A 275655-nucleotide genomic window follows, 5' to 3' on the forward strand; every position below is an offset into this window, starting at 1 on the left:
TCTTTTGTGATGTTCGATTACTTACAAAACTACGTAGTGGGACACTTCAATTAAATATCGAAGTTGGTAGATATACCAATACTCCAAGAGAATTACGATTATGTAATATGAACGTTGTTGAAGACGAATATCATTTTGTCTTAATTTGTCCTGTATACAGACCTGTAAGGTCACACTATTTACCAAAATACTTTTGTTCTTGGCCAAATAGTTATAAACTGGATTAATTGTTAAAAGCTGTCAATAAAACTGTAACTATAAAATTATGTAATTATATTAAGGCAGCATTGAAAATGAGATGTCAAATTCTTACTTAACTTTGTATGATGTGTTGTTTCTGCTGTTTATTATTGTGACATACATGTAATATATGTTTTGATTGCCAAAGCATGTAAATGCATTTTGCAAATACAGTCATTCATTCATTCATTCAATAGCTAATTACTTTAATTGTGTAAATTGATAAATGCGCTAGGACTAATCAGTAAACTGCAACTGGTACGTATGCATACAATCCACTTGTATGGTGTGTAACATTAAAGCTATCATATATTTATTACGTAAAGACTTATTTTTGACATGTTTTCACGCAATCGGACAACGCTTTCCCTACAACAGTAAAGTTCCGACTATTAAAAATCACTGAGCACTACGGTATGTCAACCATTTTCATAAGATAAAATATATCATTAAGCTTTGAAATTTCATATAATATTTGTAGTTCCCCATGAGTGCTAAAATATCATTGATGAAACAACCAATTACAAACGCATAATAGATTTGGGGTTTATTTACCTTCACAGAGCATATTTTCAAGCATATAATCGAGATTTGTAAATCAAAGTCTAGTCAAAAGATGACGTGAATTTAACATTAATGTCTTGTAAATGAGTATTCATCGAAATAAAAACAGTTCGGATATTGCCATATATTTATCAGTTAACATCAAGGGTTTTGACATTATAAAAAGAAACCAATGTTAATTTGAAGGCCAAATAAGCATACATTAGTTTCATATATTAGCTCAAAACAAGTCTGCTGGTAGGGAGGCCAATCAAAAGTCATTACAATACCAATTGTCTGTAAGCATATTTATAATTAATTTAATTAAATCAAATTTAAGAGCAATACTTTATTGTTGATAACAAACTTTAGTACTTCGATAATATTTACTTCGAGGTACTAGTATGTTATGCTGCAATAAAATCAGTATCTTTTTCTAAGGTGTGTATTGATATGGTCGATGTTATCACTATTTTATCTTCATTGACAACAATAATACGAGACAAGAGGGCGGAGAACTCAAACTAGTTGAACCGAACCACAAAGATTTATACATATATAATGTTCAAACCAGTAGTCTCGGTGGTCGAGATGGCCAGATGTAATTTGGAGCTATGAGGTTTGTGTCCTTGTGTGGCCTTCGAATATTTGCCGTTGCTAACGATACAATGCTTTATTCTAGTCTTATTGGCTTTAGCCTACAAGTGCAATACATAAAATATATATCATTTACATATTTTGGGGCACTTTTATAACAATGTATATAATCTTGGCTTCTTTGAAAGTGTTTGTTCCTTGTTTCCCGTTTCCCCCACAATTATCACAATTATATGAATATAAAGACATACCTTCATTGTAAATGATTATATATAAAGTTTTCCGCCTTTACATACAAGGACGTTAGTATTAAGTTTCGGTATTTAAACATGTTTACATCATAAAGTTTTAACGTTTTATAACACTCATATAACTCAGTATTATTCATATACATTTTTTGAAATATTAGACATATTTGTGTATTCCGTCCTGTCAAAAGGTAAATTTCTTTTGTATCCTTTTATAAATCATGTAATTCAATATCTATGTACGTTTCACGTGTTTTTAATTACAACAATTAAACTATTATACTAATTCACATATAGGTTTGATTAATATTATGTGATACATAACACTGAAGATATGCACCTACATGCATGGGTAGATATCAAAATTAATTATCGAATTACGTTACTTCAAAGAAAGAAAACACCTTGTATTTTAATATGAATGAAACAAATTGTGAGGTATTCATGGTGTACAATTTCAGTTTATTTAAGGATCATACATAACAATTCAAGTATTTGATCTACCAAGTACATGAATATTATATGAAAAAACAAACCCCAACAATATTATGTTTAAAAAATCTATTTGACATACTTTAAAATTGCGTGTACTTGTTGTGAAAAATTTTACGGAAGCCAGTTAGTGCATTTTATTTTTATAATCTTGATATGATATTTTATCTATAAGTTGGAACTAAATTACGTATGTCATGGCTTTACAAAGCTAGAAATGTAGGTCTTGAGTTGCCAACATATCACCAGATCTCATTAAATAAATCACGAAGCACGATATATTTTCTAAAATTGTAAAACTTCGACACTATTATCTCGTTTAATTCTGTGAAAACTTCGTAGACGAAATCTGATTACTTTCCACATGCTCAAAGAGAGATGAAAGATACCAAAAACGGTATTAAAACTCATCATTCGGAAACGAACTGACAATACAAGGGGAAAAAACGAAAAATCACCAAAATACAAACAACAATATTAATGTGAATATAAGTTCTATCAGACAAATATCTGCTTCAATTGTCCGGATACAAAATGTTGCTATGGAGAAGTGAGATGAACTCTACGCAAAATTTAAGGATCACCAAGACAAAATTTGCATTGCGATACGGAATGTCCTCTTTATATCACGCTTTTAAAATTTTAATCATTTTAATCTTTGATTGATGCTGACGTTATATAATATCGTTGGAAGAATATATGAAGTCATGTTTAGTGAGAATGCAGATGTTTCAAATCAAATAATTTGTCCCAAAAATTTGACGTGGCGTGAACAGATATGATATACTAAATGTAAGAAGATGTGGTATGAGTGCCAATGAGAAAACCCTTCACCCAAGTCAAAATTTATAAAAAGTAAACTATTATAGGTCAAAGTACGGCCTTCAACACGGAGCCTTGGCTCACACCGAACAGCAAGCTATATAAGGCTGCTTGTGATAATAAAAGTTTACTAATAAAATGTGACTTTAATCAAAATGATAGAGCGCCAGTTTATTTCCCTGCTCGTTTTCCCGCATCATGCTTTCATGATAAATGTGTCTTTCCAACGACCGGCTGTTTCTGTTCTCTCTGCTTCTGGCGTGTTGGCAGCGGTCAAAAGCTAATTCACAGCTCAAATAGTACAGCTCTTGGCATTCTTCGTAAAAATATAAACGGAGAACTTGTCATCTCACGAACATGCATCGTGATATCCCGTTTTAGATGTGGTCAATTTTTTAAGAGAAAATTAATTAAGATATGAGTTGACAGTAGTTTACTGATGTGGAAATCTCGTAAATCGATTTAGAAGTGAAAAAATCAAGGCAACACACAAAAACTGAGGGAATTGCATGTATTCTAAAAAGAGCGAGACCTTGGGTGAGTAAACAGAGTAAGCGTCTAGAACACGCATACATCACCCGCCATGCGAATCCACACTAGAGCAAAATGTCACAATTTGGAAAATTACAGAATAGACTACTTTATTGGTATCTAAAGATCTCAAGCAGTGAAAATATGTCGTTAGTGAGTCGAGGCACCGACACGTCGTATCGATCAACAATTCATGAGGTTTCCGTAAAACTTATGTAGTGTCTATTTCAATCGTCAATCTTTTAGATTAAGTTTTTGGGTACGTAGCGCATACTGGTTGATGAATTCCGTATGATATAAACATTCACTAGAGTAATTTATAAACTGAGGAATGAGCAGAGGATATGTTACTAATGAGAAATGGTAAGATGACAATTGGAAAGTTGTAATCCTCATGTTTGTCATAGAATCTAGCCTGAAGTCATCCATCTGTGTCATCATTTAGGAAACACATAAGATATGAAGCTAATCTTCTACTTTCGGTAATTTTTTTAATCTCATAATTACTGGGTTATATGAAATGTAATCACTCATTAAAATGCGGGCTTTTGAGTGACATCATCAATATAGCTCAAAGTGAAATTAAAGAACTTTGCAAGAAGCTTTTTCGTTTAGTCTTTGAGAAGATTCTGTAACATATAAATACAAAAACAAGTCGTTCAGTAGTGATGCACTTATAGTATCCAATGGAGTACCAAATTGCAGCTGAAATATTAAACAACCATATATATATATATATATATATATATATATATACTGAACATATATCTTGTCATTAAAAGTCCACCATATAAATGATATCATCGTGGATGTATTAGTTGCGGGATCATTCTTGACATAAAACAAAGCATGTGTATCTAGTAAAGTAACTTTAGACAGAGTTCAGATAGAATTAATGAAATATGTTTATTCGAGAATATATCGTTCTTTATTAGGATGAAAATGATGTTAAGGTATCCAGTATTAAAAAGTATATTTCAATCGTTCTTTTTTAAGTAAATACCAAATGAGATTTGTGATATTATATTTTTGAAAGTTTAGAAATACACTATTTCTAATGAAGGCATACATCAGTTTAATATATGAGCACACAACGAATACGCTTGTAGACGATCAAATCAAAAGCAATTACAATAACAACATAACCAACTGTCTGTAAGCAATTTTAATAATTGATTAGATTCAAGCAAACTTAAGAGTAATACTATATTGTTGATAACAAACTTCAGCATTTCGATCATTTCTATTACGAGATACTATTCTTTTATATTGAGATAAATGTTATGGTCGAGTTCATCACTATTTTACCTTCAGTGACCACGATATTCTGTGAGAAGGGAGAAGTAGTTGAATCGCACCTCAAAGATTTATGCATGTATATTTTAAACAGTAATCCTGGATGTCATAATGGTCAAAAGTCTAAAAGAGGGACGAAAGATACATGAAGGACAGTCAAACTCATAGATATAAAATAAACTGACAACGCCATGGCTAAAAAAAAAAGACAAACAGACAAATAATAGTACAGATGACACAACATAGAAAAGTAAACACTTAGCAACACGAACCCCACCAAAAAATCGGGGTGATCTCACATGCTCCGGAAGGGTAAGCAGATCCTGCTCCACATGTGGCACCCGTCGTGCTGTTTATGATCTAATTGATATATAGTGATGTTGACCTTACAATTTGGTTTATATAATTGTTTGGCCTTTAGATATCAACTGTTAGTAGATACAATAATTTATTTCAGTCTTCTTTATCTTGGCCTACAAGTGTTCATTGTTTTCCCGTTTCCCATTTCAATTATCAAAATGTATATGAATATAAAGACATACATTCATTGTAAATTATTAGAGGGTTTTCCGCCTTTGCAATACACACAAGGACGTTCGTATCAAGTTTCGGTATTTCAACATGTTGTATGATACATCATACAGATTTAACGTTAAACTTTGATAACACTCATATGACTCAGTATTATTCATATATTCTTTTTATTGCAATTAATATTAAATATATTCGTATATTCATTCCTGTCAAAATGTAACTTTGTTCTTGTATAAATTCTGTAATCTTTAATCTTTTTTATGTGTTTTTTCAATTACTACAAATAAGTTTTACTAAATCACATATAGGTTCTATTAACATCATAAAATATAAGACTGAAAATATGCATCTACCTGCAGAAAAGAGTTACTGGTGAAATATAATGTTTATACAATTCTCGAAGCAATGCATATATATATATATATCATAAACTTAGTCTTCTGTACAAAATTTTATCATATTTTATTCAAACATATCGTATATTCGTCATTTTTTTCTCTCTCTGTCTGTTATGATGTGAAAATATGGCAGGCAATTAATTGTCGTGTTTTGAAGCCGTGGTTTACCGAATCAATGCGTATTGCGATTACGGATTTTTACGAGGAGGGGCACGCTAAGGTCGCTTGCATACGGAAAATATGTCGATTGCTTGCTTCCAGGAAGCAAGCAATTAAAAAAAAAGTAAACGTCTTCAAAATGTGGACAAATTACAAAAAAACAATTTTCATCAGTATAAAGAATATGTACATAAGTTTTATAATGAAAACTATCCATTTAGTTATAAAATATATATGCATTATTTTTTTTAATTTGAGGTTACATATGACTTTAAAAAATCTATTTGACATACCCCTAAATTGCGTGTACTGGTTGTGCAAATGTTTACGGAAGCCAGATTTTTTATTTGTATTATCTTGATATGATATTTCATCTATAAGTTGGATCTAGATTATGTATGTAATGGCTACACACAGCTAATAATGCAGGTCTTAAGGTGCCAACGTATATCACCAGATCTCACAAAATAAATCACAAAACACGATATATTTTCTAAAATTTTAAAACTTCCGACACTTTTTTATTGAAAAAATGGAATCTGATTACTTTCCACATCCGTAAAAAGAGATACTAAAGCGGTATTCAAAGACATAGGACGACAACGAACTAACAATGGCAGGGAAAATCAAATGAAAAACCATCAAAAGACAATAAACAACCTTTTTTGTTTAATTCTTTTTTTGGGGGGTGATAGAGGGATGGTTTGAGGTAATTTTTCATAAATTCTTTCAGACAAAAAGATTCTTCAATTGTCCGGATATAAAATGAGACTTCCGGATATAAAATGAGACTTCAGTAGCTAAAGAGAAGTAACATATACTGAACACAAAATGTAAGGACCAATATTTGTTGCAGTGGACACGAACTGTTTTCCTTACACAAATCATTTAAATCTTTAATTGATGCTGATCATAGATATTATTTCGTTGGAATAGTATGACATCGACCCTGTGTTCTCTTTTTTAGTGAGAAGGTAGATATTATAAACTAAATAAGTTGTCCCAAAACTATCGTGAAACGATCTGGATTAAGGCTGATTGTGATGATAAAAGGTGAATAGTAAAAGGTGACTTCAATTGAAATCTGACAGCGCTAGTTTATTACCCTGCTTGTTTTCCCATCTCGTGCTTTGTTGATAATTGTGCTTTTCAAACAATTAACTGTGTTTCCGTTCTGTCTGCTTAATGGCAAAAGCATTGGTTTTATGTTTTTGAAAAAATGATTACATGTTGCTACATATGTACAGTTATGTACACCTATAATTCCGCATTCTGTAGATACAGTTTACTTATATTTTGGCATTGCACAAGATAATGCGTTTCTCATGCTGTTTATGATGACTTTACACTAAATTGTTTGGATGTGTAATAGTTGAAACTTTAGTCTAGGACAACATGTCTCATTCATAAGTTATAACTGACTATGAACTAGCTGCCAGTAACAAAAAGTACTCTTTTTTTCGGTCCTTTGTGTTTTTAGTTTTAATGCCTTTTGCCGATCTTTTGGTTGTGAATTGCGACTAAATTTTACAGTTTGATCTTGTTGTGCACTTCCACATTTGTCCGAAGTTAAGGGAGGGTTGAGCACTCACAAACATGTCATACCCTGCTACATTCTTGATGTGCTTGTCTTAAGTCTGAAACCTGTAGTAGGGTGGTTGTTATTGGTTCAGGTCTGTCATGTCATACATGTATTTGTTTTCGAAAATTGTTTGTTATCAATTACTGTAAGTTTTCTCGTTTGAGTTGTTTAACATTTAACATGTCGGCCCTTTTACAGCTGACTATACAGTCTGGGTATTTTTCGTTGTTGAGGGCTGTACGGTGAACCAGAATTGCTTACTACCACATAATTTTAACTCTTTTAAAGGTCGTACAGTGGCCTATTTGATACATGTAGCTGTCTCATTGATAGTATACTACATCTTCTTGTAGTTATATATATCCAAATAAAGTTTTCTGAAGTCACAAACAACTTCTTTCACTTTAATGTCTAGATCCACTACTAATCCAATAGTTTATTGAACAATGATAATATAATTATAAATAGAAATTGTATGCCTGTATTTTGGTTATAAAGAATGAAAGTATGGAGAAATTCCTTTTAGGGAGTGAGGGGGAATTTAAGTGTCTTTAGAAGAGGGTTCTTGAATTTATTTTCCTTCCTCATAATGGAGACATGAGGAAAATCAGAAAAATTCCATTGTTTCTTCCAATCGCCTCCCTCCCCTCTCCCCTTCACCCAACCCACTCCCCTAATGAAAGAAGATGACCAGTCACCAAGTTCTTAAATCTTTTAATAGGTTTTGGATTTTAATATATTTTGGCCTCGAGCATCACTGAATAGACATTTCTTGCAGAAATGCGCATCTGTTGTAGAAAAAACGGTACCGTTAATGTTATTTATGACGATTTTTAACAATTTTTTTTTTTTTTTTTTTGGGGGGGGGGGGTATCTTAAATCTTTAAACCTATATTAGATAGATAGAAAATTTAAAATTTTCTTTTGTTACATCTTCTGACATCAGCCTCGGACTTCTCTTGAACTGAATTTTAATGTGCGTATTGTTATGCGTTTACTTTTCTACATTGGCTAGAGGAATAGGGGGAGGGTTGAGATCTCACAAACATGTTTAACCCCGCCGCATTTTTGCGCCTGTCCCAAGTCAGGAGCCTCTGGCCTTTGTTAGTCTTGTATTATTTTAATTTTAGTTTCTTGTGTACAATTTACAAATTAGTATGGCGTTCATTATCACTGAACTAGTATATATTTGTTTAGGGGCCAGCTGAAGGACGCCTCTGGGTGCGGGAATTTCTCGCTACATTGAAGACCTGTTGGTGACCTTCTGCTGTTGTTTTTCAATGGTCGGGTTGTTGTCTCTTTGGCACATTCCCCATTTCCATTCTCAATTTTAAACATGATAAGCAAGACAAGATCTGCAAATAAATTAACGTGACCGAAATTATAAGTCGTCTCCTTATTGAAGTTATTCCCTTTCAATAGCGTTTTTTTTTTCCATTTAGCGTTATTTCTAAACAGTGGCCCTTGTTGAAGATGTAGGTTAGCGATATAAGCTCTTTAGAGTCTCTAGTTTCTACATGTTTTAAATATCTTAAATTATTTCAAAAGCAAAATGAATAACTTGTTGTCCATATTAATTTTTATTCTAATGCAGTTACTGTTAAACTTACACCATTTAATATTTTTATAAATCATAAAACCACATTTCAGATAGACAAAAAAAAAATAGCAATTGTTAAAAGTTTCAATTAAGCAATGCATATAAATGGTTAGCATATTAAAAAAAACAAAGCACATGATAACTTAAATGTACACATATGTATCACACAACAGTTTAAAAGTAACTAAAATTATTAATATTTATTTATAAAAAGACAAGCGATACCAACGAGACTTTCAAATTCATTTAAAGTCGAAAATATATTGGAAACGTCATGGATAAAAAGACAGACAGACAAATAACAATATACAAAACACAAAACACAACATAGCAAACTAAAGATTAAGCAACACCCACCCAACAAAAAAAAAACATGTAACAGAATGACTTTTATATTTGCATCACAAAACTGTATAAAAGTTATTTTAAAAAAAAATTAATAAAACATTTTAATATCTGTTAAATACAAAAATCAACCACAAGTTCCTATTCTCGACAATAGCATGTACAATTCACTTTTATGTATTTTGTGCAAAACGATCGTTACAAAATTGCCCAGTGATAATTTGTTACTATTTATGAAAATAAGGTAGATTGGCAATGAGACAACTGTCCTCCAAAGTTCAAGTGAAGTGGATGTAAGCAATCATCCTAGTTCATTCATTTGGACTTCTGAACGGTCTCTAGGTGTACTGTATGGGGACCGACAGTCAATAAGAAATAAAACTTCACAACTAAATCGTAGTAGAGATATCGAATTCTGTTTACAAAATATATCGGAAATAAACTTTATCAGTACATTCGCTATTAAATTTTTTAAAATACAGGCATCTCGAACGTTTAAAATAATGTTAAACTTGGCTTTGAAACTTTTTCTGCAGATTTAATTATAGAAAAAAAAAATTGAAATAAAAATTGCAAAAGGTTATTTCGATAATTGTCAGCGTAATGTTTTAGTAGATTAATCATCAGCAATATAAAATATACCGTTACGGTAGGTACAGCAAAAAATAGAGATAATTTTCTACCCTACATTTTTGTTCCACGGAACTCTTGTAACTATCTTTTCTTTTGAGATTTGAGGACAATAAAATAGGAACATATGATATTATAAATAACGTCTTACTTTCACCGCATCTAAATATTCCTATAGGGTCAATCGATTATTTCAATAAAGTACCTATATTCCAAAATGTACAATTAGTGTGATCCTAAATATGACGTTCTGATATATATGATTTACTTGGAATTTGACCATCTAAAGCTTGTGATTAAAAACATTATTTTTTTTAAATTATCCCACTAGTCAATTAATTTCAGACTAAGTATCAAAACGTTAGAACCGATTAGAAATAGGATATGTGAAGCTTGTTTAACTGCAGACGATGTCCCCAGTGTCGTTCCAAATGCAGTTGTCGATGAATGTGGAATACTTGTTTTACGAAACGAAGATTTTGATGTCATCTCTACTGCATTATTCGAAGTAAATCGATCTACTGTTGTTGAAGATTTGGTTGTTGCATCAACTTTACCGGAGGAAATAGCAGGCTCTGTTTTTCTATCACTTGATGATTGTGTTGACGAGTCCGCTACAATTGCGGAGGTATCAGGTTCCGGGATATTAGTTCCAGGTGAACCGGTTATAGCATCAACTGAATATGTAGAGGTATCTTGTTCTGTTGTTTTGCCAAATGATAATTTGAATGTCGTATCCACTACAACTTTAGAAGTATCATGATATGTTGTTTCATCACTCAATGAATTGGTTGTCGCATAAACCACACCTGTAGAAGTATCTTGTTCTTTCGTTTTATCATTCCACAATATAGTTGTAATATCGAGCGCACCACTGGAACTTACAGGTATTGTTGTTTTATCACTCACTGCGTTATTGGGTTGTGATGACAATAAAATGGGGGCTGATGATTCTAAATACGTTATTGAAGTTGTTGTCATTTTTTCACCAGATATCACATAAATATTCACGTTGACAACACCTGATAGCGATGGGATACCGTCATCTCTGCATATTATCTGAAGCTCAAACACTCCAACTGCTAATGGAATATTCAATAAAGTAACAACTCCATTATGGGGGTCTATATCAAATGACCCCTGGTTCAAACCAACAAGGTCATACGTGATTTCATTTTTATCGACATCATACGCGTGAACAGTTAGAATAGGCTTTCCTTTCGGAGTGTCCTGGGATATTGTTATTGAATAAGAGGTTTTGTCGAATTTTGGAGAATACCTATTTTTAGGACCAAACGTTAAAAAATATTTCATTGTTGTATTTTCCGCCACACTATCATTGCTTTTAATAAAGTCAAACAAATGAATAAGATACGAGTCTAGTATATGAGTGGTAGTCCATATATTTTTATTAACTACTATATCGCGATTATCCTCTGACCTGACAGAAAGTAACGTTTGTTGAGGACTTGTGATATCATTTTTTACCCTTGCATAAAACCAATTAGATGTTTTAGTGAGTACCTCCATATAAACTAGAGTATAAGTTTTCATATTGGACTTTACGAACGTGCTTGACGATAATCCAAGTTCAGTTGCAGTCATAACGTCATATACATCAGATCCATTTGCACTGTTGTAGACCTTTTCTGGTATCCCTTTACTATCGACAAAGTCATTCACCAAAAAATCGTCGAAGCCATCATCCTGTCCATCTCTGAAGAGTCTCACCAAATGAATAAGTTCATGGTACCATACATTTTCAAAAAGTGACAGTTGTGGATCTCCTAATGGATTTATATTCTCAAATGTTGCACTGAAATTATAGAAAGTCCCTTGAAGTGTTGACGTTAACATCCATCTAGCTGTTTTGGTTTCGAAAGATTTTATATCCCCAAAGTCCACAATAAGAGAAGGTGAAATAGGTTTGTTCCCCAAGAAACCGCCAATAATTCTAAAAGTGATCAGTAATCCTTTTTCATTTTCAATAATTTGCGGTTGCGCAGATGATATTTTAAGAGCTCGGGCGACTCCGTATCCTGAATTCTTAACCATAACTGCTAAAGTAAATGGAATTACTGGCTCTTTTTCTGCTGTCAACGGATCATCCCCTCTAACATATTTTTCATGAAAATAATGTAGCACCAGGCTTGGGTTAGGCTTAACTGTGATTGAATCTGGGAGCAATGGAACAGAAAAGTTTGATTCCCCCACCCGATAGGACAATCTGCCACCAACGTTATACAGTACATCATCATTGGGTGCTGCTATGGAGTACGGTATAATCAACCATTCTGCTGATCCAGATAAATCGACTCCTAATCGACCGTCACCGTCTACCCCTGTTAGTCCTAATAAATTTGGGTCCCCTGAAAAGAAGATAGCTTACATTAATAACTATTTATGGATTAATAAAAATCTGGTGCCTTCTTTTCCTGGACTGGTTTGAGTAGTCATGTAAACAGACGAAACGAGTGTACGTAACTGAAACTGATAGAATAAAATATGAGAAATCGGAAAATCGAAAATTGGAGATTTCAATAAATGTTTTATCTTTCTAGATATTATAAACCAAAAATTATATCAAGTTAAAGCATTAACATAGAACTTGGCTTAATATCTATATAAATGGCATTGTGACTCCCCGATATATTTTTGGTTGAATTCACTGTGTCTGTCACATTTCAACTGTAGCTTGACTTTTGTTTACCATGCATTTGGCAGTTTTAACGAGACTAATGTATGATCTGAAAATTTCATGTAATTGTTCTGCACAATTTTGAAATGTAAGAGAAGAAAGTAATTGTTCTTCTTCAAAAGTAAAATGACAAAAATAACTAACTGCGATGTAAATTCAGAACGGCAATTCCCTAATCAAATGGAAAAATCCTCTGTAATTGCTCTGTGATTACTGTTTGAAACGATTTTATCTTTACCAACTGTGTTAATAAATTACGGCAACAGTATTATACCGCTGTTCGAAATTCATAAATCGATAAAGAAGAAATCAAATCTGGGTTACAAACTAAAACTGAAGGAAACACATTAAATATAAGAGGAGAATTACGACACAACAGAAACACAACAATAAAATGTAAAACATAGAGAAACCAACCATGATATAATAATGGCCATTTTCCTGACTTGGTACAGGACATTTTAAGAAACAAATGGTTGTTTGAACATGGGTTTTTTTGCTAGGTAAATCACCGCTTTCATGGCAATGTTACATATAACATTAAAATGACACCATTACATGACAGGACTTCAATACACATAAATAGTAGAACATATAGGACAGAGAAACACACGCATTAAAGCTATCCAAAGGTTCTATGTTTATAATGTTAAACGCCAGACGCGCGTTTCGTCCACACAAGACTAACCAGCGACGCTCAGATGACAAAAAGTTCGAAAGCCAAAACAAGCACAAAGTTAGAGAGCATTGAGGACCAAAAATTCTTAAAAAAGTTGTGCACAATACGGCTAAGGATTTCTGCCCAGGAAAAGAACATCCTTATTATTTAGAATAATTCATACTTTTGTTAACAGTAAATTCATAAAACTAACTATAAAATAGATAAACACGATAACACCGAAGTGGTGACTAACTACATAATAAATACGAATACATAAAACAATCTAAACCAGGACATAACAAGTCACAGCTGAGTTAGCCTAAGAGATCAACGCACAAAGTGACGTATCATTTGAATTTCTAAAAAAAATCCCCCAAAATAGGATAGAATTAGGATAAAATTCAAGATTAGGTTTGTAATACTGATACAACATTTATTAATAACAATGAAAATTACAATACTTATTAATATAAAATTGTGGTAGTAATAAGATGATAAATTGTATTATCAAGCTATGTCGGTGTTTCTTCTAAATCAAACTGTAAATCAAATATATCGTATAAATTTAGTAAATGAACTGGGTGATTAATTATCTTTACCATAACACACGAATACGACAGAAAAAAAATAGATTTAAAACTACAAACGATAAGACATTTGACAAAATCCGATGAGAATAACAAATATAACATCAAAACTGAATACATAAACTTTGGATAAAAAAAGTACCGTGAAACGTCTCATAGCAATATGAATTCACACTTAATAAACCACTACCTAAGGGAGGATCTCACGTTCGCAATAACGTTTATTTCCGCCAATTATTTGTAGACCTGTCACAAATCAGGAGTACGGAGCCTGGAATTTAATTCCTTTTGTTGTATCTCATTTTTTCGATTTATGTTTCAGGCAGAAATCATGTAGTTTGTGCTGTAAAGTTTAATTTTGTTTGTATGCCCGTTTTATTTTAATAGCTTACTGTATACTAAAGTAACTTTAAAATGCTTTATGCGATCATTAAGCAAAGGTCTACCGATGTTACTAGTAAGTTGAGCAACATATCGGTGCCATGTTATCGCCGGCTTATATCCTTGGATACTAGGACAATAGTGATATACGCGTGTTTCCCGATTTTAAATTTGCCCTGTTGGAGATGCATGATATGTTCATAATTATAAATCGACTGTTAACAAAATTTTGAATTTTGAAATACTAAGGCTTTTCTACCTCAGGAATATATTGCCTTAGCTGTATTTGGCAAAACTTGTAGGAGTTTTGGGTCCTCAATGCTCTTCAACTTCGTACTTTATTTGGCCTTTTAACATTTTTTTATTCGAGCGTCACTGATGAGTCTTTTGAAGACGAAACGCGCGTCTGGCGTATATATAAATTTTAAACCTGGTATCTATGATGAGTTTATATGCATAGTCTGAGATTCCGTCAAATTTAAATCTTATCGTGATTTGTATTGTTATACTCGACTTCTATATAAATGATTTTAAAGTGGTTAACTACCTTTATTTAACAACTAAATGTAAACAGTATTATATTAGTGTTGCTGATTTAAAAAGCCATACAGTACCGTATAGTTCTTTACTTTATTGCCTTTTTTTAAATCTGGCGTATCTGGTTGTCCTATTGGCATTCAATTTTACATTAATTTCATGTTGCTTTTTTGTATGCATTCGTTTCACTTTGCATGTTTGATTGGAATATTGATAATTGCGATAAAATTCTGAAGAATATATAACGCCATTTCAGTTCTTTCCCATTAATATGTTGCCTTCTTGTATCACCTCTGTTTACTAAGTCTTGAAAATATTTCATTGTTTTGTCAAAAGGAAGTTGAGTTTTGAAAACGTACTAGATGACTAATACATCTTGCATAATTTATTAGAAAATATATTTATATATATGTTTTAACAAACTACACAGACTACAGCACAACTAAGATTATGTAAGTATGATTGCAAAAAGAATGAATAATTGTCAATTGTGAATAGAAACGAACATGCATTGCTTGAAACTTTGCAAATTAAAACTGGATCTAAAGTTGCTATGAACAAAACCAAAGGTAATAATAATGACTCGGGAACTTTCTAAGCATTTAAGTTTATGTTTTGTGCTTTGTTGATGAATGTATCTTTATACGTATGTTAAAATTCGTTTCTATTTCATCTCTGGGCTTACACTACTGTTTTTGTAATGCCTCTAATGTTTATTCTACTTACTAATAGAAAACAAATAGTTAACAACTTCTTCGGATCCACTAATTTTTCTTATTTCAATTTGAACATGAATACTTTCTAGTGCTGTATTTTCACCATTTTCGATTTCAAAACGAGCATTAAAGGCATCTCTAGTAAGAACAAGATCTTGGACGACTCTCACACGGACCTTTGCACATACTGCATTATCCTTTTTACTACTTCCTTCAATCTGGAAATTATTTTACATTGAATTAATGAATTTCAGAATATCTAAAATTATTGACTAACTTGAGCTTGTTTTGCTCATCTAGTACTTATGCGTCCAATCATTGTGATATTGTACTATGGTAAATGTGTGTATTCTTGTCTCTAATTTTTGCCGAAAGGCTAAGAATATATGCCATTTGGTGCTTCTTTGTTACATATTTGTTTGTTTTTATAGTCATTGAGCTTGAGGCTGTAGTCCTATTTGTGACATTTTTGCATATTGTGTATGTTTGTTTTGTTCACACATCGTTGTCAATATAATGGAATTTGATGTGACTGTCATACAAGTGAGAGGTTTAGCTAGTTTTAAAACCAGGTTTAATCCACCATATTCTACATAAGAAAATTCCGGTACCAAGTCAGGAATATGGCAGTTGTTATGCATTCGTTTGATGTGTTTGAGATTTCAAATTTGCCATTTGATTAGAGTCTTTCCTTTCTTAAGTTTCGTAAATAAAGGCAACATTCAAATGCAACAACGTTTGTAACGTCCATTTTGATTGGATAACGTCACTTTCTTTCATGGCATCAATTGACAATTGATGCTATGGGAGGTACGCGCAAGGGCAGACGGCATATGACAGATTTTAAAAACATGTTTTAACGTTGTTTTCTGTCAGTTTTCATTAGAATGGAGATAACAATATTGTATTTTAAGCTCCGACGGCATCAATTTGGGATTTTATGGTCGCAAATACCCGTTTACTGTCTCCGCTAACGCGTCGCCAGTAAACTGAATTTGCGACCATCAAATCCCCAATTGATGCCGTCGGAGCTTAAAATACAATACAGGTATCTCCTAAGTAGTATACCGCTGTTCAAAACTCATAAATCCATGGACAAAAAACAAAATCGGGGTAACAAACTAAAACCGAGGGAAACGCATTAAATATAAGAGGAGAACAACGACATAACACTAAAATTTAACACACACAGAAACGGACCAAGCAGCAGACAAAATCCCACGAGAATAACAAATATAACATCAAAACCAAATACATGAATTTGGGATAGACAAGTACCGTTATGTCCTTTTGTTATTTTACTCTTTTTGTAATAAATTGTCTTTTTCATGATCACTTTTATATTCAGATACTAGTTAATATTTGAGTTGCTTACTGATTTTTGAAATTATACCGTTATCGTTGCTCTTATTGTTTTTGAGACGGAAGACAAAAACTGAAAATGTAATAATGACGGAGCAACAAATTATAAACTGCATAGTAGAAATCCTTCAAATGAAACAGTTACTCTTCCGTTTTCCTCCATTGAGTAGTTTTATAGAAAAATTCTTTTACGAAATATCTTTTGACAACTGACGACCTATGCTAAATGATTACATTAGCTCACGTTGGTCGTAGGAAAAGATATTAACAGGAATGCAGTATACATAAATTGTTAATGATAAATTTTATCAGTCTTTTTCAATGTTTGTGTACATTTCGATTAGTAATTATACCGTTATCACAATTTTCGAATCATGTATATCAGCAAGCTATGGGTCGATATTTCGTGTCCTCTGACAAATTTTCTAACTCTTGCTGATTGGTTTTTTTAAAGGGATCTCATTGTCATATTTTGTCTTTTCTTTTCTATCAATTGTATAGTAAATTATTCAATTTCAATATTTACAACATGATTTTAATGTGTTAGAATGACCTTTTAAAATGATTTTAAAACGAGTGATCATTTATTCAAATTCATTAATATAAATCAGCAACTTTGCATTGAGGAGATGAAATATGTTTTCGCGATTTCCAATAAGAAAGATGCAAAAATAGTATAACACGCATACCTGTCTACGCACCTGGTCTCATTCGTCATGAAGTTCAAGTGATTTCCTTATTTTTTAGCTTGTATCTTTTTGTTTTGAGTTATGACATTTTTTGAATACCTGCTTTTGCCAGAAAATGGCATGGTATCATCTTCTTCATTTCAAATACAAGAATTTAAACAATACAATCGGTTCAATGTTTTCTACGGAAGTACATCATTTACCTAATTATAAACAACAATAAATTGATTTCTCACATATGACCTGCTGAAGGAGTTAACGAGGTTTTACAATCTATACGGGCTAGATTACTCATTCTTTCTGTTATATGTATCGTTTGAATTGTTGAGTTGGTGTTTTCGTGTCGTCATTTGACATTGAAATTGACAATGAAAATTGACGATTGAAAACAAACCTATACCACAAAAGAGATGCTTACAGCTTCCCAATTGTGAACTTTCCATTTTTATATAGAAACATTCCAGCAGTGCCTACAAACAGCGTATATATCACCCAATTGATACAATATCCCCAGGCTTGTATTTCCTATAATAATTGCCTTCATAGAGGTGTGCTGCTCACTAGGAAGCTATTAAACAATGAGTTCAAAATGGTGAAAATGAAATAATGCCTTCGTAAATTTTACGGACTGCATCATAAGTTAGTTGACCGTTATGAAATATCCGTTTCACAGATGATATCGGATGTGTTCCTTATGTAGTAACTACAACCCCGTTCTCTTTTCACAGATGTGACCTAACGAATTAGAACTATTGACCGGGTTGTAATAACATTAGCAACACGACGGGTGCCACAAGTTAAGTGGGATGTTCTTATCCTTCCGTAACCAGAGATCACTCCAAGTTTATGGTTGGGTTCTTGTTGCTAAGTTTTTTGTTTTCTATGTTGTGTAGTTTATACTATTATTTGTCTTTTTGAAATTTTTTATTCGCCTTAATTCATTTTAATTTTGTAAGTTATTTTTTTTTATCTATTAGTTTGAATGTCTCTCTGATATCTTTCGCCCCTTAAGTCTGCTGATGTATCAAAATTGTACAAACTTCTTTTTCTATTTCAGCCACAACATATGCATTCAATGCATGGTCGAAGTCACTAAATATAGAATTGAAACCCCTTTCTTTAGCCTTGGCTGTGTCTTTAATGTACTGCTCCCACATCATACTGAGGCTAAACAGGTTAATAATGTTACCAGTTTCTATTTCGTCATATAAAGTACCATTATCCCATACAGAAACTATAACGAATATAAAAAAATAGATAAAAAAATAAGATTCAACAGTTATGATTTCCAAAAACTTATTTGCATTCCAAAGTACTTAATAGAGCAGAATGAGAAATGTTGTGCTGGGGTCAATTTGTGTGTTCTTTGTTTTTCTTTGTCGAAACATTTGTTTGTTTGTATACTTATTAAGATTATAACACAGTGTTCACTGCTGTACAATAAAATTAAGAATGGAAATGGGGAATGTGCCAAAGAGACAACAACCCGACCATAGAAAAAAAACAACAGCAGAAGGTCACCAACAGGTCTTCAATGTAGCGAGAAATTCCCGCACCCGGAGGCGTCCTTCCACTGGCCCCTAAACAAATATATACTAGTTCAGTGATAATGAACGTCATACTCATTTCCAAATTGTACACAAGAAACTAAAATTAAAATAATACAAGACTAACAAAGGCCAGAGGCTCCTGACTTGGGACAGGCGCAAAACTGCGGCGGGGTTTAACATGTTTGTGAGATCTCAACCCTCCCCCTATACCTCTAGCCAATGTAGAAAAGTAAACGCATAACAATACGCACATTAAAATTCAGTTCAAGAGAAGTCCGAGTCTGATGTCAGAAGATGTAACCAAAGAAAATAAACAAAATGACAATAATACATAAATAACAACAGACTACTAGCAGTTAACTGACATGCCAGCTCCAGACTTCATTTAAACTGACTGAAAGATTATGATTTCATCATATGAACATCAGGCACAATCCTTCCCGTTAGGGGTTTAGTATCATACCATCATAACATATATGAGAACATAACCCGTGTCATGCCAACAAATGGATTTTGAATAAATGTGTTTAGTTCCGATGCAAAGACCCTATAAGTGAATCAATATTAACGCCAAAATATGCAATCTTTAATGACCTGACAACAGTATCGTAACTATATCCCTTCTCAATAAGTCTATTCAAAGGTTTTGTTAGTTTTTGAGGTGAATACTGACACCTTTGTGCTTTATAAAGAATATTTCCATAAAAAATTGGATGTGAAATACCTGAACGTATAAGAAGTTTGCATGTTGAGCTATATTTACGAATGATGTCCTTATACCGATGATAAAATTTAGTAAATGTTTTGACTAGTTTGTGATATCGAAAACCCTGGTGTAATAATTTTTCAGTAAAACATAAATTTCTCTCGTTAAAATCTAAAACATTGTTACATACACGAGCGAATCGTACAAGTTGAGATATATAAACACCGTAAGATGGTGACAAGGGAACGTCACCATCTAAAAATGGATAATTAACGATAGGAAATGAAAAATCATCTCTTTTATCATAAATTTTAGTATTCAGCTTTCCGTTAGTGATATAGATATCAAGATCGAGGAAAGGGCAGTGGTCATTGTTAGTATTAGCTTTATTTAAAGTAAGTTCCACAGGATCAATTTATTTAATATACATACTGAAGTCGTCATTATTGAGAGCCAAAATATCATCCAAATATCTAAAAGTATTATTAAATTTATACCATTTTTACTTTATATATATATATAAAAGATTCTACTTTATGTACTATGTGTATGTTTTTTTGTTCAATTGTTGACAATATAATGGGATTTTATGCGACTGTCATACAAGTGAGAGGTTGAGATAGTTATAAAACGAAGTTTAATCCACCATTTTTCAAATAAGGACATGTCTGTTCCAAGTCAGGACTAGAAAATCTTACCATATAACAAAATATTACTTAAGATATGTGCTAACCTGTGTTGTTCCATCTTTCTAAGAATCTGTTCAAAATTGGAGTAAATAAATCACCACTTATTGTATTTAACACAAATGACTTTTCATCTATTGAAATTTTTGAACCACTTTCACTGTCATCAGAAATGACTGTTTTAAAAGCAGGGTACCACTCTATGGTTATATTGAAACTGAAATAAAACAAAACTAGTAAGAACTATATACTTATAGAGCGGGATTAGTTGTCTCTTAATATTTCTATTAAATTATATGGAATAATGGATATTTTCTTAAATAGACACATTGACAAGTCAAGGGCAATGACATTCCATCACGTGGCTCTCAACAATGAGCTAATGCCAGCGTATGACTTAATGAGTAATTGATCAAAGTGTTTATACAAACTGAAAAAATCGCATATAGAAAGAGACCGTTTTCGTCGTTAAAATGTTTGCTTCCTACTATGAAGCCATAACTTGTCATGCTATTAAAAACTTGGTCAATATGCCACAACAATTGATAGTTCACATATAGTAAATCAAATATTTCATATCGTTCCACTAACTCGGTATTGGTGACTTCAGTTATATTAACTGTTGATTTGACTTTCAGTCTTTTTTTTTTCTTCTTTTTGCCATGTCGTTGTCTGTTTCGGTCGTTCTAATTCTTAATCATGCTGGACTGTTTTTGTGACAGTATCATTTGCCTTTCATTGACATTTGCACATGTTGGATTTGTGCACAGAAGAGCATATGAAAGACACGGAAACATTCAAACCTGATACAATCAACTACTAACAACCCTCAGTGAATTTTTTTTTAAAAGAGAAAGGAGTTAACAATGGTCATTTTAAATAGTGCAATTAGAACAGAAATTCTTTGGTCAAACGTAAACACGACGAAATTAAACTACATTAGCTTAAATTACATTAGAACTCCGGCGATTTTTTTTTCTCAACACGTTATGTTATTCTTGAAAGTAGAAATCCGATAATAAGACGCTTTCAGGCAATCAAAATTAAAGAGATTTTGGTCACATATCCGTCTTAATATTCAACTATATTTAAACAAGATTAAATATGGTTTCAAAATTTTTATTTGAATATCATATGGAGTAATTCGTACATAGTGGTGATTTTGACTGATTGACAGCCATTTTAAAAATGGCCTCCATGTTGAATTTTCAGAGTAGATCCATTTCTTAAATTGATAACTATGTATGATTCACAAGTCATGATTTTGTCTTTAAACCCACAACTCTATATAAAAGTGTTAAGTCGAAGAGCTGAATCCAATAGTTTTAGAAACTTTTATCAGACAACATCATAGTAATGTTTACTATAAGGGAATATCTATGTCACATATTAAGACGGATATGTGACCAAAATCTCTTTAATTTTGATTGCCTGAAAGCGTCTTATTATCGGATTTCTACTTTCAAGAATAACATAACGTGTTGAGAAAAAAATATCGCCGGAGTTCTAATGTAATTCAAGCTAATGTAGTTTAATTTCGTCGTGTTTACGTTTGACCAAAGAATTTCCTGTTCTAATTGCACTATTTAAAATGACCCTTGTTAACTCCTTTCTCTTTTTAAAACAAATTCACTGAGGATTGTTAGTAGTTGATTGTATCAGGTTTGAATGTTTCCGTGTTTTTCATATGCTCTTCTGTGCACAAATCCAACATGTTCAAATGTCAATGAAAGGCAAATGATACTGTCACAAAAACAGTCCAGCATGATTAAGAATTAGAACGACCGAAACAGACAACGACATGGCAAAAAGAAGAAAAAAAAAGACTGAAAGTCAAATCAACAGTTAATATAACTGAAGTCACCAATACCGAGTTAGTGGAACGATACGAAATATTTGTTTTACTATATGTGAACTATCAATTGTTGTGGCATATTGACCTAGATGTTACAGTAGGTGATTTCTCGTTTTTAAGATCCTTACAAAATGCCGATGTACAGGTTGTATTTCTGTAAATATTGACAATGAAATTTCCCATAGGAACTCCTTTTACGGCTAAACTGTACCACTTTTACTATGAAGTTTATCCTAGAATTGAAAGTTCATATGCACCACAATTTTCTTCAAAGGTCAAAATATAGGGCTGTGCGGCATATTTTCAACGTTTACAGACTTCTCAGAGTTTAAACTAACACTAATTTTCTTAACTACCAATTCCTCAAACGAAAACTTACCACAGATTTCAATGTTAACATTCTGCACAAGTCATGTAAGTTTACTGGTAATATTCCCAAGTTATGTTTCTGTGAGATGGAACACAGAGAGCATTTCTGGGAACCAGCATGTAAACAAAATAAATTTTCTATGAATATTCAAGATCTCCCCAAAAGAGGCGTGTTTTGAGAAACAGCTGTATTTACAAAGTGCAACCTACAAAACCCCGGTAAAAACTATGTTACAATCAAAGAATGGAGTAAGAAGGCGAAATTTTATCCCTTTCTGTATAAACATTTATGATTGAACTGGACATTTTGATGAAAGATAGTTAAGACAATTTTCCTTCTTATGTATATAGGTGTAAGCATATTTGATAATTCAGGGAGTCTAACCGTTATATCATCTTAAATATGACAGAACCCGTGTGCGATAGAATGCGATATAACTAAACCATATAACTGTTCTAACAGTGATTTAAGAATGGTACATGAAGATCAAGCCATGACAGAAATTACACACCTGTAAAGAAAGAAGGCTAGAACCTTGGATTGAATGTTATAAATAATATCGCATAAATACAGCATATAGATATGTAAGGAATGACTGTAATACTTTTCTGTCTGTGAAGAAATAATACAAAAATGTGGTGCACACATAATAACACTCGTAGCGGTCACATGACAAAATTATGTCTATGAGCTGATAAACAAAACATTGTAAGCAAATCAGAAAACGCTTTACATCCGAAATTGAGTTATTCACTTGTGTTCATAATTAATTAAAAAGTTTCACTCCTCTTTAAAGGCAAATGAAAGTTTTAGCAAAAAAAAGAGTTTCGACCTTATATCTATGGTGCTACTTCAAGTGACTGCTGGTGGTATTTACACTATTAGATATTTATCACAAAGGTAACAACATTTTAAAATGAGCTAATAAAATGTGGCTGAAAGGTATTGAAACAGTAGAAAAAATATGCGAGGACAATGATTGTATGTACAGTGATTATTTTTTTTTAGATATGTGAGGTTATGTGCTAAAATTAAATGGGCTTTCCTTGATAAACATTTTGAAAACGCCTGCTGTGACAAAATGTTAAGATTATGATGAAGACGAAGAATACACCATGATACTTAAAAATCATTACAATAACCAAACCGGACAATTGCATCGATAAAAAAAACACGCAAAAAGTCTATCATCCGTTTAGACATCTTTACACAAACATTAAAAACTAATCAACATAAAACAGAGATGATCTCTGGTGCTTAAGAAAGCTATGCTTTCTGGTTGATATTTTAATTAAGCTTAATTAGTCATATCCAGTATCGACAAATTTAAAACTTTAAGAAGATGTGGTACGATTACAAAGAAGACAACTCTACACAAGGGACGAATTTACAATGTAATTAACAGTGATATGTCAACGTACGGCCTTCAACAATTAAAAAACCCGTTCCACATAGTCTGCTACAAATGGCCCTGAAATCACAAATGTAAAACAAAAGAAACAAGAAACAAACAGGCAAATTATGTTTCAAAAAATGAACGAAAAACAAATGTATAACACAGCAACAAACGGCAACCACTGAATGACAGGCTACAGATTTGGAGTAGGCATATGAATACAGAATATGGCGGGTTTCTATGATCCCAACCCTCCCCTAACCTAACAACATAAGAAAGAACTATCAAAATCATTTGAAAAAGCTTCACTCATTAGATGAATACAAGTAGAAACATCAAACAGCAATACAGAAAAAAAATACATAAGGGTATATCAAAATTTCAAAACTGTGGCCAAATGTGAAAGTTTGAATGCTGGATAAACACGAACTTCTTTGAGTGACACTAACTATATCATGTATATGTAAAATAGAAACGCATTACACACAATTGGAAGCATAAACAACACGTATTCCTTTTGAATAAATCTAGGGGTCAACATAGGTGTTCCAGAAGGTTGTGTAGTTTCATGGCATATATCTGCATGAATTTTGTTCATTATTTAAAGTAGAAATTCGGTTTTGTGTCTTACTTATTGATCATCTTAGTCCACAGTTGACGAAAAAGATACTAGGAATTTGGCAAGGAAACGTGGAACACCACTTGTGACTCAGATGGTATACGGCAGGCAAATCCTTAGTCGTCATGAAAACTTTCAAATATTTCTATTTAAGAGATCTTTGATTTAATTGTTGCTCAATCCCTAGAACTTGAGTATGAATCGCAAAAAGCAATTCGAAGAAAGAAAGAAATATCAGTAAACTTAATTAACTTCATTTATTACATTGGTTGCAATGAGTTACATTGATTTCCCAGTTAAATAAATACCGATAATTTCACATGTGAAATAAACGTGGTTATTTCACTTTCTGACGTCATACAACAATAGGCGTTGTCAAGACGTCGATAACGGCGGATCAAAACAAATTGTGAATACGTAGAAAAAAGGATATAGTTCCTTACATGTTTTACATTAATTTCTTTTAAAAAAAAACATTTTCCAATGTAATAAAAAGAATAACTAATTAAAGAATTCAAATATCGAAAAAAAACTCATGACCGAACTGATACATGTAATAAACTCATGCGCTACGCGCATTCGTGAATGAATGTGTTGTTCGGTCACTCGTTGAATATTTTTCTCCATTTGAATTCTCGATTAGTTATTCTATAATTCCACTTTTTGGCGTCCATTTTTAAATTTCTTGTGAATCTTAGACAAGGGGAAATTTCAAAATGGACGCCAAAAAGTGGAATTATAGAATAACTAATCGAGAATTCAAATAGAGAAAAATATTCAACGAGTGACCGAACAACACAATAATTCACGAATGCGCGTAGCGCATGAGTTTATTACATGTATCAGTTCTGTCACGAGTTTTTTTTTGATATTTGAATTCTTTAATTAGTTATTCTTTTTATTACATTGGAAAATGTTTTTTTTTAAAGAAATTAATGTAAAACATGTAAGGAACTATATCCTTTTTTCTACGTATTCACAATTTGTTTTGATCCGCCGTTATCGACGTCTTGACAACGCCTATTGTTGTATGACGTCAGAAAGTGAAATAACCACGTTTATTTCACATGTGAAATTATCGGTATTTATTTAACTGGGAAATCATTGTAATTCATTGCAACCAATGTAATAAATGAAGTTAATTAAGTTTACTGATATTTCTTTCTTTCTTCGAATTGCTTTTTGCGATTCATACTCAAGTTCTAGGGATTGAGCAACAATTAAATCAAAGATCTCTTAAATAGAAATATTTGAAAGTTTTCATGACGACTAAGGATTCGCCTGCCGTATACCATCTGAGTCACAAGTGGTGTTCCACGTTTCCTTGCCAAATTCCTAGTATCTTTTTCGTCGACTGTGGACTAAGATGATCAATAAGTAAGACACAAAACCGAATTTCTACTTTAAATAATGAACAAAATTTATGCAGATATATGCCATGAAACTACACAACCTTCTGGAACACCTATGTTGACCCCTAGATTTATTTAAAAGGAATACGTGTTGTTTATGCTTCCAATTGTGTGTAATGCGTTTCTATTTTACATATACATGATATAGATAGTGTCACTCAAAGAAGTTCGTGTTTATCCAGCATTCAAACTTTCACATTTGGCCACAGTTTTGAAATTTTGATATACCCTTATGTATTTTTTTTCTGTATTGCTGTTTGATGTTTCTACTTGTATTCATCTAATGAGTGAAGCTTTTTCAAATGATTTTGATAGTTCTTTCTTATGTTGTTAGGTTAGGGGAGGGTTGGGATCATACAAACCCGCCATATTCTGTATTCATATGCCTATTCCAAATCTGTAGCCTGACATTCAGTGGTTGCCGTTTGTTGCTTTGTTATACATTTGTTTTTCGTTCATTTTTTGAAACATAATTTGCCTGTTTGTTTCTTGTTTCTTTTGTTTTACATTTGTGATTTCAGGGCCATTTGTAGCAGACTATGTGGAACGGGTTTTTTAATTGTTGAAGGCCGTACGTTGACATATCATTGTTAATTACATTGTAAATTCGTCCCTTGTGTAGAGTTGTCTTCTTTGTAATCGTACCACATCTTCTTAAAGTTTTAAATTTGTCGATACTGGATATGACTAATTAAGCTTAATTAAAATATCATCCAGAAAGCATAGCTTTCTTTAGCACCAGAGATCATCTCTGTTTTATGTTGATTAGTTTTTAATGTTTGTGTAAAGATGTCTAAACGGATGATAGACTTTTTGCGTGTTTTTTTATCGATGCAATTGTCCGGTTTGGTTATTGTAATGATTTTTAAGTATCATGGTGTATTCTTCGTCTTCATCATAATCTTAACATTTTGTCACAGCAGGCGTTTTCAAAATGTTTATCAAGGAAAGCCCATTTAATTTTAGCACATAACCTCACATATCTAAAAAAAAATAATCACTGTACATACAATCATTGTCCTCGCATATTTTTTCTACTGTTTCAATACCTTTCAGCCACATTTTATTAGCTCATTTTAAAATGTTGTTACCTTTGTGATAAATATCTAATAGTGTAAATACCACCAGCAGTCACTTGAAGTAGCACCATAGATATAAGGTCGAAACTCTTTTTTTTGCTAAAACTTTCATTTGCCTTTAAAGAGGAGTGAAACTTTTTAATTAATTATGAACACAAGTGAATAATTCAATATCGGATGTAAAGCGTTTTCTGATTTGCTGACAATGTTTTGTTTATCAGCTCATAGACATAATTTTGTCATGTGACCGCTACGCGTGTTATTATGTGTGCACCACATTTTTGTATTATTTCTTCACAGACAGAAAAGTATTACAGTCATTCCTTACATATCTATATGCTGTATTTATGCGATATTATTTATAACATTCAATCCAAGGTTCTAGCCTTCTTTCTTTACAGGTGTGTAATTTCTGTCATGGCTTGATCTTCATGTACCATTCTTAAATCACTGCTAGAACAGTTAAATGGTTTAGTTATATCGCATTCTATCGCACACGGGTTCTGTCATATTTAAGATGATATAACGGTAAGACTCCCTGAATTATCAAATATGCTTACACCTATATACATAAGAAGGAAAATTGTCTTAACTATCTTTCATCAAAATGTCCAGTTCAATCATAAATGTTTATACAGAAAGGGATAAAATTTCGCCTTCTTACTCCATTCTTTGATTGTAACATAGTTTTTACCGGGGTTTTGTAGGTTGCACTTTGTAAATACAGCTGTTTCTCAAAATACGCCTCTTTTGGGGAGATCTTGAATATTCATAGAAAATTAATTTTGTTTACATGCTGGTTCCCAGAAATGCTCTCTTTGTTCCATCTCACAGAAACGTAACTTGGGAATATTACCAGTAAACTTACATGACTTGTGCAGAATGTTAACATTGAAATCTGTGGTAACGTTTCGTTTGAGGTATTGGTAGTTAAGAAAATTAGTGTTAGTTTAAACTCTGAAACGTTGAAAATATGCCGCACAGCCCTATATTTTGACCTTTGAAGAAAATTGTGGTGCATATGAACTTTCAATTCTAAGATAAACTTCATAGTAAAAGTGGTACAGTTTAGCCGTAAAAGGAGTTCCTATGGGAAATTTCATTGTCAATATTTACAGAAATGCAACCTGTACATCAGCATTTTGTAAGGATCTTAAAAACGAGAAGTCACCTACTGTAACATCATAGAAATGTCTTGTGCATGATGCACGAGTGCCCAATAAAACGTGTGCTGGTCACGAAAAACTCCATGCCGTTAAGTCAGCAATAAACATGTAGCAACGATATGAAACGTTTGAACCAATGCAAACGATAAACCTCAGGGCATAACTTATGCAATACAATTTATGAAAAACAATAAAGAACTGACAGCAGAAAAATACAACGTTAAAATACATGCTCCATCCTTGAGACAGACAGTCAATGTTTCTTTGCGTTTGATATAATTGTCCGTTTATAAATTTAGAAATTATTAAGAAACTAAGGTTTCAACTCCCACAGGTAAAGTTGACTTTAGATGAATTTAACTATTTATTTCAGGTATTTTTGACACATAGCTCTTCAACGGTTTCGGTACTTATACATCCTCGGATTTCAAATTTTTGGCTTTGAGCGTTCCTGATGAAGGTACACCCTGAAAAGCGCTTCGAACGCAATAATTATTTGACGTGTTGTTTTAAATTTTTCACATCACTGGATCGATACCTCTGCTGGTGAACTATTGTCCCCGATGGTATCATCAGCTCAGTAGTCAGTACTTCGGTACTGACATGATTTAACAAACCTTTCTAAAATTTCTAAAAGGTTAACAGCTATAGGTCATCGTAGGGCTTATAACAATTAACAAACTTCTTACTGCGAAGAAAGCTATAAAGGCCCAGGAAAAAACAAATGTAAAATCATTTAACCGAGAAACTAACACCCTGATTCATGTGAATTACCAAAAAAACTTAACCCATATACTACACCAATCGACAACCACTCATTTACAGGATCTTGAACTGAATTAACACATATAAAATGTGGCGGGGTAAACACGTTCATGGCACCGAATCGAGTTGTCCATCATTAAAGGCTCTAATGAGATCTCTTCATTATTATGGAAGAAAAAAATTGAATTTAACCGAAAACAACTGTTGCTTTTGTTTTTCTGGTGGTTTTTTTTTAAACCTCAAGATTGAATTTACTATCTTATTAAATATCTTAATGTTTAGCTCACATAACTTCTTCTCCAAATATCTCGTCCGACATTTGAATGTAATTATGCATTGGTTTCGATGTGAAAAGAAAGTTGTTTTCCACATCTGAACTCGCATCATCTTTGTAAACACATTCTTTGTATAATGCATATAAACATCTGAAAAAAAGGGATTTGAAAGTTTGGAATAAAGCATAAAATGAGAACACATAGTACGTATGTAGAATCTGCATTGAATAGTTTGAAAAATGAATTAAATTTCGTTGACTTGTTGTATTTACCAGTGACACTTTTAGGGAGATAAATTGAATGAATAATTAGGAATAACAAATTGAATATGACATATATAAAGTGAATATTCATATCATCGAAACATCCGAATTGAATTTATTTTGAATTTTCTAATCATCAGATACCTGAGTGATATAGTTAATTGTATAAAAATATTTACTTTAAAGACTGGTAAATTATCCCGCAATATGGACATCTTCTAATATAAGGCACGAACATATCAAGTATTTTGAATATCAAATCTATACCCTACAATCAGAATATTTAATTAGAAGATAATCATATATATTAAGCAAAACCTAATATCACTGATAAGAAAATATGTCACTAGATGAAGCAGTATAACTTTTTCGTTGTTTCTTGTATATAGCTACATGTCCTATTCAAATAATATACAGTCAGATAAATGTATGTCTATTTTTCTTATTGGAATCCTTTAAATATACCAAAATTCATCCAGATGTCGAATCATCTCAGGAAAACTAATCGGAGCTAAACATGCATCTACAAAACGGAAATTATATCGAGACTTACGATTATCATAACGTATTATTAATACAAACTAGCGCCCTATATGTTATGTAAAAACAACCTTTTTGAGAATAAAAAGTTATAGCTAGTTGTAATCAAATGCACCAATTCATGAATAATTTTCACTTTATCGTTTCAGTTGACTCATATATTCAGTTAATTTTGAATGATAAATTTGAGAATGGAAACAGAAAATGTGTCAAAGTGACAACAACCCGACATAGAGCAGAAAAAATGCTACCGATGAGTCTTCAACACAACGAGGAAATTCTACACCCGGAGATGGGCCTCTGCCTGCCCCTTAACAAAATTGTGCACTAGTTCAGTGATAATAGACGTCATACTATTATCAAAGGCAAATTCATGAAATAAAATTAAAAATCATACAAGACTAGCAAAGGCTCCAGAATTTGAACAAGCTAGAAAAAAATGCGCAGGTTCAAGTATGTTTTGTGAGGTCTCAAACCTCCCCTTTTCTTCTGGCCAATGTAATATAAAAAAAACAGCAATAAGCACAGTAAAACTCAGTTTAAAAGAAGTCCGAGTTCGATATCAGATTAGGTAAACTAGAGGCTCTAAAACGCCTGTGTCGCTCACCTTGGTCTATGTGCATATCAAACAAAGGACACAGATGGATTCATGACAAAATTGTGTTTTTGTGATGGTGATGTGTTTCTATATCTTACTTTGCTGACCATTCGTGATGCTTACACTTATCTCAATCTATAATGAACTTGGCCAAGTAGTTTCAGTAGAAATGATTTTGTAAAGATTTACGAAGTTTATGAAAATTGTTAAAAATTTATTATAAAGGCAATAACTCCTCAAGGGGTCAATTGGCCATTTTGGTCATGTTTTCTTATTTGTAGGTCGTATTGTGCTGTACATTATTGCTGTCTACAGTTTAACTCTATCTATAATTATATTCAAGATAATAATCAAAAGCTGAAATGTTTCTTATAACTACCAATTGAGGGGCAACAACACAAAAACGGGTTGCCTGATGAATGGTCTGAAAAGGAGTATGTTCAGTAAGACCCCTTTTTGGCCCCAAAATATAGCAGTTTTACAAAATTGTGAAAATGTAATCTTTTAGCTATTTATTGGAAAGTACAATGCTTCTGCTACATAAATATGGGCTGTTTTTGACAATACAATGCACATATATCGGGTACTTTGTATCATTAAGTCATGCAAAATTACTGAAATCTTCACAATTTGAGCATTTTAGTCAAATTTTAGACGGTTTCCGTCTTAAATAGAAGTGGCCGCATTCGTGTTCATTCATAATATTGAAATGTAAGTTGAACTTGATTATAATACATAACATATATAAAGGTTGAGGATTAACACAGATGCAGCCACTTTCATTTTTGACAAAAACCGTCTGAAAAGTGAGGTTTTATTTGCATATTTGATAGGGTTTTCATCATATTTAAGCTTGAATCGGAGCGTTTTTAATGACTAAATCCGTTAAAATCTTTCACATAAACTAATTGAATCAATTGAAATAGATACTTAAGTGTTTAAAAAGTGTCAAAAATCTTTCGTTAGATAAACCTGAAATTTGAGGCCAAAATCGGCCCTTAACGGACCTACTCCTTTTTAAAGTGCACAATAATGAACAATTTAGTTTTTTTGAAAGATTTACTCGAAATGTTTTGTTTTAGATATATGAGCCAGAATCTGCATTTTACCCTATGTACTATTAATACCCAAGTCGGCATATTGGTTCGCAGGTGGGGTCATCAGACACAATTTTTAGACTACATACCCTAATGATGATTGTTAATAACTTTGGTTAAATTCATCTTTAGTTTCAGAGGAGAAGATTTTTGTAAAAGATAACAAAAATTTACGAAAAAATGTTAAATTTTACCATAAAAGGGCAATAACTCCTTACGGGGTCAACTAACCATTATGGTCATGTTGTCTTATTTGTAGAACTTATTTTGCTGAACATTATTGCTGTTGCAGTTTATATCTATCTATAATAATATTCAAGATAATAACAAAATACGGCAAGATTTCCTTTAAATTACTAATTCAGGGGCAGCAACCTAACAACGGGTTGTCCGATTCATCTTCAGGGCAGATAAATATTGACCTGATAAACATTTAATCTGTCAGATTTGCTCTTAATGCTTTGGTTTCAGAGATATAAGACAAAATCTACATTTTACCTCTATTTTTTTTATTTGTAGCCATGGCGGCCATCTTGGTTGGGTCACTGGACACATTTTTTAAACTAGAAACCCTAATTATGAATTTGCCCAAGTTTGATTAAATTTGGCCCAGTAGTTTCAGAGGAGAAGATTTTTGTAAAAAAATACGGACGACGGACGCGGGACGACGGACGACGGACGACGGACGCCAAGTGATGAAAAAGCTCACTTGGCCTTATGGGCAAGATGAGCTAAAAACGAAACTAAGCGAAATTACAATAATTAATAAATTAAAGAGGACTACTAGCATTTACTGACATACAAATTCAAAACCTCAATTAAACTGATTGAACGATTATGTCTTCATCATATAAAAATCAAGCACAATACCTCCCGTTAGGGATTTATTATCATACAATCATAAAATATGTGAAAGAAATAACACGTATCATACCAACGATTAGTTTTTAAATAGATGTGTTTATTTCTGATGCAAAGAGTGAATCCATAATAATTCCAAAATATGCCATCTTTAATGACCTAACGAGATTGGATGTGAAATTCCTGAGCGTATACCACATGTATAAGACGTCTGCATGTTGATTTATATTTATGAATTATATATTTTTACATTGTTGTACCGATGATAAAATTTAGTAAATGAATTGGCTAGTTCCTGATATCAAAATCTCTGGTTTACTTATTTTTTCTAATGTATAGAATTCTTTCTTTAAAATCAAAAATACATCGTTACATACACGAGCAAAACAGCATAGAATTTAAAAATGGATAATCTAAACTTGGAAATGAACAATATTCTCTTTTATCATACATTTTGGTACTAAGAATTCCTATAAATATATAGATATCAAGATCAATGCAGTGTTCATTGTTAGTATTACCTTTTATATTATGCATTTTAAAAACTTTTAATTCAAAATTTAGTGTAAAAAATAAGCGAGAAAGTCGTCTAATTTTTCTGTTGCTTATAAGCTATTATGGTAAAATTTCAAACACAACAAAAGGTTCTCGGCATATTTACCATATTTCTATAATTTATTTCAAGATACTTTTTTCAAAGATACAAATTCAAATATTCACTGTCCAGATTAAAAGGTATATTTTAGCATTTAGTATTTAGCGTGCCTCGTTCACACAAGAATCATCAGCGACACTCAGATCAAAATAGTTAAAAAGCTAAAAAAAAGTGCAAAGTTGAAAAGAATGGATGATCCAAAATTCCAAAAAAAAATATGTGTCGATTACGGCTACAGATATTTTTGCATGAGATATCAAAAATACTTAGTTTTTAGAATAATTCATACTTTGGTGAACAGTAAATTTATAAAAATTACCATATAATTGATAATCATGTCAACAGCGAAGTGCTGACTATGAACAGAATTAAAAAGATCACGTAAAACAACATAGAACAGCACATATAGAAACGGCTCATCAGCTTTGTCGATATTTCTTCTTAAACTTCTAAACGTGACATGGGTTCTTGATAGAGTGTTTATGAGTATTGTAAAAAGTAAAATCATATAAATACTTAACTAGGAGGAAAATTCAATACGAAACGTTCCTAATCAAATAGCAAATTAAATGATTAAATACATCAAACGAATGGACAACAACTGTCATAATCCTCACTTGGTACAGACATTTTCAAATGTAATAGCGTTACTAACAAACTTTTATTTTGCATAAATTGACGTTATACTTATATGAATATATTTACAAAACGAACATGTTTGACATCATCACTGTATTTTTAATAATTAGCTTCCATTTTTTTGATTTTTTAGTATTCTTAATTTCAGACCCTTTTGGCGTTTATAGCTTTGTAATAAGTTTAGGAATTACCATTATATTGTAGAACCTTATAAAGCATACATTGGGTTGCGATTCTTGTACTCAGAATTAAGTTAAAGATTGATATATATTTTTTTAAAGGCTCTAAAGAGCCTGTATCGCTCACCTAGCTCGTTGTGCATACAATTCAGGACACTTTCCAACATAGAAGACGAAAATAGAATTCATGACCAAAGTCTCTGGTTTGTTAGTCTTGTTTTGTTGGTCTTATATATATTGCTGATATTTTAGTCTACTTAGCGCCTCTCTTTCTTCTCTTATTCTAATTTGCGTATTATTCAACTTAGAGATTCATTTTATATTGAAATATACAGATCTGTAATTTCTTTTAAAGTATTTATTTCAACTAATAAACATGTTTACATAAAGTGAGATTTGCCCTAAATGTTTAAGTGTTTTAGTGTTTGAAAGATAAGCAAAAAACATTATTATAAAGCATATTACCATTATGTTCTATTTTTAGATATGGTGGCCATGTTATTTAAACGAGACATTAGATAAAACACAAACGTTATTGCGGATCATTCAGCTTCATTCTAGTTGGAATTACTTTAGAAGTTTCATAGTAGAAGATTTTTTTTAAACTATAAAACATGATAAACAAATTGTGTAAAATTGTCCTTAAAGTGAAAAAAATCCGATGGGGTCAAAAAATTGTAGATCGTTTATTGCTGGACATGTTTGCTGTTTACAGTTGAACTTTATTATTGATAATACTCAAGAAAGCAACCAATTCAAATTGTTTATTAACAAAATGGGAAAACTAATACTTTAAAGATATCAAGACTTTTTTACATTGAAATTTCAATATATAAGTATTTATTTCAAATTCTAGTTCCATTACACAAAAGAACAAGGTACAATTCCTATTTAATCACATCTTGTGTACTTTTACTAAAAGTATAAAACAATGCAATCTGTATGGTAATTCAACTTTTAATTATTAATTTGATCATACATGCAGACAATGATTTATATTGCAATTTGTTGATTTATAACTATATCATGTAAGCAATTTATTAATTTCGTCTATAATTTAAAGAAAAGTGTATTTGTTCTTGTATCTTAGTTGACTTGTTGCCATTCTCGCCCATCTGGTCCTCCTCTTGATAATTTCTCAATTTAAAATGTATATTGGTTGAAGTTATCAATAACGGCAACAGAGGCATACCGCTGTTCGAAATTCATCAATCGATAGAGAAAAAAACAAACCCGGGTTACAAACTTAAACTGAGGGAAATACATCAAATATAAGAAGATAACTACGACACAACAGAAACACAACATTAAAATATAACACACATAACGTATAATGTAAACAAGAGCTTACCAGACTGGTCAACAGTTCAAACATCAAAAAAGAATTTTTACATTCAAATATTTTGAATTTGATGTTTGTTGTGTCTTCTTAAAATGTGATGCTAATGCTTTTAATACAGTGTTTCATCCTAGTGTTGTTGTTGTTGAGGAAACACTTTTATTGAAATATTTGAATCATTTAATTTTCAATCATTGTTGAAAAGAGCGAATCGACGACCACGATGGTGCGTTTTATAATTCAAAATATTTATTTGAACTTAGTACCCAGTCAATTGTGTTTTTTTATATAAAATTTGCTAGTATTTCGGATCTTGAGTATCAGACAAACAACACGACAAAGTAGATGTGATAAGAAATGTAATAATAAACATGTACAAACCGTTATAAAATTGAAAGCAGTTGGTCTTAATATTTTACCAGGAATGTTTCAGCGATAGACTATGGTGGTTACATATCTCGAATAATATAGAACAATATTTAACGAAGAATGAGTGCATAGCTACGGGAACACATAACAAAGAGTTGTACTTTAAAACAAAAGAACCTTAATTGAATGAGAGTGATAAATATAGAAATTATTAGGACACCTTCAGGAAAGGTTATCCCTAGCTTTGCGATTCTTTTTTATGTTCCTTTCGGAAACACAGTTACTCACGTGTCCAGGTGTATACATTACTGTTAAATACTGTTCCACAATTTTTGTTTCTTTGTACAAATGTAACACACGTGAGAGATTTAGCTAGCTATGATACCCGGTTTAATTCACCATTTATTCACCATTTTCTATATAACAAAATGACAGTTGTTATCCATTCGTTTGATGCGTTTGGGCTTTTGATTTTGCCATTTGTTTAGGGACTTTTCATTTGGAATTTTCCTCGGAGTTCAGTATTTGTCATTTTACTTTATACAAAATTAATTTTTTTGTCGATATACTGAAATAGCAGCAAAACACTCCACCACATATGCAAGTTTTATAATAATGTACGCCACACGCGCGTTTGGTCAACAAAAGACTCATCATTGAAGCTCGAAATGTTAAACGGCAAAATAAAGTAGGAAGTGGAAGTGCATCAAAGCGCACAATATAAATACAGATGCAGTCTTTTAACTTTTCCGATGTACTGCTAATGTTGGTTAGAATACTCAATAGCATTATACTCAGAGTGCACACTCTGAAATGTCTCGCATTTGTCACTAACGATTGATATGATGTTGATAGTTCTAACATAAAGCCTAGCTACAACTAACACTATCACAAGTGACATAAACTTAACATAATCAACGGAAATGAGGTCAGAGGTCAGATAAACTAAATCGGAAATGTATGTACACCTTACAATCATTCCAAACACCAAGTATGGTTTAAATTTACATGAAATTGCTTTTTTGCATATCAAAGATACAAACAAACTTTACTGGGAAAACTTAGCATTGGTCAATGAACCATGAATATGAGGTCAAGGTCAGATGAATCCTACAATCAGACAAGTATACCTTTTAATCATTCCATATACCAAATATAGATACCTAATGCTAAGAGTATTAAACAAATATACCAAAAAAACAAAACTTGATTAAGTAATAAACCTTTAAAATGAGGTCAAGTTCAAATAAAGTATGCCTGACTGATATGTACATCAACAAATAATATTTTTTAACAACAAATAAAGTTGATCTTTCTTATATAGTATAAGAAAGACAGGGAAAAAACGAACTTAAAACACTGAACCATGAACATGAATTCCAGGTCAGATGACACTCGTCGGCTGGACATGTACATCATGTACTAATGCATACAGTATCAGAAAAATAGACCAAAACATAAAAACTTAACTGTGAACACTGAACCATGGAAATAAGCTTAAGTTCAGATGACACCTGTCAGTTGGGCATGTTCACGTCAAAACATTTCATACACCAAATATAGTAGACCTATTATTTATACTATCTGAGATTTGGACTTGACCACAAAAACTTAACCTTGTTCACTGTTCAATGAAATGAGATCAAAGTCGAGTAAAAACTGTCTGACGGGTATGAAGACTTTGTATGGTACGCACATACCAAATATAGTTATCCTATTACTCATAATAAGAAAGCAATTAAGAATACTAAAAATTGTTACTTTTTATCAAGTAGTCACTGAACCATGAAAATGAGGCCAAGGACAATGGACCTCATGCAAATTTCATAGCACAAGGCATCAATATAGAAAGTATTAATGATCCAGGTTTTCTACCTACTGACATGATTTAACAAACTGTACTAAAATTATCCGTTTATAAATTTTGAAATTATTTAGAAACTAAGGTTTCAACTACCTCAGGCAAAGTTAGCTTTAGATGAATTTGGCTATTTATTTTTAGGTATTTTTGACACCTACCTCTTCAACAGTTTCGGTACTCATGCATCTTTGGACGCTTCGGACGCAAGAAATTATTAAACGTGTTGTTTTCATTTTTTCTGAAATATTCAACCTTTAAAAAGTTAGCTAACGCTTCCACCGTCGTCGGATCTCTATCCCTATTTCGAGCTTTCTGCAACAAAGGAGGGACGAAAGATACCAGACGATAGTCAAACTCATAAATCGAAGAAAAAAAAACAGACAACGCCATTGCTAAAAATGAAAAAGACAAACAGACAATAGTACGTATGACACAACATAGAAAACTAAAGAATAAACAGCACGAATCCCACCAAACACTAGGGGTGATCGCAGGTACTCCAGAAGGGTAAGCAGATCCTGCTCCACATGTGGCAACCGTCGTGTTGCTTATGCGATAACAAATCCGGTAAATAGTCTAATTCGGAAGGTCGCATTCACGAAAGGGAAGGGGAAGGTAGTTACGACGTAATGAACATTGAACATATCCGATATCATTTGTGAAACATAACGGTTAACCAACTCGGTCAAAAGTCGCAGGCTCGACAAAAATGTAAACAAATATAAAGGTATCCTTACCGCAAAAGGTTTTCTCGTTTCTTCATCTTTAAAATAATCTTTGATCGCGGCAATTGCCTTTAGTACACAAATAATGATTTCCGGTAATTTAATTTTTTTGGATCCTTTATTGGGAAGACATTTTTTCCACTCAAAAAAATCTAGAATGCACTTCTTCAAAACAGCTGAGATGCAATTACATGGTACTGGAGTTACAGCATTGTACACAATCATCACACCAAGCATCACACTGTGCATTACTTGTCCACCAACGGCAGCTTTAAAGCAAAATATACATTGTTTGATCAATATTGGATTTCAGAGGTTTGTTTTCACTTCCTCTTGGCTTCTAATTTCTTTCGTTTTGTTAAGTTAATAAATTCTGCAATTTCGAACACTAAATGTGCCATAGAGTAAATGCAATATTATCTCTAGTACTTCTTCTGCAATATTCCTTACAAATGTCATCTACAACCCCTCTAAATTACATAATAAAATCCTTAATTGCTTCGTGTATATTTCGTGTTTGGTCAGTATTTACGTCATTCAAAAATTGTGTTACGGTGCAGTAACCATTAAATAGTTAACAAGTGGACATGTTTTGAAAGCGTTTTATCATTTCTGTTTTTTTTAAACATGCCTAAAACCGGAGAGTCAAAATTCCAAAAACTTCAAAAGTAAAAACAACCGACAAATGAGTACAAATCGTAACATCTCTTCTGTCAAAATTGTTTTCTTTGGCAAAATGATTCGATTTGCTTACAACTATGTTGAGCTGATTTTTGCATAATTATATATACTCCTTTAATTTGCATATACAAAATGCATGATGAGTTCATATTACAAATTAAGCATTTAATTGAGTTCGTCATAACCTTTTCGTAAATATGGTCGTATTTACATTACAAATTTCAATCTGAGTATAAAGAAATCTGTTCATCTTGAAAAATTTTAGATAATGCATTTCTATGGCTGGACCAAGAGACATAAAATTTTAATGCATGTTAAGTTTCAGAATATCAAAAACTTTTCAAGGTTTTGCTACTCTTTTTTTTTCGATCTTGCAGGACAAAATGCAGGAGGTGCAAAAAAAACTTAGTTGCTATAGAAGTTTGAGAAGCTCTTCTCATATTATGAGATGTATCATTTTAAGTGAACAATAGATGCACAATAGACATTTGCCAAAAATATGTTATTTAAACTGTGTAACTGAGTTGACCGTATTAAAGGAAATCCATGTGCTAGTTTATTTTGGTATCATCTGCAGACTTCGAATAAATTCACATCAAAATGTAAGTAAATTTTAAATTTTCTGAAACATAGACTGTATATAACTTTTATATATCTACCTGTCATGCCTTTAAATCTTCCATTAGATGATTTTTTTAAAACGATTAGTTTATTTTTATAGTTCACTAGAATAGTAACGACAGCAAATGGATAGTTTTCGTTTAAATCTGATAATTGGCAAAAAATGTAAGAGCAACATGACCTGTTGACGATAGATAGTATGTATATGTTAAGCTTGAACAATTAAATGCAGTTGTTAATATACCGTTTGGTAAATAATAAGTTAGTAGATCTCTTTTATTTCCAACGTACACATTTTCTTTTTAGTTCCTGATCCAATTCGGAAAATAACATAAGTTATTGTTATCTCATTTCGTGCTTTATTTTTCTCGTTTGAACTGTCATTTGGGGCCTTTTATAGCTGACTATGCGGTATGGGCTTTGCCCATTGTTGAAGGCCGTACGGCGACCTATAAGTGTTAATTAGTGTGTTATTTTGGTCTCTTGTGGAGAGTTGTCTCATTTGCAATCATACCACATCTTCTTTTTTATATTTATCAATATTTACCCGGTTGTAAATTATTCACAAATGTGCCCGTGAAAAAACATAAAGGCATGACGCAAGATAAATAAAGATCAACAATATAACCTTACTACCCATTTCTGAAAATAATGGGTATATTAATACGAAGTTTCAGACTAGTTTTTTAGGTAAACTCCTCATACACATACATTGTAATAGCATTTGTCGATTTCAAGACTAAAGATTTGAATTTTATCCATTAGCATATAAGGCTAATTAGTAAATATACATGTATAAAACTATGTTACAACTCTAGATTATACTGACGAGGAAATGAACCACTAGGCCACTGAAATCTGAATTGTTAGTTCAGTCTTGGTGGCCGCATGATCTACAACGCTGGACACAGTGCAGACAGTCATGTTTCGATATCTCAATAGCATGAGTTCGAATCCCGGCGAGGGAAGACAAGTTTGCCGATATCCCATTGTTTTGTTCATATTGATATTATCAAACATGATAACTTAGATTAAAAATTATGTTATCTTTGGAAAACCACAGAATTTTTAAAGAATCACTTACATCCAACTAGAGTTCCTCCACCTCCACCACAACTATCGGATAGAATGACCATTGCACTTTTGGTACGTGTTTTAGCACAAAAATAGTCATACAATAATGACAAACTGCAATCTCCCTGTCGTTTTGTTCTAGATTTAAGAGTAATCTTGACCGGTATAATAATAGATGTGTTGGCAGCAAGATCCCCGATTACATCGACAGTCTGAAAAATGTTCGTATGTTCAAAAAAAAACATAAGAGTGCTGTAAAATTTTAAAGAATGTCTAAAAGATATCACAAACAGGGACAATATACCACATGAAAAGTATGGAGATAATAGGTAAACATGTTTGAGCTTTCTAAAAAGTTTAGAACTGCTCTTCGCTCTATCCTGTTGTTGATTTAGTATTTGAAATGTGTTTGTTTAGATATTAATTAATATTATTTGGATTTGCATTAAGAGTGTGCGTTAAACACCCATGATTTAAAAAAATGTGTTCACTTTACTTGTTGAAATGTAAAACATTTATAAATAGACACGACACTTGAGGTGTGCTTCTCTGGAGGTGTGTCTTAATTGGCAGAAGTTATAGAATACAGATAATGCATTTTTATAAACATTGTATATGAACATTGTTTAGCAAAACAAATAGTACATATTGCAGATTAACAAAGCAAGTAAACATGTATTAATAATTGATATTGCAATATTGAATTTCAGTGTGCTATATATGCATATTTAAACAAAATGAATTAATGACCAATGATCGGAACTGTAATACATATAGTTAATTTTCCAGCATTTGATGTCTTATCTGAGATGAAATTAAGAATCTTAGTGAGCGCGCTCATATACCCCAAGCCCCCACATTGTCCTTGGACAAATAAAATAACTTAAATAAAAAAATGAAGCATAATTTCCTGTCGATATGCACAGTATAATATCTACATAGTATGTCCTTATTATCTAAAAGGTTTCATGACATTCTGTTAAAGAAGAGAAGTTATGCTAAACTCTTGTAGTTGAATATTGCGACAATTAAGTTCAAAGGGGCGTTACTCCTAGAAAAAGAATAATTTCCTGTCGATATGCCAATCTACATAGTACATGTTCGTAGTATGTCTGCAAGATTCATGAAATTCTGTTGTGTGATTTCAGAGGAGTTGCAGTGACAAGAATACGACTGACGGACAGGTCAAAACAAGTTGAGCGGGGTATACAAAGTTTGTAGTTCTTTATCTAATTTATCCAAAAGCTGTTGCTTTATCACAGCTGCATCATTAAGCAACTAATCAGCATCTGTTTGTGATAAGGAATTTTTTCAAGATGACGTGTATGTCGACTAAAACTAAAAGCATCGTAATACGAAGCAAAAATAATAACATGGCAAACATAAAAAAAGAGTAAGTACAACATGCTGAGCACTTATCACATCATGTCGAGTTACTTATGGCAATAACAACTGTTTTGATAGCCTTTATATTTACCGATTGAAATTGCAGTGTAGGATGTCCTGTAGGTAGAGAAAACCGGAGGTTATCAGCTCGAATGAGACCATGATTAGTTATAGTAAATTCCACACTTTCTCTTTCTTCCGTCTCGAACGGCACTGTGTCTAATCTGTTTGGTTCAATTGTTACCACGGGCATTGGTACCTTTAACACAAAAACGAAACAACAAACAAACAACATATGAATACGTGTAATGTAACGAAATATAAACTTAAAAATCATTGAATTGACTTATTTTTTTTCTATGTTTTAATAACTGTAAAATGACATTCTGGTTGTGATTTGCTTACAATAGCAGGATATCCTTGCTGTACATATATATCCATTACAAATTGATAGATGGACATCTATATACTTTATTTGTTGTGCTTTGAAATATATAATGATTGAAAGCAGATTTATATTAGATAAACTTACAAATGTTTCAAACGTCGATTCTAGAGTAATTTCATATTTGTCCTCTACAGTAGTTGGTGTTACTGTCCAAGTATATGTTACAGCTGTCCTTTGTAGGAATATATCTCGAGCTGGTGTATAGGGTGTAGCAATGATTATAGCAGAGTAGGTAGAATGACCTTCAGCTTTGGCGTAAACGGTATATCTGTCCTCGTAAATGTTTTCGAATAACACAGTGCCTATATGAATATATAAAAATCACATATCATTTGTAAATACTTATAGTAGATCGTTCAAAAAATATCATTGCTCTTTATCTCCTTTTTTATGAAACATTTATCTTTTATACTATTTTAACATCATTGTCACTTTTAGATGTATTTTTTCTATCAGTCTTTAAAGAGAAACTTCGCGATTTTTCACTTATAATCTTATTATGTTCATAATACCATAAAAAACATATTCACCAAGTTTTATTTTGATATGAAAACTAATAAAGAAGAAAATAGGGAATTATTAATTTTATTTCTTCAAACTTCCTGACTTATTTGACGTATTTAAGTCTTTTGCATGCCGGAAGTGAAATAAATCTCATTTAAGTCTTGTTCGTTAACCATATAATAACGCGATTAAAAGCGCATCGACGACTTTTGGTGTAGCTATCAACCAACTAAAAACAGGTGATAGCCATACAACTTTTAAAATTATATTGTAGGATTTATGTGTGGATTTTTTATACGAATTTTAGTAATAAAAGTAAATTATACAATAGAACATTTTTATGATTTTTTTCTACAAATACTTAAAACAAACATATGAAACTGTCATGATCGTAAGTGTATTAAAAATACGTGTTTGTATTCTGACCTTTTTGTTTCAGTCCAGCAAACATTTTCTGCTGGTAATGTAGAAATACAATGTGTATTGTTATGTGACATGTTAAATGCGTGATTAAACTCAAGGTAATTAAAAGATTAGCATTATGTCATTCTGATCTTGTGATCTTCAATCAGTGAATTCTAGCCGGCACGGTTCACCGTTCCAGGTATGAACAACGTTTCGTATGAATGATAAACGAGAATGCATAAGCTCACTTTTAAATGAATTATGACTTCTGATTACTTTTGTAACGATGAAATACTGAATTAATTTAATTGATTAAATTTATAAATAATAATAGCCTTCTAAACACGAGGGTATGAACTAAAAAGTGTTCTATTTTATATTTGAATTATAATCGGTAACCGTTAATATTTGATACAGGTCATTACCAATTCCAATTATATAATTTAGTCCATCCAAAGCGATCTTTATTTGCATATTCAGGAATTAATGTTCTCATCAAAATATTTTAAATCTCACAACGCACAAATAATTCAGCTATTTGAAGAAAAAAAAGATTTTTAAAAAATTGACAGGAAATTTAAGGATCTTCTTGGAATGGAATCGAAAAATAAAGAACAGCTATACTTTTAAAGTGTGCAAAACGTCAACCATTGGAGTAGGGCCACGAAGGGTCAAAAATGGCCCTGTCTTAGAAATTGACTAAATTACTCCAGAATGATCCCTTACTAGGGTAGTTTATAAATTGATAACCATCAGACTTGTAACTCTGTCTGTATAATTTTCCTGAACGTCAGAAATAACCATGGGGAAATCCTATTTTAACAATTTGTGCGTAACGTCAAAATTGTTTTTCTTGACGTTCTTATACTAATATAATCACTTCACCACAAGTATTATTTTGCAAAGTATTTCTTGAATCTCATACACATAGTCCGTTCTTTATATATATATTAACAGAAACTTACTAAAAGCCGGACAGAATAAAGTGGCAAACAATGCTCCAATTACATTAAGTACAATTGCACCGAAAACTCGTTTTCGGCTTTGATATTCACGAAATAGAAATTGCAGACAAACAAATTTCTATAGCATAGATTAAATTCAAAGTTATATATATAGTTTCCAAACACATTAAGGCATACAAGTCTTATATTTGGCAGCTGTAAAATATCTTGGCGAGCGGAGTACAGCCGATATAAAATCTTTAAAAATGTTTTACGATTGTTGTCTCATTGGAAATCATGCCATATCATCTCTTACATTAATATGAATATAAAACCTGTGATTTCGATGAAACTCAAAACATTTTATTTCCTAGAAAAAAATGAATAATGAAAACAATTCGTATAGACAATACATATTATTCCATATGATATAATCATATAACACATACTATACAAATGTACCACACGTGCACTCATAAGCACCACGCTCGTTCTGAAGGATTTACATGCCTACTCTCAAATCAGTATTCAGAATAAAAATACGTATGAACGACAATTTCATTCAACACTGCTATTTATACACCAACGACCACTGACACACAAAATATTTATAATTTATACCATCTCTAATTGTACCTTAAGCGCGTGAAAATATGTACAATGTACAACTCTAAAACTAATAAGAATATACCTCAATTATTCATTGGATACGTTTCATATTTTCCCAAAGGTTTTTTTTTTATCTAATAATTGTTTTTAAAAAAAGCTATAAAAAAAGAAATGACAAAATGCTCACTCTTAGTTTTCAAAAGCGAATAAGTTCATTTACGGACTTACTTGTTAACTATAGACTGAGTTGATTGAAATGATATAAATTATATTAACGTATAAATGTAAGCTGTGTCAATAAAGTTAGGTATTATTGAAAACTATAAATAACTGCAATCGGTATACAAAATCTATTATTTTGTCTATATTTTGTTTTCTTTAAAGTTATATGAAATGTCTGATGAATATGTTAAATTCAACAATAAATTACTTCCACACTTGATCTTGATATGTTGAAAATGGTAGATAGCACTTTATTTGAAATTCCAGATTTTAATTTAAAAAAGAAAATTCCAAGAGAAGTTCTTGTGCTTCGTGTAGGTGTATTTCTTACTGTATTTTTGATGTAGGAATGAAGATCATTAAAGTTGTCCTTATTTATACCGGTTAAATTGATAAAGTCAGAGTCAGATAAAACTTTATCTGTATCAAAGTCAATTCTTGATTGTTCATTTTGTAAGGCTGTGTATCTTAACTTCTTCAAAAGATCCATAATTGAAGATCTGTTAAGGATGACATTATCATTGGTACAGTTTATTTTACTTATTGCATCTTCTGTAAAATTATCTTCCGTCAAATGTCCCGGACAACAGCGACATCCCGCAGGAATTATAACCTCATTTTTAAGAAATGCAGAAAATCTTGCTTGTGATGGAACAACAATTAGCTTTGGTCCAGGCTTTTTGCATATGAAACAGTATGAATGGCTTTTTGATGTAGAAGGTATTGAAAGAGATACTGATGGTGGACTGGATAAAACAGTAGATCTACGTTTTGCTGGTGGAGCATACTCTTCATCGTCAGATAATATATGCTGTACAACAGAGGATTGTCTGGTTTCCTGAACATAGTATTTGTGCCTACACGTATTGCATATTTTGTCTTCTTGTTTATATGTTATCAAAAAATTCTTCTTCAAATACTTTGCCACAGATTTATTGATTGATCTTCTTTCATGTGGTTTAGTCCTTTTATTGCATAGAACGCACGGGTAATACTTTGGACCGCTTCCAGGCATTCTGAAGTGAAATAAAGAAATTAATCTTAGTACGTTAACCACGATTGCAGTTTAGAACAGGAGATTTGATGCATGTGATAATGAACAGCAACCCAACAATATTTAACAGAGCAACAATTTTATAACACATCTTATTTTTAATTATTGTGTATAAACATATATGTTCAGGAATGAAACTTGAACAGACAATGTGTAATAAAATAATTTAGTTCCCTGTCCTAACTCACCGACACTAGTAGTCACACTACAAACAGTATTTATGGATCATATCATATTTGATAATTTATGGTGGACTGAATATGCAGGTATCTTAACTTGTTTAATTTCTATTACACATCAGAAAGGCAAGTTCTATATAAAAATAATTTGTTGGATAACAATTTCTTTTAAAAAAAAATCAAATGCCGAATAGAAACGTTTCAAAATAATGTTATCAAATAAAAATAATATCAGTGGATCCATTCAAACAATCACAGGAATGAAAGTGATGCATTAGGTTTAATGATATTATACAAAAAAAAGAAGAAAAAAAAACTTTTTATACCAATGAGCCGCGAACCCTTACTAGCTTTGTCATGTCACTCGAAAGAGTAACGCTCTAACCATTACACCACGTCGTCGTACATTCCAGAGGAGGAAAACAAGTGGTATATAAATTTTAAGTCGGTACTGAAGCTAGTCGTCTGCTTTTATTTGTTTTTGTTTTTTTTTGTTTTAAACATACATGAGTTAAGATATATTACTGCTTCAGCATAGTTATTAGGATCTTTTTAAGATGGTTTTCGTAGAATAAATTCAGCCTTAATTTAAAGCTGCCCCATTTTTTTTTTATAGCAAAGCCGACCAATCTTAAACATAACATTTCAAAATCCCTTTTAAGTGTTAAAATAACGTTGTTAACAATGAACTCTTAATTAATTTATTATCTACTAGTCATTTTATTTTCCACCAATTTGTCCTGTGTTTTAATAAAAAAAAACATGTTGTAACTACGGGAAAAAAATCCGTCGGCAGTTGACGAAGCTACGGAACTTGTTATTCCAATTTTGTTTGTTATTTAAATCTGTAAATTAATTTTGACTTACCTCAATATGTAATCTCCAAGAAAAGCATACTTCAGTTGCAAGAAAAGATTCACATAATGGTCTACAGTATATGTCAGAGAAAACAAAAATTACCGAATATGTCACCGTCCGGCAAAACTGCCTTCATCCATATTTCTGTTGGTAAGTGCAACAAACATGCGCAATGTAATTCCAATACACACCAAAAATAAACGAAATATGATAGAATGTATTCAAAATATTATAAAAAGAAGATGAACTATAAAAATTGTTTCTATTTTAATATAATTTCGTGGTAGATTCATTAGACATTTCGCCACAAAATCTATCGTACATCGGAAATAACAGTGTCGAATCCGGATTTGCTTGTTTGCAAAAGTTTATTTTTCGATTTGGCCACAGGCCTCGACCACGCTAATAAATGTTGCAAACGATTTAAGTAAGTAAGTAAGTAAGTAAATTTTATTTAGAGTCGGCATATATATACATTATAACAGAGAAAACATGAGCTCTGGTGAGCTCTTTAACCGACTATAAAAGATTTCAAAGTGTTAAACAATTAAAATGAGATTAGAGTTACTTTGGTCGAGGCCTGTGGCCAATGCGAAATTTAACCAAGAAGTGTGAAATTTTTCGAAAATTTTGATGTTTTGAGCGTTCTGGCTCGATTTCGGGGGTTACGTCACATTAGTGACGTCATGAAAATATGATTTTTTTTTTAAATAACAAATAACGATATTAGTAGATATGTTTTAACTATAAGGGATCCACCTTGTTTATATTTATTTTTTTGTCATTTCACAGGGCCAATATAGGCACTTCGTGGCCATACTCCTTTATACATAATCGGGAAATGTCCTTATTAAAATAGGCTTCGTCTCAAAACGTAAAATACTTTAATTAGTTATTTGACCAACGATGTTTAAAAACAAAAAGACAGAAAGAATTTAATGTCATCTTTCCCTATTTTTAAGTGTTATTATAAGTCTGTTTTAACTGTTTTAAGAATACCCCTAAAGCGGACAAGCAGTTTATTCTTTAAATTTCTGTTATTGAATATCAAGAAAGAAAATAAAATCCCGAATTGATTTGAAACTTTGATACTTAATAGTTTTCCTGGAAAATATTCACATCCCTTGAGGATAATTAGTGTACGTTCAGTTGCATATATATTACATACATGTCGGAACAATTATGATGATGACGAATTTCTTTTTTATTCGAAAACAATCTAATGGAAAATAAATCTGTGAACCAAAGCAAGTTATATAGCGACCTGTATTTAAATCAAATTGGTTCTTCTTCTTCTTCTTCTTCTTCTTCTTCTTCTTCTTCTTCTTCTTCTTCTTCTTCTTCTTCTTCTTCTTCTTCTTCTTCTTCTTCTTCTTCCTCTTCCTCTTCTTCTTCTTCTTCTTCTTCTTCTTCTTCTTCTTTTTGGGTATACAATAGTCTATCGACATTCGAAAATAACATACTGTTGGCATACGTGGACTAGTCTATTTACAAAACTTTTATCCCAATTTACACAAAATGTATGTTTCTTTCTTATGTATACATGTATATATTTTAAATTGTGCTATAGTTCCGTAGCTTTATATCCAGGCGTATAAACGAACGGTCGACAAGTGCGTACATTTTTTTAAATCAATATTTCTGGTATGTTCCAATCTGTCCTTCACTATTGACAACGAGTATACACTTACATTTTCCCAAATTTACTCTTGGAAAAAATATGTAAATAGATTTTTATTTACTCAAATCTTTTTTTTAATTTGGTATTGATTAGATTTTTATAAATATTATTCTTTACACAAGAAATGTTATTTATAAACAAGCGTATGAGTTTAGTAATGACTAGTATATCACTTTCGGACACGCAAGACAGAGATGTATATTATACACCTGATAGTAAAAAATGGAAAGTTACAAGTTATCGGCCGTGTACACTCCTAAATACCCTCAGACGTGAAACGTCCATGAACTCTCATGTCCGACAGAAAATCGTTTGAATATGTGGACGTGTCACCTCACAATACCTCTGGGGGTAATACATTTAGCCATGCTGGCGATCAGATGAGGGAAGGTCCGAATTTATTTAAATCACATAAAAGAATGTCATAATGAACAAATTAGATTTTCGAAAACAATTTTCACGGTACACTTATTTATGATGAACTTTGACTTTTTAACTATTTCCAATATAACAGTTTTAAAAATGACAGACCATGGTTATTTAAAAATAATAACATTTTCCGTATCAAGTTAGTTAGTCGGATAAAACAACCGTACGATTGACAAGATATTGACACGCAATTACGACTACATCATATTACTATCCTTTAACTCTACTTTTCGCTATATAGATGCTGCTCTTTCACTAAATAATTCAAAATTTGGTGACTATGTGGAACGCATCTATCCAATCGAGCTAGAGATAAAGGATACTACAGATACAGTTACGTCGGCCTCATATCTTGACTTACATCTAGAAATTGACAATGAGGGTCGGTTGAAAACAAACCTTTACGACAAAAGAGATGATTTCAGCTTTCCAATTTTGAACTTTCCATTTCTAAGTAGCAACATTCAAGCAGCACCTGCATACGGGGTATATATCTCCCAATTGATACGATATTCCCGTGCATGCATTTCCTATCATTATTTTCTTGATAGAGGGTTGCTGCTCACAAGGAAGCTATTAAACCAAGAGTTCCAAATAGTGAAGTTGAAATCATCCCTTCGTAACTTTTACGGACGCCATCACGAGTTGGTTGACCGTTATGGAATAACCATATCACAAATGATATCGGATCGGATATGTTCCTTACGTCGTAACTACAATCCCCTTCCTTTTCCTGAATGTGACCTACCGAATTAGACTTTTTACCGGATGTTTTATCACATAAGCAACACGACGATGCCGCATGTGGAGCAGGATCTGCTTACCCTTCCGGAGCACCTGAGATCACCCCTACTTTTTTGGTGGGGTTCGTGTTGTTTATTCTTTAGTTTTCTATGTTGTGTCGTGTGTGCTGTTGTTTGTTTGTCTTTTTCATTTTTAGCCATGGCGTTGTCAGTTTGTTTTAGATTTATGAGTTTGACTGTCCCTTTGGTATCTTTCGTCCCTCTTCTACTACTATAGTTTTGGTCCTTAGACATATCGTTGTCTCTTAAAGGAGGATATGACAAAATGGCGGCAATCAGGGAATTGACACTCTAAATTAAAAATCCATGGTGATCTCTTATCTAGCAGAATAAAACTTTAATATCTATGAATTTGAGCATTTTTATACAGAATGGACATACTATCAATTTTTGATTTTTTTGCGAAGTTTCCCTTTAATACGAAATCGATCTTAAGAATGTACTTAAGTGAGGTTTTGGAATTTGTGTCAAATGCTCGGATTCCTTGGTGTTTTTTCATACAATACAATGTAAAATATTTTGCCCAAAACACCCATTTAGTTTGTAATATAAGATTTTATAAAAGAGGAACGAAAGATACCAAAAGGGACAGTCAAACTCATAAATCTAAAACAAACTGACAACGCCATGGCTAAAAATGAAAAAGACAAACAAACAACAGCACAGACGACACAACATAGAAAACTAAAGAATAAACAACACGAACCCCACCAAAAAACTAGGGGTGATCTCAGGTGCTCCGGAAGGGTAAGCAGATCCTGCTCCACATGTGGCACCCGTCGTATTGCTTATGTGATAACAAATCCGGCAAATAGTCTAATTCGGTAGGTCACATTCAGGAAAGGGAAGGGGATTGTAGTTACGACGTAAGGAACATATCCGATATCATTTGTGATACGGTTATTCCATAACGGTCAACCAACTCGTGATGGCGTTACGAAGGGATGATTTCAACTTCACCATTTGGAACTCTTGGTTTAATAGCTTCCTTGTGAGCAGCAACCCTCTATAAAGAAAATCATGATAGGAAATGCAAGCACGGGAATATCGTATCAATTGGGAGATATATACCTCGTATGCAAGTGCTGCTGGAATGTTGCTACTTAGAAATGGAAAGTTCACAATTGGAAAGCTGAAATCATCTCTTTTGTCGTAAAGGTTTGTTTTCAACCGACCCTCATTGTCAATTTCTATATTTAAGTCAAGATATGAGGCCGACTTAACTGTATCTGTAGTATCCTTTATCTCTAGCTCGATTGGATAGTTTAGTGAAAGAACATCATCTATATAGCGAAAAGTAGAGTTAAAGGATAGTGCTAACTTCTTATCTTTCTTCCTAAGAAGTTCCTGCATGAAGTCAGCCTCATAATAATAAAGAAACAAGTCGGCAAGTAGAGGGGCACAGTTTGTTCCCATTGGAATGCTGACAGTCTGTTGAAAAACACGTCCTCCGAACGTAATAAATATGTTGTCAATCAAGAAATCAAGCATCTTGATAATATCAGTTTCAGAAAATTTTTTGTTCGAATCAGAGTGATCCTTTACAAAGTAGGATTTATCCCTCCCTAAGACAAGATACTTGTATCTACGTTTCCTACGAAAAGGAGGTCCATGACCTATCAATATCTTTAACTTATCTTTATCCTTAATTGATGCTCTATCAGCTTGTAGTATCAATTTTAATTTCTTAATTTCTTTAATTTTTACCTAACCTCAGCTAAGTACATAATTTAGACAACATTTTACTTTTTCCCAGTTAATGGAAAGTGTCTGTCACTTATGTGAAGTTAAAAATTGTACAAACTTTTTTTAATATGCAAAAAAGCTCAACAAATGGTACTAAATCCCTCTATTTTAGACAAAACACTCACAATGGACAAAAGATATCCAGATATATAAATGACTGTTGGAATCCTGCAAATGAATAAATCACTTGATTGATGTTGATAATAATCGTTTTAGTATAGTAAACGCTAGTAATATTTTTGTCTTAATTTGGTAAAAGCATGTTGTTTCTGAGATTTTCATAATGACATATAACCACCATATTTAATACATTGAAAGTTTAAAACTAGTAGAGAAAAATATTTGTGTATGGTAAATAAAATCAAAACAACCATATTTATCTTTATCACGCTATCTCATACCCAGGAACATTGAACCATATAATTTAGGTCCGAACCAAATTACGAGATATCTTTCACCTCGGGGTCCGGGAAAACAGTCCTAGGGTTGCAGGGGAATCATCGGCTACAGGTACCGAATGTGTTCAAATTCAGGGTCTTTTTGCCCAGTAGTTGTCGCCATCACATACATGACCAATCTCTGATTGACCTATGCTAAAAGCTTAACGTTTCGTGAACTTTTTCGTTTCAGTTGATTCCAAATTTACATATTTCTTCTCTGGGATTTTCACTCACAAAATGTATTAACTTGTTATAGAGTAGATATTTACAGCTACAGATATCAGTAAATACATTGTTACTAAAGACAGGTTTTGGGGAAAGAGAAAGTCGAGAGCAGAGCACCTTTCTATGTTCGCGATTGTTTGAATTGACTGTTATGTCTTGAAAAAGTATAAAGCAAAATTATTTGATACATCCTCTGGAGTCATATTCTGTTATCTATATTTAAGAATTGAATGCTTATTTTTGTAAATTTATTGGGGTGTAAAAGCGTTGACCGAAGTACATTTTGTATGAAGCGCAGAAGCACCAAATGTGCGCATGGTCAACGCTTTTACAACCCTATAAATACTACAATACTTAGAATTACATCTTTTAGCTAGGATCATGAAAACATGATTTTTATCAAGTTTACATTTAATTCACCTGTTCACTTTATTGTGGGACCTCGTGTCATCATGAATGATATTTTTTTGTATAATGCAATTGCTTAAGGAATAACATGTAATGTGCAGTTAGCCAATCAGAATAACGTATTATAATGAAAAATACATCTAATGTAATTACATGTACTGTATATATATGTTTAGGCTACAGGTTAATTAATAATATTTGAAAAATCGTTACGTTTTGCTTTCGGTCAATTTATAAGTATGACCATATATGTGTAACAATAATAATTCATCATGTGACAGACGTGCAGACTAATCGGATGGCGATACCTGAAAGGAGGACATATGTTTACTCCATAAAAATGGAAGACAGTTTCAACAACAGATAAGTATGAAATTTAGACATCAAAGATTGCATGCAAAAATGAAATCGTATAAACTGCTCGTCTGTTGAATCCCTTGATGATAGAAGTATAGTAATTGGACTAAGTTTGTATAAATATTGTTTGATTACTTATGATGTTAATCATGTGATAAAAACCTTCATTCATTTCCATTGTCCTTTGAAGTATTCAACTTCAAAAATAAAACAAATCACTTATTATACGCAGTTTGTAGCATGTACTATTAACAAGGTAGCCCGAAGGTGCTGAATTTTCCCTCAAAATTAATTGGTTAACGTGTATGACGTGCATGTGCTTGTATGTGATAAGTTAACTTGAAGTTACGTTTAAATTAATAACGTTATTCACATATGTACGGCTACGTAGCGTTTTGCAAAAACACAATCTCGGCGGTTAAAGGATAAAAAGAATCATTAACTAGAGGCTCTAAAGAGCCTGTGTCGCTCACCTTGGTCTATGTGAATATTAAACAAAGGACACAGATGGACTCATGACAAAATTGTGTTTTAGTGATGGTGATGTGTTTGTAGATCTTACTTTACTAAACATTTTTGCTGCTTACAATTATCTCTATATATAATGAACTTGGCCCAGTAGTTTCAGCGGAAAATGTTAGTGAAAATCTACAAATTTTATGAAAATTGTTAAAAAATGAAAACTATGAAGGGCAATAACTCCTTAGGGAGTTAACTGACCATTTTGGTCATGTTGACTTATTTTTAGTTCTTACATCATGTACTTTGCTGTACATTATTGCTGTTTACAGTTTATCTCTATCTATAATAATATTCAAGATAACAAAAAACAGCAAAATGTCCTTAAAATTACCAATTCAGGAGCAGCAACCTAACAACCAGTTTTCCGATTCATCTGAAAATTCCAGGGCAGATATATCTTGGCCTGCTCAACAATTTCACTCCCTGTCAGATTTGCTCTAAATGCTTTGGTTTTCGAGTTATTAGCCAAGAACTGCATTTTACCCCTATTTTTTTATTTTTTAGCCATGGCGGCCATCTTGGTTGGTTGGCAGAGTACCTGGACACATTTTTTAAATTAGATACCCAAATGATGATTGTGGCCAAGTTTGGTTTAATTTGGCCCAGTAGTTTCAGAGGAGCAGATTTTTCTAAAAGATTACTAAGATTTACGAAAAATGGTTAAAAATTGTCTATAAAGGGCAATTACTCCTAAAGGGGTCAACTGACCATTTTCATCATGTTAACGTATTTGTAAATCTTACTTTTCTGATCATTATTGCTGTTTACAGTTTATCTCTATCTATAATAATATTCAAGATAATAACCAAAAACAGAAAAAAATCCTTGAAATTACCAATTCAGGGGCAGTAACCTAACAACGAATTGTCTGATTCATCTGAAAATTTGAGGGCAGATAGATATTGACCTGATAAACAATTTTATCCCACTTCAGATTTGCTCTAAATGCTTTGGTTTTTGAGTTATAAGCCAAAAACTGCATTTTACCCCTATGTTCTATTTTTAGCCATGGCGGCTATCTTGTTTGGTTGGCCGGGTCACTGGACACAGTTTTTAAACTAGATACTCCAATGATGATTATGGCCAAGTTTGGTTGAATTTCGGCCAGTAGTTTCAGAGGAAAAGATTTTTTTAAAGTTAACGACGACGGACGATAACGGACGACGGACGCCAAGTGAAGAAAAGCTCACTTGGCCCTTCGGGCCAGGTGAGCTAAAAAGCAGATCATAACAAAAAATACACTACGTTTAGAGAGATCTGGAAGAGGAATCTGAGTTTCGCATGAGGAAATATATTTCTTAATTTGAAATGGTTTCCTGAATTTTATATCGACGAACTCTTGAACAAAATTTCGTATTTTTATGCAAATCCCCAATTCAAAGTACTATCTATCTAACTGTGCTGTCGATATCCTCAACTAATATTAGTCCAACAGGGGAAGTTTTTAACCAGTGGTTGTACTAGTAATCAAACTAATGAAACCCAGTGTTTTGCTTCAGATGACCAAATCAAAAATGACTAGTATAGCAAAATCCGGACAAGAAATCAGAACTTTACTTAAATTTGATTTCCGATATTCAAGAAAATAAAAAAATTACAAACAAAATCAAGTGAAGTACAGGAACATTTTATAGCATCCATCGTGTGTGCTTTCCCGAGGAAATAGTAGGATAAACATTATTTCGGATTCGGTTTGGAGTTACTGTTCATTAGTCAGTAATGCGTCAGTAAACATAGCATACATTATACAAATATAGTCGAGTAAAATCACATACCTGTGTTATTGTAAGTTAATCTTGTTTCTGAGTACCCTCGTCTAGGATTTACCAATTTGACTTCTGCACCATCAACCAATGGTGCTCCAGTCGCAAAATAAGTATATTCGTCTTTTATAATAAAAGTTACATTGAGTCGTCGCTCTGAAGTAATTGTAATAGAGTATGGTAGACTAAATGTGGTAAGATTAGTATTTACAGCTATAGTTCCCCGTAATTCCCCTAACGGAGTTTTTGTTTCAACAGTGACGGCGAGAGATATGGTTGCTTCACTGAGAGCCGGAATAGTCAAACTACCTCGCAATTGTTCGTTAGCATAATTTACATTTTCTCCTTTCTTGGATAATACCATCAAACTCATTTTGGATTCATTTGGTATATGAATATTCACATCTCTTGCTGGAATATCACCGATATTTCTGATTGAAACATCAAATATGTTTTGAGTTCCACGGATGATGTTTTCCTTAACAGCAAATGGTTCGAAAATAAGTAACGGCTTTTTGATTGATAAATCAACATTAATTTGAAGCCTTTCATATGTTCTATCCGTTGTTGAAAACACAATATAAAATGTTTTCAACATTGGTTTTACATCTTCCATTTGGAAACCAAAACTAACAATTTCGTTCGAATGTAGTTTCGTCATGAAAAATGACTCTTCCTTGTTATCTGCTGATTTAAAAACGTGGACGTTTTGCACTCCATAAACCTAAAATGATAAAACAAAAGCCTCCTTAGAGCTTGAGTAGTTCATCTGGAAAAATATTGCTATTAAATTCCTTCTTTTCACAATGCCTTTAGTTATCGCTGAACTAGTTTGGTGTGTATCTTCTACAACATTATACAACAGTGTGTAAGACGATTGACAGCTACGTGTTGCCTTGCCGCAGTATGCATTTATCAATATATTATCAATGAGAGGTTAAAATAAAACTTGTAACACAACACTTGTATCATTTTACTTGAACAAATTTCAGCAACTTGTTAGGAAATAATTTAAAAAAATTGATTACCTTTGATGATATGTTACTAATTGGATAACCTCCAATATTTTTTAGAGTTGATACGTTTGCAAATACGGCTTGACTTCCGTCTATGTAACTTTTCAAACTAAGAAACTTCGGTTCGCAACGCATGCCTAGTATCACCCATGATAATGTGTTTCCTAAACTTTGCTCCAAACCTGGATGATATGCTTCCTTTATAAAAAGAGGAAGAAAAACAATTCATCAAATATACAAATTGTAGAATGTAAGCATTATTGCGGTTTATAGAATAATAATATGATAAGAAAGTAATGAACTTACTAGTAGTTACATAAAAACTCACAAACTAACGAATGATTGATTTGTTATTAACAACCAGTGACACATGTTTCTACATGTTCAACATCATCGGGATAAGGGAACATATTTTAATACAAATTCGTTAAGGTAGGAAAAATATTATTTATGAATAACATATGAAAAATATTGAGACAACATTTCAAGCGTTCGAAGCGCTTTTCTGCGTATTCCTTAATCAGGAACTCTCAGAGCCACATATTTACATCTATCGAATGCAAATGAACTTCAAGTATATTGACTTTTAAATAAAATTTAAAATGGAAATGGGGAATGTGTCAAAGAGACAACAACCCGACCAAATAAAAAACAACAGCAGAGGGTCACCAACAGGTCTTCAATGTAGCGAGAAATTCCCGCACCCGGAGGCGTCCTTCAGCTGGCCCCTAAACAAATATATACTAGTCCAGTGATAATGAACGCCATACTAATTTCCAAATTGTACACAAGAAACTAAAATTAAAATAATACAAGACTAACAAAGGCCAGAGGCTCCTGACTTGGGACAGGCGCAAAATTTTCCATTTATTTATCGATACGCGTGTGACAGACATTATTTTGCCCTATCATATCTAAGAAACAATTATCAAAACGAAATTTAAAATAACATTAGATTCATCAAGGCGTACCACTATAAATGTTCCTGCATCATCTGGTCTTGGATAGTACGTTGTCCTGAATGATGTAGAGTTATTGTTTTCATTTGTTGTTGTTAAGACCCGTGTTGTACCTGTTAACGTACTATTGATTCTAAAAAAAAATCAATTAATGATATACCATATGCTAAATTCAATATTTCAAAAGTTACTATCTTTGTGAGTACACAAGCTTATCAAACTATGTTTTGTAGTCATTTTGTTCATCAGTTGAAAGTTCAAATCTAATTAAAACTTAAAAATTCGACAATATTTCCCAACGAAACTATGAATGAACATAGAATAGGTTGCAAACAATTCAACAGTTCCAAACAGTAAACCAGGCTTACAATTTTCTAAACATACATATCCATGATGTCGTCTGCAAAACACCAACTTGAACAGTAAATTTGGTAGAATGTACTGAAACATGTGAAAACATTCCGTACATTTAAAAAAAGTAACCGAATAGTCCTTAAATATTATTCTCGTGTTTGAGATTAAAGACTTTTTCAAAACAATCGTATTGCAACATGAATTTAACTGGTTTGGGGATTTCCCCTTCTCGTTTATTTTAGTGCTGATATGATTAACAGGAAACTTTATTAAATAAAATCCTTGTTAATGAACTAAGAAATGATAAATAATATAAATTTCAGCCTTTTGTAGCCAAATATGACGATTTGGCGATACTTTTCGGTCATTTAGGTAAATAAGTATCTATTGTATCCATAAACCAATGACTATCATTTTGTTTTTAGAATTGAGCGTTCTTTATGAAGGTAAACCCATCAAAACACATATGAAAAAAATATTTGTTAGTGTTATTTATATTAATACCTGATAGGTTAATACCGATACTGGTTAACTGTTGGTATAATAAGCTCAGATATAAGTCGATGCTTCGGTGTTGACATTATTTATAACATTTAAAAACATGCCCGTTTACTTATTGAGAAATCATCAATAAGTAAGGTTTCCATGTTCCTGTTCAAAAGTTGATACTATTTGAATTTTTAGTTCCGGCTTGAAGCAGGTAGCTCTTTGTTGTTGAATTATGTCCAAAACTTTTGTGGTTTTATTTTAGAGCGTTTTCCATGCATGAAAGGCAAATCAAGAAACGCACTTATGACGAATGTGTTTTTCTTATTATACACTAGAACTCACCCGTGATATCGCGGGGCAGTTACTGAATTTAAGAAATATAACTATGCGTAAGCCTTATTTTAGTATTGGTATTGTCATCTGATAAAGTCATGTCGATTATAAGATACGCAGTTTTCTCTGTTTTCAAATCTTTCTGTTTGAACCTGTCGACCTGGAGCTTATCAATTATTGGTAGTATTAGTTAATTGGAAAACAAAAGGTCCTGGAATGGAGTATTTTTTAATCAACAACATTGTTCTATATTAGTTATAAATAAAGTTGAATTCTTTGATTCGCTGTTTTACGTCATGCCCGCTAAGAAATTGAAAATTGTATCTATACGCCTTAAGCCCAGATTTTCGGTATTCATATTGTTACCTTAGAAAGTCTTACTGAATAAAATACTACAATAGGGAACAATTTGACAATGATTGAATTTAGTAGTGTCAACCCTTTGATTATGACCCGTGTTTATAGCAAAATCCTAAATACACCGTTTGGTGGTGAGCCTGTCAGATGCGGAACGTACAGATACAGTAATAGGTAACAGGTGGCTATACTATTGGTATCGGTATCGAATTCGACCCGGAACTTGTTAATTATTGGCAATATTAATTTGTGGAAAACAAAAGGGTCTGGAGTGGTGTAATTTTTAATCTACACTATTGTCCTATATTAGCTATATATAAAGTTGAATTCTTTGATTTGCCGTTTTTACCCGATGACGGCTGACAAATTGGACCTCGTTATTTTAGTATTATAGATGTTATACTGATTACAAAAACATTAACATATAGAGTCCGAATCAAATTGTAATCATTCATCAAAACATATGTAACACTAGCCTGCCATTATCAATCAGAAATGGTATCAATCCTCAGTGAACAATAACCCCGGTTTGTCTGTGATGTTTATTTTGCTCAGTCTTTTACTCTTCTATGATATCTAAACATATTGTCATGTCAACAATAAGTTTTAAAATTGAACTCACATAAGTTTGATTGGGACGATCCTTGGTGCAATAAAATCACTGAATGCAACCTTTCCAAAAATTTCTATTTGTTTTGGTCTAGGTAGAATTCCATTTGGATTTAGAGATACCAGGTTAACAGAATACGAAACAGGTACAGTTATCGTCAATTCCATTCTATGTTTACCGACAACATTTGTTGCTTCTACGATGACTGAATAAGCTATTAGTCTTCCTATAACATTTGACCACAACAGTCGTCCAGTTCGTTCATCTATTATCATATTTCCTGGATGATCTATGAGTGACCAAGTTACAGGTATACTTCCCTTGGAAAACAAATTATAAGACAATAAAATAGTTACCTTATCTTCGACATGAATGGGCCTTATCAACCATTTGAATGAGATTTTACGAATGTGACCTACCGAATTAGGCTATTCAAAGTTGTAATAACATACGCAACAAGACGGATGCAACATGTAAAGCAGGATCTTTGTCTTTAGCCATTAGTTTTAAACGCTGTGTCTTCTGTACTATTATTTGTCTGTTTGTCTTTTTCAGTTTTATCCATGGCGTTGTCAATTTATTTTCAATTTATGAGTTTGACTCTCCCTCTGGTATCTTCCGTCCCTCTTTTTCAGACCAAAAAAAAGGATACCTTTTGTAAAAATTAAATAATAATTTGGTGAATTTTGCAAGTCTGTTAGAATAAAAAAAAACAGCAACAATGTAAATAATGCGTTCCCTACTCATTTGTTGACCGAAAATATTTATTACTATATATGTTGCACGAATTGATGGTACTTTTGCAACAATTTAAGGTTTATCCTGTAATCTTTCTTATGAATACAAAATTACAACTTTATGTTATTACCTCAAACCAAAATATGCCCACTGTTTGACTTAATTTTAGAAAGACAGTTTATACGTTCTGTAGATTTATCATGTACATAAATATATAAAAATTATATTGCTTAATCTTTATTCAATTTACCAGTCTTTTGTTCCTGAACCTTGATAGTAGTATGTCTCAATGACATTTGTCGTTTCTTAGAGAATAAGGTATTTATTGTAGCCACGATATTACAAGCTTGTCAACACTGAAGCAGTGAGTTCGAGGTGTCTTTTAGATATGTCAATCTAGGAGATTTAAAGGTTCATGGCACTTTTGTTGAACACTGTATGTCGTCTTTTAGTGTCATTTGGTACTTGTTTTCGTCGAGGTTAATGTTTAAATAACATATACTCAACAACCCAGTTAATACACATGTATACCAGTAAAAGTATAAGTATTATGAATAAGGTCCAGGAAACAGACAGGAAACAGACATTTATAAGCTATAATAAGAAGGAAAAAATTCAAAATAGACAACAGTAGTTTACCAATGTTCTTTAAAAAAGAGAATTAAAAGAAGTGAAAAAATAGCGGAATACAAAAACAAAGCAAAGACCTAATTTGATCTACTCAGACTTCATACCTGTGATAACTGCAGTTGGAAGTCGTACATAACCGATTCGTTTATGGTTTGTTGTGGAGGCTTAATAATAACAGGAGTTAGTAGCTCAATCGTACAATTTTCACCTGTCCAGGGAAGGTTGCAAGAACAACCCCCAAACAAACACTGACCATGAGGAGGCGATGCATCTCGTCCACATGAGCTCGGTGGACACGTTGCAAAATATAAATATTTAACCTATAAAAAATATAAGAATTCTAATACATAACAACATAACATTAGCCTTGCATATTAACATAACTTCAGTATATCTATCATGTTACGCATAAGTTATTAAAATATATATTAAAAGGATGAATAAAATAAATTTGATGTATGTTTGCAAAAAATGTAAAACAACACGTTTAATTATTTATTGCGTCCGAAGCGCTTTTCTGGATTTACCTTCATAAGGAACGCTCAAAGCCAAACATTTGAAATCCGAAGTTGTGTTAGTACCCAAAATTGTTAAAGAGCTATATGTTGCAAGTAATATTTAAATAATGAATAATGTAGTCAGTATAATTTTGTATAATGCTAGAGTTTGCATTCTGTTAGAATGTACGCTATGGATGTTTACTCCATCCACATTTCGGTCGCGCTAAACATGAATTTTAACAATTATTGTAACATTTGACCATGCTCATTCAATTAGATTCCTTTTTCTATGATGATTACTACAAATTTTTGAAATACTTCAGGAATATATTACATTAGCTGTGTTTGGCACACATTTTAGCACAAAATTCCTTTCAACTTCGTACTTAATTTGGTCTTTTTAACTTTTTTTTATTTGAGCGTCACGGATGAGTCTTGTAGAGACCAAACGTGCGTGCAGCGCAAATACAAAATTTCAATCCTGGTATGTATGATGAGTTTATTTTTTTGGTCATTAGTTCTTCGTGGTTTATGTCTAATATATATTTAGTTTTCGTATGTTTAGATTTAAACGTTCGTAATGAAATCTTTATAAACATATAAGTTACAAACATAAATGAGACCATGGTAATGACTGTCGGGTACAATTTTTCTGTGAAAACTTGAGTTAAAGTGTAAATTAAATGCCTGAATAAAATCACCTTATTGTTGCTGTACTCTAACCCATCCGGAGAAATTTCAATACTAACAATTCCATCTGCATGCCTGGGAGCAGAACAGACCACATGATTCCAGGCAACCCATACACCGTTCACAACGTCTGTGTCAAATTTACAATAATAAGTATCTGTCTCTGGAAAATTGTGCCCCCAGACATGTACGTCATTTTCTCCTTTATCAAGGCCCTGATTTGGTATTACGTTCAACACTGTGAGCAAAGCTTGACAGTCCGGACCATAGAACGTGTCACTGCAAATGTCACATAGACTTCCTGTCCATTGTGCATCAAAACAATCACAAGTCCCTATATACATAATAAAAGACTCATAGGAATGCTCATTTATCTATCATACATTAGAAAAGTGTAAATTGCATGAATAGTAATTGATTAAACTCAAATTTTAAGTATCTGTCTGTAGAAAATTAAGCCTCCTCAAGACATACACGTATTTGCCTCAGGTGACAACACCGTTATTTGGCATAACATTCAAAACAGTCAGCAAATGTCGACAGTTTATACCATGGAATGTTTTCCTGAAGTATCATAGAGAACTCCTGTGCACTGCGCCCCTACGCTTCATCCCATTCATAGGTTCTTTAATATATTATTGAAGACTCATATGCAAGTTGTTTATTTAATGCACTTAATAACGTACAGCTATGTATGGTGTGAAAAACTATTACTGTACAAGTAAATAGTATGTAAGTTATTCATCTTAAAAATTAAAACAGACTGTTTTAACGATTCTAAAAATAATACATTTATGACTTTCAAATAATATTGATAACAAGAATGTGTCCAAAGTACACGGATGCCCCACTCGCACTATCCTTTTCCATGTTCCATGGACCGTGAAATTGAGTTATTATCTAATTTGGCATTACAATTAGAAAAATCATATCATAAGCAACAAGTGTACTAAGTTTCAAGTTGATTGGACTTCAGCTTCATCAAAAACTACCTTGACCAAAAACTTTAACCTGGACGGACGAACGGAACCACAGACGGACGGACGGACGGACGGACGAACGGAGCCACAGACCAGAAAACATAATGCCCCTCTACTATCGTAGGTGGGGCATAAAAAGTAACATCACAAAAATACTGAACTCCGAGGAAAATTAAAAACAGTAAGTCCCTAATGAAATGGCTAAATCAAATGATAAAACACATCAAACGAATGGACAACAATTCCATATTCCTGACTTGGTACAGGTATTTTCAAATGTAGATTGATGTAACTCATGTAGTCTTTCATCTTTACGATAATACGTAGCATACTAATGTTCTCTCTTAGTATCTTATTTATCTGGAATACAAAAGTTTACTGAATAAACCATTAAATGTAATAAATACAGTTATAACATTGGTTGCAATGAATTACATTGATTTCCCAGTTAAATAAATACCTATAATTTCACATGTGAAATAAACGTGGTTATTTCACTCTCTGACGTCATACAACAATAGGCGTTGTCAAGACGTCGAGAATAGCGGATCAAAACAAATTGTGAATGCGTAGAAAAAATATAGAGTTCCTTACATGTTTTACATTAATTTCTTTAAAAAAAAAGTCATTGGCCAATGTAATAAAAAGAATAACTACATTGGTAATTAAAGAATTCAAATATCGAAATTATTTAACTCTTGACCGAACAACACTTATAACTAACTCATGCGCTACGCACATTCGTGAATTAATGTGTTGTTCGGTCACTCGTTGAATGATTTTTCTCTATTTGAATTCTTCGATTATTTATTTTATAAATACCTGTATTCAGATTACATTCCCCATTCTTGCAGTTTGGACACGGTTCACAGAGGGTGCCCCAATGCGACGGTATACACAAACCACAGTTTTCACCAGTAAATGTAGGAGCACATGTACAAATATCAGGTCGAATACAGAAACCATGATCACTACAGTTGTTGACATTACTGAAATACATATTTAATATTTATCAGTATAAAGAGATAAAGGAAGATGTGGTGTGAGTGACAATGAGACAACTCTCGATCCAAATAACAATTTTAAAAAAAGTAAACCATTATAGGTCAATGTACGGCCTTCGACACGGAGCCTTGGCTCACATCGAACAACAAGCTATAAAGGGTCCCAAAATTACTAGTTAACACCATTCAAACGGGAAAACCAACGGCCGAATCTATATAAAATTAAAAAAGTTTTTTATGTAATTTGATTGAATTTGGGTCATCGGGGGGTCGACTTGAGTAACTAGTTCATTAATATTTTATCTTGCCAACACTTATGTAGTGACCATGTTGGTGCAAATATTTGTGGTTCTTTTCATGCTGTGACTTCTAACATTGTTTTGTACTGTGATGTCGTTCGTGGAAGATGTTGGTTGTAAGTGTGCGGGTTACGAGATGTAACGCCTTTTATATTATTTATTTGTGCGTTTCTTTGTGCTGACTGTTCTTTCGTATGTTTGTGCTGTATTCCTGTCACGTAGTGAAGTAATTTTTAGCGATATTGTTTTACATAGCCATGAAAGCTGGAGGTTTGGTTAGCCATAAAACCCGGTTCAACCCACCATTTTATCTTAAAATATTCTGTATCAAGTCAGGATTATGGCAGGTGTTATCAAACAGATTGTTTCTATTTATGTTGGTGTTTGTAACTGTTGCACGTCAGTGTTGTTGTCCGATAATAGTTGATTGGTTTACTTCAGTTTTAGTTTGTAACTCGGGTTTGTTTTCTCTCAACAGATTTATGACTTTCGAACAGCGGTATAATATTGCTGCCTATATTCATTCGACAATAAAAAAAACATTACGCAATTTTTTTTTTAATGCAAACAAATTAAGCATGGCTGTCTAAATCGACCTCTTCCCCAATTTAGTAGGACTCGTGGTCAACAGTTTGGAGTAAGTTGTATGGTGCTAATTGCAAAAATATATATACGAAATGATTAGTTTGTTATATGGATATAACTACAATATAAAATCCGTCATTCGTTTCATTTAAGTCATCAGCGATAACGGATTGAAAGAGCAATCAGTCAGCTAGAATAAATCAGAATTGAATTGAAAGTGTTATTATAGTGAAATAATTCCTTTATAGCAGCCAGTCAGTATTGTTTAATTAAGCTAAGAAACATTCATGATGACTTATTCCATTGCAAGTAATAATTTAACCTCATTGAATTCGTATTTTTGTGAATTTCAATTAAATCCCTTAACTGTTATTAAAGGGAAATTATGCCAGCATTTAAATTTCAACTCAGGTGATCACAAAAAATGTCCTTATGAAGGTAAAAACGATGATGAACATATATTTTTAAACTATTATATACAATTAAACAAACCAAGAAAAATACAATTGCACGAGTCCGTTTCTATTTATATCTATATTTAAGTTTATATCGTTTATATGACAATTGGAGGTTTTGTGAGGCTAACTCGATAGGTGTTTAGATAGCGTCAAGACTAAAATACACACGAAATAAAGCTGCGTGTTATCGAGCCCGTGCCCTATACATTGTTTATTTTAGACTTTTTATCATTCGGATTAATGTTTTACATGGTTTTAAATAAAATATAAAATTTGCATCAATCGGGAAACATGAATGTGGCAGCTAGGGTCCCTTCAATGTAACAAATGACGTCAATGGTAACGTCACGTCACGGTCATACGCGTCGGTAGGTTTACTCAGTAAAATCTACGTTTTACGAAGGCCAAGCATAAAATACAAAACAGTTATCTTCTAAATTAAATTTCCTGATGCTCATGAAAAAGAGAAGTGTGAACGTAGCAAATCCTCCTTTCGTTATTCACTTCTGTATTTCTCGGGTTATGGGATGATACGTATGGTAATACATGTTCCGTATTATTTACTGTGTTCTTCAATCTTCATCGGTTTTGAAGATATATGACCTTTGTATGTTCTATTCCATATATTGTAAAGTAAAGTGTTTGGATACTGTCTTTCTGATAATATTAAGTTTGTTTTATCTTTTCTTTTCATTTTAATACTAGAGACAATAAAACAAATTCCTCACCCCTTTGTCAAGTGCTATGGGGTGTTTTGTCAAACTCTACTACATGCTAGTTCGTGGTTTAGTTTTTACAGACGCTATAGGTTGCACTTTGTAAATACAGCTGTTTCTCAAACCACGCCTCTTTTTGGGGAGATTTAGAATGTTCATAGAAAATTAATTTTGTTTACATACTGGTTCCCAGTTATGCTCTCTGTGTTCCATTTCATAGAGACATAACTTGGGAATTTTACCAGTAAATATACATGTACATAGTGTTTAAATTAAAATCTGTGGTAAACCTTCATTCGAAGTAGGGGTAAGAAAATAAGCGTTAGTTTAAACTCTGAAAAGTTCCGGGCATATAAACGTTGAAACTATGCCGCACAGCCCTATATCTTGACCTTTGAAAAAAGTTATAGTGCATATGAACTTTCAATTCTAGGATAAGATATTTTTCAAAACTTCATAGTAAAAGTTGTACAGTTTTAGCCGTAAAAGAAGTTATTATGGGAAATTGCATTGTCAATATTTACAGAAATGCAACCTATAAATAAAATGAGGTTTGCAATAGATACCAATCCGAAGCATCGTGAAGTTCTTGCTCAGGATTTCCAAAATTGAAGCAAAAATAATTCTAATCAAGCCCTGCCAACACCTTGACCAACACGGATTGAGTCTTGGTCTTAATATGATTAACAAAACAGTTGTAAAAGAACACGAAAAAAATCTTCTTGGATCACAAAGACATTTAAGACCTCCCATCGATACTACTACTGCTAGCTTTACCACCTTTACTTCTGTGAGTGGAGATCCACTACCTATCAAACCAAGGAGTGGCTCAACCCTTGGACAAGAAATGAGTTTCGTCATAGAATGATGCTAATCAAAGCTTTGAATCATGATCTGAAACCGTGGTTCTTGCGTCTAAAATGGAATTGTTTCCTTTGACAGAGCTGACATTTTTGTAGGTAGCCTACTTTACAAAGGACACTTAAGCTATGTTTAAGGGAATGCATGGACATAAAACATCACGAAATATTCGAACCAGAATATTTGAATGTATATGAAGGCATTCAAAAACTGCAAATGCGATGGATACAAACAATGAGTTTGACCTAAATCAAAATGAGTTACAAGGAAGAGCATCGTTCCGCACATGTACAAAAAAAAAGATAAGTTGGTAACAAAATGAAATCCGCGGTTTTTTCTCACACTTTGGTCAGATTCTAGTAAGATCCATGTGTTACATCGACAGCGGGGAGTGCATACTATTAATATTGATGGGTTTTTTTTATTTTCCAAACAACTTCAAATTTCAACTCGATGTTTCGAGCATCGGCAGTAAATGACGAAGCCAAGATTGGCTTGGGCTAACTATCCTGATTCGTTATTGATGTTCCCTTTCGATAAAAAAAAAAAAGTTCAAACAAGCAAGAAGAAACTCAACATCAATCTTTTATCATTGATATGAGTTTATTTACAACCACTGGGTCGATGCCACTGCTGATGGAGATTTTTTTCCCCGATGGTATCACCAGCCCAGTAGTCAGCTATTTTGTGCTGATATGAATTATCATTGATATGGTTATATTTATAAATTAACTGTTTACAAAATTTCGAATTTTTGATATACTAATAAAGCTTTGCTACCTCAGGCATAGATTACCTGAGCTGGACTTGGCAAAACTTTTAGGAATTTTGGTCCTCAATGCTCTTCTACTTCGTACTTTATTTGGCCTTTTTAACTTTATTGGATCCGAGCGTCACTGATGAGTCTTTTGTAGACAAAACGCGCGTCTGGCGAATACACAAAATTTATTCCTGGTATCTATCATGAGTTTATTATCAACAGCTATTTCCACATGTGTCAGTGCAATTATATAGCCGTTTCACAGGATACATACCATAGTTAGTTGTCTAGATGGATCATAGAAGCCTTTCAAAAAACAAGAGTAACAATCTAGACACATCCATGTCTTATCACTAATGTGTGCAAAAGTCAACGTCACGCCTGAATCTAAACGATGTCCATTCGTGTCCACATTTTTTTGAATTTTAGGTCATCAATATTCATATTGCTCTTCAACTTTGTACTTCTTTGACTTTCTATTTTTATCTGAGCGTCACTGATGAGTTATGTGTATACGAACTGTGTCTGGTGTTTCAAATTATCAGCCTGGTACCTTTGATAACTATCAACAGAAACAAATTAAATTGTTAACTTTTATAGACTCGGAACTATTTAATCTATGGTCAGTCTCATTATAGTATAGCAAGTATCATATTTGTAAATCAGATGCACTTGCTTTAATCTATTTTCCCCAAATTTTGTCATATGATGCAATTATTAGATCATTTTGTATTTGATATATCAGAATCACAAACCTGCATAATGCATAAATACACTGATGTCCACTCCAACCACTTTTACATTGGCACATGTTCGATCCAACGCATAATCCATTCCCATAGCAGTTATGGACTCCTGAACAATCATAACCTAAACACTTTTCACCGGCCCAACCTTAAAATGATAAATTTCAAACATGTATATCGAATAAATAAAAGATTATCCGAAACGGTATGATTTTAAAAACTATACCAAAACATTTAAAAAAAACGGATGACCATGGCTGTAGACGTCTTTATTCAATGTCTAATAAATCATTGCTTAAGAAAAATCAATAGTATGCCAACTGATTGTTCCTCAAAATGTTTCAGGAACAGATGCATCAACAGAATGTCGTATAAATATTTACGTTTCCTCTCTCGGCAAATATTATTTATACTGTACTCGTTCGGAAGCCAATTTGACCGTCTCGAGAGTAGTTGTATCTTTTCACAGTCAATCAAGTGGGAAAATATAGTGTGTTATGAACGAGTTGGAATCAGATGTTTAATCACTATATAATTACATTTTGATTCTAGCACATTTTATTTTATATTAAAAATGGTATATTCATTCATCGGAGAATATCATTTACAATATGTTTTAATCTACTTACCAGAAAAACATCTACATTTATTTGGGCTGACACATTCACCATTGTAGCTGCAGTTATCGACACCAGAACAATCAATGTTTCTGTCAGTCAAAATCGAAGTTATATTAACCAGTAACAAAGTACTATCACGATGAAAATCAAATATTCTCGCGTATGCTATATCGGTATTGGCATTTCCCCACCAGTTGTTAGAAGCGTTTACAGATGATGTTCCTACAACAGTAAATATTTATATACATGGTTAGATTACCATTGAATAGAAACTTATGTTTGCCTCATTTACCATTGTGATAGCTTAGCTCTTATGAAGTATGGTACAGGAATTGTGAACATTTACCAGAACGAACTGGCGAATGGCTTATCGCTAGTTTGTGGTTCACATTATAAACATACGATGTTCAACATCGCTGATGAAATATTCCTGTCTTGCAAACAAATAAATGAACTACATATATTATCACATGCATCTTTATCTATATTGGGATCGTATGCTAATAATAAAACTTCAGAGGTTAAATCAATGTGATTAGTTGTATCTACTGCTAAAATATTCATCAAATGTTGATACCTTATCCGAAATTTATGTATTCAGTCTTCATTTTTTTTTTTATTAAGATATACTTTTTACAAAGTAGGATGGTCCAAAGCACTTGTAAGACCTTGAGTCATATAGATGGACATTAATTTTGCAGATAATATTGCTTTAATGTCACATCTTAATTTATAAACTAAGGATAATTTGCATTTAGAATTTTTTTTGACTTCTTATCATGGCCATTTTTGTTCCAATATTGTAATATTTTGAAATATTGATTTACCAAAAAAATGAATAAAACATGTTATAGATTCTGTTTTTCTTGCGTTTTTTCTGTTGTTATTACTAGTACATGTGTTGATATGTGAAGGTTGACAAACTCGCATACAAATGGTATTTTTATCTAGTATTTAGCACAAAACAATTAAGTGTACACTAGAAACAAAACATTGTGATTGTAATAGCTGGAAGAGACTGATTCTGACTTTTTCCTTATATTTAGCATTGGCATTTTTTTTGGGGTCTCAAATCGTAAGAAACGATATTAAAGATTTGTTTCAATTTTGGTAATGACCAATAATAAGCCATTGCGTCTTCTAAGGGAATATCAGTGTGTGATAGATATATCAAAAATGTTTACCCTTTATCGTAGGAAAAATGCCAAGGTGTTTGACTATCTGACAAAAATTTCTATTAATTTTTTTTTCAAAATATTCATTAGAATTGAACAGTCATTTGCGATTTGCATGATTTATGTCCATACCACATAGACCAGGTCAGCATTGTTAAGATTATGATATGGAAAGATATATACTGAGTGCCAATGAAAACGCAACACTTGGTTTTTCAAAAATAAAATTTATATTAGAAATCATAATCTTTCAAAATGAATTGTTCTTGAAAATTAACAATTCTAACAATAGATCAACACAAATGTTTCATTGTCATCTTTGGGCGCAATAGATAAACGAAACATCCAATGTCGAATCATCAAATCACAGTCCTCACAAAAAATTTTACAACCCTGTTGTGCAGCGCAATCTCGACAGCGCCGTGGAATTGATCATCCCGGACGTTTAATGTGATCTCGAGGAATGTTATTCCACTTGTTCTGTAAAGCAAACTCAAGCTGACATTATGATATTGGTGGTGGTTTTCATCGTCTAAACCATGTCAAATCTGATGCAAAATTTGCTCTATCGGACCTAAATCTGGCGAAACGCACGACTTTTGGCCAAGGCGGGTGCCAAACGTCTATATGTAACCACCACTGACGATTTTTGGTACATAATGAATGATTTTTGGTCTACAGAATTCGATGTTTACACCAGACGGCCGTTTAGATGTCGGCTGTGGTCCTCTTTAACCGTTGAATTTCTGCGCAAATGGTGCTTTACTGAAATTGATCCATAGGATCTACCGCGACCACCATTGAACTCACGTGACCTTTGGACATCCATCAGAGTCGATATCGGATATGTTAAAGACCAAATGTATCGGTTTTGCTGAGCGTTTCTTGCTTTTTGGACCCCGGGATGTGGCTTATCATTACTGATCCATTTTTGTTGAATTTGTGGATGATTTGGGTTATTGTATGCTGTGAAAGGCTTCATTGGATCATGCGCGAAACTGCAGGTCGCTGGTTGTCAGAAAGTCCTGGCATTTACTCAGATGTTTATTGCAGTTTCCTTACAATAAGGGCAGGAAAATTCATGACATTAGCCAAGCTTTAAATGACAAAATCGTGAAAATGGTTCGTATGTTGAAAAGCGGTGAACTCGGTTTATGTCCGTTCAAAATAACCCTTACTTCGCATTTGTTCCAAAAATCACCCAACCGTAAAGTTGTCGACAATTGTCTTTAAAGTCATTTTCAACCAACTTTACAAAGTTCTATTTTAAAATAAATAAAAATTAACAGACTTTTTTGAAAAAAAAAAAGTGTTGCGTTTTCATTGGCACTCAGTATATTTATATCTACATATACTTTAAATTTAACTATTTAGTAGTCCATTTGATATTTCTTTTAAATTTTATGGCTACCTGTTTATTACCTTTACTTGTGCACACCTGTATTCTAACATTTTTGTCTTTTGCATCTTTCATTTTAACATACCTTTCATTTTTACATATATATCATACGGTGACATTGGATTGTCAAATATGTTGTGGGAAAAATTAAAGTATTTTGAGTCTAACGTGACTGTTCCAACGGTAGTTTCTGTGGTCAAAAACTGGTTATAATAGAAAACACCTTTGAAAATTCCAGTAGTTTCACTTGAAACCAGATCAACAATGCAGTCACTAACCAAATGTCTGAATATATTAGTAGATATGTTGAACATTCGTTCCTTAAATTCTTTGTTTCCCTGTGCATATGCTTCAAGATAACATTTTCCAAGACCTTCACAACTGCAATATTCAACTGTATTGTCATGAAAAGTCATGCTTGCGTTGTTCCATGTCTTCATATTTATGTGACAAGTATTATAAAAAGTATTAAAACCTATATCAAGATGACCAATGTACTTGCTCGATTTATATGCCGTATAAACAATCGACAAGGCATTGTTTGTTATGTTTGAAAATATATTATACTTTATATTAACTCTATTTATTGTCCATTGACTCTGAATTAAAAATTCCAAACCGTTTGAAGAATTTGTAATTCGACAACTGTCAATGGTAATGTTACCAGACTTTGACCAATCTCCTCTGAATCGGACATTAACGGCTGTTGAACATTCAGTAATATTGCTGGATTTGATATTTAAGTCTCCAAAATATTCATCCATCTTTATACAGGTAGAAGCATTTGTGATATTTACATTGTAAACATTTATTATTCCATTTTCTGTAAAGAGTATTCCACTTTTCATACAGTTTCTTATATTGGTCCCTTCAAAATCATAGGTATTAACAAGTGAATTATCCGGTTTGACTGTCAAACAAGACGTTCTTGAATTGGATATTTGACTTCGTTTCATTTCGAACTTGTTAGAAATTGCTGTAAAACCTTTCATTGTGTGTGCTATGTGAACATTGTTAAAGGTGGAATATTCTACAAAAAAGTATATAAGTCGAAACATTTATTATTTTCATACAAAATCATGTACACTATCAATAAAATTGCAATTATAAAAGTTATAACAAAATTATATGATCAATGAAAAGCAGTGTAATCAAACAGTGGTTGTTGTTTGTTGATACGGCTGTTGTCTGCTCTATGGTCGGGTTGTTGTCTCGGGTGTAAGTATGATCCTTGTTGAAGGCCGTACGTTTTACACATTGTGACATGGATTTGAATTTGTCTCATTGGCACTTATACGACATCTTTTGATGGGGTTCGTGTTGCTCAGTCTTCACTTTGCAACGTTGTGTATTGTGTACTTATGTATTTCTTTTTTATTTTTTATATTTAACTATGACATTGTCAGTTCTTTGTCTGTGAGTTTTAATGTGCTTCTGGTATCTTTCGGCTCTCTTTTATATTTAAAATTAGACATACTCAATTGGTTACTTTTTTCAGAACTGTTCTATCACGATAATAAATTACTATGTTATATGTAGATAAATAGACCCTAAACAGAATCAACTTTTCCCTACTTTACAAAAATAGTCTCTATTGACTAAATGTACCAAATGGTTCAAATTTATCTAATTATATAAAAAAAAAATGTAAACTTCAAATCCTTATCAAAAACTGTACTTTGTATGACCAACTTATTAGCCGAATAAATTGTATATACCTTGTAAAAAGTTATAGAAAATTAAAAAGCAAACCTAGTAATTTAAATAAGAATAAAATGTCATTAAGAATTCTTCAAGTATATTGATAAATGTATTTACTCACCATTGCTAGTAGATTTTAACACGATTCCATTCCAAAACACAGCATCATTAATAGAGGTCAAGGTTGTAAATTCACTGATTCCGGTAGATATCTTCAATACTCCTAAATATATAGTTTCTATTTTGAAATGAATCGCAATATTTCATCTACATCTCTTTTATGCATACATCTTTATAAGCATACATCTCCCGTAAAAATGATAGAACAAAGATAAAACATTTAATTTCATGGAAAATTATAAACTGGACAGCAATTACAAGAACAATACATCAACTACATTATGTTAATTGCAATCCGATTTTGTTTTTAAATAATCCAGTGCTCCGGTAGAGCAGACATGTCTCAATGCATATTTTATAATTGCTCCGAATAATTCTGATAAGAGTCAAATTTACATAAAACGTATATATCATTACATACCTTGAATATATATGCCTCTGCTTTCTTTGAAACGCAGGACTGCACCAGCTGATATTGTCAAAACATGACCCGGTCTAAAGTATAAAATAACGGTACATATTCCAAATAATCGATTATAAATAACATAGTGACTGTTACATGATAATATTAGAGATCAATAATTCAAGTTTGTAGCTTTAAAGGTACCTTTCACATGTTTCATGCAATTTATGTGTTTTAAAGGGTTTTTTCTTTCTAAAACGAATGAAGATAATAGCGCAATCAAAATCCATGACAACATAAAAGGCAAATTACATTACAGAAAAGATTGCTCAATTTCCATCAAAACTGGCCGTATTTCAGTGATGTATGTTGCATCAGTGACAAGTTGTGTAACGTATTATAAAGTTCACAATTGATGAAATGTTTACGATTACGTATCATACATTAGCGGATTTGTGTTTGTCTTTGGTCTAACCAACTGTCATACTTGCGCAAATTTGAAATAGAAACATGTTTTAATTTTAAAAGCAGTGACACGATTGTGCATGACAGATACATCACCTTAATTGGAAAATAAAACTAAGCTCTCCAAAAAACACAGCACCAGCCAATCATCATCTTATCAAAACAAAATTGAGTGTAGATTTGGATAATTCGGGAGCGTAGAAAGTTCTTGTTACATATAGAAACTCGCAATCGTTTAACAGGACAAAACATATCTGTTAATATCATAATCGAAGAATAAGGGATTGCAGTCTGGACTTAAATCAACTATGATTTGAATGTATTGGCGAATTTAGAATGGACATTTGCAAACGAAATGATGTAGTAATGCGTATCAATCACAAAATAGTTGTATACTTTTGAAAATAGATCTCTATGTGATCGTAACTTGAAAATATAAAGATATTGAATGATTGCCAATAAGACAATTTTAAACCATAGACCAAATGAAGTAAACGTAGAAGTGTGCAATGATAGATCGCCCGACAGTCTTCTACATTTATGATCGTACCAAATAAAAAGCTATAAAAGGCCCCGAAAAGGTACAATAATTCAAAGGAAAACTCAACAGCCTGTTTTATTTATAAAACGATAAACGCAATTCAAAATTGTATATTTGAACAAACAACCGCTGAGTTGAAATATCCTGCATGGATTGTGACAGGCACATGCAGAATGTATCGGGATGAAAAATGTTAGCAGACGCCCAACTATATCCCTTACCTGGGATTGTGGTATTACAGCGCAATAAGAATAATTGCAAATGATTTACTTCTGTCAACAGATTGATATTTATAGTATAACTAATCGCCGTATTTGAATATCAAAAATAAGACAACGCGTGACCGAACGACGCATGGATTAAACGAGTGCGCAGCACGAGTTTAATCCATAGCGGCGTTCGGTCACAAGTTGTCTTATTTTTTATATTCAAATACGGCGATTAGTTATTCTTTTTATTACATTGGCAAAATTTGGCTTTTTTATAAAATTAATGTAGAAAATGTAAGGAACTATATCTTTTTCCTACGCATTGACAATTTGTTTTGATCCGACGTTATCGACGTCTTGACAACGCCTATTGTTGTATGACGTCAGAGAGTGAAATAACCACGTTTATTTCACATGTGAAATAATCGGTTTTTATCTAACTGGGAAATCAATGTAATTCATTGCAACCAATGTAATAAAAAGCATTAAAACAACTAAGAAAACACTAAATATACATATCACTCAGCTGAGATTTATTGCAATTACTATAAGCTAGTTAAGGACCAATAAAAACTTATAAAAAAGGAAAGGAAAATAGATGTACATATGTGTATAATAATTATATCTATGTATACCTTACAAACAAAGCTCTTGATATAATAATGGGTTCGGCGATCATTGGAATGGTGAAATTTGTGGTAATTTCTCCGCCAAATGTTCCTTGCACATCAAAGTTGTTTTGAGTTGAGGAAACTAATTGCTTCCTATTGTCATCAGTATAAAACGGAATATAATTGACAAAACTTTTATCCATGTCTCTTTCGAATCCGCAAACTATCTCTACAATTTCCGTTGCCACCGTTTTACCCCAGTAATTAAAAGTAGCATTTATTTCAAATGACTCTCGGAATGTTGGTGCTCTTAAAACGCATACATCTGCATTTAAGTTCTTTAGATGATTATTGGTTACTGTTACTGGCTGGAAGCTGTTAAGGTCAATCAATGTTTCAGTTGCCCAGTCGCCAATGATAAAATTGTTCTGAATTGCAATTGTTCCGATCGAATGTCGTACATTTCCTGTAAGAAGTATAGTTGTTTTTGCGACATTCCCATCAAACGTGTTCTTCTCAAATTTTACATCACCAACGTTCTGGAATTGAAACTCTAAAAGAGCACCGTATGTGTTCGAATTGTTCACAAACAAATTTCGGACAATGTTAACGAAAGCCATATTTTCGTAGTAGGAATTGAAATAGATGCCTATCGTCTTGTTCCCGTTAATAAATGTATTATTTTCAACCTGAAGCATGCAGTCACCAAAGTTAGCATAACCGAACTTAATGTGTATTCCATCATTGATATTATCTTTAAAAACCGTGTTTAATATTTTAACCTGAAACTTGGAATTGCCATTTCTTTCAAGATATACATATGATATTCTGTAAAACGAATATATTGAAAATCGACGGTAAGTATGGTCTGAAATAATACAAGAATCTACCACAAATTCTTCTGTGAAGTATTCTTTAATTGCATATTTTACATTTCGGGATATGTTTGACGAGCTTATAGTAATTCTTCCTCCAAACTCTTGGTAAACATATATTCCAGATTCAGTATTCCCTTCAACTTTACAGTGAGAAATTACAACACTTGCGTTCGCTTTGATAACAATACCATGTATCTTATTTTCACTAGCAGTACATTTGTTAACCTCAAATACCGTTTTGTTCATTTGATATCCCTCTGTTACAATTTCAATTCCGCTTTTCATATTATTTGAAGCGTTTAGCTCAAATATGGTCACATCCGATATATTGCTGTTGACATAAAGGGTAAATCCGTTTAAGGCTGAATATACAGATGTTACATTGTGGATGTATGTGTTCATACTACTTATATGAATGCCCGATGTAGTGTTTGTTACAGCTAAGTATTCCAACTTTGATTTAAAGTTACCTATTTTAAAGAACAATAATTATTGTAGTATTAATCATTACCTATAACATAATTCGTAAATGCCGCAAATGATTGAATAAAAAAGGGAAACCACAATATAACATACATTTTTAATGTCATCAGGTAAAATGATTTTTGTATGCCATCGATAATTGTAAGTATCGCTGAATTCCTCCAAGTACACATAAGAAGGATTTTTTTAATAAAAAGTGAACTCCAAAATTAAAACGAATTGCATATGCTAAGCTACACAAAAATGTTTCTTAAATCTAAAAGTCACTCTTACATTACAAAACCATTCATGTTTGATCATTCAATGCTTGCGAAACATCCATGCTATTTTTTTCAATTAAAAACCAGAGTTATCACGATATCCTTTACAATACACGTATTTCAGATAAAGGCAAAGGTAGTACACTGGTGTTCAAAAGTCATAAATCGATCGAGAGAAAAACAAAACTAGGTTACAAAATAAAACCGAGGGAAATATATCAACTATAGAAGAAAAACAAAAGAATAGCATGAACATAAGAGTGCAAGAAAAACGAACGCCAACAATCATAGAAACGAACTGTTTAATAACAGGACCTTTTCAGAAAAAAATGGTGGGTTGAACCTGATGTTATGGCTAGCCAAACCTCTAGCTTAATGAAAATGTTAAAACAATTCGCTTAAATGACAACACTACGGGTTACCTAGAGGCTCTAAAGAGCCTGTGTCGCTTACATTGTTCTATGCGCATATTTTAAAAACAAAGGACACAGATGGATTCATGACAACGTTGTGTTTTGGTGATGGTGATGTGTTTGTAGATCTAACTGAACTCAACAATCTTCCTGATTACAATTATCTCTATCTATAATCAACTTGGTCCAGTAGTAACAGAGGAAAATATTTTGTAAAAATTTACAAAAATATACAAAAAAAACAAAAAAAAGTTAAATAAAAAAAACATTAAACTCAGAGAAAAATCTAATCGGGAAGTCCATAATCACATGGCAAAATCAAATGAAAAAACACATCAATAATGAATGGACAAGAAATGTCATATTCCTGACTTGGTACAGGCATTTTCAAATGTAGAAAATGGTGGATTGAACCTGGTTTTATAGCGCTAAACCACTCACTTGTACGACCGTCGCATCAAATTTAATAATATTGATAATGATGCGTGAACCAAACAAACAGACACAATAGGTAAAAATGTCACAAATAAAGGTACAAAGTCTTAATTCGGTAGGTCACATTCGTGAAAAGGGAACGGGATTAAAGTTACGACATAAGGAACATATCCGATATCATCTTTATATTCCATAACGGTCAACCAACTCATGATGGTGTCCGTAAAATATTTAACTATTGGGAAGCTGAAATCATCTCTTTTGTCGTAAAATTTTGTTTTCAACCGACCATCAAAGTCAATTTCTAGATATAAATCCTACTCAAATGGCAAAATCAAGAGCTCAAACACATCAAACGAAGGGATAACAACTGCCATATTCCTGACTTGGTACATGCATTTTCAAATGTAGAAAATGGTGGATTAAACCTGGTTTTAAAGCGCTTAACCTCTTAATTTGATGACAGTCTCATCAAATTCCGTTATATTTACAATGATGCGTGAACTGAACAGACATAATAAATTAAATAGTCAAAATATGGGTACAGCAGTCATCATCGTGTAACAATTTTGTAACTTACATGCCATTTCGAACTTTATACAACTATGTCCCAATACTCATTCAAACAAATGTCATGACAATGATGGTATTGAAAAAAAATACAAAATGTTGGATGTACAAAGTACCAAGACACGTCGTATAGCAATGCAAATTAATACTGTTTACCTCTGTTTGATTTTATGAAAATATTGTTAAAAAAATACTATAAAGGGCAATAACTCCTTAAGGGGTCAATTGACAATTTTGGTCATGTTGACTTATTTGTAGGTCTGACTGAATCATTGCTGTTTACAGTTTATCTCTATCTTAAAAATATTGAAAATAATAAGCACAATTTTCTTAAAATTACCCATTCAGGGGTAGCAAACCAACAACATGTTGCGTGATTGGTCTGAAAATTTCATGGCAGATAGATCTTAACCTAATGAACAATTTTATTCACGTCAGATTTGCTCTAAATGCTTTGGTTTCAGAGATATGAGCCATTAACAGTTTTTACCCTATGTAACATTGTAATACCTTTAGCCGTTTCGGCCCTCTTGGTTCGCAGGCGGGTTCATCTTTTAAACAAGATTCCCTAATATTGACTGTGGACAAGTCTCAGTAGTTTCAGAGGAGCAGATTTTTGTAAAAGATTACAAAAATTTACGAAAAATTGTTAAAAATTTACTATAAAGGGCAATAACTCCTCAAAGGGTCAACTGACCATTTTGGTCATGTTGACTTATTTGTAGATCTTACTTTGCTGAACAGCATTGCTGTTTACAGTTTATCTCTTTCTATAATAATGTTCAAGATAATAATAAAAAACGGTAAAATTTTCTTAAAATTGCTAATTTAGGGGCAGCAACCCAACAACGGGTTGTCCGATTCATCTGAAAATTTCAGGGCAGATAGAGTTTGACCTGATAAACAGTTTACTCCATAAATGCTTTGGTTTCAGAGATATAAGCCAAAATATACATTTGACCCTTATGTTCTATTTTAGCCATGACGGCCATCTGTGTTTCTAAACTATATACCCCAATGATGATTGTCGCGAAGTTTGGTTAAATTTTGCCCAGTAGTTTGAGAAGAGAACATTTTTGGAAAAGTTAACGACGACGGACGCCAAGTTATGGCTATGGACCAGGTGAGCTAAACATACGCAAGAACATTCATCACAGTGAAACGCGCAAACAATAATATAATAGTCGACACAACATGTAAACAGCAGAACAACAACGAACATATTCGATCAACGACACCATAGGATATATCACATATAGACGCGATAACGTAACTTTATACAACTATATTCCCAATACTCATTCCAACAAATGTCATGACAATGATGGTATTGAAAAATAAATACAAAATGTTGAATGTACAAAGTACCGAGACACGTCGTATAGCAATGCAAATTAAAACTGTTTACCTCTGTTTGATTTTATATCAAGTCCTCTCCATGGTTTTTCGCTTGCTTCTGGTTTCATCTGAATCAACTCATTTGTCGATCCCATAACATTAAAAATTCCTAAATAAAAACAGATTATAACAACCAGGAGCCTTAATTCGAGTTGTTGTATATAGTTTCTGTGTCGTAGTTGCTACGATGCACAGCCTAATATAGGTAAGGGGATACTGTTTTCTAGTTTATACGTGCGTGTCTCCGTGTGTTCCTCGGTTCTGTATCGAGTTTAGATGATTGATTGATTGATTTAGTTTGAGAAGAAGCCTTGGCTACATTAACTTGAAACGTAGATGCAAAATAGCTGGTGTCGGTCCTATTTAATAGGTTTTTAACACAGGAAGGTGATACTTCGAAATACAGTCTCTTCTTAAAGGTTTTTGTAAAGGCAGTTTACTTAGAAGTCGCATTTAATTGAAATTCGATACACATGTTGTTAGAGAAACATATCAACCTTACAAAACAAATAACGATTTGGACCACAAGTTTAGGGATCACTGCACGTGTACTTCGGAACATTATAGAGTTTCTAAAAAGTAAATAATATTGAAGATATTGACAAACTTATATTCATGCTTACAATTCATCTATAATTTCTAAATATTCAGTTCTTCGTGCCTAATCCTTAGTTTTTATGTGAATACTTCGAAGCCAGTTGTCGTTTTTTCTTTAGCAATCTCATCTGCTTCAGATGATGAACACTAGACGTTAGGCAACCAACAATCAATCAATAAATCGGTTAATTAATTTATTTACCCATTTTGTATCATTCGAGATTGTGATTTTGCCATTTGTTAAAGTACTTTCTGTTTTAAGTTTCCATGGAGCTCGATGTCGTTTTTATTGTTACGACATTGGACTTTTCCCTTACTTTATTTGGTAAACTAACGTTTAGAGTTCAAATGTGTATACCGATAAGAAATCGAAAAAAAAAATGATTTGAGATTTTGTTTAGACATCACTCATGTGAAGCCGCAGATTTTTGGTAAACTGACGTCTTTTAAGCGTTAGAAATACATGGCAAACGACTCAAGAAGGGTATGCATTCTCTGTGTCTTTATCGTAATGCATCACCAAATAAGACTACTCAATGAAGATGTTTTGAGACAAATCTTTTTGTTGTTTGAAGCTCAGCTTTCCTGTAGTGCTATTTATAAAAATAAAATAGAATTAAAGTATTATAGAATACCGTTTTATCAGACCACATATGAATACTCACCGTAGACCGTTATGCCGACATCTTCCTTAACCAGCAGTACAACACCAGCTTCTAAACTTAAAACAGCATTCTCGTTTACAACAATATTAGAAACTACAATATATGGACTGCCACCTTTAGTTATGGTAATATTCTCCCTCAAAATTCCACCAATATCACCAGAAGAACTTATAAATGCTGCTTCCTCGTTTTGAATATCTGAATAATTTTTGGATCCTAGATATGGCCTGAAGGTTACTTTAAATAATGTGTTATCGTAGCTGTTATCATAGACTCGTTTTTCGATACCATTTACGTCAGTTGTACCCCAGTAATTTTGAGACGCATTTAATGCCATTCCCGTGTAACTACGTGTGTCTCTTTCGACTTTTAAATTGTATGCAGCATCTTTGTTTTCAAAGAAATTTTGAAATATATTAATATACGGTGAGGTAAAAGACAAAACAATGTCTTTGTTGTTTTCAAATACATTCTGTGTCATGGTGATGGTCGAATTACCAGAACGGGGCTGTAACAGCTTCACGATCCCATCTGCTGTATTATTAGAGAATACATTTTGAGATATTGATAAACTCTTGAAATCAAACTCTGTTATTGCAAGCTTTATACATGCACCATTATTAACGAAATAGTTGTTCTGTATCACTATGTCTTTCAATTGACCATGTGTTTCAATTGCTGTGGAAGCTATGTTTTCAAATTTATTGTTAGTTAAGTTCAATCCAACATTAAAATTTTGTTTATTTTCCTGTTTGTCACAGAATGATACAAACAATCCTGTATCACTGTTTTCATATGTATTTAGTATTCCTTCTAAATCTACTGACATGGCTTTGCAACGGAAAATTGTTTTGCCACCATTTTCTACAGAAAACGTCGATGACATCAATCTGCTTTGTATATGGCTTGAGCAAGTGTTTATTTCAAAAAGGTTTTCGCTTGATGTTGTGAACATTGAGTTTTTTGCATTTATATAAATAGTAGTCACATTAGTTTTGGAGACCATCTCGCTTAAACTTAATAATTTTCCCGTTGAACTGTACAGTGCAGTATTCTCAAAGTTTATAAATAACGTTTCCGTTTTGTTGATTTCGATATTTGCCACGATGTTATTTGTACTGATAATACTGTCTTTAAGATTCAATTCAAGGTTCCCTATAAAATTGATTGCCGTGATAAATCCGTCAGTCTGAACTACCGAAACGTTTGAAACGTCAATTTTTGAAGCGCCATTGTGAACAAACAAGGTGATATCACAGTCTTTCATTAAGATGTTGGACAGCTTTAATTCTAGATATAATGAGGAATATATGTTCAATTTATTCATGTTAAAGCTGAATCGGTGTGCAAGACTTATGTTTTAACGTATTCATGTTTTTAGTTATAGGTTTTAGTTTTCTTTTTGATGAAATTGTATTAATTAAATGTTTGTCGATCCAAGTAATTCAATATCCTTTGTAGACGAAACGCGCGTCTGGCGTATATACAAAATTTAGTCCTGGTATCTATGATGAGTTTATTTTGTACTACATGTTAATTTTAGATTTTACAGTTTATGTTATCCAAGAAAAAAATCTGCTACCTTTAAAATTCGTCATGTTGTAATATTCATTTACTGCTCTTTGACACTTATGACCTTGATACTGAATAACAAAAGGTCAGAATGTGGCATTGTATCAAGTTATTTTCTGTTGGGTTCCAACTCCTTACATCTTTTTTTTACTTATATTTTGGCACTTTTTGTTAATACTTGCTTATATTTGTACCCCCTCCCCCAACACCTAACATATTAATTCTATAATCTACCTTGCGAAAGGTTTTTCATTATATTTTTTTTTAAATAGAGATAATGATTATTTTATCATGAATTTTGGCTGACAAGTTTATTTTTACTTGTAAGTATATCAAACCTTCCTTAAAAAGATGTATTCCGTTCCATCGCTGCTCCACATTTTGTGCTTGCAAAATTGTTCGATTCAAGGTTTCACCTAAGCGAAGATTTCCTAAAAAGATACTAGTATATTCAAATACAAACTTTCATATCGGTAAAATAAATCCTTGTTGACCTATTATAACTGTTGTATCTTAATTCAAATGTAACATATCGGTTTAACTGAAACAATCCGTGTCAAATTAAAATTCATGTTTGAAGTATGGAGAAAGACATGTCCATTTTCGACTGAAATAAGATGCAACTTTAAAATTGTTTCAAACCACTGTTTGCCTTCCATTATTTGATGCGGCTTGTTTTTAATTTCACTGCTTTTTCTTTATCCTCTGTTAAATTTTCCCTTTTTTATATTTGATATTCATTATGTAAGTTGAAAGTGCTTAGTTCTCCCTATTGTAACTAAGTTGTGACTTGATTCCGATTCCTTTTATGCTCCAAGTAATCATTTGCCTTTGACAGGCCGTACAGTTTTTATCTAGTGTAACCGAAATTTCTTCCAGGCTTTTAAAAGTCGAAATATTAGGGATTGACATTAATCTTTCTAAAACCACGCCGCAAAAGCTTTCAATAACTAATTGCAATATTGCTTGTATAGTATACCAATTGATAATCATAATAAATAAAGGCAACAGTAGTATACCGCTGTTCAAAACTCATAAATCCATGGACAAAAAACAAAATCGGGATAACAAACTAAAACCGAGGGAAACGCATTAAATATAAGAGGAGAACAACGACATAACACTAAAATGTAACACATATAGACAAAATCCCACGAGAATAACAAATATAACATATATATATAACATAATAACAGTGGTGATTGAAAAGGGTTTCAATCAATAATCAGGTATTTTGGGTTTTGTTTCAAGATCGTTCAAGGAACTGAGGTGTTTAACAAAACATCCTCCACGTAACTGAGGTGTTTTGCGAAACAATGTTTAAAAAAAATGCATTTAAATTTATTTTTTCATTATACTTTGATCCGTCTTACGTTTTATTTTGGTCCTCAATGCTCTTCAACTTTGTACTTTATTTGGCCCTTGTTAATTGTTTTTTTTAGGGATTCGAGCTTCACTGGTGAGTCTTTTGTAGACGAAACGCGCGTCTGTCGTAAATACAAAATTTAATCCTGGTATCTATGATGAGATTATTTCTAACTTTGTTGTTAGTAACATCTTACAAATCTTGAAATTCTGCTCGGAATCCATTTCTTTGTAGGCAAATTAAATCAACAAACATCACAAACAACAACCATATTTCTATACTTAATAAGCCATAACATACCTAATACAATAATGCCTCTTTTGGCCGTGAAATTAAAAGTGATACCAAACAGGTGAACCTCTGCTGAATAATCAATGACGACTGTGCGATTGACAATGACGGTATCCGACTCAAATGTAGGCAGATTACTGGGTGATTTTATAACTCCACCTATTACATATGCATTAAAATCCGTATCAAACGTGATATGAAAATCATCAACTGTTGGAATATGTTGCGCAGACGTCATCGATGGATCAAGGAACACGTAATCTGTACGAACCCGCGCTTTAAAAGAGTTGAGGAAAACATCACAAATGCACGCTTTCACTAACGATATATTGTCTGTTCCCCAATAGTTGTAATCTGCGTTGATCGACTTTATCTTGTTATATTCTTCGCCGACCCTTACTATACAATAAGTTACCGCATTGTTATTGAAACTGTTATTCTTAATCTGATGAGATAATCCGTCAACAAGGTCAACCAGGTTATTTACCGAACAATTTGAAATTATATTCTCCACAAAGTGTAATCTTGTATTTGAAATATACAGGACGGCCATTTGTTCACCATAAATATTTTCAAAGATATTATTTATCATATTCAACTGTACCGACGAATCCTGTCCAGAGTTTATTCCAAACCCACCGCGCAAATCGTCAAATGTATTATTAACGATTTCAAACACTCCTATTACACGGTTAGCTCCGATTGAGACAGCATATCTCTCATAATACGAATGCTTTCGAATCGTATTATTTGTCAATAAGACATTCATCATAACAGGTTTATCATCATGATTAGTAAAGGAAAAAACTATCTGAAATCGTTTATTATGTATCATATGATTATGACGTAGACTATTGCTTAAATTACCGTGGCAATAATAACATATGTATTTGTATTCTACACCATTGTATGCATTTTCTTCAAAATTGGAATAAGAGATATCGAACACTGTTGTCGGTTCATAATAATATTGATATAAGTATAAGCCAGTTTCTCCATTTCTAGAAAAACTTGAATTTTCTATCACAAGTATGTGTTTTTGATATGAACAAGAAGATAAAAGACCGCTTTTATAATTATCATTTAATTTAGAATTATACAGGTGTAATACTGTGTCACTGGATGACTCGTCATTCCAATTTTCGATGACCAAACCGTGCTTGCTGTTGAAACTAAATTCCGACTGATCTATATAAATATAAGGTAGTTGCGCTGTACCGTGTAATCGGATGCCGTATTCGTTACGAAAACTTCTCGTGTGCAATATCGTAAATGTCGAATCAGATATTTTGTGTTTACTTGTGGTTCCCCCAGATAGCTGTATTCCTGTATCACAAGAATATATGTTACAGTGACCTAAATATATTCCGATACTGTCACCTTGGATACCAATGGTCGCCTGTCGAACGACTGTATACCACAAACTAATGTTGCCTAAAATACAAAGTTTCAATTAGAGAGCATATAATTGTTGTTATTTAAATTCATGATACCATTCCATTGCCATGTGTTGTGTGTGCAATATGATTTGTGGATGCTTAACGCAACTGTTATTATCTATCTACTTTTTCATGGCGCGTGCCGGGTTTGTTTTGATGGAGGAAGCCGGAATGCTCGAGGAAAATCACCTACCTTCGGAAGAAGCTTTTCACAAAAAATGAAAAATTAAATAAAATTAATAGATGTTTAACTTCACAAACCCAGATTTTAGAAATCAGTTTTCCGAATAAGCTAATAGCGTATCAGACAATTTTGGTATCTACCTGAATTGTACATTTGTAAATATAAATCATTCAATCTCAATATCAGCCAAATCTTTGTTGTATACCCCTGCTCTGAGCTTCTATCCGTTTGTCCGTCTGTCCCTCTTGATGTCTTAGTTTTTAGTCAAGTTGAAATCCAATCAACTAAGATTCTTTAATTTGCGGATTTTATATTATAGAAAGGTTGGGCTTCAAAAGTCTACATAGTTATTGACTTTATTTAGAAAATACGCCCATTGAACGTTGCACAAATAATAGATGTATAAAAATAAAAATATTCTTAAAACACTGCCAAACAATTCATTCTTATAAGAATGGCGAGGAGCTTGTGTCATTACGTGAGTTAAAATGGACTGTGGTACAGCAAACATCGAAATTCGCCTCACAAATTATTATCGCGCAATATAAATCTGTCCTTTAAGAATCTGATATGTCTGTTTACCTTTAATATCACGTGTGTTTACATTCTTTAATCACGGTTTTCCCTTCATACTTGCACTGTGCGTTTGCCGAAGGTATAGCTAGAGATGGCGTAGTTAAGGCAAATTGGTGTGTTAGGAGCCAATAATTTTATATCGGTTCATAAATGAAGTTTCTGTTAATTTAAAGGATTTTCTTTCAAAAGAGATTAACGTTCACGGTAATACTGCGCCATTCAAGGATATAACATATGTGCATTCCTTTTTTTATTTTTTTTTTAATTTGTAGTTTTATATGACGTTAAACAAAGTTTGTCTGTATAAATTTAACAATAAAATTTCCAGATACAATATATATATAACCAGGAGAGTGCCCATTTCAATTTCATGTAATGGTGCATTAGCTACGAGATAATAATATGACTTTTGTTCTTTATTTACTGAATGTGAAATAGTTAAACATATTAAATAAGCAATCTCTTTTAACAGTCAGTTTGATACAGTTTTATTAAATAAGCTTACAAACATAGCCGATGAATTTTCACTTGCAAGTGAACCGTATTTACTTGACCTTCAATGTCACTATATAGCCAAAAGTTAAACCAAAAAATTTAAAAAAAAAAGAATTGATTAGATGGAAATTGAAATTTAAGATGACTAATTCAATCCACACAAGCTTATACTTATACACGTACAAACGATGATTATGATATTTTTAACCTATAAAATGAAATCAAACATATCTAGGAAAGCCCTATTACACGTGTTAGCGATCTATTTATATATACATATATAATTGTTTGTATCGGATTAAATGAATGCCGAAATTTTTCTGAGGTCACATTTATTGTAAATTATACGGCGTCCATACTGAAATACACATGACATGCAGCTTCGTATTATAAAGTGTATGCATCATAAATTGTTTATTTTTAATATTAGACGTTTTGTTATTTAGAATACGTTTTAGTATGTTAAAAATCAAACATGAAAATTTGAGTCTAATGGCTGAATATGAATTCATCAGCCAATGGCCCTTTAAAATATGGTGCTTTTTAATTACATAATTAAAAAAAAACACTTTATACTTTCTTGTGCGCCCGACCCACTTTTCGGAAACGCTCAAACCTAAACATTTGGAAGCTAGGGATGTGTTTACACATAGAAAGCGATACCTAATAATTACTTAAAACTTTTCAAAAAATAGTCAAATAAAAGGAACATAAATGCTATACTTGATTGTTATGGAATTACCTCCAGGTTGGTGGAAAATGCCTTTCCACTGCCTTTTCTTTGATAATACAGGAAAAGAGGATGTAAAAATGGTTTCAACAGCTTCTAACCCATTCACTCTTAGTGTACCTTTTGAATAAAAATTGAATGAATACATGATATGCTAACTAAAATAAAATACTTTGTTCATGATTTAAAATGAGTCGTTTCTTGAAGCAGTGATCTGCCTGTCTAACCTTCTAAAGCCTTTCGGATTACCCTCGTTTTTTTATGGATGTGCGGTTCTAAGTCTTACGCGTTTTAATATTGTGTTTGGAATACCGTATTTGTACTTTAGTGTTGTCAGTTGTCAGTTTTTAAATTTCGAGTTTTAAATGCCGCTTTCACTACTACGCCTCATTCAATTATTTTTTTCAGATGAGACTGACATTTTGTAAAAATTGTTTTCGATTCGTGCGTCCATTGCATATTAAATTGCATTTAAAGCCAAAATTATAAAAACGGTGTTGTCGCATCGTGTTTTACAATAATTTAAAAAGAAAGGCAACACGAGAAACGATCAAAAGACAAACATCAGTATACAAATATTCAAATATCAAAACAAGACAAGGTTCTCTTTAGCAAAGTATTGCATTAAATTTTAACTGTATAGTTTATTGTAGTTATACATAAAATAAAAAGGTCAACAATTGTGTTCTAAAAATGATCTTTTTTATAAGCAATAATTTGAAATAAAAAAAATATCTTCACGATAGACCAGTATAGGCTCTAAATTGAAGGTCGTTCGGTAACCTGTCGTTTGTTTATTTCTGTGTCATTTTGTCTCTTGTGAAGCGTTGTCCCGTTGGCAATCGTATCCCGTCTGCCTTTTTATATCTTAAATATTTTTTTGTAATAATAGCTAAAGGAGAACATAAGTTGCAACCTACTATCAAAAGGTTCTGTAACCTGAGTGGTTTACATTGACAACTAAGCTTTGTACGAGGTAGATGTCTATTCCTTCGTCGACAATAATTTCCAAAAATTATATAACAGCACATTTGAATCGAACAATCTCCGTATTTTTGCCCAAGTTATTCTAAAAAGGGTACTAATATTACCGATCCTGACAACAGTTGAACAAATGATTTAAAAATCACAGCATAATATACAGACTTCTCTTTCAATGTGTTGACCAAAAAAAACCATCAAAAATATAATACAATTGTGTAATAAAGTTATTATATAAATACCATAAACGTCAATGCCAGCGTCTGATGACGTGAAGATGACAGACACTCCTGCCTGTATTGTCAATGTTGCCAAAGGTCTTATACTAATATGTCGATCTATTATAACTGGACTTTGACTAGGAATCCAAACTGTGTCTGACTACAACAGAGAGATAAAAACAACTTATCGTCCTTCCCTACGCCTATGTCACCCTGCTCTGTCGCTCAGTAATTCTCGTGTCAAGAGTTCAAAACGAGACCAGGCATTATCATCGACGTCACAATGTGAGAGGAGAAGTTATCAGCGACGTCACAATGCGAGAGAAGACGTTATCAAGCTTGCTTTCGTCAAGCGTAAAACTGTCTTAGGGAGAGGAAAAAAAGACCATTATTAGAACGATAAACAGATAATCGAGTTTTCTACGTATAGATATCGTAAAATATCAGCCGCTCGACACAATGTGAAACTTTTTAGCTCGTTCGCTACGCTCACTCGTCAAAAAGGTTCACATTGTGGCTCGCGGCTGATATTTTAGGATATCAATGTGTAGAAAACCCAATAATCTATACATATTGATAAGATTTAATATCACGTGATATCATCACGAGTTACCTAAATTCAGTGTAATAATTCAGGAGTTTATGGTTTATCTTATCATTATATTTTATTAATTGGGTTAACGCAAGCTTAATCGAATACTCATGAGTTGTTAAGAGTGGTGTGTTGGTGGCCTTTTTGCCATTTAAGTTTTACTCCATTTGTGTCGTTGCTTAAGGGATTTTTGAATGATATGTTTTTACGCTACGTCTTTTGTTTAAACGGCAGTCATATCATCGTCTACTTGATAATAGATAAATCAGGTCGATTCTAATCTATCAATTTCTTGTGTTTTATTACATGTACTTGTAATATGTTGCACAAAATAAACAACATACGCGTATATCACACACCCTGTCAAAGCATGTGCAAGTACCAATTTTACTGCACAAGATGCGCGTTGTTGAAGAGCATTGAGGACTAAAATTCCTAAAAGTTTTGCAAAATACAACTAAGGTAATCTATTCCTGAGGTATAAAAGCCTTAGTTTTCTCAAAAATTCAAAGTTTTGTTAACAGTTAAATTATAATTATAAATATATCAATGATTACTCAAGTCAACACAGAAGTGCTGACTACTGGGCTGGTGATACCCTCGAGGAAATAAATCTCCACCAGCAGTGGCATCGACCCAATGGTTACAAATAAACTCATCATAGATACCAGGACAAAAAAGATAACAGTAACATCGATTAGCTCTGGCTACTTTTAATGTGTTGGACAAAATTCTTTTTCGAACAGTCTGTAGATCTTAACTTCTGAGCATTTAAGCATTCACGGGCACAAATAGTGCGGCATATTTTTTTAAACACTGTATGTTCAATTGTTAACAAATTTAAAGAAGAGATTTGGATTTCACATGAAGTGAATATATGCAACAATTTGTCATCGTATTGTCTGCAACACTAAATACAAAACATATATATTACTCATAATCAAGTCATAAAACAAGAGTTGCATACTGTCTCTTCACATATATACCAGGCATAATTAGACTTTTTTTTATTACAACCAATGTATACAATATACAACAAACAAGTTACATTTTTACATCAACTGCAAATTCTATTTTCTAGTCTTTTCACATGGATATAGGAAGATGTGGTATGAGTGCCAATGAGACAACTCTCCATCCAAATAACCATTTAAAAAAGTTAACCTTTATAGGTCAAGGTACGGCCTTCAACACGGAACCTTGTCTCACAACGAACAGCAAGCTATGAAGGGCCACAAAAATTAGTAATGTAAAACCGTTCAAACGGGAAAATCAACGGTCTAATCTATATAAAAACAAGAAACTGTTTACACCACTGGGTCGATATCACTGCTGGTGGACGTTTCGTCCCCGAGGGTATCACCAACCCAGTAGTCAGCACTTCGGTGCTGACATGAATATCAATTATATGGTAAATTTTATAATTTTCCTGTTACAAAACTTTTTTTCGAAAAACTAAGGATTTTCTTATCCCAGGAATTAGGATTACCTAAGCCGTATTTGAAATTTTGGATCCTTTATGGTCTTCAACTTTTATTTGTTTTGCTTTATAACTATTTTGATCTGAGCGTCACGGATGGATCTTATGTAGACGAAACGCGCGTCTCGCGTACTAAATTATAATCCTGGTACCTTTGATAACTATTAGAACATGTGCAAACATTTGCAGCGGTATTAAACGTTTTAACGGTACATGTACCAAACCTTCTCCCTTGTCTGAAACAATAGTATAACATCACAATATAGAAAAACACACTATAAAATATCAATTGGAAGGCTTAACTCAATCCAAAAACGCAAATTAACACACAATGAACAAGTAAATTTGATCTTCGATACCTGAATGCAGATTCATAGACTAGTTAATAAAATTTATAAGGCATAACTAATAAGGTCAAAAGTAAAATAAACAGGTTTAAACAAAGTTGAAGTAAGATACCACTGTGAAATATTAAACAATTTATAGACAATCATCAGTTTTGAAAAAAGCTGTGTCATATCCTACACAGGTATATGAAAATAATTTTGTCATTACGTATACTTGATCGTCTGTGTGAATAAAATCTTTCGTTTAGGAATACCAAGAAATTTCTTTAATATCAATAAAACTAATATAACAATTGGTACCTGTACAGGTGAAAGAACCGTATTTAAGGAGAAATGAAATAATTTTGATGTTCATAGTACGAAAAATGAAAATTGGTAGTAATTATAAATAATCAAAGCTGGTATATAGACAAGATTCATACTAACATAAAATAACAAAACGCATTACAAACAGTATCAACAGATCAAATTAACAAGGGAGTACGATTTGAGAGTACTTGCAGTTACTGATAGCTAGTTAAAAGCCAAAACAATTATAATACAAAATCATGTTTAGATAACTAGTAATCAAATTTTACAACCAAAAAAACAAAACTCCTGGTTTGTCTTTTGATATTGACTCTGATCTTCTTTTTTGTCTGCTATAAATTTCCAAAAATATAAATGCTATACTTTGGTTAAAAAAAAGTAGGTTAAAATCGTTGATGCTCAGTAAGCACAGTCGATATTTAAATAAACAAGATATATTTGACAAAGTAAAATAAAAAACAAATATAAAAGGGGGAAAAATCAGGAATAAAATGACCGAAAACTGACCTTACTGATTTTTGGGACTTTATCGGGATTTGCATTACCGTTTAAAATTAGACTAGATTTATAAATAGTATAATGCAATAGATAGTTCATCAAGGTCGCACTGTAGTACTACCTGATTAATAAGAGAATTTTTAGAAATTTTATATTTTTAATACTGCCAAAAATGCAACATACATGGTTAACCGAGTACTTTCATAATACTATTCAGAAATGAATTTGAGTATGTGTCATGACCGTTTACTTCTTTTTTTTTTGCTATCTATATAACCCTAGGGACACTAGTGATTTATGTCTTTTATCTGGCAGTGAATATACAATTCTCAAAATTTAAAATTGATTTTCACCTGTATGTAAAATTATTTCATATTTTCTAAACCTCATTCCTCAGTTTCGGGAAGTATGTTCAGTTAATACTTTATTTTTCCCCAATCACACTGTTCAGATTCATTAACTTAAGTTTGGTACACAAAAATGATAAATATATATTCCGGAATGCAAATACTATTGTGTCATCTCAACGTTGTTGCGTGCACTTCAATATGTATCAAATAAAAAGATTGTCAATGCGAATCACCCACCTATGACCAAATGACGTATCGTGTGTTCAATTTATTTTTGTATGGAAATTACAAAGCCTTGTTTCTTTTTTTTCATGACCCATTTAAAAGAATCTGAGGTTTGAAAAATATGAAGGTGTTTGAACTAAAGTAAAATAATTAAATACAATAATCGATTATTTGTTTTATATTACTGTTTGTTCAATATCACTATACCATCAAGCTTTAAAAGTGCATAACAAATAAAGTTATTTGGTTTTAAACATTCTGTTAACCCCAAGTATGTGTATTTAAAGGACTTCGAAGTTTTCAACTGTTGAAAGATTGCAATCTATTTTTGACGTTTGAAAAATGATTAACTAAAAATAAACTCATCACAGAAATGTGATTTATTTTAGTGCAATATTTGCCCATTAAAAAAATGGTAGATAAAAAACAGGTTTTAAATCTATTTGAAGTATCAAGATTTTATTTGCGTTTTGCAAGTACTCTATGGATAACTCTTCGGATTGTTCAACACAATGTATCACTGACAACTTATTACCAAAACAAATAGTAATTGCTTTACATTATTTTCTTACCATGTACCATACCTTACTCTTTTTAAAACGAAATATGTTCTCCTTTACTTTTATTGTACACACATTCCTCATAGTTTATACGTCGACGAAAAAAATATCTCATAATAGTTGATAAATAAAAAAAATCACACCATGCGTCCATGTCTACATCAGGAACACTCAAAGCCGAGTATTCGAAAGCAGATGTTTACAAGAACCGAATCAATTTAGGACCTTTATGACACAAAAAAAACTTAAAATAACTACATACATCTAAGATAATTATTTTCGTAAAACAAATACTAGTCCTTTCTTGCTGCAATCTTATATGACCATGCCATTACCATAAACTGTTATGACAATAGAAAATACAACTAAAGGCTCTAAAGATCCTGTGTCGCTCACCTCGTCTATGGGAATATCAAACAAAACACACTTACCAACGTTGTAGACGAGAATAGGATATGGCATAAATCTAGGTTTTGTTGATCTTGTATTACTGATCTTTTAGTCTGTTTAGTTTCTTTGACTTATTAATAGATCATTTTTGTGATTTATAGTGTTTATCTATCATAATAGGGCATAACAGAAAAAAATGTTTCTCTCTAATATCATATTTTTCATGATAAACGGCAAATAGGAATCTATGATAATATTAAATAATAATAACCAGAAAATGTAAAATTTCCTTAAAATTACCAATTCTGAGACAGCAACCCATAAACAGATTGTCTGATCGATCTGAAAATTTTAGGGCAGAAAAGTCTTGACCTGATGAACATTTTCATACCTGGTCAACTTGCTATAAATGCTTTAGTTTCAGAGCCAAAAAATGCATTATACTCCCATGTTCTATTTTTCGCCATGGCGACCATTGTCGCTGATTAGCGGCATCATCGGATATATGTGTTAAACAAGATACCCTAAAGCTGATTGAGGCCAAGTTTGGTTCTATTTGGTCAAGTAGTTTTAGAGAAAAAGATTTTTGTAAAAACTTACAAAATTAACGAAAAGGTGTGAAAATCTGAACAATTTTGTTGTATACAGTTTATTTCTATCCATTACAATATTCAAGATAATAACAAAAAAAAACAGTCAAATTTTCCTAAAATTGCCAATTCAAGGGCAGCAACCCAACAACGAGTTGTCTGATGCATCAGAAAATACCAGGGCAGATAGATCTTGTTCTGATGATAATTTTTTTCTGAGCTATAAGCCGAAAACTGCATTTTACCCCTATGGTCTATTTTAAGGCATGGCTACCGTCTTAGTTGATGGGCGGGTCATAGAATACATTTTTAAACTAGACACCCTAAAGATGATTTAGGCCAAGTTTGGTTTCATTTGGTGTAGTAGTTTCAGAGGAGAAGTTTTTGTTGGGCCAGGTGAGATAAAAAAAAAAAAAGAAGGTAGTAAAAAGGAGAAATTTCAGAGATGCAAAACTTCATAAATACTTGAAGAGGTTTATCATAAATGGGGCCTAAAATAAAAAAAATATAATCTACTTGAATTTTGACGGAAGCAGTTCGAACCTTTTTCCTTTTTTCTTATATTTAATCAATTTATTAAGGGAAAGAATTAAATTGTCAATTAAAAATTCGTGTTTAAACTATGCGTTTACAAAAACGATTCTATTTAAAAGTCAGAAGGAGACAGGACTTCAAATATCGCTTTACAACCCCTTTTTCCACTTTTCTCAATAGAAAGTAAACAACTTTTTATCATTGCATGTTTTTCATTTTTATTGCGAACTTTCTTAAACGCTGAATTTTCCTTTAATCAAGTGTTATCATATTGCACATACACAAATGGGAGGTTTTTTTTTATCAAATTTATACTAATTCGATATTTCAGAATCTAGAGGACTACGAATTATTCCAAGTCAGGAATATGACAGTTCTTGTCCATTCGTTTTTGATGCGTTTTGTTATTTGATTTTGTCATGTGATTATGGACTTTCCGAATTGATTTTCCTCTAAGTTCAGTATTTTTGTGATTTTACTTTTTTCTTTCCATTATTCGCTGTCCTGATTCTGCTAGAAAATTGTTCAAACTATTTTGGTAGAATGTCTCAGCATGATTTCTATATGTTAGCTTATTATGAGATAAATATGTACTTTGTTATAATTATCTATTTGCATGCTGCATTGATGGCTTCCTTTTGCAGTTCGTCTGTCAGGTATCCCGAATATTTTATCACTTATAACCTCATAACATATACATAATTATATATAAATAGTCCAACCAAACAATGCAATAGTAATTTATATATATATAGATAACAACACAACTCTTAAATCCAATTTACAGATTACCTGCTTTTGATAGTGTACATCGGATCTTTCGAAATAAACTAAAGATGTAAGACGTAAGGTTAGCTTAGATAATTAGTTTGATAAAATGAATGTTTGCATGTTTTCTAACATGTCTAAGATATCAGAATTTCTTCATTTCTTCATCACGTTTTTAAAACATAAGAATTCTGGATGATTTAACACATTTTTCTTTTGTATCTGCCGAATCTGATTTTAATTTAAATGAAATAGTTTACCTCGATATTAGTGTCTACGATTGTTAGAATATCGTTGGATGCCACATCATTACGTTTACATCCATAAAGTTCCACGCGCATTGACGGACGCCAGTTGTATCTAATAGGGTTAAACACTATAAATCGAGTCTGTAATAAAGAGATAAACATAATGTATATCAAAATGTGACAAACAAAGCATCTCTTATGCAACACGACGGGTCCCACATGTGGAGCAGGATCTGCTTACCCTTCCGGAGCAACTGATATCACTCCCAGTTTTTGGTGGGGTTCGTGTTGCTTAGTCGTTAGTTTTCTATGTTGTGTCTTCTGTACTATTATTTGTCTGTTTGGTTTTTTTTTTCATTTTTAGCCACATGGCATTGTCAGTTTATTTTCTGTCTTTGAGTTTGATTCTTCCTCTGGTATTTTTCGTCCCTCTTTTATGATAAGTTTTTTCTCACAGTTGGATGGAGTTATTCAACGCTGATTGTTAAGAAAAAAGCAAATTGTCAATCATCCATAAGAAAGTCCATTTTCCCTTTTATCACATTTGTTCATTTTCCTTTTTTAGACGATGACGTTCTGTTGACCTTTCAAACAATGTGTACTTGTCCCCAATTCTTTCGTTGTGCCAGTTAATATAGTAACTGTTATGTTAAAATTCTCATATAATTGATAAAGTAATTTCCAGAGATTTCGCTACTACAGGTTAGTTTATTGTATTACCAAATTATTGCAGGTATACAGGGATTTGTGAGGAAATTTTGGTTTGTTACAAACAGGATATAGCAGTTTAATCTTAAAGTTATTGAGAGGCCGTTAATTTAAAATGCCTGTACCAAGTCAGGAATATGACAGTTTTTGTCCATTCGTTTTTGATGCGTTTTGTTATTTGATTTTGCCATGTGATTATGGACTTTCCCAATTGATCTTCCTCTAAGTTCAGTATTTTTGTGATTTTACTTTTTAGATACGATTCGTGTAATTTCATTGGTCCTTCTAATAAACTTAATTGTAATTAATTGAATATTGAAGAAGGCTGTATGGTTTTTTTATTTCTTTTTTAAATCCTAAAAAATAATGGTTTTGTCTTAAATAAAACTAGGCGTTACTTAAAATATACTGCTACAAAATTATAAAAATTAATGGTCCTACATTATTTTGTTACAATGTGTTTTTAACATTACTAATTAATAACGTCTTTATCCTATGTAGTTGATATGTATTAGTTTTGGTTCATTTCTTATGTCGAAACATCATAAAGTTGTACGTTTAAAACAACAAGTCACAAAATTCTTTTTCGATTCCGATTGATTGTTGAATTTATGAATGATTTCTGCCAGTCTACAGATTTACATTAATAGTTTTCGTTCATGTTGACGGTCCGATTTGAAGATGAATATCTTTAGACATGAAATAATTCGTAACTGATAAATTACGATCATTTTTATATCTTACAACTTTTCAGAACAAAGGACAGACGAGACTTTCAATGTAAAACCACCAAATCATTGCAAATATAAGAAAAGAAAGTAGAAGCCTGAAACCTAAACAAGGAACCTCATGAATCACACAAACTCTTTTAAAACAAAACTATATGTGATGTTTGGTGATCCTCGAGATTAAGCAGATCATATATAGTAGTCAGCACTTTTTTGTGCTGACATGAATTATCATTGATATGGTTATATTTATAAATTACCTGTTTCCAAAATTTTGAATTTTTGAAATACTAAGGCTTTTCTACCTCAGACATAGACTAACTTAGCTGTATTTGGCAAAACTTTAAGAAATGTTGGTCCTCAATGCTCTTCAGCTTCGTACTTTATTTGGCCTTTTTAACGTTTTGGATTCGAGCGTCACTGATGAGTCTTTTGTAGACGAAACGCGCGTCTGGAGTATATACAAAATTTAATCCTGGTATCTATAATGAGTTTATTTACAACCACTGGGTCGATGCCACTGCTGGTAGAGATATATTTCCCCGAGGGTATCACCAGCCCAGTAGTCAGCACTTTTTTGTGCTGACATGAATTATCATTGATATGGTTATATTTAAAAATTACCTGTTTCCAAAATTTTGAACTTTTGAAATACTAAGGCTTTTCTACCTCAGGTAAAGATTAACTTAGCTGTATTTGGCAAACTTTTAGGAATTTTGGTCCTCAATACTCTTCAACTTCGTACTTTATTTGGCCTTTTTAACTTTTTGGATTCGAGCGTCACTGATGAGTCTTTTGTAGACGAAACGAGCGTCTTGCGTATATATAAAAGTTAGTCCTGGTATCTATGATGAGTTTATCTACCATGTTATTTCAATCAAATAATAAAACTTAACCTTTATCGTTGGATTGAACTGAATAGTGGTTAGTGTGTCCTGTCTGTTAAATGTTTCACCAAGAATTTCTTCTGACAAGTATGTATTGTATGCAGTCCATGTTAATCCATCTTTGCTGTGCAATATTCTAAAGGAAAATGGTAACAAATCATTTATATGCTTGATATTAATTATAACCGCATAAGTAATATTCTTGTACAAATATATAGGGTATAGGTCCCTCTTTACAGAAGGAATAACTATATATATAGAGATACCGAAATAGTATACACATATTTATTAACAACTATAAGCCCAAGGATGTGTATAGTTTGAGAAGTGACTTTCTCTGGGTAGCATCGCTATTTTCATTGATAAGATATTTAGTGCACGATGTATATTAAAAAGAAAACTCACAAAAATACTGAACTCCAGGGAAAATTCAATCGGAATGTCCCTAATTAATAACATGGCAAAATTAAATGACAAAACACATCAAACGAATGGACAACAACTGTCATATTCCTGACATGTTATTATATGCTGCATTCAATTACCTGAAAACAATTATAATCTTGAACAAACCAAATGATTTTAAAATTTTTTGAAATTATAAATTTTCAACAAACTTAGCAGCAACATAATAACATCACTTGCATAAGGGATATACAGATCCATAATCCATCTGTTTTCAAAAGGTTACAACTTCTTCTTAGACTTCATAAAATATTACCTGCGTCTGAGCATAAAGTTGATGAACCAGGGCTATGTATCTTTTTCTTTTGTATACTTGTATCCCCTTTACTACTTAGTCTTCTTTTGGTAATATACTTTTGGCATGGCTCGGTATTTATACATGTCGGCATAGTTATTGTAGCACTGTGTTATATGGTAATATTTGTATTGCTTATGTTCTTTGTCTAAAGCGTGTCTGTATGCCATTTTGTTTTTCTTAGTTGAAATTGTAATTCGTTTTCAAAATGTTTAAAATGATAACATAATGTTGACTGATGTATCTTATTATATCTGTTTGTTTTGTTCACACATTATTGGCAATGTAATGGTATTCTATGCGACTGTCATACAATCGAGATCCTTGGCTATAAAACCAGGTTAAATCCATCATTTTCTACATAACGAAATGCCTGTTTCATTCGTTTGATGTGTTTAAGCTTTTCAGTTTTGCATTTTTTAAGGTACTTTTTTATTGTAATTTTCCATGGAGTGCGGAAGTTTTGTTATTTGATTTTGCAGTGATATCGGAAGATTACGATGTACCGGGGGGACATCTTATGCTACTAATGATTATTAGTCGATTTATTCATGTATGTGTATAAAGCTTACTAGTGTCTACACCTTTCAATGTCGATAACAATTTCTGTCTCTCTCCATTAATTGAAAAGATGGCTACAGAAAAAAATTCCTACAATCGTGTTTATTATAACAGAGCCACTTGTCGGTATCCTGATTGAGTTATAATACATAAAAGTTTGTGCATTGTACCATGACTACTTGTCTATCCTGACTAGGTTAGAACACCTAAAAAGCTGGTGTAGTGTGTGTATCCTAAGTTATAATACCTGAAAGATTGTGTATGGTACCAATACCACCTGCTAATATCCTTATTTGTTATGCTTGTTATTTCCCATAGTCCTTCTAAATCAATCTTCAGATACTGAAAGGAATCATAAACACTAGCGGCCCAACCTCCTGTAAATAAAAAATGCATACATGTACATGTGTATGAATATTGGAGATTGGTATGAGATATACTCAAATGAGACATTCAAGCACGGTCTCTGACATTTCTTTGGATCAAACAACCCAAATATCTTGACTAAAGTATCACAGTATTTTTCTCAGGATCCCTAATTTCGGCGCTCAGTAAACTTTTAGGAATGTAAGAAACCAATTAATGCATAGCATTAGACCGATCCTTAAAATTCTGGCAGAGCCCGGTGAATAGAAATCGACCATGTTATCTGTTCCGAATCGTTAAAATTTACAGACAAAAAGGGAAATTATATAATATTGTTATGAAGAGGTTCGGAAGGTTTAAATTATACCGCGAAGATAGTGTACGCCCAAATATTTCCCCATAAACAATGATTTCATTTTTTCTAGTTCCTTAAAGAGATACAGCGTATGTTCGGGTTACACTCACCTCTATCAAATGATGCTCTGTTCATTAGGCTGACTTCAAACAAAAGCTTATTATGAATATTAAAAAGAAGCTATAATTATCCTTTAATTTCACTTTCCGCTGTACAGATTATGTCCTCTCACTAATTTTTTTTAAGTTTGGTGACTATGTTGAACGCATCTATCCGATCAAACTCAAAACAAAGAACACAGCAGATACAGTATTAAAGTTTGCTACATGTCTTGACTATAACGTCTTTAAATGGACAAATTCAATGAGGAACGGTGAATACAAACTTAACGACAAAAGAGAAGATTTTAGCTTCCTAATTGTGGACTTTCCATTTCGTTGTGCCATCATTTTTTCAGCGCCTGTATATAGAGCATACACCTCCTAGTTGTTATGATATTCCAGGGCACGCATTTCCTATCATGATTTCATTGATACATGATTGCTGCCCACAAGCTACTATTAAAACAAGAGTTCCAAGGGAGTGAAATTGCGATCATTCTATCGACAATTAAACGGAAGCCATCTCGAGTTGGTTGATCGTTGTTGAATTTTATGTACATATTGTCGTTACCACAATCTATAGTTGGTCTTTGCATTTGACATACAGAATTAGACTTATTGACATGTTTGTTCTAACATGAAAAACAGGACGGATGACATGTGGAGCAGGATCTACATACTCTTCGAAGAACCTGAGATCACCCCCGGTTTTATGTGTTAGTTACCCTTACATTGGTGTTGCTCAGTCATAAGCTTTCTATCTTGTTTTTTGTTTACTTTGTGTTTGGTAACACTGACCTTCATCGAAAGTTGCACCTGTTACGTTAGTTACATTTACCTTCATCAAATTTTGCAGAGCTTGCATTGAAATCCATACTGTATATAGATGATGCAGTAAACTGGTCATCTCTCAGATCAAAGGTCAACGACTCGTTACATGTACTTGCATCTGAAAATTATATTGCATTTTTTAAATATGCATGATATATAAGGCATGAATAGATAATTCAGCTGATCTTTAATAATCCATCTTTATGCCTTATACTAGTACATCATGTACTGTGTGATGACGCTTCGAGGAATGGTAACACCCGACCATCGAAAGCTCTATCATTTTTGGGTTGATATTTAGACGAATTATATTATACAGAATGTGTTTTCAGTCTTGTATCACCATAAATGGTGATTCCATGGATACAATCTATCGTAGAGTTGTTACTGGTTCAGCCGTACTTATAGATGGATATATAAAAGTCTAAATTAAAACAACGTTATAAATATATATGTCGTGTACAAGTTGCAATTTTGTACAGGTTATAACGTGTACAAAAATATTGTACATGTTATAATTTGTACAATGCTAAAATACAAGTTATAACATGTACAAAAGTGCCTCATAAATGTTATGGTAATATTGTACTTAAAGCGAGAAAATCACTATGTGATCCGTGTAAACTCATCGAACCTTTAAACAAACTTATAAGTAAGGGTTATCGTACCAATATTGTAATTCGATCTCTGAATATAGTTTACATTGGCACTAATATCGATTTTGTCATTAGCGAATTAAAACATGATAACTAAATTGTATCTTAAATTCTTTGAAGCGGGATGTATAGAGACACAGACACGTAACTTTGTATCTCTATAGAAGTCGCTCCTCACTATTCTTCTACCTGTCGATACATTTATTTTTGGCATTGCACAAGTCATGTCTTCTCTGACTGTTCATGACGTTAAAATACTAAATCCCTGGGATGTGTTTTAGTAGATTTTAATCTCTGATGCATGATTTTTTATTTTTAATTGTTTTTGGCTTTTAACTAGCTGTCAGTAACTGCGAGTACTCTCAGATCGTATTTTCTTGTTAATTCGACCTGTTGATACTGTTTATTATGCTTTTTTGTTATTTTATATTTATATGGATCTTGTCTATATACCAGCTTTGATTATTTGGAATATTCTAATTTTCACTCACTTCGTCTTACTACATTTGTATAAACTTCAAGATTTTACCTGTATTTTTAAAACCGAGTAAATATTTTCGAAGGGCTAAATATTTCGCAGTGGTATCTTGCCATGGCTTTGTTTGGACTTGTTTGTTTGCTTTTTGGCCTTGATTGTTTGTCCCTAATATTTTATTAACTGTGCATTTGCATTCAGATATCGCAGATCAAATTTATTCGTTTATAGTGTATTAATTTACGTTTTGTGATTGATTTAGCCTGCCAATTGATATTGTACCGTGTGTTTTTCTATGTTGTGATGTTATGCTATTGTTTCAGAAACAGGGAGAAGATTTGGATCCATTAAAACGTTTAATCCCGCTGCAAATGTTTGAACCTGTCCTAAGTCAGGAATCTGATGTACAGTAGTTGTCGTTGGTTTATGAAATTCATACGTGTTTCTCGTTTCTCGTTTTATTTATATAGATTAGACCGTTAGTTTCCCGTTTGACTGGTTTTACACTAGTAATTTTGGGGCCCTTAATAGCTTGTTGTTCGATGTGAGCCAAGGCTCCGTGTTGAAGGCCGTACATTGACCTATAATGGTTTACTTTTTTTTAAATTGTTATTTGGATGGAGAGTTGTCTCATTGGCACTCACACCACATCTTCCTATATCTATATAACATGTACAAAATATTGCTCAAGAAAGGTTTTAACCTGTACAAAATTTGAAAATAATAACAAAGCAGAAATACACATGCATAATTGAAATTGATCGAAAAATAAAGAACAATAATCAAAAGCAAAAGTAAGTACAATATTTACAGCATGCATAAAATACATCATTTTCGTAAATTTAGAACCATTTTTTTTTTACTTGTTGCTACATGGCAGAGGCATGTGACAGCATGAGTTGCATACCACTTTGATTCTTCTACATTTATACATACCAGACTTACAATTGCCTTTCTTACACTGATAATGCACTAAACCTTGCCCGCCACTCAAAGCACTCAATGATAACTTTACTCTGTCACATCACTCATTGGGACTTCAGACACATTTGTAGTTGCATTTGCACAAAATTTAACTTGGTTATTACTATAGTATTCCTTTTTTTGTACAACTTATTAGCCGACATGTTTATTCACATTCATCACCACGACTTTAACGTTTCTCTCATCGGCAGGACCCCTATCATGGGACAGAATAGGAATGATAACGTTATCACCTTGATAGAGAACAGTTAATCTAGTTTTTGAGTTTTTTGTCAAGGCATCAGTTTGTACTTGCTGGTCACAATGGACCCTATTGGTATCTATGATGAATTAATTTGCGTGCATGCTTGGTGTCAATATTTGACACTTCAGACAAACCCTCACTAATATTGACAACAGAAATATCACCACCAGAAGGCGCCCTGTTACGAGAAGGTATACCAGCAAATGTCTCGCTGAAACTTGCTTGATCAGCCATGCTACATGTAGCATCACTTAATTCAATTACAAAAATGTTCCATTGTTTCTGTTCCTAACTCAATGGTTTGTACATTGTTTTCTGCTGAATCATGACCATTTAATTCATCAGTTTCAGTGTTTGTGTCAGTAATCATGTCCGTCTCTGACATTGTTTTGTCAGTTTCAATTTCAGTGCCGATATTTTGTGTTGTCTTGGTAAAAGGGTCTTCAGTATTAGCAGTATAATTCGATACAGAACTTGCTTCAAATATTGCTTCTAAGTCTCCTTCTAGTTGAATACCAGGTGAGAATCCCTGATAATGTTTATTGACTACATGTGGATTTAAAAAAAGCCTTTAATGTATTAAGTAATTATGAAAACTATTTATCTGGTCATTAACTTATCAAAAAGGTATCACACTAACATGAATTGACAATAAAAAACAAATGATGAAAATATTATTTAGGTTAATGTCAAATGTTGTAATGATAGAAACATATTTTTATTGTCAAATTTGAACAAATTAAAACCATTTTAAAGAAATATTTTGTACATATTATAACATGTATGAGGTACTTGTGTACATGTTATAACTTGTATTTTAGCATTGTACAATTTATAACATGTAATATTAAAAATATTGTAAAATATTTTTGTACATGTTATAACCTGTACAAAATTGCAACTTGTACACGACATATATACAAATAAGAAATTGTTTTTCTTGGCGGTATTTACCAGAATAAATATAACAATCAATAAGTTCTGCAAACTTAATGATGAAACTTTTAGCATGTATTTTGTTTATTATACATCAATGATTAAAAAACAACTACTAGTACTTGTAAATTAATACTAAACGTATTATTTAAAGTTTAGTATTAAAATTTCCGTAATAAGATTGTTGTCAATACTCATCTGTGTTAAACCATTAATTCATTTACATTTTTTTTATATATATCGCAAGCTTCAAGTAATCAAAGTACATAAATAGGTAAAAGAAATATAGATTTCTTATAATCAATTTATAAAATAAAGAAGAGTGCACACCCTTAAATGTCTCGCCTTCTTCACTAACCATTGATATTAAGTTGATAGTCCTAAATATAAAACTTTACTACAACTGTTACATAAACTTAACATGATCCAAAAAAAATGAGGTCATTCAAAGTCATATTAACCAAACGAGAAATACATGTACACCTTACAATCTTAATCATTCAATACACTAAAGATATAAACTGTTCCTTATATTTTTCTAAAAAAACGGACTTTACCAAGAAAATTAAACATTGGCCAATGAATCATGAAAATGAGGTAATGGTCAGATGAATCATGCCAAGCAGAAATGTACAGATCACAATCCTTCCATACATTAAATATAGTTGACCTATCGCTTATAGTTTAAGGAAAACAGACCAAAACACACAAACTTAAACTGAGCAATGAACTGTGAAAATAAGGTCAAGGTCAAACTAAACCTGCGAGACTAACATGTTCATCATAACATATTTCCATACACCAAATATAGTTGACCTATTGCATATAGTGTTGGGGGAAAAGTTCAAACTCAAAAACTTAACTTTGACCACTAAACCATGAAAATGAGGTCAAAGTAAGATGACACCTGACAGTTGGGCATTTACACCTTAGGGAGCTACCATTTGATTTTTATGGGGGGGCTAGGATGAAATTTGAAAAAAATAGGCAGGACAGGAGTTTTGAGTAAAAAAAAAGGCAGGATGAGAAACTTGTTAAAAAAAAGGCAGGATGACAATTTGTGTAAAAAAAGTCAGGATAAACTAGTAAAAAAAAAGGCAGGACCGAATAGAGTAAAAAATAAAAAGGCAGGACAGAGATTACAACTAAAAAAAAAAGCAGGACAAAATTTTTCATCCTAGCCCCCCCATAAAAATCAAATGGTAGCTCCCTTGCAATAATTCCATACACAAAAATATAGTAGACCTATTGCATACAGTATACGAAAAACAATCCAAAACGCAAATTTTAACTATAATTACTGACCCATAAAAGGTCAAGGTCAGATGACACCTGTCAGTTGGACATGTGCACCTTACAATCCTTCCATATACCAAATAAACTAGACATATTGCTTATAGTAGCTGAGATATGAACTTTACCACCAAAACTTTACCTTGTTCACTGATCCCTGAAATGAGGTCGCGGTTAAGTGAAAGCTGTCTGACGGGGATGAGGAAATTGCAAGGTATGCACATACCAAATAGTTACCATATTACTCATAACGAAAAAATAATTAACATTACAAAAATATTAACTATTTTTCAAGTAGTCACTGAACCATGAAAATGAGGTCAATGACAATGGACATGTGACAGACGGAAACTTCTTAACATAAGACATCTATATACAAATTATAAAGCATACAGGCCTTCCACCTTCTAAAATCTGAAGTTTTTTTAACGAGTTAGTTAACGCCGCCGGATCACTATTCCTATGTTGAGCTTTTATTTCTACGACTTAAGTCACAGACTCGAAAAAAAAATGCAAATAATGATTTCCAATGCCATAATGCTCATTTCCACAAGAGACTAAATCACGTACATGTAGATGTGTCATAGATAGCCATTTAACAATGAGGAGAACCTATATAGCTAAAAGTCTGATTTGTGGCATTCACGATCAAAATAACGATTTTCGTGATTTTTAAAAATCGATTTGGATAAATAAAATAATTAAACCAAAACGTTTCTTTTTTAACAATAATCAAAGACTTTCGGGAAAACAGCTTATGCATTAGATTGTATCATCTGACACACAAGAGATTAAGTTTCAAATTTGTAAAATTTATTGTATGTGACAATGATGACTAGATTAAAAATGTGTTTTTCTTTACATGGAGTGATTCACAATGAAATATGCACGTGTCTCCTTTAGTGGTTCTTAAAAAAATGCTGCACTTTCGGTACTTTAAAACACCGTGTTTTTGACAGACAAACTTCAGATTATCTTTTCTCTGCATTGTTTTTTGATTGAAATGAATTCTTCCATCAATTTTGAAATTGAATTGAATCCCATTTTATTCACGATCTGATCTTTTACAGAACTAAATCTTTCACGATCACCACCTCGGTATACCGAAAGACATCCGTGCAATTGTGTATTTCATGATCGGAATGTTATGTTAAAAATATAAACAAAATATTTGTTTACTAGTATCTTATAGTCATTCATAACAAATAAGGTGGTTAGTTGGAAGTTTAAATGCAATACATATTTGTATATGACAAAGTGTTCTAAACAAAAGAAAAGTATAAATAACAAAGAAACGATATAAAGTTCAATACCAACTTGTGCTCAAACTAATTGGCAATTCTTTTATTTTGAAAGGTTGCCAGATTTTTTAAAAATGAAATAAATTTGCGTTTGCATAATCGCCATTGACAAACAAAACTACACATATATTTCATAATAATTCGCTTTAAGTACCAGTTTGGTTAAATCTTGCAAGAATTTTTTTTTTTAAACATCGCTAATATATCATTGTCTTAATAATTTGACCTAATTTTTTGGTACGTATGTATGCAACCTTTAGCCTGACCCTACTTGGAAAATGGATTAACATGACTGTGCTAAGCCAGTTTAATGATTTAAAAGTGAAACTATGGAAGGTATCAGCTGTAAGACCCGTACATAATTTATTTTAATGGTATTGTTTTTTTTATCGACAATCTCCATAAGTGTTTTATGCTGTGGTGGTACTCAACGACAAAAAATAGTCGAAAACTGTTTTAGCGCTCATCATTCAAATAAGCCAATGTTTTCATTTCAGATCTCACTTCCCTTTTATATCTCAATCACGGGAACCATGTTATTAAAGAACATCTATTAGATGTATGTTTCATTATAATGCGTTATTCTGATTGGCTACCTGCAATCTCGCGTTATTCCTAAATCAACTTCATTTCACAATAAAAAAAATTATCATTCATGGTGACACGAGGTCCCACAAAAAAATGCACAGGTAAATTAAATAAAACTTGATAAACATCGTGTTTTCATGATCCTAGCTAAAAAAAAAAAAATATAAGACCTTAGTATTGAATGATACTTTTTGTAACTTCAAAGGGTTGTAAAAGTGTTGACGCGCTTCATACAAAATGTACTTCAGTCAACGCTTTTACACCCCAATGAAGTTACAAAAAGCAGCATTCAATTCCTAAATAATTAAACGAATATATTACAGGAAATTCACATAAAATATTTTACTTATAAGGAAGATGTAGTATGATTGCCAATGATTCAACTATTCACAAGAGACCAAATGACAAGGAAATTAACAACTATGGGTCACCGTACGGTCTTCAATAATGAGCAAAGCCCATACCACATAGTCAACTATAAAAGGTACACAAAAATGTATACTATATCTTACAAACACACAAGAAAGAATATACCGTAGAAAAGTATGCTTTCAGAAAATACGACACAGTATTGTCATGATATTACAATTAGAATATAAAACTATAAAACTATATGAATTCTAGAAATATAAGAAAAATGACATCAACTGTGAAATCAATAGCACCAAAATTTTATTGTCACTTATAGTCATTTGATCTCCGAGGATATGATCCAATTTCATATTATCTGGTTGAATTACAAAGCAAACTTTACATTATATAATGAATTAATATTTCAGTCGGCGACAGTTCAGTACTTAAGTAACTGTTTTGTTATTAAGATACATTGTTCTGATAACATAGTTATAATCTTGTACTTTAACATTGATACGTATACGTTTAGCTTTTTTTATTACAGGCATTTTCTAATGTATAAAATAGTGGATTAAACCTGGTTTTAGAGCTAGCTTAACCTTTCATTTGAATGATAGTCGCATAAAATTCCATTATAATAATATTGACAACGATATGTGCACAAAAACAATTAGACATAATAGGTAAAAATGTCAAAAATGGGAACTTTGTGTAATAACCTTAATCACTATAAAAATAAACTTACATCTGACAAAGAAGCACAAAAAGGGCATATACACAAAGCAAATAAGCAAAACTGAAAGACAAGACTACAAATATTTATTATGGCATAATAACACAATGACGGGATTTATTCCATATTGGTAATATTTTAGTAGGTTTCTATATATGAATTGGATTTTGAATAAAAAAAGCATATTCACCTGAGAAAGTGATAAACAACAACATATATCTTATAATGACTTACTGATATCTGCTATGTGTACCAACAGTAGAAATATCAAACTGTAAATCATTTTAATTCCGCATAAATTCATAGCACAAACCATTCTGTGCTACACACATGCAAACACTCTTTTCATTCTATCGATATGCAGTTAAATTTTACAATGGCAAGTTTATCAGTAATAAATTACCGTAGAAAATTAAAATCGGTGTCAAGGAAAAAGTATATTTAATAGTGTGTCATGTCAACTCAAAATATAATAGTTACGTAAGGGAATTCCCATCTATTTAATAAATCGAAAACACTCTTTAGAATATATATGGACTAAATAATATAAATCATATGTGCTTTGATGTCTTTCGAGATCAATTCAATGCTAAACTTCAGATAAAAAAAAAATATTAACAAGCTAAGATTAATTACAATTGACAGGACAGGATTTGCCGTATCATTATTATAGCACTGATTAAATTTCAAATGTCTATTTAGATTTAAATCAACATTTTTTTCAACTTGATTATTGCTAGATACGTTCATATTTGATCTTAGCAATTATATGGTAGTGGTGAAATGCTTGTTTAACGTCCAGTGTCATGTATTTCAACTCTGAGCAACCTAATGGAAGATGATTGATCAGACTGATGCTTGCTTAACGTCCAGTGGGAAATATTTCAGCTCTGAGAAACCTAACGGAAGATGATTAATCAAATTGATGCTTGCTTAACGTCCAGTGGTAAATATTTCAACTCTGAGCAACCTCATGGAAGATGATTGATCAAATTGATGCTTGCTTAACGTCCAGTGGGAAATATTTCAACTCTGAGCAACCTAACGGAAGATGATTGATCAAATTTATGCTTGCTTAACGTCCAGTGGGAAATATTTCAACTCTGAGCAACTTTATCGTAGGTGAATGATTGATTATTGAATGCCTTATGTTCAGTAGCAAATATCTAAACCAGCAATCCTATCACAGTGGAAAGATTAATTGATTACTACTTGTTTAACGGTCCTTTGTCATAAATATTTCAATTTAGAGTAATTCTACGATAGGAGAACGATTGATTGATTGATAGTTGATTACTTAACATTTAGCAGTATATATGTCAACTCTGCAATCGTATTGCTGTGGAAAGATTGATTGATTACTGCTTGCATGACGTCCAGTTGTATATATTTCAATTCTGAACAGTCCTATTGAATGTAATTGATTTAATTGTTTCCTGCTTTACGTCCATTGGTAAATACTTCAACTCTGAGCAATTCTATGGTAGGGAACGGATTGATATATGTTGCAATTGTTTATTGTCCAGTGGCAAATATGTCGAGTATATTTAAAACTACATGTATATTGAAAAATACATTGTTCGGTCGACCATCTTTCCTTCGAACACGATGGTGGGACAAAAAAAGAAGAAAAACATTTTCTTGGATTGGAAAAATAGTCTCTATGCTATTGTATATAGCATATATGGTGTATGCAATATGGTATGATAGTGGCAATGCTTTCTTGTTGCTGTTTGACACATGTATTGTTAGTTTATGGATAGCAGCACATGCGGAAAGATCAAGAAAACTTTTCATTATAGCAGGGAAGAAAATCGTCAAAGCCAACAGGACAGTTAATACGAAAATTCCTTATTTAAGGATGTAAGTATAAATCATAACATGACAGTATTAAAGATATAAACGGCTTTCATTTCATATTTAGCGTCACCATCAAAACAACTTGCCTCTTCTGGTGCTAAACACGGATGTCTGTTTAACGTTAAGCGGCAAATTAAATGTATATTCAGGAAGAGAACATCTTACTGCTGTATGAATTTTAACCCTATTTTGTACGAAGTCGGCGCGCTGAGTCATATTTTAAGGTGTTAGTTAACAAAAGTTGCTAGTTAAAATTGTAGGAAGACAAATCACCCTTCCCGCGTAAATCATTTAAAATCCGAGCCGACCAGTCTTTGCTCTAACTTCAGAATGACGCATGCAAAGCTCGCAGAAACAATAAATACTAAATTAATTTTGAAGTTTTTGGTTTGACCCTTTCGGTGATAGCACTAAAAGTTTTAAAATATACTCGACATATTTGCCACTGGACAATAAACAATCAGCAATCAAAAAATCCGTATCCTACAATAGAATTGCTCAGGTTTGAAGTATTTGCCACTGGACGTTAAGCAAGCATACTATAGTTTAGACGGCAATATCAACCACTGAAATGCAAGATGACTCTTCGACTCAAGTGCAATAATTTTATTAAATTTCAAAACAAGAAGATTACTTGCATTAATCAGCACAACGGGTGTCAATAGAGAAATCACCAAGTAAGTATGTTTCTTTAAATGAGGTTATTTTTTATGTAAATAAGTTAACTATACATTTTCTGTTGCGATACTTACATTCTTTCATTTCAGAATATTTACAGTAACTGTAGTATTGGTACTACTGGTGTTTTTGATACATGAGTGGGTCCACGTCACCAGAAAACTAATACCTTTTGGTGGGTTGATACTTTTATTGTTTCTAACATTATTGACGTCACGTTCTCCATCTAAGGTAACTATGTTAGAACCGTCAGTTTTGAATATAGACTTTTTTATATGACGTCTTTATTTCCATGTAAAAATACATAGCTGACAGTAAAAGCAATGTCTCAACGTCGTACACAGCTACTTTTGCATAGGTACTATTTCTGTACTTGAAATCTGTAGTACTGGAAATTTACTTTTAATATTAAGTACTTTTTCTTTACTTTAAAATTATTGTTATATTTAGGTACTTGTAGATACCTGTATTTTACAGTACTTGATTTGTACTTAAAATATTGGTACAGAAATAATACCAACAATGATCACAGTATTCCATGTTTGAACATCATAACTATAAGACATTTGAAATAGAAAAACTTTCAAAATGCTGAAAATGTAACGATGTAACCAAAAATCTGTAGTACTTAAATTTCAAGTACAAATAAAGTACTGTAAAATAAAGGTACCTAATAATTACAATAATTTTAAAGTAACAAAATAGTACTGAATATTAATAGTAGATTTCCAATACAAACAACAAACAAATATTTTATTTGCCAATCACGGCGCCCAAAATGAGCAGAATAATCACAATATAATTTTCAGACATAATGTAAAGTAAATTAAAAATAGGTTAAACGAAGTACATAATATGATTGATTTTGATTTAATTGATTGACATAAAATATTAAACCAAATGAAGTAGGCAATTTGTAATAATAAAAATATATAATATAATATGACCAATTGTCTGTTACTCTGAAACACATGTACTACAGATTTTTGGTACTGAAATGGTACCTATATGCAAAAGTAGCTGTGTATAGAATATTTAAACAGAGATTAAAACTATTAGAGTTCTTGTGACATTTTTAACATTTACATTAGAATAGACGAATCCAATTTTATGTCAGCGGTCTCTTAAAAGGAAATAAGATACCTGCAGTTGAGTCTTATATGTTTAATCTTTTCTCTACGTAGCCAATTATGGTTTTGATGTTCCTAAATGGCATTTTCATTATGATTCCAAAACTTTGTTCCCGAAAGAACATGAGTAATAAAATTAATTACAGTATATGAAAACAGGAAGTGAAATTCAAATTAGATTGTAGTGAATGAAAAAAAAAGATTGCATAAAAAAAATCACCAAATAATTAAGTAATTATTGCAAACTAATCATTAGCTATCATACAGCATCATCTTATTTTTTTTATATCATTGATTTACCGAATTAAACTCGACAACTTGTTCATTCGGAGCATCAAATTAACTTCCGGCATACTTCAAAAACGACACAAATAAATCAAATGTATTTGTATTCAATAAATCTGCAATCTTTACCATAATTGTTTATGCATGTACACACAAATGCTGCAATGTTTTTAAAAAACACACTACAACGTGCTCTTACGAAAAATTGTAATAACCTCTCCATACACCATTAAGTGTATTTGACTGTATTTCATATTGAAGCTACAAAGCAAAATTCAATATGAGATTACTTTACAGATTAAATGGACGCCAGTTATTTGGGGAATTCTTCTTCAGTTTCTGTTTGGATTGATTATTCTACGTTGGCCAATAGGGTATGGATTTTTTCAATTTATTGCCGGTCAGATTTCTGCCTTCCTTTCTTATACGGATAACGCATCTAAAATTGTTTTTGGAGAAGAAGGCATTAAAGAACATCCAATAGTGTTCAAGGTAGGTATGCAAGTACAAATTAAAAAAAAATAGAAGATGTGGTATGACTGCCAATGAGACAAATATCCACAAGAGACCAAATGACACAGAAATAAACAAACTTTTAATGTTTATCGTACGGCCTTTACCAATGAGAAAAACCCATCAGGCATAGTCAGCTTTGAAAGGCGTCAAAATGACAAAATGCAAAACGTGCAATTCAAACCAAAAAACTAATGGCCTGATTTATGTTCAACATAATGACACGAAAAACAAACATGATATTAAGCAACAAACGACAACCACTGAATTGTTTGGTCCTTGGACAGGCAAATAAAGAATGTGGCGGGTTATATTACCAAAAGCGTCATGTGCATGTTGTATTGTGCTTTATTAACTCAGTGGTATTGTACATCTCTGACTCCGTTAAAATTTAAGTGCTTTGCATATACCATAAGTGAAGACGGGTAACCAGGAAAATCCTCAACGTGTAAAATTTCTAAACTAGATGTCTTTTCCTCTTTTAGGTTCTACCTGTAGTTGTATTTTTCAATGCAATCACAAACGTTTTATATTATCTCGGGGCCATGCAGGTGATTATTAGAGTTATAGCCCGTGTCATTAGATTTGTCATGAAAACGTTATCAGTGGAATCGTTTGCTGTAGCGGCTCAAATATTTCTTGGACAGGTACGTTTACACATAAATGGCATACCAACCTTCAATCTTTTTGAAATATAGACCTTGGATTTCGTTATCCTCGGTTGAGTTATATATATGGAGGATATGGGTATGAATTTAAAACACATTTTTTTTTTAGTTTAAACATATTTTATTTGTTAAAGTACAAATTGAATAAGACACAAGTCAAACAGACTTATGAAGTCTTCTCCATTTAACATTTATAGCAATATAATACAAAAATATATGTATGAGCATGCATGTATAGAATGGTATATCTATTTAGTAAATATATATATAAATATTGATCAAAAGACGGAAAATTGAAGAAAAAGAAAACAATAATAATACAGAAAAAAAATCAAAAATAAAAATATATAAATCATTATTTAGAAAACAGAAACACAAAAAAAAAAACAAAAAACAAATAATAATAAAAAAAAAAAAAAAAAAAAATAAAAAAATAAAAACAAAAAAACAAAAAAAAAACGAAAAAATAAAAAGGACAAAAAAGGGGAAAAGAAATTTTACTTAGATGATGATGTGTGTGCGATCATGGTTTGCTACCTAGACAATTTGAAATCTTTCCGAACTTTTAATAAACTCAAAGACATTTTTGAAAATGGTTTGGTTTTGCTCTAGAGAAAGAAGACAACTACCCGAGGTAAGTAGTTCTATGTTAATTTTACAATCATTTGGAAGCCAGCGCAGACTTTCATACATTTTATTTCGTATGTCTGAATATAATATACATTTAAAAAAGAAATGATAGGAATCTTCACGATTAACACCACAGCGGCAGGAAGGGTCAGAAATAATATTTAAAACACATTGGCCATCACGTGCAGTTTTTTTCTTCCCTCCTTTTTTAATTCTATATTTGCTTTATCCTGTGTTCGGATTTATTGGTTATAAAGCCTTCTGACCAAAATTCCATCTAATTTGTCAATTTAGAATGCCTGTATAACGACTGTAAAGATTTAAACATTTTAATGTGTGCTGGGGAATAATAGCTCTATATATTATGGATAAAATTGATGTACAATGTGGATTTGTTATTGAACTTTTTCTCGTTTACCCGCTTTGTTTTTTTGCAGGCTGAATCTAGTATAGCTTTGAAACCATTTTTGAAAGACGTTTCAAGGTCAGGACTGAATTCTGTTATGACAGGAGGCTTTGCAACAATAGCGTGTACATATATTGCAGCTTATATTGAATTCGGGGTATATATAACATCTATATAAATAAAATGATGGTTTATATTAAACCTATGTTGCCGCAATAATCCCTAGCTGTTTACACACTACTAGGAGATACAAGTGATACTGTGTTACGGTTATTTTTCAATTTTTCTATTGATAATAAGTCACAAAGTCTGAACTAGTAGTTCTTGCTATCTTTGCAATTTAAGTTATATAATAATGGAATTGCAAAAAAACAACTATAAGTCTGTGCCTTGTATAGCTGTTAAATCCCGCAAACAGATTTGGCTCAAGAAATTCACTTTAAAATTGGTATTCGCTGCATTTTATGGTTTAAAGCAAAGCCTAGTCGACCCGGAGTAGAATTGGTATGTTCTGAGCACTGTAACCCTATATGAACTAGCAGTTGGAAAATTTCAACGTTTTGACAACATGTTTCGATCACGGAGGCGAGTTAAAATCGTACACATTAACAAGGCTAGTACAGTGTAATAGGTCAATAAAAAAGCTCATCGTACGGTCAAATCTGCATGATCTATTGAAAAAAGGTACCTTTTAAAAGATCTTAAAATTATCATCCTTTACCGGTACCAGCACAGCATTTAGTGGCAGCTTCTTTTATGTCCGCTCCGGCTGCATTAGCAGTGGCTAAATTAGGATGGCCTGAGGACAGTGATGTTGAAGAAATAGATTTGAGCAATGTACAATTAGATGTTGGGTATTTTATTTCATGATTATGATATAGTAAAAAAAAGGGACATATAATAATTAAATATAAAATTACGTGTGGACACTGAAGGGTTAAGACTATTAGACTGGTGGATCTTACTATCATCATGCTTGTTCAATATGATTTTGAATGCATCCATGCAATCTTTACCCCAAAAATTTGAGTTTTTTCTTAAAATTTAAATAATATTGACATGCTATCAATCCAATTACTTTAAATTTAGCAATTGCCTCATACTCATACAGAGTTAGAACGGAGCTTACTATATAGCAAAGTATTTTTTTTTCTAATTCCAATACTTACCAAAATCACTGAGGCAGTCAAACCTATAAACATCAAACCTATTAACAAAGAAAGACGCGGACAATTTAATAACTAAAAGAAACGATAAAAAAAAAATCTGCATTCAACAAAGCATCACACCAAAAACTAAATTGCACATAAAACAATATACCAGAAATGAACATGTGTGTTCCAGGAGAGTTTGCAATTCCTTCTCAACAAGAGACATCGTACTGTTAAAAAATAAAACATGAAATCATGCAAAAAACCTGTAGGGTATAGCCAATGAACAGGTCAATACTGACGCAGATTGTAGGGTATAGCCAATGAACAGGTCCATACTGACGCAGATTGTAGGGTATAGCCAATGAACAGGTCCATACTGACGCAGACTGTAGGGTATAGCCAATGAACAGGTCCATACTGACGCAGACTGTAGGGTATAGCCAATGAACAGGTCCATACTGACGCAGACTGTAGGGTATAGCCAATGAACAGGTCCATACTGACGCAGACTGTAGGGTATAGCCAATGAACAGGTCCATACTGACGCAGACTGTAGGGTATAGCCAATGAACAGGTCCATACTGACGCAGATTGTAGGGTATAGCCAATGAACAGGTCCATACTGACGCAGACTGTAGGGTATAGCCAATGAACAGGTCCATACTGACGCAGACTGTAGGGTATAGCCAATGAACAGGTCCATACTGACGCAGACTGTAGGGTATAGCCAATGAACAGGTCCATACTGACGCAGACTGTAGGGTATAGCCAATGAACAGGTCCATACTGACGCAGACTGTAGGGTATAGCCAATGAACAGGTCCATACTGACGCAGACTGTAGGGTATAGCCAATGAACAGGTCCATACTGACGCAGACTGTAGGGTATAGCCAATGAACAGGTCCATACTGACGCAGACTGTAGGGTATAGCCAATGAACAGGTCCATACTGACGCAGACTGTAGGGTATATCCAATGAACAGGTCCATACTGACGCAGACTGTAGGGTATAACCAATGAACAGGTCCATACTGACGCAGACTGTAGGGTATAGCCAATGAACAGGTCCATACTGACGCAGACTGTAGGGTATAGCCAATGAACAGGTCCATACTGACGCAGATTGTAGGGTATAGCCAATGAACAGGTCCATACTGACGCAGACTGTAGGGTATAGCCAATGAACAGGTCCATACTGACGCAGACTGTAGGGTATAGCCAATGAACAGGTCCATACTGACGCAGACTGTAGGGTATAGCCAATGAACAGGTCCATACTGACGCAGACTGTAGGGTATAGCCAATGAACAGGTCCATACTGACGCAGATTGTAGGGTATAGCCAATGAACAGGTCCATACTGACGCAGACTGTAGGGTATAGCCAATGAACAGGTCCATACTGACGCAGATTGATAGATGTACTTTATCTTAAAAGACGCTGAAGTAAAATACTTTTCACATTCAATTAAATATGCACAGCTGACTATACGGTATGGGCTTTGTTTGTTTCATTTTGGTCTCTTGTGGACAGTTGTCTCATTGGCAATCATACCACATCTTCTTTTTTTAATTTTTTATACATAACGATTATGAAACTTTATGTACAGTATATATATGCCCAAGGTGATTTGTAACACCACTCGATACTATTCGTTTCAGACAAGAAACCAACATTTTGGAGGCGGCATCTGTAGGAGCGACAGCTACTGTCAAGCTGGTTGCTTACGTTGTTGTAAATCTGATAGCATTTCTTGCTATTTTGTCATTTCTAGACGCCGCTATTTCATTTTATGGTGAAAGAGTTGGTCATCCCGAAATAAATTTTGAGGTACATATATTGTTCTTGTTTTACAAAATAAGAATAAGTTGTCAAATATTTTGCCATACATAATCACTGAATATGCATGATATACTACCACTGGACGTAAAACAAGCATAAGGGAGCAACCATTTAACTTTTAAAAAAAAGGGGGGGTTAATATAGTAACTCAATTAGTCAATCATTTTCGTCAATAAAATAAGATTCGGTATTAACGTTTAGGAGATTGTAACACAACAACACAACAAATAAAAAGAACTATGACAACATTTTTCAATTGTTGTTGTTTCCAAATGTTTCATATAATGAAGACGGAGAGGGGTAATCAATGCAGACTTTTGCTATATTTGAGATCTTTAATTATCAGTGTTGTATCATGGTAGCATCGTTTTAATAGTTTGTTTGTTTTTCTTATTAGTTATTTATTATTCAAGTTTTATTTTTCATATCGATAGACGTTATGTGTGTTATAGAGTCGAGTTAATTTTAGGGGAGTTAATCAAGTATTTTTTTGTATTTATTTCAGTGGTTATGTTCATACATTTTCATGCCACTAGCTATAATCATGGGTATACCATGGAATGATTGTAGGACTGTAGCTACTCTGATAGGAAAGAAAATTGTACTCCACGACTTTCTGGCTTACATGGATCTTGGCAGATTGGTTAAAGAGGATAAGCTCGAGGTGGGATATGTTTCTTAAATTAAACAATGAAATTCATTTCGTCATTTATCATAGGCACTTGTGTCAGAAAAAAATGTTTCCTTCATAAATTAATATAACACTCTGTTATATTGAGGTATATAGGACATTTCTAAAAACAAGTGCCTGTGTCCATTATCTAGGGAAATTGCATAAAATCAAAAGATAAAAAATACCTTGTAATAAATAAGAAGATGTGGTATGGTGTGCCAATCAGACATCTCCCCACCCAAGTCAATAATTATTGTTTATGTTTATTACTGACGTATTTAGTCTATTTTATAAATATTGATATAACATTAACACTATTTACTTAATGTTCGTTCTCAGCACTGCTATAACAAATTATACCCCGATTTAAAATGATCTGCGGTCTAAGCACTAATATGACGCATGCTGTTCTCATCCTAAACATGCATGAAATATGTGCAACTGTACGATGTAACAGTCAGCAGTTATTAAATGATAATCTTGACTTAATTGAAAGTATTATGACACTGCTATGCTACTTTCAGCTTCCTTTCAGCATATAGTTTCATTGTTTGAGTAACAATTGAATTTCGTCATTTTATATTTTTTTTATCTGTAAATGTAAGACCTTTTTTTTTTAAACATTACTCAGGATCGATCAGCAGTAATAGCAACCTACATTCTATGTGGATTTGGAAGTATAGCATCTATTGGTGTAACATTAGGTGCGTTAACTGCCGCTGAGCCTAGCAGGAGAAAAGATTACGCCAGAGGAGTGTTCAGAGCATTTGTATGTGGAAACGTTGCTTGCTTTATGACTGCCTGTATTGCAGGTACATTAAAATTATCAACATTCTTTCTTACGGGGAAGGTACAGCTAGTAGGATTAGGATTTCCGAAACGATAAATAAATAAGAAGATACTGTAACATGGATCAACTCGTTCTCCGGCGGAAAAATCTCTTTCTCTGATGGATAAACGTCTGATCATTAGAGCATGTGTAACCCATCATGCCGAAAAAACATCCGGTTGAAAGTCGTATTTGTAGAGTTGTAGTCGTATATGATTGATTTCCTGTGACACTATTAAAACGATTACTCAAAATGTATGATAACGAACCAATGGCTTAGTAGCGAACCCATGGAAAAGTAGTTGTCTTGTTAGCAGCAACAGTCTATCAGAGAGGTACATGTAAGGTTGGGAATTGCTATCTGTCGAAGTGCACACACACAAAAACGTTTTAAAAGCGGAGGAACATTGGGGTTTCTGGGGAATTTTTATCCTTAAATTTTATTTATTTTAACATTAAAATAGAAAATGTCTTCGGTTTCAATTACACCATCAAACCATGATTAGCTCGACATTTTGTTGTTAACATTAGACAACTTTGAAGGATCATGTATAACCTAATTTTGTTTGAAATCCATTGTTACTTCCAACTTGTCGTGTGTGTCTATTTTACATTGAAAAGTTGAAATTAAAATAACCCAAATGGAACAAACTGAATTATATCACTCAGTCGTTCCGACTGTTGAAACATTGGAGTGTGTCCTTAAAGATTAATATTCAAGGCTTGGGAATTTTTTTATGACATTGTGATCGAAAAATTTAAACACAGTGCATTGTATTTACATGTTTAGGCAAAATATAAATGCATCTTTTCTTTTGCAGGAATGCTGTACACAGAATTTACTCCTGTTATATATAACAATACTACAGACTGTAACATGACCAGTCTATCTTCCTGTAACACAACAATGTCAAATTCATCTTTATATGTATTAGATCTTATAAATATCACACAAAATGCAGGGGCGGATCCAGCCATTTTAAAAAGGGGGGGGGGGGGGGGTTCCTAACCCAGGACAAAGGGGGGGTCCAATTAAATGTCCCCATTCAAATGCATTGATCGTCTCCATTGGATCCACGCCTGAAATGAACTTTAGATATGTTATGTACATGTATGTAACCAAACTTTAGATATGTTATGTACATGTATGTAACCAAACTTTAGATATGTTATGTACATGTATGTAACCAAACTTTAGATATGTTATGTACATGAATGTAACCAAACTTTAGATATGTTATGTACATGTATGTAACCAAACTTTAGATATGTTATGTACATGTATGTAACCAAACTTTAGATATGTTATGTACATGTATGTAACCAAACTTTAGATATGTTATGTACATGTATGTAACCAAACTTTTAAACATGTATTGCTATAAACTAAAAATATATACTACATGAATGTTATGCGACTGTCATACACATCAGTGAGAGGTTTAGCTAGCTATGAAACCAGGTTCAATACATAAATTTTCTACATTAGAAGATGCCTGTCCCAAGTTGTTGTGGTAGGTTTTTTTCCTTCGTTTTAATTTGCTTTTGACTACAGACTTCCTGTTTTGAATTTTTCCCGGAATTCTGTATTTCTGTTGTTTAACTATGATCTTACCTCTTTTATATGGAGTATATTTAGTATCTAAAGTATATATTATGATATTCTTTGGAACATCGGTTCTAACTCTAACTGTAATTTCGTAAAGCTATATTAATGTGTCAATTCTGTTAATAAGTTTTGGCTTTTAAAACTAACAGAAAATATGAATCTATTTTCTAATATGCTATTGTACATGAAATCTTGGAATAAGTACAAACTAAATATCTTCTTTTCTTAAAATAAAACAAAGTTAAAGCAGTGAAAACTGTTTCTTTGAAGTCTCAGAACCTTATTTTTCACTTGTAAATGTGTAACAAAACATAGTGGGTTAACATCGCAAAACAACTTTATCATTCAAAGTCAACAACAATGACTGAACTTCCATGGCCAAATAATTTCTGTGGAAGTGATGATATCACTGCACCCTAATTACCATTGACACATCACATGTGGTTCCCTTTTATTCGACCAGTTGTGTCGTTGTAAGTTTGAAAATTCCACTCAAAAAGGTGCTTGGGGTTGTCTTAAACTTGTTATGGATGAGAGTTATAGTACCATGTTAAAGGCTTCACTGCAACTTTGAGATGTAGAACAGGAATAAAAACACTGTTCCTTTGCTCTATGCGTTTGTTTTTTTTTTACTTCATCAGAAGGGGCTTAAAGTGTTACTGAATTAGTTTCCATTATCTTACTTTAGTTTGCCTCAAACAAATGTAATGAAACTTATACACAATGCTTATTTCCACAACACACAAACTAAGTTCGAATTTGGGTGGCTTTGCTTTTATTGTTCTAAAGTGATGCCCTTTTACAAATGGGAAAATTGCTGATTTTTTTGCTCCCTTTCTTTTAACTTAAGTTTGCCCAAGCATAATGTTATGAAACTTATACACAATGTGTATTATCATAAAACTCGGACCAAGTTTGAATTTGGGTGGTGTCATTTTTAATATTCTTGAGTTATGTCCCTTTAAAATGTTATACATAAACAAGGGCATCATCCATGTCCTATGGACACATTTTCTGTTTTATTGCTGTGCATGTACTGATTCTGTCTTGCAAGGACACCCCATATACTTTCTTTTCTATTCATCTATATGACTATTGGTATTTTTAACAATATTTTAGCTTATCATCAGTTAAAGTTCAGATCTAGAAACTCTTTATATATAGCAGAGATTTCAATCAATAGTACAACTCGGTTGTATAATCAAAGTGCACTGAAGGGTGAAGTGAAAATTAACTTTTATTTGCGATTTTGTGAATTTGGAATTAAACAGTGTATTGTATTTGTTGGTCAAATAAAAAAATTGAGTTTGGAGGTTTCTTCCTTTTTTCATGATAGTTTAAATAGATATAGGAAGATGTGGTATGAGTGCCAATGAGACAACTCTCCATCCAAGTAACGATTTATAAAAATAAACCATTATAGGTCAAGGTACGGCCTTATCTTAACCTATTTCTATGCATAACTTATGTAATTTATAATAAACAAATGTTTTCTCAACAAGAAATACACATCATACAGTAACTTAAATATCAAAGTATAACATGCACAACATTGCCTGGGTCTAAATAACAATTGCTTCACTGCACTATTTTGTTTGAATAATCAAAGGTAGTGATTAACCTTAGGTAGATATCAAGTCTGTACCGTTGTTTTGATTGCCTTTCGTGCAATCTTTACCAAGAAACTGTGATTTGTATATCCATACAATGTTTAATTGTTTTTAAACAAATGTCATGGCTTTTTTCTATCTACATAAAACTAGAGGCTCTAAAGAGCCTGTGTTGCTCACCTTGGTCTATGTGCAAATTAATCAAAGGACACAAATGGATTCATGACAAAATTGTATTTTGTTGATGTCGATGTGTTTGAAGTTCTTACTTTACTGAACGTTCTTGCTTCTTACAATTATACCCATAATGAACTTTGCCCATTAGTAACAGAGAAAAATATTTGGTAAAAATTTACATAAATTTACCAAATTAATGAAAATTGTTAAAAATTGACTATAAAGGGCAATAACTCCTTAAGGGGTCAATTGACCATTTAGGTCATGTTGACTTATTTGTAGATCTTACTTTGATGAACATTATCGCTGTTTACAGGTTATCGCTATCTATAATAGTATTCAAGATAATAACCAAAAACAGCAAAATTTCTTAAAAAATTACCAATTGGAGGGCAGCAACCCAACAACCAGTTGTCCAATTCATTTGAATATTTCAGGGCAGATATATATTGACTTGATTAACAATTTAACTCCTTGTCAGATTTCCTCTAAATGATTTGGTTTCAGAGTAATAAGCAAACTAGAGGCTCTAAAGAGCCTGTGTCGCTCACCTTGGTCTTGTGCATATTAAACAATGGACACGGATAAATTCATGACATAATTGTGTTTTGGTGATAGTGATGTGTTTGTAGATCTTACTTTACTGAACATTCTTGTTGCTACAATTATCTCTATCTATAATGAACTTGGCCCAGTAATTACAGTGGAAAATATTTTCTAAAAATTTACAAAAATTTATGAAAAATGTTAAAAATTAACTATAAAGGGCAATAACTCCTTAAGGGGTCAATTGTCTATTTTGGTCATGTAAACTTATTTGTAGATCTTATTTTGCTGAACGTTAATGTTGTATACAGTTTATCTCTATCTATAATAATATTCAAGATAATAACAAAAAACGGCAAAATTTCCTTAAAATTACCAATTCAGGACAGTAACCTAACAATGGGTTGTCCGATCCATGTGAAAACATCAGGGCAGATAGATCTTCACCTGATAAACAATTAAACCCTGTCAGATTTTCTCTTACTGCTACGGTTTTTGAGTTATAAGCCAAAAACTGCATTTTACCTCTATGTTCTATTATTAGCCTTGGCAGCCATTTTGGTTGATTGGCCAGGTCACGCCACACATTTTTTAAACAAGTTACCCCAATGATGCTTGTGGCCAAGTTTAGTTTAATTTGGCCCAGTAGTTTCAGAGAAGAAGATTTTTGTAAAAGATTACTAAGATTTACGAAAAAATGGTTAAAAATTGACTATAAAGGGCAATAACTCCTTCAGGGGTCAACTGACCATTTTGGTCATGCTGACTTATTTGTAAATCTTACTTTGCTGAACATTATTGCTGTTTACAGTTTATCTTTATCTATAATAATATTCAAGATAATAACCAAAAACAGCAAAATTTCCTTAAAATTACCAATTCAGGGGCAGCAACCCAACAACCGGTTGTCCGATTCATCTGAAAATTTCAGGACAGATAGATCTTGACCTGATAAACACTTTTACCGCTGTCAGATTTGCTCTAAATGCTTTGGTTTTTGAGTTATGAGCCAAAAACTGCATTTTACCCCTATGTTCTATTTTTAGCCATAGCGACCATCTTGGTTGGTTGGCCGGGTCAAGCCACACATTTTTTAAACCAGATATCCCAAAGATGATTGTGGCCAAGTTTGGATTGATTTGGCCCAGTAGTTTCAGAGGAGAAGATATCTGTAAAATATTACTAAGATTTACGAAAAATGGTTAAAAATTGACTATAAAGGTCAATAACTCCGAAACGGGTCAACTGACCATTTTGGTCATGTTGACTTATTTGTAAATCTTACTTTGCTGAACATTATTGCTGTTTACAGTTTATCTCTATCTATAATAATATTCAAGATAATAGCCAAAAACAGCAAAAATTCCCCAAAATTACCAGTTCAGGGGCAGCAACCCAATAACAGGTTGTCCGATTCATCTGAAAATTTGAGGGCAGATAGATCTTGGTCTGATAAACAATTTTACCGCTGTCAGATTTGCTCTAAATGCTTTGGTTTTTGAGTTATAAGCCAAAAACTGCATTTTACCCCTATGTTCTATTTTTTAGCCATGGCGGCCATCTTGGATGGTTGGCCGGGTCACGCCACACATTTTTAAAACTAGATACCCCAATGATGATTGTGGCCAAGTTTGGTTTAATTTGGCCCAGTAGTTTCAGAGGAGAAGATTTTTGTAAAAGTTAACGACGACGGACGCCAAGTGATGGGAAAAGCTCACTTGGCCCTTCGGGCCAGGTGAGCTAAAAAGTTAACATCGAGAAACTATCAATTTCCTGTTGTTTACAACATGAAAGGGGCATAACTCTTAAAATATTTTTTTTTTTCATAGATAAATATAAATAAGTTAAAACTATAATGTAGTAAAAATATTTATTGTATAACAAAAAACACTTTTCTCAATAACAGTTTATCACTAACAAATGTTATAACTAAATGACATACTAAAACTATGATATCTCCTCTAAAAACTTGTATACTAACAATATTCTATCTTCACATAAAACTCATATACTAACAATATTCTATCTATTCTATCTTAACTCATATACTAACAATATTCTATCTTTACTCATATACTAACAATATTCTATCTTAACTCATATACTAACAATAATCTATCTTAACTCATATACTAACAATATTCTATCTTAACTCATATACTAACAATATTCTATCTTAACTCATATACTAACAATATTCTATCTTAACTCATATACTAACAATATTCTATCTTCACTTTCAGTTAATACATTCATACTATCACATTCCTATTTACAATTTCCATATTTTCCTTATGGCTTAAATTACATGACAAATTATTAAAGTTCCCCGATAAATTTCAATATTTTATAAATATCTAGAACAAAAATATACAAGTTAAACTGTGAGCTACTGCAACAGACATTTAACTGGTTTTATAACAGTTAAAATAAAAAGCTCCATTAAATTTCCTCAATAATTTCTGAAGTAATAACGAATACAAAGACAGACTTATAGTTTAAATAAAAATATGCAAAAAACACAAGTAGGAATGATTAATTAAAACAATATTTCATCTCAGTAAAATTATTGCAAATATGTATAAAAACATAAATATAACATAAGCGTAACTTATGAGCATCTTTTAAAAATCAGGCAGTTAAATTGTTTTTCGACTTTTTTATCATCATAATAAAAATAACAGACATTTTTGACAGAACAATTCGTAAAATTTGAGTAAATCTTAAATCCTTGAATTATCTTTCATATTTTTTCAATCAGCTTCAACATTTTCCTTTGTAAGATCTGATGCTTATAAGATGCATCTATATTAAGGAGGTATACCTAGGTTAAGGGAAATAACTCTTCAAATCATCAGTATGTTTGTGTCAACCATCTTCATTAATATATTCTAAGCTTCTAGGTTATATAGATTATTTCCAGTCTGTTTTAGCTAAAAGATTAAAATACATTGATAAAACTTGACTTTTAAGAAGCACATGAATGATTTAAAGAGTTATCTCCCTGATTCAAAGTCTCCCCCTCAAATGGTAGCCATATTGTAACACTATAGAAATGATACAGGATTCTTCCTCCATATACACACAAGATTATTGTCTGTTCCACAAGCTATTAATGTCTGATCATCACTCGAACAACAACTGTTAATCACAATATCCTGAAAGATAAAATGATAAATATTATACGTAGAATCTTATACTGTGGATGCATTATTTTTCGTTGGATACCAATTTTATTCGATTTCATGGGTACAATTTTTACAATAAAAATGTAGCAAGACGTTTGACAAATTAAGGAATTTACAGTCTTGTGAGAAAAAAAACACTGTAAAATTAAAACCAATCAGAAATACTTTAATAAATTTTGCACATGCCAAATGGACTGTGGCTTCATTATAATTTTTTATATCAATTACCTTGGATTACTTGTGTAAATGGGGAACCATGAATTTAATGTTCAATGAATTACAATTTTTCTATGGGAATATATGCAAACTTATTGTTGAAAAAAGGAAATAAAATTTCCACAAGATGGAGATTTTCATCAATCAATTAAAATTGATACCATTGAAAATAAATGACAACACAGTATACATGGTATATACAATGATAAATGACCCAAGACCCATATCCACAGATATAACTCTCTACTTTCCCAACACTCATTATAATGAAACAACCAGGACCATTCTTACACAAGTCAGGAGTTAATAGTCAACTGGAATATGTTTTCAATTCATTTGCCTTGTCATGCTATTTGGTTAAGGTAATGGACTTTTCCTTCTTCAATTTGAGTTGGCGTTCCATATTTTTAATATTTAACTTTTTACATCAATATTGAAAAATAATAGAATATCATAAAACATTTCTTACATTACAATCTGGTAGTTCATCCATTTTTCCCTTGCTTGAACTAATATCTAGGTCTGGCCAGAGTAGTTTCTGTAATGAAAGGAATTATTTTAGATATAAATGCTTCTTTTTACTTTCTATAAGAAACAGGTATTTTTATACTGTACCCATAGACTTGACCAAAGAATTCAAATTATAAAAATATGACTCAAGGCTCATGCTACTTGGTAACTGTGGCTGAAATAATTGTTTTTCTGTCAACAACTTCACTCTTTCTGTCTGCCAAAAAAAATATTTAGTCCATCTGTTATTCATAACAGTGAGTCACTTTCATTTTAAAAAATTTTCAATTTCCATTTTTACCAAGAAAATGAAACATCAATTTTCCTTTAAAAATAAATTCAAAGAATAAGATAATTAGTTTCTTTAAAATAGTGTTGAAACCAATGACCATTGAAGATTGGAATCATTTATTCAAAGAATCAAATTTTTATGCAAACATATCAAAATGATTTCTTCCACTTTTCAGGTATATATTTGAATTACTGTCATTTAAGTTTTTTTCCTCATTCTTTTTATAAATGTGTAGTATTATCCTGATTTAGAGTATTTGTTTGCAATTTGATTGGCTTGTATTTTTCTAATATTAAAATTTCAGTGCGTTTTTTTTTTATTTTAGTCAATTTGAATTATCTCCCTTAATCCATTGACTTATTAAAAAGTATTCTTTTTAGTTGCTTCCCTTTGTTTATTACTGATGTTTATTACTGACGTATGTAATAAACAAATCAAGATAAATTGGTTAAACATTGAGCAATTGTCCTAATTCAGAATTTATCATTGGAAAAAAACAATAAATAAGTGGTGTAATAACAATATCAGGATAAATTTTGTACACTGTGCAAATGTCCTAATTCAGAATTTATCAGGTCAATAAAATTCATATCAGGTGAGATCAGATTCAAATTAGGACAATTGTACACTAAAAATACATGATTCAATTAATTTCTAAAGGTTATGCCACCAGATCCTGATTTACTGATTTTGCTGATACATGTATTGCAAAATTAGACTCGAGACCAAACAAAAGGGTACCATATTAAAGTCTTATTCATCAATTTGTGTGATCATTTTTCCATGTACCAGTTATCTGCTATCAGAACTTACCGTAGAGTAGCCTAAAATTTGGTCAGATGAGGACTTGTGTTTTTTTGTGAAAGCACCCATCTGGTAGATAAACAATGACCCCTTGTCGTCACCAGCTGTTAGCATACCTATAATATACAAAATATACATTTCCAGAAATCCCTCATATAAATCAAATTAAAATATTCTTAGTAGTAAAATCACTAGTAAAGCACATTTATCAGTTTACCTTGGTACATGAATTAGCCAGGCTTAGGAACATAATTTGTGAGTTTTTTTCTTGTAAATTATTTGGTTAGGAAAGCACACTCTAAGTTGTTTTCTTGAAGTTGTCTAATTTATTTCTTGATTCCAGTTGATTTTAAGTTGACATTTGTTTAAGACTTGCATATTTAATTAAGTCATTTAACCTTCCTGGTCACCTGAGATCAAACTTAAGTTTTTCATGGGGTTTGTGTTGCTCAGTCTTTAGTTTTTTATGTTGTATTGTGTAAACTGTTTTATCCATAATCCTTATCATTCTGATATTGCATATTACTGTGGATTTGATATTATTCGCTGGATACCAATTTTCGTCATTTTCATCCATTTCGTGGTTACAGTTAAACCATGAAATTAAATGATTAAAGAATGATGAATTTTCTGTAAGTTTGTTTGCAGACAAATCAAATATCCACGAATATGCAAGTTTTCCTTAATCGTGGAAAATTGGTACCCACAAAAATAAATGAATAAAATTGAGAATGGAAACGGGGAATGTGTCAAAGAGACAACAACCAGACCATAGAACAGACAACAGCATCATATCTATATTCTGATGACCACTTGTTGTTATATTACCTGAGGTCGAACTGAGGTTGATATAGTCTACAGATGTTCTAGTATACTGTAATAATGCTGATACTTTGACCTCTACTGTTTTTGTTCCTTTAATAACCTTGACAGGTAGGTTGTCATGGAGATTCCAGATTACCATGTGACCTGAACCATTGCATTTGGCTGCTGTAATAGATAAAAACAAAATAAATTAACAGATGGAAAAACAGGGCTGTTACAGACATTAGTTCTGGTCAAAAAGATGTCATAAATTTTTTTTTTTTTAAATATGTTAAAATGGTCAAATCACATTATACGTACATTTCATGTTAACTCAAAAGGTCAAATATATCGTTTAATGGTCAAGTCCAGACAATACAAAGGTTTGAGAAGCCCTGTGGCAAAACCAATTTCCTATCTTGCTTAATCCTGGTTTCACTGGCCTCTTTCTCAGAGATTCATGCGTTGGAATGAAAAGACAGATGGACATGATGGAAAAATAGTGCCCCATTCTGGATAGGGGGTAATATTTCTAATTATTCTGGTTCCATTCTTCACAATAGTCAAGTCCTACTTTTGTATCGCTAGCCTGACAAAACTGATGTTATAAATTCAATTAGGGCACTTTCCAGGTTTGACAGTTTTCATACAAAAAGGTGTATTTCACGCTTGGCACTTCAACTACCACCATTATTTAAAAATGTCTTCCTTGCCAGTACTGAAAATGTTGTTAAAAACACCAATTTCAATCAATTACTTTACAATGTTTAGTACTTACCAATGTAATCATTAGGTAACAATGTCAGGCCATCTACTACTTCCACATCATCGCTATCCCCTGATTCAATATCGGACATTGTACTGGGTATCAGAAATTCAAAGTTAGGATCCCTGCAATATATATATATGACAATGAATGTTAGATTTCCAACCATGAAAGGTTTTAAAACCATAAATTGAAACTGTTATTTTATTGATTTTTTTTTAGATACAGTTAACATGGTTATAGGGGTTATGAAGTTGATTGCAGTATTTGTTTATAGCTATATACATGTATTATGACATGAGCTTTCATGGTTTTCATTCACATCAAAATAACTGATATATGGTACATAATTAAGTCCCTTCAAGCATTGGTGCAAGGTGTAAACATTGAAAATTAACCCTTCCAAAGGTTACATCAGTTATGAAAGTTATTGTATGCTCAGAAAGTTTTTAATGAATATCTTTCATGTCTTTCTGCCATTTTTAATGATGGACAAAACATGAGATCAATTTTTGTGATTTTGGTAAATTCTGCATACTAAGAATACAACCAAAACTTAAAATGAAAAGTTTTATTTCATAAAATATTTTGACACAATTTTCTAACAATAAAAACTGCAAAAATTTCTGAATTTATCGCAGTTGAACCTATAAGTGTATGAACCATACCTTGATACACTTTTCTTGTTATTAAATCTCCATCCATAACATGATTTTTCACATCCAGCTATCAGCATCTGACTCTTTGTACTAAACACCAAATTCAATGCATCTGTGTGGGCTGTATTTAAAACCATCAACTTCCTGTGAACACAAAACAGATTGTGTGTAACATTGTAGGAGGTGCTCCCAATATGGAGACAGGATATTGTATTGAAAAGTTATATTATCTTAAAAGGCCTTTTACTAATAGTTATATCTGTTTAGAAGTTCATGAGAGACTCAGTATTCTCCTTAAGGCCTTTAACACTATTGTACCTTGGTGGAATATTTTCTACCATGGTGCTATCTTGGATTTTTTAATAGAATGTTTAAGGCGCCATGGTGCTAAATTTTTGGAAAACAAGTGCTATGTTAATTTCCAAGGTGCTATTAGAAAATTCTAACGAAAACACTGGTCAGATCATACGACTTTCAACTATTTTTTTTGGCTTTTAAGACGATTATTTCATTAAAATTCAACTGCTACCACCAAAATAGATAATCTGGTGTCTGTGAACCAATCATTTTGAATGTGTAATAAATGTTAATTAATAGGACACAATATACTATAAGTTATATGGTTCACTACTGACCCCCTACGGATCCATAAAGCGTTAGTAAAATCCCAGGCCAATGGATTTTATTCACCCTCTATGGTCCGTAGGGGGCTAGTAGTTAACCGTATAAAAAATTTATCTCACACTGGCCTTTCTGCTGCGTTTTGTTGAGAAAAAAAACAATGAAACACAAGAACATTAATAGATAATTTCACCATTAACAGTAGACGTGATGTCATGAACCCCCTATAAATATACTAACCCCACATGTTGGCTTTAAACTAATCAAAACGTGATAATTTACCTGCAGTGCGATAAATTTTATTAGTGACAATTTAATTACCACACTTTCACAGTTCTTTTTTTATATATATAACTTACTTGTAATTTGTTGTATAATCTGTGAAATCTGGAACACCAACATCCCATAATATAATTTTTCTGTCTTTCGATCCACCTAAAAATATTGAAATATTAAAGTTGATTAATAACATATGAGCTGCGTCGGATAGAAATCGACCTTATACAAATCAACATCAATGTATCTGTTAACCTACAATATACTTAGGTTTTGAAAACAAATTCAATGGAATGTCTGTGACTGTTTGCAAGTTGAATTGTTAATCGAATGCTACAAAACGGACAAAACTTCATCTTTTATTTCATTGAATTTTGTAAATGAATGCTCAAAATAAATCAGATTGTTTTACATGTACATATTCACGTTCACTTGCATAAGGTCGATTTCTATCCGACGCAGCTCATATATTGTAAATTCATATGATTGGCATTCTGAAAGGCAGATAGTTTTATGGATCGATATATCAACCCAATAAAACTTAAAATTATTGGACATGTTTGCACTTTTCAATGTTATTATATTTATTGAATGCACCATTTTTGTGAACTTTTCAAACAGGTTCTATTGGAATTGATTCGTGCACATGTGCAGTTTTTATCATTTTAACTCTTGATTAAAAATAGGTTTCCATTAACTTCTTTTATACCTATTACATCTTCAAGGAAGAATTTGTCCCCAGTACACGGATGCCCCATCTGCACTATAATTTTCTATGTTCAGTACTAGAAGACTGTGAATGGGGCATAAAAAATTGTTTCTTAAACATCTCTGAAACCAGCATATGTTCATATTTTCTTACTTTAAAGGCAAATGGTATGGATTTCCATTTGGTACTCATATCTTGTTTTCTAAATTTTGTCAGGGTTTCAAATTAATAAGTATCCTTTCAAAACATTATAATCTTTTTCAAGTTAACATGTCAACATTCTTTGCTGCTTCCCCCAACAATAAAAGCTGACCATACAATTTAGTCAGTGGTGCTCAAAGTGGCATTTCCCTCTTGCACAATCATTTTCTAACAGACAAAAGAATGAACGAATAAACACACACACACACACAGAAAAAATATAATGACCCTAGGTGGGGCTTAAAAAACTTACTAAACAGATGTGTAGGCTCCTCTGGGTGAAACAACAAACAGCTGATGTAGTCATGGTGACCTTCCAATGTAGAATACATCACAAACTGGGAAGGATGAATCAGTTTTATAAAACCATTATTTCCTGAAAAAAGTTAAAAAATATTCAACTGTATCCTAAATGGTTGTTACTAATTTCATTCCGATGAAATATAATAGAATTTCAGTTTCGTTACACTGCTTCTTGCTATTCGTATATCTAAATAGATAATAAGATGACATCTAGTCTTAAATATGCACAAAATGCTGATATATATTAACTAGTCCATGCATTTTTTTTTTTTTTTTTGTAATTTGAATATACAGTTTTTTATAGTATGCTATATAGATTCCGTATATCGTCAAGTTATTGGAATTCCAATGGGGACTAACTGTGCACCACTTATTGCGGACCTGTTTCAGTGTTCTCCCCAGGCCGTTTTAGCGTCGCGGTACCGCGACGCTATATTTTTTCACCGTGATGCTATAATAATTCCCGCGACGCTATAATTATTCCCGCTACGCTATAATTATTTTGAAGATGCTATTTTACTTGTCCTCAATTTTAAACTTTCATCTATTATCGATTATGATCATAAAAATTATATTACCTTTAATTGTAATCCCTTTAAGTCGGACACTAAAGGCAATTAAGAGATTAAATAGCTAGGTGTTAATTGCCCTCAGGGTGATAACTGTTTGGATGCGAATATCCCAAGCTGACAATTGTGACACGACTAAAACCACGTGGCTGCAATCACCAATTTCGACATGGTAAAATGCAATCACAAAACAATTCGAAATCTACGTTTTGTATTACGAAATTTCAAAGATTGAAACGATTTTTTTATTTTTTTTAAAAGGTCGTTTATTTGTGCATCTCTCCAAAAATTACTTTCTTTCTCTTCCGGTAATACGAGAGCGAGAATTTTCGTTTAGAGCTAAACTAAGTTTAATACTTCTTTAAAAAGTTATCATAATTGGCTTAAGTTTATGTTTAATCCATTTAATGCATTAAAAGCGTCTTATTCATGCACAATCTTTTGTCAAACAATGTTTATTCTCGGACTCATTTTCGTAAATTTTTCTACGGCCGCCATTGCACATTTTTGTGTAAACTGCGGATCGTAACCGGACCAGATATGAAAAAAATCCGCATTTTCACGATAATGACAACAGAGTGACAGTAGACAGAAAAAATATACCCAGAGAGAAAACTTCGCATTAACAGACTTTTTGTTAGATAACTTTGTTAAAAATACATATCATTTTGATGTAAAGATAAGAAACAACTGGGACTAATTCATTGAGTGCCATGAAACAATGAATTTCATAAACATGAAAAAAAAGAAGTTTTTAAATTGATTTTTTTTTGCTACTTTTGCTACTTTATCTTTACTTGATATAATATAATAATAGTTAATTTTGTGTACTAGATTTTTAGTTTTGTATATAAACAGGTTGATCTATAATGAACCATTCATTCATTTGACTTATTGTTGGGTAACTGAAACCACATATTTATTTTTATTTGGCACAAGAGGAAAAAAATAATTCTGTTACTATAAATGAATAAAGAAAACATAAACTGAATTGAACAATCTAAACTAAAACATTTAAAGGAAATAGAGTATCAACGCGACGCGACAAACGACATTAAAAAAAATACAGTTATTTTTTTTACGCAAAATGTGATGCTATCCAAAATTTCTGGGGAGAACACTGCCTGTTTTTGTATTGTTATGAGTTACAATTTATGACTAAAATTAGCAAAGACCCATCAAAACAACATTTGATACAAAAATTTAACAATACTTTTAGATATTTGGATGATATATTGGCTCTAAATAATGACGACTTCAGTATGTATACTAAAGAAATTTATCCTGTAGAACTTACTTTAAATAAAGCTAATGATAACAATGACCACTGCCCTTTCCTCGATCTTGATATCTATATCATAAACGGGAAGCTTAATACAAAAATTTATGATAAAAGAGATGATTTTTCATTTCCTATTGTTAATTATCCATTTTTAGATGGTGACGTTCCCTTGTCACCATCTTATGGTGTTTATATATCTCAACTTGTACGATTCGCTCGTGTATGTAACAATGTATTAGATTTTAGCGAGAGAAATTTATGTATTACTGAAAAATTATTACACCAGGGTTTTCGATATCACAAACTGGTCAAAACATTTACTAAATTTTATCACCGGTATAAGGAGATAATTCGTAAATATAACTCAACATGCAGACATCTTATACGTTCAGGTATTTCACATCCAAAATTTTATGGAAATATTCTTTATAAAGCACAAAAATGTCAGTATTCTCCTCAGAAACTAACAAAACCTTTAAATAGACTTATTAAAAGGGGATATAGTTACGATACTGTTGTCAGGTCATTAAAGATTGCATATTTTGGCTTTAACATTGATTCACTGATAGGGTCTTTGCATCGGAACTAAACACATTTATTTCTAAAAAAACAGTTGTTGGCATGACACGGGTTATGTTCTTCTCATATATTTTATGATAGTATGATACTAAACCCCTAACGGGAGGGATTGTACCTGATATTCATATGATGAAGACATAATCTTTCAATCAGTTTAATTGAGGTCTGGAGCTGGCATGTCATTTAACTGCTAGTAGTCTGTTGTTATTTATGTATTATTGTCATTTTATTTATTTTCTTTTGTTACATCTTTTGACATCAGACTCGGACTTCTCTTGAACTGAATTTTAATGTGCGTATTGTTATTCTTTTACTTTTCTATATTGGCTAGAGGTATAGGGGGAGGGTTGAGATCTCATAAACATGTTTAACCCCGCCGCAATTTTGCGCCTGTCCCAAGTCAGGAGCCTCTGGCCTTTGTTAGTCTTGTATGATTTTAAATTTTAGTTTCTTGTGTATAATTCGGAGTTTAGTATGACGTCCATTATCACTGTACTATTATGCATATTTTAGGGGCCAGCTGAAGGACACCTACGGGTGCGGGAATTCTCGCTACATTGAAGACCCATTGGTTGCCATCGGCTGTTGTTTGCTCTATGGTCGGGTGGTTGTCGCTTTGACATATTCACCATTTCCTTTCTCAATTTTATAAACCAAATATGAAAATTTATTTTTAATCTGTGAACATGAATTTGGAATCTAGTGCCTTTAAAAGGGCATACAGCGCAGCAGAGATCTTACATTGACTTGCTGTAGGTTCCATGTTCTTAAATAACCCAGTTTCTGGTACTTAAAAATGCTTACAAATTTTAATTTAACCTATTTGACGATGTTAATGAATTTTCTGTGAATATATGGATGCTAACTATTGGGAAAACAAATCATTAAATTTGAATGCTTTATTTTCTTCTCCTGCTTTCGTGCTTAAAAATAGGTTTTTTAAGACTGTCAATTTCTCATTTTTATATAGATAAGACCATTGATTTTCAGGTTCGAATGGTTTAACACATGTCATTTTAGGGGCCCTTTAAAGATGGTATATGGTGGGAGTCAAAGCTCCTTGTTGAAGACTGTACTTTGACCTATAGTTGTAATACCACCATTGATTTTCCCCTATTAGTCTTTGTTAAATTTGCACTTTTAAAAAAAATGTGCAGAATTTATCCTTGTTTCAAATAAATAAATACTTGGCATGAGTAAAGTTTTATCCTGTCCAGTTCTATAGAAAAAAATTCACATAACATTTCATTGCATATAAGAAAATAACAATCATTGGAAGTTAACCAATCAAAATTCTCCCCTTATTTTATCTGTGTACAAGGTTTAGTTTAAACAACCAGATGTTACGTACCATGATTTGGTGGTATTACACCTATAATGGTTTCCTTTTACAAATTGTGACTTGGATGGATATTTGTCTCCTTGGCACTTATACGGTATACCACATCTTCTCATATGTATTTATGTATGTTCAGTACACTTACCTGCCACGGCCAATATATTAATTTTTCCTTCTTTACTACCAGTCTTGTATGGTATTGTTGACCAAGCCAAGGCATAAAAGTCCTAAAAGCAGGTAAATAACAACTTCAATAATAAAATTTGAAAGGTATTGTTTATCATTCTATATATTGAGGGCAAAGGTTTGTTTCAAGTCAATAAAGTCATAGGTATTACAAACACAAAACAAAAATAAACTTATAGTTAGGCCTAAAAAAAAGATATGTGTTTCCGGTAACATCATTTGGAAAAATTGGGTCGGTAGGTCGGAATTCTTTTTTTTCTTTGACATCGTAAATGAAATCCGGAAAATTATCATGGTTTTTCCAAGTCCGGATCCGTAATTAGTTTCAAAAACCGGAAGTGTGCCATTTGCAATGTTTTTGAAGCACCTGCTGTGCAAATTTCTTGGATTTTAACCTATTTGGAATACCTTTTGACATTAATAAAATGTTTTACTAGCTTTCTTTGCAAGTAGAAGCAAGAGAGAAAAAATATTATGTCATCTATCAGAAGCCTGTGTCAAAAACGGGGTCGGTTGATACAATTTTTTTTTTTTTTTTGAAGATCCAATAAAAAAGTTAGGGTCGGGGCTAAAAAACAGGGTCGGTCGGGTTACCGGAAACATCGATCTTTTTTTTCTCGGCCTTATATATGTACACACTAGAAAATCTTAACAAAAAATGATAATAAAGAAACAAAAATCTTTGATCCATCAGCTTTTGAGATAATGAAATTCCCCAAGTATAGTCATGTTTATATATGCAAAAATAGGCAACATATTAAGTTCAGACAATAATAAAAACTTCATTCATAATTTCAGTATTTCATAGGAATTGATTTCTTCAAACATTTGCAATTGCATTAATCAGGTCTCACATTTTTACCATTAATCTGTGATGATCAATAAAAAATGCCTGTTTCAATTGTTTAACACTTGTTATTTTGGAGCCCTTTAAAGCTGACTGTGTGGAAAGGTTTTATTCATTGTTCGGGGTGGTACAGTGACCTATAGTTGTAAATTTCTGTGTCATTTGGTCTATTGTGAAATGTTGTCTCATTGACAATCATACCACATCTTCTAATTTTTATAAAAGTTTTTTTTTATTTCTCATTAGACCTTAGTGTTTTTGAATATATTTGTTTGCTGATTTTGTTGTTTTTTGGAGATTAGAATTCTTATATGTATGTCGCTTCATAAGTAAGTGTAATTAATGAAACTTCTGTCACATGACACGATATTAAACAAGAGTTACCTCCTCTTTACTGCTGTCTTTGTATCTCTTCATCACAATACCTGTCTGACAATCTATCAGGCACACATTTTGACCTCCACATGTGGCTAAAAGTCTGCTACTTTTATCTGTAAATGCATGCAAAATTTTATACCAAAATGATTATTTATAACAAAAGTTGTACAGACAATATTTGAGGGATGATTTCTACTGAATAAGTAGGCAATTATAAATGGTATTATGTAATGTATTATTGTCTTATTTTACTGATTTCCTCTGGAAAGGCTGATATCCACGAATATGCAAGTTTTCCTTTATCCATGAAAATTGGTACCCACGAAAATAAACGAATCCACAGTACATCATTTAGGTAGAGGCGAAAATAGTTGAGTGAAAAATTTAACATTTTTCTTTTTGTTTAATATTAAGGGAAATAACTCTGACCCTTGACATATTCGCCCCATTCTCAATAGTGGTTCTTCTTCTCTCTTATAATTGTATATCATCAAACCAAATTTAGTGAAGATACTGTTTACAGCTTCAGTGATTTTGTTCAATCAAAGAGCTGAAGAGCTCTGAGGGAAAAGACGGCCATTGTTTCAATTTTTAGGGGGGTATCTTTTGATAGTATACATACAAAGAATGAACAAAAGAACAGCTAGAACATATAGAAAGGCTGACAATAATGAAACTAATTGTTGTTTATTTTTATTTCATTTCCTTAGTCAAGAATTCATCATAGAGACAATTTGGACCAACGAGATCTGCACCTTCTAAATCAAAACATTTGATTAAAGTTGGGAGTTAATTATCTAAAATTCAATTGAATTTAACAACTACTACAATATATTTTAGAATTTTAATTATGTACAACTGAAGGGCAGGTCAAGACCTTTCTCAATTTTTTGTGACAGTATTCTCAAGAAAGTGAGGACTGAAAAATCTATTCAGTTTTAATTTTCCATTGATAAAGTTCCCAGTTACAACTCTCATAACAGGGATACATGTACTTATAAAATTAAATATGATTGATATAAGCTGTGTGAAGTTTGTTTCCAGATCCCACATTTTGATATATCTGTAAAATTCATGAATAAATAGCTTTAAACTACAAAAAGAAATATTTAAAAAAAAAATGAAAAAAAAATGACCACTACAATAATTATGTTGGTATGCAAAATTATTTTTTAATCGATGACTACTTATCATATATATACTTAATGTGACATTTTTAGTGTTTAGATACATTAACTTTCATTTTAGTGGGTAATTACTCATCAATTGAGGTGCTCCTTAAATTGGAGAAAGATTCTAAAAACATAACTTTTCAGAAAGAATGAAAACTGCAGTTGCTCTCCCCAATCTCAATAGGTATAATCTACAAAAAGCAACATTTTATTTTTTAAATTTTTTTTTAACCATTTCTCAATAATTATTTTTTTTATATAGAAGACTACTTATCATATACTAAATGTCACATTTTAAGTGTTCAGAAACATTTACTTTGATTTTAGTGTATAAGTACTCATCAATTGAGGTGCTCCTGAATTGGAGGAAGATTCTAAAAACAGAACTTTACAGAAACAATGAAAACTGACGTTTCTCTCCCCAATCTCATATATCCCCATTGACATTGTTTAACGCGAAAGTTGACCTACAAATTATCTGATTATAGCCTCAGATTAAAGCATTGCATGTTGGTGTGTGAATCATCTACACTACAGCAAACATCATTAGGTTTACATTTAACAAATACAGATTTTTAATTATATACAAATACTGTGAATGATTTTTATAATGAATAAAGGATATCCCTGTGTAGTGTGGCATTCCAACAATGACGTCACTAGGTTAGATATATTTAGAATATTTCGTAATACTGATTTTTTCGGACTGTAAAAGAAATGTATATAGTGTAAGGGAAAGCTCAATATACGATAATTTCACGAGAAACAGAAGGGAAATGTGTTAAAAATGTATTTAAAGTCAATCTATTCTCCTTGTAATCAATTTCAGTATGACATAACTATCAAAACAAAGTGATTGACGTGAGGGAATGATACTCTGGCCAACCCCATTATGGAATTGACGGCTTGAAGCTGTCTTTCCCCAAAAATTGAAATATTGACTTCAGGGCAGTTAGATAGATAGTTTTCAGCATATCATATAAGCATAATTCATCTTCCTCCAAACTTTATAGCTAAAACATACCTTTGTTAGTTGGTTTAAAAGCACATCTCCAAACTTTTGTCTGATTGTCATTAGGATCATTGTTTGTTGAGTGACATCGGATGAAGTAAGCTGGGTCAAAGTCACCAACAGATGGCTAAAACAAAAAAAAACTTTTAACATACATATTCTTATAATATATACAGTAAAAGCAGAAATTTTCATGGAAAATTTAATTTCATTTATTTCGTGGAAAGAATACATCCACGCAATTAAAAACCCACAAAAATTTAACCTTTATATATAATATCACTTCCATTTACTGGAAACCACAAAACTAAATCCCCATGAAATTTAATAAAGAGACAAAACCACGAAATTTTAACCCCACGAAATATTAATGTTTCTACAGTATGTGGAAAGATATTTTTCAAGACACTATTATCATCACAACTTTAAGAACAGTTACTTTTTGGAGCATTCAATTTTAAGTGTTATAGTAACTTCCCAAAGTAAAGATATTATTTTTGAATAATGCATTTTTTGCCTCAACTATCTAACGAATCCATGAAATTATAACTGAACAGATAGTTACATGACAGAACTTCATGCAAATTTTTGATTTTGTTATCTGATTTTAATTTGAACCATTTAAAGAAATCTTAATTACAAAATTAAAGTTAAAATTTTGAATGTTAAAACATACTAAACGTGCCAATTTCTGCTCGTCAGTGGTTTTTAAGGATGTAAAAACTGTTGGTCTTCTTGTTGGTGTTGACTGAGTTGTGTCCCTTGCCCTCTTTGCAGGTTGACCTTTGGGTGAACTAGTTGGAGTACTATCTCTGCCTCGTTTTAAAGATTGCCTTGAAGCAGGTGTACTTGTCCCACTTTTCGGAGTTAAAGGTTTTACCCTCATTAAATCTTTCTGTCCGGAGGATTCAGGTGTGGATGGGGTTGAAGGTCCAGAGTCATTTCTGTTCAACCATTTATGATTTAGTCTAGCACTTCGAGGTGTACCTCTAGACATATTGGATTCGGTGAAAAGTGATTTATCTTGGGCTTTCTCAACAATCTCTGAAGCAATGTCTTTAAGCTGAATGTACAAAACAATTCCTATGTCAAACAAATGATTATATTTTAATTACAGTACAAATGCTTATTCCGAAAGTAATCAGAACTTTTCTTCAGATCATTTGCAATAACTTATCTGTACAAAATTTAAAACTCATCTTTTCTTATACTTTTTGACTATTAAAAATAAATGCAAAATATCAATTTTCTAAAGTTTCCTATCAAATTTGATAAAAAAAAAACTGAATGTTGCATTTAACATGTTTGAAAATATAGTTGAATGACCCAAGATGGATAAAATGATGGAAAGCTCTAACTTCCATTGGATCAGGATAGACTAGAAGGTATGAATGTTTACCTTAAGGTTTCAGCTTTTTAAAAGAATATTGTAAAAACTGATTTTTTGGGTCAACAAAAGTGTACATGAAAAACAATGAAAAAGTTGAGGTATTTAAATAAAAAATTGAGCAGGTCATATTTAACATCAAAACCTCATAAACACATAAAAAAACTTAATTCAAATTTATAATGTAAAGAAAGTATACTTACAATTGCCCATTCAGTTTCTTCAGTTATATTTTTAAACAAAAGGTCAGAGGTTAACGATGTATAAAACTCCTGGAGAACGTGTTCAAATTGATCATCACTGAATCCCTCTGCATATTTGGCAGCAAACAAAACTTCCCATTTACTCTTCACCTAAAATCATACAATATAAAATAATTCATAACATCTCACAATTTACTTCCTTCTTTTGAAATGCATTTAAACATCTCTTCTGATAAGTTGATAAGCAATAAATCTAAAATATCACATGGTGAGGCATGTTCGAAGGATGCCTTACAACAATTTCAGGAAGCTCGTTTTGGTAAATGGGAGATCAAATTCATACATGACAATTTTGTGAGGATCGATGAATAAGAAACTTCATAACATTGTTAATTTCTGTGTCATTTGGTTTCTTGTGGAGTGCTGTCTTATTGGCAATCATGAATCATACCACATATTTTTTCATATATATAGAGTTGTGGCCCCTGAAGAATTTGAAGATCAAAAACCTTGTCCTGAAGAATTTGAAGATCAAAAACCAAAGATTGTAGGAACTGTACCAAATTTAATCTCAGAAAATATAAATTTTACTCATATAACTTACCATGACTTCAAATTTCTCCTTAAAGTTTTCCACAGTAGCTCTACGTATTTCATCAACAAAATGTATGGATGGATTCATCCTGAAAGCTTTGACTTTATCTGACAGCTGTTAAGATAAAATGGTAAAATTTGAAGAAAAAAATTAGCAGTCAAGTGGATTCAGTAATCTTTAGGAATACGACTTTTTTTTTTAGTTAATGGGTTTCGAATAAACAAAAAATTAAAATGTTGAATTTGTTTAGAACTACATTCCTATATGCTTGTATCATGTGTATGTGGACTTGAAAACCGTGAAATGAACCATTAAAATGCATCAATCTCAGAAATTTATATTTTCAAATATAATGAACATCAAAAATAATACCTTCATCGGTCTTGGTATGTATTTCTATTTTCTTCAGTTGGTGGTGAGTCAATTTTTTTCTTCTAATAAATTTTGTTCTTTTAAAATTATTATCATCCCTTTCTCTATAGAAAACTCTCTTTTTTTGTGTTATCTTTAAAATTATACCAAACTATACCACAGTTTGATGCATATCAAAATGTTTCTTTTCAACATTTATTAATTATGTTGAGTAACAAAAATTGCCTGTGTAATAGCATTATATGAGTAATACCAATAAATGCAAAAAACTTAATTAACAATTAATTGGCTTTTTACTCTTTAATAGACATGTATATTTGTCAAATTAAATGTCTCACAATTAACAGACTTATTCAACAGTCATCGAGAAATAAATCTCTAAAAAAAGATAGAAACAAAAAACTTCCTCAACTGTAATTATAAAACAAATTATAAGCAATTTTCAAATGTTTTTTTTTTTCCATGCCTGTCCTAGTCAGAAGCCTGTAGTTCAGTGGTTGTAATTGGTTCGTCTCTGTCTTTTTTGTTTTCTTTGAATTGTTTTAAATTAGGTAGCTATTATAAGAGTACTCAATAGAATTATTTAATTTTTTCATGTTGGGGGCTTTCTGTATAATTTTTTCTCATTGTCAAAGGCTGTATGGTTGCCAAAATTGCTTACATTGTCTTTTTTACAACTTTGGTGCATAACTGTCTCATTGGCAATCATACTTCATCTCTTTATTTTTATAGCAAAGTCCAAAACAACATGAACAATGAAAATACAACCAACTTCCCATAATATTTCATTATGGGGAATGAACAAAGAAATTACCCATAATCCTTTGTACTCTTACCTTGTAATAATTTCTTATGTTGCCCTACCTGAATATCATCATTTCCATCCAAGTAAAGTTGTGTACAATTCTTAAAGTTCTGTATAAATTTTAAAGATTTTATATTGTTGAAGCTACAATCCAGTGTTTCCAGTCGCTGCAGACTGAAGGATTCTGGGATATCTGTAATGCTGTTTTGTGATATGTCTAACACTGACAGGTTTGCTAGCTGTTCTAATGCTGTACAATCCAAGCTTCCGTTAATTTCTTTGTCTGAAAGACTATAATTACCAAAACATGATTTTGATTAATTTTTCATAAATATCTCAAAAAAATCACAAGATTTATGATTTTGTTTGCTTTTTAAACACAACTGCCATACTCTAGACATTATTTAATATTGGGGTAATATTTCATTAACTCCAATACACCACAATTTTGAAATATTGACATTGAATTCATGATAATCATATCTGTTTTTATTTTTTATTTTTTTTTCATAACAGCCTTTATCTTGGTTAATGGAGAAATCATAGAAGTTTAAAATGATGTTTATTCGGACACATTTTGATAATTCATATAAATACAAAATTTTGTCTCTATTGATCCAGAAATATAACAGAATGGGACTAATAAGATGTTAATATTTGACCAGATCATGTCTATAGACATTAAAAATACAAACTAAAATATTCAAGATTTTTCAGGCAAAATTGGTTTTTAATTCCAAAGTACAGAAACTTTAACATGCTCAAATGTTTCTAGCAAATATTAACTTACTTTAAACTCTGGACTGCTCTGAGAGATGATTTATTACACAAACTTTTCACTAAATCTTCTGTTATCTTCATTCTGAAAATTTTAGTCAAAATACAAAATAACATCAACCATAAACCAAAATATGTAGGTACATCTTTTTTACCTCATCTTCATGATCTCCAGATTCAACTTTTGAATATTTCTGGAACCAAATTTTTTCTTTAACATTTTTAATACATATATATATCTTGTATGCTTGTACTAAAATTTTCGTTACATTTCTTTATTTGGATCCCTTTATTTAAACTCCCATTTTTTTATTTCGTTATATCAATGAAATACATATACCTAGTTGTTTTAAATTTCAGCATCATTTTGTGCAGAGTTTTTTGTTAGCAATCTTGCCACATCTTCTAATTTTTATATAATAATTAAAACATCTTTTGAATTTTAACGCATAGCGTTGATATCAAATTCTCAAAAATTGTAAATTACTCTATGAGTAGTCCATTCAGTTTTTTCATCCTTCATCACCAAAAGAATAGGACTTAACTGATACTGGTCTCACTAATTTGCAACAAGAAGATTTTTAGCAACAAGAAGCATAAAGAAGAAATAATTTAGCGACAAGAAAACATTTTTTTTCTATCAAAATTACTTATTCAAAATAAATATTAAAAGAATATGCAAAAGAAAACAATTTTAGCGACAAGAAAGTTAATATTCTATCAATAAACATGATAAATAGATAGAACAAGTGAAACTGCGAGCTACTGCTCACTGATGATACCCCCGCCGCAAGTGGATAATATTAATAGTGTAAAAATATGCAAGTGTTCGGTAAACAGGAAGTTGTTGAGTGATGAATCTGAAAACGCATCACACGGTATAGCTGACTTATATAAATCCTGAAACCAAATTTCAGAAATCCTTGTATTGTAGTTCCTGAGAAAAATGTGACGAAAATTTTCAACTTGGCTATCATGTGTAAAATCATACAAGTGTTCGGTAAACAGGAAGTTGTCGAGTGATGAATCTGAAAACGCATCACACGGTATGGCTGACATATATAAATGTTGATACCAAATTACAGAAAGGGTGGATGTGTAGTTCCTGAGAAAAATGTGACGAAAGTTTCATGGGACGGACTGACTGACGGACGGACTGATGGACGGACTGACGGACGGACTGACAGACAGAGGTAAAACAGTATACCCCCCTTTTTTAAAGCGGGGGAGCATCTAATTGCTACATTTATTTGTGATGTTTTATTATTTATTATGTATAACAGCGAGTATAACGTTTACCTCTGTATTATGATATTAATTTTACTTGTGATTTAGAACAATAATATATTTATCATATAATTTGTTTTTAAAACTATCTTTGTACAATATATAATAAACTTGCAAAATGCATTATGTGTGTGCATCATTGTCCAGAAAATACATGCACAAATTGTGAAATACAAAGAACTGAAATCAAACAAGAGGAAAACATAATTAAAATGTAAATATTTTTCATCATTTTGTTTTCTGTATTACCTCATTTAACGATATATATCATGTTTATGCATTGTTTAATGTTTCTTCCTCAAAAATTTTTAATTTCTTCATCCATCAATTTAATAATAAAAAAAAAATACACAATCCCCTTCTTCCTCTCATATAATAAAAAAAAATATCAATTTATTTCTGCCCATATATTAAAAAAATGCATATTTTTTTTAAATATTTATTTGGAAGAGGTGATTTTAATAAAAGTAAAAAAAAATATATTTCCTTGTCGCTAAATAGTCTTCTTGTCGCTAAAATATTTCTTCTTGTCGCTTCTTAGCTCACTGATACTTGAAGATTTTGATGATTACATTTAATATTATTTTGTAAAAGATTATTTGAAAAGTTGAGAAGTTTATTCTGGTCTCCAAGTTCAAGAAATACAAAACATGCATTTGTTTCCTGCATTTTATATATAAAGCCTCACAATTAAATGCATCTAAGTCTGCGCTACTGGAAATTTGGTATGGGAATGAATTCCACAACCTTATTTTTTTTCATTTTTTTTCTTTATGCAGGACATGATCCTATGTCAGGTTTATATATATACATCATTCTTAAAATGTATTTTTACAGATGAAGGAACGTTTAACTTTTTAAAAGTCTTTAACATGTTCAATTTGTACATATCAACAATGCCAATGTAAACTAATATTTCCTTTTTTATTAAAAGACTTTTTTTTTTTTTAAATATAAATTCTAAATCTGTAAATCCATCATCAACATAAATTTATGTACAAAATGAATCTAAAGTCATTAGAAATATGAATTATCTTACCTGATTTTCTTTTCTTATCCTATTTCAATATTCTTTGTTAATCAACTGTCCTCAGTCTAATCAGCCATAAATCTGTCCCTATTAAAAAAATAAACACAAATATCTAATTGACATGTATTTTGACATGGGTTGTTTATTTAACAGTTATTTGAAAAACAAATAATAAGATGTGACAATACCCCCGGGGGGCAATGTGTAAGAAATTGCCAATTAAAATTTAGCTAAAATGACATCAAAGAAAATATTTATCAATAGGACAATAGATCAGACATATAATTATCTTGTTCATGTATGTATTTCATGTATTTTTAAATTCACATTAAAAAATTAACTTCCTGATGAAAATAAAATAAAAAGTTCCACCACTCTCCCTAAAAAATAATAGTTTTCAAAAAATCTTAAAACATTGTATTCTGAGCAAGTATTTTGCTTTAATTAGATATTGGACAAGGCCTGAAATAATAATCAGATAATGTATTCAAATAAAGTCAGTTAAAATCAGAACTGTAGTTAATGTACAAAATTCTATAACAAAATAGATTACTTGAATGGATGGTTAATTGAAATGATAGTAAACTTTAGGACTGGAGATAAATCAATTGTATATTGAAATATGGCAACATTTTTTTTCATTGTCAAAATAATATGGCAAACAAATTTCAAGTTTTTTGCACAGTAAAAGCAGTCAGAGCTCAGACATTAACAAGTCAATTTCTGTTTTTGACTTAAAGAAGTCAAAACATGTATTTATTATAAAAATGTGTTTTCAATTTTAGACTTACCTAAGTTGGAAAATGACAGAATTGTTTAGGTCTATTTATGTTGATGAAAAAACTTAATTTCACTTGGTGGCCAAAGTACACCACCTATGACAGCAAAAACCTGTCTGAGAGTTCACAAGGACTTGAGCTATCTATATTTAATTGTCTAATTGAACAACCTCACTAAACACAGATGTTTTACCTCATTAAGTGTGGTTCCAGGTGGTTGCATTGTAAGGTTAATTAACATTATCTCTGATTTTTTAGACTCTCATTCATATTTTTCTTTAGAAGACAAAGCATTGTCTTTCAATGTTGTCATTATTTGATTTAGATGCATGACCTTTTTATAAATATGCGTGGGTCTTGAAGTTAACCAATTTTGATAACTTAACTTTTTGATTCTGGTCAATTATTTCTTGCTTAACAATATTTAACTTATTAAAGTCGTATTTTGTCTTGCACTAAAGGGAGACAAATGCTAAAACTTACAAATTTAGACCTCTAGAGTCAAAAGCAGATTCAGACTTATTTATGTCTGAGCACTGACTGAAAGTTTTTCTGTCATGTGTGATATATTTTTGAAAGCGTTTATTCCACAAAACTTTACTGTTCAACTCTTCTACACAACTATATTTGAATTTGATTTTTGGTGTTTTAACACCACTTTTAAGCACCGCACACAGGCTATTTGGAGGCGGCCCTGAGAAAACCATGATCTTCGATAGGAAAACTGACAATCCTAGTAAATTAAGATTGGAGTTGAGTGCGGGGTTCTATTTCATAACCTCAGTGTTGACTGGCTAGTGAATACAGTAGTAACTACTTAGACCGAGGCTCCTTACATAATTAGAGAACATACTAAAACGGTGTGATGAAAAATAATAATCAGCTTTAAAAAAAGATGCGTTAGGAACATAATTTTGCGGTAAGAGATTCTTTTCATACATTTCAATGTTGTTCCTATTAGTTTTATAAGTTTTAAGAGTGGTTTATTTAAAAAAAAAAAAATTTGCTACGAGAAACAGCATCAATTGATAAGACTTCAGGTTAACATTGATAGTAAAATAAATATCATACGATAAAAAATGTTGGGTGTAAATGATATGAACCTCTGAAGTCTTATATTATAGGACTAGTAGCAATTAACAGGCTATATATATATATATATGACCTATAGTCAAGTCCAGATCCATGTAGCTGAATTGTGATTATGTAGCCCCCCCCCCCCCCTTTTTTTACAAAAAAAATGAACGCTTAAACAATCAAAGCCTTAAAGGCTGTAAAAGCAATTGCTGCCATGTTAATGTTTGGGGACTTTTATTTTTCATCCACATATATACAAGAATTAAACCTGACATGAGTGTTGTCTAGTTAAAAGTAAGAAGGTTTTAACTTTATATAAATAAAAGACTTTAGCAGAAAGTCATTTTTAATATGTTTTATATTTCACAAGGAGACAGCACGTTTACCAGGCTAAAGTTGAGGTCAAATATACATGTGCTGAAACATATAACTCAAAATGAAATCATCATGGATTATCCCCTGGTAGTGTTTGTAACTTCCTTGGCAATAATTTCCTTTATTGATTTAATTTTAACAATTTTCATTATTAATTTATATTTAACCATTAACACAAATGATTAAGTTAAAACATTTCAACTTTCCAGACGCAAATGTTAAAAAACGGGAAAGAAATAAAATATCTTACAAGACATAAACATGTAAAGAATAAATGTATATTTCAGCTTAATAAAAATATTTTCATAATGTTACTTTGTCATCATTTTTAAAACTAAGTTCCAAACATTATTGCTCAGTTGATATGTGTCCTTCTGATGCGGTACGAGCACAGGCATAGAAACAAGTGTAAGTAAGTAAGTAAGTAAGTAAGTAAAACTTTATTTGGATTCGGCATATTGACAAACAATACAAACATAAGCTCTAATGAGCTTTTCACCGAATTTAAAAACATATGCAATAACAAATAAAACAAGGCATGCAGCATGCAATAAATAATAAGAAGCAGCACCAAAAATTAACTCTAAGCAAATAGATAATACATGTATCTTGCAAAATACCAAAACATATATATGAAGCACTAAAATTTTTAAAAATTTTCTGTTTAAAAATTTATTTTTAGATAATTTATGAATTATAAAGTAAAAAATTTGTGCATGTGGGTACGAGATAACTACAATTCTCATGCAATCCCGAAAAGACAAACATGACATTAAATCGTTATCACTGAACTAGACGTATATATATTGTATAGGGGCCAGCTGAAGGACGACTCCGGGTGCGGGAATTTTTCGCTGCATTGAAGACCTGTTGGTGACCTTAATTCTGCTGTTGTATGTTTTTCCATGGTCGGGTTGTTGTCTCTTTGACAAATTCCCCATTTCCATTCTCAATTTTATTATACGAACAAGAACAAACAGCTCTACGTTGCTTTGATATTTATCAATTTTCAGGAAACATTGCGAAACAGGATCTTCAATATTTCGAAAACATGTGAAATAAAATTGCTAACACGGTGGACCGTCGAGTGTCAACAAACGTAGTAGACTTGTTCACTGAAAAGACGAGGATAATGGTTTCATCTGACATTTGTTATGCAAACCCAGTTTTGATCATGATATTTAAAAAGACGTACTTTTTTTCAATCTATGTATTAATAAACTAGAAAATTCCAAATTGTAAATATCTCTTCATCTGGACCGACTTGGCATCTACTACGTTTGGACGGGTCCATTTCATTAGTAAGGTGATCGATAAATATTACGGAGTTTTGACAGAAAAGGAAAACGAACTTATTGTTATGTGTTTTCAACAAAGGTTTCGTTCCGCTAAATTATTTGCGCAAATAAAGTTTGTCTATTTTTAGATTACAGGTAATAATTAACCTGTGTAGTGATTTTGATTTTACGATAAATGTATGAATGAACGATAATTTTATGAATGAACAAGAGCACCTGACCTCTTAAAGAAACACAAATTAAACATAAAATACCGTATTTATTAGGAGATAATTCAGTTAAATTTTCAATACTAAATCAACAACTGAAATGAATCCATATTTTGTTGAAACATCGTACGAACGGCGGAAAACGGAATCGCATTTATAAAAATGTACTTTTTTTCACTCGGACTTCTATGTTATTTGATAGTCAAACGGTTGACCCTTTGAATACAAAAATACATCTACAAGAACATATTCTGAAACTTCTTAAATCCACTAACTTTTTTTTAAAAGTTTCAAGCTATGTATTGCATTAGAAAACATACATAGGTGTTAAAGAATGACTGACCAGGAGCCTGTTTAACAAAATACTATGGCTTGATCTGGGCGGAGTCTCTGATCTGGGTCACAAAGATGGCCATACGCGACGGCATAAAAGCAATTGCTTTAAAAATTAAAACATCAACAAAAAGAACATGAAGTATGCAGAAGTTAAGATTTATATAACTAAGAATGTATGACACGAATTAAATGTTTGGGCCCATATTTCTATATTCCTGATCTACTTTTACTGGTTTCAGTTTCGTACTATGTGGCCGTCAGCTGAAATTCGTAGCGGTTATTGGTTAAAATAATCTAAACTATGCATGATCACTCGTCATATAGTTTTTTACATTCCATTCATAAATCGCAAAAAGGAAAAATCACTTATGACCTACCTTTCAAGTGATTGCACTGTTATAATACATTGTAATATTTTTCCTGACCTTCACATTTTCCAAGACTATTTTGAATGGTGGAATCCGCCATTGTTTTTACTGTTAGTGTTACCGTGGAGTTCAATTTCATAACTTTTGCATAAAGCGCGGGAAACTTTATCACATTAATGAAAAGAACATTACAGGAAACTGCGAAAGTGATGAATGTCATATATATGTAAACAAAGGATCCTCATAGAAACAAAGATGGCGGAATTACAATGGAAAACATTCTGGAATGTGAAGAATCCGGGTCCGTTCACGCCCATTCACGTTCGCCCCCTACATGTTCGCACCCAAAGTCCGTTCACACCTTCCATGTTTTGCGCCCAATTTTAATTGGTTTTGTGTTTAATAACTATAGCTTTGTTATCAAGTTTTGGCAAGTGTATTCTTATATTTGTTGTCATTGTCTCGAAATAAAGTGAGACAGCATTTTTTTTTTTTGTGTTGAATAAATCTTAATCATGTTTTGGATAGTGTATTGTTAAAAAAGGGAGCTACCATTTGATTTTTATGGGGGGGCTAGGATGAAAAATTTTGTCCTGCATTTTTTTTTAGTTGTAATCTCTGTCCTGCCTTTTTATTTTTCACTCTATTCGGTCCTGCATTTTTTTTGATTAGTTTATCCTAACTTTTTTCCCCTAAATTGTCATCCTGCCTTTTTTTTTTGCAAAGTGTCTCATCCTGCCTTTCTGTTTTACTCAAAACTCCTGTCCTGCCTATTTTTTTCAAATTTCATCCTAGCCCCCCCCCCCCCCCCCCCCCCATAAAAATCAAATGGTAGCTCCCTAAATAAAGTGGGATTCTGTCAACGTTTTATTTTGTGTTGAATTGCTATAACTTTGTTTCATTGACCATGTTGACTTGTTTCAAAATAAAGTGAGATTCTGACCACGTTTTTTTTTGTGTGTTGAATAAATTTTATCATGTTTTGGTTATAATTTATAACAACAATCATGATTTTCCAATTATTCAACTGGAATTTGAATTAAAATTGGGCGCGAACGTGTAGAGTGGGAACGGACCTTAGGTTCGAACGTGCGAGGTGCGAACGTGTAGGGTGCAAAAGTTATTGGGCGCGAACGAACCTGATACCAAATGTGAAGGTCAGGATTATTACAGTGCGATCACTTAAATTTTAATGGAATTAGAAAAACTATATCTCGAGTGAACACGATTGATAGTTTAGATATTTTGCAGATACCTGCTACGAATTTCAGCTGCCGTCGACTACATTTGCACCCCATAAACTGATAAAATGATAAAATTGACAGAACTTATTCCTAGTTTCTTTTTAGCCCTTTACTTTTATAGTCAAGAAGGATTGGAATCTCGCTGTTTATCTTAATCTCTTCTGCGGCGAGACTTCGCTACTCGTCACTATTACTACTACTACTACTCATCACTTACGATATCGGACCGTGATTTTTTTGTACATATGCATCGAGTTGTGTTCTCATTTTTGTCACAGTATAGACAATGTTGTAATGGTAAAAGACTTGTCACTTTAAATGTAACTATTATAAATTTTCACTCAAGTTTTAATTAACAAAAAAGTATAATTTAAGTGTTTTATTTGACAGACATTGTAATGCAATGTGTATAACGACAGTTGGCAATGTGTTTGTATGTAAACTTCTGTAAACTTTTATTTTCAGTCAATTGTCAAAGAAATTAAAAAACTTCTTATTCTTGTAAATTATGTCATTATAGCTTTATGCGAATTTGCATCTTCGGAAACCATAAATCTCGGGAAACAGGTACAAAACCATTTTTGTGGCAAAAAAGAACTGACCACATTTCAGGACGAATTACTGCGAATTACTGGAATGAGCTACCGAACCATTGTCGAGTGGAAACATCTTTCGACCAATTCAAAAATTGGTACACACATGGGATCCAAGTAACAGCTCATGCCAGTGCAGTGCATGCATATAGTGTGTATGTCTGTGTAGCAGACAGAGTTATTAGTTAATTTTTAGCTCCCTTTGGTAAAACTCTAAATTTCATATTTGATGTATTTCATTGTTAATTAATTTACATGAAGCTTATTAAGGATATATTTGTTAAATTACATAGCTTTTGCTATTTTAATTCATTGGTTAAAGATATTTATTTATATTGTAAAGTTTAATATTTGCATCGTTGCAAATTCTTTGGTTACCTTCTGTGAGAAATTTATATATTTTATATAACTAGTTTTAGATTCTTAATTTGAATCCTCTGAGGACTGACATTCAGTCTAACCAAGGAAAGCCAGGCTTTCCAACCAAGTATCCATTAGGATAGTGCATTTGCTATATGCCTCCTTAGTACGGGTCATTGAATGCTCCATTTCTAATCACCTTTGGCTTTTCATAATACACCTTATCGCTATTCCCGGCTGACCCGTCCGCTTGAACTTTTGACGTCAACAACAATCACTTTTCCATTGTGGCGTCAGACATTTTGTTTTATGACGTCAAAATTTTACGGGAACCTGTGTGATTTCCAGCAATGGCGGACAAATAGCGATAAGGTGTATAAAAGTTGTACTTTGTTAATTAAATTATATATTGTTTTCAGTTTTTGGTTTTCATTTACTTAGATATATTATAGCGCATCACTTTTGGCATCAGTCGTTTTCCGCACACATCAGTTTACAAACTAGAATTAGCTGTGGTCCGCATCCCCGAATCTGAGGCAGAATTGTTCCTGCTACATCTGTTTTATTTTACTTTTATTTTTTGTGTGACTTCATAATTTGTGCAATCTTATTATTAACTTGTGCTATGTTTTAAGTGTACTATATGCTTTTAACTTATATATGTCATTATGGTATCTTACTATGCATTATATGTTTAAAAGGTATCTGGATGATTCGTTCCACCTCCGATTCGTCCCAACAAATTTAAAATTGTGTTGTTTATTGAATATCGACTCTATAATGCAAACCCATACTATACAGAGATTCGCACATAAGGTGTAATATGGGGACGAAGTCCCCAATAACAGTAGAAAATTCAATAAAAAAAAAAATCGGGAAAATTTCCCGAATTTTTCATTGTACTAATGAACTCAAAATCGTTCAATTTTTTTTATGTCATGTTTTGAAATCCCGGACCTGCGCAGAAATGTACAATATACTTCCTTTTTCCGGTCTCGTTTGTATGAAACTTTGAGTAAAATATATATTTATCAGTCTAGTATAAAATAGGAAGAAACGCGCAATACCAATTTCATTTTTAATAATTCCTTGATATGAAAAAACGTTACCTTATGATAGCGTTTCTTTGTTTACATTGCATATGACGTCATAATTTAAATAACGTCACAACTAAAATCCCTAACAACAGAACCAAACTCGGAAACGTTACGGTATTTCCATTTCTTTTTTTTTTTTGACAAATAATTAAGTTACAAAAAAATAATTCATACAGACTTCGTCCCCATTTACAGGTAATGCCTGCCTCATATTACAATTATACAGAAATAAGTTGATTGTCACAGATTCATTGAAGATCATTGAAGCTAAAGGTTGTACTTACAAAAACAAACAATGTAAACAAACACATGTGAAAATTCCCGCCAAATTCAACAACCGGAAGTGAAAAGAAATATATCTGAAACCCACAATAAAGTCTGAGAAAATACATTTTCTCTGATATAAAATATATTTGTAAAAATAGTTCATTTCAAAATGAATGTCAATACTTTAGTGTTCGCATATTAAAAACCAGGAGTATAAACAATCTAGTTGAAAACTAATTGTGGGATACAGAAATGATTTATCTTTTGGTCTTTAATGATTCAAAGAGGTATCTGGATGATTCGTTCCAACTCCGATTCGTCCCAACAAATTCGTCCCAAATTGCTTGGACAATTCGTTCCAACTTTTTCCAAAACTTGCCAGTTCGTTCCAACTTATTTAAGAACAGTATTAAAGACATTAAACAATAATAACCATTTGCATAGCCTTATTATTTCAATTTATAATGCTGTACTTATATATATAATGTAAATAAATACTTAAAATTAGCTTTAAAAGAAATCTATGATTTATTAATTGGGAAGAACGGACGTTGGGTATGATATATTGGTAATAATTAATTATTAAGTATTTCATGACAATTTAATATTTTAAAAATGAACAAATTACTAACTAGTGTTATTTTCAAAGAATTCGTTATCATTATAATTGATTATTATTGTATTCCAATGATGTGCACATAATAGTTGTTTATGCAGTCATCAAAAGAATTATATCGCACTTAGCTTGGATTTTTTGCCGTGAACTATAGGTTGATTTACACAAAAACATTGATATACGGACATAAACAGTGAAAGAAAGTTGGAACAAATTGTTTAGACTGATTGAAAACGATCTATTATATGAAATATACATAAAAAAAAATGACAAGGAATTGACAATTTTTGCCATGAACAGTGGGTTGATTTACACAAATTCAGTGATTTACGAACACAAACATTATAATAAAGTTGGAACAAATTGTTAACTCTGATTAATAATGAACTAAATCAGTTGGAACAAATTGTTAAGTCTGATTAATAATAAAATAAATCAGTTGGAACGAATTGACAATTGACTTGGTACGAATTGTCCAAATCTGGAACGAACTGGTTTGGAACGAATCGGACTTGGAACGAATTGACTAGCTTTAATGACCCCTGAATAATTATTGCTGCAATAGTTTCTTTCCCCGTCTCAATCAGTATCCTATCGAAATATTTTTTTTATTGACAATGAAATTTTTTATTTCATGATAGAATATCGTACAGACCACAAGAGGACAACAGATAAATGAAATGGACAAGACATGTGGTTGTAAAGGAATACGATCTTGTATCTTGTGCGAAAATCAGGAAACGCCCACAAATCAACAGGACTGTCAGAAGTCAGATTGTGTAAGAATAAGATACTTAAAGCATTATCTTAATTGTCTAATCAAGCCTCAAGGACACATAAGAAAAAGAATATTTATTACTCCAATCAAGGGCCCTTGATGGGCAGCATAACATGTACACCATGTACACATAAAACAATATAACATGATTTGTTACAGAAAAACATTAATATATATATTGAAATGAAACATTAAAAAGTTCAGACAGATGTTATTATCTTCATTCTATAAAAATCACAAACATTTAATTCCAGGCAGGATCAGAACTATAAAATCATTACATAAGAATACGTCCTTGATCTCTTTTTTTTAAATTATATAAATATGATAAAGTAAGGCCAATTAAAATTAATTGCTAGATTTTCATCCCCGCCCGCCCCTCTGAAATCGTCCCGCCCTGATTTTTTTTATTTAACAAAAATACGATTTCCGAATTTTGTTCATGTCCGTTACCGGGAACCATCGATAATTTCGTTTCATTCAAAACTTCCTGTTTCAAATTTCGTTTTTGTATTTCTTCTAACGAAAATGATTAAGTCGACATATTCTGCTGCTCTATGATGACAACATCATCTACCGAGAATAGAGATTGATAACGAGAAGGGCATGAAATATTCGAGTTATGAGTAAAACGCCTTGTCCTTGAACGCAAATTGCGGTAGTCACAAGTGAATCGAAAACCGTGTGTTTTACTTTATTTATACAATGACTTTGTGTCAGGAAATTTGGACTGAATGATTTCCAAAGCAAGAATTGTAGAACAAATTGGTACAAAAAAAAAACATGACTGGATTAAAGAAATTGACACAATATGACCGTATATTGAGAACAAAAAGTCGACAAACACGCATTTTAATTATAACAAGCCCTTATATTTACCCATGGCTGTTGTTTTTGTTGACAAACAGCAAACACCTTCTGTAACTGTCCCAATACCCTCAATTTAGTCGTTAAACAACAACTACTTTTTGGTTAAGTTCATGTTTTACATCATAATTACTTTCAACACTGAGTTTAAATTTTATTCTGTACTCATAATACTTGTGTTGCATACAATTGTACCAATACATTTTATTGATTTTATGGGGACTACAAACCATTGCTTAGAAAGCAAAATAAATTTGGTGTAGGTATAGTCCAACTGAAGAGAGCATTTCTCTTCTTTTTGATGTATACTATAAACAGGTTTCTAAAGCGTAAATTACATGTATAACAGTGGTTGCCAATCAGGGATTTTTATTTAAGAGTTTAAAAAATAGTGTAGGATTCCTTATACAGCATGTATATGCATTATACAACTTGTTTTCCACTAGCATATACTCCACGGTATGAAGAACTCGTGACGAGGGTTTCATATGAAATAAAATTAAATTAAAAAAATAAAATCCTCCCACCCGCCCCATTTTTAAAAAAAATTTGGATGAAAATCTACTAATTAATTTTAGTTGGCCTAATACAGTACAGGCACTTGTCTCTGTAGTCAGAGATAATTAACTGTGACGTCCAACAGCTGTTTTGCCAGACAAGTTGGGTCGTGGGACAGCCCAGCTTATCAGCAGTTGGCCGTCAGAGTAATCTTGGACTATTGTCTCTGGGTCTATCTCCCTATTAAAAATTTGGCTTTGTTGTGAAATGACACTTGTTCCTACATTTTTTAGCTAAAGCCTTACTAAATTTAGAAAAGAGAGAATCAAGGGTATCCATATATGACACAAAACATACCTGCCAGCCTCTAAAACAATCATAGAGGGAGATATCCCCTGTCAGCTATTTTCAAGTTAAATGTATGATCTATTTACATATTCATCTAGTCATAACCACTAATCAGAGTTTATAAATAAACTTTATTTCTTCAATTGATGGTTACTCTACTGTACAAGTTAGGTTTTTTTAAACATTTTTTAATACCTCCAAGTCTTACAATTCAGAACATTTCATCATTGTCCATATCTTGATTTTGTTGAGAGTCTCACACTAAGCATGCTTTCAAATATCGTACAGACCACCAGAAGAAATATAAAAGTTGATTGAACAAAATGGGAAAAAAGTGAACTTGGTAGTAAAAATTAAGAATCTTTCATTCTAATCTGCTATACATTTCAATTTGCAGTTATTTATTTCTTCTTTTTACACTGCCACTTGGTAAAGACAAAAGATTTTGTTGGAGTTGATATAGCAGAAATGAATTTCGATTAATCATATACCGAACATAAAAACAACAGACCAAAGTTTTCAAATAAGCACTGATTGATTATTTATTGCTTTTGAAAGTGGGAGATTTCCATAATTATGTTGTCATGGTTATTAGCTCAGGAGGGTATGCAGATAAGCACAAAATCTCCAAATTAGCAGCAAAATCACTTAAAGCAAAGGGACAGCACTTTTTTATTGCTGTTCTTCATCTAGAATTCAGTGAGGCCTTCAAAACTAGTCAAATGTCAAGGTCAAAGCATTTTAGTGTAATTATTCTAAATTCAGAAAGATATTTCTTATGTTTTTTGTACCATATGGCATGTACCTTTATGGAACATTAAGTTAAAAGATGACCTAGAAAGGTAAAAAAAAAACTGCTGCCATGGCCTGCATCAATTATCATAGCTCATGCACATGATACAAGGACCTTGCAGCAAGGTCAAAGCTTCAATTTGAAGTATGAAAGTTTCACATAATCAAATTATGAAAGAAACATCAATTAACATCATGAACATGATTTAAAAAAAAACATCTTTCTTATAAATGTATATGCATGAAGTGATTATGGTTGGAATTAAATTACCATGATTAAAAATAAAGAGATGTGGTATGATTGCCAATGTCATTATGAGACAACTTTCTGAGAGAGTCCATTATGGTTTAAATGACATATTTCAGTCTTGTTTATGTTTCTCATCTATTTTGTTTTTAGATAGATATATATGATTTTTGTTGTCATTGCGGTAAAGCTTGGATACAGACTTCAAAGGAATCAGACAAGGATGAAACAAAATTGTCCAATTGTGAATTGATTACTACCCCACAATGTTGTGAAAGTCATGATGAACAGGGAACCAGAAAATTCATACATTTTCCGGGAATACAGATTTATTGTGACTTTATCAGCAAAATAGAAGAACAGAAAATCTGTGATAAGATATATGAAACTCCATTTTGTTTGTCACAGTCCGGGAGAAGAAAACAGGTAAAGATAAAAGATTTTCTCGCTGTATTGAGGACCCATTGGTAGCCTTTGGCTTTTTTCAGCTCTTTGCTCAGGGTGTCTCTTTGACTTATCACCCATTTCCATTTAAATTTTAAGATTAAACTAATGAAAAAGAAAATTGGCAGAGTATATATACAGCTATGTCTTATATCTATACTTTATCATTTTGAGGTTTTATATCTATATACATGATATAAGTAACTGTAAGTTAACCAATTTGAAATACTGTGAACTCATTTATATTTGTTGGAGATACCAATTTTCGTGGATTTCTTGGGGACAGGGGATCTAGGAATTTAAATGTTCAACGAAAGGAATGTTTACAGAGTTTGCCAAAACCAAAAAAAATTTAATATCCAAGAAAATGCATGTTTTCATAATTCCCCAAAAAATTAGTATCCACAAAAATAAATGAATCCACAGTAATTTGTGATTGTTATGTTTGGATCATAAACTTCAAGTCACATATATGATTGAGGGGTCTGATGGGGGGGGGGGGGGGGGGGGGGGGGGGGATGGGGGGGGGGGGGGGTCTCATCACGATTCACGAGTTGATTTTTTTGTCAATCACCATTTACAGAAAATAAATTTCCGTGATCATGGATCACAAAATTATAAAAAAAAAATCTGATGTAGAAAAAAGGATCACGATAGCAAAAGTGTGCCGATCACGAAGAACTAAAATAACCCATCAGGCCCATCATGATTGTCAATTGGATAAGGTTATCAGTTGTGATATGGTTTTTTTGTGACAGACAACATATGATTATAATAATTAAAAAAAAAAACCATATGAGTGTGTTTTATGCAAAAATGCCAGAGGAGAAAATTGTTGGCCTACAGAAGCCTCTAGATTGAATAAAATGGCACAAATACTTATATTTTGATGTTTGCAGCAGATATAAATATGATAACATTTAGTCTCAATTTATTTGTTTCAGGACTATGGCCCAAAGGTAAACTTCAAAAAGAAGAAACTAAAATTAGCAGAGTTCACAGGACTTCCAGAATTCAGCAAAGACATATATGACAGAATGAAAACAGTAGACGTGTTGTCAGATTTTAAGCCAGTTGAACTGTGTAACTTAGAGTATTCATCAGAACGAGGAGCATCTATTGATCCCCATTTTGATGACTTTTGGCTTTGGGGTGAAAGACTCGTCACATTAAATCTTCTATCTGATTCAGTTCTTTGTTTTACAAATGATGACGTTCCTAGAACAGAGGTGCATGTGCCAATGTATCAAAGATCTTTGTTAGTTGTTTACGGTCCCGCTCGAAACAAATGGAAACATGCAATACATAGATGTGACATCAAAGACAAAAGAATAGCTGTTACATTGAGGGAACTGTCTGATTGAATTTCAAAAAGGGGGAAGCAGGAAGAGGAAGGACATAATTTACTAGATATAGCTCTGACTTTTAAGGGTACAGCTATTGGAGTAAACAAAGCGTCAGAGCATTCTGAACCTTGAAAATTAAAAATCGTAATGCATAATAAATTTGGTACTTTTATCTTTCTTGAATTGTCGAAAATGAAACAGTTATACATGTTATATGACCAGATTTAGGTTATTTATATTTTATATTTATATTTTTATCAATATGTAATTAGTTACACAAATATATTTATCAAACTCTGTTTAGTGAACCAACGCCTGTATGAATCATTTCAATAGAGTTCCTGAAGTGGATATATATTTATTGAATACTCTAGATAGGTAACAAAGAAATTACTAACTTAAACAATAAACATGTAATTGGATACAATGTAGTTAAGGAAATTATAGGGTTGAAATAACAGTTGATATACTGTTAATTTAGAAATTTGTGTGTGTATTTATTATTGCGATTTTGTCATTTTAGACTAAAATGCCATTTTAATTTTTGCATTACTGAGAAAAATACTGTTTAATTCATAAAAATTTCAAATTATTGTGATTATAACCCTCTCGTATTTTTGCAATAACAAAAACATAGCTATAATTTCTGAATTTAAAGTAAATGAATGCTTTTGTCCTGAACATGCATAATATTTGCCACTGGACATTTATAAACCAAAAGCAGTGGCGGATCCAGAAATTTTTATAAGTGAGGGCCCACTGACTGACCTAAGAGGGGGCCCGCTCCAGTCACGCTTCAGTGATTCCCTATATTAGCAACCAATTTTTTTCCCAAAAAGGGGGGAGCCCGGGCCCCCTGCCCCCCCCCCCCCTAAATATGCCTCTGAAAAGACAATTAGTCAATTAGTCAACACAATGAAAACAAAATTGGCAGAATTGTTCGTTATGAGGTACTTTCTGATTGTTACTTCTTTTGTAGCTTTTTTCAACAAACATGGCTCAGTTGCTTTTTCTAATTTATGCAATAAAATTGAGAAAGGAAATGGGGAATATGTCAAAGCGACAACATCCCGACCATAGAGCAGACAACAGAAGAAGGCCACCAATGGGTCTTCAATGTAGTGAGAATTCCTGCACCCGTAGGTGTCCTTCAGCTGGCCCCTAAAAATATGTATACTAGTACAGTGATAATGGATGGCATACTAAACTCTGAATTATACACAAGAAACTAAAATTAAAAATATTAGACTGAATAGATTTAGGGTTGTTGGTTTCTTTACGTCCTGTGCAAGACTATATAGAAATTTGACAGACAAGTTTCTAGTGTAGGTCCTTAGGCCAATTAAAATTAATTGATAGATTTTCATCCCCGCCCGCCCCTCTGAAATCGCCCCGCCCCGAATTTTTTTATTTATAAAATTTACGAATTCCGGATTTTGTTCATTCCCGTTACCGGTAACCGTTAAAATTTCGTTTCATTCAAAGCTTCCTATTTCAAATTTCAGTTTTGACTATTGTACCTCGAGTAAATCTAACCAAAATTATTAAGTCGACATATTCTGCTGCTCTTTGATGACAACATCATCTTCCGAGAGTAAAGATTGATAACGAGAATGACGTGAAATATTGGTGTTACGAGAAACACGCTGTTTCCAAGACTGCAAATCGCGGTATGTCACAAATTTCTGTGATTAAAAAACGGCGGACTTTTTTTATTTATGTAAAGACTTTGTTTCATGAAATTTAAATTGTAAATGATACCCAAAGCGCATGATTCGTGGAAACCATTGATACAGAAAACATGACTGGATTATAGATATTGAAACAGAAACACGATCTATAGTCAGATTGATGACCGTTTATTGAAATTTTTAAAAAGTCGACTAACATACGCATTTTATTTATGCAAGCCCTTTGATTTTACCCATGGCTGTCTTTTTATGTTGACAAACAGCAAATGTCCCAATACACCCAAAAAAGAGTCATTAAACAACAACTTTTTTTTATTATTAATATTATAAAAGAAGATGTGGTATGATTGCCAATGAGACAACTATCCACAAAGGATCAAAATGACACAGAAATTAACAACTATAGGTCACCGTACGGCCTTCATGTTTTACATGATAATTATATTTTCATGTGGCATATAAGTACCAACCGTATTATTTTCAACACTCTGAGTTTTCATTTTATTCTGTACTCATAATAATTGTGTTGCACACCAATGCATTTGCTTCATTTTATGGGAATACAAACCATTGTTTAGAAACCCAAATAATGTACATTTGGTGTAGGTAGTCCAACTGAAGAAAGTATTTCTCTCACGTTTTTGTTGTTAAGTTTTTAAAGCCGCAATTAGATATATTTATCTAAAGGATTTGAAATATTATGTAAGATTCCTCATACTTGTGTATACATGATATAAGCTTATTATTACACTTGCATATATGAAGAACTCAGCACAAAAGGGTTTCATATGAAATAAAATTTAAAAATAAAATCCTCCCACCCGCCCCATTTTTTTCAAAAATTTGGATGAAAATCTACTAATTAATTTTAGTTGGCCTTATCAAGTGTTGTTACTTTGATTTTTCAAGTGTGGTCCAATATTGCTTTTATGGGTCCATGCATTTTAAAATTAAGAAGTGATTTGTTCAGGTGAAAAAGGTCAAAATTAGTATGTTTGAAGCTGTCAAACATTGTCAAAACGAAATTCCAGTCCCCCTGAATATGAAATTGTCCATATTTTAGTTTTCTATAATTGTACCCCGCGCAACAAAGTTTGCGTTGGGTATAATGTTTTTGACCAAACACTCGGTCTGTCCGTCTGTCCTCTGTCAGTCCTGTTCTTGTCATCTCCACTCTTCTGAAGTCTTGTAGATAATAAGTACAAATTATGTAGAAATGCATATCGACAGGAAATTTCGATTCAATTTAATTTCTAAGAGTAATGCCCTTGGTCAAAACATATTACTGCAACAGTTTGTCATTGCAACTCCTCTGAAACCACACAACAGAATTTCATGAAACTTGTAGATAATAAGGACATTCTATATTATAGATCGATGTGCCATTCAACAGGAAGTTGTGATGGATTTTTTTTTTACTCACAATTTTTGCTTAATAATATACTACTGCAACAGTTTGTCATTGCAACTTAAATGAAACCATAAAACTTTGGCACGCTCACAAAGGTTTTTTGATTTTGATATAATTTGTGCTAGAAGTAGTTCATCACACTGTAAGTAAGTAAGTAATTTTTATTGGTTTGAAATCCAAAATCACAGGATTGATACTAAGACAATACACATTGGTTATACACAAACATGACAAACATACAGACATATCTATCATACCAAATTCATAAATATTATATACCGGTATATATATATATATATATATATATATATATGAGGAGGTGGTACCACAAAGTTATTTAGTACTTAATATTAAACGCATTTCTAGAAATATACATGTCGCTTATAAATTTAACAATTCTAATTATATCAGTCTCACCACACGTATACAAAAATTTAAATCTTGCTTCATTAGTCATATTTAAAAAAGAAGGAACTATTTCACTTATTTTGGAAAACAATTGGTCTCTAATTATATTTAGTTTTGTACATTTTAAAGTGAAATGAAATTCATCTTCTACTTCTGAGAGACACAAAGGACAAATTATTTCTGCTACAGGGGTTTTAGTGTGACGCCTTTGTTCAATTCTAAGAACACTATTACTAATGCGAATTTTAGCAAAATGCCCTATTACTTTTCTGTCTATATTTAACAATAAATAGGTTTCCAATTTATAATTTTCCTTAAGCTGTCTATATGTTCTCAGCTTATTACCGTGTACTGATTTATTATCACAAAATATATTTTCTTTCCAATAATTAAGATATCTATTATTAAGTTTGGTATGAATTGGATATATATAATAAACACCTTTTTGAAATAGTATAATTCCAAACATGTGAAAAATTTAATGTAGCAAGTAACTGTTCAATCATTTTAGCAAATCCATTGGTTAATTGCAGGTTAGAACAATATACATCTTTTAGTAAACAATTGTTATCAGATTTTATTACATGCAACCAAAAGCCAATTGACAGTTTTAAAGCTTCTATAAAAACTGGATACATACCAAGTTCAGCTAGTACTGCTAAATTAACAGCTGATTTATTTACTCCAATTAAAGTTTTGCAAATTTAATTTGAACTTTGTGTGTAACTTAGTCCAGACGCCATCTAATTAACTATCGATTTGACCTCAGATGACCATATAAGCGATGTAAACATAAATTAAGATATGAATAGATTAAACCAACACGTGCAATTGGATTTTTATAGGTCTGTTTGGTTTTTTAGCTCACCTGGCCCAAAGGGCCAAGTGAGCTTTTCTCATCACCCGGCGTCCGGCGTCGTCCGTCGTCGTCCGTCGTCGTCGTCCTGCGTTAACTTTTACAAAAATCTTCTCCTCTGAAACTACTGGGCCAAATTTAACCAAACTTGGCCATAATCATCATTGGGGTATCTAGTTTAAAAAATGTGTCCGGTGACCCGGCCAACCAACCAAGATGGCCGCCATGGCTAAAAATAGAACATAGGGGTAAAATGCAGTTTTTGGCTTATAACTAAAAAACCAAAGCATTTAGAGCAAATCTGACACACAGTAATATTGTTCAACAGGTCAAGATCTATCTGCCCTGAAATTTTCAGATGAATCGGACATTTCGTTGTTGGGTTGCTGCCCCTGAAATGGTAATTTTAAGGAAATTTTGCTGTTTTTGGTTATTATCTTGAATATTATTATAGATAGAGATAAACTGTAAACAGCAATAATGTTCAGCAAAGTCAGATCTACAAATAAGTCAACATGATCAAAATGGTCAGTTGACCACTTTAGGAGTTATTGCCCTTTATAGTCAATTTTTAACCATTTTTCGTAAATCTTAGTAATCTTTTAGAAAAATCTTCTCCTCTGAAACTACTGGGTCAAATTTAACCAAACTTGGCCATAATCATCATTGGGGTATCTAGTTTAAAAAATGTGTCCGGTGCCCCGCCCAACCAACTAAGATGGCCGCCATGGCTAAAAATAGAACATAGGGGTAAAATGCAGTTTTTGGCTTATAACTCAAAAACCAAAGCATTTAGAGCAAATCTGACACACAATAAAATTGTTCATCAGGTCAAGATCTATCTGCCCTGAAATTTTCAGATGAATCTGACATTCCGTTGTTGGGTTGCTGCCCCTGAAATGGTAATTTTAAGGAAATTTTGCTGTTTTTGGTTATTATCTTGAATATTATTATAGATAGAGATAAACTGTAAACAGCAATAATGTTCAGCAAAGTAAGATCTACAAATACGACAAAATGACCAAAATGGTCAGTTGACCACTTTAGGAGTTATTGCCCTTTATAGTCAATTTTTTAACCATTTTTAGCTCACCTGGCCCGAAGGGCCAAGTGAGCTTTTCCCATCACTTGGCGTCCGTCGTCCGGCGTCCGTCGTCGTCCGGCGTTAACTTTTACAAAAATCTTCTCCTCTGAAACTACTGGGCCAAATTAAACCAAACTTGGCCACAATCATCATTGGGGTATCTAGTTTAAAAAATGTGTCCGGTGCCCCGCCCAACCAACTAAGATGGCCGCCATGGCTAAAAATAGAACATAGGGGTAAAATGCAGTTTTTGGCTTATAACTCAAAAACCAAAGCATTTAGAGCAAATCTGACACACAGTAAAATTGTTCATCAGGTCAAGATCTATCTGCCCTGAAATTTTCAGATGAATCTGACATTCCGTTGTTGGGTTGCTGCCCCTGAAATGGTAATTTTAAGGAAATTTTGCTGTTTTTGGTTATTATCTTGAATATTATTATAGATAGAGATAAACTGTAAACAGCAATAATGTTCAGCAAAGTAAGATCTACAAATACGACAAAATGACCAAAATGGTCAGTTGACCACTTTAGGAGTTATTGCCCTTTATAGTCAATTTTTTAACCATTTTTAGCTCACCTGGCCCGAAGGGCCAAGTGAGCTTTTCCCATCACTTGGCGTCCGTCGTCCGTCGTCCGTCGTCGTCCGGCGTTAACTTTTACAAAAATCTTCTCCTCTGAAACTACTGGGCCAAATTAAACCAAACTTGGCCACAATCATCATTGGGGTATCTAGTTTAAAAAATGTGTCCGGTGCCCCGCCCAACCAACTAAGATGGCCGCCATGGCTAAAAATAGAACATAGGGGTAAAATGCAGTTTTTGGCTTATAACTCAAAAACCAAAGCATTTAGAGCAAATCTGACACACAGTAAAATTGTTCATCAGGTCAAGATCTATCTGCCCTGAAATTTTCAGATGAATCTGACATTCCGTTGTTGGGTTGCTGCCCCTGAAATGGTAATTTTAAGGAAATTTTGCTGTTTTTGGTTATTATCTTGAATATTATTATAGATAGAGATAAACTGTAAACAGCAATAATGTTCAGCAAAGTAAGATCTACAAATACGACAAAATGACCAAAATGGTCAGTTGACCACTTTAGGAGTTATTGCCCTTTATAGTCAATTTTTTAACCATTTTTAGCTCACCTGGCCCGAAGGGCCAAGTGAGCTTTTCCCATCACTTGGCGTCCGTCGTCCGGCGTCCGTCGTCGTCCGGGGGGTTAACTTTTACAAAAATCTTCTCCTCTGAAACTACTGGGCCAAATTAAACCAAACTTGGCCACAATCATCATTGGGGTATCTAGTTTAAAAAATGTGTCCGGTGACCCAGCCAACTAACCAAGATGGCCGCCATGGCTAAAAATAGAACATAGGGGTAAAATGCAGTTTTTGGCTTATAACTCAAAAACCAAAGCATTTAGAGCAAATCTGACATGGGGTAAAATTGTTTATCAGGTCAAGATCTATCTGCCCTGAAATTTTCAGATAAATCGAACAACCCGTTGTTGGGTTGCTGCCCCTGAATTGGTAATTTTAAGAAAATTTTGCTGTTTTTGGTTATTATCTTGAATATTATTATAGATAGAGATAAACTGTAAACAGCAATAATGTTCAGAAAGGTAAGATTTACAAATAAGTCAACTTGAACGAAATGGTCAGTTGACCCCTTTAGGAGTTATTGCCCTTTATAGTCAATTTTTAACCATTTTTTCGTAAATCTTAGTAATCTTTTAGAAAAATCTTCTCCTCTGAAACTACTGGGCCAAATTAAACCAAACTTGGCCACAATCATCTTTTGGGTTAGTAGTTTGAAAAATGTGTCCGGTGACCCGGCCATCCAACCAAGATGGCCGCCATGGCTAAAAATAGAAAATGGGGTAAAATGCAGTTTTTGGCTTATAACTCAAAACCCAAAGCATTTAGAGCAAATCTGACATGGGGTAAAATTGTTTATCAGGTCAACATTTATCTGCTCAGAAATTTTTAGATGAATCGGACAACCCGTTGTTGGGTTGCTGACCCTGAATTGTTAGTTTTAAGGAAATTTTGCTGTTTTTGGTCATTATCTTGAATATTATTATTGATAGAGATAAACTGTAAACAACAATAATGTTCAGCAAAGTAAGATTTACAAATAAGTCAACATGACCGAAATGGTCAATTGACCCCCTTAGGAGTTATTGTTCTTTATAGTCAATTTTTAACAATTTTCATAAAATTTGTAAATTTTTACTAACATTTTCCACTGAAACTAATGGGCCAAGTTCATTATAGATAGAGATAATTTTAAGCAGCAAGAATGTTCAGTAAAGTAAGATGTACAAACACATCACCATCACCAAAACACAATTTTGTCATGAATCCATCTGCTTCCTTTAATATTCACATAGACCAAGGTGAGCGACACAGGCTCTTTAGAGCCTCTAGTTCGTAAATCTTAGTAATCTTTTAGAAAAATCTTCTCCTCTGAAACTACTGGGCCAAATTTAACCAAACTTGGCCATAATCATCATTGTGGTATCTAGATTTAAAAATGTGTCCGGTGACCCGGCCAACCAACCAAGATGGCCGCCATGGCTAAAAATAGAACATAGGGGTAAAATGCAGTTTTTGGCTTATAACTCAAAAACCAAAGCATTTAGAGCAAATCTGACATGAATAAAATTGTTCATCAGGTCAAGATCTGTCTGCCCTGAAATTTTCAGATGAATCGGACATTCCGTTGTTGGGTTGCTGCCCCTGAAATGGTAATTTTAAGGAAATTTTGCTGTTTTTGGTTATTATCTTGAATATTATTATAGATAGAAATAAACTGTAAACAGCAATAATGTTCAGCAAAGTAAGATCTACAAATACGACAAAATGACCAAAATGGTCAGTTGACCACTTTAGGAGTTATTGCCCTTTATAGTCAATTTTTAACCATTTTTCGTAAATCTTAGTAATCTTTTAGAAAAATCTTCTCCTCTGAAACTACTGTGCCAAATTTAACCAAACTTAGCCATAATCATCATTGGGTATCTAGTTAAAAAAATGTGTCCAGTAACTCGGCCAACAAACCAAGATGGCCACCTTGGCTAAAAATAGAACATGGGGGTAAAATGCAGTTTTTGGCTTATAACTAAAAAACCAAAGCATTAAGAGCAAATCTGAGAGGAAGTAAAATTGTTGATCAGGTCACGATCTATCTGCCCTGAAATTTTCAGATGAATCGGATAATCGGTTGTCAGGTTGCTGCCCCTGAATTGGTAATTTTGAGGAAATTTTGCTGGTTTTTTGTTATTATCTTGAATATTATTATAGATAGAGATAAACTGTAAACAGCAATAATGTACAGCAAAGTAAGAACTAAAAATAAGTCAGTCTGACCAAAATAGTCAATTGACCCCCTAAGGAGTTATTGCCCTTCATAGTCAATTTTTAACAATTTTCTTAAAATTTGAAGATTTTCAATAACATTTTCCACAGAAAGTACTGTTATAGATAGAGATAATTGTAAGCAGCAAGAATGTTTAGTAAAGTAAGATCTACAAACACATCACCATCACCAAAACACAATTTTGTCATGAATCCATCTGTGTCCATTGTTTAATATTCACATGGACCAAGGTGAGCGACACAGGCTCTTTAGAGCCTCTAGTTTTATAGAATAAAAATAGATGTTTCTCATTGTTTTTAACCGTATAAGAATGATTTTATGTGCATCGAATTAGTAATCAAATGATTTACCATAGTTTCACTTTCATTGTTGACATTCTTTTTCTTTAAATAACCATGCAGTACACGTACAATGCATGCGTTGTCAATCTCTAGCTAGGGGTTAAATTGAAGTTCACATGAATACGGATTTAAAGATGTCGACTCATTAACTTGCAAGTGAATTACTAATTATCAATGTTTCTTAGCGTAATTTGACAAAATTGAACATTTTTGGCTGCAAAAAGCGAATTGTTATTTCACTTTCATTATTGATTGAACAGAAAAAAAAATCAAACTTTAGATTTTTTTTTATATATCTCGTAGCTAGTGCCCCTTTAACATACTAGTATATATACATATTTGTTATTTTTCTCTCCCTTAAATTTATTGCTAGTTATATAATTCCTGATAGTAATGAGCGTCTTGCACGGTTGTTGATCTTAGTTCTGTTGTGCACTGGGTATAGGTTTTTTTTTTTTTTTTTTTTATCTATTACAGGGGGATAATAGGCATATTACTTTGGATCAAGAAAACATTTATTACGTTTAAAGATATATACTTCTTGTTTTTATTATATTATGACCAACTGTAAATACAAAACACAAAAATTTTCAAACTTTGTCTTCAAAGTCATGTAAATCTTTAGTCCGAGATTACTCTGACGTCCAACGGCTGTTTCGTATGGTGGCCGGTTAAGGCCATTTCGCGTTTTCGCTTTTCATATTCCAAAGGGCGAAAACGCGAACTCGCGAAGTCCAAAACAAGAAAACGTGAAGTCGAAAACGCGAAAACTCGAAAAGGCGAAGTCGAAAACGCGAAAACTCGAAAAGGCGAAGTCGAAAACGCGAAACCGATTTTCGACTTCGCGATTTCGCGTTTTCGCGTGTCGCCTTTTTTCGAGATACATGTAATTATACCCCCGCTTTAAAAAAGGGGGGGTATACTGTTTTACCTCTGTCTGTCCGTCCATCAGTCCGTCCGTCCGTCAGTCAGTCCGTCCCATGAAACTTTCGTCACATTTTTCTCAGGAACTTCACATCCACCCTTTCTGTAATTTGGTATCAACATTTATATATGTCAGCCATACCGTGTGATGCGTTTTCAGATTCATCACTTGACAACTTCCTGTTTATCGAACACTTGTCTGATTTTACACATGATAGCCAAGTTGAAAATTTTCGTCACATTTTTCTCAGGAACTACAATACAAGGATTTCTGAAATTTGGTTTCAGGATTTATATAAGTCAGCTATACCGTGTGATGCGTTTTCAGATTCATCACTCGACAACTTCCTGTTTACCGAACACTTGTATGATTTTACACATGATAACCAAGTTGAAAATTTTCGTCACATTTTTCTCAGGAACTACAATACAAGGATTTCTGAAATTTGGTTTCAGGATTTATATAAGTCAGCTATACCGTGTGATGCGTTTTCAGATTCATCACTCGACAACTTCCTGTTTACCGAACACTTGTATGATTTTACACATGATAACCAAGTTAAAAATTTTCGTCACATTTTTCTCAGGAACTACAATACAAGGATTTCTGAAATTTGGTTTCAGGATTTTTATAAGTCAGCTATACCGTGTGATGCGTTTTCAGATTCATCACTCGACAACTTCCTGTTAAACGAACACTTGCATATTTTTACACTATTAATATTATCCACTTGCGGCGGGGGTATCATCAGTGAGCAGTAGCTCGCAGTTTCACTTGTTATAATTTAACATTTTAAATATAATTGGAGACAAGACTACAAAGTATAAGTCATTCAAATGATTGTCATATAAATTTTATATCTGTGACGTATTCAAAATATTTTCATAAATTAGACAACTTATTTACATTCTTTGTTGACAATTATTGAACAAATTTAAAAACAGGTGCATTTGTATAAAATGCCTTTGAATATACAATTTGCTGGAAGTTATAGTTTGGACATTTTAAAATAAATGATATTAATCATTATTATCGCCATGGTTACTTAAAATACATAATCTTTCATTTAATGCTCTTGTTGTGAATCTATTTTTTTTTTATATTCAAATAAGCTTGTGTGAAAAAAGTTTAAAATTTAATACATTGTGGAGATAAGACTTTTGTCAAATAAAACTTTGGACGGTTTCGCGAAGCTATCCTAAGACCTGATATAAGATACTAGAATATCTTATGACATTCTTATGATCTTCTTATGACTATCCGAGGCAAATATATCATAAACCTGTCGCATGTTCTTTTAATTTAAACAAAAAGTAACTTGGATTTATGGAAAATTCATGTAAATGTAGAATGTGTTTCCCATATATTACTAAACGTTTTGATTAATATTTCAAATTTTCAAAGATGGAAATGTGTTCATCTACAGGAGACACAAAGGGACAAGGGATATACTGTTGAATGCTGTAGATAATAACAACAATTCTCCCCGTGTCAGAACCAGATTAACAAAACAAATAGAGAAACTGAATCTGGTCAATTAACAAATATATTTTTAAATGTCAAAAATATGTTTTCAAGCAAGTTGTATACTCACAGGCATTTTATACAAATGCATCTTATTTTAAATTTGTTCAGTAATAATAATAATAATAATAATAATAATAATAATAATAATAATAATAATATATTTATTTAAACAACAAAGAACAACAATCGCGTTTTCGACTTTTCGACTTTCGCGATTTCGCGATTTCGCGATTTCGCGTTTTCGCGTTTTTGCCCTATAAAATATGAAAGGCGAAAACGCGAAATGGCCTAAAGCGGCCACCATGGTTTTGCCAGACACGCTGGGTTTCCAACGGCCCCAGCTTGTCTGGCAAAACAGTCATTGGACGTCAGTGCAATCTCGGACTAGTAAATCTCGAGAGAAAAAATCGATAGTGTGCAGCAACTTTTGCATTGCGATGTACGGCAGCTTGAATTTTACCTCTCCGTCTTCATCTAGTACCAATATCGCTCTCATAAAATGCCAGGTACGGTCTTAAATGATAGAAACAATTACGAAAAGTCAGTCATTTTCGAAAACACGCACCACAAAGTATTGCACACGAGTAGAAAGACTAGAAATGCCGTGTGAGGCCATCCAATATGACTTTTTTGTTCTTAATCCTAAATGAACAGGCTGTAATTCTGATATTTTTAATCTTTCAAAATATTTCCGGGGTATACTGCTGAATACTTTGAAAGTAAAAGAGGCCTTTTTTTGCTAAATACTTCGACGATCACGGCGCAAACTTGAGGATATCATATTTTGCTTTCGTTTGATTTCGGTTAATCATTCGATTTTTTTCTCATTTGATCATATATGTTTAGACGTTACGCGCGATGTTCGTACATGTAAGCGTAACACAACGTCTCGAATACTTCGTAACGTTCAAACCAAAACTTTGACTGAAACGTTGTTTTTAAGCCAGTGCGACATTCTTGTAAGACTCCGCAAAATCGACGGTGCTTTTTAACAACTTATAGAAAATTGATGTATTTTAGATTTTTGAAAAATTAAGAAAAATAACATTTTAAAAAATCATAAAATTCTACTATTATAAAAGCTCTGATAAGCGAACAATTGACGTAAATTTGAGTTGAGTTTGTTTTTACGTAAAAAATTGGCGGTGCGACAACCTTATAAGCCTTTGAAAAATCGCTCATAAATTACCATATCTCATTTTTCAGGATATTTGTCTTTACATTCATAAAATTAAGCAACTTAACATTGATGTAGTAAATACAGATACTAACCTTTTTCATTTTTGATAAATGTTTTTGATTCTCAAATCTGGAATCCCAATTTTTTCCCCCGTGGGACAGATTTGCCCTTGTAGTATGGAACACTTTTTTTTCTATGACGTCATCATAACGTCATAAAAAAAAATGCATAAAAGACTGAAGGAACATTTCTGTTAAATTATGAAAAAAAAGGTTTTTCAAAATATTAAATAGTTTAGACAAAAATCATAGTTTAGTGGTTATAATAAATGAAATATGTTACGCGGGACAGCCTAAAAATAGCCGGTTTTTAAGAATGAAGCTTGCTGCATGCGGCATAAAACATAGTTTCAACAATTATTTTTTTTCGTTTTTATTTAAAAAAAACATTATTTTTTAAAATACGTACAATAGCTATGAATATGATATCACAAAATAATATATTTTGGACTTGCATTTGCCAGCCACACCGATTTTCCAATGAGGTACGAACATCGCGCGTAACGTCTTAACATTTTGTGATGTTGGAGCCTTTTATAGCTTGCGTTGAGATATGTTTTTTTTTTTGTGGTTTTAATTACTATTGTTGAATCCAGTACGTTGCATAAACTATATAGTATATACGGTACGTCATTATATCTCAGATGGATAGTTGATGCTACCACATATATCTATATATAGTGCGTTTGTATTCTTGATGATATTTTCCCCAAAACATGCCGATATATATATATATACATGCCCATTATCTTTCACAATTTAGCAAGACAAAAAGAAATTGTGCGGCCAATTTACTTCTGAGTTTTTACTACAAAAGAGTAAATATCTTTTTTTTTAGTATTTTGTTTCTATAATAAAACCTTCTCTTTAAAAGTAAAATAGCAAATATCAAATATATTTTAGGAAATCAAACTTTGAAATTATGGAAAAAGAACTTTGAAATCAATAACACTTTACACCATGCAAATCGATAAACTATAACCGTTTAACAAGCCGTTGAAAGTACAACACTAACGATATTCAAGTACCTGCAAGCTGATTTTGAAGACAAAATACACATCAACGTCACGAATAACACTCTTTTTGGTGACGTCATATGACTTAACGGTAAATTTTGAAGATAAAATAACAATGCTTTTGTAATGTCAACTAAGTAGTCTTTATGTTTACAAAGTCAAATACATTAATAAAGGCATACTAGGTCAGGAATGTCACTGTATTCAATTATGCGGAAAATATACATGCGAGAGGATTTAAAATGTGTCATGAATATAAATTGAATTTTTGCCACAGGGCGTCAAACAAATACCATACAATGAAAATAAACACAGTAGAGTGGGGTGCTCATTTTCAAACCGGGGTCAGCTTTCCGACTGTTTCGCCATATCTTTCCATGTTTTCTGCAGTTTATGTTCAGGTCTTTATGTTTTTGAAGTATACTGATATTTCTATATGAAGATAACTTCAAATGCAAAATATTATTAGCTTATAAACGTGTTTGTTTGAAAAAAAATCATCTGAAAAGTTAGATTAAAGGGTGTTTGAAATTTCCTGATGTTTTGTCAAAGGGGGACACATATTCGCCGTTTTTACACATCTATTTAAAACCAAATAACTGCAACTTTAAACAAAATTTATCAAACTAATTTCATTAAAGATGAATAGCAGACATTTCAAAGGTGTAAAGAACTGAAATTTAGGTCAATCAGTCAAAGAAGTCGTGTTTTTCATTCAGGAAATTGGCCGAAAATCGTTTTCCGTTTTTCGGTCCTTAAATTTGCGGTAAGTGTCGAAATTTTGTCTCAGTTTAAAAAATTATCATATGTGTTATAAAAATATAATTTACCGGCATATTTCTTCCATTTCAGCAATCCTGTGAAGTTTTTACACCTCAAAATCATAAAACGGCGATATTGTGTCCCCGGCGAATATGTGCGCCCCACTCTAGCTTGTACTTTGGTTCTTCATGGCATGAAAATACGGATATTGTATTATTGAAATTTTTAAAATTATAAAAATTGTGAAAATTATTCCAAATTGAAAAATTACAACCGACATGCTTCGGTGCAAAGCTCTATTTCCTTCAGTTCAAAACGTCCAAATGTTACAGTTCAATAAAGCATGCCAGTGCGAACGTCTTGATTGCAATGTTTTAGAGCGCCAACAATTATGACATCAAATTGCGACGTTATGCTAGAACTTATGTGTGACGTCAGGCTTCATAAGCAAAATAAAATCATAAATGGCCGCGCCCATCATATCCGATCATTGTAAGGACGAAGGGTAAACTCAGAATAGTTCATGGAACGCTACAAAGGTACTGAAAATGACTTATCGAATTTGGAAAGAGAATGACTTTGACTCATTTTCTGTCCTTGCCAACACGAAGAAAATCAACTTTTCAAGGGCACGACGATAGAGGAGGTAGTTCAAGACATTCGCTCGCACAACCCCAATTATCAAATTACCAATTACAGTTAGCTGCACATTTGAATAGGTTTGTACAAGCCACTGGTGAAGTAGTTAAAATAAACGTAGGAGGACAATTATTCCAGACTTACAGAAGTACCTTGCAAAACATTCCAAGAACACGGCTTTCAGAGCTTGAAACTACAAGCCCAAATTATGATACCGAAACAAAATCTTACTTTTTTGACAGAAATCCTGCTATCTTCCAGTGCGTTTTAGATTTCTATAGAGACGGAGTAATGCACATTCCTCGTGATGTATGTGTCCGACAAATTGAAAATGACTTATCATTCTGGGGGCTGGCCTTTTCAAATTTAGCCGATTGTTGCAGAAGATATTTGGAAGAATCGCTTAATGACATAGCATCATATGAAGCATTGATAGATGAAGTCAGGAACGTTCCAAAACACCTTTATAGTGTTCACAGTAAAACGTATAATCATTATGATTACTCATCTTGGAGAATTCGCCTCTGGGAGTTTTTAGACGATTTTACATCTTCAAAATGCTCTAAGGTGAGTAAGTTGTCCAGTATACATATATTAGTTTGTCTATGTATACTATGATATTATAAAGTTTGAGTAGTAGCAGAAAAGTAAGGTGCGAACCAAATATGCCCTTACTGTTTGGTTCAAACGCATTTTTCATGATTCAAAATATTTTTTTAGAACTATATATTAAAGAAGGATATATCTACAAAAAAAAAAACACAGAATGAAAACTTGGCCTTTTTGTTAAAGAAATGACTTCGAAAATCTATCAAAATGGGTGCTAACTTTTTACTACTTTCATTGAAGAGAAAAAAGGGGAATCACTATATAGTCCAGTCAGTTTGTTTTGAGTATTTACCATATGCAACCGGTCAGCTACCCTTTTCAAAAGACTGCTCTACTTTTGGAAAGCACATTTTTCTGTTTCCCTCCTACATAAGTCAGTGATATTGTTGGCTTTTTTCAAAACTACCTCTACCCTTTTTTATTGGGAAAATATGCAAAATTTTCATCAAATTGGGAAATTTAGAATAAACCATGAATTTGACTGAAACTTCAATTTACAGACCCTCGTCCTGAATATGCATGAAATATTTGCCACTGGACGTAAAGCAACTAACAATCAATCAATCAATCAATTTACAGACCCCCTTTCAAGAGTCAAACCCTGCTTTGAAATAAGACCCCTTTTTGGCAGTGATGATACATAAATAGACCCTCAAATCTGCACACGTAGTAATTTTATGCATGAAAAAAGTATAAATGAGTGTTTTTTTCAGTTTGAATTCATGCACAATTACTACTGAGACTGCACTGTTTGGGAAAACAGTTGTCCTTTTGGGAATAATTTTAAGCCATTTTTTTTTCAAATTGGGATTTTTCTCCAGGGGAAAAAGCCTTTATTCTCCATTAATTTAAGGCAAACAATATCACTGTAAGTTGTTCATTTAACATATATACTATAGTTACTGTGTAAATTTAAGAGAACATTTAGGTCAGATAAGTGTAAATTACAAATATATTTCCTAATAAGAAATTATTTCGATACAGAAAAATATTTTGAACTGACCAAATTTTAAGATCGACACTACGCTCTCGGTAACACTATATGTACATCCTCTGTAAAGATAAAGACAGATAGGTACTAGAAAGGCCTGTTCGAACAGGATAATAAAATTGAGAATAAAAATGGGGAATATGTCAAAGAGACATCAACCCGACCAAAGAGCAGACAACGGTCCGAAGGCTTTTTATTATGCACATGTACTTAATCCTGGAAATATATATAAAGATAAAAATATATTAAAACTACAAATGTGAAGAAGAAAGTATCGATTTTACTTGTACTTGTATGTATGCATATTTAAAGCCCATTGCTATAAAAAAAAATCTACTTTCCTATTCTGGTATTTCCGCAATTGCTTTCTCTTTTGTTTTTTTCTTTCTCGCTTCTGTACATAACTTTTAATGTATGCAAGTGGACGAAGCATGTGTGTCACTCACATGAACACATTCTCAATTTAATTGTCTTTTTTAAAATTATGTGAACGTCTTGTGGTGTTCCTGAGGTCGCAACCCCCTTTTAAAAAAAAATAATGTTTGGATTCTCGCCTATAATGCTCCAAGGCATCACAACTTTTGATGTTTGACAATCATAACTTTAGAATTTAAAAAAATGTGACACCGGGAATAAACTGTACTGTTATACATGCCCAGTTTACCCCTATGCTGAGTTCACACGACGTAATTCGAATTAGATTCGCATTAACTAATTTGTCCTAGGTAACGTCAATTCTAATTCGAATTGCAATGCGCGTCAAATTCGCTTTACTGTCCAAACGACGTTCACTTTTAATTCGTATTAATAAAAGCGTATTTCTAATGCTAATTGGATAATTCGTATTAGCCAATTCGAATTAAATAAGAAGAGTGTGTGAACACGATTAGCGAATTCGATTCGCATTCGATTCGAATTCAATTCGAATTAAATGTACGTGTGAACGAGGCACTAATATTGTTGATGGCATAGATACACACAGAAGACACACGCACACGAAAAATAGGATTTTGGGATTTTACCTAAATAAGTTAACAATTAATGTGAAATAAATTGAAAATTAATTCATGGTCTTTATCTTTCGAGAGTGCATACTCGGCATTTAATTTATGTCAAGATTTTACGAATCGTTTATGTTAGATTTCTTCTGTTTCGCATTCCCGTAAAATCGCGGCAAAACGATAATGACAATACCGCGAAAGAAGTCGACGTTTTCAGTGACGTCATTATATAATGTTAATGGCCGCCTGTTGTATAAAGCTGTGTTTCGATGTAACAAGTTATCTTTAGGAGTACAAGACGATTAAACAAGATGGCTCACTATTCAATGGCCAGTCATACGCGCCCCCCTCAAGGAAAAAGTATGGGATGGAAAGATTTGATAAAGAAAATAACACAAAATACTAAAGAAGAGAAAAGTAACACTATTACCATAAACGTTGGAGGAGAAGTTTTTAAAACCAGTAAAGATCATTTCAAGCGATTTCCAAAGACAAGACTAGCAGATTTGGACGCAACCAGTGGAACCTACGAAGAAAGTACAAATTCTTACTTCTTCGACCGAAATCCTGTTTTGTTTCATTACATTTTGGATTACTACAAGTCCGGGGAGCTTCATATACCACATAATGTATGTTATCGTTTGGTAGAATCTGAACTTTCATACTGGCAAATTGAATATTCCGAAATGACTGACTGTTGCAAAAAAGTGATTGAGGAGGATTTTGATGAGTATGCGTCTGAAGAAAGTCTTCAACAAGAACTTAAAGTACAGCCAAAAATTTACAGTTCACAGAGCAAACATGTACCCGAATACATTTCGAATTGGCGAATCCGTACATGGGAATTTTTAGATGATCAGTGCTCATCTACTAAGGCAACTAAGGTTTGTTTCGGATACAGGATAAATATTTTATTTTGAGGGTTAATCCCTGATCCAAAACGCGAGGAATCTATACCTCTTAAAATATACTACATGTATTTTATTTTCATATTGCCGACCGTATACTCCGGAGTTGATATTTTTCCGACATGTTACGGCCTATTCTGTGGCAAGTAATAGCAGTAAAATGTATATTACAATCAGTACAATTTGGAGGGTTTTTTCGTCGGAGTCGGACTTTTTTTCCGTGCGAACTCATTTTTTTTTTAGTTTATCAACGCTATCAATCAAATTATTTTCTTCAATAATAATTTCTAATCATTTTTTTTTGTCATCTGCTTGGCAATTTAAAAAAAAATCAAATTGGGAATCACTGAGAATATTTTCTTTAGAACCCCACCCCCTCTTGAGGTTAGTTGGTTGTTTCCTAACTTTGATATTTGCTATATGTATAGACGAAAATATCAGCTAAAAAAATTGTCCATAAAATGCACCTTTTGTTGCTCTAATCTGACCGGACACGATTATTTTGAAAGTTTTTTCCAGAGGTTTATTCAAGAATAAGACAAAAGTTTGAACTCTATTTATTTTGTAGAGGTATCAATTTAAATATTCATTAAAGAAAGCATGATACACTGGAGTAAACCATATAAGCGGCATTGCGCCCATTTGACGCTACTACAGGCGTAATACCTCAGGGACGATATGAACCGCATTCGCAAGTTACTTAGTAATTAATCCGCTTACTGTAAATGTCCCACTTTCAACAAAACGAAATTATGTACATATATTACAAAAACATGCACACCTATAAACCATCAAAATGAAAGTAAAATAACTTCATAACAATATATGTATTGTCTATTTACCACCGTTAGATTAAACTAATATTCGATGTTGTTTGAATATATAATGCAAAACTATTCCCCAAACACCACAAACTTATTGGCATTTAATTTAATATCCTATGTCAATTATAAAATCACATTGGATTGGAATTACACGGCATTTATACTTTTGTGTAATACTTTGCATTCACCCAACACAAAAAACTTGAAAATAGAGCTCGTCTAATTTTCAATCTAGCGTAATTTTTCTGTTACACCAAAGGTAGCAATATCTGACTTGCGTCAAATGTGAACTGGTTGCTTGCGTTCAACTTTCTTACTCTTATATATGCTTTTATTTGTGTTTTAAATCCTAAATTGAATAAAACTGACAATCATGAAATATGTACCACTGGATGTTGATCAAACAATAATCAATCAATTAAGATAAAATTGAAAATGATGTTATAAATATACAATATTCGTAGAGTTTAGGAAAATATGAAATTTATTTGACGAGCATCAGAAACAGAGACACTTTCCTACATTTTTACATTTGTTTTGCCAATTTGACCGTTATAATTTCCGTCCTTTCTTGTCGTGTGAGTGTTTAGCTCAAAATGTTATACTTAGTCTCACTTCACTCCCTGCCTCACGATTACATGTTTGGCTAGGCCCTGCACCTGCGGATCCAATGAAGTGGGTTCCAGGGTTGGAAACCTCCTTTTGCTTGACAACTAATGCATTTATATGGGGACATACATGTTATGGTTGGAACATCATTTTAAAAATGGCTTGATCTGCGTCTAGGTAAAATGGTTAAAGCTTTGCTAGCTCATTTTATGTTTGAAATTTTGAAAACATTAATGGGACAGAAGTCCGCCAATACAAATGTGTAAACGTTTTGTAATTAGTTAGTTTGAACATATTTATTTATAGTGGATTGGGAAACAAGTTTTGCAACTTATATTAATTCCTTTCCACTTTGCGGGTGCCTTGTAGCGGTATTAGCCTGCTTTTTTTCGAAATCTACAAGGGTGTCTTTAACGTGCAAGAGATATGGCTCTCTCTTAACACGGGTCAGCCATTTATCGTCCCCTTCCGACGGACTATCATCGTTTCCTCGAGACCATACTCGCAAATGGTGTCAAGGGAGAGCCGAAAATTCAGTTCCTGAAATTTTCATCCCAGACGGGAATCGAACCAGGAACCTTTGTGTTAGTAGTCCGATGCACTAACCATTACACCACGGCTCTCTTGTAATTAGTTACAGATATCATTGAATGCAAAGGCGAATTCTTGCGAAGATTTCGTTCAAACTGTCAATTTGTGATAGCGGGGTAATTTAAAGCTGACTATGCGGTATGGGCTTTGATTATTGTTGAAGTCCGTTTGGTGGCCTATAACTGTTTATTTCTGTGTCATTTGCCAGTCTCTTGTGCGGGAGAGTCGTCTCATTAGCAATCATACCACATCTCAACACAAAATAATACATAACAGTATGTTGTAACATGTAACGATATTTAATATATTATACTTCAAATACTTTCAACGCGGTTTGTGTTTGTACCAGCCGACAAATCAGCCAATAACGTGGTAGTATGCCGTAACAATACACGGACGTACTTGTAAATGAACTAAAAATTCATCTACATTCAAGTCCGTGTTCTCCACAGAGAGTCATATACTAATAGTTAACAGAAATATATAATATCCCCATCACAACTCAAGGTTTCTTCTGAATAGTTGGAGTTCTCTACTATGTATTGGTTACCTAAACTACACAAAACAATTAGTTTATATAGAATAATAGGTAGTTTCTTTTTTGATACTGACTATATCATGTGGAATATGTAGACGAGCCCGTTAGGGCGAGTTAAGATATTCCACATGATATAGTCCGTATCAAAAACGAAACTACCTATTATTCTGTTAATCTATAATTATGACGTCACACAGTGTATTGCCTAATATTTTCAGTGATACAGTCAGTACGTTGATACTCTAAATTATTAGGCAGCAACCATTTGATTTTCGGGGGGGGGGGGGGGGGGATCTTGAGTATTCTTATAGTTATAATTATCATTATCATTTCAGATTTGGCATGCTGTGTACATGATCTTGGTGATGATTTCCATAATATCATTCTTTTGTGCCACTTTGGAAGAGTGTCGTGTCTCACTCGATGAGTCTATATACCGGTTTGGAAGCACCACAAATACGACACATGAAATTACAAGTGACGAAATACCTAAAATCAAAAAATTGTTGAATACGGTTCCACATCCGGTGTTACAGATTATTGAATTAGCTTGTCTGATTTTCTTCACAGTGGAATTTGTGTTCCGGTTTGTTGTATGTCCATGGAAATTAAGACTCTTAAAGAACATTACCACGCTGATAGATATGCTGTATATTTTGCCTGCATGGATGGTTTTATTCGTAGAAGTTACACATGGAACGTTTTGGCATACGAAAAATGGCGTCACACTGTTTATAGTCATAGAGGCGATCGAAATTTTTCGAGTGTTAAGAATATTCCGTTTCATCAAACATCACCAAGGACTGCGGATACTTTATCTTGCAATTAAGAGTAGCATGCCAGAACTTTCGCTTCTTCTTGTATTTGTTATTTTTAACACTACTATATTCGCTAGCTTTATATATTGCGCTGAAGCTTTTACCCCTGATAATTTTGATAGTGCTTTTCATGGTATGTGGTGGGCTTTGATAACCATGACAACTGTCGGGTACGGAGACATGTACCCCAAATCGTGGCTTGGCTACATCGTAGGCAGTTTTTGTGCTGTATTGGGGATAATTATGATACAAATGCCCGTACCGATTATTGTCAGCAACTTTCATGCTTACTATCGCTTGAGATTTTCCAATGATATTAACGAAAGGAAAGAGGATACTTCAAATGTAGAACTACCGAAGCCAGTACTACCATTTGAAGATGTATACAACAGTCAAACTAGTATTCCAGGTCCTTCGGTGAAAAGTTCTGAAGTTTCAGCAAGCCCTTCAGAAAGCAGATCTAGTTCGCCCGAACCTCCTACACGAAACAGAATGTGGTTGCCGCCAATAAACAAAGTGAGTGTAGTTGTTGATTCCAAACACATACTGGAAACAGAAATAGAGGAATGTTTATAATATGTATTATTGTTATTTGTTACTTTGAAATGAGTTTTATAATGTTGTAAGTACATGCATACATTGGGATGTTGTAGCTAGATTAATGCAAAGTATGTGTTATTTCTTTACAGCCGATTTCATTGAGTGTGTAGCCAAAGGTAATATCTTTGGTTAGCTTGCTTGTTAGCTGAACAGTGAAGTCATTATAAGGTCAGGTATACTACCCTCCTTTCGAAGTAGCCTAGTCCAACATACAGATAGATTGGTTATCTGCTAGACTAGTCTACTCTTAAAGGAGGATTGTTTACCTTACCTAACAATGACTTCACGGTTCAGTTAACAAGCAAGCTAACCAAAGATATTACCTTCGGCTTAACACGCAATGAAATCGACTGAAACACATTTTTAGTGGTTTAAGATTTTGTTTGACTGCAGAAATGCTGTAGTAAATTTAAAATGATGTGTGTTTGTGTGTTATGTTCTTTTACACAAACAATTAAAAAATTGTTATTGCTTTACTGAACTAAAGTATATTATGAAGTAAATTTGTATTATATATATAAATGAACCAAAAACATATGTTTTTACATGCCTCTAACAAAAAACAAACCAAATCAACAATGCAGAGAAATAATAAATCTTTGATTATTACACACATAAGTATATTTAAGACAAAATGAAAAACCAAGAGAGAGGGAGAAACACTTGAAGCCACACGTCCATACGTTGAAGGAGAGACAACACAACGACAAAAGGGGAATAGACAAAATGGCGGTGATTAAAAAAAGTAGATGTATAATTGCCATTGAGACAAATTTTCACACAATGACAAAGGAGAATATACCATATGACTGTGTAAAAAGTAGAGGCATTGGCGGATCCAAGGTGGGGGTGGGGTTCCGGGGGTTGGAACCCCCCTTTTTTTTGGCCGATCAATGCATTTGAATGGGGACATATAGTTGGAACCCCCCCCCCCCCCCCCCCTTTTGTCCTGGGTTGGGACCCCCCTTTTAAAATGGTTGGATCCCCCTGAGAGGCATGATTGCCATTGCAACAAATATCCACCAGAGAACAAATGCCGAAGATGAAAATACTTCTATTTCACTGTACGGTCTTCAACAATGAGCAATAATCAAATACCCCATAGTAAGCAACAAAAGCCTCTGACGCGACAAGCTGTAAAACACATTAAAAAAAAGCAAAGAAAACTAACAACCAATCTGATTAAAATTCATATCTAGTTACCTTTTGAATGTCCCAGTTGTAACTTTTGCCTTTCTTCAACTTGTTTATTCGTCAAAGCTGAGCATCTCGAAATCAGAGATCTATAACACAATTAGATTGGCTAACAACCTGAGTTATGTACAAAAAGAGTAACAAAAACGAATATGAGACAGTTAACAACAACAACAACTGAATTATATTTACTTCGAACAGAGTGAGAAACAAGAATGTGGAGGGGGAAGTAATACATGTTTGCCCTTGCTGTGAGATTGGTGTAATAGCATAAAATCAAACTATAAAAGGCTTGACTAATCATCAGATCAACACACTATACCGATCAAATAGTACTCCCTGTACTTACAGCTGGTTCAAAGACAGTAAAAATTAATACACAAGTTATGTTTTCCTAACTAAAATATCATCAGTACACATACCATGGATTTAGTATTATCAGATTATTACATGGCATTTTTCATATCGCATGTATTATCAGCTCTAGGTTCAATATCAGCCCAAGAGCCGCATGGCTCGAGGGCAGATATTGACCGAGGGCTGATAATACATGCGATATGAAAAATGACATGTTATGATCTTTTTATCATATGCTTCAACAATGGAGAAAAATAACAGATTCATATATTGAATACAGATCCTTTCATGTGGTTCCCAAATAGAAGTTCAAAGAGTGAACGTTCACGAACGTCGGACCCCAAATTTAGTACATTCGATATGAAATCTTTCTATCATATGCATCAAATGAGAAGAAAAACATTTTAATATGGACGAATCGACAACAAAAAAATTAATTTAACAATCTACATAATGAACACTGTTTGGAAAAGTCAAATTTTATAAAAGTTACTTTCTAAATTATGTTTGAAACTTTTAGAAATGCATTTATTTTGGGTTTTTTTTACACAATATACTTTCCACTATCCAAATAATTGTTTTGTACACTACTTTGTGATGTTTTTCACTGAAAACGTAGCATTGAGGTGTATTTTCCGGAATTTGCCGAGTATCACCGGAATGCCATGCGATAACGTTACGGAAAGGCATGTGATAACGTTCGAAACATGTGATAAACTTTTCATATCAGCCCGCTAAGCACCAATTCGAAAAATATGAAATTTACGTTAATTTTATGCTATTATCATACAGTCAAAATCATATGTTATTTAGTCTAAGTATATGATAAAACAAGTTATAAGCGGTCTAAGAAAAACACTCTTTGGAAATACCAACACATCCTGTCGATTACCTATAAGTAAGGACGGAATGTAGTAGGTCCTTACAATCCTATGATTGGGAAACTCGAACAATACAAAAAAATGGGGTGAATTTGAGTACCAAAGAAGGATTAATACTATCTTGTTGCTAATGTAAATAGTAAAATAAGAAAAATACAGAAATCCAAGGAAAAGTCCAAACGGAAAGTCCCCTATCAAATGGCAAAATCAATTTTAAAAGCCTAAATATCAAATGAATGGACAACTGTCATATTCCTGACGTGGTGAAGGTATTTCCTTATGTAGAAAATGGTAGATTAAACCTGGGTTTATAGCTAGCGAAACCTCTCACTTGTATTGACAGACGTAATCACTAAAAAACAAAACATTGGTCATCTCAGAGAAAAGGGGCATATATGAAAGCACATATGCAAAAAATAAAGACAATAATAACAAATTTTTTTCCATAATAACATAATGACGGTATTTTACTAAAAATGGACAAAAGTAAAGGTAATGATTTACACATATATTTACAAGAACACTATTACACGAAATTAAAACGATAAACAACGCCTGTATAAGAATCTATACTGTGTTATGTGTGAGCCTAGGCTCCGTTCAAATTTAAAGCCGTACATATAAATATTTGGATTTACACACTGTGACATGGATGGAGAGTTGTTTCATTGGCTCTCATACCACATCCTCTTATGTATCTTTAAGACCATCATGCATTATGTGTGTAGTTGCTATACGGATTATTTATCAACACTTAAGGTCTTGGAATCTTCTTTCTAAACAATTAATTTAGGACAAAGGACGAGAAGTTAAGCAGATGAAGTTGGTATATATTGCTGCTAAGTTAGGGGAAATTAATATTGCAATAAAAAAAAAATAAAAAAAAAGAGACAAATAAATGACCACGACAAACAAAATGATGCAATAAGACCGAGTTCATCAACGGTAGATAAGAAATTGACAACATTAAAATCACATCGAGATCAACTGTTAACTTCTGTAACGATTACGTACAGTTATTACTACAAACAATCAATCAATATTTATAAGTTCAAATTTATATAGCGCACAAAAATGAAAGTATTTCTTTATAAAGATTAATTTCAATAAATGTATGGTATTTTGCTGCATCAAAGTCTGTTTCCAAATTATTCAGTACTGTCTGAAGCAAGATATTTTCCATTGTCGAAATTAGTACTGGTTCACTACAATGCAGAGTCTAGCAGTTTTGAATTTCGTTTATTTGCACAAGCAGCATAGTGTGTGCACACGTTTTTTTTGACCAATAAGAATCGTTTGTCGTTTGAAGTACTTGTCATGCTTTTAATCAATTGTATGCCAAACGCCGAACTCATACTTTTGTCTGTTTTGTCTTGTTTTGATATAGCATTTTACGAATGTAACAGGGTTTAACAATGTCCAACTAGCAACATATATACGAAACTTCAGAGTAAAGTCGTCTCCGCACGTAAACAATCAGAGTTAGGTGAGTGAGAGTGTCGGAACGAAAAATGTAAAAATGTGTTAGTAATGGTTGCATAATAAGCAATATCAATATTGCAGGGTTGACAATCATAGAACCACAGGCCCTTCTCTTGTTAAACATGACACACAGCAGACCATTGGTTTCTTATCGTGCCGTACATGACATCCACCGAACTATGGGCCACTATTTTGCCGTACATGACATCAACCTAACAATATGCTATTATCTTGCTGTACATGACATTCAAATAACCATGGACTTTTACCTTGCCGTACATGACATTCACCGAACCATAGCCTCTTATCTTGCCGTAAATGACACCAACCGAATCATAGCCTCTTATCTTGCCGTACATGAATGACATCCACCGAACCATGTGTTATTATCTTGCTGTACATGACATTCAAATAACCATGGGCTTGTATCCTACCGTACATGACATTAACCGAACCATAGCCTCTTACCTTGCCGTAAATGACATCCATTGAATCATAGCCACTTATCTTGCCATACATGACATCCACCGAATCATAGCCTCTTATCTTGCCGTACATGACATCCACCGAATCATAGCCTCTTATCTTGCCGTACATGACATCCACCGAATCATAGCCTCTTATCTTGCCGTAAATGACATCCATTAAACCATAACCTTTTATCGTGTCGGTCATGACATCTCCTTACCATGGGCTATGGCAATGACAACTGTTGGCGCTTCTCTTACTGTACATAACAACATCACAACCATAGGTTATTCATTTGCTGTACTTTACATTGACGGAACCATAGACTCTTCTGTTAACGTACATTGCATACACCGAACCATAGGCTCTTCTCATTCCGTACATGATATTCAACTGAACTGAGTCTTCTCTTGTCGTACATGACATCCAATGAACCATTGCCTCGTCACTTGCCACACATGACATCCACTAAACCGTACATGAACTTTACCGAACCATAGGAACTTCTTTTGTCGTACATGACATTCACTGAACCATAGGCTCTTCACTTGCCGTACATGACATCCACCGAACCATAGGCTTTTATATTAATTCTCCTGTCGTACATGACATCCACCGAACCATAGGCTCTTCCTTACCGTACACGACATTAACATTACCATATGCACTTCTCTTGTCCTACATGACATTTAACGAACTAAAGGCTCTTCTCTTGTCGTACATGACATTTACCGAACCATAGGCTCTTCACTTGCCGTACATGACATTAACCGAACCACAGGCTCTTCTCTTGCCGTACATGACATCTACCGAAGCATAGACTCTTCTCTTGCCGTACATGACATATACGAAACCATAGGCTCATCTCTTGCCACACATGACATTAACCGAACCACAGGCTCTTATCTTGCCGTACATGACATTTACCGAACTATAAGCTCTTCTCTTGCCGTACATGACATCTACCGAACCATAGACTCTTCTCTTGCCGAACATGACATATACGAAACCATAGACTCATCTCTTGCCGTACATGACATTAACCGAACAATACGCTCTTCTCTTGCCGTATATGACATTAACCGAACCAAAGGCTCTTATCTTGCCGTACAAGACATTTACCGAACGAAAGGCTACTATCTTGCCGTACATAACATTTACCGAACCATAGGCTCTTCTCTTGTCGTGCATTTATGAAATCTATTAAACCATAGGTTTGAACTTGCCGTACACAACAATTGATGAAGTACAGAGTTGATTTACGACAACCATCGAACCATAGCTTCTTCTCTTGTTGTACACGACAACTGCTGAAGTACAGAGTTAATGAATGACAACCACCGAACCAAAAGCTCTTCTCTTGCTGTACACAACAACTGGTGAAGTACAGAGTTAATATATGACAACCACCGAACATAGGCTCTTCTCTTGCTGTACACGACAACTGATGAAGTACAGAATTAATATATGACAACCACCGAACCACATGCTCTTCTCTTGCTGTACACGACAAGTGATGACGTACAGAGTTAATGTATGACAACCACCGAACCACAAGCTCTTCTCTTGCTGTACACGACAACTGATGACGAACAGTGTTTATATATAACAACCACAGAACCATAGCCTCTTTTCTTGTTGTACACGACAACTGATGAAGTACAGAGTTAATGTATGACAACCACCGAACCACAAGCTCTTCTCTTGCTGTACACGACAACTGATGACGAACAGTGTTTATATATAACAACCACAGAACCATAGCCTCTTTTCTTGTTGTACACGACAACTGATGAAGTATAGAGTTAATGTATGACAACCACCGAACCATATGCTCTTCTCTTGCTGTACACGACAACTGATGAAGTAAAGAGACAAATGCCGAATCAATTATTTTTCTCCTTGTAATGGCATTCGCTGGAAACCTTCCCCTCGTCTTCTTGTCATACACGACAACCACTGAATCACAAGTCCTTGTCTGTGTGCATGTGTAAAGTATAATCACTATGATTTAGATGGAGGTCACAGGCACTTGTCTCAGAAAAAAAACCCTTTCATATCGTGTTATATTAAGGTATGTAGGAATTTTTTTTCTGAGACAAGTGCCTGTGAGGGAGGTAACGAAATAGAGAATTAATACCATGGTCAAAAACCAAAATACGGCGAAAAAAATACCATTATAGAAAAAAAGGCAACAAAAAAAAAAAAAAAATAAAGAATATAGAAATGCATAAGACCAGTAATTCAGAATTTTTTTGTGGACTCCTGTCTCCTATAAACCGTGTTTTTTGGGGGGAAAAAATGGGGGGAGGGAGGGCGGTTCCCGATAACAATTATAGGACTCAAAACTAAAGATAGAATCTAACGAACATATAATAAAAAGCTCTCAAACCTCTTTCCCAACTTTGTTTATGTTGGCGGCGGCAGCTTCTGCAGAAATAAAAAAAAAATGAATAGCAAAATCGAAGTTTATAATTTTCTGAACATAAAATGCATTCGAAATTTAATTATCTATTTTCTGCCATATCTTAAAACGTTTTCAGGATCACAGCTTTGTCTGTACTCAGAGTAAAATAAAGGGTTATTAAGAACCTTAACAAAAAGGCGTAGAAGTTATCTATATCTATGAACTGATAACGAATATCTGTGTTGTTGTGTGATACTTTTTAAAACTATTTTCTTTTCCTCAACTTGAAATACCGGTTAAATTTTAATTTCAGTAAATTAAAGTTTAAAATAGAAGTGTAAAAATTAGGACATCTATGGCCGCTGTCACTTATCCTGTCCTTTAGCCGGATTTAATTATTATTTCACTTGTCAGTTTCTTAACTTGTTTAAAATGTTATCTAAAGTTTAGCATTTGTTTGATCTCAAAAGGAACCAAAACAAATATTATTTGTTATTATTATGACCAAATATATCCGGATTCACCATACAAGGGTGTGCGATATGCTGAATCATTGGGAATCCCCTTACTTAATATTATATTTCTGTCTACTTGACACAAATATGATATATACTTATCATTTTACACCAATTTGAATTCTACGGTTAGTTATAACTTGCCATGTAGAGATTTAATGGTTTAAAGATAGAATCTATAATGTGTATGTGAATGTGTATAGCACACAGTTACTATTTTGCAATGAATTTATCATGTTTATGTGGGATAGAAATATTTTACAGTTTGATATTTCTATTTTCGGTACACAAATTAAATATCGGTAAGTTATTTTAATATTTATGAGTAAAGCTTTGATTAAAGTGTGAGATTAATGTTCAACTAGTTGATGAATGATGCAAAAATCACTAATGCACCCTTACATATAGATGGATACGAATGCATATTAAAAATGATAAAACATTAAAACACAAATTCTTAAAATAGATTTTTAGCTAATCTGCTAATAGTATGTACAAACTCTCTTTGTTTTTAATGTGCAATAATGTGGATAATGCACAGCTCTTTGACGGTGTGCTTTAACTAACTAAGACATGTAAGATATACTGCACAGTTCAAATCTGCTCTCAAAATTTCTATCCCCACCCTTATATTCCTGTTGGCCTCAATTACAGATCCTATCTTTTGTACGTATTATTAATTTGTTATTGTCCTAAATTATATGAAATATTTGACACTGGACGACTTTCAACAACTAACATTCATACTTAAAATTATCTAAGACCCCCATAATATCTACCATGCAAATAAATTCATCATAAATACTTATATTCAAATTGCGTACGCCAGTCGCGCACTTCGACTACAAAAGACTCATTAGTGGAGCTCTATTAAAAAAAGAGGTAGGACCAACTTGCCTTGAATGTAGTTCATGCCAGGGCTATTTTGAAGCGTCTTGTATTTTACACCTTTAATCAAAACATCACTGCTCCGTGTGTGCATTTTAAAGTTTTAACAGTGGGTGTTGCTAAACGGCGGAAAACGGAATGGAATATGGAACGGAAACAGAAAACGGAAACAGAAAAAAAACAGTTTAGTTAAGATGGTTTAGTTTAAACATTTTTTATTGTCTAAATATACAATAGGATTTGATACAAGTTATAGCAACTTAAGATAATCCTCTCCATATAAGTACAATATACAAAATTTCAAGATGACAGCAACTATATAATTCAGTACAATATGAAAAGTATATACAACAAATATATTATGTTTTATCAGTAACAATTGGATACCAGTACACTTTATAAAATACAGCAATATTAATCAAAGAATCTTTTTGTATGGCGTATATAAGTTAAACTATGTACATTTCTAAAAAGGATTGGGTTTTGCTCAACACAAATTTCATCTGTTCCAAACAAAATATGTTTTATGGAGATAGCAGCTAAGTGTTGAATGTTTTCAAATAGCTGATTTCTAAAATTTATGTAGAGTGGACATTCTAAGTAAAAATGAACTCTGTATTTATAAATCAGCTTTTAAAGGACTAATCTGTGTTGTAATTTTATATGCAGTATATTTTGCATCTTGTTTTTAATGAAATTATATTTAGATACCGGAAGGGTGCTCCGGAAGGGTAAGCAGATCCTGCCCCACATGTGGCACCCGTCGTGTTGCTTATGTGATAACAAATCCGGTAAATAGTCTAATTCGGTAGATCACATTCATGAAGGGGGGGGGGGGGGGGAATGGAGTTACGACGTAAGAAACATATCCGATATAATTTGTGAAACGGTTATTCCATAACGGTCAACTAACTCGTGATGGCGTCCGTAAAATTTACGAAGGGATGATTTCAACTTCACCATTTGGAACTCTTGGTTTAATACCTTCCTTGTGAGCAGCAACCCTCTATCAAGAAAATCATGATAGGAAATGCAAGCACGGGAATATCGTATCAATTGGGAGATGTATACCCCGTATGCAGGTGCTGCTGGAATGTTGCTACTTAGAAATGGACAGTTCACAATTGGAAAGCTGAAATAATCTCTTTTGTCATAAGGTTCGTTTTTATGTTAGGTTTTTGTTGCATGATACAGATCTGATGTGGTCCCCCAATGTCCAACAAGTGTCTATTTCAAGATATTAAACTTTTATACATTTTGCAGAAAAAAAGGCCACACAGCTTCATCTTTTTACAACTCAAGTCAACAAATATTTCTTATTGTGAAGTTTCATATGGAGATAACGTTTACTATGATTGTAATATATTTCCAAAAACATTCCATCGAATATCCATCTACAATTCTGAAACAAGGAAGCTGTTGTTTAAGTATGTTAAGGAGGGCTTGGATGATAAAGAATACTGGCAATTAAAAAAAAACAAATTTTCACTTATCAAACTGCTATGACAGACATTTTATCGGTATTATGAAGCAATTACCCAGTTTGTGGAAAATAAAAAGACATAGGAAGGTACCTTTTACTGCGTTTATTTCAAATTTCGCGTCGGTAGACGAAATACTTACTTGGGTAGGATTGCTACGGAAGATTCCAACAAATTAAAGTGGTAGAAATCATTCATGGAAAGATTAGAACAGTAGTTTGAATAATTTCATATTAAGGTATGGTGGGGGAAAATGAACATTAATAAAGCACTATTGCTGAAAATTGCATTAAAAGGAGGTCTTTAGAAGGAAAAGTGTGAGGATAAAATGAGCTCAAATTAAATAATATGGGTCTCTTAATTTGCACAATTTTATCTAAACTGCAGTTTATATCTTATCCAAATAATGTTGCCTGTTCTGAACATGTTGCAAAAAAAACAACAAAAAATTTGAAAATAAAAAATTCTTCTACTAAGTAAATGTTACCAATTATCCTTGTAAAATCTAGACCAACAGCTAAGAACTTTACAATGTCAGCAAAAATAATCTAAAAATGTTGTTTTGGGGCATTTTGTAAGTTGAAACATAGGTTATATGACATTGAAGATTAAAAGTTGTAGAGTGCCTCTTGATCAATTTTTAAAGTATTGTTCAATACAGGGCATTAAAAATGTAAGTTTTCAACGTAAACAAATTAAAAAAACCTAATCTTATTGAAATGTGGATTATTTCTTGATTGCAAAAATATATATTCAATTCTTATAAAAAATTGAAATGACTAAAATACTTATTATGATTGATGGGGTATAAACTAAAAAACAATGGTTTGTTATAATTAAAAGTTCTAAAATTTTAAAACTGTTTCAAGCCAAATCCTGATAAACAATAAGTGAACTAATCTTAATTGTTGATTAATTAAAGATGATTATTGGAAATTTATTAAGTAAATTATAGTCTTCACTTGAATACAATTTAAATATTCATATTTATATTCATATTTCATTTTTTTTAAGATCTTGTTAATCCATTAATCATTTATCTTTCAAACATAATTTACAGAATCACTTTATGTAATGTAGATCATAAGAAATAGACAATAAACAAATCAATCATCCTTATATATATCATTGATTGATTGTTGGTTGCTTAACGTCCAGTGGCAAATATTGTATGCATATTCAGGACGAGAACAAGTTAACAATAAATACAATAGGTAGGTCTTGTCATAATAGAGGCCGTTTGGGATGATAGTCGGTGAAATTTGGACTGCCACTAGAAAATGAGGGTATATAGGGACAGAAATTTTGACTTGCAACAGGTCACCTACGGACTCCTCAAAGAGTTGTTGCAAGGGTTCGTAACGTGCAAAGCGTGGCACTCTCTTTACACGAGGCATCGGATTTAACGTCCCCAATCTGACCAGACGTGACTGCGAACTTGATACATCCCGCACAGCCAACGGACGCCCCACTTCGGCAAGGGTTTTACTGCCGGTCGGAAGAAGACCAAGTGACCCTATTTCTATTCCCCAGTCACCTTTGGGGGCAAGCTTTACCTTGACATAAATTCGATTGAAATTAAAGGCGAACAATTTATGTTGCAACTAGCCTACTATTGTATAGATAAGAAATTTTGCTTTATTTGTATAGCTTATAGTTTCTTGTTTTTCCTGCTTCTATGTTGAGCTTACGGTTATGTGAAGGATAACTCCAAGGTCGGTGGTTGCCTCTCGGCATTCCGGATTCCTCCATCAATAAAAACTGACAACCGTGATATAGCTTTTAGTGCTTAAAGAGGCGTTGAACACTAACAGTCAGTAAATTGTTAAACACATCTCGAAAGTCAGTGATTCAAACATATTCAGTCAATATCAATAATAATCGAATGTCGGTGGTTCTCTCTCTGAACTTCGATTTCCTCCACCAATCAAAACTGACCGCCGTGATTTAACCTGTAGTTGCAGAAAGTGGCGTTTAATACCAATACTTAGTCAATAACAAATTAATAATGATTACTCAATGGTAGGTGGTTCTCTCCCGGAACTCTGACTCTGATATAGACTGTAGTACTAAAAGTTGCATTAAACACCCACACCCAGTCAATGCTAATGAAATATCGAAGGTCGGAAGTTCTCTCCCGACCAAAATGCCGGCATTCGACTTTCTCCACCAATACATATACGGACCGCCATGATATAGCTTATTATATAGATATGAAAGTGGAGTCAAACACCAACAATGTTAAGGATTATTTAAAGGTCAGTTGTCCTCTCTGGACACGCTGGCTTCCTCCATCAATACAAACTAATCATGCATACAGTGAAGGTTAAATTAAAGATAAAAATATGCATACCGGCACAAATGCATCTTTTATAACAAAATATTTCGGTTATCGTTAACTTTCTTGCACATGGTTATGTACACTGTGCTATGTAATAGCAACTAATACGTATAAGAGGTGAATCTTATTTCAGATGCAGTTACCTGCAATGAGTCACTGACTTCTGATCTGAGAGATGACCAGTTTTCTGCCTCCTCTGTATACAGCGCTGATTATAATGCAAGCTCTGCAAAATTTGGAAAAAGGTAAGTAAAGCCAATACAAACAAAGCAAAACACAATAAATTTTACTGACAGGGCTCTGAGTTGTGAAAGTAGGTCTCACGCTAAATGTTCCTGGGTTACAGGACTTGAAAAAGGGGTTGAGATTATGTTTATATTTGCTATCATAATAGATATTTTTCATTCTTGGACACTTTTTTAATCTTCAAGTACTTTGGTAATAATTAATGAATTTTGGGTGTTGTCTTATTGACGTATACTTCGTACCAATCTCCTTGTTTTTATATAAATGTACATGTAAAACGTAAAATTCAAAACGGAAAGTCCCTAATCAATGTTAAAATCAAAAGCTCAATCACAGCAAAGGAATGGATAACAACTGTCATATTCCTGACTTGGTTCATTTTCTCGTTGAAATGTACAGTCAAACCTGCTCAAAAGACTACCTGCATTGAGCAAAACCCTGTGTTATAAGACAACTAATCTTTAGATCCCTCTGTAGTACATTTCATATAGATCGAACCTGTACTAAAAGACCACTTATTTGCTAGCTCTCCTCAGTGGCGGATCCAGAATTTTTTATAAGTGGGGTCTCACCGACTGCCTCAGGAAGGGCCTGCTTCGGTCATGCTTCAATGATTCCTTATATAATCAACAATTTTTTTTCACAGAAAAGGGGGGCCGGGTCCCCTAAATCCGCCTCTGCTCCTTTACGTGGTCTTTAAAAACAGATTTCACTGTGATTATGTTTATTCTATACAGGAGGCTGGGTTGCTGGTGAAAATGATGTTTACCAGTATTTACAGATTGATTTAAAAGGACTCTGGGAAATAACAAGTATTACAACACAGGATATTGACCAATGGTACTGGCACCACACACAAGCATTCAGGTATGATTTGTTTCTTTTCACGGTCCATTTACAGTCATACAAAAAAGGATTGAATTTTTTTACTGACGATCAATAAATCCAAAAAAAATCTATAATCATCACTGCACTTAAATGGCGTATAAAATGTATTTTGATGTAACAAAATTAAATAGCCTTAATGAAATATTTTCCTTTTAAATCTATATTTTAATCTATTTTCTGACAATCACCTATACATGTTTAGATCAGAGGTGGATTTAAGGTTTACGCGTGGACATTTACTTGATCCACTCCTAATTTTGCCTAATTTGGGAGCTTCCCTTTTGAAATCCTAGTTCTGCAATGGGTCAATAATTTTCATCATCGATTAGATTTTTGTATAAATGCTGTTTTATCGTTTAAATTCAAGTCTAGATGTAAAAGAAAAACATGTGATAACTATGGAATATATGAATGGGTTATGATTTTGCCGTGAAATATTTTTATGGGTCAGGTTTCACAAGACTACAATATACGAATGGGCAGGTATGAATGGGCGGTGTTTTTGAAATCCCAGCTGCACATCTGTACCTAAAAACCCATGTTGATACCCCCCCCCCCCCCCCCCCCCCCCCATTCAGATCATCAGTCATATGTTCATTTGTCTATGTACTTCAAGTTTGGTTTATACAGGAGTCTTATGGTTTAATGATAAAACATCCATTTTAGACTATTCATTTGAACTTAAAGCCATCTCGATTATATGTTATCTTGGTACCAAATTTTTAAACATCCCCGGGCTAATAATTGTTTTTTTTTAATATTGTGTGTATATGTTTTTTGTTTTGTATTCATCCTGTTCAAATTGTTTTCCTAAATGTCGATTTCTTTCTGACTATTTCTACTGATTACATTTATAAAGCGTTTTTTTAATATAATTTTTACAGCACGGGATCGATACCGGTGCATGGTTCGATACTGACAAATCTTTATAAGCCTTTCGTTTTTGAATTTTTAAATTATTGTAAGAAACTAAGATTTTAACTTATTTCTGCAAAAATAAACTTAGATGGATTAGGCTATTAATTTAATGTATTTTTTATTGTCCTCCAGCTCTGCAGCTGTTTCAGATCTTATAAATTCGCGGCTATGAGTGTTCCCGATGAAGGTAAATCAAGAATAGCACTTCGGACGGATATGATTTAAAAAAAAAGTTTTTGTTTTCATTTTTCACTAATCAGGTTTTAATCAAGTGATGCTAAGCTTGAGAATAATCATATTTTTTTTCCTTCAGAATATTTCACAGCAAAGATGGATTAATATGGACTGCATACAATACGTACCTGTCAGATGAAATACTTGGCGAGACATTCAACAGACGGGACAAGGTCACAAAGATTCAGTTTAATCCGACGATAAAGGTTACTATAAAGTTTATGATATTAACACATGACATGGGTAAAATCTCTTTGTTCTTACTGTGCTATAATCTGAATAATGCACAGCTAAGGTGTGCATTAACTACCCCAGATATACTGCACAATTCAAATATATTTTTACCTTGAGGGGCGTTTCCTCGATTCTGAAAGGAGTGTGACATGTATTCTATAAAATTAAAAAAATATCAACGATTGTAGCGAGACTAAAAAGGTTCCGTTCTCCAATTCAAGGATGAACAGCGTATTCGACCCCCCCCCCTTTTCCCCCAAATAAAAAAAACCAAACCACGAATCCGCTATCTGACTTGACTTGAAGTTACAAAAAAGTTTCGGCTATTACGTGGCGCCCAGTTTTTATTGATAGAGGGAACCGGAGTGCCCGGAGACAACCACACATATTTGCTAGGAAAACTGACAGTCCTAATCAATTAATATTGGAGTCGAAAACCCCAGCACGGGCGGAGTTTGTCCTCAATACATCAGTGTTGACTGTCTAGTGATTACTGTAGAAGAACTACTTATACTTCTTGGCAAACGAATCCTCTGATGAAAAAAGAAAGGTTTCTCCTTCCTTTTTTATTATCTAAACTGGGACATGAAATATTTTATTTTATTATGTGTACACAGTGTAAATCTTAAATTGTTTCAAAGTCAGATAATAACGATTTTTTTGTAGTTTCTTCCAAAAAAGAAAGCATGTACTTAAGAATATTCAAATGAATGAAATCTGATTTGAATAAGATTTAGACTCAATGAATTTTATTACGATTTTTGGCATATTTAATTTATTCCTATAAAGGAACTATTTGGGGGTCGGGGGAGTGGGAGGGGGTTAAAGATTGGATAGCGAATCGTTGTTTCTGTTTATTTAACATTTTAAATTTCTGTACTAAAATCTTCCTCGTTTCATCTTTCTCTAAGCATATCATTAAGGAAAGAAAATCAATTAATCTTTACTCGGTCAATAACGATTTGAAAGTTCAATTTGTCAAAGTATTAATCGTCACTGATTGCAAGAAAAAAAAATTACGAATAAATTTAACAGAAACGATAGAAATAAATTACAATTAAATCGCAAATAATGTAAAAATTGAGGAAGAAGCCTAAATATATAAAAAAAAAAAATTATTTAAAACTTACCAACGTCTTACTACATAAAGGCTCATTTCCTCCTTTCTTTACTCTACAAAAAACTTTATCCAGGAGCCGTGGATTGCGGAACATCGTTTTAATATTGCTAGAACGTTCACGTAAATTGATGGCGTCATATGTTAAAACAGTCATTGACCAATCAAATCGGTATATTGGATTTAATCTGCACGCTCGTGTGACCCTTTAACCCGAACTCCTACTTCGTTCGGGTTAATCAGGGTCACCCAAGCTGTGCAGATTAAATCCAATATACCGACTTGCTTGGTCAATAACTATAACATAACATGTGGACAGCACAACATGTAGACAAGACCATGATCTGCTTACCCTTCCGGAGCACCTACACTCACTTATAATATTGTTTTTAAGGGTTAAATGTGGTGCTCTTGGTTTAGTGATTTACAATGTGCCTTTAAATTTTGTTATTGAATATTTTTGATTTAACAAAGAGCAGTCTGACCATTGTTCGAGAAAATCTGTCTTTGTTGTGATGTTAAACTATTGTTAGTTTAAACATATTTATTTATAGTTGACCAGGAAACAAGTTTTGCAACTTATATTAATCCCTTTCCACTTTGCGGGTGTGAGTGCTGCCTTGTACATAGCGGCATTAGCCTGCCCTTTTCGAAATCTACATGGGTGTCTTTTACGTGCAAGAGATGTTGCTCGCTCTTAACACGGGTCAGTCCTTTGTCATCCCCTTGCGATGGAATATCATCGTTTTCTCAAGACCGTACTCGCAAATGGTGTCAAGCAGAGCCGAAAATTCAGTCCCTGAAATTTTCATCTCGAAACGGGAATCGAAACAGGAACCTTTGTGTGAGTAGTCCGATGCGCTAACCACTACACCAAGACAAGGGTGAAAGTTGGTACCTATTAAAACGTTTAAATCCGCTGCAATTGTTTGCACCTGTCTTAATTCAGAAATCTGATATTCAGAAGTTGTCATTTGTTGATGTGGTTCATAAGTGTTTCTCGTTTTTTATATAGATTAAACCGTTATTTTATTTCTCCGTTTGAATGGTTTTAAACTAGTCTTTTTGGGGGGCCCTTTATAGCTTGTTGTTCGGTGTGAGCCAAGGTTCTGTGTTGACGGCCGTACATTGACATATAAAGTTTTACTTTAATAAATTGTGATTGGATGGAGATTTGTCTCATTGGCACTCATACCACCTCTTATATCTATTTCAAATCGAAATTTCTAATTTGGTCAAGTTTATGGGTTAAAAAAATTACGTGACCTATTGTTTACCAATTTGACGATGTCTTGGGTTCTCATCTTCAAACCAGGGCCTTAAAATTTTGACAAATAGGCGCACAACGTATAACTTATTATTTGTAAATCGATTTAACCATTCAAAAACAATCAGTAACAAAAAAGAGCAAACACGCACACACAAGATTTTGTTTTGTTTTCCATCTACAGCTTCATGAAATTGCATGCAAAAGAAATGAGCAAATACCTAATACATTAAAATATAATGGTATGTTGGCTATTACAGGTAAAATCAACTTCCTAACCAAATCTTTGCGTCTCTAAAAGAATTTTAGTATAAGATAAATATAGATTATTACATTGATACAAGTGGATTTTCGGATTTATCCAATCGAGATAGATGTAGTTAAATTATCAATTTTAAAGTACGAGCCTCGACGAGGACTTTAAAATTTATAATTTAACTATCGAGATCGGATAAATCCGTTAATCCACGCGTTACTATGTAATAATCTGCTTCTCTAATGATTAAAAGAAAAAAATCCTTTTTTTTCTAAACCAAAATCCCTTCGAGTGCCTTCCATTTTCCACGAAGTTTTCAGTTTCATTTAAAACACCTGTTAGAACATTCTGATCATTTCAGGGAGCTGAGAAAGGTTTTGACCCGTTGACTCAGCCAATCATCTTCTGAGATCACCGGCAACCACACCTTGATTAAATTTGTTTATACAATGGGTTCGGAAAGGGATATATTTCCATAGAATTAGAGAAAGATAATTTACAGTACCTGAAACCTTGAAAGAACAATTTAAACATCATTGCAGTTACGGTCACAACAATCGAGCTTTGGCAATATACCGATCAATGTACCCTTCAAAAATGGTCTACATTGTCGATAATTAATAAATTTTCCATAACAACAATTATCTATGAATAAGTTAAACTGTTAAACCTACTAATTCCGCCCAACACCGAGAAAAGAACAAGTAGTTTACATGAGAACAGTCGTTAGCCAGCATGTGAAGTATATAATGCATATCTTTTATTACAGACTCGATTTATCGTATTTAACCCTGTTGAATACAGATGGCACCCGTCAATGCGAGTGGAACTGTATGGATGTAAACGAAATGATGTGGCATCCAACGATATTTCAACAATAATAGGAACTAATATCGAGGTAAAATATTTATTTTTGAATAACAAAGCTTTCCATTAAATTTTTTAAAAAGGGCTAAAGAAGGGGGAGGTGTTATTTCTGTCCTACCTATTTATTTTTTACCCTTTTCGGTCCTGCCTTCTTTTTTTGTTAGTTTATCCTGACATTTCTTTTTAAAATAAATTGTCATCAAGTAGTTTTTTGCCAAGTTGCTCATCCTGCCTTTTTCTTACTTAAAACTCCTGTTCTGACTATTTTTTTTTTTAAGAGTTGTTCAATATTTTCAGAGTAAATGTCAGTTATAGTTTGCCATCTTTCAATCATTTTTTCTTATTATCACTTCGGGGCCTTCATAGATAACTATGCGGTATAGGCTTAACACATTGTTGAAGGCAGTACGATGACCCATAGTTGTTAGTTTCTGTCAGTGTGTCATTTGGTCTCTTGCGAAGAGTTGTCTCATTGGCAATCATATATATAAAAAAATTTAATAAAATTGAGAATGGAAATGGGGAATGTGTCAAAGAGACAACAACCCGACCAAATAAAACAACAGCAGAGGGTCACCAACAGGTCTTCAATGTAGCGAGAAATTCCCGCACCCGGAGGCGTCTTTCAGCTGGCCCCTAAACAAATATATACTAGTCCAGTGATAATGAACGCCATACTAATTTCCAAATTGTACACAAGAAACTAAAATTAAAATAATACAAGACTAACAAAGGCCAGAGGCTCCTGACTTGGGACAGGCGCAAAAATGCGGCGGGGTTAAACATGTTTGTGAGATCTCAACCCTCCCCCTATACCTCTAACCAATGTAGTAAAGTAAACGCATAACAATACGCACATTAAAATTCAGTTCAAGAGAAATCCGAGTCTGATGTCAGAAGATGTAACCAAAGAAAATAAACCAAATGACAATAATACATAAATAACAACAGACTACTAGCAGTTAACTGACATGCCAGCTCCAGACTTCAATTAAACTGACTGAAAGATTATGATTTCATCATATGAACATCAGGCACAATCCTTCCCGTTAGGGGTTTAGTATCATACCATCATAACATATATGAGAAGAACATAACCCGTGTCATGCCAACAACTGTTTTTAGAATAAATGTGTTTAGTTCCGATGCAAAGACCTTATCAGTGACTCAATATTAACGCCAAAATATGCAATCTTTAATGACTTGACAACAGTATCGTAATTATATCCCTTCTTAATAAGTCTATTCAAAGGTTTTGTAAGTTTCTGAGGTGAATACTGACACCTTTGTGCTTTATAAAGAATATTACCATAAAAAATTGGATGTGAAATACCTGAACGTATTAGAAGTCTGCATGTTGAGCTATATTTACGAATGATGTCTTTATACCGATGATAAAATTTAGTAAATGTTTTGACTAGTTTGTGATATCGAAAACCCTGGTGTAATAATTTTTCAGTAATACATAAATTTCTCTCGTTAAAATCGAAAACATTGTTACATACACGAGCGAATCGTACAAGTTGAGATATATAAACACCGTAAGATGGTGACAAGGGAACGTCACCATCTAAAAACGGATAATTAACGATAGGAAATGAAAAATCATCCCTTTTATCATAAATTTTAGTATTCAGCTTTCCATTAGTGATATAGATATTAAGATCGAGAAAAGGGCAGTGGTCATTGTTAGTATTAGCTTTATTTAAAGTAAGTTCAACAGGATAAATTTCATTAATATACATACTGAAGTCGTCATTATTGAGAGCCAAAATATCATCCAAATATCTAATAGTATTATTAAATTTGTTTATCAGATGTTGTTTCGATGGGTCTTTGCTTATTTTTGTCATAAATTGTAACTCATAACAATACAAAAACAGGTCCGCAATAAGTGGTGCATAGTTAGTCCCCATTGGAATTCCGATTATCTGACGATATACGGAATCTCCAAAGCGAACAAAAATGTTATCTAGTAAAAATTCAAGGGCATATATAGTATCAAAGCATGTCCAATTAACATAGTTTTTTTGTTTATTGCTACTAAAAAATGACCTAAAAGAGTTAGAACATATATATTCACATTCTGATTTTTTGAATGCCCATTTAATTAGGTGTGTGAATTTTTTCTTAATGAGAATGTGAGGCAATGTGGTATACAGGGTAGAAAAATCAAAACTTTGAACAGATTCAAAATCACCAATATAAGCATGCAATTTATCAAGTACTTCCAACGAGTTCTTGACACTCCAAAAGTAATTTATTCCACTATTTTCGAAGGCCTTATTTGAACAATTTATTATCAGCTTTTTAATTATACCAAGTGTGCTGGTAAGAAGAATAGACAATTTAGTAGTTGAATAATGGCTTGAAGACGAAATAAATCTATATTTGTAAGGGGTTTTGTGTAGCTTCGGAAGCCAATACATAGTTGGGACTTTCATTGTATTTGGCTCTGCTTGTAAAGCGGTGGTTAAAAGTTTATGTTTGTTACAGATTTCGTTTTCTGAAAATGGAGTCAGTTGGAATGTTGGTGAATTGGTGATTTCCTTTTTCAGAACCTCAATGTAAAATTTACGTCAAACAATAATAATATTATTAGCAGCTTTATCTGCCGGGACAAAAACAAATTCCTTGGCTAGTTCTTTTAGTCTATGTTTGATACGAGGAATAGGTTTATTGTGGTTATTGTTTATAGTAAAATGTTCTTTAAAATGTTGAATACGTATATCAACTATCTTCATTACTGAATTAAAAAAAGAGTCCAAAGATTTTTTGTCAGCTTTTTCCCGTTTTATCCATTTCATACAGTAAGTATGGAGTGAGTCGTGGATGATATTACGACACTGATTCCAATTAATAATTGACGGGGGACGATATTTAGGTCCTTTACTGAGGAATGATTTTAACTCTCGGTCTTGAACGATGTTAAGATCTCCTGTTATAACATGGGAAATGGGTCCATAAATATATTCGGAATTACTGCAATTACATGAAGTAGGTGTATTTTCACTGATATTAAACAATACTTTTAGATACTTGGATGATATATTGGCTCTCAATAATGACGACTTCAGTATGTATACTAAAGAAATTTATCCTGTTGAACTTACTATAAATAAAGCTAATACTAACAATAACCAGTGCCCTTTCCTCGATCTTGATATATATCATTAACGGGAAGCTTAATACAAAAATTTATGATAAAAGAGATGATTTTTCATTTCCTATCGTTAATTATCCATTTTTAGATGGTGACGTTCTTTTGTCACCATCTTATGGTGTTTATATATCTCAACTTGTACGATTCGCTCTAGTATGTAACAACGTATTAGATTTTAGAGAGAGGAATTTATGTATTACTGAAAAATTATTACACCAGGGTTTTTGATATCACACACTGGTCAAAACATTTACTAAATTTTATCACCGGTATAAGAAAATAATTCGTAAATATAACTCAACATGCAGACATCTTATACGTTTAGGTATTTCACATCCAATCTTTTATGATAATATTCTTTACAAAGCACAAAAATGTCAGTATTCACCTCAAAAGCTTACAAAACCTTTAAACAGACTTATTAAGAAGGGATATAGTTACGATACTGTTGTCAGGTCATTAAAGAATGCATATTTTGGCTTCAATATTGATTCACTTATAGAGTCTTTGCATCGGAACTAAACACATTTATTTAAAAAAAAACCAGTTGTTGGTATGACACGGGTTATGTTCTTCTCATACATTTTATGATAGTATGATACTAAACCCCTAATGGGAGTGATTGTGCCTGATATTCATATGATGAAGACATAATGTTTCAATCAGTTTAATTGAGGTCTGTGGCATGTCAGTTAACTGCTAGTAGTCTGTTGTTGTTATTTATGTATTATTGTCATTTTATTTATTTTCTTTTGTTACATCTTCTGACATCGGACTCGGACTTCTCTTGAACTGAATTTTAATGTGCGTATTGTTATGCGTTTAATTTTCTACATTGGCTAGTTATTACTATCATTGAGTCGCTACCTCAGTTTCTGAACTTTAAGTCTCGAGGGTACCAAAGGTCCAGTGGCTAGAACTTTGGTAATTGCATGAAAATAATTTTTTAAATTATGGAAGATATTTCTCATAAAAAGTTCTCATTCATTTGTCTGATTTTGGTATGTTTAAGATCCTTTAAAGTTTGATAATCTCTTCAACGTTTTACAACGTTTTGGATTTACAACTATTTTGTCTTCGAGCATCACTGAAGAGACAGTGGTTGTTGAAAAACTCATTTTTGCAGTAAAATTAGTACTTTTTATGGATTTGTTTACTAATTTGCACATGATTTGACAGGGTTTGTAGAATACGCGTAAACTGATTATTTCGCCTAAAACTTTAGAGTTATTAAAAAGGCAGGAAGATAATGGAAGCAGGCTCGATAGGATTTTGCCAATTGCACCACAATGTTACTCCTAAGTTAATGTAAGGCGGAGCTAAAATACACAGTAATCTCATGCAGGGTCCATTGTGCACTTAAGCAAAGGCACAAATGGGATCAATTTGAGTGGCAAAAGACCACAGACACATCCAACTTAACAACCGCTGATTATTATAAACTAACCATAAGCTGTATTATTACATTGAAGTTTGATAATTCGAGTCCAATTTCAAGCGATGTCAGGCCACATTTAAATGAATGTCCGTTTTCTCTCCCCCAGGTCTACCCTTAGTAAACAGACTAGGAAGGCAGGTTATTATTTTTAACTGGATGTCATAGCATGGTCACATGAATGGTTTGGCTTGTCCAGTCGAGGCCTGTTATCAGTTGTTTGTGCTCAATTTGAGCGTATTAATCCTTTTGCTTTCAAGCAATTTGCAAAAATTAAAACGAATTATTTTTAGGAAAATATTATTTTTACCCGGAGGCTTATTTTTATTTTGTCCTCATATCCTATGTATTTATTTTTTACCTCTCTGTTGCAGTATGACACAGTTTGGATTCCTAGTCAAAGTCCAGTTATAATAGATCGACATATTAGTATTAGACCGTTGGCTACATTGACGATACAGGCAGGAGTGTCTGTCATCTTCACGTCATCAGACGCTGGCATTGACGTTTATGGTATTTATACAATTACTTTATTACTCAATTACGTTCATTTTGTTGGTGTTTCCGATTCCCTTTTTGAGAAACGTGGAAAGATAGATTTGTATATCATCCTGTCATCATTTTAGATAGTCATCATGGCTATGTACAGTTCATAGTTGTTCAATGTGCAAAACGTATGTCTCTATAGGCTTGAAAAATAAATAAAGAGAAACTACTGTATTTGTTTCCAAAACATGTGACGTTTTCCGAAACCTTTTGGAGATGTCCTTCAAACTGATTATCTGTGCCTTGCAATTGCTTGACGTATAAGTAATATTGACAAAACAACAGCAGACTATTCAGCATGTATGTCTAAATTTTGCTTCAATCATGCATGCTTACATGTAGCTCAATATGAAAGAAAAACTGTGGTTTTTGTCATTAAAACATAAATCTGAAAACAAACGGTTGATTTGTAATAACAACACATGGCGTTGTCAGTTTATTTTCGATTGATGAGTTTGACTGTTCCTCTTCTGGTATCTTTCGATACTCTTTTAAGACATTAATTAAGTATTTGATGTGTAAATCGCGTGATTTTAAATGAAAAATATAATTATTGAAGGAAACACGTCATTATTTTTATTCTGTCAGCTTCTGACGTTCTTTTAGTGTTCTATATGGCTTTAGACGTCGTTGTTGCGGTACCAATTGGGTGGAAAAAGCGTCGTATTTACAAGACATTTCCTGAATAGATGCTGACATCTCTGTGTTGTTATCCAATCACAAAACTCGACACACATGTAATCCGTATCAATATAAAAGGAAGTCATCAGAAATGATAATTTGTTGAATATGTTGTCTGACGAGACTATGACTGTCGCTCGAAAATTACTTTAGTGCTGCGTTCACACGTACTAGTAATTCGAATTCAATTCGCATGAACTAATTCGAATAAGTTTAATTCGCATGCAAAACGTTTTACGTCCAAACGTAAATTCTAATTCGAATTGCAATGCCCGTCAAATTTGCTTTCCTGTCCGAACGACGTTAAACTTTTAATTCGTATCAACTAAAACGGATTTATAATGCGAATGGGTTAATGCGAATTAGCCAATTCAAATCAATTCAAACTAAAAGGAAGAGTGTGTGGACGCGATTACGATTTGAATTCAATTCGAATGAAATACACGTGTGAACTAGGCAGTAAGTTGTGATTCTAATTTGTTCAATTAAATTTCAAGTATTAGAATAAAGTGCATCATATTTCGAAGAACAGTGAAATAATATCGCATTTGCATTTAATGGCATCCTACAGGATTTATGTGGCCATTATTAATCGTCCTAACTATGCGACGTATTTTAATCAATCTTTTTTCCCGTCAGCACTTTGTAAATATTTGATAGAGCGTTGGTCTGTCAGTACTGAATATCTTATTATCTTATTCTTTAAACCGAAATGTTCTATATTTTATGAAAGTTTTTCGCTAAATTTCGCCATCCCCTATCCAAAATGTTTTTTTTTGTGGTAAAAGACATCAAAAAGAACATTTAGACTCGAAGTTGAAAAAAAAACAATGACAACAACATGACAAAACAAATCCCCAAAACGATGATCCTATGTTCTCCGGAAGGGTAATCAGAACCTGCTGAAATAAATTACGCGTTTCGGGGCCTTTTATAGCTGACTATGCGGTATGGGCTTTTCTCATTGTTGAAGACCGTACGGTGACCTATAGTTGTTAATATCTGTGTCATTTTGGTTTCTTGTGGAGAGTTGTCTCATCGACAATCATACCACATCTTCTTTTTTATACGCATCTAAAATAATGAGTAATTCACATATGTAATACCACTTCTATTCAAAAGGAACACTAAAAGTGAATGGAATAGAAGCTGTTGAAACCATTTTTACATCCTCTTTTCCTGTTACATCAAAGAAAGAACAATGGAAAGGTATTTCCCATCAACCTGGAGGTAATTTATTTAAATCAAATATCACCTTTACTACTCTCTTATTAGCCAACAAATTTTTGAAAGTTTAAAGTTAAACTTATGCATACCACTCTTATTGTTTATACATGAATATCCTTAGCAGTCAAATGTTTATATGTTTGGGTTCTTGGTGAAGATAATCTTTGGCCAAAAATAAAATATTGTTTGTTTCCCCTCACACGACCGACCCGGTAAAATCACCGCTACCCGAAAAATTTTATTGGCCATTCTTGTCCACTATTTTGTTTTTTTGCTATGTTGGTTATTGGTGATATCTTTCCGATGCTGAAGTCAACGATCGTTGGGTTTTGGGGATACCTTTCCGATTCTGTAGTCAACGAGCGTTTTAAATCAAGGTATTTTTGCATTGAAGCGTCTACATGATTCGGAATCAAGGAAAACAAACAAAATGCTTTCCCACACGATTTGTTTGTTTGCAAGGGTGATCTTTTTAAAAAAAAATAATAAAAAAAATGAAGCATCTTTCAATCCGCTGAGTGCATCTTGATTTGCTTTGTGCCTAACCTCTGTTCCTGTTTTAAGGATAAAATCTTTTAAAAAAGACTTTGAGTAAAAATGGTCTGACTCGTGCTTTAAAATCTATCTACTTTTTCTTTGAACAGGTTGGGCACAAGTCAGGAAATGTGGGATACATGTATTCCCTGCTTTCAGGGAACGTCCCTGTTTTCTGGTGTTAAAAAACCCAGTTTAAATGGGATTTCCTTTTTCAATTTATGGCATGAAAATTACAAAAGGACACGTGTTAACGTTTTACCTGCATCAGTAGAATTCGTAAATACTTATTAAAAGTATTTTAGGAAATACAAAACATGAATATAAAGGGAAGCCTTGTTTCTTCTAGAACTCGAAAAAACATACAAATCTTTGTTTGGGAATCAATTGACCAAGCTGCATGATCCAGGTGTAACTGAACATAACTGAATTATATTCACTTCTATTGAAAATTTTTATTTATTGAATTTTAATTCCCAAGTGATTAACATACATGTATCTTTTTCATCTCATAATTGATGATCAAGGTATGAATTGGTGACCAAAGGAATTGTTTTGTTGTGAGTTATGCATCAAATTAGACTTGAAATAAGCTTGATTTTTTAACTTAAAAAAACACTTGCTATCAATAGGCATTAGTATCACAAGTAGAAAGTGCGCTTTTGTAGATTTCATTAAATTAAATGAATAGGGAAAAAAAGAAGGTCCCTGTATACTGTTTTTTTAACACCAGAAAACTGTGGTGTACACTGAATTAGAATACAGGGAATACCCCACTTTTCTTGACTTGAGCCTTACCTGTTGAGTTTTGTACAAATTCAATATAGAAAACCATATCAAGATATTTTTAATGTTGGCCTTGAAAAGCGCGTCGGGCGCACAAATAAGTACATAATGTTTTTTTCAATAATGTAAAAGAAAGATTCGGAAAATAGATTTCGGAAATAATGTTTTTTGAATCTGTTCCATTTCATTTTATATTCTTCTATTTCATTTTATATTCTTCTATTTCGTATGATTTCATTAACGCAATGGTTGAATGCGATACACACTACATCTTATAGTGGTAGCACCAAGTTAAAAAAACGACAAATTGTTTTTCTTATTTTTAAGGCAACATTAGTTTGTGGTATGCTGTCGTCCGACAGGCAAACATTGGTATCCAAGGTGACAGTATTGGAATACATTTAGGTCACAGTAACATATATTCTTGCAATACAGGAATACAGCTATCTGGAGGAACCACAAGTAACGCCACAAGTGAACACGAAATATCTGTTTCTACATTTACGATATTGCATACAAGAAGTGTTCATAACACATACGGCATCCGTTTACACGGCAGTGTGCAAAGGCCTCATATTTACATAGATCATGCGGGATTCAGTTTCAACAACAAGCACGGTTTGGTAATTGCAAATTGGAATGATGCATCGTCCACGGACACAGTGTTACACCTTTATAATTCTAAATTAAATGACAATTCTGAAAGTGGTCTCCTTTCATCTATTTCATATACAAAACTTTTACTTTCTCTTGTGATACAAAATTCCTGTTTTTCTAGGAATGGAGAAAACGGCTTGTATTTATTTAGCAGTTATTATGAGCCAACAGCAATCTTTGATATATCATATTCTGATTTTGAAGAAAATGGGTACAATGGTGTAGAATACAAATACAGATGTTGGTATTGTGATCTTAATTTAAACAATAGTCTACGCCATAATCATTTTACACATAACAAACGATTTCAGATAGTGCTTTCTTTGACCAATCATGATGATAAACCTGTTATAATGAATTTCGTATTGGCAAATAATACGATTGAAAAACATTCATATAATGAAAGATATGCAGTCTCCATCGGTGCTAACCGTCTAATAGGAATGTTTGAAATCATTGATAATACTTTTTACGATTTGCACGGTGGTTTCGAAATAAACTCTGACTCAGATTCGTCAGTACAAGTAAATATGAAGAATAACATCTTTGAAAATATTTATGGGGAAAAAATGTCCGTCATCTATATTTCAAACACAAGATTAAAATTTGTGGAGAACATAATTTCAAATTGTTCGGTATATATTATGGTAGACCTTGTTGACGGGTTATCTCATCAGCTTAACAATAACAGTTTCATCAACAATGCAGTGACGTATTGTATGGTAAGTGTCGGCGAAAAGTATAGCAAGATTAAGTCGATCAGTGCAGATTACAACTATTGGGGAACAGACAATATATCGTTAGTGAAAGCGTGCATTTGTGATGTTTTTCTCAACTCTTCGAAAGCGCGGGTTATTACAGATTACGTGTTCCTTGATCCATCGATGACGTCTGCGCAACATATTCCAACAGTTGATGATTTCAAGATTACGTTTGATACATATTTTAATACATATGTAATAGGTGGAGTTATAAAATCATCCAGTAATCTGCCTACGTTTGAGTCGGATACTGTTATTGTTAATCGCACAGTCATCATTGATTATTCAGCAGACGTACATTTATTTGGTATAACATTTAATTTCACCGCCAATAGAGGCATAATTGTAATAGGTAAGTAATGGACTACTTACAAATATAGATTTATTTCGTCTTCAAGCCATTGTTCCACTACTAAATTGTCTATTCTTCTTACCAGCACACTTGGTACCATTAAAAACCTGATAATACATTGTTCAAATAAGGCCTTCGAAAATAGTGGAATTAATTACTTTTGGAGTGTCAAGAACTCGTTGGAAGTACTTGATAAATTGCATGCTTATATTGGTGATTTTGAATCTGTTCAAAGTTTTGATTTTTCTACCCTGTATACCACATTGCCTCACATTCTCATTAAGAAAAAATTCACACACCTAATTAAATGGGCATTCAAAAAATCAGAATGTGAATATATATGTTCAAACTCTTTTAGGTCATTTTTTAGTAGCAATAAACAAAAAAAACTATGTCAATTGGACATGCTTTGATACTATATATGCCCTTGAATTTTTACTAGATAACATTTTTGTTCGCTTTGGGGATTCCCTATATCGTCAGATTATCGGATCTCCAATGGGGACTAACTGTGCACCACTTATTGCGGAACTGTTTTTGTATTGCTATGAGTTACAATTTATGACAAAAATAAGCAAAGACCCATCGATACAACATCTGATAAACAAATTTAATAATACTTTTAGATATTTGGATGATATTTTGGCTCTCAATAATGACGACTTCAGTATGTATATTAAAGAAATTTATCCTGTTGAACTTACTTTAAATAAAGCTAATACTAACAATGACCCCTGCCCTTTCCTCGATCTTGATATCTATATCACTAACGGAAAGCTGAATACTAAAATTTATGATAAAAGAGATGATTTTTCTTTTCCTATCGTTAATTATCCATTTTTAGTTGGTGACGTTCCCTTGTCACCATCTTACGGTGTTTATATATCTCAACTTGTACGATTCGCTCGTGTATGTAACAATGTTTTAGATTTTAACGAGAGAAATTTATGTATTACTGAAAAATTATTACACCAGGGTTTTCGATATCACAAACTAGTCAAAACATTTACTAAATGTTATCATCGGTATAAGGACATCATTCGTAAATATAGCTCAACATGCAGACTTCTTATACGTTCAGGTATTTCACATCCAATTTTTTATGGAAATATTCTTTCAGGTATTTCACATCCAATTTTTTATGGAAATATTCTTTATAAAGCACAAAGGTGTCAGTATTCACCTCAAAAACTAACAAAACCTTTGAATAGACTTATTAAGAAGGGATATCGTTACGATACTGTTGTCAGGTCATTAAAGATTGCACATTTTGGCGTTAATATTGATTCACTTATAGGGTCTTTGCATCGGAACTAAACACATTTATTCAAAACCCAGTTGTTGGCATGACATGGGTTATGTTCTTCTCATATATGTTATGATGGTATGATACTAAACCCCTAACGGGAAGGATTGTGCCTGATGTTCATATGATGAAATCATAATCTTTCAGTCAGTTTAATTGAAGTCTGGAGCTGGCATGTCAGTTAACTGCTAGTAGTCTGTTGTTATTTATGTATTATTGTCATTTTGTTTATTTTCTTTGGTTACATCTTCTGACATCAGACTCGGACTTCTCCTGAACTGTATTTTAATGTGCGTATTGTTATGCGTTTACTTTTCTACATTGGCTAGAGGTATAGGGGGAGGGTTGAGATCTCACAAGCATGTTTAACCCCGCCGCATTTTTGCGCCTGTCCCAAGTCAGGAGCCTCTGGCCATTGTTAGTCTTGTATTATCTTAATTTTAGTTTCTTGTGTACAATTTGGAAATTAGTATGGCGTTCATTATCACCGAACTAGTATATATTTGTTTAGGGGCCAGCTGAAGGACGCCTCCGGGTGCGGGAATTTTTCGCTACATTGAAGACCTGTTGGTGACCTTCTGCTGTTGTTTTTTTCTATGGTCGGGTTGTTGTCTCTTTGGCACATTCCCCATTTCCATTCTCAATTTTAGGATTGTTGTTCGTATTTTTTAATCCAATTTGATATAATGAATTCGGAGAAAAATGTGCACGAAGTGTTATGCTGGAACCAAATAATGAAAATTAAAAACATAAGACCAATCAAAATATACTAAAAAGAATTATAAAATTTCAGATTTTATTAAAATATACATCTTTTTTTTTTGTAAAACACCATAGATACGTAAAGGATTTTGAAAACCCAAGGTCGATTTACTAAAACATATTTCTAATTCAATCATTAATATCATTAAGGTTATGCATTAGTGTACTATAAAAACTATGTCATAAGTCATTCATTAATTATATAAGTTATTGGAGGTTTTTTCTACACAGACAAGATAGTATATATAAATGCCCCTCTCCGATATATTAACTTTTTACACGTAAAATTGCATTGCAGTGAGCAAACAACTTCTTATTTTAGTATATGGTGTTTCTGGAAGAAAGTTATGATACGCTCGACACAAGCAAAACGGTTGTCAAATACAAATGAATTAAATGAATCACCTCTTAAAGAGAGGCAAACAATACCAAAGGGACATTCAAACTAATAAATCAAAAATAAACTGACGCCGCCATTGCTAAAAACGAAAAAGAAAAACAGACGAATAGCAGCACAAAAAACACAACATAGAAATCTAAAGTCATAGCAGCACGCACCCAACCAAAAAAATGGGTTTGATCGCAGGTGCTCTGGAAGGGTAAGCAATTCCTGTACTACCTTTGGCATCTGTCGTGTTGTTACGCAAGGATAAATCCAACTCCACCACTTAAATTCTAGGTTTAATAGCTTTTTTATGAGCAGCAATCCTCTATAAAGTATATCCTGATAGGAAATACAAGCCCTTGAATATCGTATCAATCACAAAATTACTGAACTCCGAGGAAAATTCAAAACAGAAAGTCCCTAATCAATTGCAAATGGCAAAATCAAATGCTCATACACATCAAACGAATGGTTAACAACTGAGAGAGATATACTCCGTATGCAGGCGTTGCTGGAATGTTGCTGCATAGAAATAGCAAGTTCACAATTTTGAAGCTGTTATCATCTCTTTTATCGTAAAGTTTTGTTTTCAATCTACCCTCATTGTCCATTTCTAGATGTAGTCTAAATGATTTGTTACGTAATAATTTTAAAAGTTTACAACAGTATTTAAATAAACTCATCATAGATACCAGGACTAAATTTAGTATATACGCCGGACGCGCGTTTCGTCTACAAAAGACTCATCAGTGACGCTCGAATCCAAAAAAGTTAAAAAGGCCAAATAAAGTACGAAGTTGAAGAGCATTGAGAACCAAAATTCCTAAACGTTTTGCCAAATACAGCTAAGGTAATCTATGCCTGAGGTAGAAAAGTTCCGGAGCATGTCCTTTAACGATAGTGTTTTTAAAATAATTTTCATTTTTGTAGGAAATCTTCACCTAGGTGAAACCGGAAATCGAACGATTTTGCAAGCACAAAATATGAAGCAGCAATGGAACGGGATGCATCTTTTTAACGAAGGTTTGAAAAACTAATTAGTAATTAAATACAAAACTAACCAGCGAAAGTACTTGAATAACGTTTTTCCTCTAATGAATTACAATGAAAATCCTGGATTAGTCACTAGCATTTCATTCCAGAAAACGACTTTTTGTTTTAATATTGTTCAAATTTGAATCGGGGAAGTATTGTTAAAAGTTAAAGTTTTATTTTTTTATTTGTATGACGTCATGTTTAGCTCTGACAGCTTTGCGCAAAATCATTCACCAGGTTTCGTGAAATTTTGTTCTGTATTGAAATGTATGCATTTTTTCAAGCTCTAATGTAGTTTTGTTTTGTTATGCATACAAATAGAATAAAAAATATTGTTATCGAAGACTTTTTGCCCTTTATCGAGATTAAAAAACCGCAAATAGCTCCAATTCGCATCGATATGATAATATTAAATTGACAAACGTGGCAACCGTTCAATTACAATAAGGTTATTCCTTGAATGAAAACTACTGTAGATAATTGTGCCTGTGTTGATATGCAGATCACATCAAATGATGTAATGTCAGTTAAATTACGATATAACTGAATCATGTGTGTTCCTAATTTCAAACTATATTAAACTCTTTTTGATTAATTTGAATCACTTTGTCACACACACACTACAATATTTCAACTAACACCGAAAAGACTAATTTTAAACACATGTTTTCATTATATCTAGAATTCACGTTGACCAACATAGACATGAAAGACGGTGATATTGGCTTGTATGTCCACAAAGGAGCGTCCAAAATTGACGTTATTAACGTCACAATTGGTGAGATGGAAGGATTTATAAAGGCAATAGATTTTCATGGAAATCTGGAATTATATCTTAATGATAGCATTATTAATACAAAGAACATTGCAGTTAATGTCGAAATAAACAAAACGGAAACGTTATATATCAACTTTGATAATAGTGAATTGTATAGTTCAACAGGAAAATTATTTAGTTTGAGCGAGTCAGCCTCCACAAAAAATTTGACTGATATTCATTTAAACGTAAAAAACTCAGTTTTCGCAACAGCTAGCGAAAACCTGTTTGAAATAAATACTTGCTCAAGTAGGATACATAGTAAGATGATCTCATCCTCGTTTTCTGTGGAAAATGGTGGCAAAACAATTTTCAGTTGCAAAGCAAGATCAGTAGATTTAGCAGGACTAATGAATACATTCGACAATAGTGATAAAGGTTTTCTCATATCATTCTGTGACAAAAAAGACAAGACACAAGATTTTGTTATTGGATTGAACCTTACTAACAATAGATTTGAAAATATAGATTCGACAGCAATTGAAACACATGGTCAATTGAATGTAATAGTGATAGAGAACAATTATTTCGTTGGAAACGGTGAATGTATAAAGCATTCCATAGCAGATTTTGATTTTGATTCTTTAACAATATCTCATAATGTATTCTCTAATAATACTGCAAATGGAATTGTTAAACTATTACAGCCTCGTTCTGGAAATTCAACCATCAACTTGGTCCAGAATATATTTGAAAACAACCGAGATATCGTGATATCATTTACTTCCCCGTATATTAATATATATCAAAGTTTCTTTGAAAACAAAGATTCTGCATACAATTTAAAAGTCGAAAGTGACACACATAGTTACACTGGAAGAGTAGTTAATGCGTCTCAAAACTACTGGGGTACAAATGATGTTAATGTTATTGAAAAAAGAATATATGATAATAACTATGATAACACATTGTTTAAAATCACCTTCAGGCCATATCTAGGATCCAAAAACTATTCAGACATTCAAAACAAAGAGGCAACATTTTTGAGTTCTAATGGCGATATTGGTGGAATTGTAAGTGCAAATGTCACCCTAACAAAGGGAAGCAGTCCATATGTTGTAATTTCTAATATTGTGGTACAAGAAAATGTCGTTTTAACATTAGGAGCTGGTGTTGTACTGCTTTTTAAGGAAGATCTTAGTATAACGGTCTACGGTGAGTATTCGTGAATGGTTTGCTATAGCCGATTAATATTGATTTTTAAAATGTAGTTAAATGTAGTAACTGTAGAAAATTGAGAATGAAATTTCCATTTATAGGGTATAAGTGACTGAATGTTCCTTATGAAATAAAAAAAGATGTGTGATTATTATCTATGAGGCACGTACCTAGTAGATACCAAATGATATATCCACTGTAGATCACCGTACGGCCTTCAACAATGTTCAAAACTTATCATATTTGTTATGTATATTTATATTTCTTTACATACGAACTGAGTTTTGTATTGGTTAGGTTCTCATTGCAACAATCGCTTGTGACTTATTTACCGATACATTAAACAATAATTTGATAACGACATTAGTTATTTAAATACAAACAGTCCATTTGAATAGTAAAATATATTTTTTTAAATGTCTCAAGACTCTCATGAAAAAATGAGTAACAGGCAACCAAAGACAACAAATGAAATATTAGCGCTTAGTTCACTTTACAATTTTTTAATTTAATTAAGGAGCCTTTATTGTTTTGGGAACGCCAGATGACTTGGTTCAGTTGGAACCGGAAGTTATCGACAAACCATGGAGAGGGGTAGATATCAAATCATACATAGGTAAATATAAATATATTTTGTTTGCATCAGTGTTACAATTTCCGTACAAAGACCATTTAAGACCGCTCTGTAGATACGGTAACGGGTGTCGCATTTGGAGCTCGATCTAATTAAATGTTCGAACACCTGCGACCTTTCTTGTTGTTTGTCTTTAAGTCTATTTTTCCTGTTTTGCTTTGGTATTAATCATGATGATGATTGTCTGCTCGATTATTGACGTATGAGTTTGAATATCCATTTCGTTAAGATACCATAGAGGGACATTCAAATTCACAGATCGAACACGCCATGGCCAGAAAAGAATTAATGACAAACAGACTCTTTTGCACATTATCTACATTTTTTATCGGAACATTATTTATCTTAATTGCTTGCAATGCATGTTCATTTGTAGGTTTCAAATTCAACGTAATAGCAAGATTTCCTCAGTAGAAAATACGCATTTTGACATTTTATGACTATATTTTTTATAAATTTATTTATATTGCGATGTCTTTTTTTAACCTAGGAAATGCTAATTCAAATTTGCAATACCTTGCTGTAAAGAACACTACTACAGGCATTCGTGTATGGAGTATGAACACGTTTGTCTACAATGTAACATCTCAGTACTCTGCAACAAATGGATTTACTTTTTTTGTCAATAGCAATGTAACGGAAGTGGCCATTTCTGAGTTAAACGCTTCAAATAATGTGAAAACTGGAATTCAGATTGTAACAGAAGACACACCTTCATCAGAAATTGTGTTCCGTATTCGTAAATGTACTGTTAGTCAAAACAACGAATACGGTGTTGATATAAAAGTCAATGCAAGTGTTATTATTTCTGAATGTGATATTGAAAGGAATACCGAGTCTGGGATACATGTGTTCCAAGATTTAGGAGGAAGAATGAATATTAACAATTCAAAAATATCACGAAATGTAAAATATGCAATCAAAGGATATTTCACGGAGGAGCTTGTGATAGATTCTTGCATCATTTCTGACCATTCTTTCCGTCGGTTTGGCAAATATTGGTTTCAAAGAATATCTTATGTATATCTGCGAAAGAACGACAACTCAAAGTTTCACATTAAACTATTAAACAGCGTTTTTGAAAAAAAACATCAATGATGGAATTGAAGTTTACTTCCATTACTATAGCATTGGTGGCCTTATGCTTCATATTGAAAACAATACATTTACGGGCGGAAATAAGACACTTTTCATCAATTACAACTCCTTTTACGAAAACATGGCTTACGTTAAAATTATCAGAAACTTGTTTCTCAACAATTCGAACTCAGACGGTGCTCTTCTACAATCTAAATTCGAACACGTTGGTGATGTGAAATTTGAGAATAACAAATTTGAAGGAAATATCGCAAAAACTACTTTACTTATGACAGGAAATGTAAAATATTCCGTCGGAAAAATATCGATACAGCACAATGATATATCGGGCGATTGGGCAACTGAATCAATAATTGACATTAACACTTATCACGAAATAACTGTTAACTATAATAATCTTCGAAACTTGTTTCCAAATGTATGCGTCATTAGTGCACCAAAATTCGAGGAGTCATTTGAAATAAATGCTACTTTCAATTACTGGGGGCACGAATCAGCAGTAGAAATTTTGGATGATGCATGCGGATTTGAAAAAGATATGGACAGAAGTTTTATGCATTATATACCTTTTTATACCGATAACAATTTTAATCAAGTTGTTGCATTGACACAAGACAGATTTGATGCACATGGAGCACTCGGAGGATATGTAACTAAGGATTTTACCATTCCAAGTCTAAGTAGTCCCATTATCATATCAAGATCTTTGTTTGTCAGGTATGAATTTTGGCCACATAAATTAAAAATAAAACAATCTTAGTAATAAAATAAGACGATACAATTCAAGATAAGACCAATAATATGGGAATCGTATCAAATGAAAACGGAACGAGAACGGGTCCGTTTACATAGTAATGTTCTGACGCTATGCATGCATCACTCGTTAGCCGAACTCACTATATTAAACCAAACATCGGTCAATTATCATATGTAGTATCATGATAAGTATTTTGTTCCCTTTCTATTGAATACATATGCCATCTCTTTTGTCTTACAAATATTACACTTGAAATGATTTGTATCAGATTAAAAAACAAACTTTTTTTGTGATGGCTACTTATTGAAAAAGATGGCATTCAATTTCTTGATTCAAACTTATCAGTAAATATAACAATTGTTCTTGTCCGCAAGTTAAAATATATTCGGCCAAAGAATCAAGAGGAAATTGCAAATGAACGTTACATTATGTAAGACGCTGTTTGTTATTTGTTATGATATGAATTACAGTTCATTCTACTACAACACATTGCACTTTTGCTCATTTGTCAAAAAATTGTCGTAAGGCCTATATAAAGAATTAAGTATAAACTAGTCTATGCTCGTTCATTTTTTATTGTTTGTTTGGGCATTTTATGTTTATGAAAATTACTGACTTTTTACAACCACTGGGTCGATACCACTGCTGGGTGAGTTTTAATTTTCCGATGGTATCACCAGCCCAGTAGTCCCCATCTGTGCTGACATGAATTATCATTGATATGGATATTTATAAATTAACAGTTTACATAACTTTGATTTTTTTTTAAATATTACGGCTTTTCTACCTCAGGAATAGATTACCTTAGCTGTATTAGGCAAAACTGTCTGACATTTTGGTCCTAAATGCTCCCCAACTTCGTACTTAAATAGGCCTTTTTAACTTGTTTGAATTTGAGTTTATTGTAGACGAAACGTGCGTCTGGCGTTAATACAAAATTTAATCTTGGTATCTATGATGAGTTTATTTGCATCCGATGTAGAACTTTATTCACAATTTGTAAATCCATTACCTGTGTCAATTTCCTTAAAATATCATTATGATTATGTGGAATATGACTTTCAGAGTAATGTTTTATAATAAAAAAGAAGTCACATGCACTCATTTAAGCCATAAGCGGTAAAAATTAGCACTGCTCATATTTGAGGCATACTTATACTAGGATTAAATTCATAGTAGCTACAAAATAGAAGTGTTATCAACTCATTACAAATAATCGACTATAGATTATATATGTACGCATTCATGTTTTGTCTAGACCAGGTTCGGTTTTGACAGTTGCATCTGGTGCCGTCCTTCTTTTTAAAGAAAACAGAGGAATATATGTTCAAGGTATGTTAAAGTAAAAAGATAAACAAAAACCGTGAGATATGTCTGTAAAAACTTATCAAATATACCAGGACTATTTTTGACATGGAAATTAAGATTCATCAGTAGCGCGTGAACCAAAACAGTTGGAAGTTTGATTATTGATCCGTTCCCCCCCCCCCCCCCCCCACCCCCAACAACAAAGAAAGTATGTACCAGAGGCGGATTTAGGGGGGCTGGGGGGCCCGGCCCCCCCTTTTTGGGAAACAAATTGGTTGTTTACATAGGGAATCACTGAAGCGCGACTGGAGCGGGCCCCCTCTTAGGTCAGTCAGTAGGCCCTCACTTATGAAAATTTCTGGATCCGCCACTGTGTACTGCAATGTTCAGTCCTGTCCAATTATTGCTGTATGCTTGTTTTTACCCTTAATAATGAAAATGAAAACAACACGTTATAAATTGCATACACCCGAAGTGCTTTATTCGATTTACCTTCACCAGGAACGCTCGAAGCCGTATATTAAATCCAAGGATGTATGAAAACCGAAACATTTGAACAGACATATAACCAAAGTATGATAATAAATACATAGCAATAAGAACAATGCAATATTCATGATATTGAACAAGATAGATTTTATTTTTGTCAATCTTTAATTTTTCAGGAGCATTGCAGATTTCTACAGGTAGCAGAAGGCTTACTGTCATAGACTCTGAGAACGAAAATGTTCCTTGGTATGGAATAGTGATGAAAACTACAAGTGATAGTGAGTTATCATTCAATAAAAGATTGATATATCATAATATAGCCAGGCGTTCTCGACCATGTGTTTATCGTTCTTGTTTGTGTTGTTAAAAGTATCTTTTTCGGAAGAAACGAGTTGTTTTGGTTGTACCCTCTAGTACTTGTGTAAATCCTGTTACCCTCCTTTTGTATTACGTTTACTTAAGAAAGAGTCAGAAAGAGCTAAAGACCGAGCGGAAAATTAGATTTAACAGAGGGGCGAAAGATAAGGAAAGATAAAAAAAAGATATGCTGTAGTTGTCCAAAATATTTTTACATAAAACACAAATCCGAACGCCTACATTGTGGTGCCATTTATAATGACAGTGCTACTTTGAAAATAGTGCAAACGCTTATAGCTCACTAATAGTTATCAAAGGTACCAGGATTATAATTTAGTACGCCAGACGCGCGTTTCGTCTACAAAAGACTCATCAGTGACGCTCAAATCAAAATATTTATAAAACCAAACAAGTACAAAGTTGAAGAGCATTGAGGATCCAAAATTCCAAAAAGTTGTGCCAAATACGGCTAAGGTAATCTATGTCTGGGATAAGAAAATAAAAGGTACAAAAAAAAAGCCTCTAACAAAGGTTCGAGTTAAATACTTCTTGTATATCAGTCAGGAACGTTGATCATGTTGATGTCGTCAACAAAAGTTTCGGTATATGGTTTAAAGTTTAAACATCGCAAAATTTGTCAAACATTGTCAGAAATTATATTATAACAATCCACAGTAAAGTTTAGGACTTAAGTTGCAAAATGATGGACATCAAGCAATAAATTTGTCAAATCTTCATGTAATTTTATACAACTATGATAAAGATGGAGCTATTTTATGAACAAAACATCTGCAGGAAAATTCTGAATGTTATTTAATGCTTCCATATTTTAAGACTAAATTGTTTTGCAGTCAAAAGTCTGGTGTTATTAAAGTGTTTTAGACATTAATAAAAGAGGGACGAAAGATACCAGAAGGAGAGCCAAACTCATAGATAGTAAATAAACTGACAACGCCATGGCTAAAAATAAAAAGACAAGCAGACAAATAATAGTACAGAAGGCAAACATAGGAAACAAAAAACTTAGCAACACGAACCCCACCTAAAACTGGGGGTGATCTCAGGTGCTCCGGAAGGGTAAGCAGATCCTGCTCCACATGTGGCATCCGTCGTGTTGCTTATGTTAATACAAATCCGGTAAATAGTCTAATTCGGTAGGTCACATTCATGAAAAGGGAAGGGTATTGTAGTTACGACATAAGGAACATATCCTATATCATCTGTGAAATGGTTATTCTATAACGGTCAACCAACTCGTTTATCAAACCTTACAAGAATTTTATTAAACGGTGGCAGAAGATTTGTAGCATTCAGAGATATTTCAGAATCAAAACAAACAATATTTTCTGTATTTTACTGATAATTGAACATAGGGGCTTTGTTTTAGTTTTATAATTTACACATAGAATGAAATTACATAATATTAAAATTACATACTTTATACATCATAAATAACCCTGTTGAACTTTTAGGGGAAAGATTTGAAAGTAACATATAAACTTCTTTAATTTGAAGAGAAAGCGTCTGAAGAAATTAATCAATTATAATGCTTCTGTTGGTTTTGTATGATACGTAACTTTATACTGTTTGATTTACAAATAATAGTCGTGCTTGGACCATGCAAAATTCTGGAAGACCAGAGGGCTACCGTTCACTATGTTTAAATCAATTAGAATGCCCTCTGGAGGAATTTCTTTTTACCTATGGAAATTTCAATAGTTTAATTGGCATTATACATTGTTTTTCTTGTGGCTATTTATTTCCTTCAAAAGGATGAAGGTGAATAAGGTATGGAACATAATAAGCGCTACAATCATATTTTAAATGTTTGAAACACTCTAAACATGCTGAAACAAAACAAAAACATTTAACTTCAACGGGTGGTAGGGGGTTTGGGTTATGTTTTTTTTCCTAAAAAAAACATATTCCGATCCACAATTTAAAAAAAAGACAGTTTTGATTGATAGAGTTGAAAAAATCATATCCCTCCCTTTGAAGTTCTATTGTTGCTCTCTTTTTTTGTGTCTGAATTCAGATATGCAGATATGAGTTAATCGTTTTTGATTCTCTATGCACAATCCATCTTTTTGGGGTATTTCCTCAGTATTCTCATATAATTTATATTTGTTTCAGAATATTCCGCCATAAACTACGCCCAGATTAATAACACCATGCAAGGTTTTACAGCGTTTACTAACAGATTTGAAATGAAACATACTCAAATTAATAATTCCAGAGCGTCATGTTTGAGCATCGAACCCAATGATACTGGTGTTACAACTCATGATTTTGAAGGCACCAGTATAAGCAACTGTAAGGAGATAGGCATTTCTTTTTTTGGTGATGGAGAAATAAATGTTTACAATGTTAATATTCAAAGAGGGACGAAAGATACCAAAGGGACAGTCAAACTCATAAATCTAAAACAAACTGACAACGCCATGGCTAAAAATGAAAAAGACAAACAGAAAAACAATAGTACACATGACACAACATAGAAAACTAAAGAATAAACAACACGAACCCCACCAAAAACTAGGGGTGATCTCAGGTGCTCCGGAAGGGTAAGCAGATCCTGCTCCACATGCGGCACCCGTCGTGTTGCTTATGTGATTACAAATCCGGTAAATAGTCTAATTCGGTAGGTCAAATTCATGAAAGGGAAGGGGATTGTAGTTACGACGTGAGGAACATATCCGATATCATTTTTGAAATGGTTATTCCATAACGGTCAACCAACTAGTGATGGCGTCCGTAAAATTTACGAAGGGATGATTTCAACTTCACCATTTGGAACTCTTGATTTAATAGCTTCCTTGTGAGCAGTAACCCTCTATCAAGAAAATCATGATAGGAAATGCAAGCACGGGAATATCGTATCAATTGAGAGATATATACCCCGTATGCAGGTGCTGCTGGAATGTTGCTAAAATGCGTCTGTTGGCATAAAGATGGACGTCAGTTATGGTCATTTAACTGTTAAATCAAGCAATATTACAAACTGCTCAACAGCAGCTTATGTCCCTTTCGGAATAACATCAAAGGCTGCAGGAAACCTGACCCTTCATAGTTGTCGGATTTCAAATTGTTCAAACGGTGTCAAATATTCAATGGGTAATGTCTGGAATATAAATAGTGTTGATATAAAATATAACATTTTTTCTAATATTACAAACAATGCATTGTCGGTCAATTTTCCGTCAAATGATTACAATAATCGATATATAGGTCATGTAGATATAGGTTTCAATACTTTCTACAATACTTGTCACATTTATCTGAAAACATGGAACAACGCAAACTTAAGTTTTCATGATAATACAATTGAATATGGCAACTGTGAAGGTCTTGGAAAATGTTATCTTGAAGCATATGCAAAAGGAAACAAAGAGACCAAAGGACGAATGTTCAACATATCTACAAATATATTTAAAGATTTGGTGAGTGACTGCATTGTTGATCTGGTTTCAAGTGATAGTGCTGGATTTTTCGAAGGTGTTTTCTACTTTAACCAGTTTTTGACCACAGAAACTACTGTTGGAACAATAACATTAGACTCAAAGTGTTTCAATTTTTCTCACAACATATTCGACAATCCAATGTCACCTTATGACATATACGTGAAGAAGAAAGGTATGTTATCAATGAGAGATGTTGATTGATAAATATTTATTAGGTAAATTTTAAAACTAAGATAACCATGGAAGTAAAGCGAAAAATATTTATATGCAAAGCATATATGGAAACATTAAACATACATTAATTATATATTATAATCAAGAAAATCCTTCCCCGTACTACTTTGGAATAATTTTCAATTACCCTATCCTTATCTATCGGCGGTTTTCTATAATTAAAAATTCGTAAGGGTTCCGCGGAACCCAGTGTCTCGCCTTCTTTTGCTGTTATCTATGTTTTCAGTTGAATGTAGGATCGTTATGTATCGCCTTTGCGACTTTTGTCGCAGGCTCAACAAAAATGGGAAAAAAATTATTGAAAGTTTACTTCTAGAAACTATCTTTTGATTGTAAGAAACTTCTGTCCAAGTTTGGTAAAATCCAGATGGTTTATGAATCTAATAAATGTTTAAAAACTTTAACTGCAGACTGTATGTAACTAACTTAACTATAAGAAAAACTAGGTTCATTTATAAGTAATATACAGAAAAACAAGAAATAAATGTTTACAAAATTAAAGTACGGATAAACAGGAATATTATTTTTTACAAAATTTTCTTCTGGATACTATCTTATGATCATAAACGAGCTTCTGTCCAAGTTTTGTACAAATCCAGGATAGTTTGAGAAAGTTATTAAAATGTTTAAAACTTTAACCACAGAGTGAATGTAATGATAACTAGCAGAAAAAAACCTAAGTCCATTTATAAGTAAAATACGGATAAACAGGATTTTCTTTTACCAAATTTACTTCTGGATACTATCTTATGATCATAAACAAGCTTCTTTCCAAGTTTGGTAGAAATCTAGAATAGTTTAAGAAATTTATTAAAATTTCAAAAACTTTAACAACAGAGTGAGTATTTTTGGACGCCGCCGACGACGAAGACGACGACGCCAAAGACGGAATGTAGGATCGCTATGTCTCGCTTTTGCGACAAAAGTTGCAGGCTCGACAAAAAGCCTCTAAATTTTATTTAGACTTTAGATTTCATAAATTTGTTGAGTTCTATTTTCTTTATCTATGTATTTGATTTTATCTTCCATGTTTTAATTCTAGTTCTACCCTTATGATGAGGCTAAGTTTAACAAAACACTCCGCCTGACAACACTTAACTATCGGTATCATTTATGAGCATTGCTATCATATTGTTTAACAGTCTCTTTTGTATTTTGAATAACGACTCTCGTGTTAGAATAACATAGAGAAAATAAAAAGATATGGAGTAAATGTACATGGGACAAAATTGCACACAATACATAGAAAAAAAAATAACAATGAACAGGGCTTTCATTCCTGTTCTTCATCTTGACAGTTGATGTAGGGTCTTCAACAGAGATTGAATCATTCATACACTACAACAAGGTCAATGCGGCCCCTAGCGTCGACGTAGGCGGTATTATTGATAAAAATAAACCACAGTTCACCTTCTTGCTCCCTATCCGCCTCGAAGTGCCAACTTGTGCGATGCTTGTGTATGACAGTTCTCCAGTCGAAAGCACCAGAGATACAGAAATAGTGGAGAAATTTTGAAAGACATCGATCGCCGCTCAAATATGCTTTGAAGTTACACATTTCGGGAGCGGTCAATGAATTACATAATTTATAATTACGGGAGAGGTTTTTAGTGCATCTGCATTTCCAAAAGAAAATAATGTTTCTTTAGTCATGCTCGAGTTCCAAAATATCTGAAAGTCGAGAACCTTATACTAACGTTGAAGTAAAACTAAACCCGGAAAGGTAATTAACGCTATGCATAAGGGATACACAATCCTTATTTCAACGAATTCGAAACAGGAAATGTGTAGTATGTATTTATTAAATCAATAGAAAAGGATTTAGTACAAATCTACAACTCAGATGTCAACAATAGGGGTACAGCAGTCAACATTGTGTTTTAATCTTAATCACTATTAAAAATAATAAATATGTAACAAAGAATGGATAGAAAAAAAGGCATTAACAGAAAACACAGAAATTGGTACTAAAACTATTTATTGATTTATTTTTGTACATAAAAAAATTGCAAAAGCCATAGTCGAAACTGGCACCAGTTTCAATTTGATCATCAGGGGGAAATGAAATTGGGGAAAAGAACCCACAACGTCAGCCTTAAAGATTAAATGAAGTTGCAACATGCAAACTGGTTTTAGTACTGACCATTGTATGCATTGTGTCATAAGAAATGTTTCCAAAGTAATAAATGGACTACGCAAAAGTACTTAGTTTTGCACAGAAAAAGGTTTTTTTTTATATTTTAGAATTTGTTTTAAATTTTTTGCCTTTGTAGTATCAAACTGACCATTTTTTTCCTATTTTTAGCACCTACCTCTGTAAATGCCTCTAACAACTGGTGGGGAAACGCCAATACCGATCAAGCATACGAAAGAATATTTGATTTTCATCGTGATAATTCTCTGTTACTGGTAAATATTACTTCGATTTTGACTGACAGAAACATTGATTGTTCTGGTGTTGATAACTGCAGCTCCAATGGTGAATGTGTGAGTCCAAACAAATGTAGATGTTTCTCTGGTAAGTATACTGAAGCATTAACATTCATATTTTTGTAATCGGACATCTAGGACAAACGGATTACCAAACTTCAAACCATGGACAATCTGTACACTAGGAGTAATTAGATATAGGAAGATGTGGTGTGAGTGCCAATGACTAGGAGTAATACATTGTTTGTCTTTTATCTTGTTTAGCCTTGGCTTTGTCAATTTATTTTTCATCTATGAGTTTGAATGTCCCTCTTTTACGATTTTACAAACTAAATTTTCTAGTAAACTTAAAATTACAACAAAAATGGCAACAACGTCTGCTATAAACAAAATCTGATGGTTACTGGCTATTTTGATCTCTATTAAGAATTCAAAATTTTACGATAGCAAGCCTTTAAAAACGAAGATTTTTTTCCTTGGTAATGTATGTTTTCGTTTCTTTTGCTAGGGATAACTCCGTTAAATATTTGTTCATTATATACACGTTTGAGTCTTTTTGGTAGGTTATGCTGGTAAATTGTGCTCAGGATATGACTGTTCAGGGGTTCATAATTGCTACAGGAATGGACGTTGTGTTGGACCCAACTTATGCGATTGTAACCCTGGATGGAGCGGACAGCGGTGTATCGATGCGTTGTGCAGGTATTTTTTTTTATCTAAAACATCAAATTTCTGTACTTTCTTCTTTCTACAAAATGAACTAATCGGCAGCTTTCATGTTTTCGCTTATCAGATTGGCATTTACAAACGCGATGAGTGGCAATAGTAGAGTCTGGTCTTATATTCGAAAGGTGTAAAATACAGCAAGTTTTACTTGCACAGTCTACAAAATCGTATCGGAGTATGTACTTCAAATCATTAGCGTTTTTCTACAATATTTGTATTTAATCCATTTGCTTTCAATGCCGAACACAAAGTTTGACGTAATTCAGAATTTACAAGATGTATCTCTTTATGCTTATAGATGTCTGTGTTATAACATCTAGTCCCAATATTTTACATTTCAAAATGACTACCACCCATTTGAAAAAATATAATTTTAAACATGTTAAATATTTAATAGATTTCTGTTTTAAAAAACACCACAGGTCAATTTAAACTGCAAATTGTGTGACGACAATTTAACTAACATGGCTCAGTTTAGAATAACTTGACATAAATATCATAGTGGCGGGCATTTACATCGTAATATGTTATATATCAGGGGCAAAAGATATCAAAGGAACATTCAAACTCGTAGATCGAAAAACTAAAGACTAACATTACTAAGCAACACGAGTTCCCCCCAAAACTGTGGGAATTCACATATGCTCCTTAAGGGTAAGCAGATCCTGCTTCACATGTGGCTACCTTTGGGTTGCCCATGTCATTGCAAACCCGGTCTAATTCAGAAGTTCATATTCGTGAAAAGGGAACGGGATTGCAGTTACGACATGATGAACATATCCGATATCGTCTGTGAAACGAATATTACATAACGGACTACCAACTCGTGATGGCGTCCGTTAAATTTACGAAGGTATTCACAATTTGACTTAATAGATTTGGCTTATTATATATTCATAAAATTTTTGAAAAATATTAACTTTGACCTGTTGACCAAAAACTCAAAATTGCAAACTATTTGAACCAACCAATTTAAAGTAATTGTTTCATTGGAAAGATAGAATGTATTACAAAGACTAGTTTTGTTCATTGAGAAGTTTGATTTGTTTTACTTAAAGTATGTGGCTTAAACGTTAAGCTGGTTTTTAAAGAGTTAACTCACTAAGGTGTTCTGTTCTTCGTTAAATATTGTATGTATATATACATCCTTATTTATAGTAATGTGAACAACTGTAGTGATCATGGTTTCTGTATTCGACCTGATAGTTGTACGTGTGCTTCTGCATTCACCGGTGAAAACTGTAGTTTGTGTATACCATTACATTGGGGCAACAACTGTGATCCTTGTCCAAATTGTCGGAATGGGGAGTGTAATATAAATACAGGTATTAGTTTCAGTAATTTTACTCAATAAAATATTTGCATCAAATGTGATAAATAAAATTGGGAAAGGAAATGGAAAATGTGCCAAAGCGACAACAACCCGACCATAAAGCAGACAACAGCCGATCGCGAAGGCCACCAATGGGTCTTCAATGTAGCGAGAAATTCACGCATCCGGAGGCGTCCTTCAGCTGGCCCCTTAAAATATGTATATACTAGTTCAGTGATAATGGACGTCATACTAAACTCCGAATTATACACAAGAAACCTAAATTAGAAATCATACAAGATTGCGGCGGGGTTAAACATGTAAGGTAGTTGTAATGACGTTAAACAACTTGTGTTTGCAACCACATTTCATTTTACAGTTTTTTTCTTTCGTTTGAACTGGTCCTTGAATAACGGAAATAGTATGTTGGTTCTATATTACGTTGGTTCTATTTGTACATATAAATATGTATAACGGAAATTTTGCACATTGTCGTATATGATTTATAAATACATTTATCCTAGGTGTTTTCAATTATGTATACAGGAACTTGTGATTGTTTTGGAGCACAGTGGACCGGAAGTTTCTGTGATATTTGTAGTGAAACGTTCTATGGTCCGGACTGTCTACCGTTGCTCACAGTGTTGAACATTATACCGAATCAGGGCCTTGACAGAGGAGGAAATGACGTACATGTATGGGGGCACAATTTTCCACAGTCAGATACATATAAATGTAAATTTGACACAGACGTTGTAAATGGTGAATGGGTTGCCTCGATCCACGTGGTATGTTCTGCTCCAAAACATGCAGAAGGGATTGTAAGTCTCGATATTTCTCCGGATGGGATAGAGTTCAGCAACAATAAGGTATCTCTACGTAGATTATAAAATTACATTTATAATTTATTTTAATCTGCTATTATTCATGCATTAAATTTAAACTTTAACAATGTATTTTTTTTAAATCTCACATCAACTAAATGCATTTTTTTCTATTTAAAATGGTGCTTATGTTAAATTTTCCAAGTTTTCAGGTTACATTGTAACCAACAGCAGTTACCCCGTTATAATCGTTTGAGGTTCTTTAAATCTGATTGGAGACTCAGACATGCGAGCGAGATTATAAGTTATCTACGTTCATATCCGTGGATATGGATATTTTTAACACCCTGAAGTATCCAAGTACACCATGAGGCGCAACCGAAGGGTGTATAGAGTACTGAAGGGTGTTAAAATATCAATATCTACGGCTATTAACGTCGATAACGAATTTATCCCCGGTCTTTGTCTAAATCTGGCGATTTTTAGAGGAATTCGACCACAAAGTTTAACTTGAAAGTAACGTTTTTTATTTTTATTTTCTAAATATCTTTTATTGAAGTTTTGGATTTTGACATATTTTTAACTGGATGTAGGGTACTACCTTTGGTAGAGCCCTACAAGTAGACCACTATAAGACGTTTTAAATCTAAAGACAGAGAAATTGAAATGGGTCGAATTGGTCGCTCAAAGTTGTTAGAGTTACATCATAGACGGTGTGACGTCAACGTGGATCATTTGCATAGCTGGGTTAGTAGTCTCATTCATTGACAATGTGGCAGAATAGTGCTGCATTTACTAAAAGGAGTGCAAACAATTGACAGAATAAGATAAAATCTAATTATACAGACATCATGGATATTCTACAGAATTCGATATTTCACAAGGAACAACCATGGAACTAAGGAAAACGCGCATGAATTACCCCGATGTTATGTGTAGCAACATCCGGGGATATGGGTTAGCAACACTCAGGGGCTATGGGTTTTGTAACTACGTGCGTTAACCAATCAAAATCCTATAATATACTAAGCCGGAGATAATTAGTTTTAATTATTTGCCTATTTAATATCTATTTGCATTCATTCAGCGTTTATTTCATATATATGGAAAGATATATATGAAAGTTTTGTGAATATGCAAGACTGATTTTATTGCTGTTATATTTATATTCTTCTTTTTTCTATAGGTTAAATATTTATATTTTGCAACGTGTCCACCAAGCTCATGTGGACGAGATGTTTCGCCTCCACGTGGTCAGTGTTTGTTTGGGAGTTGTTCGTGCAACCTTCCGTGGACAGGTGAAAATTGTACAATTGAACTACTAGCACCTGAAATTATTGCGCCTCCTCCACAAACCATAAACGAATCGGCTATGTACGACTTCCAACTACAGTTAGCACGGGTATGAAGTCTTAAGTGGATTAAATCTTGTCATTTTTTCATTATTTTTCATAATCGATTTATGATATTTGAACTTCTGTTAGCCTACCTTGTAGCATAGAATTGGCTCATTGTTAAAGTTCGTTTCAACAGCTGTAGTTGTATACCTAAGTTTTTTGGTCCTTAAAGGAATTTTATTTCATGTTCAATAATCCGAAACAAGTTATATTTTATCGTCAAATTCAATCACATTAGTTGCCCTTTTACCTTGTGTATTAATTGAGTTGTTGAGTATACAATCAGACAGCAAGCTTGCGACAACAAAACAGTTTTCAACAATAAAGAGATTTCATGAAGCCCTAAATTATCCAGAACCATTTAGTTGTATCATAATAAAGTTAATAGTAACATCGCAAATCTGCCGTTAACACAATATTCTTAAAGTTACGACAAATTCTTTTAGGACATATTACCATCTATGAACCGGAACAAAAGGTCTGACAAATTGAAAAAGAATAAAGCAATAGAAAATAAATTCGTTATCTATTTTTTCATGATAAATAGGCAAAAATTTTATGTTGTATTTTTAAGTTTTGAGGAAAAAAATAAAGTATTTTTCAATTCATAAAAAACTAGGAGGACAAAAAACATGTGTAGAGAGCGCGTTTGACGTTGATACTATTTCGTGCAAACTTGCCACTATTGTCAACATTCTTATTTGTTTAATACCAAAAGTATTAGAAGAATGTCTGCATACCTTTACATAGGTTGAAAATCCCCATTTTAGTCAAACTATAAAGACAGGAAATGTCACTATTTCAATGATTTATAATCTGTATTTTCAGGGGAGTTTACCAGTAACTTGGTCACTCATGGATCATCCTAGAAATATGATAATAGATGAACGAACTGGACGACTGTTGTGGTCAAATGTTATAGGAAGACTATTAGCTTATACAGTCATCGTAGAGGCAACAAATGTTGTCGGTAAACATAGTATTGAATGGACGATAAATGTACCTGTTTCCTATTTTGTTAACCTGGTATCTTTAGATCCAGATGGAATTCTACCTAGACCAATGCAAATAGACATTTTTGGAGCGGTTGAATTCAGTGATTTAATTGCACCGAGGCCCGTTCCAATCAAACTTATGTAAGTTCAATTAGAAGGTAAATTTATTGTTGACATGAAAATGTATCTTAAAACAGAAACGGTAAGATACCAAAGTGATTTTCAAACTCATAAGCTGGTGAAAAACTGGCAACACAATGGCCATAAATGAAAATCGGCTAAACAGTCAAAACACATCAGACTAAGAAACCCGCAAAACAACTTCGAGTTATTTTTTCGTTTGTTATTGCTGATGTTGTCAGGCTGTTATATGTTTTTGTCTCAACAGTTTGATTCAAACGCCGTTGATATGTTACATGGAGACAAAACGCGCATCTGACGTTAAACATTCCAAGCCTTTTGTCTTTTATCATGTTTTGATTTTATGTATCGATATAATAAAAAAAATTAAGAGCTACATGCTTCAAACGCGACCTACGAGTTGGTTGACCGATATGAAGTAACCGTTTCACAGATGATATCTTCCCTTTTCACGAATATGACCTACCGAATTAGACTATTTACCGGGTTTGTAATAACACGAGGAACACGACTGTGCCACATGTGGAGCAGGATCTGCTCACCCTTCCGGAGCACCTGAGACCCCCCCCCAGTTTTTGGTGGGGTTCGTGTTGCTTAGTCTTTAGTTTTCTATGTTGTTATTGTGTTCTAGAATTCGTATGTTTATTTTTTTCTTTTTTAGCCATGCGTTGTCAGTTTATTTTCTATATTTAAGTTTTACTGTCCCTTTGGTATCTTTAGCCCCTCTTTTCTAAAAACAATAAATACCTAAAGATAAACGTTGACGGAGGGATTTGGAACTTAAGCCTATTAATAATATCATAAGTCAACGGGGAGTTTTAAAAAGTTTGTTTTAAATCACAACACCATACCACTGCCTGTATACTGATCTGATCAGATGATATGAAGATTCCACCACCGCGGTATCGAGGCAGTGGTTATAAATACCAATAACACTTTATAAATTCAGTGCGTCCATCCATTTTATTGTTTTGGCGCCATTGATAATTGTTATGCAGATGATGCGTATACATGTTACAGTGAATTTGTATAATCAGTGATTATGTAGAATCCCTGAAATTTTCAGGGATTATGTAGAATCACTGGTTAGTTCAGGGATTATATATAATCACTAAAAATTTCAGGGATTATGTATAATCACTAGAAAAAACGTCAGGGATTTTGCATAATAACTGAAACGAAGAATCAGTTTCATTTATAAAGAAAATGATTAAAATTAAATAAATTATTCTACAGAATCATGTAAAAACATCATACCACAAAAATTGTAAAATGTTAAGCCCAATATATTAAAATGATAACCAAAATATACTAAAATGTGAGGCACTATAAACAATATTTGAAAATGTCAAGCACAATATTTAAAAAACAATCATTTAATTTTACAAAATAAATTTGGATGGTATCGATTTTTGCACGCTTGTCCTGCTTTTCTACATCCACATCTATTGGATTCACATCTGTTTTTACAACAACATGCACATTTAAACTTAAAAAAACCTTGTCCTTCTCATATTGAATCAGATTTTACGGCACGTTTAAGGGAAATAAAGTTTTCAGTACACTCATCTAAAGATACCAAAAAAAGGGAACCAGCAACCTCGAACTGGTTTCTTGCATATGATCTGAGTATATGATACCATGTTTTGTAACCAAGCGATATCCTTTTTCAGTCTTTTGTTGAACAATTGACATTATGTTTTTTTTGGGTCTCCTTTTCCTCTGCCAACATGTGGAATTGGTATCAGAACATTACAAACAATGTCGGCCTCCTCTACAATTAAGTTTTTCTGTACACTTAGTTCTCATAGTTTGAATTTCTTGTTCATTTGAACACAAAAAGCACAAAACAGATGTTTCATAACCTTCGTCATTTGTTTTACCACAAATAACATGCACAGGGCCGTAAATTGCCTGACCTGTAAGGGGAGGTAGTTGAATATCGCTGAGCGGAACGGAGAGGCAAAAATATTTGGATCTATTCTATGCAGAAAATGAAATTTTTTCAAGCCTTTTCACTGTATGCAATGTACCTCCCAGAATTCATCACTAGTTACATTTTTGTTATATTTCAATAAATAAGCGCCTGGATATATTGAAAATAGTTATAAACCAGAGTAAGATTACGCGTGCCGGTAAAGTAAGATTTTTTTACTTTTTATCCTGCTTTCTTCACAAGTATTTTTACTTAGTTTTAGGGAAACAATAAATTTGAAAACTTAAAATGGAAGGCCCCCTGAAGTTGAGCCTTTTTTGTGGTTAATCAGGCTTTTTAAGGCTCTTTTAGGCTGTCCCAATCGATATAATTTGACTTCGTTTCAGAGACACAGTTTCAAACCTTAAAATGAAATTGCATGTACTTACTTATTGACCATACCTTTTATTATCAAATTTAAATTATTATAACGTAACATTGTTTGTTTACACTGAAACTTTTATTCGGTTAGGCTTTGTCAAAATCTCATCTCTTTATCAATTCTATGCATTTAATATTACCAAAATTGTCACTTCTTTGTATGTGCAGCATAGTCTGACCACAAAAACTGCTTTCCGTCATTGTTGACCTGTTTCCTGTTTTAAGTTTGTAATAATTTGTCTATATTTTTTTTATGAAACAAAGGATCTTTAAATTATTGATAATCCCTGAATTCATATTAGGGAATTTGTAGAATAATTATTAAAATGTTCAGTGATGGTCGAGGTAGTTTTTGATGAAGTTGAAGTTTTTTCAACTCGAAACTTAGTAAATAATTATGTTCCCTAGGATATAATCTTTCTAATTTTGAATGCCAAATTAGAGATGTTACTCAATTTCACGGTCCACTGAACATAGAAGATGATAGTGCCGATATGGCATCCGTGTGCTATGGACACATTCTTTTTTCCACATGTTTTACTTATTTCAATGATATATGCAACTGGTATGACCCCTTACATAGTCATTTCAAAGAAAACAGTAGACAGAATTATACAGAAAGTCTCTATATATCATAGTATTATAATCGTAGCTTACATGTAGATAAACGCGAAAAATAATTGTCCTAAGGAGGTATAATAATAATCTTGCGATCCAAAAACCATACTATGGAGAACGCTCTTATTGGCTTATTTATTTTTCATTTTTGTTATCAGTCATACGATTGGTTGTAGGGAAAACGGTAGTATTTAATTTTCCCTGCATTAGGTTGGCCTTTTGTGTACCCAAGGTAGGTGAAGGAAGTCAAATTAGGAGCGCTGTGATTGGATGTAAGGGTACAATATATTTTTTATTTATCTATGAATAACTGCAGTGTGTATATTTACAATATAAACTTTAAAACCTATTGAAATATTTTTTAGAGAATTATTCGAAAAGACTTGCAAAATTTCATAAATTTGGTGCAAAATGACGGTGGGCATGGATAACATAAACAAGCTCCGTTGGAAGTTGGTCATGATACTATTTGGCTTTAATTTTTAAAACAGAGTAATAAAGTACTAACACAACATATAACTGTTTTATCCAGGTTTTTATCTTAAAAAGCGGTAAATTTTGAAAATGTTAACATTGTCGCCTATGGCAGAATAAATAGTACCGTTTTCCCTGTAGTTGTGCTTGTTTAAAACCGGAAAACCTATCTATGACCAAAAGTCAGTCTGGTGACGGAATCAATATCCGGACACCCTTTTTGTCGTTTTTCACCCAAAATAACTCAATCTGAATAATCATAAGAATGGATGACAAATGCGACTATGCATGTTACCTATAGGACAAAGAAGCATGATGATTGATTTATTGTGGAAGGAAGAAAAGCGACACATAAAATGAGGTCTTCTCGTTTAATAGTATAGATATATTATTAATTATTTTGTATACTTTTTTTTTTATTAAAGAAAGCATATCATCCAGGTTTGGAGCAAAGTACAGGAAACACGTTGTCATGGGTAATCCTAGGCATGCGTTGCGAGCCAACGTTTATTAGTTTAAAAGGTTACATAGACGATAGTCAAGCCGTATTTGTAAATGTATCAACTCTAAAAAACGTAGGAGGTTATCCAATCGGTAACATATCAACAAAGGTAATTTGAAATATTATTGTGGTACTAAATGTGAGTTTAAATGTTATAATACAAATAGCTAAAATAAGACAATTTGGATTTTGCTTGATGTAATATAAATAGCTTAGCTTGAAACTGGAAAGATAGAAGAGAAAAGTCTCAGTGGTCATAAGTCTGACATGAACTGACAACACAATGGCAAAAATAGAGTAAAACACATCGAGAAGAAAAGATATAACTCAAACACAACACTAGGAAAAGAAAATTGTTAATTTCCTCAATGTTATATATATAAAAAATATATAGCTGAGAGGTGATAGAGCAGATTGTAACCCCTAGAAAACATTGTCAGTCGCGGCGAAGCCAAGGTAGACAATGCGTTTTCGAGGGGTTCCAATCTGCTCTATCAACCTCTAAGCTATGTGCTATTTTAAATATTATATCCTATCATTAGAGTCTTTTACAGATTAATTTGATTTTTCAAAGTATTTTCTATGACGTCTTGCACGTAAATAAATAAAGGCAACAGTATTATACTGCTGTTCAAAATTCATAAATCAATAGAAAAAAAAACAAATCCGGGTTACAAACTAAAACTGAGGGAAACGTATTAAAAAATAAGAGAACTACAACACAACAGAGACACAACACCGAAATGTAACACACACAGAAACGAACTATAATGTAACTATGGCCATTTTCCTTACCTGGTACAGGGCATTTTATGAAAAAATGGTGGGTTGAACCAGGTTTTGTGGCATGCCAAACCTCCCGCTTTAATGGTAGTGTTAATTATAATATTAAAATGACAACATTACACGACAGGGTTACAATAAATAAACAGATAAATGGGAGAAAATATAGGACAGAGAAACAAACGAATAATAGCCGTCAAAAGGTAACAGGTTAAAAAATATTTTTATACGCCAGACGCATGCTACGTCCACACAAAATTATGCTCAGATGTAAAATGTTTGAAAGCAAACAACGTTAAGGGTATTATAAAAAAACAACAAAGATGTTTTATTTTTTATTCATTTTGACAGTTAAATAATAAAATCTGAGCCAAAACGTAGAACTTTAGCATTGCATTTAATTACTTGATGAAAATGCAATTCATTGTCCTTTAAACTTTCGATTTTTGATTGGTCTAGACGAGAGGGTAACATTCAAAAACATTGTCACCCTCTCAGCCATGTGATAGAGTAAATTAACACCCTCGTATCAGCCAATCAAGATATGGCATTTTAACGTGAAGTATTATAAATGATAATTTCAAATGAGGCGCCCCTATTCACCCATTGACATTATGATTGAGACTTTTGCGACTGGAGCACCATTGGTTACTGGTGCAGAATTCAAATTTGTCAATCCAAGACGAGGCTACTCAGCATTTTTACACATGTTATATCAAATTTACAATAGCCTTTTTCATTACAGGTTTACGGTATTAAAAACGTTCATGTTTTTAAATCTGAAAATAAAACAGAAGAACATTTTTTCTTGACTGAACTTCTAGCAGATGAATTAATAAGTTTTGGTCTCCAAATAAAAGATGTAAAACCAATGTCTGAAACCTTTTATATCGTGTTTTCAACCATTGAAAGAACATATGCAAGACTTCAAATTAATATTGATTTATCGATCAAAAAGCCATCACTTATCTTTGAACCATTTGCTGTTAAGGACAACACTATCCGTGGTACTCAAAACATTTTTGATGTTACAATAAAAAATGTTGGTGAGATTCCAGCAAGAGATGTGAATATTCAAATACCAAATGAATCAACAATAAGTTTAATGTCATTATCCAAGAAAGGAGAAGATGTAAATTATGCGAACAATCAGTTGCAAGATAGTTTGACTATTCCGGCTCTAAGTGAAGCAATCATGTCTCTCGCCATCACTGTTGAATCGAACACTCCGTTAGGGGAACTAAGTGGAACTATAGCTGTAAATACTAATCTGACAACGTTTAGTTTACCATACGCTATTACAATTACTTCAGAGCGACGGCTCAATTTAACTTTTGTAATCAAAGACGAATATACTTATTTTGCGACTGGAGCACCATTGGTTACTGATGCAGAAATCAAATTGGTAAATCCAAGACGAGGCTACTCAGAAACAAGATTCACATACAATAATACAGGTATTTAACTTAATTCTTGATTCTTATGTTTACTAACGCATAACTTCGTACTTTATTTGGCCTTTTTTTTATTTATTTTTATTCGAGCTTCACTGATGAGTCTTTTCAAGACGAGACGCGCATCAGGCGCAAATATTAAGTTTCAATCCTGGTATCTATGATGAGTATATAAGTGTCTAAGGAACTATTTTTAACAAACCTAACTAGCATGCGTAATACTAATTTATACCATCCTTTCCTCGGGCACATTAGCAAGGCAGTTTATGACACACGACAGATGCTCTAAAATTGTACCGTAAATCACTGGGATCTTTGAAAGTGTCAATGTAAATTGCCTTTAATTATTTTCCACAAATGTTATGGCAAAAAAATACGGATATTGTTTTATCAAAATATGACTTTGTATAAGATTTTGGAATCACGTTAATTTCAGGTCTGTGTTTCCTAATACTTAAAAGTCTTTCATAAGTGTTTCTCGTTTCTCGTTTTTTTAATAGATTAGACCGTTGGTTTTCCAGTTTGAATAGTTTTACAATAGTAATTTTTTGGGGTCCTTTATAGCTTGCTGTTCGGTCTGAGCCAAGACTCAGTGTTGAAGACCATACCTTGACCTATTATGGTTTACTTTTATAAATTGTTACTTGGATGGAGAGTTGTCTCATTGTCACGCATACCACATCTTCCTATATCTATTTGGCTATACTTTATAACATAAAAGTTGAAGTTATTGCTGTTGTTGTGTATTGGCATTCATCATGACTCCGTTAATTGAACTATTTTAGATTCTTGATTTGATTCTTATTTTATTACTTTACATTAGTTGCAATGTTTGAACACTCTCATATAAAGTATAGATCAAACTAAATAATAAACTTAATAATATCTAGATGTTGATTTATAGCAGATATTTTTTCATCTAAAAGAACAATTGTATGTATCGCACTATCTTTAGTAAAGTAATTATAAGTTTTTTTAATTGTTGTATATTTTTATGATATGTGAAAATTCTTTATTTTTATATTTTCATAGGGACTGTATCATTTGAAAACATATACGAGGACAAGTACACAGTTTACGCCAAAGCTGAAGGTCATTCTACCTACTCTGCTATAATCATTGCTACCCCCTATACAACAGTTCGAGATATATTCTTACAAAGAACAGCTGTCACATATACGTGGACAGTTACACCTACTACTGTAGAGGACAAATATGAAATAACACTGGATTCCACGTTTGAAACATTTGTACGTTAATTTAAAATATGTGTTAATTATTATTATTAATATTATGAATATAAGCTTTTTTTTAAGCTATAGATATGTTAACGCAAAAAATAACATTTATCGACTTCGCTTGAAAGAATGTCCGTCCCATTACAATGTAACTACATTTGTATGTATATTAACCATGAATAACAAATCATTCTTATTCATGGCCATTTAATCAAATCAGTAGGTATATATGCATAACCACTTCAAAAACGCTGTACCAACAGACGGCAATTATTACCACATACACGTGCATTCAGAAGTAACTTAAACATGGTAAAATCAGACTTGCGACCTTTGAATGTGTGGAGGGTATATTACGATCTGATGGCAAGTCGAAATGACCGCTTACTTAATAACACAATTCGAAACCAACTATCTTAAATTTGCTTAGAAGTCATCTGGAGCCCTCAACTGACACTAAAATCGATAATGTGATCTAATGGGTAGCCTACATATACTTTTAAAGACCAAACAAGGTTGGGATATAGTATAGATTCCTTTCGAAAAAGTTGATATTCATTTTCATATAGTTTACTTTCTGAAGGCTATAAATTCAACGATGACAGATGACATGGAAATTTGACCTTGACCTCTGATCTTCAAATTACTATAAACCGTAATAGATATGGATGCTCTTTTAATATTCGAATAATCTCTAGGGGGAATGTACCTGGGTATCCGTAACCCTTTCCATTCTAAATGTTGAATTGTCTTGAAAAATTATTGAGGTATACCCCTTTAAACTATATGTTGTATGCTGGTCATGTAAACAATTATAGATTAATAATGAGGATGGGTTCCAATGAACTATTCAGAACCAATTTATTTTGTAAATGTCCAAGTAACTTCATTTCCACATCTAAACCAGATATTTCTCGTTTTTGATATTAACAAGGGGTCATCCCAACTAACAGTCATTTAAATATTCAGGCATTTTACAATGGCTGAGATCCTACATTATAATCTACATATTTCTTGTTCGTCATATTCACGAAAAATTTAGCAAATATATTGATTAAGGTGGTACCCAACACTTTCACTAAAATTAATTTTGATCTTTTAAATTTCATAAAATTTTGACAAAGTATATATTTTGTCCCTTTGACAAAAATATAAAAATTTCAAATAATTTGAACCAACCGTTTTTTCAGAAAAATTACACTGGTTATGTAGCAGTTTGACAAATACTAATTTTGATCATCTAGAAGCTTAATATTCCCTTAACAATATAACGTAATTAAAACGTTTAGCTGATTTTACAGAGTTATCTCCCTGTATTGTTAGGTACCACCTTAAGTGAAGACATTAAGACATACGTATGATTTGAGTTTTGAGGAATTTGATATATATAAAAAAGAAAATGTGGTATGATTGCCAATGAGACAACTCTCCACAAGAGACTAAATGACATAGAAATTAACAACTATAGGTCACCGTACGGTCCTCAACAATAAACAAAGTCCATACCGCATAGTCAGCTATAACTGGCCCTCGAAATGACTATGTAAAACAATTCAAACGAGAAAACAAACGGCCTAATTTATGTACAAAAAATGAACGAAAAACATATATGTAACACATAAACAAACGACAACCACTGAATTTAAGGCTCCTGACTTCGGACAGACATACATACAGAATGCAGTGGGGTTAAACATCTTAGTTTCTTTTAAAGAATACAGCAGTGCAGTGTTAATGCATTTGTGTACTAACATAATAAATGTATTTTGTCATTATTGAACTGCCTTTCAAAAACATGGCGTGTTTGCTTGCCTATCATAATATTATGTATGATCTTACTAACAGAGTGTTTAAGAAAGAATTGATGCCAGCCATGTACTTGATGGAAATCGTCACATGGCCTAGCTCGTTATATTCGAATTTTGTCTTGAGATGTAGTATAATGCGATTCTATTTAGACAAAATCAGTAACTTACAAAACCAGAGCACAAAGCTTTGTGTGAGCTTGAGCGCTTTGACTCGTGTGACATAATTTCCAATGTGACGCTCATACAACAAGTTCATTCATGAAAATTTACGAAATTTTTTAGTATATATGTTTTATTGTATTTTGTTTTTAGACGTTCGTTTAAACATGTTTAATGCATTCATCCTTTTGGGAAATGCAATAGAATCATGAGAACAGGAAAACAGTTGTTTTGTTCAATTTCAATTTTCACACAGCAAATTAACAGTGTTTTTTCATAGGTTATACATGTGGATTCGTGCGAGGTGAAGATAAACTGCAGCTACCATAAATATGTAAATCGGTTAGCCTGTGGTAAAATAATAACAACACAAATTTAATCACACTGTGTTTTACAGAGCGAAACAGCCTGTCATTTTAGAATTGCCATAAGCATAGGCAAGATTTATTCATTTCAATGTTGTTTTTTTTTATTTCATAAATTTTTGGTTGTCTTGCATTACTTTAAATCACATGGATTCAATTTTGTTTATTTGCATTAAAGGTACCAATGCCTGTGGTAACAATTGAACCAAACAAATTAGATACAGTGCCTTACGAGACAGAAGAACGAGAAAGTGTGGAATTTACTATAACTAATCATGGTCTCATCCGAGCTGATAACCTTCGGTTTTCTCTACCTACAGGACATCCTACACTGCAATTTCAATCGGTAAATTTAAAGACTGGAATAAGAACTGTCATTTTGTTTGCTATATGCCATACGATAGGTATCACTTATGTCACATGAGCAGATTATCAATTTGGAGCAAATAAGTGCAGTCCAGCTTTGTTCTTGAGTATGTGTTGCTCAATGTTTAGATTTGTGTGATTGTTTTGTGAGTTTTAAAAATTTGTATCTGTTTTTTTTTCGCAACCATGGTATCTTCTTTCTCCTATGTAATATAGACAGTTAAATATCTTATTTTGAAGAGTTAACAAATATAATATGAAAAATAATTACAAGTTTCTGCTTCTTACATATAAAAATGTTAATATGGACATGTTATATGTTACGCATTCATTTCAAATAAAAGGCTTATGGTTGGATTTGTAGTTTACCAAACGCAATAGGCAACACAAAGTAAGGAACATTGGTTCTGCCATAAAATAAAGCAAGGTTACTGGCAGATCTCAGCTCAACTGACCTGTTTTGACAGGGTTATGCCACGTGCATCATAGGTATGGTGTTGAACGTGTTGTACTAACATTTAATGAGAACAATGTGTTTGATGCTGTATGTGATATTTGGTTTTATATGTAAAGTTATGAATTGTTATCATTCTTTCATCGGTTTGGCCATGTTTATCTTTACCTAATTGGTTTCTTTTTATATTTCCTGCAGTATGTTCTCCATCCTTTTTTCACTTTTTTTAGACAATCGTAATGCTCTTATGCATTACACTGAACATACGAAATCATTTCAGACTGTTGATGTAATCGGGGATCTTGCTGCCAATACTTCTATTGTTATACCTGTCAAAATTACTTTGAAATCAAGGACCAAAAGACAAGGCGGTTGTAGTATGTCGTTAATGTATGACTATGTGTGTGGTGGAACACGTTCTAATAGCGCAAGTGTAATTCTGACCGGAAGTTGTGGTGGTCATGGTGGTGGATATCTAAGATGTAAGATATTGTAAAAATATATTACAAGAGCTTCATTGATCATTTTCAGATACTATTAGTTACATAGTGTGCTAGTGATCTAATACGGTATATTTCGGGTCAGTTAATTCCATATGGGGTGAGAGCAAAGTTTAGACTTGTGATCTATCAAAATGACCAAGCCAGTCTTCAATACTGTTATCATTAAGGATCCAACAAGAATAGCCAACAATTACAACGTCTGAGGTTTAAATGTGTTTAATGAATTTATTTCAATCTTAATCATCAATTTCTTCGTCTGTTGAAACCTTTAAGATTTTTTCTCAGTTCCGTTTTGTTTTTATAAAGGGACGTAACACACCTACTAACCGTGTATGAAAAAAGCCCCGCCTCCCTACTACCTAATATAGTATATAAAGGGACGTAACTCCACTACTAACCGTGTATGAAATAAGCCCTGCCTCCCTACTTACCTAATATTAAATATTCACGGTCTTCACGCGGACGCTTTTAACCAATCACATTCCTAGAAATATATAGGAGGTAAGATAAAATAAAATTATATCTTATTTATTCATGTTATTGGTTAAAGTGGTCATTTTAGTGAACATGTTTATAATCTCAGAATATGACATGCATATGCTTTATCGTGATAATTAATTTGTAGACACGTTTTTTTTTTTATTAAAGCATCAACGAAATGTCATGTAATTGTAATTGATCCAGTGTTTATAGTTACCCTGTTTACCCAATTGAACTCAGTCCTTTCGGAGTTCATGCAATTTCCTTGATTTTGGTTTTCTACTTCGATCTGTGTTTTCCTAATGGATTTACAAAGATTAAAATACTGTGTGCATTTTGATTTTGAAAATAGCAGACAAAGATATGAGAATAATCATTGCAATTACGGGAAAAGCTGAGTACAGATATATGTGTACAACGTCAGAATGCGAGTTCATTTTATTGTGATACTCATCCAGTCTCATTATGTACTATGATCCATATCTCTTAATAATTTGTGAATAAACAATTTTACTAAATCAATGAATCTTCTTGCTTTAGTTAGAGGTGGTAGTGCATCCGGTGGTGTGATGATTATTTATCGTCCTATAACTCCAGTACCATGTGATTGCCATGCTGCTCTCTTGAAGAAGTGCATTTTAGTTCATATTCCAATAGTGGGATGTGTCGCATCAGAAGGAAACTTAGCAGCGTCGACGATTGCGAGTTGTGCACTGCAGGAATTTTTCCCAGTAATAGGGTGTGCTGTTTCAGCTGATAAATTAGGAAAATCATCGGTAAGGATTATTTTCGTTTATTTTCACTACATCCTTATGTATACTTCTGATACTAGTATATCATGCTTTTCTTATATTTGTTTAGGGACCAGTTGAAGGACGCCTCCGGGTGCGGGAATTTCTCGCTACATTGAAGACCTGTTGGTGACCTTCTGCTGTTGTTTTTTTCTATGGTCTGGTTGTTGTCTCTTTGGCACATTCCCCATTTCCATTCTCAATTTTCTTTTCTTATACTTATATATTTTTAACAAATGTAAGAATCGTTTTTCTCGGGCAACCTTGGCATATACATGCTTATTTGACTTATATAATGACTAGTAACCCAATAAATAATACGATTTCATTTTTTGATCAGAATATATTTTCATATACGTTAAGTTGCACTTTCGGAGGTAGAGTAAAATGTCCTAAACAAATACATACGACAAAACAATTGAAATCGGATAAAGTGTTTTTAAAATTGTCTGTTTGTGTGTTGATCCTATAACATTGTTGTCCTTCACCCATCATTTGTTATATCTACGATAAAGAATTAAAACACTTATACCTCATCGGCTGATAATTTTGATAAAATTATTGCTACATATGAGGCGTTAGACTGTATTAAATATTGTGAAGCAATTTTTATCAAAACAGTTTTCCTTGTCACCTTTGTCGTCAAGATATCTATAATATTTAATTCGTGATATCGGGAACACACAAAGTAATGATTTTCTTTACCGACGATGGTGTAAAGTGTTCTGTTATTCTGTAGGATTGAACTCGTTGCACTGTCAAAAGAACAAAGGACGGTATCTGTTGCAAGTTGACATGTTACATGTGTCTATTAGATTGGACTGATCCTATATACGTAAAGTCAGCACATACAGTTACAATTTTATTTTGTTTCTAGTTTACAGGTTGATATTCTGTTAGTCTGTTATTGATGACTGCTCGTTTATATCTACTTCCAACACTAACTTATTAATGTGTAATTTTCAAGATTGCAGTAAGCTGTTATTTTAGTTCGTTATTTTTGAATGATTGTATATACGTTCTGTTTATACATACAGTTATTTGTTGTCATCTAGACCAACATTACAGTTAGCTGTTATGTTAATATGTAAGATTTGACTCGTCGTTTTTTTGACACATAAAAGACGGGGAAATTCTAATAGTCTATAACATTACAGCCTTCGGACTCTCTATACTCATAAAGTAACGAATTTCTTTATCAACTTTGCACTTATGTGGGTTTTTTTTCATCTAATCATGTGCAAATAATATGTTTTTGAAGACTTGTCAACTTTGTCGTTAGGTCCCAAGTAGACCGAACTGATGCTATTTATCATTATGAACCACAAAATTTTCTACCATGCTATCTTTATCAACCGCCTTTCATATTACGGGTGTGTAATTTAATTTAAGCTTGTATATTTTTTATATTTGCTTTAATTTACTTCTTCTGATTGTAGGGACCGAATTTACCTGATGCCATTATAGACACAGCCATGTCATGTGTTGTAGGACCATTGTGTAGTGTTTGTGGTAAAGTATACAAGGCTTTGAGGTAAACATTCATTTAATTATTAACATTTCTAACAAATAAGACAGGATTTATGCATGTGTTTTAAATTCCTTTATTTCACGTAACAATACTAGTACTAATTGCTTACCATGAAGTACTAATTATGTGGATTCTTTTACAAGCCTTTTACAGAGATTTTTTTTAAGGTGGTACCAAACACTTGCACTAAAATTAATTTGACTCGTTTAATTTTCATAAAATTTTGTCAAAGTACTTACTTTGACCCTTTAACAAAAATAAAAAAAAATAAAAAATTTTGAACCAACCGTTTTGTCAGAAAACATTACACTGGCTATATAGCAGTTTTACAAACACCAATTTTGATCATTGAGAAGCTTAATATTCCTTTTACAATACAACGTAGTTAAAACGTTTAGCTGACTTTACATAGTTATCTCCCTGTAGTGTTAGGTACCACCTTAATTGAATCATGCTTCCAGCATAATACAGTTTGACGGTATCAACGAAAATTAATATTCAACAGCTATATTTAATTTTATCTGTATTTGTATGCATTTTTAACTATGTGTTTATGTGTGTTAAAGTGGTATATTGATTAATGTTATTTATGTCTTAGATGTGTACAAGCATTGGAACAAGAATGTGGTAACAAAAGAAAAAGACGTGATGTGAATTCAGACGTAGTGTACAACGTCATTGTCACATCTAAACCAATGAATAATTTCAGATTAATGGTAGAGGAGATTTTTGGAAACGAAGATATGTAAGCTCTACATTTAGAAGGTCTTTTTTATTTTGGTATTGAAAATCAACACAATGTCTATAATTAAAAAAGCGGGCGGTTTGTCTAGCCGCAAAACCAGGTTTAACCCACATTTTTTTATTGGAATGAGCCGTACCAAGTTAGATAAATGACATTGGTTATCTTATAGTTCGTTTCTGTGTGTGTTGCATTATCGTTTTTTAGTTTTTTGTTGCACTTCAGTGTTTCGGTTGTTTCGTTGTTTTCATCTTATAGGTGATGTGTTTAGCTCAGTTTTAGTTTATAACCCAAAATTGTTTTCTCTCAATCGATTTATGAGTTTCGAACAGCGGTTTGCTACTGTTGCCTTATTTAAAATAAAATTTCTGCACATGCACTGTTCATGTCATTCATTTTAAGTACTTTAAAAGTTCTTATTGCTGGCACGTTAATGTGTCGAATATATGTATACATATTATTATGATAGGGTCCTCGACTTCGTTTTTTGACGGAAAAAATCGATTTGTTACTGTATTCGTAGTGCCAGACGACCTAATTAATGGCCAAATAAAGTACAAAAATTAAGAGTATTTGAGGATCCACAAATGATTTTGTCAAAAACATATTAATTGAAGTTGGTTGTTGCTTGCTTTACGTTTTCTTTGCTAATTGATCAAGGGCCAAGGCAATGGTATCTTTAGCACAAAAAACGTCTTTAATAGTTACTGTATGGTTTGTGTTTTCTCATTATTTGAAAGCAATTTAGTGACATATAACTGTGTATGCTATTGCCCTTGGCAGTTTGTTGTCTTATATTGTCTTTGGCAGTTTGTTGCCTATTGAGAATCATGATGTATTATCTTATTTTAATATTAATTTACTTTAATGGACTTTGTAAGAGTAGATTTTTTCTAAACATATATTTCTTTGATATATTTCAGGTTCAATGTAAACAAAGAGTGGTATCCCGCTTTTAAAACAGTCATTTCTGATAACAGTGAAAGTGGCTCAATACTTTCAAAAGATGAAAAGTCATTTGTGCTGAACACTTTAACAAGTAATATCTCAAAGCCTATATTGGACGGATTTTTAGAAAGATGGAACAATACTGGTATGCTTTATTTAAGTTTTAAGTTAGTTTCTGATGATTTTCAAAAAACCTAGAACCTTTGGAAAATGAACTAAAAGATTCAATAGATAGAATATGGTTTCTTCCTTTTATATATTGTTTTACTTATTTTAAAAGTTACTTCTGTTTGTGTTTATTCTTTATTTCGATGACACATTAAATTGTTTATCATTCAACTTGATTGACGAAAATATTGCAATAGATGTAATAAAATCAGATAAATATTTTGAACATTATAGTTTACTCTGAATTATTTTACAAATTACGTAGAGTAAAAGCCTGATTAAGAAAAAAATCCAATTTTGTTTGCAATTATAAAGTATGCCATTACAAACTTTAGGTTTTTTTTATGTTATAATGTATCTCCTATGTCAGGTTCTATTTTATATTTTGCAAGAATGACATTCTTATATTGTTTACTGTGTAAAATTTAGAAAAAAATACTAGTAGACAAAAGCCATGTATAAAACATAACACAGATAACATACGTTTGATCAACTCAAAACAACAGCACCATCCGGTGTGCACTTAATCAATGCTGAAAGACAAACACCTGTTGCTCTTCTAGTGTAGGAATACATAGTCTGAATGGAAAATCCATTTTTAAACGAAAAATCTTAATTCCCCCTTATAGTTTCAGCATGGGACAACGGAACTTTAAACGGAGAAATCAAAACTGGAAGCGTTATAAACCTGTCGCGACTAAGTGTTATGATGCAACAATATATCATAGACACCAACACAGCTGCAGACAGGGGATTTAATTCGATATTCAGTGATTTTGATCATGCTTTGAATGCATATGTTTTGGCTGAACAGGAAACTCAAGTGCGTATAATTATAAATCACGTTATGCTACAACTAGTTGTGCTTATTTCCTAAATAAAGTAACACAGCTATATTTTGTATATGTCAATTTCATCATGGAAAACTCTCTCTGCGATCAGGGACCCATTAAGGGATGAAAATAAGATTGAAATTTTGTGTTATGATTTAAAAAGCTATCAATTTATTAATTTAAGTTGCATTGTAAAAACAATATTAGGTCAATGTCAGAAAAATATAAACTTTTTTAAACTCGACACAAAACTGGGGAAGGGCACGGTAGAACCTCGCCCTTCTCCAGTTTTTCAGCCTCAAACTAAACAGGTTTTTATTTTCTGAAATTGACCTAATATTGTATATTTATTGTACAAACTATAATAAAAAAAGACGATACAAAAGACAAATTTGATATAGTTCTACAAAGATGGCCTATACTATTAACAATTGACGAAAGCGAAATCGAAAGTACTGAAAATATTATTAACCAAAAAAATTGAGCAACAAATAGAAAACTGTTTGTCAGACAATTAGATTGTAAGATTATTTATACTGTTTATAAACTTCTAAATGCATTTGGTCGCAATTATGCATGACGAGTGTTTCGTGCATAGCAGGATATGATTAGTCGGGCGATGAACTCAGTATTTGATTTTTTGTCCTTCTTATTGATTTACGAGATTTCAAAATTGGAAAACAACTGTCGTCTTAATTTTGTGCGTTTATTGGGAAAATTAATCAGATGAAACAAAAGATATTGATTAAGATTCAATATTGGCTTGCTCATATATCTGAATTCCCTAACGCATTTGTTCGTAGCAAAATACCTGCTGACATATGCCTTTAATCTGAAATATGATGTTTGGAAACCAAGTTCTAATGTGGGGATGAAGTCCTCATTAATAACAGTAAAAAAGTTAATTAAACAAAGAATAGGAATAGCATCAATGCACTAATTAATTAAAAATCGTCAACTTTTACTTTTTTCGGCGTTGTAAGGTATTCATGTATATTTGTAATTAAATTAAATTTGAATATGAGAAAACTTTATCTTTGTTTATACATGTTTTAAACGATGCGTCATAAATAAAAGTCCTAAAAATATAGCCAACATCGAATACGTTTCCACATTTCAGTTACCTTTTCATCATAATTGTTTTGCAGTTAATATGTGACATGACTGATTAAATATAAAAAATGTATTGATTGTCCGGTCCTCTGCCATGAAGCCGCTGATAACGGAATGAGGTGCCGTAAATCATGCAAATACCCAATAAGAAAATCTGACATTGTGTTTCTGTTGTGTCGTTGTTCTCCTTTTATATGTGATGTGTTCCCTCAGTTTTAGTTTGTAACTCGGATTATACATTTTTTTCTCAATCGATTTATGAATTTCAAACAGCGGTATACTCGTTTATCACAAAGGAGACATTACATGTCAATAGACGAATCTGATGTATAACCTTTGCTACCCTTTACGTTATTAGAATTCTATGTTTTAAACTTAGCTATATGTGATTAATTGGATTTGTTAATTGGTGTAACCATTTTGCGTATGACAAGACAATGCAACTTGCAAAAACATGCTATTACTATATGATGATTAAAAAACAAGCAATAATCTATAAAGAAACTAATAAAATAAACATTTTGGATTCAGTTCTAACATTTTAACGTTTTATACATCCCTGTCTTTTATTTTGTTGTGGTTCGACCGTTCCTATCGAAGGTAAATTCATTAGATATCTTCGAATTAATATTATATTGATATTGATTTAAATACTTGTTTATAGGCAGCAGGGAGCAGTAAAAAGGACGGTGCAGTATGTGCCAAGGTCCGTGTGAGAATTGTTCAGGACCTTGTTCTAACTAGAGACGCCTTTAATGCTCGTTTTGAAATCGAAAATGGAGAAAACTCGGCTCTTGAAAGTATTCATGTTCAAATTGAAATCAAGCACAACACTGGAAATGGAGAAGTTGTTAACGAATTGTTTTCTATTGGTAAGTGAACGTGTATAACATTGCTTTTCTTAAAAACATGTTCAATTTTAATTGTTATCATATTGTTGCACTAAATGAAAACGATAGAATATAATACTAGTATGAAACAGATAAAATGGTGCAAATAAGAAACAATACAAATGATATAACCATACCAAAATCTGTAACTTGTTATAAATGTTACGATGTAAGAGATACAATTGTGATTTCTCTGTTATTTTAAAGCATAATTAACGTATCAAATTAAGGAAATTAGACAACTGCAGTTTACGATCATTGTTTTTGGTTTTTTTTTCAATTTCCCGTTTGGTGAAATATCGCTTCGTATGGGAGTTTTGAATCTGTAAGCAGTAGTAAGTGAATAATTAATCGTCTATATTTGCATAACAACATATACATGTATGTAGTAGACACATCAAAGTTGCTTGTTTGAAATACTTATACGTAATTTATGTAAGTCTCATCTTTACAGGAGACCCAGATTTAATAGGACTGACAGGAGTAGACGGTGACGGTCGACTAGGAGTTGATTTATCTGGATCAGCAGAATGGTTGATTATTCCGTACTCCATTGCAGCACCAAATGATGATGTACTGTTTAATGTTGGTGGAAGATTGTCCTATCGGGTAGGTGGATCAAACTTTTCTGTTCAATTGCTACCGGATACAATAACAGTAAAGCCTAACCCAAGCCTAGTGCTACATTATTTTCACGAAAAATATGTTCGAGGGGATGATCCTTTGACAGCGAAAAAGGAGCCAATAATTCCATTTACTTTAGCAGTTATGGTAAAGAATTCAGGATACGGAGTCGCCCGAGCTCTTAAGATATCATCTGCGCAACCGCAAATTATAGAAAATGAAAAAGGATTGCTTATTACTTTTAAAATAATTGGAGGTTTTTTAGGTAACAAACCAATCACACCTTCTCTTATTGTTGACTTTGGTGATATTAAATCTTTTGAAACCAAGACAGCCAGATGGATGCTGACGTCAACACTCAAAGGAACCTTCTATAACTTCAGTGCTACATTTGAGAATATAAATCCATTAGGAGATCCGCAACTGTCACTTTTTGAAAATGTCTGGTATCATGAACTAATTCATTTGGTTAGACTGTTCAGTGATGGTGAGGATGATGGTTTCGATGATTTCTTGGTAAATGACTTTGTTGATAATAAAGGAATACCAGAAAGGGTATACAGCAGTGCGAATGGATCTGATGTGTATGACGTTATGAGTGCAACTGTCCTAGGATTATCGTCAAGCTCTTTAGTTAAGACCGATATGACAAGATATACACTAGTTTATATGGAGATATTCACTAATACATCTAATTGGTTCTATGCAAGGGTAAAGAATAATATCACAAGTCCTCATCAAACGTTGCTTTCTGTCATGTCAGATGATAATCGCGATATAGTAGTTGATAAAAATTTATGGACTACCACTCATATACTAGACTCGTACCTTATTCATTTGTTTGACTTTATAAAAAGCAATAATAGTGTTTCGGAAGAAATAGAAATGAAATATGTTTTAACATTTGGGCCAAAAAATATGCATCCTCCAAAATTCAACGAAACGTCTTACTCGATACTACTATCAACGGACACTCAAATAGGATTGTCTATTCTTACAGTTCACGCTTACGATCTCGATAAAAATAAAATCACGTTTGAAATAATTGGTTTTGAAAATGAGACATTTGCTATAGACTCCCATACTGGAGTTGTTACTTTATTACACAGTCCGTTAGAAATTGGCGAGATAAGGCTTCGAGTAATGTGTAGAGATGACGGTATTCCATCACTTTCTGGTGTTGTAACTGTGGTTATTTATATAACATCTGATGAAATCACGACAACAACGATCGTTACCTCCTCGGACGCGTCAACTGACATTTCAGTGACGTCACAGTCCAACAAATTATTAACGTCATCTTCGGACGCATCAACTGACATTTCAGTGACATCACAGTCCAACAACTTATTAACATCTCCAGTAAAATTTCCATCAACTTCAATAGTATCCAGTACAAATACCGTCTATTCAAATGAAGTCGATACGACAACCGAATCAGCGAGCGACAAAACAACAATCTCTGTAACATCTACTGGTTCAGCAGAAAATACAATCGTATCATCTTTTTATAAAACAACCGTACCGTTTACTTCGACGAGCGCAGTGGAGCAGACATCAAAATCGATGTATGACAAACCGACTATTCCATTTTCATCGCCAACTGCAATTCAAACGACAGAAATGCCATCGTCTGCAGTAAAACAAGTCATACAGTCTGTACTATTGGTCGTCACAAATTGTATTTGTCTTTTCTTAGTCTTAATTTAACTGTTATGGTAGAAAAAAAGAACAGCATAGATGATATAGTTTTATTTGTAGATCAAGCATACCGGTATTAGAATTAGGCGTCCAAAATGTATCACATTTTTCATGTTGGGGTTCTTCTGAAGTTGACTTTACGGTTTTTTTTTTTTTCTTATGGTTGCCTCTAATTGCTTTCATGCTTTCCGAATGATATAGCACATAGAAGAAGCAAAATTAGACTAGTTTTGACGCATTGACATGGTTAATTAGATGCCATTTGAATAACGAATCTATCATTGAAGGTAGACCTTTTTCTTCACTTATCCGAATTTTAAAAATATAATGTGTAATCCAGATTTTTTAAGTAGGCAGTGTTATATTTGTTTGTCATGTTATAACCATTTAAAGTTTCATATTATATATTCAATATGGTGTGTAGCCCCATATTTACAACGTTCAATTGTGGATCAGACGGTTTATATAGAAATTGAAAATGAATGATTACAAATACCGGAAACCAATTAATGTTCGCATATTAAGAAATTACAACGTACCTGGTAACAATGATTAATTATTTAAATTTGGATGTAATTTCTCTGCTCATGGACATATTTTAGTCATGTGACCGTGACGTCATCAACGTTATTCATGGTTTACTTCGGTTCAAAATGGAATTTAGAATTAAATCATAAGAAATAACTGTAATATTTTATCTGTCTATTCGAAATAACACAAAAAAATGGTGCACACTCTAAAATAACCCGCTACGCTACTTCATAGACAGAAAAATTATTACAGTCATTCCTTTAATAATTGTTCATTTTGGCAAGCGTTTTTACTAAAATCAAAATTATTTTATATTGTTTTTTGTGGTGTTTTGTAGTAATATGAACATTGCTAACAGAAAAAAAACAATGATCAAAAGATTGACATAGTTTACATTCAGATTAATTTTTGAAGCTATGTTCAATATCTTTTTTTCATTTTTTTTTTAGATTCAAACGAATATATTTTGTAGGTTTCAATATTTTATAATTATCATATATGAACCATTTGTTAAGTAAGAGTATAAATGGTATTGCCTGTCATAGCGTGGGTTATGATAGTTTTACATTCTAAACATAGAATACACTCAACTTTGTCAAAGGTGTTTCACCTTATTGTGTGATATTTTTCATAAAAGAGAGGGGAAAGATATCTGAGGGACATGAACACTCATAAATCGAATAAAATAATGATAATGGCTTAAAAAGAAAAGACAAAGATACAAAAACAAAATATACACAAACACAACAAAGAAAATATAAGACTTATCAACACGAACCCCAACACAAACTGTGTGTGATCTAAGGTACTCACGACGGATAATCATATCCTGCTCCACACATGGCACATGTTATGTTGCTTATGTTTATACAACCCAGTAGGTCACTCGTGAAAAAGGGAACATGAGTGTAGTTAAGGACATAAGGAGCATATCCGCTATCATTTGTAAAACGGATATTCCATAACGGTAAACCAACTCATAAAGCGATCATGTTACGCTTTACGCATAAAAAAAACTGAAACTTAAAAAATCCTTATACCTTTTCTATAGGTTCAATAGAAAATGCACCGAATCTTTATTTGCTATAGTTTTGCGACTAGATCTTGTAGTACTATTTAGCATACTAGCTAGTTGCATTAGCTGCAAGTTTCATATCCACCAACTTGTTTTAATTTTGAAAATACTCTTCCGAATTTCAAAAGGTTAAATCATTTTAGAATCCTCATGTTAATAATTGTTTTTATGCCCTATTTATGGGCATTATGTTTTCCGGTCTGTGCGTCCGTCTGTTCGTTCGTTGTACCGTGCGTGCGTCCGTCCGTCCGTCTGTCCCGCTAAAGGTTAAAGTTTTTGGTCGAGGTAGTTTTTGATGAAGTTAAAGTCCAATCAACTTGAAACTTAGTACACATGTTACTTTTGATATAATATTTCTAATTGTAATGCCAAATTAGAGATTCCCCCCCATGTTCACGGTCCACTGAACATAAAAAAATAAAGTGTGGATGGTGCATCCGTGTACTTTGAACACGTTTTAATTTCATTTTACTTTAGGAATTACTACACAGCGTAAAGGAGAACAAAGTTCAAACATGCTATGTATTGTATTTTGTTTAACTGATTTCAATTAAGATAGATTGTAGTTTTGACATATTTAGACCAGAAAATATTGTTTTTCTCATTTCTTACTTATATGATATTACTTAACAATGTTACTTGGATCTGTTATAGTAAAAATTAAATCACGAGTCTTGTTTTGTTTTAGATACATGCAAAGTACACTAGATGTATACAACTGAAACATATGTAATACAACCAATTAAAACAATAAAACGCAAAAGACACAAGATATAATTTTATTGAATATAGATTAAAGATGTTAAACCAGAGAACAACTCAATAACGATTCATGTCTTTACACGAATTGTCGATAAAACGGTTAAAGATTATATGTTTTTAGTACTTTTATGATATCATTGGTGATGAAATATCGTCGTTATTTAAGAAAACGCACGAAAGTCGTGTACCTGCATGGTAAGTCTTTAATGAGAAGTTAGAAGTTGATATGTTAAATGTTGATCAAAACTCGACAAAGATAACTGATTTGTTATTTTTTGCCATGGTTATTATACACGCGCGTTTTTCTACATAAATAAAGGCAACCGCTTTTCGAAATTCATCTATCGATTGTGAAACAAATCCGGGTAACAGATTAAAACTGAGTGAAACACATCAAATATAAGAGGAGAACAAGTTTTAGCTTTCTAAAAAGCTATGGCCTGCTTCGCTCTACACTAAAAAGGAAAATCACAAAAATACTGAACTTAGAGGAAAATGAATTCGGGAAGTCCATAATCACATGGCAAAATCAAATAACAAAACACATCAAAAACGAATGGACAAGAACTATCATAGTCCTGACTTGGTACAGGCATTTTCAAATGTAGAAAATGGTGGATTAAACCTGGTTTTATCGCGCTAACCCTCTCACTTTGATGACAGTCTCATCAAATTCCGTTAATTTACAATGATGCGTGTACTAAACAGAATTTAATGTTATATGAGTGCATGTGGTTGTTAAATTAGTATTGCAAATGTGGTATTTTTAGACATTGTTTGATATAAAATGGATGTACTTTAAGAGTGTGCGTTATACAACCATGCTTTTAAAAAAATTCAATTTCTTGTTGAAAATTAAAACAATTAGAAATTTAGACACGACTCTTTGTGTGTGCCTTTCTGGAGGTTTGCCTATATTATCAGAAGTTGTAAAATACAGATAATACATTTTTGTGAACATTGTATAGGAACATTGTTTAGCAAAAAAAGTCGTGCAAATTGCAGAGTAACAAAGCAATTAAACACGTATTAATAATTGATATTTCAATATTGAATCTATCTGTGAAATGTATGCATAATAAAACGAACATGAATTAATGACAGTTGATCGGAACTGAAATACACACGATGGCGTGTATTTCAACTGAAACTAATAGCTTTGCACCGTGATGCAAAGTAACTACAACACAACAGAAACACAATATTAGAATGTAATAAACACAGAAACGAACTGTAATATAACAATGACCATTTTTCCTGACTTGGTACAGGACATTTTATGAAAAAAGGTGGGTTGAAAATAAAAAATACCAGTGGTGATTAAATCAAAACAGCTATAAAACCAAACGAAAACACGATATTGAAGAGCATTTAATTCCGACATTTATTAATTTTGTGCCAGAACCGACAGAACAAGCTATGGCCAGAAATAGAAAACCTTACTTTTTTTTATGAACAATTGCAATTGTTTTGTATTTGTGATTATTTAATTGTTTAACAAGAGTAAATCGATCAGTATCAACAGTCCGTCGGAATTGCTGTTTTTGCCTCCATTATTTTACAAAGTTACTCGATCATTATTTTCCATTTCATGCTGAGTTTTTTTATTTGTCGTTTATTCTTTTAATTCCTGTTTGAAATCACTAAATTTGTCCTACACATTTGTTCCTTCATTGTTTCTCAATCGGTATACTCTTTCTTTTAACATTGACGGTACTAATTGTTCGGTAATTAATGTTTCTTTAGTGATGATCGAGGCCAAACTACTAGTATTTGAAAATCAGAAGCAAGGAATCCGAGCTTTGCAGGATGGAGATACTGTCCTTGATTTAAAATAATTTCTAACATTCTGACATTTTAAGTTGAAAAGCAGATGTCCAATTATTTTTAATTTGAAAAAAAATAGACAGTTTCTCCATTACATTGCAGTTTTCTTTGATGGTCTGCTAAAGCCATTGGAATTGCAAGCTTAATTAACAGAACATTTTATATTGTTTAGACATCTTCAATCATGACCAATAAATGATTTACAAGGTATTAACATGCGATAAATCACCTCCTATTTTAAAATCAGGTTCAACCAACCATTTATTTTTTAAATGTCCCGTACCAAGTCAGCAATATTTAAGATGTAATCAAATAGTCCGTTTTTTATGTAGGTTGACGTTTGTTATTGTTGCAGTTCATTATTTTTGTTGCTCCGTTATTTTCGAATTATAGTTGATGTGTTTTACTTGGTTTAGTTAGTGATCCGGATTATATTTTGCTTAATAGATTGATAACTAATGAACAGCGGTCGACTAATGTTGTCATTACGGATGCCGTATACGGTGCAGGGAATGCTTACCCTTCCGGAGCACCTGTTTTCACTCCCAGTTTTTAGTGGAGTTCGTGTTGTTTCTTAATTATTATTTGTAACTGTTTATGTTAATGTCCTTTGGTTTGTGAGTCTTTGTTTCCTCCTTGGTTTTGAATGTTATTGTCTTACTTAAGAGTATCTTTGTTATTGTCTTACTTAAGAGTATCTTTGTTATTGTCTTACTTAAGAGTATCTATTAGTGTTAGATAGGATTGACATTTCTTTGATTAGTCCTTTTTTAAATGATGTACTGATACCAAAGACGGAAATCGAACCCTTTTATTAAATGTCCAATACATTACAATACCATTCATATGCGCATTATGGATCGTTGTCTAATTCGATTTTAAAACGATAAGTCTTAAATTATTTATTGAAATGATTAACTGAATTAATTAAGTTTACATCAAAAGGGTGCTCGTATTTGAATATGAATATCATCTTGTGTCAATGTGACCTGTATAGTATGGAATTAGCAAATTAAGTACAAAACATAATTTTGCAGCATTTACTAAGTAAATTAACAAACAAACTGGAGCACATTCATAAGATATACAAAATATAACATAAACAAAACATAAAGGGACACTTTGGCATTTTTATGTTGACATAATAATTCGAAAGTCTTCAGGTGTTATCGTTGATTTTGACTGTATGAATTCTTAATACACTCCTACAACAGAAAAGACAATATTATAAGAAACAATGGATACAATTACAAACAATATTTGTTTATTCTTTATATTTAAATACCCCCATTATTGTGTATTCTTTATTTATTCTGACTACGTTTTAAAGTTTAGATAATTAGTCTCCATTCTTTATATTCTAGCACCCCATTATTCTAATTTTTCATTTTTCCATTCATAGACAACTATTCTCTATTTTATATTTTCTAATAATTTGATTTTGGATGTAACACGTCTTCTGATTGGCTGACGTTATTTTGTTATCAGCCCATATACATAATTTAGTCATGTGACCATGACGTCATCAACGTTTTTTCATGGTTTTCTACGGTTTAAAATGGAATTTAGAATTAAATTATTAGAAATGTCTGTAATATTTTTTCTGTCTATTCGACATAACATAAAAAATGTGGTGCACACTGTTAAATAACCCGCTCTTCATAGACAGACAAGATTTTACTGTCATTCCTTAAATACTTCCTTATTCTTGATTCTTTTATTTTATTTTGTCTAGTTTTCTATGTTGTGTTTTGTATATAGTTGTTTATCTTTAAGTTATCTTTATATGTTTTTTTAGTAGGTTGGTATGATCATTTCTATTATGACTTTCTTATTCTTTTCCAATCAAGGTCTTAAACATTAATAAACCCACGAATACCGTATCAAATCTTTTTTTATTTCATATGGAGGTACTTCTAACGAATATGACAAATAATATATGTTTTGTTTAGTTTTAAGATTAATAGGATAGATGAGTTCAAAATTGTCAAATATCTTTGGATAAGTCAGTGAGAAGACATACATCTAGAACAAACATGAAGTTGAAAATGAATATTTGTTTTTTTTTCTCTATTTATGGAATGACTGCAATATTTTTTCTGTCTATGAAGAAATATCATCAAAAATGTTGTTCATACTGAAAAACCTGCGTTGCCGGTTATTTTAAAGTATGAACGAAGTTTTTGATAATATTTCTTCATAGAAAGAAAATAAAAAAATATTACAGTAATTCCTTAAAGGAGTGGGTCCAGTAAGACCCCTTTTTTGCCCCAAAATATAGCAGTTTTACAAAATTGTTAAAATGTAAACTTTAAGTTATTTATTGAACAGTAAAATGGTTCTGCTACATGTACACAAATATGTGCTGTTTTTGACAATACAATTTACATATATCGGGTACTAGCACCATTAAGTCATGCTAAATTACTTTTGTAAAACGAAAGTGGCCGCATTCGTGTTCATCCTTAATATTGACATGTAAGTTGTATTTTATGATAATACATAACATATATAAAGGTTGATGATGAACACGGATGCGGCCACTTTCATTTTAGACAAAAACCAAATACAACTTACATTTAAATATTTTGGATAAACACGAATGCGGCCACTTTCGTTTTACACGGAAACCGTCTAAAATTTAACCAAAATGCTAGAATTGTGAAGATTTCAGTAATTTAGCATGACTTAATGGTGCTAGTACTCGATATATGTACATAGTATTGTCAAAAACAGCCCATATTTATGTAGCAGAAACATTCTACTGTCCAATAAATAACTAAAAGTATACATTTTAACAATTTTGTAAAACTGCTATATTTTGGGGCCAAAAAGGGGTCTGGACCTACTCCTTTGATTTATATGACTATACTGACGATCAACCTTTTCCACCTCCCATCATTGGCATCATTTCCATCATTTTGCTTGGCATCATTGGCATAGACATTGGCATTTCTTTGCCACCCATTCCTCCTCCCATCATTGGCATAGGCATACCACCTTTCATCATTGGCATAGACATTGGCATTTCTTTGCCACCCATCATTGGCATAGGCATACCACCTTTCATCATTGGCATAGACATTGGCATTTCTTTGCCACCCATTCCTCCTTCCATCATTGGCATTGGCATACCACCTTTCATCATTGGCATAGACATTGGCATTTCCATCATTCCCATTCCTTTTCCTCCCATCATTTCCATTTTAGGCATCATCATCATGCCCATGTCTTTACCACCCATTCCACCTTCCATCATGCCCATTCCTTTTCCACCCGTCTCTGGCATCATCATTGGCATTCCCATTCCCTTTTCCATCATGCCCATTCCTTTTCCTCCCATCTCAGGCATCATCATCATCATTTTTTCCATCATACCCATGCCTTTCCCGCCCATTTCAGGCATCATCATTGGCATACCCATTCCCTTTTCCATCATGCCCATTCCTTTTCCTCCCATCTCAGGCATCATCATCATCATTTTTTCCATCATACCCATGCCTTTCCCGCCCATTTCAGGCATCATCATTGGCATACCCATTCCTTTTTCCATCATGCCCATTCCTTTTCCTCCCATCTCTGGCATCATCATCATCATTTTTTCCATCATACCCATGCCTTTCCCGCCCATTTCAGGCATCATCATTGGCATACCCATTCCTTTCCCGCCCATCTCAGGCATCATCATACCCATTCCTTTCCCGCCCATCTCAGGCATCATCATACCCATTCCTTTTCCACCCATTTCAGGCATCATCATTCCCATTCCTTTTCCGCCCATTTCAGGCATCATCATACCCATTCCTTTTCCTCCCATCTCAGGCATCATCATCATCATTTTTTCCATCATGCCCATTCCTTTTCCTCCCATCTCTGGCATCATCATCATCATTGGCATTCCCATGCCTTTTCCTCCTCCCATTCCACCTTCCATCATGCCCATTCCCTTTCCACCCATCTCAGGCATCATCATACCCATTCCTTTTCCTCCCATCTCTGGCATCATCATTGGCATTCCCATACCTTTTCCTCCCATCTCTGGCATCATCATTGGCATTCCCTTGCCTTTTCCTCCCATCTCTTGCATCATCATTGGCATTCCCATGCCTTTTCCTCCCATCTCTGGCATCATCATTGGCATTCCCATGCCCTTTCCTCCCATCTCTGGCATCATCATCATCATTGGCATCATCATACCCATTCCTTTTCCACCCATCTCAGGCATCATCGTTGGCATTCCTTTTCCGCCCATCTCAGGCATCATCATTGGCATTCCCTTACCACCCATCTCAGGCATCGTCATTGGCATGCCCATTCCTTTTCCTCCTCCCATACCACCTTCCATCATGCCCATTCCTTTTCCTCCTCCCATTCCACCTTCCATCATGCCCATTCCTTTTCCTCCTCCCATTCCACCTTCCATCATGCCCATTCCTTTTCCTCCTCCCATTTTTGGCATCATCATCATCATTGGCATGCCCATACCTTTAGCTCCGCCCATACCACCTTCCATCATGCCCATTCTTTTAGCTCCGCCCATACCGCCTTCCATCATACCCATTCCTTTAGCTCCTCCCATACCACCTCCCATCATTCCCATTCCTTTACCACCCATCATGCCACCGGCTTTACCTGTAATACACATAGCACTTATAAATCAATTTAGATTGACAATAAATGAAAAAAAAGCTTATTGAAACTATTTGTTTATTGAATATGCAGGGTTTTTTACTGTTATCTAGTCATTTTGTTTTTATTTCTGATGGTCGTTATTATTACAATCTACGTAATTCAAAAAGACATAAAATAAACACCACTAATTTTATAAAATCCCAACAAAAAAGGTTATTCGGAATGAAAAGTTATATGAACGAGTTGTAATCACAAAGTTTTTGTTAAACGCCAATGCCCATTGGTAAAATGCAAATGCTAAATATCAATGCATATGGGTAACATGCCAATGTTAAACGTCAACGCATATAGGTAACATACCAATGTTAAACGTCAATACCCATTGGTAAAATGCAAATGATAAACGTCAATGCATAGGGGTAACATGCCAATGTTAAATGTTATACTTGGAATGTGGGTGTTAAACGTAAACGCATGTGGGTGGAATATCAATGGTTGCATTGCCGTTGACAGAAATTGATAAATTTCTGCAGTTAATAATCTTTATGTATAGTAACTATTCATTCTAGTAACTATAACAAATGGACTATGAACTTAAGTTAAGTTAGATAGTACCCTTCAATGTCGAAATTTGTTTTAAGAAGCACCACCAAATTAATAATGTTCCAACTGTTATTATTTTATATCCTTTTTGGTCATATAGCCAATCAACTCTTTCGGTTCTTATACATCCTTGGCTTTCAAACACTCGGCTTCCAACGTTCCTGGTGATGGTTAATCCAGAAAAGCAATTCGAATGCATGAAAGTTATAAAGTGTTGTATTCATTGTTCGTCAAACTTGACATTTCACTTAAGTTAACAGTTTCATTATGTTCCATGAATCGTAGTTTTAGCTAAGGTGAAACAGTTGTAGGAGATCAATTACCTTTCGATGCATATCTTTTATATCCTGCAAAACAAAACAAAAATCATAATTAGGACCGATCATAAAAATAAATGAACTCATAACACAACTTCTTTAAACACAAGGGCAACAAAATACATAAATCAAGGGTACAAAAGTAACATATGACATGAACCAAACTATACAGTAATAGATATAAACAATTCATCACAGTTTCATTAACATTGGTAAAAAACATTTGTGAGTTATTCCCAGGCGACGGACGGACGGACAGACGAACAACGGTATACAATAATACGCCGCATAAACGGGCGCATGAAAGTAAAGCAATGCGAACACAATTAAATAAGATGCAGCAGTGGTTAATAGATTTAATAAATAAATTCTAAATGCTTTTACTTTTAAAAGGATTTATTCTGACATGGTCAACACGACGGATGCCACATGTGGAGCAGGATCTGCATACCCTTATTGTTGCACATGATATCAACCCGGTTCTTGGTTGGGTTCCTATTTTTTGAGGTTTGTGTTTTTTCAGTTTAATCGCATCAATCTAACATTTATTGATTTCAGTAGTTCGAAATGGCAGGGCAATCTTTAGTAACGACATGCAAACCGTAGATTGAACAACCTATTAAATATTGCTTACAAAAACTGCAATTATAATTATAAGGATGAAACTTTTACGTATAAATTGTTTTATTCTTTTATGACGTAGTCTTTTCATTTGTAAATTATTCATAAATAATAGTCTAATAAAGGTTTATAAAATCATTATTTGTTAAATTCAGCTTTAACCAGTAAACGTGAAAAGTTTATCATTACATCTCTCTTTATATATATAATAACACTTACTTTTTTTTCCACCCATTGGCATCATCGATGGCATTCCACCCATTGGCATACCACCTTTTCCTCCCATCGGCATTCCTCCCATTGGCATACCACCCATCGGCATTCCACCCATTGGCATTCCACTCATTGGCATTGGCATTCCACCCATTGGCATAGGCATACCGCCTTTTCCTCCCATCGGCATTCCACCTTTACCTCCCATAGGCATACCGCCCATTGGCATACCACCTTTACCTCCCATAGGCATACCACCCATAGGCATACCACCCATTGACATTGGCATTCCACCCATTGGCATACCACCCTTTCCTCCCATCGGCATACCGCCCATCGGCATTCCACCCATCGGCATACCACCCATTGGCATTCCACCCATTGGCATAGGCATACCACCTTTTCCTCCCATAGGCATTCCTTCTATAGACATTTCACCCATTGGCATTCCCCCCATTGACATACCACCTTTTCCACCCATAGGCATTCCACCCATTGGCATACCACCCATTGGCATACCGCCTTTTCCTCCCATAGGCATTCCTTCAATAGACATTTCGCCACCCATTGGCATACCACCCATTGGCATTCCACCTTTTCCCCCCATTGGCATACCTCCCATTGGCATTCCACCCATTGGCATCATTCCCATTGGCATGCCACCCATTGGCATTCCACCTTTTCCACCCATTGGCATCATTCCCATTGGCATGCCACCCATTGGCATTCCACCTTTTCCACCCATTGGCATCATTCCCATTGGCATTCCCCCTTTTCCACCCATTGGCATCATTCCCATTGGCATGCCACCCATTGGCATACCACCCATTGGCATTCCCCCTTTTCCACCCATTGGCATCATTCCCATTGGCATGCTACCCATTGGCATACCACCCATTGGCATTCCACCTTTTCCACCCATTGGCATCATTCCCATTGGTTGCATTTTACCACCAGGCATTTTGGCCATCATCATCATCATACCTCCCATTGGCATTGGTGTTCCTCCAGCTGGCATACCACCTGCACCTGCACCAGGAGATGCTTCTGCTGGTGGAGTAGTACTTGCAGCTGGTGTAGCAGGCGCAGCTGGTTCTGGGGGTTCATACTCTGTCTCTCCACCTGCAGCGGCGGCTCCACCCATCATACCACCCATTGGCATTCCACCCATCATAGGCATACCACCCATCATTGGCATTCCACCCATCATACCTCCCATTGGCATACCACCCATCATTGGCATAATACCCATCATTGGCATACCACCCATCATACCTCCCATCATTGGCATACCTCCAGCCATCATTGGCATACCACCGCCCATCATTGGCATCGGCATACCTCCCATTGGCATCGGCATTCCTCCCATGGGCATTGGCTTTCCGCCTGGCGGCATTGGCATTCCACCTTTACCTCCCATAGGCATACCGCCCATCGGCATTCCACCCATTGGCATTCCACCCATAGGCATAGGCATTCCACCCATTGGCATAGGCATCTTACCTCCCATTGGCATCATGCCACCCATCATCATCATACCACCATCCTTAGGCATTGGCATTCCACCACCCATCATTTTACCACCACCTCCACCAGGCATAGGCATGGGCATGCCTTTTGGAGGAGCTAAACATCATTCAAAAGAAGAAATATTAAATTAAGGGCATTCAATACAGATACAGGACATGTTATGTCGTCCATAACAGAAAATATTAATGTTTTCCTGTTTATCTTGGGGGGGGGGATTGATTTTTTTCAGCTGATAAAATTGTAACCTTGAAAATATGTACCCCTCTTTTAAAACTGGCGTCATTTTTACATTTTTTATACAAAAATCACTGATGAATATTTTTTGTATATGAATTGCATATATATACAACAAAAAAATCTGGTTTTCTTTGAAACTATGACAATTTTATACAAAATAAATGATTCTATATAAAAAAAAATTAACAAAGAATCGTTACACAAATTGTGTCCATAGTTATGTAACAAAGCTATTCATAACGTTTTTTGTTTGTTGTTTATTTTCAGAACTTTCAGAGAAGGACTTGAAAAAAATCTTTGCATTAACCTTAGTTCTATAAGAAGGGACCCGGGTTCCTTTTACTCCCACTATAAACCCCCCTCTGAATTTGGGAATGGTGCATTCATATGCCTTTTCAGTTTAAAACGTAACAAAAGTGTCACTGTATAATTAAAATATATGTCAATTTGGACATATTCATAACATCTAAGTTGATGTTTTTGCACCAAAGTCTCTAAATATGCGGGTTTTTTTTTATATGTCAACAAAGAGAAGCATCCTTTCCTAATGTGCTTAGGAATTGTGCTCGATCCGATCAAAATCATTTTAATCATTATGAAACGCAACAATATAATACTAGAAAATGACCCAAAAAAATTAAAAGAAAAAAAAATTAAAACTGATGTGAAAGAATATTTTAAACAAAGTCAAACCAAAACAAAAACAAACAAACACACACAAACAAAGTACTATTTAAAGAAAACTAAATCCCTAAGTTAAGGGAAATAACACTTAGAATCATCATTTGTGTTTACCATTGTCATAAATACATTACAAGCTTCTAGGTTACATAGATTATTTTCAATCTGTTGCAGATAAAACTTGACTTTTACAAACGCATAACCAATTTAAAGAGTTATCTCCCTGAACCAAGGTGTACCCTCTTAAATTCGTGTATATACATTTATACTACTAAGAATATGTATGAGTAAACAATATATTGATAATAAGATAACTCGTTATGTACTTACGCATGCATTGTATACCGGATATGAGAAGAAAGCAAAATACAGAAATGATTATAGAATTCATATTTGGTCCACCTGGAAAAAAGAGAAATAATAAAACAATCACTTTGAAAGGATCATACAAATAATAAACTAGAATAAGTAATATTACACATGCATACGTCATTCGCTTTGCCAGAATCTATAGCAATGTGATAAGTTTCATTTTTCTAAAATATAAAATATAAAAGCTTGTATTTCATTGGTTGAAAATCAATTTTAAAGAACGTTGTTAGCCAATCGATGCATTGTACGCTTCATGAGTAAAAGACTTAATGACAATATCCTACTCACGCGATGTAAACAGATCGGGTTCATAATATAGATAAAGGATTTGTTTATAAAAAGTTTTAGAGTTTAAAGTATTGGCATTACAGAAGTTCTATTTAATATATATCAGCACATTTTTTGCACATGACGAACTATCATAAAATTGAGAATGGAAATGGGAAATGTGTCAAAGAGACAATAACCCGACCAAAGAACAGACAACAGCTGAAGGCCACCAATGGGTCTTCAGTGTAGCGAGAAACTCCCGCCCCTAACCAAATATGTTACTAGTTCAGTATATATATTTAGTATAAACTTAGTTAAGGATATTGGCTCCTCTGTTTGAGATTTTTTTTAAACTGTTTTAGATTAATGATATTTCCATTACAGAAATACAAAAATAAGAAAAAAAATTCTTCTTTTTTTGTGACATAAGCCATGGTCAATTAGGCGGGAGATGTCTCACTCTAAATGTTTCATAAATTAATCATTTGATCATTATGTTTTCCTCTAAAAATTATATAAACATTACAATGATTTTATTACATTAAACAAATGTCTTTTAAACTATTTGTAATAGAATTATAAAAAGAATCACAAATCATGACTCTAAATGATGAAAAAAAGAATTTCCGATAAAAAAAAACAAAAACAAGATAACCAATCATTCTTAACTAAGGTTACCAATTTTGGCAAGCAATTTTGATGCAAGATACTGGTTGTATATACATGTACTATCAAAAGTCTGTTTGGTAAATTATAATTAGTCGGATATACGTTTTCTCCTTAACTCTTTTGAAAGAACGTCAATACAATCATTGCTTCCGATTCAATTCAGTTATTGTGCCGAATTTGTTTTTATATCTTAAGCCTTGATGCTTGATGAATCATATTGCGTACAATTATTCTTATATATTTCATTAGCATTCATTTCAGTTATAATTCCACTAAATATCATAGACTTGTTTTGATTCGAGACGATTGTTGGAAAGTCTTTTTGTCGTTGTGTTGCTGTCTAATTGACATTTACCCCATATTTTCTTTTTTTCATACAAAACTTCGTCTAATCCGAAATTTATTCGGCAGTAGAAATGTAATAAAACATTCCTGAAAAACTCATAATTTTGAAAAAACGCTCATATTTATTGTTTTTGAAAGTTGAAAAGCACACATAAAAGATAAATAAAAAAAAAAGTGCCCCTCCCTTTATCTGCAGCACTTTATAAGATAAAAAAAAACACACTTTACCTGTCCTTTGTGTTGTAATAATTCCAAATTATTAAAGTATTTTACATGATGGTATAGATACAATATATCATTATGCAATAAATTTATATCATTTCTCACCTTTTGAAATGTGCTCCAAGTTTTTACAACTATGTGGTGGCTGATTCTAGCGATGTTTCAAAGGTGTTGATACTTTTTATGTCCCTCTTGCCGGAAATGGTACTTGTAAATTCCGACATCGTTCTAGATCAAACGTGAAGGAAATCCAATCGAACAACTTCTGTGTCGATAGCCCTGATGTAAAACATTTCAAAGAACATGAATATTTTTAATAAAATTTGTTAAGTTGCACGAGTTTTACAGCGTCGTGATTAGAATAGTTGTCAGATTATGTGATAACATGATACATTTTTTTATATTAAAAAACTAAATGTTATTAGTTCGATTTTACGCGTGATTTGATGTTATGAACTTTATTACGTAAAAACAATATTATCTAGTCCGTATGTTTCTTAGTTCTTTTTTTGCCATTCTTTTTAATGTTTTGATAGTAACTGAAGAATTTATCATTAATGGTAAGTTTGTATTGTTTTTTTTCCGGTCCTAATTTCTACTTCTGTTGGTGTTATGCATGGAATACATTTTTGTAATGTCTATAATTGTTAAGGCTATTCCTATTCCGTCCCTTAATGTAATAATTGAATAATAATAAAATAAAATTGTTTGCATTTTTTTTTTCGAGTAAGTCCGTACTAAAGAATTCAGATTATTTAATTTACTTTAAAAAGACACTGGATAACCTTTGACAGATAAACCTTGTTTCTGTCATAACTACCAACATTATAAAACAAACAAAAATAATCATTATTTGATTTTTAGTTGTATTTTATAAATCATTTCAGTTTTGAGTACTTTCATAGTTTATTACGAGTGTTTGCTTGCATGGTATTGAAATAGAAGGGAGATTTTGGTTGTTGTTTCTACCCAAATTTGCACGGTTTTAGAAACTATGGACTATCATAAAGAATAGGTTTATTGTCCGTAACCTAAAGTAAAGATACCGTCACATCATTTTCCATATAGGTAAGGAATCGTCAACAAATAATTAACGTTTCAGTACATGCTTTTCTAAATATTACCCACATGGGTAAGATTACGAAACGGCGATTTCATCAAACTCGATAGATATCAGTCGTTCAAGTTCACTTGAGGTACATAAGTAGCCATTGCTAATCAGACATGAGCTAATAAAGCATAAATGGTATTTTTTTTTAACGTGGTGCAAAATATCTAACATGGGGGCTTACGATTTTTATGGTTGTTATTAGCGTCCAGAGTTGTTGGTCTTGTGCGTACTTAATGAATGTTGTGCCAAAAACACGTGCATGTACATCGGGTATCATTTTTTGTTACTATGACTACGAAATAACTTCTGTGTCAAATCAAAATTTAGGGAGAATTGTATGCGGACATCAGCATTTCCATATACCGACTTCGCTTTGTGACAAAAAAACAATGGATATATTATTCAATCTTACTTTGGTACTACTAATTTATGTAAAGATAATATGGTGGTCTTCAGCCATCAATTTATATATAACAAAACGGACGGTTAGATTTTAAATGAAATGAGCAAATTTTGAGGCTGAACTGCTATTTATTTTGATATGGTAATTTTAATGAATAAAAAATGTATGCAAAATTATTTTAGTATTTCGACTGTTCTTACACAAATACAATTATGTATAATTAATGATTGATACAACATTTTAAAACTCAGTCTTACTAGGGAAATTATGTTCCTTGGACATGAAGATGATGCAAGAATTCTCGCACTCACAATTTTCATCAGGGTTTAGTTGTATGTCAAATGTTATATGCATATCTCGGGGTTATACAAATTGCGCAGGTCAAATACTTTTGAGGTTATCTTTATTGTAAACGTTCTTATGTCTAAATCTCTGAGAGTTTGTTTGATTGATTAATTGGTTGGACATGCCCTTTTTAACAGTATTGGCTATTTCGTGGCGTTCAGTTTTTATTATTGGAAGTAGCCGGAGTGTCAAAGAGAGACCTACCGACCTTCGTAAGGTTGGAGTCGAGAGCATATGCTAATAGTATGTTCGAACTCACAACACCAGTGGTGACAGGTTAGTGATACAATAGTAGAACTACTAAGACCACTCAGCCACCGAGGTCCTAATGAATTCTTCGTCAAAGGCTTATGTTATCCATTTTTCGTTACGTATATATGTAGCTGATGATTAAAAAAAATAAACATCTATACCTTTTGCTTTTCAACTGCATGCACGAGATTTAAAAGTGAAATGGGTCATGTCTCCGAAGCTTGTTTAACCCGCCACACGAGAATGTGCATAGCCCTGTGATTGGGTCGTTATTGGTTGTCTTTGTTGTTGTATTTTTCATGTTAATGGAATTTATAAACAAATATATTGTTGAAAGTCTATTTTCTGTAGTCTGTTTCCGTAGGTACTCGTGCATTGCCGAAGACCCCATTTTTATTTGTCTTTTGGTTTTTTGTTGTTTGGTATTAAATATTAAAGAGATTGTGGTATTGGTTGCAAATGAGACGACCCCTTTTAATGACGGAGAAGCCATCATACAGCCTTCCACATCGACGAAACTCCATGTATCCAACATAGCGAGCTATAAAATGCCCCGAATGACATAACTTCACAAAACGATTCAAACGATAATATCAACGACCTGATTTATACACAAAACAATAAGCGAAAAACAAAATAAGATATCTATACAGCAACAAACGACAACCAATTCCAGACTTGGGACAGGCACATGCTTGATATCTGCTTCATTAATGGAGAAATTGTATATCATATAATATCATATAATATATTTATTTGTTGGAAATATTGACAACAGTAATTGTTCAAATGGCACCGTGACTATATATAATAGAAAGGAAACGATAGGGGTACCAGACATGCCAAAATATAATACATTTACAGCAAAAAAAAAAACGCTTTATTACAGTTCTTCATCTTAAACTCACAATAAAAACAAGGCCTTCAACACTGATTATAAAACATGCCTCTTAGAATAAAAGTGCCCTGACGATATTCACAAGTAGGTACTAAAATTTACAGTTTCATATTGTTTTTTTTTTATTATTATTTTATTTGTAGTATTTCAATTATCAGTTTGTTACTTGTTTCCACTCTCATTGTTGCAACGAATGACAGCGCCAAGATGTAGCCAATTCTAAAAAATGAAGGGTTCACTCTGTCTAGTGTCGTCATCGTTGTCGTCCGAGCCTTCTTTTGTTTATCCAAGACCAAAAACAGAATTGACAGAATTTGACCAAACTTGCCCAAATCTTATCAACAGGACGTGAACTTGTACACCTGCTGTATTAAGTTTTTATCGGAGTAATTTTGAGTTTTCAATACCAAAATATTGACGTATTAATTTGTAACTCCCTATAAGAATGTGTCTATAGTACACGGATGCATCACTCGCTCTTTCATTTTCTTTGTTCACTGGACCGTGAAATTGGGATTAAAACTCTATTTTTGGCATTAAAATTAGAAAGATAATTTCATATGAAACATGTCTACTAAATTTCAAGTTTATTAGGCATTAATTTCATCAAAAGCTACCTTTACTGACAACCTTAAAAAACTTTAATCTGAAGCGGTACAGACGGATGAATGGACAAACAAATCATCGGCCGAACGAACGAACGGGCAAACGAACGAACGATAGTACGAACGAACAGACGTAAAGACCGAAAAACATACTGCCCAAATGCAGTGTATACCCCTATAGGCTATATGATCTTGTATTTTTTCATTATGGATTTTCTGCTTGTGAGAGAGCTGCCTATATATATTCCATTATAATTTATAAAATACGACTATGCGGTATGGGCTTTGCTCATTGTTGAAGGCGGTACTTTGACCTATAGCTGTTTATTTCTGTGTCATTTGGTCAATTGTGGAGAGTTGTCTCATTCGCAATCATATCACATCTTCTTTTTACATACATGTATATTATGGTTTTATATATAAATATGGTGATCTTTCTCTCTCTCTCTCTCTCTCTCTCTCTCTCTCTCTCACACAAATTAATTTCAGGATATAAATTGAAAACATGCTAGAACTTACTGTATAGTAGCTCAGTATGTACATTAAGTACCAGTAATGAAAAAATCCGCTTAAAACCACTCTTACAGATTTTTTTTGGCGTATTTATGTGAAACTATTAAAGCATTCTTCCCTTACGTGACCTTGACAAATCATTGTCAAACAAAGTGTTATCTCCATTTTGACTTGAGTATGTATAAACAGATAAAACATTTATCGCAATGCTTCAAAAGAAACTCATATCTTGTGGGAAAATGACATGTGTTAATGTAGTCATTTTACGATGAAGACATTGGATTTTCACAAAAATCTTTTATTATTCAAATTATGTGATATTCGTTAATTCATTAATTTTTTCGTTCGTTTGTTTAAGCCTCGGTCACACCTTACCGGATGGCACGAACGGACGCCTAATGGATGAAAATAAAAGTTGTCGGTTGACAAAATAGTCATCCGTTAGGAGTCCGTTGATGTACTGACCAAATGAAACGGACGCGTAACGAATGCATAACAGACACACAACGGATATGCAACGTACAAGAACCGGAAACGTACCGGATACAAAGGACGTCGAACGTACATTCTACCGACGAGTACCGGATAAAACGGACGAAGAAGATATACGGAAAAATTAAAGGCGACAATGATAATACATGTAAATCACATAAATATTTAAAATGTTTCTGTTCAACTGGTTTTGGTTTGTTCTTCAAAATGCCGCCAAAGGGCAGTGTCTGGCCTGAATAAGAGCTGCATGATTGTGAAGACTAGCCCTTACTCTAAGATCGATTATAAATAATAAGAATTCACGAACCTTAAGCAAACTAACATACCAATAATTGTCATTTCCTACGCAAAATTTTCAATTGACATTTATCCGTTTCAGATCCGTTCATCATCCGTTTTATCCGTTAAACGTCCGGTAGAAGTCCGTTGGTGAATTTATCTGCCAGACCTTCAACGGATGTACAACGGACACGTAACGGATACAAAACGGAAACGAAACGGACGAGCACCGTACAAAACGGACGCATACCGGACGTTCAACGGACATTTCATCCGTTGGGCGTCCGTTCAGAGTTTTGAACATGCTCCAAATTTTCCACCGGACAGAACAGACGTCGACGGATAAAACGTACGCTAAACAGATATGGACGGACGTTTAACGGATAAGAACGGACGTCTAACGGACATGAACGTATTGAAAAAAAGTTATCCGTTAGGCGTCCGTTCGAGCTATCCGTTAAGGTGTGACAGAGGCTTTAACGTTTGTTTTTTCGGTGACACGAGGAATGAAGTTTGCATTTCAAATAAGTGTCACCGGGGAAATGAGGGTGACTTTTCGGGTGTGTAAAAAGAGCCTGACTGAATGGCCTCTTGTTACTGAAACTATGTGATACACCTGATCACACAACGAACGATTGCTCTGAATAGCAATAAGAACTCTGAATACTGGTGAAACGTAACTTTTGAGACTCTGGAACTAGCGATGAATAAACCAATAATTCAGCATGGAATACTTATCCTTTTATTACAGATGGACTGTGTTCAGTGTTAAGTCCTGAGTCCGAATCTTGCTTATAAAAATTATAAACAAGTATTTATACACAATTGAATTAACAAGTATAGACATAACAAACGAATAATGTATTTGTCGAGGAATATGTTAAAACAAGTGATTGGGCCTATTTTGTTAAATTTTTACAACTTTAGATTATATTGTAATGTTGTAAAATTTTAACAGAATAGCACCCTTTTTCCCCTCTTTGTACGAAGGAATTGTAATGTTTT

General features: G+C 32.9%; 10 protein-coding genes across 17 annotated transcripts in view; 6 read left to right on the plus strand and 4 right to left on the minus strand.

The window, feature by feature from the left end:
* The window catches only part of LOC139527093 (uncharacterized), an 11641-nt gene extending 9774 nt beyond the window's left edge, over nt 1-1867 (minus strand). For both annotated transcript variants that reach the window (XM_071322366.1, XM_071322365.1), the window contains exon 1: nt 1632-1867. The gene's annotated coding sequence lies outside the window, so the exon portion shown is untranslated. The remainder of the gene's footprint in view (nt 1-1631) is intronic.
* An 8342-nt stretch (nt 1868-10209) lies between these two features.
* Nucleotides 10210-110020, minus strand: LOC139527094 (uncharacterized). The gene is made up of 34 exons (XM_071322367.1): nt 109882-110020; nt 102091-102201; nt 100678-100807; nt 99119-99245; nt 96799-96927; nt 89917-90055; nt 88706-88813; nt 85279-86703; nt 83951-84043; nt 82041-83330; nt 80789-80887; nt 76366-77689; nt 74534-74607; nt 74114-74215; nt 72377-73321; nt 69727-69939; nt 69107-69245; nt 64491-64657; nt 62700-63022; nt 61603-61818; nt 60143-60450; nt 58000-58120; nt 57041-57226; nt 56025-56736; nt 42948-43165; nt 42507-42674; nt 41040-41241; nt 38666-38922; nt 29970-30058; nt 29540-29677; nt 20638-20807; nt 18689-18882; nt 15608-15815; nt 10210-12386 (listed from the first exon to the last, which is right to left on the minus strand). Exons 1-34 carry the CDS (start codon nt 109961-109963, stop codon nt 10345-10347), a joined length of 12249 nt encoding a protein of 4082 aa, XP_071178468.1. The 5' UTR covers nt 109964-110020; the 3' UTR covers nt 10210-10344.
* A 1207-nt stretch (nt 110021-111227) lies between these two features.
* Nucleotides 111228-127302, plus strand: LOC139526195 (solute carrier family 28 member 3-like). Its single transcript, XM_071321322.1, has 11 exons — nt 111228-111510; nt 112275-112416; nt 113898-114092; nt 114599-114760; nt 115849-115978; nt 116545-116671; nt 118633-118801; nt 119319-119477; nt 120118-120298; nt 121137-121273; nt 127231-127302. Exons 1-11 carry the CDS (start codon nt 111311-111313, stop codon nt 127300-127302), a joined length of 1674 nt encoding a protein of 557 aa, XP_071177423.1. The 5' UTR covers nt 111228-111310.
* LOC139527126 (leucine-rich repeat and WD repeat-containing protein 1-like) lies at nt 126936-155505 on the minus strand. Its single transcript, XM_071322398.1, has 18 exons — nt 155447-155505; nt 147436-147513; nt 145123-145194; nt 144392-144623; nt 143165-143269; nt 142561-142710; nt 141647-142033; nt 140983-141097; nt 138793-138899; nt 137521-137602; nt 133557-133679; nt 132477-132552; nt 131506-131640; nt 130850-130962; nt 130096-130257; nt 129277-129383; nt 128131-128199; nt 126936-127415 (listed from the first exon to the last, which is right to left on the minus strand). Exons 3-18 carry the CDS (start codon nt 145191-145193, stop codon nt 127305-127307), a joined length of 2145 nt encoding a protein of 714 aa, XP_071178499.1. The 5' UTR covers nt 145194; nt 147436-147513; nt 155447-155505; the 3' UTR covers nt 126936-127304.
* Nucleotides 155506-156615: 1110 nt separating this feature from the next.
* Nucleotides 156616-161677, plus strand: LOC139527127 (alpha-ketoglutarate-dependent dioxygenase alkB homolog 4-like). The gene is made up of 3 exons (XM_071322399.1): nt 156616-156824; nt 159729-160001; nt 160964-161677. The coding sequence occupies exons 1-3, from the start codon at nt 156726-156728 to the stop codon at nt 161381-161383; spliced, it is 792 nt and encodes a 263-aa protein (XP_071178500.1). The 5' UTR covers nt 156616-156725; the 3' UTR covers nt 161384-161677.
* Nucleotides 161678-176436: 14759 nt separating this feature from the next.
* LOC139527128 (potassium voltage-gated channel protein Shaw-like) lies at nt 176437-184670 on the plus strand. Of its 2 annotated transcripts, none has more exons than XM_071322401.1 (2): nt 176437-177213; nt 183053-184670. In XM_071322401.1, exons 1-2 carry the CDS (start codon nt 176581-176583, stop codon nt 184109-184111), a joined length of 1692 nt encoding a protein of 563 aa, XP_071178502.1. In that variant the 5' UTR covers nt 176437-176580; the 3' UTR covers nt 184112-184670. The 2 variants fall into 2 exon arrangements, with proteins under 2 accessions (XP_071178502.1, XP_071178503.1); XM_071322402.1 differs by lacking the exon at nt 176437-177213 and adding an exon at nt 179482-180131.
* Nucleotides 184671-191543: 6873 nt separating this feature from the next.
* On the plus strand, nt 191544-224797 carry LOC139527098 (uncharacterized). The gene is made up of 15 exons (XM_071322368.1): nt 191544-191741; nt 196283-196394; nt 197133-197262; nt 198515-198641; nt 202079-202207; nt 207149-207287; nt 209124-209231; nt 210876-212318; nt 215702-215794; nt 216489-217778; nt 218299-218397; nt 218906-220230; nt 221529-221602; nt 222244-222345; nt 224558-224797. Exons 2-12 carry the CDS (start codon nt 196325-196327, stop codon nt 219511-219513), a joined length of 4236 nt encoding a protein of 1411 aa, XP_071178469.1. The 5' UTR covers nt 191544-191741; nt 196283-196324; the 3' UTR covers nt 219514-220230; nt 221529-221602; nt 222244-222345; nt 224558-224797.
* A 561-nt stretch (nt 224798-225358) lies between these two features.
* On the plus strand, nt 225359-233948 carry LOC139527100 (uncharacterized). The gene is made up of 7 exons (XM_071322370.1): nt 225359-226057; nt 228425-228637; nt 229113-229251; nt 230434-230600; nt 231134-231456; nt 232598-232813; nt 233637-233948. The coding sequence occupies exons 1-7, from the start codon at nt 225376-225378 to the stop codon at nt 233946-233948; spliced, it is 2052 nt and encodes a 683-aa protein (XP_071178471.1). The 5' UTR covers nt 225359-225375.
* LOC139527099 (uncharacterized) lies at nt 233645-257122 on the plus strand. The gene is made up of 13 exons (XM_071322369.1): nt 233645-234018; nt 237776-238003; nt 239423-240134; nt 241164-241381; nt 243880-244047; nt 244802-245003; nt 246045-246280; nt 247735-247829; nt 248425-248571; nt 249492-249661; nt 250314-250507; nt 252295-252502; nt 252975-257122. Exons 2-13 carry the CDS (start codon nt 237881-237883, stop codon nt 254852-254854), a joined length of 4353 nt encoding a protein of 1450 aa, XP_071178470.1. The 5' UTR covers nt 233645-234018; nt 237776-237880; the 3' UTR covers nt 254855-257122.
* A 2944-nt stretch (nt 257123-260066) lies between these two features.
* LOC139527102 (elastin-like) lies at nt 260067-273957 on the minus strand. Of its 6 annotated transcripts, none has more exons than XM_071322376.1 (8): nt 273886-273957; nt 269858-270031; nt 268205-268276; nt 266306-267052; nt 265433-266197; nt 264599-264622; nt 261924-263672; nt 260067-260245 (listed from the first exon to the last, which is right to left on the minus strand). In XM_071322376.1, the coding sequence occupies exons 3-8, from the start codon at nt 268263-268265 to the stop codon at nt 260235-260237; spliced, it is 3357 nt and encodes a 1118-aa protein (XP_071178477.1). In that variant the 5' UTR covers nt 268266-268276; nt 269858-270031; nt 273886-273957; the 3' UTR covers nt 260067-260234. The 6 variants fall into 6 exon arrangements, with proteins under 6 accessions (XP_071178477.1, XP_071178475.1, XP_071178476.1 ...); XM_071322374.1 differs by having other exon boundaries at nt 266237-267052; XM_071322375.1 differs by having other exon boundaries at nt 265433-266104; nt 266144-267052.
* Nucleotides 273958-275655: the final 1698 nt, after the last annotated feature.

Source organism: Mytilus edulis, chromosome 6 (genome assembly GCF_963676685.1).
Source record: "Mytilus edulis chromosome 6, xbMytEdul2.2, whole genome shotgun sequence".
NCBI classification, from domain to species: domain Eukaryota; kingdom Metazoa; phylum Mollusca; class Bivalvia; order Mytilida; family Mytilidae; genus Mytilus; species Mytilus edulis.

What these genes read in the sequence shown, in the direction of transcription:
- LOC139527094 (XM_071322367.1), bottom strand. Translation starts at nt 109,963, where the DNA reads ATGGTTTGTGCTATGAATTTATGCGGAATTAAAATGATTTACAGTTTG. An exon ending in AGTTCAATCCAACGATAAAG is followed by an intron (nt 96,928 to 99,118) that starts GTTAAGTTTTAT and finishes TCTTTATTACAG; the next exon opens with ACTCGATTTATAGTGTTTAA. An exon ending in TGTATTTATGCATTATGCAG is followed by an intron (nt 64,658 to 69,106) that starts GTTTGTGATTCT and finishes TATGTATTTCAG; the next exon opens with TAATGTCAACAACTGTAGTG.
- LOC139526195 (XM_071321322.1), top strand. Translation starts at nt 111,311, where the DNA reads ATGCTATTGTATATAGCATATATGGTGTATGCAATATGGTATGATAGT. An exon ending in CTCAAATATTTCTTGGACAG is followed by an intron (nt 114,761 to 115,848) that starts GTACGTTTACAC and finishes GTTTTTTTGCAG; the next exon opens with GCTGAATCTAGTATAGCTTT. An exon ending in TTATAAATATCACACAAAAT is followed by an intron (nt 121,274 to 127,230) that starts GCAGGGGCGGAT and finishes TTGACTTTTAAG; the next exon opens with AAGCACATGAATGATTTAAA.
- LOC139527126 (XM_071322398.1), bottom strand. Translation starts at nt 145,193, where the DNA reads ATGAAGATAACAGAAGATTTAGTGAAAAGTTTGTGTAATAAATCATCT. An exon ending in GGAGCCTACACATCTGTTTA is followed by an intron (nt 132,553 to 133,556) that starts GTAAGTTTTTTA and finishes CAATATTTTTAG; the next exon opens with GTGGATCGAAAGACAGAAAA. An exon ending in GATTATACAACAAATTACAA is followed by an intron (nt 131,641 to 132,476) that starts GTAAGTTATATA and finishes TTGTGTTCACAG; the next exon opens with GAAGTTGATGGTTTTAAATA.
- LOC139527127 (XM_071322399.1), top strand. Translation starts at nt 156,726, where the DNA reads ATGGACAAGACATGTGGTTGTAAAGGAATACGATCTTGTATCTTGTGC. An exon ending in ACTGTCAGAAGTCAGATTGT is followed by an intron (nt 156,825 to 159,728) that starts GTAAGAATAAGA and finishes TTTTGTTTTTAG; the next exon opens with ATAGATATATATGATTTTTG. An exon ending in AGTCCGGGAGAAGAAAACAG is followed by an intron (nt 160,002 to 160,963) that starts GTAAAGATAAAA and finishes TATTTGTTTCAG; the next exon opens with GACTATGGCCCAAAGGTAAA.
- LOC139527128 (XM_071322401.1), top strand. Translation starts at nt 176,581, where the DNA reads ATGACTTTGACTCATTTTCTGTCCTTGCCAACACGAAGAAAATCAACT. An exon ending in CATCTTCAAAATGCTCTAAG is followed by an intron (nt 177,214 to 183,052) that starts GTGAGTAAGTTG and finishes TTATCATTTCAG; the next exon opens with ATTTGGCATGCTGTGTACAT.
- LOC139527098 (XM_071322368.1), top strand. Translation starts at nt 196,325, where the DNA reads ATGACCAGTTTTCTGCCTCCTCTGTATACAGCGCTGATTATAATGCAA. An exon ending in TAGAGGCATAATTGTAATAG is followed by an intron (nt 212,319 to 215,701) that starts GTAAGTAATGGA and finishes TCATTTTTGTAG; the next exon opens with GAAATCTTCACCTAGGTGAA. An exon ending in AGATATCAAATCATACATAG is followed by an intron (nt 218,398 to 218,905) that starts GTAAATATAAAT and finishes TTTTTAACCTAG; the next exon opens with GAAATGCTAATTCAAATTTG.
- LOC139527100 (XM_071322370.1), top strand. Translation starts at nt 225,376, where the DNA reads ATGGACGTCAGTTATGGTCATTTAACTGTTAAATCAAGCAATATTACA. An exon ending in GGAGTGTAATATAAATACAG is followed by an intron (nt 230,601 to 231,133) that starts GTATTAGTTTCA and finishes TTATGTATACAG; the next exon opens with GAACTTGTGATTGTTTTGGA. An exon ending in TCCAACTACAGTTAGCACGG is followed by an intron (nt 232,814 to 233,636) that starts GTATGAAGTCTT and finishes CTGTATTTTCAG; the next exon opens with GGGAGTTTACCAGTAACTTG.
- LOC139527099 (XM_071322369.1), top strand. Translation starts at nt 237,881, where the DNA reads ATGCGTTGCGAGCCAACGTTTATTAGTTTAAAAGGTTACATAGACGAT. An exon ending in ATTTTTGGAAACGAAGATAT is followed by an intron (nt 248,572 to 249,491) that starts GTAAGCTCTACA and finishes GATATATTTCAG; the next exon opens with GTTCAATGTAAACAAAGAGT. An exon ending in AGAAAGATGGAACAATACTG is followed by an intron (nt 249,662 to 250,313) that starts GTATGCTTTATT and finishes TCCCCCTTATAG; the next exon opens with TTTCAGCATGGGACAACGGA.
- LOC139527102 (XM_071322372.1), bottom strand. Translation starts at nt 268,265, where the DNA reads ATGAATTCTATAATCATTTCTGTATTTTGCTTTCTTCTCATATCCGGT. An exon ending in GCCAATGGGTGGAAAAAAAA is followed by an intron (nt 264,623 to 265,432) that starts GTAAGTGTTATT and finishes TTTGTTTTGCAG; the next exon opens with GATATAAAAGATATGCATCG. An exon ending in TAAAAGATATGCATCGAAAG is followed by an intron (nt 263,673 to 264,598) that starts GTAATTGATCTC and finishes TGTGTATTACAG; the next exon opens with GTAAAGCCGGTGGCATGATG.